At 40.4% G+C, this 257,035-nt stretch overlaps 9 protein-coding genes across 19 annotated transcripts in view; 5 read left to right on the plus strand and 4 right to left on the minus strand.

Moving 5' to 3' along the window:
• ap3d1 (adaptor related protein complex 3 subunit delta 1) overlaps positions 1-5,027 on the minus strand; it is a 94,652-nt gene extending 89,625 nt beyond the window's left edge. For 6 of the 7 annotated variants that reach the window (XM_061883216.1, XM_061883213.1, XM_061883215.1 and 3 more), the window contains exon 1: positions 4,772-5,026. In XM_061883216.1, coding sequence (XP_061739200.1) covers positions 4,772-4,867 — 96 coding nt within the window. In that variant the 5' untranslated portion in view covers positions 4,868-5,026. Of the gene's footprint in view, positions 1-4,771 lie in introns of all 7 variants that reach the window. The other variant, XM_061883211.1, reaches the window with a different exon arrangement.
• A 25,323-nt stretch (positions 5,028-30,350) lies between these two features.
• Positions 30,351-75,437, minus strand: hdgfl2 (HDGF like 2). The gene is given in 17 exon segments (XM_061883218.1): positions 30,351-30,930; positions 38,707-38,782; positions 38,868-39,042; positions 52,580-52,681; positions 52,757-52,803; positions 52,806-52,826; positions 54,144-54,211; positions 54,293-54,411; positions 54,489-54,780; positions 55,334-55,433; positions 56,770-56,956; positions 62,090-62,161; positions 62,239-62,358; positions 67,298-67,504; positions 67,567-67,708; positions 70,840-70,916; positions 75,149-75,437. Coding segments are annotated over 17 exon segments (1,995 nt in total). The 5' UTR covers positions 75,221-75,437; the 3' UTR covers positions 30,351-30,812.
• Positions 75,438-84,769: 9,332 nt separating this feature from the next.
• Positions 84,770-89,296, plus strand: LOC133540541 (fumarate hydratase, mitochondrial-like). Its single transcript, XM_061883220.1, has one exon. The coding sequence runs from the start codon at positions 84,835-84,837 to the stop codon at positions 86,332-86,334; it is 1,500 nt and encodes a 499-aa protein (XP_061739204.1). The 5' UTR covers positions 84,770-84,834; the 3' UTR covers positions 86,335-89,296.
• A 3,936-nt stretch (positions 89,297-93,232) lies between these two features.
• On the minus strand, positions 93,233-106,459 carry LOC133540542 (protein FAM32A-like). The gene is made up of 4 exons (XM_061883221.1): positions 106,293-106,459; positions 95,971-96,115; positions 93,535-93,588; positions 93,233-93,431 (listed from the first exon to the last, which is right to left on the minus strand). Exons 1-4 carry the CDS (start codon positions 106,442-106,444, stop codon positions 93,363-93,365), a joined length of 420 nt encoding a protein of 139 aa, XP_061739205.1. The 5' UTR covers positions 106,445-106,459; the 3' UTR covers positions 93,233-93,362.
• A 964-nt stretch (positions 106,460-107,423) lies between these two features.
• Positions 107,424-110,569, plus strand: LOC133540931 (large ribosomal subunit protein mL54-like). Its single transcript, XM_061884019.1, has 3 exons — positions 107,424-107,625; positions 110,239-110,395; positions 110,463-110,569. The coding sequence occupies exons 1-3, from the start codon at positions 107,460-107,462 to the stop codon at positions 110,557-110,559; spliced, it is 420 nt and encodes a 139-aa protein (XP_061740003.1). The 5' UTR covers positions 107,424-107,459; the 3' UTR covers positions 110,560-110,569.
• Positions 110,570-113,710: 3,141 nt separating this feature from the next.
• On the minus strand, positions 113,711-126,937 carry LOC133540543 (protein FAM32A-like). The gene is made up of 4 exons (XM_061883222.1): positions 126,771-126,937; positions 116,449-116,593; positions 114,013-114,066; positions 113,711-113,909 (listed from the first exon to the last, which is right to left on the minus strand). The coding sequence occupies exons 1-4, from the start codon at positions 126,920-126,922 to the stop codon at positions 113,841-113,843; spliced, it is 420 nt and encodes a 139-aa protein (XP_061739206.1). The 5' UTR covers positions 126,923-126,937; the 3' UTR covers positions 113,711-113,840.
• Positions 126,938-127,904: 967 nt separating this feature from the next.
• Positions 127,905-131,228, plus strand: LOC133540544 (large ribosomal subunit protein mL54-like). Its single transcript, XM_061883223.1, has 3 exons — positions 127,905-128,103; positions 130,718-130,874; positions 130,942-131,228. Exons 1-3 carry the CDS (start codon positions 127,938-127,940, stop codon positions 131,072-131,074), a joined length of 456 nt encoding a protein of 151 aa, XP_061739207.1. The 5' UTR covers positions 127,905-127,937; the 3' UTR covers positions 131,075-131,228.
• Positions 131,229-134,191: 2,963 nt separating this feature from the next.
• Positions 134,192-203,664, plus strand: malt2 (MALT paracaspase 2). 5 transcript variants are annotated; one of them, XM_061883226.1, is made up of 18 exons: positions 134,192-134,360; positions 160,786-161,032; positions 162,946-163,112; positions 167,430-167,560; positions 178,828-178,987; positions 183,550-183,725; positions 185,858-185,954; positions 186,053-186,103; positions 186,697-186,771; positions 191,165-191,368; positions 195,493-195,670; positions 195,748-195,822; positions 195,896-196,023; positions 199,030-199,179; positions 199,255-199,309; positions 201,332-201,434; positions 201,505-201,642; positions 201,710-203,664. In XM_061883226.1, the coding sequence occupies exons 2-18, from the start codon at positions 160,896-160,898 to the stop codon at positions 201,977-201,979; spliced, it is 2,295 nt and encodes a 764-aa protein (XP_061739210.1). In that variant the 5' UTR covers positions 134,192-134,360; positions 160,786-160,895; the 3' UTR covers positions 201,980-203,664. The 5 variants fall into 5 exon arrangements, with proteins under 5 accessions (XP_061739210.1, XP_061739208.1, XP_061739211.1 ...); XM_061883224.1 differs by having other exon boundaries at positions 160,877-161,032; XM_061883227.1 differs by having other exon boundaries at positions 160,877-161,032; positions 183,565-183,725.
• A 4,306-nt stretch (positions 203,665-207,970) lies between these two features.
• On the plus strand, positions 207,971-242,039 carry safb (scaffold attachment factor B). The gene is made up of 21 exons (XM_061883230.1): positions 207,971-208,262; positions 211,011-211,101; positions 213,410-213,474; positions 213,542-213,733; positions 217,989-218,048; positions 218,119-218,158; positions 218,858-219,317; positions 219,633-219,676; positions 219,757-219,845; positions 223,555-223,704; positions 223,835-223,920; positions 230,575-230,615; positions 230,703-230,779; positions 230,858-231,000; positions 231,070-231,160; positions 231,238-231,434; positions 232,472-232,610; positions 233,024-233,070; positions 233,524-233,549; positions 241,515-241,548; positions 241,634-242,039. The coding sequence occupies exons 1-21, from the start codon at positions 208,110-208,112 to the stop codon at positions 241,743-241,745; spliced, it is 2,337 nt and encodes a 778-aa protein (XP_061739214.1). The 5' UTR covers positions 207,971-208,109; the 3' UTR covers positions 241,746-242,039.
• Positions 242,040-257,035: the final 14,996 nt, after the last annotated feature.

Consider the following 257,035-nt stretch of genomic DNA (forward strand, 5'->3'; position numbering starts at 1 on the left):
GCGACCGGAATGAGAATCAGCACCTCGAAGTCCGAGTCCATGGTTCTCGCCCGGAAAAGGGTGGAATGCCATCTCCGGGTTGGGGAGGAGACCCTGCCCCAAGTGGAGGAGTTCAAGTACCTAGGAGTCTTGTTCACGAGTGAGGGAAGAGTGGATCGTGAGATCGACAGGCGGATCGGTGCAGCGTCTTCAGTAATGCGGACGTTGTACCGATCCGTTGTGGTGAAGAAGGAGCTGAGCCGAAAGGCAAAGCTCTCAATTTACCGGTCAATCTACGTTCCCATCCTCACCTATGGTCATGAGCTTTGGGTCATGACCGAAAGGATAAGATCACGGGTACAAGCGGCCGAAATGAGTTTCCTCCGCCGTGTGGCGGGGATCTCCCTTAGAGATAGGGTGAGAAGCTCTGCCACCCGGGAGGAACTCAAAGTAAAGCCGCTGCTCCTTCACATCGAGAGGAGCCAGATGAGGTGGTTCGGGCATCTGGTGAGGATGCCACCCGAACACCTCCCTAGTGTTCGGGCACATCCAACCGGTAGGAGGCCACGGGGAAGACCCAGGACACGTTGGGAAGACTATGTCTCCCGGCTGGCCTGGGAACGCCTCGGGATCCCCCGGGAAGAGCTAAACGAAGTGGCTGGGGAGAGGGAAGTCTGGGTTTCCCTGCTTCGGCTGTTGCCCCCGCGACCCGACCTCGGATAAGCGGAAGAAGATGGATGGATGGATGGATGTATTATATACTGTGTTAGAGTGTCATGATGTGTCATTTTGGTTGGTGGTGTGCCGCAGGATTTTGTAAATGTAAAAAGTGTGCCGCGGCTCAAAAAAGGTTGAAAATCACTGCTCCACACCATTTCATGTGGGCCGCAAAATCTCTTCTTCCTAAATGTATTCAACAAAATACATGTACTGCAAGCAATTTGCTATCTTTTAAACGTCATCTAATATTAAATTTTTGTTCAAATCAAAATAAGTACTTGAATATCGGCTAGTCTCAAGCTATTAGTGCACTGTCAACATAATTTTTAAAAAGGTAAAACAATGGAAGCTCAGTTGCCTACAAAAAAGAAAACTAATTTTGTTTTTCTATTTCTCAGAGAGAGATCGAGTGAGAGATTTTTTTATGATAAATACATATAATTTTCTACCACTTGTCCCTTTCAGGGATGCGGGGGTGCTGGAGCCTACCTCAGCTGCATTCGGGCGAAAGGCGGCGTACACCCTGGACAAGTCACCACCTCATCACAGGGCCAACACAGATGTACAACATTCACACACTAAGACCATTTAGTGTTGCCAATCAACCTATACCCAGATATATATAATAGCATGTATACTGGCTTACAGTATGGCTCATTACTTATGTCAGTGCTTCTAAATCCTTTTCTGGTAAGCCCCGGAGGAGGGAGAAAACATTCTACGCCTCACCCCAACCCCGTCTGATCTCTGCCGTGACTATAAATAGTATAATTTTTCTATAAAAATTGCTTTAACTACGCCTCTGTAGAAAACTTCATTTTTATTAATAACAAACAAAAACATAGATCAACTTACACCAAATAATAATGTCATTAATAGTGTTTTTTTAGTCTTTAACAGAAAAGATTTAAAGGGCATCAATTTGCCTGAAATAAAAATAAAAATGTAACCATTATTTCAACTATGAACATTTTTTACCAACTTGAATTATTGGGTACTAAAAAATGTTTTAATAAACTCTAAAAGTACTAATAAATTCTGATTTATTGAACTATATATAAAACACTTTAACATACACAAAAATAAATACTGCTGATTTTTTTTTGTAAAGATAAATCAAAATGGGTAAATCAGGATGAAAATCTACTATGAGCATGTTTTGTAGTGAGCACCTTTTCCAGGTGTAATACTGATAAAGCGTGTTCGCCCCACTATTTGAGAAGCAAAGCTTTCTTAAGAATTAATGTTAAAAATGGATTACTGGGGGGAAAAACCACAACCTGAAGCAATATTTGGTCAATGGAGGCTTCATTAGACAATGCCAGTAACGACCTTTGATGACATCACCACTAAGCTCTGACGTTGCTGCTGTGACAACAAACCAAATGTACTGTTTGGAGATCTTCACATGTTTTCTAAGTAACTTACCATTTTTAAATTACCTTTTGTGTAACACTAAAGCATACATCCATTTAGTCCAACAACTACGGTGCACTAATACACATGACAAACTGAAATTAATAGTATCAAACACACAGTGAAGTTCATTTGTCCCGATAAAAGAGGCTGAATGTGGAGTATATGTCCCTAAAAGATAAAAGAGGCTGAATGTGGAGTATATGTCCCTAACAGACAAGAGGCTGAATGTGGAGTATATGTCCCTAACAGACAAGAGGCTGAATGTGGGGTATATTAGAATGAGCACGCTCAGTGGAAGGCTCAAACTCCCAAAATGCAACACGGAACGACACAGGAGGTCGGTCCTTCATACCGACAGCCATCAGACTGTATAATGCATATGTTCCTTGACTGCATTTAAATGTAGAATATATGTAGAATATATTTATACTATTCATATATTATACATGTTATATATTATTTATTATTATTGTTGTCTATTGTGAGCAAACTATGGTGCTGAATTTTCCCCAGGGATCAATAAAGTACTTTCTATTCTATTCTATGTCCCTAAAAGATAAAAGAGGCTGAATGTGGGGTATATGTCCCTAAAAGTGTCTGGTGATGATGCCCAGCTTTCTCGACTCATGTATGTCCAGATAAAAAATGCTGAATGTGGGCTTCATGTCCGTTAAAGATAAAAGATGCGGAATGTGGGGTAAATGTCCCTAAAAATAAAATATGCTGAATATGGGGTGTATGTCCCTAAAAGATAAAAGAGGCTGAATGTGGTGTATATGTCCCTAAAATATGCTGAATGTGGGGTTTATGTCCCTAAAAATTAAAAAATGCTCAATGATGTCCCTAAAAGATAAAATATGCTGAACGGTGTCCCTAAAAGATGAAAGAGGCTGAATGGTGTCCCTAAATGATGAAAGATGCAAAATGGTGTCCCTAAAATATAAAAGATGCTGAATGGTGTCCCTAAAAGATGAAATATGCTGAATGGTGTTCCTGAAAGATGTTGAATGGTGTCCCTAAAAGATGAAAGATGCTGAATGGTGTCTCTAAAAGATGTTGAATGGTGTCCCTATAAAGATGAATGATGCTGAATGGTGTCCCTAAAAAGATGAAAGTTGCTGAATTGTGTCCCTAAAAGATGAAAGATGCTGAATGGTGTCCCTAAAAGATGAAAGATGCTGAATGGTGTCCCTAAAAAATGAAAGATGCTGCATGGTGTCCCTAAAAAATGAAAGATGCTGAATGGAGTCCCTAAAAGATGAAAGATGCTGAATGGTGTCCCTAAAAGATGAAAGATGCTGAATGGTGTCCCTAAAAGATAAAATATCAGCATATTTAGGTGTCCCTAAAAGATAAAATATCAGCATATTTCATCTTTTATGGACACCATTCAGCATATTTCATCTTTTAGGGACACCATTCAGCATCTTTCATCTTTTACACACATTCGGCATATTTTAGGGACACATACACCACATTCAGCCTATTTTATCTACTAGGGATATGTACCCCACATTCAGCATATTTTATCTTTAAGGGACATAAATGGTGTCCCTAAAAGATGAAAGATGCTGAATGGTGTCCTCAAAAGATGAAAGATGCTGAATGGTGTCCCTGAGAAAGGAAAGGTGCTGAATGGTGTCCCCAAAAGATGAAAGCTGCTGAATGGTGTCCCTAAAAGATGAAAGCTGCTGAATGGTGTCCCTAAAAGATGTTGAATGATGTCCCTAAAAGATGATGAATGGTGTCCCTAAAATACGAAAGATGCTGAATGGTGTCCCTAAAAGATGAAAGGTGCTGAATGGTGTCTCTAAAAGATGAAAGGTGCTGAATGGTGTCTCTAAAAGATGAAAGGTGCTGAATGGTGTCTCTAAAAGATGAAAGATGCTGAATGGTGTCCCTAAAAGATGCTGAATGGTATCCCTAAAAGATGAAAGATGCTGAATGGTGTCCCTAAAAGATGAAAGGTGCTGAATGGTGTCTCTAAAAGATGAAAGATGCTGAATGGTGTCCCTAAAAGATGAAAGATGCTGAATGGTGTCCCTAAAAGATGAAAGGTGCTGAATGGTGTCTCTAAAAGATGAAAGGTGCTGAATGGTGTCTCTAAAAGATGAAAGGTGCTGAATGGTGTCCCTACAAGATGCTGAATGGTGTCCCTAAAAGATGCTGAATGGTATCCCTAAAAGATGAAAGATGCTGAATGGTGTCCCTAAAAGATGAAAGATGCTGAATGGTGTCCCTAAAAGATGAAAGATGCTGAATGGTGTCCCTAAAAGATGAAAGATGCTGAATAGTGTCCCTAAAAGTGTGTGGTAATGATGGCCAGCTCTAGTTCGCTGTCATTTATGCTAACTTTGTAGCACCTGCCGGGTGGCTGACAGGTGGAGTGGGCTGTGTTGAAAGAAGGAGTGGTAGTTCAATAAAGACTTTTTGGTCATTTGTTGGTAAAAGTTGTGTTAAAAAATGACTTATGTCGGCTAAGCTGTGCGTGCCGAGCTAGCGGGGATGCTAGCTTTAGCCTGAATAATATGAGCAGGATGCTAGCTTTAGCCTGACTAAAATGCTCCAGTTGGGAGAAAATGAGGCACATTAGTGTTGACTTTCAGGTGGAACTTTAGAAGAGGAGACGAGAGAAGACGTGCGGCGTGTTTACCTCATCTTCCTTGTGGTTCCTGATGCCACGTACTAAATCCTGCAGGTTTTTATCGAACATTCGATCGATGCTTCCTTTCACGATCTTCAGCGCCATGATGAATGACAAACTTCCAGGCCTTTCGTCTCTCGTCCACCGGGCAGCTGCAGCTTGGTCGAGCGAGCCCGGGCTGCTGCTGAAGCTCAGGCCGGAGATGGAGCGTCCTGTGCGGCGGGGAAGCTTCAGACTCAATGGAGGAAATGGCCGACAAAATGGCGTCTGGTGAAGTCAGCTGACTGGAGCATTACACACACCCATTAAAGTGCTACACACACCCCGCAGACTACCGACTATTAGACATTTTGCTGTGGGAATTAACTATCTACACACACCCCGCAAACTACCGACTATTAGACATTCTGCTGTGGGAATTAACTATCTACACACACCCCTCAAACTACCGACTATTAGACATTCTGCTGTGGGAATTAACTATCTACACACACCCCTCAAACTACCGACTATTAGACATTCTGCTGTGGGAATTAACTATCTATAAACACCCTGCAAACTACCGACTATTAGACATTCTGCTGTGGGAATTAACTATCTACACACACCCCTCAAACTACCGACTATTAGACATTCTGCTGTGGGAATTAACTATCTACACACACCCCTCAAACTACCGACTATTAGACATTCTGCTGTGGGAATTAACTATCTATAAACACCCTGCAAACTACCGACTATTAGACATTCTGCTGTGGGAATTAACTATCTACACACACCCCTCAAACTACCGACTATTAGACATTCTGCTGTGGGAATTAACTATCTACACACACCCCGCAAACTACCGACTATTAGACATTCTGCTGTGGGAATTAACTATCTACACACACCCCTCAAACTACCGACTATTAGACATTCTGCTGTGGGAATTAACTATCTACACACACCCCTCAAACTACCGACTATTAGACATTCTGCTGTGGGAATTAACTATCTACACACACCCCGCAAACTACCGACTATTAGACATTCTGCTGTGGGAATTAACTATCTACACACACCCCTCAAACTACCGACTGTTAGACATTCTGCTGTGGGAATTAACTATCTATAAACACCCTGCAAACTACCGACTATTAGACATTCTGCTGTGGGAATTAACTATCTACACACACCCCTCAAACTACCGACTATTAGACATTCTGCTGTGGGAATTAACTATCTACACACACCCCTCAAACTACCGACTATTAGACATTCTGCTGTGGGAATTAACTATCTATAAACACCCTGCAAACTACCGACTATTAGACATTCTGCTGTGGGAATTAACTATCTACACACACCCCTCAAACTACCGACTATTAGACATTCTGCTGTGGGAATTAACTATCTACACACACCCCTCAAACTACCGACTATTAGACATTCTGCTGTGGGAATTAACTATCTATAAACACCCTGCAAACTACCGACTATTAGACATTCTGCTGTGGGAATTAACTATCTACACACACCCCTCCAACTACCGACTATTAGACATTCTGCTGTGGGAATTAACTATCTACACACACCCCGCAAACTACCGACTATTAGACATTCTGCTGTGGGAATTAACTATCTACACACACCCCTCAAACTACCGACTATTAGACATTCTGCTGTGGGAATTAACTATCTACACACACCCCTCAAACTACCGACTATTAGACATTCTGCTGTGGGAATTAACTATCTACACACACCCCGCAAACTACCGACTATTAGACATTCTGCTGTGGGAATTAACTATCTACACACACCCCTCAAACTACCGACTATTAGACATTCTGCTGTGGGAATTAACTATTTATAAACACCCTGCAAACTACCGACTATTAGACATTCTGCTGTGGGAATTAACTATCTACACACACCCCTCAAACTACTGACTATTAGACATTCTGCTGTGGGAATTAACTATCTACACACACCCCTCAAACTACCGACTATTAGACATTCTGCTGTGGGAATTAACTATCTATAAACACCCTGCAAACTACCGACTATTAGACATTCTGCTGTGGGAATTAACTATCTACACACACCCCTCAAACTACCGACTATTAGACATTCTGCTGTGGGAATTAACTATCTACACACACCCCTCAAACTACCGACTATTAGACATTCTGCTGTGGGAATTAACTATCTATAAACACCCTGCAAACTGCCGACTATTAGACATTCTGCTGTGGAAATTAACTATCTACACACACCCCGCAAACTACCGACTATTAGACATTCTGCTGTGGGAATTAACTATCTACACACACCCCGCAAACTACCGACTATTAGCAGATTTCTGCTGTGGGAATTAACTATCTACACACACCCCGCAAACTACCGACTATTAGCAGACTTTCTGTTGTGGGAATTAACTATCTACACACACCCCGCAAACTACCGACTATTAGCACACTTTCTGTTGTGGGAATTAACAATCTACACACACCCCGCAAACTACCGACTATTAGACATTCTGCTGTGGAAATTAACTATCTACACACACCCCGCAAACTACCGACTATTAGACATTCTGCTGTGGGAATTAACTATCTACACACACCCCGCAAACTACCGACTATTAGCAGATTTCTGCTGTGGGAATTAACTATCTACACACACCCCGCAAACTACCGACTATTAGCAGACTTTCTGTTGTGGGAATTAACTATCTGCACACACCCCGCAAACTACCGACTATTAGCAGACTTTCTGTTGTGGAAATTAACAATCTACACACACCCCGCAAACTACCGACTATTAGACATTCTGCTGTGGAAATTAACTATCTACACACACCCCGCAAACTACCGACTATTAGACATTCTGCTGTGGGAATTAACTATCTACACACACCCCACAAACTACCGACTATTAGCAGATTTCTGCTGTGGGAATTAACTATCTACACACACCGCGCAAACTACCGACTATTAGCAGACTTTCTGTTGTGGGAATTAACTATCTACACACACCCCGCAAACTACCGACTATTAGCAGACTTTCTGTTGTGGGAATTAACAATCTACACACACCCCGCAAACTACTGACTATTAGCAGACTTACTGCTGTGGGAATTAACTATCTACACACACCCCGCAAACTACCGACTATTAGCAGACTTTCTGTTGTGGGAATTAACTATCTACACACACCCCGCAAACTACCGACTATTAGCAGACTTTCTGATGTGGGAATTAACTATCTACACACACCCCGCAAACTACCGACTATTAGCAGACTTTCTGTTGTGGGAATTAACTATCTACACACACCCCGCAAACTACCGACTATTAGCAGACTTTCTGCTGTGGGAATTAACTATCTACACGCACACCGCAAACTACCGACTATTAGACATTCTGCTGTGGGAATTAACTATCTACACACACCCCGCAAACTACCGACTATTAGACTTTCTGTTGTGGGAATTAACTATCTACACACACCCCGCAAACTACCGACTATTAGCAGACTTTCTGCTGTGGGAATTAACTATCTACACACACCCCGCAAACTACTGACTATGAGACATTCTGCTGTGGGAATTAACTATCTACACACACCCCGCAAACTACCAGTTTAGCAGATTTCTGTTGTGGGAATTAACTATCTACACACACCCCGCAAACTACTGACTATTAGACATTCTGCTGTGGGAATTAACTATCTACACACACCCCGCAAACTACCAATTTAGCAGATTTCTACTGTGGGAATTAACTATCTACACACACCCCGCAAACTACCAGTTTAGCAGATTTCTGTTGTGGAAATTAACTATCTACACACACCCCGCAAACTACCGACTATTAGACATTCTGCTGTGGGAATTAACTATCTACACACACCCCGCAAACTACCGACTATTAGCAGACTTTCTGTTGTGGGAATTAACTATCTACACACACCCCGCAAACTACCGACTATTAGCAGACTTTCTGTTGTGGGAATTAACAATCTACACACACCCCGCAAACTACCGACTATTAGACATTCTGCTGTGGGAATTAACTATCTACACACACCCCGCAAACTACCGACTATTAGCAGATTTCTGCTGTGGGAATTAACTATCTACACACACCCCGCAAACTACCGACTATTAGCAGACTTTCTGTTGTGGGAATTAACTATCTACACACACCCCGCAAACTACCGACTATTAGCAGACTTTCTGTTGTGGGAATTAACAATCTACACACACCCCGCAAACTACCGACTATTAGCAGATTTCTGCTGTGGGAATTAACTATCTACACACACCCCGCAAACTACCGACTATTAGCAGACTTTCTGTTGTGGGAATTAACTATCTACACACACCCCGCAAACTACCGACTATTAGCAGACTTTCTGTTGTGGGAATTAACAATCTACACACACCCCGCAAACTACCGACTATTAGCAGATTTCTGCTGTGGGAATTAACTATCTACACACACCCCTCAAACTACCGACTGTTAGACATTCTGCTGTGGGAATTAACTATCTATAAACACCCTGCAAACTACCGACTATTAGACATTCTGCTGTGGGAATTAACTATCTACACACACCCCTCAAACTACCGACTATTAGACATTCTGCTGTGGGAATTAACTATCTACACACACCCCTCAAACTACCGACTATTAGACATTCTGCTGTGGGAATTAACTATCTATAAACACCCTGCAAACTACCGACTATTAGACATTCTGCTGTGGGAATTAACTATCTACACACACCCCTCAAACTACCGACTATTAGACATTCTGCTGTGGGAATTAACTATCTACACACACCCCTCAAACTACCGACTATTAGACATTCTGCTGTGGGAATTAACTATCTATAAACACCCTGCAAACTACCGACTATTAGACATTCTGCTGTGGGAATTAACTATCTACACACACCCCTCCAACTACCGACTATTAGACATTCTGCTGTGGGAATTAACTATCTACACACACCCCGCAAACTACCGACTATTAGACATTCTGCTGTGGGAATTAACTATCTACACACACCCCTCAAACTACCGACTATTAGACATTCTGCTGTGGGAATTAACTATCTACACACACCCCTCAAACTACCGACTATTAGACATTCTGCTGTGGGAATTAACTATCTACACACACCCCGCAAACTACCGACTATTAGACATTCTGCTGTGGGAATTAACTATCTACACACACCCCTCAAACTACCGACTATTAGACATTCTGCTGTGGGAATTAACTATTTATAAACACCCTGCAAACTACCGACTATTAGACATTCTGCTGTGGGAATTAACTATCTACACACACCCCTCAAACTACCGACTATTAGACATTCTGCTGTGGGAATTAACTATCTACACACACCCCTCAAACTACCGACTATTAGACATTCTGCTGTGGGAATTAACTATCTATAAACACCCTGCAAACTACCGACTATTAGACATTCTGCTGTGGGAATTAACTATCTACACACACCCCTCAAACTACCGACTATTAGACATTCTGCTGTGGGAATTAACTATCTACACACACCCCTCAAACTACCGACTATTAGACATTCTGCTGTGGGAATTAACTATCTATAAACACCCTGCAAACTGCCGACTATTAGACATTCTGCTGTGGAAATTAACTATCTACACACACCCCGCAAACTACCGACTATTAGACATTCTGCTGTGGGAATTAACTATCTACACACACCCCGCAAACTACCGACTATTAGCAGATTTCTGCTGTGGGAATTAACTATCTACACACACCCCGCAAACTACCGACTATTAGCAGACTTTCTGTTGTGGGAATTAACTATCTACACACACCCCGCAAACTACCGACTATTAGCACACTTTCTGTTGTGGGAATTAACAATCTACACACACCCCGCAAACTACCGACTATTAGACATTCTGCTGTGGAAATTAACTATCTACACACACCCCGCAAACTACCGACTATTAGACATTCTGCTGTGGGAATTAACTATCTACACACACCCCGCAAACTACCGACTATTAGCAGATTTCTGCTGTGGGAATTAACTATCTACACACACCCCGCAAACTACCGACTATTAGCAGACTTTCTGTTGTGGGAATTAACTATCTGCACACACCCCGCAAACTACCGACTATTAGCAGACTTTCTGTTGTGGAAATTAACAATCTACACACACCCCGCAAACTACCGACTATTAGACATTCTGCTGTGGAAATTAACTATCTACACACACCCCGCAAACTACCGACTATTAGACATTCTGCTGTGGGAATTAACTATCTACACACACCCCACAAACTACCGACTATTAGCAGATTTCTGCTGTGGGAATTAACTATCTACACACACCGCGCAAACTACCGACTATTAGCAGACTTTCTGTTGTGGGAATTAACTATCTACACACACCCCGCAAACTACCGACTATTAGCAGACTTTCTGTTGTGGGAATTAACAATCTACACACACCCCGCAAACTACTGACTATTAGCAGACTTACTGCTGTGGGAATTAACTATCTACACACACCCCGCAAACTACCGACTATTAGCAGACTTTCTGTTGTGGGAATTAACTATCTACACACACCCCGCAAACTACCGACTATTAGCAGACTTTCTGATGTGGGAATTAACTATCTACACACACCCCGCAAACTACCGACTATTAGCAGACTTTCTGTTGTGGGAATTAACTATCTACACACACCCCGCAAACTACCGACTATTAGCAGACTTTCTGCTGTGGGAATTAACTATCTACACGCACACCGCAAACTACCGACTATTAGACATTCTGCTGTGGGAATTAACTATCTACACACACCCCGCAAACTACCGACTATTAGACTTTCTGTTGTGGGAATTAACTATCTACACACACCCCGCAAACTACCGACTATTAGCAGACTTTCTGCTGTGGGAATTAACTATCTACACACACCCCGCAAACTACTGACTATGAGACATTCTGCTGTGGGAATTAACTATCTACACACACCCCGCAAACTACCAGTTTAGCAGATTTCTGTTGTGGGAATTAACTATCTACACACACCCCGCAAACTACTGACTATTAGACATTCTGCTGTGGGAATTAACTATCTACACACACCCCGCAAACTACCAATTTAGCAGATTTCTACTGTGGGAATTAACTATCTACACACACCCCGCAAACTACCAGTTTAGCAGATTTCTGTTGTGGAAATTAACTATCTACACACACCCCGCAAACTACCGACTATTAGACATTCTGCTGTGGGAATTAACTATCTACACACACCCCGCAAACTACCGACTATTAGCAGACTTTCTGTTGTGGGAATTAACTATCTACACACACCCCGCAAACTACCGACTATTAGCAGACTTTCTGTTGTGGGAATTAACAATCTACACACACCCCGCAAACTACCGACTATTAGACATTCTGCTGTGGGAATTAACTATCTACACACACCCCGCAAACTACCGACTATTAGCAGATTTCTGCTGTGGGAATTAACTATCTACACACACCCCGCAAACTACCGACTATTAGCAGACTTTCTGTTGTGGGAATTAACTATCTACACACACCCCGCAAACTACCGACTATTAGCAGACTTTCTGTTGTGGGAATTAACAATCTACACACACCCCGCAAACTACCGACTATTAGCAGATTTCTGCTGTGGGAATTAACTATCTACACACACCCCGCAAACTACCGACTATTAGCAGATTTCTGCTGTGGGAATTAACTATCTACACACACCCCGCAAACTACCGACTATTAGCAGACTTTCTGTTGTGGGAATTGACTATCTACACACACCCCGCAAACTACCGACTATTAGCAGACTTTCTGTTGTGGGAATTAACTATCTACACACACCCCGCAAACTACTGACTATTAGCAGACTTTCTGCTGTGGGAATTAACTATCTACACACACCCCGCAAACTACCGACTATTAGCAGACTTTCTGTTGTGGGAATTAACTATCTACACACACCCCGCAAACTACCGACTATTAGCAGACTTTCTGATGTGGGAATTAACTATCTACACACACCCCGCAAACTACCGACTATTAGCAGACTTTCTGTTGTGGGAATTAACTATCTACACACACCCCGCAAACTACCGACTATTAGCAGACTTTCTGCTGTGGGAATTAACTATCTACACGCACACCGCAAACTACCGACTATTAGACATTCTGCTGTGGGAATTAACTATCTACACACACCCCGCAAACTACCGACTATTAGACTTTCTGCTGTGGGAATTAACTATCTACACACACCCCGCAAACTACCGACTATTAGCAGACTTTCTGCTGTGGGAATTAACTATCTACACACACCCCGCAAACTACTGACTATTAGACATTCTGCTGTGGGAATTAACTATCTACACACACCCCGCAAACTACCAGTTTAGCAGATTTCTGTTGTGGGAATTAACTATCTACACACACCCCGCAAACTACTGACTATTAGACATTCTGCTGTGGGAATTAACTATCTACACACACCCCGCAAACTACCAATTTAGCAGATTTCTACTGTGGGAATTAACTATCTACACACACCCCGCAAACTACCAGTTTAGCAGATTTCTGTTGTGGAAATTAACTATCTACACACACCCCGCAAACTACCGACTATTAGACATTCTGCTGTGGGAATTAACTATCTACACACACCCCGCAAACTACCGACTATTAGCAGACTTTCTGTTGTGGGAATTAACTATCTACACACACCCCGCAAACTACCGACTATTAGCAGACTTTCTGTTGTGGGAATTAACAATCTACACACACCCCGCAAACTACCGACTATTAGACATTCTGCTGTGGGAATTAACTATCTACACACACCCCGCAAACTACCGACTATTAGCAGATTTCTGCTGTGGGAATTAACTATCTACACACACCCCGCAAACTACCGACTATTAGCAGACTTTCTGTTGTGGGAATTAACTATCTACACACACCCCGCAAACTACCGACTATTAGCAGACTTTCTGTTGTGGGAATTAACAATCTACACACACCCCGCAAACTACTGACTATTAGCAGACTTTCTGCTGTGGGAATTAACTATCTACACACACCCCGCAAACTACCGACTATTAGCAGACTTTCTGTTGTGGGAATTAACTATCTACACACACCCCGCAAACTACCGACTATTAGCAGACTTTCTGATGTGGGAATTAACTATCTACACACACCCCGCAAACTACCGACTATTAGCAGACTTTCTGTTGTGGGAATTAACTATCTACACACACCCCGCAAACTACCGACTATTAGCAGACTTTCTGCTGTGGGAATTAACTATCTACACGCACACCGCAAACTACCGACTATTAGACATTCTGCTGTGGGAATTAACTATCTACACACACCCCGCAAACTACCGACTATTAGACTTTCTGCTGTGGGAATTAACTATCTACACACACCCCGCAAACTACCGACTATTAGCAGACTTTCTGCTGTGGGAATTAACTATCTACACACACCCCGCAAACTACTGACTATTAGACATTCTGCTGTGGGAATTAACTATCTACACACACCCCGCAAACTACCAGTTTAGCAGATTTCTGTTGTGGGAATTAACTATCTACACACACCCCGCAAACTACTGACTATTAGACATTCTGCTGTGGGAATTAACTATCTACACACACCCCGCAAACTACCGACTTTTAGCAGACTTTCTGCTGTGGGAATTAACTATCTACACACACCCCGCAAACTACCCACTATTAGACTTTCTGCTGTGGGAATTAACTATCTACACACACCCCGCAAACTACCGACTATTAGCAGACTTTCTGCTGTGGGAATTAACTATCTACACACACCCCGCAAACTACCGACTATTAGCAGATTTCTGCTGTGGGAATTAACTATCTACACACACCCCGCAAACTACCGACTATTAGCAGACTTTCTGTTGTGGGAATTAACTATCTACACACACCCCGCAAACTACTGACTATTAGCAGACTTTCTGCTGTGGGAATTAACTATCTACACACACCCCGCAAACTACCGACTATTAGCAGACTTTCTGTTGTGGGAATTAACTATCTACACACACCCCGCAAACTACCGACTATTAGCAGACTTTCTGTTGTGGGAATTAACTATCTACACACACCCCGCAAACTACCGACTATTAGCAGACTTTCTGCTGTGGGAATTAACTATCTACACGCACACCGCAAACTACCGACTATTAGACATTCTGCTGTGGGAATTAACTATCTACACACACCCCGCAAACTACCGACTATTAGACTTTCTGCTGTGGGAATTAACTATCTACACACACCCCGCAAACTACCGACTATTAGCAGACTTTCTGCTGTGGGAATTAACTATCTACACACACCCCGCAAACTACTGACTATTAGACATTCTGCTGTGGGAATTAACTATCTACACACACCCCGCAAACTACCAGTTTAGCAGATTTCTTTTGTGGGAATTAACTATCTACACACACCCCGCAAACTACTGACTATTAGACATTCTGCTGTGGGAATTAACTATCTACACACACCCCGCAAACTACCGACTTTTAGCAGACTTTCTGCTGTGGGAATTAACTATCTACACACACCCCGCAAACTACCCACTATTAGACTTTCTGTTGTGGGAATTAACTATCTACACACACCCCGCAAACTACCGACTATTAGCAGACTTTCTGCTGTGGGAATTAACTATCTACACACACCCCGCAAACTACTGACTATTAGACATTCTGCTGTGGGAATTAACTATCTACACACACCCCGCAAACTACCAGTTTAGCAGATTTCTGTTGTGGGAATTAACTATCTACACACACCCCGCAAACTACCGACTATTAGCAGACTTTCTGCTGTGGGAATTAACTATCTACACACACCCCGCAAACTACCGACTTTTAGCAGACTTTCTGCTGTGGGAATTAACTATCTACACACACCCCGCAAACTACCCACTATTAGACATTCTGCTGTGGGAATTAACTATCTACACACACCCCGCAAACTACCGACTATTAGCAGACATTCTGCTGTGGGAATTAACTATCTACACACACCCCGCAAACTACCGACTATTAGCAGACTTTCTGATGTGGGAATTAACTATCTACACACACCCCGCAAACTACTGACTATTAAACATTCTGCTGTGGGAATTAACTATCTACACACACCCCGCAAACTACCAATTTAGCAGATTTATGTTGTGGGAATTAACTATCTACACACACCCTGCAAACTACTGACTATTAGACATTCTGCGGTGGGAATTAACTATCTACACACACCCCGCAAACTACCGACTATTAGCAGACTTTCTGATGTGGGAATTAACTATCTACACACACCCCGCAAACTACCGACTATTAGCAGACTTTCTGATGTGGGAATTAACTATCTACACACACCCCGCAAACTACCAGTTTAGCAGATTTCTGTTGTGGGAATTAACTATCTACACACACCCTGCAAACTACTGACTATTAGACATTCTGCTGTGGGAATTAACTATCTACACACACCCCGCAAACTACCGACTATTAGCAGACATTCTGCTGTGGGAATTAACTATCTACACACACCCTGCAAACTACTGACTATTAGACATTCTGATGTGGGAATTAACTATCTACACACACCCCGCAAACTACCGACTATTAGCAGACTTTCTGATGTGGGAATTAACTATCTACACACACCCCGCAGACTACCGACTATTAGACATTCTGCTGTGGGAATTAACTATCTACACACACCCCGCAAACTACCGACTATTAGCAGACTTTCTGTTGTGGGAATTAACTATCTACACACACCCCGCAAACTACCGACTATTAGCAGACTTTCTGATGTGGGAATTAACTATCTACACACACCCCGCAAACTACCAATTTAGCAGATTTCTGCTGTGGAAATTAACTATCTACACACACCCCGCAAACTACTGACTATTACACATTCTGCGGTGGGAATTAACTATCTACACACACCCCGCAAACTACTGACTATTACACATTCTGCGGTGGGAATTAACTATCAACACACACCCCGCAAACTACTGACTATTAGACATTCTGCTTTGGAAATTAACTATCTACACACACCCCGCAAACTACCGACTATTAGCAGACTTTCTGCTGTGGGAATTAACTATCTACACACACCCCGCAAACTACTGACTATTACACATTCTGCGGTGCGAATTAACTATCTACACACACCCCGCAAACTACTGACTATTAGACATTCTGCTTTGGAAATTAACTATCTACACACACCCCGCAAACTACTGACTATTAGACTTACTGCTGTGGGAATTAACTATCTACACACACCCTGCAAACTACCGACTATTAGCAGACTTTCTGCTGTGGGAATTAACTATCTACACACACCCCGCAAACTACCGACTATTAGCAGACTTTCTGTTGTGGGAATTAACTATCTACACACACCCCCCAAACTACCGACTATTAGCAGACTTTTTGATGTGGGAATTAACTATCTACACACACCCCGCAAACTACTGACTATTAGATTTTCTGCTGTGGGAATTAACTATCTACACACACCCCGCAAACTACCGACTATTAGCAGACTTTCTGCTGTGGGAATTAACTATCTACACACACCCCGCAAACTACCGACTATTAGCAGACTTTCTGTTGTGGGAATTAACTATCTACACACACCCCGCAAACTACTGACTATTAGACTTACTGCTGTGGGAATTAACTATCTACACACACCCTGCAAACTACCGACTATTAGCAGACTTTCTGCTGTGGGAATTAACTATCTACACACACCCCGCAAACTACCGACTATTAGCAGACTTTCTGCTGTGGGAATTAACTATCTACACACACCCCGCAAACTACCGACTATTAGCAGACTTTCTGTTGTGGGAATTAACTATCTACACACACCCCGCAAACTACCGACTATTAGCAGACTTTTTGATGTGGGAATTAACTATCTACACACACCCCGCAAACTACTGACTATTAGACATTCTGCTTTGGAAATTAACTATCTACACACACCCCGCAAACTACTGACTATTAGACTTACTGCTGTGGGAATTAACTATCTACACACACCCTGCAAACTACCGACTATTAGCAGACTTTCTGCTGTGGGAATTAACTATCTACACACACCCCGCAAACTACCGACTATTAGCAGACTTTCTGTTGTGGGAATTAACTATCTACACACACCCCGCAAACTACCGACTATTAGCAGACTTTTTGATGTGGGAATTAACTATCTACACACACCCCGCAAACTACTGACTATTAGATTTTCTGCTGTGGGAATTAACTATCTACACACACCCCGCAAACTACCGACTATTAGCAGACTTTCTGCTGTGGGAATTAACTATCTACACACACCCCGCAAACTACCGACTATTAGCAGACTTTCTGTTGTGGGAATTAACTATCTACACACACCCCGCAAACTACTGACTATTAGACTTACTGCTGTGGGAATTAACTATCTACACACACCCTTTAAACTACCGACTATTAGCAGACTTTCTGCTGTGGGAATTAACTATCTACACACACCCCGCAAACTACCGACTATTAGCAGACTTTCTGCTGTGGGAATTAACTATCTACACACACCCCGCAAACTACCGACTATTAGCAGACTTTCTGCTGTGGGAATTAACTATCTACACACACCCCGCAAACTACCGACTATTAGCAGACTTTCTGCTGTGGGAATTAACTATCTACACACACCCCGCAAACTACCGACTATTAGCAGACTTTCTGTTGTGGGAATTAACTATCTACACACACCCCGCAAACTACTGACTATTAGACTTACTGCTGTGGGAATTAACTATCTACACACACCCTGCAAACTACCGACTATTAGCAGACTTTCTGCTGTGGGAATTAACTATCTACACACACCCCGCAAACTACCGACTATTAGCAGACTTTCTGTTGTGGGAATTAACTATCTACACACACCCCGCAAACTACCGACTATTAGCAGACTTTTTGATGTGGGAATTAACTATCTACACACACCCCGCAAACTACTGACTATTAGATTTTCTGCTGTGGGAATTAACTATCTACACACACCCCGCAAACTACCGACTATTAGCAGACTTTCTGTTGTGGGAATTAACTATCTACACACACCCCGCAAACTACCGACTATTAGCAGACTTTTTGATGTGGGAATTAACTATCTACACACACCCCGCAAACTACCGACTATTAGCAGACTTTCTGATGTGGGAATTAACTATCTACACACACCCCGCAAACTACCGACTATTAGCAGACTTTCTGATGTGGGAATTAACTATCTAAACACACCCCGCAAACTACCAGTTTAGCAGATTTCTGTTGTGGGAATTAACTATCTACACACACCCTGCAAACTACTGACTATTAGACATTCTGCTGTGGGAATTAACTATCTACACACACCCCGCAAACTACCGACTATTAGCAGACATTCTGCTGTGGGAATTAACTATCTACACACACCCTGCAAACTACTGACTATTAGACATTCTGATGTGGGAATTAACTATCTACACACACCCCGCAAACTACCGACTATTAGCAGACTTTCTGATGTGGGAATTAACTATCTACACACACCCCGCAGACTACCGACTATTAGACATTCTGCTGTGGGAATTAACTATCTACACACACCCCGCAAACTACCGACTATTAGCAGACTTTCTGTTGTGGGAATTAACTATCTACACACACCCCGCAAACTACCGACTATTAGCAGACTTTCTGATGTGGGAATTAACTATCTACACACACCCCGCAAACTACCAATTTAGCAGATTTCTGCTGTGGAAATTAACTATCTACACACACCCCGCAAACTACTGACTATTACACATTCTGCGGTGGGAATTAACTATCTACACACACCCCGCAAACTACTGACTATTACACATTCTGCGGTGGGAATTAACTATCAACACACACCCCGCAAACTACTGACTATTAGACATTCTGCTTTGGAAATTAACTATCTACACACACCCCGCAAACTACCGACTATTAGCAGACTTTCTGCTGTGGGAATTAACTATCTACACACACCCCGCAAACTACTGACTATTACACATTCTGCGGTGCGAATTAACTATCTACACACACCCCGCAAACTACTGACTATTAGACATTCTGCTTTGGAAATTAACTATCTACACACACCCCGCAAACTACTGACTATTAGACTTACTGCTGTGGGAATTAACTATCTACACACACCCTGCAAACTACCGACTATTAGCAGACTTTCTGCTGTGGGAATTAACTATCTACACACACCCCGCAAACTACCGACTATTAGCAGACTTTCTGTTGTGGGAATTAACTATCTACACACACCCCCCAAACTACCGACTATTAGCAGACTTTTTGATGTGGGAATTAACTATCTACACACACCCCGCAAACTACTGACTATTAGATTTTCTGCTGTGGGAATTAACTATCTACACACACCCCGCAAACTACCGACTATTAGCAGACTTTCTGCTGTGGGAATTAACTATCTACACACACCCCGCAAACTACCGACTATTAGCAGACTTTCTGTTGTGGGAATTAACTATCTACACACACCCCGCAAACTACTGACTATTAGACTTACTGCTGTGGGAATTAACTATCTACACACACCCTGCAAACTACCGACTATTAGCAGACTTTCTGCTGTGGGAATTAACTATCTACACACACCCCGCAAACTACCGACTATTAGCAGACTTTCTGCTGTGGGAATTAACTATCTACACACACCCCGCAAACTACCGACTATTAGCAGACTTTCTGTTGTGGGAATTAACTATCTACACACACCCCGCAAACTACCGACTATTAGCAGACTTTTTGATGTGGGAATTAACTATCTACACACACCCCGCAAACTACTGACTATTAGACATTCTGCTTTGGAAATTAACTATCTACACACACCCCGCAAACTACTGACTATTAGACTTACTGCTGTGGGAATTAACTATCTACACACACCCTGCAAACTACCGACTATTAGCAGACTTTCTGCTGTGGGAATTAACTATCTACACACACCCCGCAAACTACCGACTATTAGCAGACTTTCTGTTGTGGGAATTAACTATCTACACACACCCCGCAAACTACCGACTATTAGCAGACTTTTTGATGTGGGAATTAACTATCTACACACACCCCGCAAACTACTGACTATTAGATTTTCTGCTGTGGGAATTAACTATCTACACACACCCCGCAAACTACCGACTATTAGCAGACTTTCTGCTGTGGGAATTAACTATCTACACACACCCCGCAAACTACCGACTATTAGCAGACTTTCTGTTGTGGGAATTAACTATCTACACACACCCCGCAAACTACTGACTATTAGACTTACTGCTGTGGGAATTAACTATCTACACACACCCTTTAAACTACCGACTATTAGCAGACTTTCTGCTGTGGGAATTAACTATCTACACACACCCCGCAAACTACCGACTATTAGCAGACTTTCTGCTGTGGGAATTAACTATCTACACACACCCCGCAAACTACCGACTATTAGCAGACTTTCTGCTGTGGGAATTAACTATCTACACACACCCCGCAAACTACCGACTATTAGCAGACTTTCTGCTGTGGGAATTAACTATCTACACACACCCCGCAAACTACCGACTATTAGCAGACTTTCTGTTGTGGGAATTAACTATCTACACACACCCCGCAAACTACTGACTATTAGACTTACTGCTGTGGGAATTAACTATCTACACACACCCTGCAAACTACCGACTATTAGCAGACTTTCTGCTGTGGGAATTAACTATCTACACACACCCCGCAAACTACCGACTATTAGCAGACTTTCTGTTGTGGGAATTAACTATCTACACACACCCCGCAAACTACCGACTATTAGCAGACTTTTTGATGTGGGAATTAACTATCTACACACACCCCGCAAACTACTGACTATTAGATTTTCTGCTGTGGGAATTAACTATCTACACACACCCCGCAAACTACCGACTATTAGCAGACTTTCTGTTGTGGGAATTAACTATCTACACACACCCCGCAAACTACCGACTATTAGCAGACTTTTTGATGTGGGAATTAACTATCTACACACACCCCGCAAACTACCGACTATTAGCAGACTTTCTGATGTGGGAATTAACTATCTACACACACCCCGCAAACTACCGACTATTAGCAGACTTTCTGATGTGGGAATTAACTATCTACACACACCCCGCAAACTACCAGTTTAGCAGATTTCTGTTGTGGGAATTAACTATCTACACACACCCTGCAAACTACTGACTATTAGACATTCTGCTGTGGGAATTAACTATCTACACACACCCCGCAAACTACCGACTATTAGCAGACATTCTGCTGTGGGAATTAACTATCTACACACACCCTGCAAACTACTGACTATTAGACATTCTGATGTGGGAATTAACTATCTACACACACCCCGCAAACTACCGACTATTAGCAGACTTTCTGATGTGGGAATTAACTATCTACACACACCCCGCAGACTACCGACTATTAGACATTCTGCTGTGGGAATTAACTATCTACACACACCCCGCAAACTACCGACTATTAGCAGACTTTCTGTTGTGGGAATTAACTATCTACACACACCCCGCAAACTACCGACTATTAGCAGACTTTCTGATGTGGGAATTAACTATCTACACACACCCCGCAAACTACCAATTTAGCAGATTTCTGCTGTGGAAATTAACTATCTACACACACCCCGCAAACTACTGACTATTACACATTCTGCGGTGGGAATTAACTATCTACACACACCCCGCAAACTACTGACTATTACACATTCTGCGGTGGGAATTAACTATCAACACACACCCCGCAAACTACTGACTATTAGACATTCTGCTTTGGAAATTAACTATCTACACACACCCCGCAAACTACCGACTATTAGCAGACTTTCTGCTGTGGGAATTAACTATCTACACACACCCCGCAAACTACTGACTATTACACATTCTGCGGTGCGAATTAACTATCTACACACACCCCGCAAACTACTGACTATTAGACATTCTGCTTTGGAAATTAACTATCTACACACACCCCGCAAACTACTGACTATTAGACTTACTGCTGTGGGAATTAACTATCTACACACACCCTGCAAACTACCGACTATTAGCAGACTTTCTGCTGTGGGAATTAACTATCTACACACACCCCGCAAACTACCGACTATTAGCAGACTTTCTGTTGTGGGAATTAACTATCTACACACACCCCCCAAACTACCGACTATTAGCAGACTTTTTGATGTGGGAATTAACTATCTACACACACCCCGCAAACTACTGACTATTAGATTTTCTGCTGTGGGAATTAACTATCTACACACACCCCGCAAACTACCGACTATTAGCAGACTTTCTGCTGTGGGAATTAACTATCTACACACACCCCGCAAACTACCGACTATTAGCAGACTTTCTGTTGTGGGAATTAACTATCTACACACACCCCGCAAACTACTGACTATTAGACTTACTGCTGTGGGAATTAACTATCTACACACACCCTGCAAACTACCGACTATTAGCAGACTTTCTGCTGTGGGAATTAACTATCTACACACACCCCGCAAACTACCGACTATTAGCAGACTTTCTGCTGTGGGAATTAACTATCTACACACACCCCGCAAACTACCGACTATTAGCAGACTTTCTGCTGTGGGAATTAACTATCTACACACACCCCGCAAACTACCGACTATTAGCAGACTTTCTGCTGTGGGAATTAACTATCTACACACACCCCGCAAACTACCGACTATTAGCAGACTTTCTGTTGTGGGAATTAACTATCTACACACACCCCGCAAACTACTGACTATTAGACTTACTGCTGTGGGAATTAACTATCTACACACACCCTGCAAACTACCGACTATTAGCAGACTTTCTGCTGTGGGAATTAACTATCTACACACACCCCGCAAACTACCGACTATTAGCAGACTTTCTGTTGTGGGAATTAACTATCTACACACACCCCGCAAACTACCGACTATTAGCAGACTTTTTGATGTGGGAATTAACTATCTACACACACCCCGCAAACTACTGACTATTAGATTTTCTGCTGTGGGAATTAACTATCTACACACACCCCGCAAACTACCGACTATTAGCAGACTTTCTGTTGTGGGAATTAACTATCTACACACACCCCGCAAACTACCGACTATTAGCAGACTTTTTGATGTGGGAATTAACTATCTACACACACCCCGCAAACTACCGACTATTAGCAGACTTTTTGATGTGGGAATTAACTATCTACACCAGAGGTCTCAAACATGCGGCCCGCACTTTGATATGACAATTTAATGTATGTGCGGCCCGCGAGTTTAATGTGAACGGAACTTGACAGCGTCATACTTCCCAACGTTCCCAATTTTCTTGGGAGTCCCCTTAATATCCGGGTATCCACTCTATGAAAATCCCTGCCAATTGTGCCGCAATAGCACTGTTCTTAACGCCGTCTGAATCCTGTACAGACAGCTGCAAACCTATTTGATTGTTACATTTGGCTGAGCAGTACACATGTGTGATGTTGCAAGACATATTTGGTCAACAGCCACACAGGTCACACTGAGGGTGGCCGTAAAAAAAAACTTTAACACTGTTACAAATATGTGCCAGACTGTGAACCCACACCAAACAAGAATGACAAACACATTTCAGGAGAACATCCGCACCGTAATGCAACATAAACTCAACAGAACAAATACCCATAATCCCATGCAGCCCTGACTCTTCCGGGCTACAATACCCACACCCACGCCCACACCCTCCCTACTTGTGTCGGTTGAGGTTGTGTATATTGTAGCCCGGGAGAGTTAGGACTGCAAGGTGTTCTGGGTATTTCTTCTCTTGTGTTTGAGTTGTGTTAGGGTGTGGCTGTGTTTGTCATTCTTGTTTGGTGTGGGTTCAAAGTGTGGTGCATATATGTAACAGTGTTAAAGTTGTTTATACGGCCACCCTCAGTGTGACCTGTATGGCTGTTGAGTAAGTACGTCTTGCATAGTTCTGCTCAAGTCTCGTATAACATGATTAAAAGCTGTCACTTTAGTTGTGTTATGTGCACAATGACGAGTTGTAGAGCAGTAGTTCTCTTATTGATGGTACGCTACGTGAAGGTAGGACAAGGGTGAAGTGAGATTTATCAAAAACATTCTAAAAAATAGCAGTCAGTCATAAATAATTTAAAAATATATATTTGTTGGATAACACTTCAACAAAATATGAATGTAAGTTCATAAACTGTGAAAAGAAATGCAACAATGCAATATTCAGTGTTGACAACTAGATTTTTTGTGGACATTTTCCATAAATATTTCTTTTTTTGTGAAGAAATGTTTAGAGTTAAGTTGATGAATCCAGATGGATCTCTATTACAATCCCCAAAGAGGGCACTTCAAGTTGAAGATTACTTCTATGTGTAGAAATATGTATTCATAATTGAATCACTTGTTTATTTTTCAACAAGTTTTTAGTTATTTTTATACCTTTTTTTCCAAATTTTTCAAGAAAGACCATTACATATGAGCGATATTTTGCACTGTTATACAATTTAATAAATCAAAAACAGATGACATAATGCTGTATTTTACTTCTTTGTCTCTTTTTTTCACCAAAAATTGATTAGGGGGTAATTGGATTAAAAATTTGTTCATAGGGGGTACATCACTGAAAAAAGGCTGAGAACCACTGCCTTAGAGCAGTGGTTCTCAAATGGGGGTATGCATACCCCTGGGGGTACTTGAAGGTATGCCAAGGGGTAAGTGAGATTTTTTTTTAAATATTGTAAAAATAGCAATAATTCAAAAACCCTTTATAAATATATTCATTGAATAATACTTCAACAAAATATGAATGTAAGTTCAAAAACTGTGAAAATAAAAAATACAACAATGCAATATTCAGTGTTGACAGCTAGATTTTTTGTTGACATGTTCCATAAATATTGATGTTAAAGTTTTCTTTTTTTGTGATTAAATCTTTAGAATTACGTTCAGGAATCCAAATGGATTACAATCCCCACAGAGGGCACTTTAAGTTGATGATGTGTAGAAATCTTTATTTATAATTGAATCACTTGTTTATTTTTCAACAAGTTTTTAGTTATTTTTATATCTTTTTTTCAAATTTTTTCAAGAAAGACCACTACATATGAGCGATATTTTGCACTGTTATACAATTTAATAAATCAAAAACTGATGACATAGTGCTGTATTTTACTTCTTTATCTCTTTTTTTCAACCAAAAATGCTTTGCTCTGATTAGGGGGTACTTGGATTAAAAAAATGTTCACAGGGGGTATATCACTGAAAAAAGGTTGAGAACCACTGCCTTAGAGCAGTGGTTCTCAAATGGGGATACGAGTACCCCTGGGGGTACTTGAAGGTATGCCAAGGGGTACGTGAGATTTTTTTTTTTAAATATTCTAAAAAATAGCAACAATTCAAAAATCCTTTATAGATATATTCATTGAACAATACTTCAACAAAATATGGGGGTCCTTTTTTTTCTTTTTCTTCTTTGTCATGAAAAAGGGAGTTTTTTTGTGGTTGGTGCACTATTTGTAAGTGTATATCGTGTTTTTTTATGTTGATTTAATAAAAAATTTTTTTTTTTTTTTATAAAAAATTCTTCTGCGGCCCGGTACCAATCGGTGGTTGGGGACCACTGCCTTAGAGCATTTTGTTCAAGTGCGACCCCGGTTTGTAGTCCCAAAATGACCAACTCCCTGTTTCTTTTCAAACTGGCTTGTATGTGTCCTCTCATGATAGAATCATTTTTCTCGCTGGTAGCAGAGCTATTTCATTCAAATTTTCAAGGGGGCGCTACAGAGTCAATTTTAAAATTTCCTGCTCGGGCTGCCAAACATTTAAAAAATTTAGATCTACAAAGAATTGTGAGTTTTCATGCATGTTTAAAGCCTCATCAATGCAATTGAAGTGGGAGGATAATAATGAACAAAGGAACAATCCTACAAAAGGAAAACTGATAAAAAAAAGTTTTACATTTTATATATATATATATGTATATATATTTTTTTTAATAGTTTACATACAATTACACAGTTCTAAAATAAATACATTCTAACTAAAAATATGTTTTTTAAGTAAACTGTCAATAAAATGATAGTGGGAATGAAAATACAGCTTGACCACTGTAGTCATATGTGTGCACTATCCATCCATCCATCCATTTTCTACCGCTTATTCCCTTTCGGGGTCGCGGGGGGCGCTGGCGCCTATCTCAGCTACAATCGGGCGGAAGGCAGGGTACACCCTGGACAAGTCGCCACCTCATCGCAGGGCCAACACAGATAGACAGACACTGTTATTACTGCCACAAGTGGTGGAAAAGTGTATTACAAGTGAGTGTGGCTGCAATCCTCAGGTATTATTTTTGCAGCCCTCTAGGCCAGAGTTTTTCAACCTTTTTTCAGCCAAAGCACATTTTTTTGCGTTGAAAAAATGCGGACGCACTCCACCAGCAGAAATCATTCAAAAACGAATCTCAGTTGCCTGTAAAAAGTCGTTGTCGCAATTGTTGGATTAACTTTAAAGCAGGGGTGTCAAACTCAAACACAGAGTGGGCCAAAATTTTAAACGGAACAAAGCCGAGGGGCCAAGGTTGAACAAATTAACCTTTTAATAGGGACCCAAACAAGTTTTGCATTAAATATTGAACAAGCAAGGCTTTTATAACTTTAGTGACATGCAAAATCCAGTTTCAAACAATAATAATAATAATTTAAAAAATATCAATGGCATATCAAATAAAATTTTAATAAAAAATTGTATGCCTTTTTTTCTATTTGCAATATTCTGAGGTAAATATCAATTTTTTTCCCACAGGCTAGTAATACATTTGAAAATAAAATAACAATATTGAATGAACCAAACATTCAAGCCTTGAAGTAGCAAGAGAAAATGCATGAATAAAACGTTAATTATCGCTCAGTTTGCTGGAAGTTTCCCGGAAGAGTTAGTGCTGCAAGGGATTCTGGGTATTTGTTCTGTTGTGTTACGGTGCGGGTGTTCACCCGAAATGTGTTTGTCATTCTTGTTTGGTGTGGGTTCACAGTGTGGCGCATATTTGCAACAGTGCTAAAGTTGTTTATATGGCCACCCTCAGTGTGACCTGTATGGCTGTTGACCAAGTATGTGTGTGTATAAGCCGCATATATTATGTGACACGCTGTGAGTATGGAGGAAAAGCGGACATGACGACAGGTTGTAGAGAACGCTAAAGGCAGTGCCTTAAATGCAAATATAGTTGTCCAGGTGGAAATCGGTAGGAAATCGGTAGAAATTCGGGGGAATAGTTGCCCCGGTAGATTTTCGGGAGGGGCACTGAACTTCGGGAGTCTCCCGGGAAAATTAGGAGGGTTGGCAAGTATGAGTATTAGCGGTGAATGCGGTGTTACATTGCCTTAAGGGCCAAACTAAATTACACGGCGGGCCAGATTTGGCCCGCGGGCCAGAGTTTGACACCCATGCTTTAAAGCGTAAGCAAGCATGCATGACTAATGCTTTTGTCTCAAAGTAGATGTACTGTCACTGTCATACTTTTTGCTGTTTTCCTGTGTGTAGTCTTTTCTTGTCTTGAGCTCTTATTTTGGTGGCTTTTTCTCATTTTTTGGTATTTTCCTGTAGCAGTTTCATGTCTTCCTTTGAGCGATATTTCCCGCATCTACTTTGTTTTAGCAATCAGGAATTTTTCAGTTGTTTTTATCCTTCTTTGTTGATTGTCATGTCATGTTCGGATGTACTTTGTGGACGCCGTCTTTGCTCCACAGTAAGTTTTTGCGGTCGTCCAGCATTCCAGTTTTGTTGACTTTGTAGCCAGTTCAGTTTTAGTTTTGTTCTGCACAGCCTTCCCTAAGCTTCAATGCCTTTTCTTAGGAGCACTCACCTTTTGTTTATTTTTGGTTTAAACATTAGACACCTTTTTACCTGCATGCTGCCTCCCGCTGTTTCCGACATCTACAAAGCAATTAGCTACCGGCTGCCACCTACTGATATGGAAGAGTATTACACAGTTACTCTGCCAAGCTCTAGAGACTCAACAACAACACATCATTTGCAGACTAGAATTACTGGTTTGCAAAAAATATTTTTAACCCAAATAGGTGAAATTAGATTATCTCGCGGCACACTAAAAGTGGTTGAAAAACACTGCTCTAGGGCAGTCGTGTCCCAGCAGAGGGCCCCGCCCTATGGTTAACAAACACTGCTCCATATAACGGAGCGCAGGGCTGTTTTGGGGGAATTTCCTGCAAACGTGTAAAGTTTTAAAGCAGGGGTCTCAAACTCAATTTACCTGGGGGCCACTGGATGCAGAGTCTGGGTGAGGCTGGGCCGCAAGAAAATATTTCTTAAAAAAAATATTTTTACTTTCAACACAGAATAAAATCAAAATATAAATGAACAAAATGGGAATTAAGTAATGTGAGGCATTGCAAATTAAACAATAAAACAAACAAATAACGGTTTGAATTGGTCCAGGTTATCGGGGACTGTTAATACTGACGGACAGGTGTCGCAGTGTGACTGCAGCCAGGCCCATAAGAAAACTCTTGTTGTCTTGGGGTTGGTAGAGCAGCTGTGCCAGCAACTTGAGAGTTGCAGGTTCAATCCCCGCTTCCGCCATCCGAGTCACTGCCGTTGTGTCCTTGGGCAAGACACTTTACCCACCTGCTCCCAGTGCCACCCACACTGGTTTAAATGTAAACATTAGATATTGGGTTTCACTATGTAAAGCGCTTTGAGTCACTAGAGAAAAAGCGCTGTATAAATATAATCCCCCCCCCCCTTGTCTCCATTGCAACGTTTCTGTCGCTTTCGCTCATTTGCCGCTTTTCCACTTATGCAGGGGTAGGCAACCCAGAACGTTTTTGGAGTGGGGGGGCTCGCTGTGGAGTTTACAGTTACGGTACCACAATTAGTCCCGTATCGGCTATACCAGACATACCACACTGTGATTGGTAGATTCCTTCAGCTCCGCACACAACGCTGTCAAGCAACCCTTCATGTAAAACTTGCGAGCCGCGCTAACAATAAACTTTTATAGTAAGGTAGGGGCCGCAAAATAAGGTATTTTGTCTCATCAAAGTGTGAAGTAGGGAGTTTTGAACACGCTCACACAGCAGTATTAACACCTGCTGCTCTACTTGGTTTATTCAGGAGAATTCCATTTTAGTCTGCAGCTACACTTTGTGGTGAACATTAGCAGACTCGCACATCACAGGGTGCAATAACACCACATTAATAGAAGCAATGTGTCAAAAGAGGAATATATATATATATATATATATATATATATATATATATATATATAAAAAAGTCAGAAGACATTAGTTGGACTTGAACTCTTCATTGTCTTACATATCATTCTGGATCAGATTAAAAAAAGAAAAGCAGACACAAACTTAAGACAAGCAGTACTACAAACAGACGAGTGCTGTGTGTGTGAGATATTATTAATATGGGCTACAAAAAGGAAGCCAACAGGTGTCAGGGCTGCTCCATGATGTCAAAGTGAAATGTTTGGCTGAAAGCATACCTGCGGCAGCATGGATTCATTCTACAGTAGGAATAAAAAAAAAAAGGCCGGATGGTGTGAGAGAAGACGTGTGTGTGACACAAAGTATACCGAGGCTTCTTTACACGCGTGACAAAGGTCAGGATGGTGTGCAAGAAGCCACACCAAGTAAAGTATACCAAGGCTTCTTTACACGTGTGACAAAAGGGTCAGAAAGGGTGTCTGACTCCTCCTCTTCCACCGCCTTGGTCCACTGCACTGCTCTTTCCTTCCTTCTTTTAACTTTCCACTGGGGACGCTCGTGTCTCTGCAGAGATGTCGTTGTTGTTGTTGTTGTTGTCGTCGTTGTCAGCTTGGGCAAAGTCGTTGGTCTGGGGCGGACTGTCGAGGCTGCGCCTGAGGACAAAGTTAGCACAATCTTTTGGACTTTTCAGTTGCTTTTTTTTTGCGGATTAAAAAACAAAAGTGCTTAAACTAAAGTTGAATTGAATAACAAGAAAAGAACAATTTGTTGAGTTGTGTTTTTGTGGCAATTATCATTAATACAGTGGTTCTTAACCTGGGTTCAATCGAACCCTAGGGCAGGGGTCACCAACCTTTTTGAAAGCAAGAGCTACTTCTTGGGTACTGATTAATGCGAAGGGCTACCAGTTTGATACACACTTAAATAAATTGCCAGCAATAGCCAATTTGCTCAATTTACCTTTAATAAAAAGGGGTGTAACGGTACGTGTATTTGTAATGAACCGTTTCGGTACGGGGGTTTCGGTTCGGTACGAGGGTGTATCGAACGAGTTTGTACACTAAAGTCTTAACAAGCTGCTCTGCTTTCTGCCTCTGTCTGAGCAGTGAGCACCCAGCATTGTCCCGCCCACACAACCATCTGATTGGTTACATACAAGCCAATCAGCAGTGCGTATATATATTAGGGGTGTAACGGTACGTGTATTTGTAATGAACCGTTTCGGTACGGGGGTTTCGGTTCGGTACGAGGGTGTATCGAACGAGTTTGTACACTAAAGTCTTAACAAGCTGCTCTGCTTTCTGCCTCTGTCCGAGCAGTGAGCACCCAGCATTATCCCGCCCACACAACCATCTGATTGGTTACATACAAAGCCAATCAGCAGTGCGTATTCAGAGCGATGTAACAGCCAATCGGCAATGCGTATTCAGAGCACATGTCAGTGCTCCGGCGTCGAGATGAGCAGACATGTGTTTAGAAGGACATCGTAAAAAAAACTTCCCAGTCACAACTACTACTAACATCACTATGAACCCGTTGACCTTCTAGAAACTTAAACTGCAGCTCAGCTCGCTCATAGTTCTGGGTTGAGGTGAAGGCTAATTAGCTTTTAGCGTTACGTTAGCTCATTTTGCTGTGTGCGTGCGTTGGTGTGTGCGTGTATAATAAAAGTCAACTACAGGCTTCCCAAATGCTGTAATACATTAAGCATGATGAATTGACTTGAAACTGTTAAATGTTGCACTTTTTATATGTAGAAGAAAGTTTTTGTCATTTTATTTAATCTAAGCAACAACTTGAGGCAGTTTAATGTGGATTAACGTGGGCAGAATTATTATAGTGTTCCCAATGTTAAAAGGATAAAGCCATTGTTTACAAATTTGGTAAATAAATAACCCAAAAATTTATATTTTGTTGTTTTCTTACTGTACCGAAAATGAACCGAACCGTGACCTCTAAACCGAGGTACGTACCGAACCGAAATTTTTGTGTACTGTTACACCCCTAATATATATATATATATATATATATATATATATATATATATATGGGTATTTCTGTCTGTTATTCCGTCGTACATTTTTTTTTCCTTTTACGGAAGGTTTTTTTGTAGAGAATAAATGATGAAAAAGACACTTAATTGAACGGTTTAAAAGACGAAAAAACAAGAAAAAAATGAAAACGTAATTTTGGAACATATTTTATCTTCAATTTCGACTCTTTAAAATTCAAAATTCAACCGAAAAAAAGAAGAGAAAAACTAAGTCATTCAAATCTTTTAGAATTTTTTTTTAAAAGAATTTATGGAACATCATTAGTAATTTTTCCTGATTAAAATTAATTTTAGAATTTTGATGACATGTTTTAAATAGGTTAAAATCCAATCTGCACTTTGTTAGAATATACAACAAATTGGACCAAGCTACATTTCTAACAAAGACAAATCCTTATTTCTTCTAGATTTTCCAGAACAACATTTTTAAAAGAAATTCAAACGACTTTGAAATAAGATTTAAATTTGACTCTCCAGATTTTCTAGATTTGCCAGAATATTTTTTTTTTTATTTTAATCATAAGTTTTAAGAAATATTTCACAAATATTCTTTGCGGGCGGTATAGCTCGGTTGGTAGAGTGGCCGTGCCAGCAACTTGGGGGTTGCAGGTTCGATTCCCACTTCCGCCACCCTAGTCACTGCCGTTGTGTCCTTGGGCAAGACACTTTACCCACCTGCTCCCAGTGCCACCCACACTGGTTTAAATGTAACTTAGATATTGGGTTTCACTATGTAAAGCGCTTTGAGTCACTAGAGAAAAGCGCTGTATAAATATAGATCACTTCACTTCACTTCACTTTGTCGAAAAAAACGGAAGCTAAAATGAAGAATTAAATTAAAATGTATTTAACATTGTTTACAATAAATAAATAAAAAATACTTGAACATTGATTTAAATTGTCAGGAAAGAAGGAGAAGGAATTTAAAATGTAAAAAATTATATGTGTTTAAAAATCCTAAAATCATTTTTAAGGTTGTATTTTTTCTCTAAAATTGTCTTTCTGAAAATTATAAGAAACAAAGTAAAACAAAATAAATGAATGTATTTAAACAAGTGAAGACCAAGTATTTCAAATATTTTCTTGGATTTTCAAATTCTATTTGAGTTTTGTCTCTCTTAGAATTAAAAATGTTGAGCAAAGCGAGACCAGCTTGCTAGTAAATAAATAAAATTTAAAAAATAGAGGCAGCTCACTGGTAAGTGCTGCTATTTGAGCTATTTTTAGAACAGGCCAGCGGGCGACTCATCTGGTCCTTACGGGCGACCTGGTGCCCGCGGGGACCGCGTTGGTGACCCCTGCCTTAGGGGTTCGGTGAGTCGGGCTCGGGGGTTCAGCGGAGGTCAAAACACACCCGACTCATCGTGTAAATAAAAACTTCTCCCTATCGGCGTATTACGGATACGGCAACAGCTGAGGTCACACTAATTTGCAGGTGTGTCATTTGTTGTGAGTTTATGCACTGTGTTGGTTTTGTTCTTTGAACAAGGTGATGTTCATGCACGCTTCATTTTGTGCACCAGTAAAAAAACATGGTAACACTTAAGGGACGCCGTGGCGCAGTGGGAGAGTGGCCGTGGGCAACCCGAGGGTCCCTGGTTCAATCCCCACCTAGTACCAACCTCGTCACGTCCGTTGTGTCCTGAGCAAGACACTTCACCCTTGCTCCTGATGGGTGCTGGTTGGCGCCTTGCATGGCAGCTCCCTCCATCAGTGTGTGAATGTGTGTGTGAATGGGTAAATGTGGAAGTAGTGTCAAAGCGCTTTGAGTACCTTGAAGGTAGAAAAGCGCTATATAAGTACAACCCATTTATTTATTTATTTAAGTATGGGGAACATATTCACCATTAATTAGTTGCTTATTAACATGCAAATTAGTAACATATTGGCAGAGGTGGGTAGAGTAGCCAGAAATTGTACTCAAGTAAGAGTACTGTTACTTTAGAGATGTATTACTCAAGTAAAAGTAAGGAGTAGTCACCCAAATATATACTTGAGTAAAAGTAAAAAGTATGTTGTGAAAAACTACTCAAGTAGTGAGTAACTGATGAATAACCTGTTCGTTTAATGATTACGGCAACAAATAATGCACAAAAACATAAAAATAGCAATGAGCAAATTTAGAGCCAACAATATCTCTTAAGCAACTAAAACAATAATGTATATTAAATAATATTACATTAAAATAAAAAAAAAGAAGGCACATTGAGCCACAATAACTTAACAGCACCATAGGCTCAGTAGGCATTCATTGATTGATTGAAACTTGTATTAGTAGATTGCACAGTACAGTACATATTCCCTACAATTGACCACTAAATGGTAACACCCCAATAAGTATTTCAACGTTAATCAATTACTTAATAAATGACCAAGTCGAGGTGATCTACCTCATATATACATACACACACATATCATATATATATATACATATATTTATATATACAGTATATAATTTATATGTACTTATTTTGCCGTTTTTGTTGACATGTTAAAGGTGTTTTAATGAATATACATGCATGTTTAACATATAGATTCCTATCTTTAATGAAGACAAGAATATAAGTTGGTGTATTACCTGATTCTGATGATTTGCATTGATTGGAATCAGACAGTATAGTGCTGATAATGTCCATGTTTTCAAAAAGAGGAGAAAAAAAGTTCCTCCTTCCTGTCTAATACCACATGGTATTTGGTTTTTGGCATCTTATTTGTCCAGCTTCCATATTCGTTTTTATACACTTTACAAGAAATACATCGGTTTGCTAGCTTGTTCGCGCTGGCTTTCAGAGACTCTTATTTTGTTAGCGCAGGCGCGATAGAGCGGCACTTTTATTGTGAAGACAGGAACTGTGCGATCAGTCTTTAGGCTTGTGACGGGAAGTACGGTTGAAATAAAAAGTGTCTTTTTTCCTTTACATTTTTGATTGATTGATTGAAACTTTTATTAGTAGATTGCACAGTACAGTACATATTCTGCACAATTGACCACTAAATGGTAACACCCCAATACGTTTTTCAACTTGTTTAAGTCGGGTTGAACGTGTGACGGTCACGTGACCACCTGGTTTTGTTTGATTGGTCCAACGTCACCAGTGACTGCATGTGATTGGTGAAACGCAGACATGCATAGATCCTACTTTGAATGTGTGTCTGACAAAACCAAAACAAACATTAACAGATCGATTAAAAAAAAAGTAGCGAGTAACGAGCTGATTGTAGATAAATGGAGCGGAGTAAAAGTAGCGTTTCTTCTCTATAAATATACTCAAGTAAAAGTAAAAATATGTACCACAAAAACTACTCTTAGAAGTACAATTCATCCCAAAAGTTACTCGAGTAGATGTAACGGAGTAAATGTAGCGCGTTACTACCCACCTCTGCATATTGGCTCTTAACTAGTCATTATTAAGTACTTATTAACGCCTTATTCGGCATGGCCTTATTATAACCCTAACCCTCTAACCCTGGCCCTTAGCCTTTTAAATTAAGTCTTTGTTACTTAGAATATGTTCCCCATACTAAAGTGTTACCAAAACATATAACTTTGTCTTGAATTTGAAAAAAATTTATTTATTTTTTTTTCACTAAAGGAGGGTTCGGTGAATGCGCTTATGAAACTGCTGGGGTTCGGTACCTCCAACAAGGTTAAGAACCACTGCATTAACACCTGGTAGGTGAAGCGATTGCGTTATTTCTATGACACGTTGGTAATGTGTCTTCACAGAGTGGCTGTTATCAACAGTAACTGGCCGGTGGAACAATTGCATAAATAGTATGAAAGCTCTATGTTGCACAGGAGCAAGAGCACCATGGCTTTTGACAGGTTGACGTGGATAATTTTGAATCTTTCTCATTTATGTTATGCACTGCGGCAATTATCATTAATTCCTGGCAAGTGGAGCAATTGTATGAATTATGTTGCGCACCAAAACCTTTGATCGGTAGATGTGGATTACTTTGAGTATTTCTGTTAAACAAGGTGGCAAATATCCTTAACTGGCAGGTGGAGCAATTGCATGAAGGATATGACACCTCTTCGTTTAACAGAAGCAAGCCTGGTAGCGCACCATCGCTTTTGACTAGTAGATTACTTTTGAGTATTGTAATTTTACATAGGGCGGCTATTATCATTAATAACTGGCAGGAGGAACAATCACATGAATTATACGACATTGTGGCCAAGCAAGTGTACCTTACTTGGCTCTTGACCGGGTGAGGTGGATTTTTTTTGTGTTTTTAATTTTGATTGTGCAGGGTGGCAATTATCATTCATGAGTGGCAGATGTATCAAATCGCATTAATTCTAGGATACGTCTGTGTTGCACATGTGATCGTGGGTGAGCGAGTGTACATTAGCTCTTGAATGGCTGAGGTGGATTTATTTTAGTCTTTTTCATTTATATTATGCAAAGTGGCTGTTATCATGAATAACTGGCATTCATTATATAATACGTCTGCGTTACACATGTGATGGTGTGTGAGCAAGCGTACCTTGGCTTTTGACTGGGTGAGGTGGATTATTTTGAGTCTTTTTCATAGGCTCCAGCACTTCCCACAACCCCATAAGGGACAAGCGGTAGAAAATGGATGGATGGTTGGATTTGAAAGTAGAACAAATGTATATTCTACAGTATAAGACAACTATGTTGTACAGGCAAGCGCATTTTAGCTTTTGACCGGTTCATGTGGATTGCTTTGAATTGATTTAATTTAATTAAATAAGGCGGCTATTATCATTAATAACTGGCAGGTGGAACAATCACATTAATTATACGACATTGTGGCCAAGCAAGTGTACCTTGGCTCTTGACTGGGTGAGGTGGATTTTTTATTTTAGTCTTTTTCATTTCGATTGTGCAGGGTGGCAATTATCATTCATGACAGGCAGATGATATAAATCGCATTAATTCTAGGATACATCTGTGTTGCACATGTGATCGTGGGTGAGCAAGTGTACATTAGCTCTTGAATGGCTGGGGTGGATTTTTTTGTAGTCTTTTTCATTTATATTATGCAAAGTGGCTGTTATCATGAATAACTGGCAAGTGGAACTATCGCATTCATTATATAATACGTCTGCGTTACACATGTGATGGGGTGTGAGCAAGCGTACCTTGGCTTTTGACCGGGTGAGGTGGATTATTTTGAGTCTTTTTCATAGGCTCCAGCACTTCCCGCGACCCCGTAAGGGACAAGCGGTAGAAAAATGGATGGATGGTTGGATTTGAAGGTAGAACAAATGTATATACTATAACACCATTATGTTGTACAGGCAAGCACATTTTAGCTTTTGACCAGTTCATGTGGATTCTTTTGAGTTGATTTAATTTAATTAAGTAAGGCGGCTATTATCATTAATAACTGGCAGGTGGAACAATCACATTAATTATACGACATTGTGGCCAAGCAAGTGTACCTTGGCTCTCGACTGGGTGAGGTGGATTTTTTTTTTTAGTCTTTTTCATTTCGATTGTGCAGGGTGGCAATTATCATTCATGACTGGCGGGTGCGTCAAATCGCATTAATTCTAGGATACGTCTTTGTTGCACATGTGATCGTGGGTGGGCAAGTGTACATTAGCTCTTGAATGCCTGAGGTGGACTTTTTTTAGTCTTTTTCATTTATATTATGCAAAGTGGCTGTTATCATGAATAACTGTCAAGTGGAACTATCGCATTCATTATATAATACGTCTGCGTTACACATGTGATGGGGTGTGAGCAAGCGTACCTTGGCTTTTGACCAGGTGAGGTGGATTATTTTGAGTCTTTTTCATAGGCTCCAGCACTTCCCGCGACCCCGTAAGGGACAAGCGGTAGAAAAATGGATGGATGGTTGGATTTGAAGGTAGAAGAAATGTATATACTATAACACCATTATGTTGTACAGGCAAGCACATTTTAGCTTTTGACCAGTTCATGTGGATTCTTTTGAGTTGATTTAATTTAATTAAGTAAGGCGGCTATTATCATTAATAACTGGCAGGTGGAACAATCACATTAATTATACGACATTGTGGCCAAGCAAGTGTACCTTGGCTCTTGACTGGGTGAGGTGGATTTTTTTTTTTAGTCTTTTTCATTTCGATTGTGCAGGGTGGCAATTATCATTCATGACTGGCGGGTGTATCAAATCGCATTGATTATGTGATACGTCTGTGTTGCACATGTGATGGTCTATGAGCATGCTTACCCTGGCTTTTGACAAGGGTGAGGTGGATTATTATGAGTTTTTTCCTTTGCATGACGCAAAGTGGCTGTCATCACGAATAACTTGCAGATGGAACAATTGCATAAAGTGTAAGACAGGCAAGCGCAGCTGAGCTTTTGAGCAAGTTAAAGTGTATTAATTGGAGTGATGTTATAAGACTGACCTTATTGGACTAGAAGCAGCGTGGTCATGACTCTCATCTTTCACTTCCTCTCCTTTCTGTCCGGACTCTCCGTTGACTGCGGTGGAATGGAGCCAGGGAACATTTGCATCTTTTAGCAATACAGTAGTGCTCCTTTGCATGAGCAGATCAAAGTGTTCCACCTGTGTCTTGCTCCTCTTTCTCCTCCTTCTCCTTCTTCTCCTCCTCGTCCTTGTCCTTGTCCTCGCCTTTGGGCTTGGCTGCCACCTCTGCTTTGCCCACAAAGCGCAGCTTGAGTTTGTTGTAGACCTGACTGGCCTTCTCCATCACCGCCTGGCTGGCTTTGTAGCGCCGGATCTGCAGCAGAGAAGACAACGTACATTTCCAACAGCAATTTCAAAGCTCGGTTGGTAGAGCGGCCGTGCCAGCGACTTCAGGGTTCCAGGTTCGATTCCCGCCCCCGCCGTCCTAGTCACTGCCGTTGTGCCCTTGGGCCACCCACACTGCTTTCAATGGAACTTTGATATTGGCCTTCACTATGTAAAGTGCTTTGAGTCACTAGAGAAAAGAGCTATATAAATATAATTCACCTCACAACAAACAGATATACATTTGATTATATTATTTGATACATCATATACTTTACTACTAATGTGAACACAGATGACATGATGCCCTTTTATTGTTGTTGTTTTTTACACTTTAGGTTTCATTTGCTCACTTCAGTCAACAAGGACTCAGTCAGTGTGAGCGTCAAGTCATCAAGTCATGGTCAATACAGTGTGAGCGTCTAGTCATCAAGTCATGGTCCATACAGTGTGAGCATCAAGTCATCAAGTCATGGTCCATACAGTGTGAGCGTCTAGTCATCAAGTCATGGTCCATACAGTGAGCGTCTAGTCATCAAGTCATGGTCCATACAGTGTGAGCATCAAGTCATCAAGTCATGGTCCATACAGTGTGAGCGTCAAGTCATCAAGTCATGGTCAATACAGTGTGAGCGTCTAGTCATCAAGTCATGGTCCATACAGTGTGAGCATCAAGTCATCAAGTCATGGTCCATACAGTGTGAGCGTCTAGTCATCAAGTCATGGTCCATACAGTGAGCGTCTAGTCATCAAGTCATGGTCCATACAGTGTGAGCATCAAGTCATCAAGTCATGGTCCATACAGTGTGAGCGTCTAGTCATCAAGTCATGGTCCATACAGTCTGAGCGTCAAGTCATCAAGTCATGGTCCATACAGTGTGAGCGTCTAGTCATCAAGTCATGGTCCATACAGTCTGAGCGTCAAGTCATCAAGTCATGGTCCATACAGTGTGAGTGTCAGAGGTGTCATCAAGTCATGGTCCATACAGTGTGACTGTCAGAGGTGTCATCAAGTCATGGTCCATACAGTGTGAGCGTCAAGTCATTAAGTCATCAAGTCATGGTCCATACAGTGTGAGCGTCAAGTCATCAAGTCATGGTCCATACAGTGTGAGCGTCAAGTCATCATGTCATGGTCCATACAGTGTGAGCGTCTAGTCATCAAGTCATGGTCCATACAGTGTGAGCGTCAAGTCATCAAGTCATGGTCAATACAGTGTGAGCGTCTAGTCATCAAGTCATGGTCCATACAGTGTGAGCATCAAGTCATCAAGTCATGGTCCATACAGTGTGAGCGTCTAGTCATCAAGTCATGGTCCATACAGTGAGCGTCTAGTCATCAAGTCATGGTCCATACAGTGTGAGCATCAAGTCATCAAGTCATGGTCCATACAGTGTGAGCGTCTAGTCATCAAGTCATGGTCCATACAGTCTGAGCGTCAAGTCATCAAGTCATGGTCCATACAGTGTGAGCGTCTAGTCATCAAGTCATGGTCCATACAGTCTGAGCGTCAAGTCATCAAGTCATGGTCCATACAGTGTGAGTGTCAGAGGTGTCATCAAGTCATGGTCCATACAGTGTGACTGTCAGAGGTGTCATCAAGTCATGGTCCATACAGTGTGAGCGTCAAGTCATTAAGTCATCAAGTCATGGTCCATACAGTGTGAGCGTCAAGTCATCAAGTCATGGTCCATACAGTGTGAGCGTCAAGTCATCATGTCATGGTCCATACAGTGTGTGTCAGAGGTGTCATCAAGTCATGGTCCATACAGTGTGACTGTCAGAGGTGTCATCAAGTCATGGTCCATACAGTGTGAGCGTCAAGTCATTAAGTCATCAAGTCATGGTCCATACAGTGTGAGCGTCAAGTCATCAAGTCATGGTCCATACAGTGTGAGCGTCAAGTCATCATGTCATGGTCCATACAGTGTGAGTGTCAGAGGTGTCATCAAGTCATGGTCCATACAGTGTGACTGTCAGAGGTGTCATCAAGTCATGGTCCATACAGTGTGAGCGTCAAGTCATTAAGTCATCAAGTCATGGTCCATACAGTGTGAGCGTCAAGTCATCAAGTCATGGTCCATACAGTGTGAGCGTCAAGTCATCATGTCATGGTCCATACAGTGTGACTGTCAGAGGTGTCATCAAGTCATGGTCCATACAGTGTGAGCGTCAAGTCATCAAGTCATGGTCCATACAGTGTGACTGTCAGAGGTGTCATCAAGTCATGGTCCATACAGTGTGAGCGTCAAGTCATCAAGTCATGGTCCATACAGTGTGAGCGTCAAAGGTGTCATCAAGTCATGGTCCATACAGTGTGAGCGTCAAGTCATCAAGTCATGGTCAATACAGTGTGAGCGTCTAGTCATCAAGTCATGGTCCATACAGTGAGCGTCTAGTCATCAAGTCATGGTCCATACAGTGTGAGCATCAAGTCATCAAGTCATGGTCCATACAGTGTGAGCGTCTAGTCATCAAGTCATGGTCCATACAGTCTGAGCGTCAAGTCATCAAGTCATGGTCCATACAGTGTGAGCGTCTAGTCATCAAGTCATGGTCCATACAGTCTGAGCGTCAAGTCATCAAGTCATGGTCCATACAGTGTGAGTGTCAGAGGTGTCATCAAGTCATGGTCCATACAGTGTGAGCGTCAAGTCATCAAATCATGGTCCATACAGTGTGAGTGTCAGAGGTGTCATCAAGTCATGGTCCATACAGTGTGAGCGTCAGAGGTGTCATCAAGTCATGGTCCATACAGTGTGAGCGTCAGAGGTGTCATCAAGTCATGGTCCATACAGTGTGAGCGTCAAATCATCAAGTCATGGTCCATACAGTGTGAGTGTCAGAGGTGTCATCAAGTCATGGTCCATACAGTGTGAGCGTCAAGTCATGGTCCATACAGTGTGACTGTCAGAGGTGTCATCAAGTCATGGTCCATACAGTGTGACTGTCAGAGGTGTCATCAAGTCATGGTCCATACAGTGTGAGCGTCAAGTCATTAAGTCATCAAGTCATGGTCCATACAGTGTGAGCGTCAAGTCATCAAGTCATGGTCCATACAGTGTGAGCGTCAAAGGTGTCATCAAGTCATGGTCCAGACAGTGTGAGCGTCAAGTCATCAAGTCATGGTCCATACAGTGTGAGCGTCAAGTCATCAAGTCATGGTCCATACAGTGTGAGCGTCAAGTCATCAAGTCATGGTCCATACAGTGTGAGCGTCAGAGGTGTCATCAAGTCATGGTCCATACAGTTTGAGCGTCAAGTCATTAAGTCATCAAGTCATGGTCCATACAGTGTGAGCGTCAAGTCATCATGTCATGGTCCATACAGTGTGACTGTCAGAGGTGTCATCAAGTCATGGTCAATACAGTGTGAGCGTCTAGTCATCAAGTCATGGTCCATACAGTGAGCGTCTAGTCATCAAGTCATGGTCCATACAGTGTGAGCATCAAGTCATCAAGTCATGGTCCATACAGTGTGAGCGTCTAGTCATCAAGTCATGGTCCATACAGTCTGAGCGTCAAGTCATCAAGTCATGGTCCATTCAGTGTGAGCGTCTAGTCATCAAGTCATGGTCCATACAGTCTGAGCGTCAAGTCATCAAGTCATGGTCCATACAGTGTGAGTGTCAGAGGTGTCATCAAGTCATGGTCCATACAGTGTGAGCGTCAAGTCATCAAGTCATGGTCCATACAGTGTGACTGTCAGAGCTGTCATCAAGTCATGGTCCATACAGTGTGAGCGTCAAGTCATTAAGTCATCAAGTCATGGTCCATACAGTGTGAGCGTCAAGTCATCAAGTCATGGTCCATACAGTGTGAGCGTCAAGTCATCATGTCATGGTCCATACAGTGTGAATGTCAGAGGTGTCATCAAGTCATGGTCCATACAGTGTGACTGTCAGAGGTGTCATCAAGTCATGGTCCATACAGTGTGAGCGTCAAGTCATCAAGTCATGGTCCATACAGTGTGAGCGTCTAAGGTGTCATCAAGTCATGGTCCATACAGTGTGACTGTCAGAGGTGTCATCAAGTCATGGTCCATACAGTGTGACTGTCAGAGGTGTCATCAAGTCATGGTCCATACAGTGTGAGCGTCAAGTCATCAAGTCATGGTCCATACAGTGTGAGCGTCTAAGGTGTCATCAAGTCATGGTCCAGACAGTGTGAGCGTCAAGTCATCAAGTCATGGTCCATACAGTGTGAGCGTCAAGTCATCAAGTCATGGTCCAGACAGTGTGAGTGTCAGAGGTGTCATCAAGTGTTGGTCCATACAGTGTGAGCGTCAAGTCATCAAGTCATGGTCCATACAGTGTGAGCGTCAGAGGTGTCATCAAGTCATGGTCCATACAGTGTGAGCGTCAAGTCATTAAGTCATCAAGTCATGGTCCATACAGTGTGAGCGTCAAGTCATCATGTCATGGTCCATACAGTGTGACTGTCAGAGGTGTCATCAAGTCATGGTCCATACAGTGTGAGCGTCAAGTCATCAAGTCATGGTCCATACAGTGTGAGCGTCAAAGGTGTCATCAAGTCATGGTCCAGACAGTGTGAGCGTCAAGTCATTAAGTCATCAAGTCATGGTCCATACAGTGTGAGCGTCAAGTCATCATGTCATGGTCCATACAGTGTGAGTGTCAGAGGTGTCATCAAGTCATGGTCCATACAGTGTGACTGTCAGAGGTGTCATCAAGTCATGGTCCATACAGTGTGAGCGTCAAGTCATCAAGACATGGTCCATACAGTGTGAGCGTCAAAGGTGTCATCAAGTCATGGTCCAGACAGTGTGAGCGTCAAGTCATCAAGTCATGGTCCATACAGTGTGAGCGTCAAGTCATCAAGTCATGGTCCATACAGTGTGAGCGTCAAGTCATCAAGTCATGGTCCATACAGTGTGAGCGTCAAGTCATCAAGTCATGGTCCATACAGTGTGAGCGTCAAGTCATCAAGTCATGGTCCATACAGTGTGAGCGTCAAGTCATCAAGTCATGGTCCATACAGTGTGAGCGTCAAGTCATCAAGTCATGGTCCATACAGTGTGAGCGTCAAGTCATCAAGTCATGGTCCATACAGTGTGAGCGTCAAGTCATCAAGTCATGGTCCATACAGTGTGAGCGTCAGAGGTGTCATCAAGTCATGGTCCATACAGTGTGAGCGTCAAGTCATCAAGTCATGGTCCATACAGTGTGAGCGTCAAGTCATCAAGTCATGGTCCATACAGTGTGAGTGTCAGAGGTGTCATCAAGTCATGGTCCATACAGTGTGAGCGTCAGAGGTGTCATCAAGTCATGGTCCATACAGTGTGACTGTCAGAGGTGTCATCAAGTCATGGTCCATACAGTGTGAGCGTCAAGTCATCAAGTCATGGTCCATACAGTGTGAGCGTCAAAGGTGTCATCAAGTCATGGTCCATACAGTGTGAGCGTCAAGTCATCAAGTCATGGTCCATACAGTGTGAGCGTCAAGTCATCAAGTCATGGTCCATACAGTGTGAGCGTCAAAGGTGTCATCAAGTCATGGTCCAGACAGTGTGAGCGTCAAGTCATCAAGTCATGGTCCATACACTGTGAGTGTCAAGTCATCAAGTCATGGTCCATACAGTGTGAGCGTCAGAGGTGTCATCAAGTCATGGTCCATACAGTGTGAGCGTCAAGTCATTAAGTCATCAAGTCATGGTCCATACAGTGTGAGCGTCAAGTCATCATGTCATGGTCCATACAGTGTGACTGTCAGAGGTGTCATCAAGTCATGGTCCATACAGTGTGAGCGTCAAGTCATCAAGTCATGGTCCATACAGTGTGAGCGTCAAAGGTGTCATCAAGTCATGGTCCATACAGTGTGAGTGTCAGAGGTGTCATCAAGTCATGGTCCATACAGTGTGAGCGTCAAGTCATCAAGACATGGTCCATACAGTGTGAGCGTCAAAGGTGTCATCAAGTCATGGTCCAGACAGTGTGAGCGTCAAGTCATCAAGTCATGGTCCATACAGTGTGAGCGTCAAGTCATCAAGTCATGGTCCATACAGTGTGAGCGTCAAGTCATCAAGTCATGGTCCATACAGTGTGAGCGTCAAGTCATCAAGTCATGGTCCATACAGTGTGAGCGTCAAGTCATCAAGTCATGGTCCATACAGTGTGAGCGTCAAGTCATCAAGTCATGGTCCATACAGTGTGAGCGTCAAGTCATCAAGTCATGGTCCATACAGTGTGAGCGTCAGAGGTGTCATCAAGTCATGGTCCATACAGTGTGAGCGTCAAGTCATCAAGTCATGGTCCATACAGTGTGAGCGTCAAGTCATCAAGTCATGGTCCATACAGTGTGAGTGTCAGAGGTGTCATCAAGTCATGGTCCATACAGTGTGAGCGTCAGAGGTGTCATCAAGTCATGGTCCATACAGTGTGAGCGTCAGAGGTGTCATCAAGTCATGGTCCATACAGTGTGAGCGTCAAGTCATCAAGTCATGGTCCATACAGTATGAGCGTCAAGTCATCAAGTCATGGTCCATACAGTGTGACTGTCAGAGGTGTCATCAAGTCATGGTCCATACAGTGTGAGCGTCAGAGGTGTCATCAAGTCATGGTCCATACAGTGTGAGCGTCAAGTCATCAAGTCATGGTCCATACAGTGTGAGCGTCAAGTCATCAAGTCATGGTCCATACAGTATGAGCGTCAAGTCATCAAGTCATGGTCCATACAGTGTGACTGTCAGAGGTGTCATCAAGTCATTGTCCATACAGTGTGACTGTCAGAGGTGTCACTTTGTCATGTCAGAGTTGTAAGCCACCGCGTACTTGCCATATTTTACAAATTAGAATGCATAAAAGAAGAAAAACATATGTGTTCTTGTACACATTAGGATTGTGAATGATGGGCAAAAATCCCCTTTTTAGCAGGTTCCAGTGTAATGATGCTGTCAATAAAACCTTTTGATGGGGACAGTTTAATATTTCCATTAGTTATATAGAAAACCTGCATCAGTGGAACAGATTGGTATAAAAAGTATACTTCATGCTAAAACCAAGCCCCTTGGATACCTTTTTAACACACCTTTTTAACTTTTTTAACATGCTGAATATGTATGTGTTCAACACAGTGGATACCTTTTTAACGCACCTTTTTAACTTTTTTAACATGCTGAATATGTATGTGATCAACAAAGTGGATACCTTTTCAACACACCTTTTTAACTTTTTTAACATGCTGAATATGTATGTGTTCAACACAGTGGATATATTTATAACTTTTTTAACATGCTGAACAAAAGGGAATGAGCGGTAGAAAATGGATGGATGGATGGATGGAACATGCTGAATATGTATGTGTTCAACACAGTGGATACCTTTTTAACACGTCTTTTTAACTTTTTTAACATGCTGAATATGTATGTGTTCAACACAGTGGATACCTTTTTAACACATATTTTTAACTTTTTTAACATGCTGAATATGTATGTGTTCAACACAATGGATACATTTTTAACACATCTTTTTAACTTTTTTAACATGCTGAATATGTATGTTCAACACAGTGGATGCCTTTTTAACACATCTTTTTAACTTTTTTAACATGCTGAATATGTATGTGTTCAACACAGTGGATACCTTTTTAAGACATCTTTTTAACATGCTGAATATGCATGTGTTCAACACAGTGGATACCTTTTTAACACATCTTTTTAACTTTTTTAACATGCTGAATATGTATGTGTTCAACACAGTGGATACCTTTTTAAGACATCTTTTTAACATGCTGAATATGCATGTGTTCAACACAGTGGATACCTTTTTAACACATCTTTTTAACTTTTTTAACATGCTGAATATGTATGTGTTCAACACAGTGGATACCTTTTTAACACATCTTTTTAACTTTTTTAACATGCTGAATATGTATGTGTTCAAAACAATGGATACATTTTTAACACATCTTTTTAACTTTTTTAACATGCTGAATATGTATGTTCAACACAGTGGATGCCTTTTTAACACATCTTTTTAACTTTTTTAACATGCTGAATATGTATGTGTTCAACACAGTGGATACCTTTTTAAGACATCTTTTTAACATGCTGAATATGCATGTGTTCAACACAGTGGATACCTTTTTAACACATCTTTTTAACTTTTTTGACATGCTGAATATGTATGTGTTTAACACATCTTTTTAACTTTTTTAACATGCTGAATATGTATGTGTTCAACACAGTGGATACCTTTTTAACACATCTTTTTAACTTTTTTGACATGCTGAATATGTATGTGTTTAACACATCTTTTTAACTTTTTTAACATGCTGAATATGTATGTGTTCAACACAGAGGATACCTTTTTAACACAACTTTTAAACTTTTTTAACATGCTGAATATGTATGTGTTCAACACAGTGGATACCTTTTTAACACACCTTTTTAACTTTTTTAACATGCTGACTATGTATGTGTTCAACAGAGTGGATACCTTTTTAACACACCTTTTTAACTTTTTTAATATGCTGAATATGTATGTAATCAACACAGTGGATACCTTTTTAACACACCTTTTTAAGTTTTTTAACATGCTGAATATGTATGTGTTCAACACAGTGGATACCTTTTTAACACATCTTTTTAACTTTTTTAACATGCTGAATATGTATGTGTTCAACACAGAGGATACCTTTTCAACACACCTTTTTAACTTTTTTAACATGCTGAATATGTATGTGATCAACAAAGTGGATACCTTTTCAACACACCTTTTTAACTTTTTTAACATGCTGAATATGTATGTGTTTAATACAGTGGATACCTTTTTAACGCACCTTTTTAACTTTTTTAACATGCTGAATATGTATGTAATCAACACAGTGGATACCTTTTTAACACACCTTTTTAACTTTTTTAACATGCTGAATATGTATGTGTTCAACACAGTGGATACCTTTTTAACACGTCTTTTTAACTTTTTTAACATGCTGAATATGTATGTGTTCAACACAGTGGATACCTTTTTAACACATCTTTTTAACTTTTTTAACATGCTGAATATGTATGTGTTCAACACAGTGGATACATTTTTAACACATCTTTTTAACTTTTTTAACATGCTGAATATGTATGTTCAACACAGTGGATGCCTTTTTAACACATCTTTTTAACTTTTTTAACATGCTGAATATGTATGTGTTCAACACAGTGGATACCTTTTTAACACATCTTTTTAACTTTTTTGACATGCTGAATATGTATGTGTTTAACACAGTGGATACCTTTTTAACACATCTTTTTAACTTTTTTAACATGCTGAATATGTATGTGTTCAACACATAGGATACCTTTTTAACACAACTTTTAAACTTTTTTAAAATGCTGAATATGTATGTGTTCAACACAGTGGATACCTTTTCAACACACCTTTTTAACTTTTTTAACATGCTGAATATGTATGTGATCAACAAAGTGGATACCTTTTCAACTTTTTTAACATGCTGAATATGTATGTGTTTAACACAGTGGATACATTTTTAACGCACCTTTTTAACTTTTTTAACATGCTGAATATGTATGTGTTCAACACAGTGGATGCCCTTTTAACACATCTTTTTAACTTTTTGAACATGCTGAATATGTATGTGTTCAACACAGTGGATACCTTTTTAACACATCTTTTTAACTTTTTTGACATGCTGAATATGTATGTGTTTAACACAGTGGATACCTTTTTAACACATCTTTTTAACTTTTTTAACATGCTGAATATGTATGTGTTCAACACATAGGATACCTTTTTAACACAACTTTTAAACTTTTTTAACATGCTGAATATGTATGTGTTCAACACAGTGGATACCTTTTTAACACACCTTTTTAACTTTTTTAACATGCTGACTATGTATGTGTTCAACAGAGTGGATACCTTTTTAACACACCTTTTAACTTTTTTAATATGCTGAATATGTATGTAATCAACACAGTGGATACCTTTTTAACACACCTTTTTAAGTTTTTGAACATGCTGAATATGTATGTGTTCAACACAGTGGATACCTTTTTAACACATCTTTTTAACTTTTTTAACATGCTGAATATGTATGTGTTCAACACAGAGGATACCTTTTCAACACACCTTTTTAACTTTTTTAACATGCTGAATATGTATGTGATCAACAAAGTGGATACCTTTTCAACACACCTTTTTAACTTTTTTAACATGCTGAATATGTATGTGTTTAACACAGTGGATACCTTTTTAACGCACCTTTTTAACTTTTTTAACATGCTGAATATGTATGTAATCAACACAGTGGATACCTTTTTAACACACCTTTTTAACTTTTTTAACATGCTGAATATGTATGTGTTCAACACAGTGAATACCTTTTTAACACACCTTTTTAACTTTTTTAACATGCTGAATATGTATGTGTTCAACACAGAGGAGACCTTTTCAACACACCTTTTTAACTTTTTTTAACATGCTGAATATGTATGTGATCAACAAAGTGGATACCTTTTCAACACACCTTTTTAACTTTTTTAACATGCTGAATATGTATGTGTTTAACACAGTGGATACCTTTTTAACGCACCTTTTTAACTTTTTTAACATGCTGAATATGTATGTAATCAACACAGTGGATACCTTTTTAACACACCTTTTTAACTTTTTTAACATGCTGAATATGTATGTGTTCAACACAGAGGATACCTTTTCAACACACCTTTTTAACTTTTTTAACATGGTGAATATGTATGTGATCAACAAAGTGGATACCTTTTCAACACACCTTTTTAACTTTTTTAACATGCTGAATATGTATGTGTTTAACACAGTGGATACCTTTTTAACGCACCTTTTTAACTTTTTTAACATGCTGAATATGTATGTAATCAACACAGTGGATACCTTTTTAACACACCTTTTTAACTTTTTTAACATGCTGAATATGTATGTAATCAACACAGTGGATACCTTTTTAACACACCTTTTTAACTTTTTTAACATGCTGAATATGTATGTGTTCAACACAGTGGATACCTTTTTAACACACCTTTTTAACTTATTTAACATGCTGAATATGTATGTAATCAACACAGTGGATACCTTTTTAACACACCTTTTTAACTTTTTTAACATGCTGAATATGTATGTTCAACACAGTGGATACCTTTTTAACACATCTTTTTAACTTTTTTAACATGCTGAATATGCATGTGTTCAACACAGTGGATACCTTTTTAACACACCTTTTTAACTTTTTTAACATGCTGAATATGTATGTTCAACACAGTGGATACCTTTTTAACACACCTTTTTAACTTTTTTAACATGCTGAATATGCATGTGTTCAACACAGTGGATACCTTTTTAACACATCTTTTTAACTTTTTTAGCATGGTGAATATGCATGTGTTCAACACAGTGGATACCTTTTCAACACACCTTTTTAACCTTTTTAACATGCTTAATATGTATGTGTTCAACACAGTGGATACCTTTTTAACACATCTTTTTAACATGCTGAATATCTTTGTGTTCAACACAGTGGATAACTTTTTAACGCACCTTTTTAAGTTTTTTAACATGCTGAATATGTTTGTCTTCAACACAGTGGATACCTTTTTAACACATCTTTTTAACTTTTTGAACATGCTGAATATGTTTGTCTTCAACACAGTGGATACCCTTTTAACACATCTTTTTAACTTTTTTAACATGGTGAATATGTATGTGTTCAACACAGTGGATACCTTTTCAACACACCTTTTTAACTTTTTGAACATGCTGAATATGCATGTGTTCAACACAGTGGATACCTTTTTAACAAAACTTTTTAACACATCTTTTTAACTTTTTTAACATGCTGAATACGTATGTGTTCAACACAGTGGATACCTTTTTAACACACCTTTTTAACCTTTTTAACATGCTGAATATGTAGGTGTTCAACACAGTGGATACCTTTTTAACACATCTTTATAACTTTTTTAACATGGTGAATATGTATGTGTTCAACACAGTGGATACCTTTTTAACACACCTTTTTAACTTTTTTAACATGCTGAATATGTATGTGTTCAACACAGTGGATACCTTTTCAACACATCTTTTTAACTTTTTTAACATGCTGAATATGCATGTGTTCAACACAGTGGATACCTTTTTAATACATCTTTTTAACTTTTTTAACATGCTGAATATGTATGTTCAACACAGTGGATGCCTATTTAACACATCTTTTTAACTTTTTTGACATGCTGAATATGTATGTGTTCAACACAGTGGATACCTTTTTAACACATCTTTTTAACTATTTTAACATGCTGAATATGTATGTTCAACACAGTGGATACCTTTTTAGCACACCTTTTTAACATGCTGAATATGTATGTGTTCAACACAGGAGATACCTTTTTAGCACACCTTTTTAACTTTTTTGACATGCTGAATATGCATGTGTTCAACACAGTGGATACCTTTTTAACACACCTTTTTAACTTTTTTAACATGCTGAATATGCATGTGTTCAACACAGTGGATACATTTTTAACACATCTTTTTAACTTTTTGAACATGCTGAATATGTATGTGTTCAACACAGTGGATACCTTTTCAACACACCTTTTTAACTTTTTTAACATGCTGAATATGTATGTGATCAACAAAGTGGATACCTTTTCAACTTTTTTAACATGCTGAATATGTATGTGTTTAACACAGTGGATACATTTTTAACGCACCTTTTTAACTTTTTTAACATGCTGAATATGTATGTGTTCAACACAGTGGATGCCCTTTTAACACATCTTTTTAACTTTTTGAACATGCTGAATATGTATGTGTTCAACACAGTGGATACCTTTTTAACACATCTTTTTAACTTTTTTAACATGCTGAATATGTATGTGTTCAACACAGAGGATACCTTTTTAACACACCTTTTTAACTTTTTTAACATGCTGAATATGTACGTGTTCAACACAGTGGATACATTTTTAACACATCTTTTTAACTTTTTTAACATGAAGTGAAGTGAAGTGAATTATATTTATATAGCGCTTTTCTCTAGTGACTCAAAGCGCTTTACATAGTGAAACCCAATATCTAAGTTACATTCAAACCAGTGTGGGTGGCACTGGGAGCAGGTGGGTAAAGTGTCTTGCCCAAGGACACAACATGCTGAATATGTATGTGTTCAACATAGTGGATACCTTTTTAACACACCTTTTTAACCTTTGAAACATGCTGAATATGTATGTGTTCAACACAGTGGATACCTTTTTAACACATCTTTTTAACTTTTTTAACATGCTGAATATGCATGTGTTCAACACAGTGGATACCTTTTCAACACACCTTTTTAACCTTTTGAACATGCTGAATATGTATGTGTTCAACACAGTGGATACATTTTTAACACACCTTTTTAAAATGCTGAATATGTATGTGTTCAACACAGTGGATACCTTTTTAACACACCTTTTTAACACACCTTTTTAACATGCTGAATATGTATGTTTCAGTGTTGAAGCCAGTGGGAGGAGCTACCTTTTTAAGCGTGGCGATGAGATCGGCGTTCTTGTGCAGGATCTGGCCGGTGACAGGCAACACTTCAAGCTCCTCCAGGGCTTGGAGACACTTGTCAATGTCCTGCAGGTTCACAAGGCATCAGAGGCCATGCAGCATTGATTACAGGCTGACGTGATTGTGTGAGACCAAACTTACGGGGTTGTCCACTTTCAGTGCAAACTTAATATCTGTGTGGAGTTTTGAAGTTTCTCCTCTGGCGACGCTTCTGAAATGAGGAACAGTCAAATCAACTTGGACACTTTTCATTGTACTTCGTGAGGACGAGGAACTCAGTACATTCAATGTGTTTTCTTAATTTTCAGGACTATTTACATTGTAGATTGTCACATCAAAACTATGACACCTGTGAAGTGAAAACCCTTTCAGGTGACTACCTGTTGAAGCTCACGGAGAGAATGCCAAGAGTGAGCAAAGGGTGGCTATTTTGAAGAAACTGCAATGTACTCAGTGGTTAGAGTGACCGCCCTGAGATGGGTAGGTTGTGAGTTAAAACCCCGGCCGAGTCATACCCAAGACTATAAAAATGGGAGCCATTACCTCCCTGCTTGACGCTCAGCATCAAGGCTTGGAATTGGGGGTTTAATCACCAAAAATTATTTCCGGGCGTGGCCACCACTGCTGCTCATTGCTCCCCTCACCTCCAGGGGATGATCAAGGGTGATGGGTCAAAATGCAAAGAATAATTTTGCCAATGTGACAATCATTGGTACTTTAACTTTTTACGTTAGCATTAAGCTAGTGGCATTAAACCCAACCTTCATCCTGTATAATTACATTGCTTATTTTCAGTTTATTCCAAATTGTAGAGTCAATTCAAGGTGATTTCAACAATTCATGTACAATATATGTACTTTCCGTAGTGTGCATACTTTTACAGCGGCTTATTTGTGGGGAACATCAAAACACCTGAAGTCATTTTTTTTCATCTCTAATTCAAAGGACTGTTTACATATTTAGCGAACTAAATTCCAACATTCATGAAGGGCAGAATAACAGATTTGTTTTTAAATATATGTAAAACATTTGTTTAGCCTTATAAAAAAATATATATATGCATCATTGCCAATCAAACAACTCATGACATCATAAACATGTGATTTCATAGCCACACATAAGGTGGCAACCTGGGGGAAACCCTGAATAGGACACCCCAACTATATCTACTTTTGAGATGAATAGTTAATTGACTATTCTACCTTCAAGGTGCTCAAAGCGCTTTGACACTATTTCCACATTCACACACTGATGGCAGGAGCTGCCATGCAAGGCCCTAACCAGGACCCATCAGGAGCAAGGGTGAAGTGTCTTGCTCAAGGACACAATGAAAGTGACCAGGTGGGTAGAAGGTGGGGATCGAACCAGGAACCCTCAGGTTGCTGGCACGGCCACTCTCCCAAATTCACCACGCCGTCCCCAATTTGTTTTGAACATCTCAAATTGAGCCACTGAATTCCTAAGATTAGTAAACAATATTACCAAACTTGTGAAGTTTAAGTCAATGTCCAAACGGGAAAGGACATACCTTTTTTCTTCTCTACTTTCTTGGGCGGAGCCCTCTCTGATTTATGTTTGGGTTTTTCCGGCTTGGACCTCCAGAGAGAGAGAGCAAGAAACTTTTAGGCCTCCACTTTTATGACGTGTGTGGCGCCGGTCATGTGACGGTGAGCTCACCTGGTTCTGGATCTTTCATCCGAGTGTTTGGCCTTCTTCTCTTTCAGCACTTTCTCCTTCCGCTCCTTCTTTATTCTGCCTTTGTTTTGGTTGTCGGACTTCTTGGCTGGTTTCTTCACCTTTACCAACAAGGACAAGTGCAAGACTAAACTTGTTGCGATCTGTGAGGTTTAAAAAAAAACAAAAAAACAAGTACCTCAGCTGGCGGTGGAGAGTCTGAGTCCGAGGGCGCCGGGATGGGTGGCGGAGGAGGTTTCTTGGACCTCTTCAACGGGTGATCGTCGACGCCTTCTTCCGAGCTGCTGCTGTCACTGTCGCTGGCCTTCTTCACCTCTTTTTCTCTTTTCCGCTTCTCCTCCTCCTCCTTCTCCCGCTCCCGTAGCCTCCGCAGCTCCTCCGCTTCTTCCTTTTTCCGCCGCTCCTCCAGCTCCCTCCTGCGTTCCTCGTCTCGTTTCTTCCACTCGCTGATGCGGTCAGGCTCGCTGTCGCTGTGGGGACAAGCCACAAGAATGGAGACACAGTCTCACTTTCAAAGTGTCGATTTTAACCATTGGAATAATTTCTATAGTTTGAAAACATGCAGCGGGCCACATTAAATTATTTTTTGTTTTGTATTAAGGCAAGGTAGCCGTGACCTGTAGCATGACTTCAAACTTGACACCTCATTGGCAGGTCCTGAGACAGGATCCATTGGTTCCGGCCTCAATTTACCCAAAGTGAGTGTTGCTTGATGAAGCAGCGAATTTTTCAACACTGAATTTTTAGTCACTGAATGAAATTGTTTTTGATACAACACATTTTTGAACACTGATTTTTTACAGTGAATATTTATTTTTTTACACTGAATTATTTATGTAGTGAATCTGTATACACTGATTTTTTTTGTCCAATGACATATTCAGCATAATTTGATAAAAAAATAAAATAAAATCAGTTGACAAAATTCAAACACAAACAATTAAGTTTAATAAATTCAGTGTCAAAAAAAAGCTTCAGTAACAAAGACACCAATTAAATTCTGTAGCGGGGCAGCAGGCTCACCTGTCGCTGTCTGACGATGATGACGAGGCTGCCGCCACCACCGCACGTTTTGGAGGCACAGCTTTGGGTTTTCTTGACCGAGGCTTGGGTGCAGGTTTCTCTGTGGAAGGAAAGACGGTCGTGTGAAAATATAATGAGGAGATAAACCAAATCAATTAGGGGTGTGGGGAAAAATCGATTCGAATACGTTGTGCGATTCAGAATCAATTCTCATTTAAAAAAAAAAAAAAAAGAATTTTTTTAATCAATCCAACAAACTACTACACAGCAATACCATAACAATCCAATCCAATTCCAAAACCAAACCCGACCCAGCAACACTCAGAACTGCAATAAACAGTTGAGGAGACACAAACACGACACAGAACAAACCAAAAGTAGTGAAACAAAAATTAATATTATCAACAACAGTATCAATATTAGTTATAATCTCAGCATAGAAGTGATTAAAAGTCCCTCATTGACATTATCATTAGACATTTATAAAAATAAAAAAAATAGAACAATAGTGTCACAGTGGCTTACACTTGCATCGCATCTCATAAGCTTGACAACACACTGTGTCCAATATTTTCACAAAGATAAAATAAGTCAGATTTTTGGTTCGTTTAATAGTTAAAACAAATTTACATTATTGCAATCAGTAGATAAAACATTGTCCATTACAATTATAAAAGCTTATTTTTTTTTTTTTTTTTTTTTTTAATCTACTACTCTGCTTGCATGTCAGCAGACTGGGGTAGATCCTGCTGAAATCCTATGTATTGAATGATACAGGTTTTGAATCGGAAAAATATCGTTTTTGAATCAAGAATCGAATCAAATCGAAAACAATTGATATACTATCTAATCGTGACCCCAAGAATCGATATTGAATCGAATCGTGGGACACCCAAAGATTCGCAGCCCTAACTAAATATATTGCAACACTGATACTCATATTGCATCACACTTATACTCATTCATGACTTCAACTCTATAAGATCTAACTTTATTAAATGTACAAAGACATATTCCTCTCAAAGATGTCAAACCCCACACTGATCTCTCTGAATCCGAGATTGGACTATCCGGTGTAGCCTCCTCTCCAGAACAACTGAATAGACCTTACCTGGAAGGCTGAGGAGTGGGATCCCACGATATTTGGAACACACCCTCCGGTTCCCCTTCTTAAAGAGAGGAACCACCACCCCGGTCTACGCAATTTTGCAAAGTCATGCCAATGAAGACAGTCCCTCAGCATCCAGAGCTTTAAGGAACTCCGGGCGGATCTCATCCACAGAGGAACTTTTTAACTACCTCAGCCCCAAAAATAGGAAAAGACCACCAAAGATTCTCCAGGCACTGTTTCCTCACAGAACGACGTGTTGGTTGGATTGAGGAGGTCTTCGAAGTATTCCGTTCACAACACCGCAGTCGCAATCTTTCAAACTCACCTGCCGCTTTTTTCCGTGCCTGGGGAGCTTTGCGGGGAGGGGGGTCTGATTCCGAGTCGGACTTGGAACCTGACTGTGACTCAGAACCAGACACGGCCGGTCGAGGTTTCTCGTCCTCCGAGTCGCTGTCAGCTGCTTTTTTCTCCGAGGCAGATCCTGAGTCTGAATCTGAGTTGGATGAATCTTTCTGCATCGTGACAAAAGAAAACACAAAAAACTTGTTTTCGTAATGTCTGCTTTTCAAAAAAACTCCAATGATTGTTCTGCCATTCTTCATGGGAGGTCCCAGGAGCACAGTTGACAAATTCCCTTTGAATGGCAATAATACATATTTATTTATAAATTAATTGCAGTTCAAAAGTATATATACTAAATATACGATATATAAATGACATGTAAAGATATATTAATAAATTCATTGCAATTAAAAGGTATACATATTACATTTAAAATGTATAAACTATAAATATACAAACCCCGTTTCCGTATGATTTGGGAAATTGTGTTAGATGTAAATATAAACGGAATACAATTATTTGATAAATCCTTTTAAACCTTTTAAAAGTTGAATGCAGTACAAAGACAACATATTTGATGTTCAAACTCAAACTTTACTTTTTTTTGCAAATAATAATTAACTTAGAATTTCATGGCTGCAACACGTGCCAAAGTAGTTGGGAAAGGGCATGTTCACCACTGTGTTACATCACCTTTTCTTTTTAACAACACTCAATAAACGTTTGAGAACTGAGGAAACTAATTGTTGAAGCTTAGAAAGTGGAATTCTTTCCCATTCTTGTTTTATGTAGAGCTTCAGTTCTTCAACAGTCTGGGGTCTCCGCTTTCGTATTTCACGCTTCATAATGCGCCACACATTTTCGATGGGAGACAGGTCTGGACTGCAGGCGGGCCAGGTAAATACCCGCACTCTTTTTTTACGAAGCCACGCTGTAACACTTGTCTTGCTGAAATAAGCAGGGGCGTCCATGATAACGTTGCTTGGATGACAACATATGTTGCTCCAAAACCTGTATGAACTTTTCAGCATTAATGGTGCCTTCACAGACGTGTAAGTTACCCATGCCTTGGGCACTAATACACCCCCATACCATCACAGATAGAATAGAATAGAATAGAGTTTTATTGTCATTATTGCAATGAACAGGTTCAAAGAACAACGAAATTGGAGCAGCTCCTCCTAAGGTGCATATACAATATGGTAGTATAAATTAAAAAAAATAAATAAAATAAAAAATAAATTAAAAAAAAAAGATAGAGATGACAGATGTATACATAAAACATTGTATGCTGTCTTTTCAACTTTGCGCCTATAACAATCCAAATGTTTATTTTCCTCTTTGTTCTGGAGGACACCACATCCTCTGTTTCCAAATATAATTTGAAATGTGGACTCATCAGACCACAGAACACCTTTCCACTTTACATCAGTCTATCTTAGGTGAGCTCGGGCCCAGCCAAGCCGGTGGCATTTCAGGATATTGTTGATAAATGGGTTTGGCTTTGCATAGTAGAGTTTTAACTTGCACTGACAGTGGTTTTATGAAGTATTCTTGAGCCCATGTGGTGATTTCCTTTACACACGGATGTCGGTTTTTGATGCAGTACCGTCTGAGGGATCAAAAGTCCGTAATATCATCGCTTACATGCAGTGATTTCTCCAGATTCTCTGAACTTTTTGATGATTTTATAGACCGTACATGGTAAAATCCATAAATTCTTTGCAATAGCTCGTTGAGAAATGTTGTTCGAAAACTGTTTGACAATTTGCTTACAAAGTGGTGACCCTCACCCCATCCTTGTTTGTGAATTACTTAGCATTTCATGGAAGCTGCTTTTATACCTAATCATGGCACCCACCTGTTCCTAATTAGCCTGCACACCTGTGGGATGTTCCAAATAAGTGTTTGCTGAGCATTCCTCAACATTATCAGTATTTATTCCCACCTTTCCCAACTTCTTTGTCACGTGTTGCTGGCATCAAATTCTAAAGTTAATGATTATTTGCAAAAAAAAAAAAAAGTTTATCAGTTTGAACATCAAATATGTTGTCTTTGTAGCATATTCAACTGAATATGGGTTGAAAATGATTTGCAAATCATTGTATTCCATTTATATTTACATCTAACAAATTCTCCCAACTCATATGGTAAATTAACAGAGGGATTCCTAATAAAAACATCCTGATGAATAGAAAGCATGAAAATATTCCATCCAGTCAATAAGATGGCACGCTCGCTCAATCCACAATACATTCATGCACGTAATAGTCAGTTAATTCATGCAACACGCTAGGACCAGGTTAGTGGAGCCAGCACGTCCTGGCTGGTAAGTGTCGCTGGGGGACAATCAAGTGTCAGCCGTCATGTCAACGACAGAGCAGCAATATTTACAAATGACATGTTCATTGTTTGTTAGGGCTGCTCAAAAAATCGATTCACGTCCAGATCATGATTTTTATTCATTTTGATTGTAAATTGATTCCCTAATTTTTGAGAATTAATTTTAAAAATAAGAGAAAAAAGGGTTGTAAAAAATATTTTTAAGAAAAAAAAATGAAGATGAAAAACATCAAATGACCTAATATTGTTATTATTACCCTATTATTAGCATTGCTACTGATGATTGTATTTATTTTTGCTTTCACTTTCTTTAATGATGTATTTAAAAAGGATTGTATTTGTATGAAGGGATGGGTACTTTTTTGGCACCGACCAAAACCTGCCGGTCCTAGCGGGCACCTCAAATCACCTCAAATCCAACAGTGCCATGTTGCGCTGCGTGGCTAGCGAGTGGTTGCGGGCTCTTAGCACTTGGTGATCACTTCAGCAGCACTGAGAGTGGACTTGGCCAAAGTACCTCTTGCCATTTTCAAAAAACGCTCCAACGTAAGTTGAGTAAGGCTGCACTATTTCAAAAACATGCTAGCTTGATGCTAATATTGTTGGCTTTGCTATTGACAAACAATTGGGCAGGCATAACTCGGTTGGTAAAGTGGCCGTGCTAGCAACTTGAGGGTTCCAGGTTCGATTCCCCGCTTCCGCCATCCGAGTCACTGCTGCAGGACACTTGACCAACCTGCTCCCAGTGCCACCCAAACTGCTTTAAATGGAACTTACGCACTGGGTTCCACTATGTAAAGCCCTTTGAGTCACAAGAGAAAAGCGCTATATAAATGCAATTTTACATGGTGCTTTTAACACCTCCAAATTTGTTGATAAAAACTTCAAATCAACATTTACAATCAAACAGCTGGTGTGTAATAAGTAAATCCTTACAGTATTAACACTTTTAGGGCACAACAATAGACTAGCCAAGGAAAACTATACACTGTTGCTACATTATCTTTTATTACTTTGATGACCAGTCTGTGATTTAGTCTGTGATTTTTGGACGTAACATTTTTAGGCCAGCAGTGCACCTGCCGGTGGTCAGCCCAAAAATCAAATGGCATTGAAGGGTGCCTAAAGATTCCCTCCTGCAGGGGCGTCGCCAGACATATTTCACTGGGGCACGTGCCCCACTGTTGATCTGCAGTGCCCCACTAAAAATTTCCCCAATAAAAAAAAACGCTTCAGAGTTTTAAATCTACATAACATAGACAACAGCGCATATACTACTTAGTATGGTAATTGATTGCTACTGTATTTACTCCACGAAACAGTGAGCACATGGCTACTTAATATGGTAATTTATTCAAGTGTGGATCGAGACTTCGGTTGAGAGAGAGAGGGGGGGGGGGGGGGATTCGAATCACTGCGTGAGGTGGGTGACGTTAGCCAACAACAATTTGTTAATTACAATATTTTGATTTTGATTTGACTCAAACTGTAACTCCTAGATGGATTTAAGCAAGTTATTCGCCCGCAGCAGAGAAGAAGCGAGGAATGAGAGATGTAAGTGAAGTCCTAGCTAGCTAGGCAACATCATTGTCTTCAGTTGATGCTAAGTTAGCTAACTTTCTTCCTTGTATCAAGACAAAGATATTCATTTGCTGTACGAGCTGTCGGGGGAATTTCCAATGAACAAGAAACTCAATGTTGGTTATTGTCTGCTGGTTCTGGATCAATGATGATTTGGAGTTAGCATGTGTGAGTTGAGTGCTTCTCAAATGATTTATCTTCAGGAAGAAAAACATTTTTCCATATCATAAAGTCGTGAGCCAATTTTTAAATCATTCAAGTTTATTTCACAGAAAAATAGCACAGTAGACTTGTTAATCGGTGCGACGTTGACTAAAATAATCTTGTTTTGTCACCAGAAAAATGGCTACAGCTAAAGCATCTGGTTTTATTTCCAGAAAAAATAGTAACATTTCTGTATTTGTTTTCAGAAAGATGGCTGAAAATATCGGGTTTTGTTGCCCCATTTAGATTTTTTTTAAATATATTTCCATGTCTGTCCTGAGTCCTCCTCCAACTCGTTAGTCGGTTTGCCTTTTGCTAAAATACTCACATATAGTCACCAGAAAAAAGGCTGAAAATATCTGGTTTTGTTGCCACAATTTTATTTTTTTCTCCCTAAACTTTTTTTTTTTCATGCACACATCTGACTGCGACTCACTGAAAATGACACACAATCCACTTTTATGTCACGACCCAGCAGTTGGGAACCACTGGTCAACTGTATAACAGTTACTGTAATATTTTCATGTCTGTCCAGAGTGATTGACCACTTTGCAAAAATGAAAACGAAACGTTACAGTTTACTTCTCAGAAAATGATTCCCTGAACAGACACACGACAGTTGTTCATTTATTCAACTACTGTGGCTTTATTTTTTTGTGTATATTTTATAGTTTTGTGTATCTGAAGTAGGATTAGCCACATTGTCATAAATGGAAATTAAATAATATAAAGAACCCAGAGATGTAGGGGTGCTTTATTTTTGTTTTACTTTTGTAGATGTTAAATTTGCAGATGATTACTGCAATATATATTTCAAAAAGATTCATTGCTCTTCCTTTTTGCTTTTACCAGTAGCAGTTTAGAAGTCTGGAGTAAAAAAGTGCACAAGTAGGTCAAATGCCTTAGTTAATTTCAGGTGGTTAATCAAAGATCCATACAACATAATCTGATATGATTCCATAGTTTAAAGCACTATTTATGTATTTTTTATGATAAATAAGTGCTAAAAATGTTTTTGCTTGCGCGCTTTGCACGCTCACATGAATTATTTGTGCCCCAGGTGTGCCCCAGTACAGTATTAGGTCTAGTGACGCCCCTGCCCTCCTGTAATGTTTGTATGAACCGAGAAGGTCATTTTTTTGTGCAGCCCCAACGTAAACGTGCGAATCATTTACCTTTTTCTTTGTTCTGCCTGCTGCCTTCTTTCCGGCTCGCCCTGTTGCTGTTTTCTTCTCGGGAGTAAAATCCTGGTGCAGAAAACACACATGAAACAATTAGTGCGTTCATCGGACCTTAGCGGGGTCGTACCAGTGACGTTTCCCACCTGGTCACTGTTCTTGCCCGATTCCGACTCTGAAGGCGTGGCTTCTGACTCGGACGGGCTTCCGCTCTCCGCGTCTCTGTCGCTTGACGAGCGCCGAGTTTTTTTCGGGGGAGGAGGACGCTGCAAGACAGCACAGAAGCCTTAAATGCGAGGTACCGTGCGGACCCAAATATACCAAAAGAAAAGCCCGACTTAGACGGCTCGTCTTATAATCGTATTCTAGAGATGCATACGTGCCAACCAGGAGGTGCGCCAGACGATTTAAAGTTTTCCTCCCACCATTCACACGTGACAACAGGGGAAAGAGTCTCAAATGTCATTGAAGGCCTACTGAAACCCACTACTACCGACCACGCAGTCTTTATATATCAATGATGAAATATTAACATTGCAAAACATGCCAATACGGCCGGTTTAGTTTACTAAATTACAATTTTAAATTTCCCGCGGAGTGTCATGTTGAAAAACGTTGCGGAATGATGACGCGTGTTTGTGACGTTATTGGTTGGAGGGGACATATTAGCCCAGCACCACCTACGGCTAAATGTCGTCTCTTTTCATCGCATAATTACACAGTAATTTGGACATCTGTGTTGCTGAATCCTTTGCAATTTGTTCAATTAATAATGGAGATTATAAATAAGAATGCTGTTGGTGGAAAGCGGTGGATTGCAGCTGCCTTTAGCACCTAGACACGGCCGGTGTTTCTTTGTTTTTCTTGTGAAGCTTTAACACAGAGCGGTCAAGCGAACATGTTTCTCTACGTCAACCAGCAAGTTTTTGGATGGGAAAATTGTCGGCTCTTACCGGAGACTTCAGTGGATTATGGGACCTTCTCCTGTAGCTGTCAAAAAGGCAGCTGTGATCTTGGCTCCTCATTGGCGTTCACCTCAGCCATCCGACTTTCAGGTATGACTTTACTCATCTAATCTCACTAAAATACTATGAACACAATAAGCAGATAAGGGATTTTCCAGAATTATCTTAGTAAATGTGTCTAATTACATCTGAAACGCTACAACGGCCGCCTCCCGGAGCCGTCGCTTTTTCTTTTATCTTTTTTTTTTTTTTTTAGTGCCTCACTAACTTTTCTCATCCACGAATCTTTCATCCTCGCTCAAATTAATGGGGAAATTGTCGCTTTCTCAGTCCGAATGGCTCCTGCTGCTGGAGGCTATGATTATAAACAATGTGAGGAGCCCTCACACCGGTGACGTCACGCGCACATCGTCTGCTACTTCCGTTTAAGGCAAGGCTTTTTTATCAGCAACCAAAAGTTGCGAACTTTATCGTCAATGTTCTCTACTAAATCCTTCCAGCAAAAATATGGCAATATCGCAAAATGATCAAGTATGACACATAGAATGGACCTGCTATCCCCGTTTAAATAAGAAAATTTAATTTCAGTAGGCCTTTAAATACCAACAAAGAAGGAGTTATGATTTGGAATAGTTATGAAAAGTGGTACTTAAAAAATTGAAAACTTGCTTTTTTAATTTTTTATAAATTGTTGTTACAAGCAAGTGGAACAGAATATTAATTGAAATACTTCATTAGATGAAATAAAATGTAAGTAAGTAGATATATATAACGATAGATACTTAAGTGATATCGATAAAACTTTCCATAATTTTTTTTTTTCGTCGTCAGATTAAACCAAATTTTGCAAAGTTGCATGGACAAAGGCACCCGCTTTCTGGTAACCGAGCAAAGCAGGAGGTGATCCTTGATCAGTGGGCGGGACATGCTTACAGCCAATCAGGTAACAGTATCATCTATCACGTTTGGTTGCGCCATCTTGTTGACTCTTTGAGTGAGAAGAGAACGTAAACATGAGTGTTGCAGAGAGTGTAGACATTTTTAAAAAAAAACAGGAAGAGGGAGTCCGGAGAACAAAGGCCTTGTCAGATATTAAAAAAAAAATTGGGGGGAGGAATTAATGACAACGAGAGTAATTTTCATTTTAAAATTATTTAAAAAAACAACTTTTCTCAAGCAGGGCAAACGGGCTGGTGCCTGAGCAGAGGTTATTACCATCTACTTCACAATGCTGAATGTCCTTCATACCGACAGCCATCAGACTGTATAATGCATATGTTCCTTGACTGCACTTAAATGTAGAATATATGTAGAATATATTTATACTATTTATATATTATACATATAACATATGTTGTATATTATTTATTATTATTATTGTCTATTGTGAGCAAACTGTGGTGCTGAATTTCCCCCAGGGACCAATAAAGTACTTTCTGTTCTATTCTATTCTATTCTATTCTATTCTAAACACATATTGTATCTGCTGATGTGCTTCTGTTATAGTAGTGCAAAAAAAAAAAAAAGGCCGACACAGATGTACGTCAAAATACCAAATAACGGCGCCGATAATTGGCCTGGCTGATAATTGGTCGATCTCTTAATAAAAAAGCAACGTTGAAATGTTGACGATAATAACAAAGCTGCAGGCAGGATACTTTTTTTCTTCAAAATACTCTATACATTGTTTTGGTTTCGAAAGTGGAAACTACCAAGACGTTTGTTGGATATTTTGATTGCAGTTATGAGTAGAAAATGTTGCTGTATTTTCAGAACTACAGAACGCACCGGGATAAAAGCTGCACCCACTTCATTTTCAGGGGAAAATTAGTTTTCCCATATAGCCGCAGATATATACCTTGTGAAATTAGTTGTTTACACAAAGATTGTGTCAATGTTTGTTTACATACCTTATTTATTTCCAAACGGTACTTGTAACACGGACGGCAGTAAAACGTCTGTTTAAGCAAAACAGAAGTCATGGCCATGGACCAACTAGCTGCGGAAGCTAGCTCTCCATTCAGCTGAACAGACTTAACTGCAGGGCAACGTTTTGGGGAATTTACTAAGGAATTGGTGAAACTGAAACAATACAAAAAGAATGCAAGAAAAATAATACTAACGCTGACACTCGTAAACGTATTAGCATATTAGCTAATGCTAATGACGCTGGCTTCATTAAATTACGGTAGCACGTACAAATACGCATGAAGACACACACATGGGACGGTTTAGTAAGTAAGGATTGTTTCAGTTATGCATAAAACGCAAAACACCTTGCTTGGAGTAATGAATGAAGAATGTTTTCGAGTAAAATTGCTATGGACGACATAATATGGAACGGCACTTCTACTTCCGGTTCAAAGCTATAAACCTGGGGTCGGCAACCCGCGGCTCCGGAGCCGCATGCGGCTCTTTGTTAACTCTGATGCGGCTCAGCTGCACAATCGCCGACCCCCAAGATTGTTGCGGGGAAATTCTGGAATTCAATGCCTCTCCCGGACATCCCCCGGAGTCAAAGTTCTCCAATTTTCACTCGGACTACAATATTAGGGGCGTGCCGTGATGATAATTCTCTTAACGTCCTCTTGAAAGTCATCGCGCCCGCCATTCACGGAATGCTATTTGCGTCCTCTTGAACGTCATCGAGCCCGCCATTTGTGGAATGCTATTTGCGTGCCGACCGGACACATGTATTTCGCTGTTTCTATCGGCACATGTATGAGATTGCGAGGCATACTCGGTGACAAAGAGTACACAGACGGTTGTGATATAAAAAACTTTAACACTCCTACTAATATGCGCCACATTGTGAACCCACCAAAAAGAAGAATGACAAACACATTTTGGGAGAAAATCCTCACAGTAACACAACATAAACGCAACACAACAAATACCCAGAATCCTTTGCATCCATGAGACATCCTGACTATGTTATACACCCCGAGAGCACCACCCCCAACCCCTGCGTGGTTGAGGTGGGAGGGGTTTGGTGCTCGCGGGGTGTATAACATAGTCAGGAAGTGTCACCCAAAATCCTTTGCATCCATGACACTTCCTGACTGTGTTATACACCCCGCGAGTACCAAACCTCCCCACCCCCTCACGGCGTGGTTGAGGTGGGAGGGGGTTGGTGTTTGCGGGGTGTATAACATAGTCAGGAAGTGTCATGGATGCAAAGGATTCTGGGTGACACCTCCTGACTATGTTGTACACCCCGCGAGCACCAACCCCCTCCCACCTCAACCACGCCGTGAGGGGGTGGGGAGGTTTGGTACTCGCGGGGTGTATAACATAGGGACGGCGTGGCGCAGTGGGAGAGTGGCCGTGCGCAACCGAGGGTCCCTGGTTCAAATCCCACCTAGTACCAACCTCGTCACGTCCGTTGTGTCCTGAGCAAGACACTTCACCCTTGCTCCTGATGGGTGCTGGTTGGCGCCTTGCATGGCAGCTCCCTCCATCAGTGTGTGAATGTGTGTGGGAATGGGTAAATGTGGAAGTAGTGTCAAAGCGCTTTGAGTACCTTGAAGGTAGAAAAGCGCTATACAAGTACAACCCATTTATAACATAGTCAGGAAGGGTCATGGATGCAAAGTCTTCTGGATATTTGTTGTGTTGCGTTTATGTTGTGTTACTGTGAGAATTTTCTCCCGAAATGTGTTTGTCATTCTTCTTTTGTGTGGGTTCACAATGTGGCGCATATTAGTAGGAGTGTTAAAGTTGTTTATATCACAACCGTCAGTGTACTCTGTGTCACCTAGTATGCCTTCCAGTCGTGTGTGTGCATCTGCGGAAGCCTCTCACAACATGTTGCTGGACTGGCAAGCAGTTTGTACATGTTGTAGAAGGTGTTTAAGGCAATGGCTTCATAGCATGCCTTTATTCTTGTCATCTGGGTGACCACCAGCAGATATTGGCGAGAATAGTTGCGGCTCTCATTGCGTTCCTCATTTCGTGAAACGGGTCGAAATGGCTCTTTGAGTGGTAAAGATTGCCGACCCCTGCTCTAAATAGAAGAGCATTGCAGCACCTGCAGTGAGCAAACCCGTCCGAAAGACAGCGCAGTAGCACAAACAATAACACACCTTCTCAGTGTATTTGCCTATATTTTTTTAACTATTTGTATTGTTACTATTATTAAATCCATAAATTAGATACACTGTTTAATAAGTCACAGGATTCAAGTGTAGGGAAAAAGTTGCGGCTATAGTCCAGAATTGAAGGTAATCTAAACATTTACCTTAGTAGGCTGAGGTTTACGCTTCACGCCGCCGCCGCCTCCGCCTCCTTTTCCTCCCTTTCCTCGGTCCTCACCGGCAGAATCCGAGTCAGCCTCGCTTGCAGAGTCCACCTTTTTGGGCACGGGGGCTTCTACTTCATCGTCCTCCTCGTTGTCATCGCTTCCTCCGCCGGCATTGTTGCCTTCGCTGTCAGACGAGCTGGGGGGCTGAGGACACAGCAAGTAGGGGTCAGTCCGTGGTCACCATGTGGCCTGGAAGAGACGCTCACCACAGGTGGAGCGCTGTAGGAAGCGTGTGGATTGTTCTGGATCTCCCACAAGCCTTCGTTGAAGCCTTTCCTTTTGTTGGGCTTTCCGTAGCGATCTTTACACTTTTCATAGGCAAAAAGATCCTTGGCTGCCAGAAAGGCACTGCGGGAGAAAAGACTGTTGAAAGTGCTGCTCCAGCTGGTCAAACCATGTAAGACACACCCTAATAGCAAGAAGGTCATTACAGTAACGTTACAAAGGCAGCGTGTGCTTTCCCTCACTGCTTCAGCATATTTACAACAGCCTTTTGGATTCATGCACCATTCATCCATGATTATTACAGACTCGGGCTGCAGCCAACAATTATTTTAATCATTGAGTAAGTAGTTTATTTTAGTAATCCATCCAATAGTTTGTTCCATTAATGAAGTAATGGGTAAAACACACTTTGTAGCCTCAATACGTATTTCAGGGAAAATAATTGAAATTAAATATTTTTCAATCTGCCATAACCTTCATTACCTTTTTTTGCCTTCTAAGTAACTTATTCTACCTTTCATTTACCTATTATGTACCTTATTGTATCTTTTATCCATCCATCCATATTCTACCGTTTGTCCCTTTCAGGGTTGCGGGGGGGTCACTGGAGCCTCTCAACTGCATTTTATTTACCTTCATTTTACTTCTTTTACCTTTTATATTTCTTATTCTACCCTTTATTTGCCTTATATTTAACTTATTTTACCTTTCATTTACCTTACTTTATCATGTATTTATTTGAATTTACCTTTTATTTACCTTCTATAGTTCTTTTACCTTATATTCACCCTGTTTATTCCTTATATTACCTTTAAACTACCTTCTATTTATTTTATATTTACTTTCTTTTACTTTCTATATTCCTTCTTATACACACGAGGTACCTTCTTTTAACGATATTCTAGTCATTTTACCTTTTATTTACCTTCTATTCAACTTGTTTATTAACCTTTTACCTTGTATTTACCTTCTATTTAACTTATTTTACCTTTTATCTACCTTCTATGCACCTTTCCTTTAAGCTTATTTCATTTGCTTCTTTTACCTTCAATTTACCTTTAATTGATCTACTTTTACCTTTTCTCAACCTTTTTTAATTTACCTTATTTTACCTTTTATGTAACCTAATTGACCTTTTACTGACTAATTTTAGCTTCTTTTACCTTTTATTACCTTCTACATACCTTATTTTGCATTTAATTTACTTTTCCTACCTTAAATGTATCATATTTTACCATCTATGGACCTTCTTTTACCTTTTAAGTAACTGTTTTTTACCCATTATGTACCATCTTATATCATTTATGTACCTTCTTTTACCTTTTATTCACCTTGTATTTACTCATTTTACTTTTGATTACCTTTTATTTTCTTCTACCTTCTATTAAATTAGATTTACCTTATTCTATGCGTCCTGGATTTATCTATTTTTTTTACACTGAACGATTAATCAAAGCAAAATCATTTAAAATTGAAGCTTTTTTTCGAATCAGATTAACTGATTGAATTGAGTAATAGAATAGAATAGAATACAATAGACTTTATTGTCATTATATTTGCATATAACGAGATTAAAGACTCCAACTTAAGGTGCGGTTGTGGGAACAAATATGGGGTAAAATATAAAACACAAGAGGTAATAAAGGAAAAACTAACAATTGAAATAAACAGACTACTATCCAATAAAAATAACAAGCAATCATGTACAATATACAAAACACTATAGAAATACAAAATACTGTAATGGTTGTAGCCCAATATAAATATAAATAGCCCTTTTTACGGTAGCAACCCCTAGTGGTCTTTTCATAGACGGCAGGTCCCTTCTTTGCTTAATTAATATTTTTTAATTAAAAAATCAATTGAATTACTTCAGTAGTAATTGAAAAAAATATTTAGAAGCAAAACAACTACAAAAAATTAATACGCCTAGTTAAAAGTACTACATTTATTTAAAGGGAATCGATCAATTTTAAGGAATATTTTCGATTTAAGAAGGGCAGACTTTATATGAGAGTAACGCTTTTAATGAAAAGGACGTTAAACGTTTAGTTTAACTGTCTGCGGCGTCCTCTCCATCAAAACAAGAATGGCGGATAGCTGCGGTGGCTGAGAAAGGTCACAACAAACACAAACGCGACAAAACAATATAAGTTGCCACAAAACCCACCTTCAGATAGGCAATATTGCAAAAGCCACAACAAAATAATATAAAGCCACAACACAGGTTTAAGCCACAAAGGATGTGAACAAGTTACGACGGCGATCCAACTTCATCAACACAGTATAATAGTATTATTAATAAAGTAAAAACAGTTGTTTATGATTGAAAAAGTTGTCACATACTTTTTCATCTTCATTTATTACACCGTTTTCAACTTTCTGTCCCAGGAAGTCCATCCATCCATACATTTTCTACCGCTTATTCCCTTTGGGGTCGCGGGGGCGCTGGTGTCTATCTCAGCTACAATCGGGCGGGTCCCAGGAAGTCGTTAAGTGAAAACTTGTCCACTGTCACTTCTGTTGCATTTTTGTGTTGTCGTGTTTTGGCTTATAGTTTTTCAATCAATCAATCAATGTTTACTTATATAGCCCTAAATCACTAGTGTCTCAAAGGGCTGCACAAACCACAACACAAACCACTACCACATCCTCGGTAGGCCCACATAAGGGCAAGGAAAACTCACACCCAGTGGGACGTCGGTGACAATGATGACCCAGTTTTTGTGTTAGGACATTATGATATTGTGTTGTGGTGTTTATATTTGCTGTGACTTTCCTCTGCTACTGTAGCTGTTTATGAAAATAAAGAGTAGTAGCAGGCCCAACCACTGCTCAGTAATTTTTTCTATCAATTTGTCATGTAATTGTATTATTTCTATGGCAAAAAACGTAGCAGGTATTGTCAATTCAACCTGAAAAAATGTTGGTTGCACTTTAGTTTTGATATTGATATTGTATTATTTTATGTTGAAAAACAAAAGAAGAGGTAGGAGGTAAATATATTGTCACAATGTTGATTACTGTACTTTGTTTATCAGTTTGAACATGAAATATGTTGTCTTTGTAGCATATTCAACTGAATACGGGTTGAAAATGATTTCCAAATCATTGTATTCCGTTTATATTTACATCCAACACAATTTCCCAACTCATATGGTAAATCAAATACGGAATTGAAAATGTTCTAAAATGGGAAATCTTGCAGCATTCGATAGAAAATATGAAAGAGGTGGGATGAAATAGTCTCTTACGTTTCATGAGTTCCAAAGAAGAAAATGGGAATTTTATTAGGTGGAGGTTTCACTGCTCCATCAGCCACGTCTTCAATCTGGTAAAAAACAAGACGACGTCGCATCAGTTGAAGGCAAAGATAGTCAAGTGGGGGGTAGAAAAGGATCGCTGGCTTTCAAATCCTGCATATTCTGCTGAAAAAAATGAAACAAGCTTGTGCAAATACCGTATTTCCTTGAATTGCCGCAGGGCATATAGCAGTAGTTCTTAACCTTGTTGGAACCCCAATAGTTTCATATGCGCATTCACCGAACCCTTATTTTTTCAAATTTAAGACAAAGTTGTTTGTTTTTGGTGACACTTTAGTATAGGGCAGTGGTTCTCAAACTTTTTTTGTCATCCCCCACTTTGGACAACGGGGAGTTTTCAAGCCCCACCTGCCCCCATCGACCCAACAGAACGCTAATGCCAAGCTTAACATTTTCAAATTTATTGAACATCAAGTAACATTCAAGTCAGGGTTTCCCACACATTCATTTATTTGTGGCGGCTCGCCACGAAAGAATTACGGCCGCCACAAATAAAAAATAAAACATTTTTTCGGCTTTTGACTCGCTTGACCGCTCATAAAAGCAGTGGGACTCTGTCTGTGAATGGAGTTTGTAGTTACATATTATATAAATATGTAAATATGATATAAATATGTACATAAAGTGTTGTAATTATATTCCAACTCCGCGTTCTTCTTGGTCATTGCCGCCGCAAGAATATAATAATAAACATTTTTTTTTAAGTGAAATTCCCTCCCGTTCCTCCCCACCTGTCATGTCTCTATTCCCCACACTTTGAGAAACGCTACTATAGGGGAACATATTCTAAGTAACAAAGACTTAATTTAGATTTATTTGGACACTTAAGAACATATTCTAAGTAATAAAGACTTCCATCCATCCATCCATCCATCCATTTTCTACCGCTTAAAGACTTAATTTGGAGTTATTTGGTTAGGGTTAGGGTCAGGGTTAGGGTTAAGGCCATGCAGAATAAGGCATTAATTAGTACTTAATGACTTGTTAAGAGCCAATATGTTACTAAATTGCATGTTAATAAGCAACTAATTAATGGTGAATATGTTCCCCATACTAAAGTGTTACCATGTTTTTTTACTGGTGCACAAAATCAACCATGCATGAACATCACCTTGTTCAAAGAACAAATTACACACCTGCAAATCAGTCAGCTGTTGCCGTATCTGTAATATGCCAACAGGGTGTGTTTTGATCTCCGCCGAACCCCTGAGGTTGACTCACCGAACCCCTAGGGTTCGATCGAACCCTGGTTAAGACCCACTGTCGGGTCAAACTCGCTTTCCAGAATAAATAGCGCATGCTTAGTATTACCGCCTGGTGACGTCACGAGTGACACTTCCACTGTCATCATTTTCAAAAAGGAGGAGGCTGATTTCAATACCGGTAATTTGAAATCGCATAAAAGGAATAAGATTAAGAGCTAATCAGTAGGATTTAAAGGCCTACTGAAACCCACTACTACCCACCACGCAGTCTGATAGTTTATATGTCAATGAGGAAATATTAACACAGAGTTTTTAGTTTACTAAATTGCAAGTTTAAATTTCCCGGGAGTTTTTTCTTGAAAACGTCGCGTAATGATGACGTGTACGCTTGACGTCAAGGGCTGTTAGGAAACATGAGCGCTGCACACACACACAGCTAAAAGTTGTCTGCTTTAACCGCATAATTACACAGTATTTTTGAGATCTGTGTTGCTCAATCCTTTGCAATTTGTTCAATTAATATTGGAGAAGTCAAAGTACAAAGATGGAGTTAAGAAGCTTTAGCCTTTAGCCACACAAACACACGGTGATTCCTTGTTTAAAATTCACGGAGGTGAAACTTTACTATGGATCTCAGCGAACATGGATCCCGACCGAATGTCAACCAGCAGGTTTGGGTGAGAAAATTGTGGTAAAAAGTAGCCTCTTACCGGAGATCAGCTGAGCTTGTGCCGCCCATAAAGCTGCCGTCGACTTCCCTGAGACACTGCACGTCAACACACCCGTGGACAAACACATTCGACTATCAGGTACTGTTAAACTCACTAAAACACTAGCAACACAATAGAAGGATAAGGGATTTCCCAGAATTATCCTAGTAAATGTGTCTAAAAACATCTGGATCCGTCCCAATGCAATCGCGTTTTTTTTTTTTTTTCTCTAGTCCGTCGCTATCAATATCCTCAAACACAAATCTTTCATCCTCGCTCAAATTAATGGCGAAATTGTCGTTTTTTCGGTCCGAATAGCTGTTTTTGTTGGAGGCTCCCATTTAAAACAATGTGAAGATGTGAGGAGCTGTCACGCCAAATTTCTTCCCCCCTACAAAAACCTTCCCCCCGGAAGAAATTTGGCGTGACAGCCCCTCCAATGGCTGAAGGACCCCAATACCAAGTTATATGACTCTTAAGGGTTACGGCTGCAAAATTAGCAAAGCAAAAATAGCTTGAAAGGTTAGCATGCTGGAATGCTAATATTTTTTCCTCACCGTTAAGGGTTACAGCTGTAAAATTAGCGAAACAAAAATAGCTTGAAAGGTTAGCATGCTGGAATGCAAATATTTTTTCCTCACCGTTAAGGGTTACAGCTGCAAAATTAGCGAAACAAAAATAGCTTGAAAGGTTAGCATGCTGGAATGCTAATATTTTTTTTCTCACCGTTAAGGGTTACAGCTGCAAAATTAGCGAAACAAAAATAGCTTGAAAGGTTAGCATGCTGCTAATATTTTTTCCTCACCGTTAAGGGTTACAGCTGCAAAATTAGCGAAACTAAAATAGCTTGAAAGGTTAGCATGCTGGAATGCTAGTATTTTTTTCTCACCGTTAAGGGTTACGGCTGCAAAATTAGCGAAACAAAAATAGCTTGAAAGGTTAGCATGCTGGAATGCTAATATTTTTTCCTCACCATTAAGGGTTACAGCTGCAAAATTAGCGAAACAAAAATAGCTTGAAAGGTTAGCATGCTGCTAATATTTTTTCCTCACCGTTAAGGGTTACAGCTTCAAAATTAGCGAAACAAAAATAGCTTGAAAGGTTAGCATGCTGATATGCTAATATTTTTTCCTCACCGTTAAGGGTTACAGCTGCAAAATTAGCGAAACAAAAATAGCTTGAAAGGTTAGCATGCTGGAATGCTAATATTTTTTCCTCACCATTAAGGGTTACAGCTGCAAAATTAGCAAAGCAAAAATAGCTTGAAAAGTTAGCATGCTGGAATGCAAATATTTTTTCCTCACCGTTAAGGGTTACAGCTGCAAAATTAGCAAAACAAAAATAGCTTGAAAGGTTAGCATGCTGGAATGCTAATATTTTTTCCTCACCGTTAAGGGTTACAGCTGTAAAATTAGCGAAACAAAAATAGCTTGAAAGGTTAGCATGCTGCTAATATTTTTTCCTCACTGCTAAGCGTTACGGCTGCAAAATTAGCGAAGCAAAAATAGCTTGAAAGGTTAGCATGCTGGAATGCTAATATTTTTTCCTCCCCGTTAAGGGTTACAGCTGCAAAATTAGCGAAACAAAAATAGCTTGAAAGGTTAGCATGCTGAAATGCTAATATTTTTTCCTCACCGTTATTTTTCACCTATGCCAATCAGCCAATTATAATGCTTTTAAAACAGGCAGATATGTGGGCTGCTTTAAGGTCCTTCCACCCTCATTGGGGTCCTTCAAGTAGTTTCTTCCGGGTGGAAGAAATTTGGCGCCCTGCCTCTACTGCGACTTCCAGTAGAAACAGGGCTTTTCTGTTAGCCAGCGAAAGTTGCTAACTTTATCGTGGATGTTCTCTACTAAATCCTTTCAGCAAAAATATGGTAATTTGGCGTCATGATCAAGTATGACACATAGAATGGACCTGCTATCCCCGTTTAAACAAGAAAATCTAATTTCAGTGGGTCTTTAAGGTCCAAGCTTACATCACACTCAAATTTTTACTGCATACCTTTGGTAAGTGATGGAGTGGGAAGAGGTTTTAAAATAATTAGCGCGTGCTTACTTTTACCGCATGCCTTCGGTAAGCGCAGGAGTTAGAATAGGTTTTGAATTAATTGGCGCCCCGGCGGCAATTCAAGGAAATAAGGTATGTTGCACGTTCACATTTAAAATAACCTTAGGTTCACTGCTGATGTTTAAAGGCTGACATTGTCGCGTGCAAATGGAGCTTTTGTAAAGATTGCATGCATGATTAGGGTGGAGAATGTGCATGATGTATATGATTAGGATGGTGTTGTGGGACACTTGAATGGATGCTAGCTGGCTTACCCTGGCTGGCCAATGGGGGTAGCCCTTCATTTTAGCGAACACCAGGTCTCCGGGCTTGAAGCTGTGCGGCATTTTCCCGCTTCCCTCACTCACCTACGATCACAAAGAGAAATAAATAAGCGGCCTTTAGTGTGTCGCTCCCTGCTCGGAGTCGACAGGTACGACGCGAAAAAGCCGAAAACGACGCAGCTAGCTTCGGGGGCTAATGGTGCACTATGCTAACATGCTAATATGCTAACGTTACCGCGAGAAGATACGAGCCCAGTCAACCGACCACTTCCGGTGACGCTTTGTTGACACGCTTCAAAATAAAAGAACTTCTGGTTTGGCAGGCCTGCCAAACCAGAAGTTCTTTTATTTTGAAACCTGGGCATCTGTCGCTTCATCCAATATTCATGACAAATTTGTGCTTTGTTTTAAAGATGTGATTTTTGGTTTTACACTGTATGAAGAACAATTTGAAAATAAATTCTACATTTGTAACCTCATTATTCTATTGGCTAAGTTTTATATCCATAAATGTAAGTTTCTGTCTTTTGTGCCTTTAAAAAAGATTTTGAACTTTACATTAAAACGCTCTCTACCTCTAACAACACAAAAGCTGTGAAAACGATGATGCTGTGTTCCAAATTTAAGTTACCGTATGTCCTTGAATTGCCGCCGGGGCACTAATTAATTTAAAACCATCTTCTCACTCCTGCGCTTACCAAAGGCATGCGGTAAAAGTAAGCATGCGCTAATTTTTTTAAAACCTCTTCTCACTTACCAAAGGCATGCAGTAAAAATTTGAGTGTGATGTAAACTTGAACCTTAAATCCTACCGAATAGCTCTTAATCTTCTTCCCTTTATGCGATTTCAAATTACCGGTATTGAAATCAGCCTCCTCCATTTTGAAAATGATGACAGGGGAAGTGTCACTCGTGACGTCACGAATTTGACTAAGCATGCGCTAATTATTTTGGGAAGCGAGTTTGACCCGGCAGTAATTCAAGACAGGCGCATGCGGTAATTCAAGGAAATACGGTATTTACTGAATCTGAATGAGCCTATGGCTTTGCCCTTTGTTTATTATATATATATATTTTTTTGTATTCTATTTTTTGTTACTTCGAATTTACAACCCCCTGGCGCTGTTTTGTACTGTTTTTATAATGTTTTGTAATGTTTTATACTGTTGTTGGACTATCTCCAGCCTATCTTGCCGATCGTATTGTACCATATCTCCCACGGCACACCAGACTGTTAGTGTGCCGCGGCACAGTGGTTGAAAAACACTGCTTTAAAGAACTGTGAAACTTATTTTTTTCACAGCTTTTGTGTTGTTGGACTCTAACAACACAAAAGCTGTGAAAACGATGATGCTGTGTTCCAAATTTAAGTTATTTACTGAATCTGAGTGAGCCTATGGCTTTGCACTTTATTTATTATATCCATCCATCTTCTTCCGCTTATCCGAGGTCGGGTCGCGGGGGCAGCAGCCCAAGCAGGGAAGCCCGGACTTCCCTCTCCCCAGCCACTTCGTCTAGCTCTTCCCGGGGGATCACGAGGCGTTCCCAGGCCAGCCGGGAGACATAGTCTTCCCAACGTGTCCTGGGTCTTCCCCGTGGCCTCCTACCGGTTGGACGTATATGTATATATATGTATATATATATATATATATATATATATATATATATATATATATATATATATATATATACATATATATATATATATATATATATATATATGTATATATATATATATATATATACATATATATATTTTGTATTATATTTTTGTTACTTTGAATTTACAACCCCCTGGCGCTGTTTTGTACTATTTTTGTAATGTTTTGTAATGTTTTATACTGTTGCCTATCTTGCCGATTGTATTGTACCATATCTCCCACGGCACACCAGACTGTATCTCCCGGCCGCGGCACAGTGGTTGAAAAACACTGCTTTAAAGAACTGTGAAACTATTTTATTTTTTTACTTTGTGTAGCTTTCCATGAATCTGATTATCATAACGATTTGTGTGTGCGTCATAACCGCAGAGAAAAAAATAACTGAACGTATAACTGTTCAAAACATGTACTGATATAAGAATGGAACTGATTAAAAACAATTTTAGTCCTCTTTATGTTGTCAAAAAACAAACACATAATTAAAGCTGCAAGCAGTGTTGGTCGGACCCACATATTTGGCTGGTGCTTCCGGCCAGTACCCGTTCAACACGTCTTCACCCGCACATTACCTACTTGCTCTGCATCTCAAACGCGCTCAGAGGAGATAATGCTTGGAAAAAGGTTGACAGTTTTGACCCCACTTTTGTTTAGAAGGGGGAATAGCAAACTTCCTGTTGATTTTTGCTGGGGGTTGTCAATATATGAAATGTAGGTCTAAGTGAGACCTACATAGGTTTTTATTTCATGTATCAACGACATTCGTACTGGTAGTAGTTATAGCTGTAATACTAGTAGTAAAACTAGTAGTTTTGGTATTAGTAATAATTGTAGTATTATTAGTAGTAGTAGTTATAGTATTACTATTGTTAGTAGTAGTAATTGTATTGATACTACTAGTAGTAGTAACTGTAGTATTATGATTAGTAGTCATAGTAATTGAAAGTATGACTATTATTAGCAGTAATTGTCATAGTAGTATCATTAGTAGTTGTAGTAATTGTATTATTACTATTATTAGCAGTAATTGTTAAAGCTGCAAGCAGGGATGGACGGGACTGCTTTGGCTGCTGCCCCCGCGACCCAAACCCGGATAAGCGTTAGACGATGGATGTATAGTAGCTACTATTAGCAAACAGATAGACTTACCAACTCGGCGTAGTATTAACATCGACACACTGGCAAAAATGACATTTTTTAGGAAAATTTTGTTTTGAAGTTTTTTTTTTGCCAACTTCCTGTTGATTGTTGCTGAAGGAAGTGAGTGTATGAAATGTAGGTGTAAGTCAGACCTACATAGAGGTTTTCGTTTCATGTCTCTACGACATTCCTAACAAAAGTTACAAGTAGTTTTGTCTGTTTTTTTTTCCTAGGGGGCGCTAGAGCGCAATTTAAATTTTTGGGGTTTGTTTTTTTATTAAATGGCAATTTTCGCCAGTCCTGATGTGTGTGTAAAATTTGGTGAGTTTTGAAGCAATTATAGGGTATTGTGTGTAGAATTTTGAGGACAAAAAATAAATAATTCCATTTCACGTTGTCATTGTAGGGTATTGTGTGTAGAATTTTGAGGACAAAAAAAGAAATAATTTTATTTCAAGTTGTCATTATAGGGTATTGCTCGGTTGGTATAGTGGCCGTGCTGGCAACTTGAGGGTTGCAGGTTCGATCCCCGCTTCCGCCATCCTAGTCACTGCCGTTGTGTCCTTGGGCAAGACACTTTACCCATCTGCTCCCAGTGCCACCCACACTGGTTTAAATGTAAAAATTAGATATTGGGTTTCACTATATAAAGCGCTTCGAGTCATTAGAAAAAAAACTTTATATAAATATAATTCACTTCACGTCACATTGTGTGCAGAATTTTGAGGACAAAAAAGAAATAATTCCATTTCACATTGTCGTTATAGGGCATTGTGTGTAGAATTTTGAGGACAAAAAATAAATAATTCCATTTCACGTTGTCATTATAGGGTATTGTGTGTAGAATTTTGAGGACAAAAAAGAAATAATTCCATTTCACGTTGTCATTATAGGGTATTGTGTGCAGAATTTTGAGGACAAAAAAGAAATAATTCCATTTCACGTTGTCATTATAGAGTATTGTGTGCAGAATTTTGAGGACAAAAAAGAAATAATTCCATTTCACGTTGTCATTATAGGGTATTGTGTGCAGAATTTTGAGGACAAAAAAGAAATAATTCCATTTCACGTTGTCATTATAGGGTATTGTGTGTAGAATTTTGAGGACGAAAAAGAAATAATTCCATTTCACGTTGTCATTATAGGGTATTGTGTGCAGAATTTTGAGGACAAAAAAGAAATAATTCCATTTCACGTTGTCATTATAGGGTATTGTGTGCAGAATTTTGAGGATAAAAAAGAAATAATTCCATTTCACGTTGTCATTATAGGGTATTGCTCGGTTGGTAGAGTGGCCGTGCCAGCAACTTGAGGGTTGCAGGTTCGATCCCCGCTTCCACCATCCTAGTCACTGCCGTTGTGTCCTTGGGCAAGACACTTTACCCACCTGCTCCCAGTGCCACCCACACTGGTTTAAATGTAAAAATTAGATATTGGGTTTCACTATATAAAGCGCTTCGAGTCATTAGAAAAAAAACTTTATATAAATATAATTCACTTCACGTCACATTGTGTGCAGAATTTTGAGGACAAAAAAGAAATAATTCCATTTCACATTGTCGTTATAGGGCATTGTGTCTAGAATTTTGAGGACAAAAAATAAATAATTCCATTTCACGTTGTCCATCCACCCATTTTCTACCGCTTATTCCCTTTAGGGGTCGCTGGCGCCTATCTCAGCTACAATCGGGCGGAAGGCGGGTTACACCCTGGACAAGTCGCAGGGCCAACATTCACACTCACATTCACACACTAGGGCCAATTTAGTGTTGTCAATCAACCTATCCCCAGGTGCATGTCTTTGGAAGTGGGAGGAAGCCGGAGTACCCGGAGGGAACCCACACATTCACAGGGAGAACATGCAAACTCCACACAGAAAGATCCCGAGCCTGGATTTGAACCCAGGACTGCAGGAACTTCGTATTGTGAGGCAAACGCACTAACCACTCTGCCACCGTGAAGCCATTTTTACACATTATGTAAGCGGCTCGTAAGCACACATAACTGAATGCAAGGCATACTTGGTCAACAGCCATACGGGTCACACTGAGGGTGGCGGTATAAACAACTTTAACACTGTTACAAATGTGCGTTACACTGTGAACCCACACCAAACAAGATCGACAGACACATTTCGGGAGAACATCTGCACCGTAACACAACAGAACAAATACCCAGAACCCCTTGCAGCACTAACTCTTCCAGGACGCTACAATATACACCCCCTGCTACCACCAAACCCCGCCCACCTCATTGTTATTTAATTTTCAAATGTATTAGCCTGTGGAAAAAGTTAATGTTGATATTTACTTTAGAAGACTGCAAAAAGAAAAGAGGCATTACATTTTTATTACAATTTTATTTAATATGCCATTGATGTTCTATCGTTTGTTTTTTGAATGTTGATTTTGCACTATGAAGTTATATAAGCGTTGCTTGTTCCATATTCAGTGTTAAAGCAAATCAGTGTAGCAAACTGAGCAATAATTAACATTTTATTCATGCACTTTCTTTTGCTACCTCAAGGCTTGAATGTTTGATTCATTCATTATTGTTAATTTCTTTTCAAATGTATTATTAGCCTGTGGAAAAAAGTTTATGTTCATATTTAACTCAGAAGGCTGCAAAATAGAAAAGAGGCATTCAATGTTTATTAAAATTTAATTTGATATGCCATTGATATTTTTTCATTATTATTTGAAACTCAATGATTTTGCATGTCACTATAAAGTTATATAAGCCTCGCTTGTTCAATATTCAATGCAAAACTTGTTTGGTTCCCTATTAAAAATGTTAATTTGTTCAACCTTGGCCCACGGCTTTGTTCAGTTTAAAATTTTGGCCCACTCTGTATTTGAGTTTGACACCCCTGGTCCAACCCTAACCCTAACCAAATAACTCTAAATTAAAGTCCTACTGAAACCCACTACTACCGACCACGCAGTCTGATAGTTTATATATCAATGATGAAATATTAACATTGCAACACATGCCAATACGGCCGCTTTAGTTTACTAAATTGGAATTTTAAATTTCCCGGGAGTTTCGTCTTGAAAACGTCGCGGAATGATGACGTGTACACAAGACGTCACGGGTTTTAAGGAAATATGAGCGCTGCACACACACACAGCTAAAAGTCGTCTGCTTTAACGGCATAATTACACAGTATTTTGGACATCTGTGTTGCTGAATCTTTTGCAATTTGTTCAATTAATATTGGAGAAGTCAAAGTAGAAAGATGGAGTAGGGAAGCTTTAGCCACACAAACATATGGTGATTCCTTGTTTAAAATTCCTGGAGGTGAGACTTTACTATGGATCAGAGCGTGGTCAAGCGAACGTGAATCACGACGGAATGTCAACAAGCAGGTTTCGGTGAGAAAATTGTGGTAAAAAGTCGCTTCTTACTGGATATCAGCTGAGCTTGTGCCGCCCATAAAACTGCCGTCGACTTCCCTGAGACACTCCTGTCAACACACCCCTCCGACTATCAGGTACTATTAAACTCACTTAAACACTAACAACACGATAGAAAGATAAGGGATTTCCCAGAATTATCCTAGTAAATGTGTCTAATAACATCTGAATCCGTCCCAATGCAATCGCGTTTTTTTTTAACTTGTTTTTTTTTTTTTCTTCTAGTCCGTCGCTATCAATATCCTCAAACAAGAATCTTTCATCCTCGCTCAAATTAATGGGGAAATTGTCGTTTTCTCGGTCCGGATAGCTGTTTTTTGTTGGAGGCTCCCATTAAAAACAATATGAATATGCGAGGAGCCATCAACATGTGACGTCATCGTCTGCGACTGCCGGTAGAGGCGGGGCTTTTCTGTTAGCACCGAAAGTTGCGAACTTTATTGTCGATGTTCTCTACTAAATCCTTTCAGCAAAAATATGGCAATATCGCGAAATGATCAAGTATGACACATAGAACGGACCTGCTATCCCCGTTTAAATAAGAAAATCTCATTTCAGTAGGCCTTTAAGTCTTTGTTTCTTAGAATATGTTCCCCTAGTGTCCAAAAACCTCTAAATTAAGTCTTTGTTGTTTAGAATATGTTCTCCATACTAAAGTGTTACCAAAAACATATAACTTTGTCTTGGATTTGAAAAAAAAACATTTTATTTTTCACCACGAAGGGTTAGGTGAATGAAACTAATTGGGTTCAGTACCTCCAACAAGGTTAAAAACCACTTTTAAAGGGTATTGTGTATTGATTAAAAACAATTTAAGTCCCTTATCACACCAAAATTTCTTCCTTCCTACAAAAACCTTCCCCCCCATTTACTTCCGGGGTCATGATTAATACAGACATTTTGTTAACGCTATATTATAAAAATATAACACTATATTATAAAAATACAGACGTTTTGTTAACGCTATATTATAAGAAAATTAAATTAAAAAAACTATTTACAAACACAAGCTATGGGATGACACATTTACTTCCGGAGTCACGTTTCCTCACGTTTCCTCTTACGTCATCCCATAGCTCAGGGGTCGGGAATTTTTTGGGCTCAGAGAGCTAGGAATCCAAATATTTTAAAATGTATTTCCGTAAGAGCCATATAATATTTTTTTCAACACTGATCACAACTAAATGTGTTCATTTTAAGTAAGACCGACATTTCTAGAGTATGATATGTCTCTTATTCTTTGTAATACCACTGTTATTCTGAAGCTAACTGTGGAGGAGGCGTGGCCTGCGGGCCTGCAGCGAAGTGGGGTGTTGCCAGGATCGGCCTCGAAATCAGCGACAGGTGCGTAGATGGGGCGCCTGGGCCCTGTTATCTAATCACCTGTCGCTCTGTTATAAGCAGCAGCCAGGAGGAGAGATGGGGTTGGGGCTGGAGCCAGAGCACATGCGAGAACGAAAGAGGAAAAGACAATTGCTGGAAAGAAACTGAGAGACTTATTGAAAAATAAAACAATATTGTAACCCTGAAACAGGCTCTCATGTCGGTGGTTGGTGGTCTGAAAAACCCCCAGGAGGGCAAGCCCTAGACCAGGGGTAGGGAACCTATGGCTCTAGAGCCAAATGTGGCTCTTTTGATGACTGCATCCGGCTCTCTGATAAATCTGACCTGACGTTGCTTAACACGATAAGTAATGAATAATTCCACTTGTAATCACAGTGTTAAAAATAATGTTCAAAAAATAAAACATTTTCTTGCATTTTTAATCCATCCATCCGTTTTCTACCGCACCTGTTCAAGATGTTGCGTTAATGGTAAGAAGTTATTTTTTTATTATTGGTTAGTGTGGGGCTTGCCCTCCTGGGGGTTCTTCAGACCCCCAAGCACCGACATGAGAGCCTGTTTCAGGGTCACAATATATATATATATTTTTAATTAAATAAGTCTTTTAGTTGCTTTCCAGCAATAGTATTTCCAGCCCAAACCCAGTCCCTCCTCCTGGCTGCTGCTTATAACGGAGCGACAGGTGATTAGATAACAAGGCCCAGGTGGGCCCTCTACGCACCTGTCGCTGCAGGCCCGCAGGCCACGCCCCCTCCACAGTTAGCTTCAGAATAACAATATATTACAAATAATAAGAGACCTATTATACTCTAGAAATGTTGGTCTCACTTAAAAATGCACGTGTTTAGTTGTGTTCAGTGTTTGAAAAAAATATTATATGGCTCTTACGGAAATATATTCTAAAATATTTGGCTTTTTGGCTCTCTCTGCCAAAAAGGTTCCCGACCCGTGCCCTAGACTAACCAATAATAAATAAATAACTTCTTACCATTAACGCAACTTCTTGAACTGGTGCGGTAGAAAAAGGATGGATGGATTAAAAATGCATGAGAATGTTTCATATTTTGAACTTTTTTTTTAACACTGTGATTACATGTGGAATTATTCATTACTTATCGTGTTACGCAATGTCAGCTCAGATAGGGACGGCGTGGCGCGGTGAGAGAGTGGCCGTGCGCAACCCGAGGATCCCTGGTTCAATTCCCACCTAGCACCAACCTCGTCACGTCCATTGTGTCCTGAGCAAGACACTTCACCCTTGCTCCTGATGGGTGCTGGTTGGCGCCTTGCATGGCAGCTCCCTCCATCAGTGTGTGAATGTGTGTGTGAATGGGTAAATGTGGAAGTAGTGTCAAACCGCTTTGAGTACCTTGAAAGTAGAAAAGCGCTATACAAGTACAACCCATTTGTCATTTGTCATTTATCCGAGAGCCAGATGTGGTCATCAAACGAGCCACATCTGGCTCTAGAGCCATAGGTTCCCTACCCCTGCCATAGCTTATGTTTGTAAATTATTTTTTTCATTTTTTATTTTTTTTTTATAATATAGCATTAACAAAACGTCTGTATTTTTATAATATAGCGTTATATTTTTATAATATAGCGTTAACAAAACAGCTGTATTAATCATGACCCCGGAAGTAAATGGGGGCGGGGGGTTGTAGTAGAGGGAAGACATTTGGCGTGACACCCTTTTTATGTTGTCCATCCATCCATCCATGTTCTACCGCTTATTCCCTTTCGGGGTCGCGGGGGTCGCTGGCGCCTATCTCAGCTACAATCGGGCGGAAGGCGGGGTACACCCTGGACAATTCGCAACCTCATCGCAGGGCCAACACAGATAGACAGACAACATTCACACTCTCATTCACACAATAGGGCCAATTTAGTGTTTCCTTTTTATGTTGTCAAAAAACAAAACAAAAACAAAAACATTAAAAAAAAAAAAGGGTAAACCGGAAACAGTCATGTCACTTTATAAATAACCATTCAATGTCCTCCTGTGATTGGTCATCAACCAGGAACTCCCACCCGCGCTCCTCTCCTATTGGCTGCCGTCGACCCAATGGCAGCTCGGGACCAGCGCTAAAGGTCGGGATTCACCTCTTCCGCAGCAGCCATGCTTCGTTCTTTCCGACGCCTGCAGCGCTTTCACTGCCACCTCCGGACTTTGCAGCCAGTCGGCGTGGCGTGTAAAGGGGCCAGCGCCCCGTGCAGGATGGCCAGCTCGGGGTTCCGAGTGGAACGGGACACGTTCGGCGAACTCAAGGTGCCCTCGGACAAGTACTATGGCGCCCAGACGGTCAGGTCCACCATCAACTTCCAGATCGGAGGACCGTCGGAGAGAATGCCGCTTCGTGTCATCCAGGCCTTCGGGGTCCTGAAGAAAGCGGCGGCGGTAGTCAACAAAGACTACGGCCTGGACCCGAAGATAGCCGACGCCATTTGCCAGGCGGCGGATGAAGTCGCGTCGGGCCAGCTGGACGATCACTTCCCTCTGGTGGTGTGGCAGACCGGCTCCGGCACCCAGACCAACATGAACGTCAACGAGGTGATCAGCAACCGGGCTATTGAGATTCTCGGCGGGCAGCTGGGTTCTAAAGACCCGGTCCACCCCAACGACCACGTCAATAAGAGCCAGAGTTCTAACGACACCTTCCCTACGGCCATGCACATTGCCGTTGCCACCGAGGTCCACCAGGTTCTGCTGCCCGGCCTGGAGACGCTGCATGCCGCGTTGGCGGCCAAGGCGGAGGAGTTTCGAGACATCATCAAGATCGGCCGCACGCACACTCAGGACGCCGTGCCGCTCTCGCTCGGACAGGAGTTCAGCGGCTACGTGCAGCAGGTCAACTACAGCATCCAACGCGTCAAAGCCGCCATGCCCAGGGTGTACGAGCTGGCCGCCGGAGGCACGGCGGTCGGCACGGGCCTCAACACCCGCGTGGGCTTCGCCGAAAAGGTGGCCTCCACCGTCTCCGCCCTCACCGGACTTCCCTTCATCACCGCCCCGAACAAGTTCGAAGCCCTGGCGGCCCACGACGCCCTGGTGGAGCTGAGCGGCGCCCTGAACACGGTGGCCGTCAGCATGATGAAGATCGCCAACGACGTCCGCTTCCTGGGCTCGGGGCCGCGCTCCGGCCTGGGGGAGCTCATCCTCCCGGAGAACGAGCCCGGGAGCAGCATCATGCCCGGCAAGGTGAACCCCACCCAGTGCGAGGCCATGACCATGGTGGCCGCCCAGGTCATGGGCAACCACGTGGCCGTCACCGTCGGCGGCAGCAACGGCCACTTCGAGCTCAACGTCTTCAAGCCCATGATGGTGAAGAACGTGCTCAACTCGGCGCGGCTGCTGGGCGACGCCTCCGTCTCCTTCACCCGCAACTGCGTGGTGGGCATCCGGGCCAACAAGGAGAGGATCGAGAAGCTGATGAACGAGTCGCTCATGCTGGTCACCGCCCTCAACCCGCACATCGGCTACGACAAGGCGGCCGCCATCGCCAAGACGGCGCACAAGAAGGGCTCCACGCTGAAGGCGGTGGCCGTGGAGCTGGGATACCTCACGGAGGAGCAGTTTGACCAGTGGGTGAAGCCCAGCGACATGCTGGGACCCAAATGAACAACACCGGCACGGCGCAGTCCTGCACAATAAAGGCACGCAAATTAATAACTCTTAGGAGTGTCTGGGGGGAAATGATTTAAAGGCCTACTGAAACCCACAACTAACAACCATGCAGTCTGATTTAGTCAGCCACCTATTGTGCAAGTTCTCCCACTTAAAATGATGACAGAGGTCTGTAATTTTCATCATAGGTACACTTCAACTGTGAGAGACAGAATGTGAAAAAAAGAATCACATTGTAGGAATTTTAAAGAATTTATATGTAAATTATGGTGGTCAACCATTCAAAGCTCTCACTGACGGAAGGAGGTTTTGGCTCAAAATCTCACGATACATGGCCCCATTCATTCTTTCCTTAACACTGATCAATCGTCCTGTCCCCTTAGCAGAAAAACAGCCCCAAAGCATGATGTTTCCACCCCCATGCTTCACATTAGGTATGGTGTTCTTGGGATGCAACTCAGTATTCTTCCTCCAAACACAACGAGTTGAGTTTATACCACAATGGATACATGGATGATACAGCAGAGGATTGGGAGAATGTCATGTGGTCAGATCAGTGGTCCCCAACCACAGAAGAATTTTTTTATTCATTTTTATTATAAAAAAAAATATACATATATATACATATATATATTTTTTTATTAAATAAACATAAAAAAAAACCACAATATACACTTACAATTAGTGCACCAACCACAAAAACCTCCCTTTTTCACGTCCGTTTTTCATGACAGGACAAATTATCAAGCGTTGACCGGACCGCGGATACAAAAATGTTTGGGGACCACTGGGTTAGATGAAACCAAAATAGAACTTTTTGGTATAAACTCAACTCGTCGTGTTTGGAGGAAGAAGATTACTGAGTTGCATCCCAAGAACACCATACCTACTGTGAAGCATGGGGGTGGAAAAACCTACAAATCCCATTTCCATATGAGTTGGGAAATTGTGTTGGATGTAAATACAGTGGGGCTAAAAAGTATTTAGTCAGCCACTGATTGTGCAAGTTCTCCCACTTAAAATGATGACAGAGGTCTGTAATTTTCATCATAGGTACACTTCAACTGTGAGAGACAGAATGTGGGGGGAAAAAATCCAGGAATTTACATGGTAGGAATTTTAAAAAATTTATTTGTAAATTATGGTGGAAAATAAGTATTTGGTCAACCATTCAAAGCTCTCACGATGGAAGGAGGTTTTGGCTCAAAATCTCACGATACATGGCCCCATTCATTCTTTCCTTAACACGGATCAATCGTCCTGTCCCCTTAGCAGAAAAACCGCCCCAAAGCATGATGTTTCCACCCCCATGCTTCACAGTAGGTATGGTGTTCTTGGGATGCAACTCAGTATTCTTCTTCCTCCAAACACGACGAGTTGAGTTTATACCAAAATGGATACATGGATGATACAGCAGAGAATTGGGAGAATGTCATGTGGTTAGATCAGTGGTCCCCAACCACCGGGCCTCGGCCCGAATGGTACCGGGCCGCAGAATAATTTTTAAATTCATTTTTATTATTAAAAAAAAAATATATATATATATATATACATTTTTTTTATTAAATCAACATTAAAAAAAAACATAATATATACTTACAATTAGTGCACCAACCACAAAAACCTCCCTTTTTCACGTCCCTTTTTCATGACAAAGAAAAAAAAAATAAAAAGGCTTCCCCCCCGACCCCCGGTCCGTGGGACAAATTATCAAGCGTTGACCGGACCGCGGATACAAAAAGGTTGGGGACCACTGGGTTAGATGAAACCAAAATAGAACTATTTGGTATAAACTCAACTCGTCGTGTTTGGAGGAAGAAGAATACTGAGTTGCATCCCAAGAACACCATACCTACTGTGAAGCATGGGGGTGGAAACATCTACAAATCCCGTTTCCATATGAGTTGGGAAATTGTGTTGGATGTAAATACAGTGGGGCTAAAAAGTATTTAGTCAGCCACTGATTGTGCAAGTTCTTCCACTTAAATTGATGACAGAGGTCTGTAATTTTCATCATAGGTACACTTCAACTGTGAGAGACAGAATGCGAAAAAAAAATCCAGGAATTCACAGTGTAGGAATTTTAAAGAATTAATTTGTAACATATGGTGGAAAATAAGTATTTGGTCAACCATTCAAAGCTATCACTGATGGAAGGAGGTTTTGGCTCAAAATCTCACGATACATGGCCCCATTCATTCTTTCCTTAACACGGATCAATCGTCCTGTCCCCTTAGCAGAAAAACCGCCCCAAAGCATGATGTTTCCACCGCCATGCTTCACAGTAGGTCTGGTGTTCTTGGGATGCAACTCAGTATTCTTCTTCCTCCAAACACGACGAGTTGAGTTTATACCAAAATGGATACATGGATGATACAGCAGAGGATTGGGAGAATGTCATGTGGTCAGATGAAACCAAAATAGAACTTTTTGGTATAAACTCAACTCGTCGTGTTTGGAGGAAGAAGAATACTGAGTTGCATCCCAAGAACACCACACCTACTGTGAAGCATGGGGGTGGAAACATCATGCTTTGGGGCTGTTTTTCATCCTCGCACAAATTAATGGGGAAATTGTCGCTTTCTTGGTCCGAATGGCTCTTACTTTCAGTAAAGGCAAGGCTTTTTTATTAGCGACCAAAAGTTGCGAACTTTATCGTCGATGTTCTTTACTAAAACCTTTCAGCAAAAATATGGCAATATTGCAAAATGATCAAGTATGACACATAGAATGGACCTGCTATCCCTGTTTAAATAAGAAAATCTCATTTCAGTAGGCCTTTAAGTGAAATGATCATGGCGGGGGGGATAAAACCAGTGGTCATGCAGCTGCTCCAAAATCGGTAAAACAAAGAAGCGTTTGTACAACTGCCTTTTTATGAGATTAATAGCATGTGCCATCCTAATTGTCTCCAACTGGACTGTGGTTCACAGCAGTAATAAAACAAGCAACGCCATCTTGTCTTCTTTTCATTACATTTACAAACAGTAATCAGATATGCTGCAGTAAGAGCAATGTTTACTTCGGTTATTGTTGTTGGAAAAACGAAATCCTACTTGAATTTTATTTTGAAATACAAAAAAAAATGTCTAAGAGTAGCAAGATCTATCCATCCATCTTCTTCCGCTTATCTGAGGTGGGCTCGCGGGGGCAGCAGCCTAAGCAGGGAAGCCCAGACTTCCCTCTCCCCAGCCACTTCGTCCAGCTACTCCCGGGGGATCCCGAGGCGTTCCCAGGCCAGCCGGGAGACATAGTCTTCCCAACGTGTCCTGGGTCTTCCCCGTGGCCTCTTACCGGTTGGATGTGCCCTAAACACCTCCCTAGGGAGGCGTTCGGGTGGCATCCTGACCAGATGCCCGAACCACCTCCTCTGGCTCCTCTCCATGTGGAGAAGCAGTGGTTTTACTTTGAGCTCCTCCCGGATGACAGAGCATCTCGCCCCGGGGCGGTATAGCTCGGTTGGTAGAGTGGCCATGTCAGCAACTTGAGGGTTGCAGGTTCTATTTCCGCTTCCGCCACCCTAGTCACTGCCGTTGTGTCCTTGAGCAAGACACTTTACTCACCTGCTCCCAGTGCTTCCCACACTGGTTTAAATGTAACATAGATATTGGGTTTCACTATGTAAAGCGCTTTAAGTCACTAGAGAAAAGCGCTATATAAATATAATTCACTTCACTTCACCCGGCCGAAAAAACTCATTTCGGCCGCTTTTACCCGTGATCTTGTTATTTCGGTCATGACCCAAAGCTCATGACCATAGGTGAGAATGGGAACATAGATCGACCGGTAAATTGAGAGCTTTGCCTTCCGGCTCAGCTCCTTCTTCACCACAACGGATCGATACAGCGTCCGCATTACTGAAGACGCCGCACCGATCTGCCTGTCGATCTCACCATCCACTCTTCCCTCACTCGTGAACAAGACTCCGAGGTACTTGAACTCCTCTACTTGGTGCAAGATCTCCTCCTCATTCCGGAGATGGCACTCCACCCTTTTCCGGGCGGAGACCATGGACTCGGACATAAAGGTGCTGATTTTCATCCAGTAGCAAGATGATTACAAAAAAAAAATGATGAAAATTAAAGTCAGCAGAAAGGGAAAAAAACAGTCCAGAACATGCATCCATCCATTTTTTACCGCTTGTCCCTTTTGGTGCTGCGGGGGTGTCAAACATGTTTTTTTTTTTTCAAATATTTGGGAAGCAGCTATCTTTATCAGAGCCTACCCCGGGTGCATTAGACCCTGGACAAGTCAGACAACATAACAATATATATATTTGGCTATGTGAAAATAAAAGTAAACATGTTATAATTTCGTTAGAATCTTCTAACATTGAACAACATATTGAAACAGGAAGAAGCTATATCAAGAAAAGACCATGGACTGACCTGTCGGGAAAGAATTGTTTTATATTAGGTTTATAAACATCAAATATATTGATCCATGATCAAACTGTTTATATTTTTTTTCATTTCACCAAGCCAGTACGTGATTTTGTTTTCAACTCTCAACTTTCCTTTCCAGTGTGGGAAAATTGAAAAAACATGTTTTTGGGCCGTGCCAGCAAAGTGAGGGTCCCAGGTTCGATACCCGCTTCCGCCATCCTCGTCACTGCCGTTGTGTCCTTGGGCAAGACACTTTACCCACCTGCTCCCAGTGCCACCCACACTGCTTTAAATGTAATTTAGATATTAGGTTTCACTATGTAAAAGTGCTGTAACTAGAGAAAAGTGCTATATAAATATAACTAACTTCACTTTCCTGCTGATTTTCATTTTTGCGCCCGATTGTAGCTGAGATAGGCACCAGCGCCCCCCATGACCCCAAAAGGGACAAGGGGTAGAAAATGAATGGAGTTATTGCTCTTTGACACTGAAAAATACTTATTTGCCTTAAAATGTCATTAGTTTCCAAATAGAATGTAAACAATGACCAAAAATACACAAACCAAAGAGCAATAACTAAATCTAAAAAGGTTTTATGTATACCGAAAGTGAAAATCAGCAGTCAGCAAAAGCAGATGTTTTCTCTTATTGTGACACAGGGAACGGAAGTAGCCATCGAGACCGTAGACTGGCCTGCAGGGAGAAATGCTCTTGTTCGATCCTGCGTTTATATACAGCAGGGGTCACCAACGCGGTGCCCGCGGGCACCAGGTAGCCCGCAAGGACCAGAGGGGTAACCCGCTGGCCTGTTCTAAAAAATAGCTCAAATAGCAGCACTTAGCAGTGAGCTGCCTTTATTTTTAAAATTGTATTTATTTAACAGCAAGCTGGTCTCACTTTGCTCGACATTTTTAATTCTAAGAGAGACAATTTGAAAATCCAAGAAAATATTTTAAAGACTTGGTCTTCACTTGTTTAAATAAATTCATTAATGTTTTTACTTTGCTTCTTATAACTTTCTGAAAGACAATTTTAGAGAAAAAATACCGTAAAAATTATTTTGGGATTTATAAACACAAATACCTTTTTACCTTTTAAATTCCCTCTTCTTTCCTGACAATGTAAGTCAATGTTCAAGTATTTTTCTTTTTTATTGAAAAGAATAATAAATACATTTTAATTTAATTCTTCATTTTAGCTTCTGTTTTTTCGACGAATAATATTTGTGAAATATTTTTTCAAACTTTTGATTAAAATTCAAAAAAAATATTCGGGAAAATCTAGAAAATCATTAAAATCCAATTTAAATCTGATTTCAAATTCTTTTGAATTTCTTTAAAAAAAATTGTTCTGGAAAATCTAGAAGAAATAATATTTTGTCTTTGTTAGAAATATAGTTTTGTCCAATTTGTTATATATTCTAACAAAGTGCAGATTGGATTTTATCCTATTTAAAACATGTCATCAAAATTCTAAAATTAATCTTATTCAGGAAAAATGACTAATGATGTTCCATAAATTCTATTTTAAATTATTTCAAAAAGATTCAAATTAACTAGTTATTCCGTTCTTTTTTCTGGTTGAATTTTAAAAGAGTCAAAATTGAAGATAAACTACGTTTCAAAATGTAATTTTATTTTTTTTCCTGTTTTCACCTCTTTTAAGCCGTTCAATTAAGTGTTTTTTTTCGTAATTTATTCTCTACAAAAAACCTAACAGCAAAAAAAATGTACGACGGAATGACAGACAGAAATACCCATTTTTATGTATATATATATATATATATATATATATATATATTTATGTTTGTTAAAGGTAAATTGAGCAAATTGGGTATTTCTGGCAATTTATTTAAGTATGTATCAAACCCTTCGCATTAATCAGTACCAAAGAAGTAGCTCTTGGTTTCAAAAATGTTGGTGACCCCTGATATTGAGCCATACTTTAGTGACATACAATGAAACACCAATGTGTTTAATTTTAGTTCTACAAGCCAGTCCGTGGTGTCGTCTTCCACTAGCAACTTCCTGTTCCGCGGTTAAAAAATAAAAAATGTTTTGTGCCCGTTCTCCCTCCCTGCCGACTTTCATTTTTGTTATATAACATATAACATTTAAACGGAGTTTGTTCGACGGAGTTATTGCCTTTCGACAATAAAAAAGACAGCTTTAGTATAAAGTTTATTTTTGAGTTTCAAAATAAAATTCAAACCAAGCAATTGTTTTTTTACTTAATATTCATGAAAAGAAAATTAATGACCAAAAAAAAAAAAGATCAAAAGCAATAACTATATCTGAAAACTTTAAAAACGTCACATTTCAGCAAAACAAAATAAAAAAGACCAAAAACCGATGTTTTTGTTGTGTTGCCATTTAAAGACATGACCGCGGACTGACCCGAAAAGAATAATGCGGTGTCATATCCTGCATTTCTGACACTGTAAAATGAAAAATCACCCTTTGTTTTTCACTGGTATTATTTTTTTGTATTTCAAAATGAAATTCAAATAAACCAATCGCTTTTTATTTTTCAATTCCCACTTAAGTAAAACAAAATTCAATGACCAAAACATACACTGACCTAGTAGGCCACTTATCCTGGTAAATACATTAAACAAGCACAAAACAAAACCAAGACTTATTTGGTCCAGCTGACTTTAGGAATATCGTAATGCTCTGTCAGGTTGTCCAGGTGGCGATTAAAGTCCTGCAGAAAAAAGAAAAGGGCAAGTTAGTCAGTGCTGTCGCTGCCTTTCTGCATACACAAACATGTTTGATGAGCGAGTGGTTTGAAATCTGTGACGGCATACTTCCACTCTGTGCTTGTGTGTCTTGGACGCTTTGTTTAAAATCCTCTCCATTTGCTGTGGAGAAAGAAGACAAGGAAGTGTGAGGGATTGTTGCAAATGTTCTACAAACCCCGCTTCCATATGACTTGGGAAATTGTGTTAGATGTAAATATAAACAGAATCCAATGATTTGCAAATCATTTTCAACCCATATTCAGTTGAATATGCTACAAAGACAACATATTTGATGTTCAAACTGATAAACATTTTTTTTTTGCAAATAATCATTAACTTTAGAATGAGACCAGCAACACGTGACAAATTTGGGAAAGGTGGCAACAAATACTGATAAAGTTGAGGAATGCTCATCAAACACTTATATGGAACATCCCACAGGTGTGCAGAATAATTGGGAACAGGTGGGTGCCATAATTGGGTATAAAAGCAGCTTCCATGAAATGCTAAGTAATTCACAAACAAGGATGGGGCGAGGGTCACCACTTTGTAAGCAAATTGTCAAACAGTTTTAGAACAACATTTCTCAACGAGCTATTGCAAGGAATTTAGGGATTTTACCATCTACGGTCTGTAAAATCATCAAAAAGTTCAAGGAATCTGGAGAAATCACTACACGTAAGCTATGATTACAGACATTTGATCCCTCAGGCGGTACTGCATCAAAAACAGACAGTGTGTAAAGGATATTACCACATGGGCTCAGGAACACTTCATAAAACCACTGTCAGTAACTACAGTTGGTCGCTACATCTGTAAGTGCAAGTTAAAACTGTACAATGCAAAGCCAAACCCATTTATCAACAATATCCTGAAACGCCGCCGGCTTGGCTGGGCCAGAGCTCACCTAAGATGGACTGATGCTGAGTGGAAAAGTGTTCTGTGGTCTGACGAGTACACATTTCAAATTATATTTGGAAACAAAGGTTGTGGTGTCCTCCAGAACAAAGAGGAAAATACTCATTTGGATTGTTATAGGCGCAAAGTTCAAAAGCCGGCATGTATGATGGTATGGGGGTGTATTAGTGCCCAAGGCATGGGTAACTTACACCACTGTGAAGGCACCATTAATGCTGAAAGGTCCATACAGGTTTTGGAGCAACATATGTTGTCATCCAAGCAACGTTTTCATGGACGCCCCTGCTTAATTCAGCAAGACAAGGGTTACAACAGCGTGGCCTCGTAAAAAAAAAAAGAGTGCGGGCACTTCCCTGGCCCGCCTGCAGTCCAGACCTGTCTCCCATCGAAAATGTGTGGTGCATTATGAAGCGTAAAATACGACAGCGGAGATCCCGGACTGTTGAACGACTGAAGCTCTACATAAAACAAGAATGGGAGAGAATTCCACTTTCAAAGCTTCAACAATTAGTTTCCTCAATTCCCAAATGTTTATTGAGTGTTATTAAAAGAAAAGGTGATGTAACACAGTGGTGAACATGCCCTTTCCCAACTACTTTGTCACGTGTTGCAGCCATTAAATTCTAAGTTAATTATTATTTGCAAAAAAAAATCAAGTTTATGAGTTTGAACATCAAATAACTTGTCTTTGGAGTGCATTCAATTGAATATGGGTTGAAAAGGATTTGCAAATCATTGTATTCCATTTATATTTACATCTAACACAATTTCCCAACTCATATGGAAATGGGGTTTGTACTACCACACAACTAGCACTTGTACACAACTTTTAACACAGCAGGAAAAACACACCCTGCCTTCCGCCCGACTGTAGCTGAGATAGGCGCCAGCGCCCCCCGCGACCACAAAAAGGGAATTAGCGGTAGAAAATGGATGGATGGATGGAGGAAAAACACAGTGAGCACAATTAAAAGTTGTACATGCTATCAATGTGATCAACAACTTAACTCCTCCCTTTTTTGGACCAAAGCAGCAACAAAAATATATCCATTGCTTGCACATTTCCTTATGCATGGACATAACAAGAATGGCTTATAATTGAGGATTTTTTTCTTCCATTTGAGTGTGTTTTTTCTTTCTTTTTTTTCATGTTTGTGTTGCCACTTGACATTTGAGCTGCTGTGATTAATTCTGTGTACGTTTGGACCACAATGACAACAAGTACTCCTAGAGCGCAGACCTCCGCCAGGCCTTTTTCCCCCAATAGTTTAAAAAAAAAAGTCCTGAATCCAGACGGCGATCCATATCAGCCCCAAAATGTAATCACTTGTTCCATTTTCTGCAGGTCTGATTGAAATCCGCCCGCAAGTTTTCCAGCCTTCTATAGCGGAATGAAAGAAATGGGGTCTTTGCTAAGTGCTAACACACACGTTAAGGCTTGTAGCATAAACGTAAGGTAACGCGGTAGAAAAGAGCCGGATCAGCCCCAAAACACTTGTCCTTTATCCAATTTCCTATCATTTATTATTGTTATTAAATCTTGTTTAAAAACGTATTCATCATAGGTTGAGTTCGGATACACACCCTCTTTTCTTGCATCTTGTCAAAGGCGATCTGAGCTGGTGTCCTTTTGTCCATGTAGGCCTTTGTGGCCTTGCCCTCCTCCTCGTTCTGACCGCTCACCATCTGCTCCATGCGATGCTTGCTCTCCTTCTCCTTCTTTTTCTTCCTGTGGAATGGCACATTTTACTGGTGACTACACAAATCCTGAAATATGCAAATTAAAAAAGGCTCAAGCTCCTATTTAGTCAATAAAATTGTATAAACATGATTTACTCATGTCCAATTTTTATTGCTTGTGTATTCATTCACAACTGTTGAATATCCATCCATCCATTTCTACCGCTTATTCCCCTTTGGGTTGCGGGGGACGCTGGTGCCTATCTCAGCTACAATCGGGCGGAAGGCGGGGTACACCCTGGACAAGTTGCCACCTCATCGCAGCAACTGTTGAATAAGTGACTCGAATTGATATAAGTGTGTTTTTTTCCTACATAAAATGTTGTAGTTATACTCTCGCTGCAGCCTATTTCTGTGCCACCATGCATGCAAATCATGATAATGATATTACACTAATACACGGGTGAAATACACACACACGCCAAACTAGGACAAATTTAGTGTTGCCAATCAACTTGTTCAAAGGTGCATGTCTTCAGAGGTGGGAGGGGCCTATCCCCAGGTGCATGTCTCTGGAGGTGGGAGGAAGCCGGAGTACCCGGAGGGAACCCACGCAGTCACGGGGAGGACATGCAAACTCCCCACAAAAAGATCCCGAGCCCGGCATCGAACCCAGGAACTTGGTATTGTGAGGCACATGCACGAACACACGTTCCCCCACCGATACTGCAACTATTACAATATTTTTTATTATCAAAAAATATTTTGTATCGGATCGATACCAAAATTTGTAGTGACACTCAAAACATATGTAAAGTATCAGATAAGTGCTTAATACATTTTAACAGAAGGTTAGGTAGAACATGTTAAAACACAAAGTAAGCAGATATTAACAGTGAATGAACAAGTAGATGAATAATAAATTTTTACTGTTTGTCCCTCATTATGTTGAGAAAATAATCCAGCCAAAATAGGGAGCTTTTGTAAGCCATACTTACTACTACAAGACAAGTTGTCCAGTATGTCCACTATAATGCCATCTATCCATCCATCCATCCATTTTCTACCGCTTATTCCCTTTTGGGGTTGCGGGGGGCGCTGGCGCCTATCTCAGCTACAATCGGGCGGAAGGCGGGGTACACCCTGGACAAGTCACCACTTCATCGCAGGGCCAACACAGATAGACAACATTCACACTCACATTCACACACCAGGGCCAATTTAGTGTTGCCAATCAACCTATGCCCAGGTGCATGTCTTTGGAAGTGGGCTTCACGGTGGCAGAGGGGTTAGTGCGTCTGCGTCACAATACGAAGTTCCTGCAGTCCTCGGTTCAAATCGAGGCTAGGGATCTTTCTGTGTGGAGTTTGCATGTTCTCCCCGTGAATGCGTGGGTTCCCTCCGGGTACTCCGTCTTCCTCCCACTTCCAAAGACATGCACTATAATGCCAAAAAATCTTAAATGATTGCAGTAGGAAACTATGTTTAATGTATCAAAAATATTTTCTGTTAAAATAAGGCCACTAATAAAACTGTTTGTCATTTGTTTTATTTTGAGAAGTATCAAAATGTCTTTTGGTACCGATACTTCGAAATATTATTATCAAAGTCAGAGCTTGGTCCGCATTGCCGGCAGTAAGTCGAACACGTTTCCAGTGAGGGTTGGACCCCGCCAAGGCTGTCCTTTGTCACCGATTCTGTTCATAACTTTTATGGACAGAATTTCTAGGCGCAGTCAAGGCGTTGAGGGGTTCTGGTTTGGTGACCGCAGGATTAGGTCTCTGCTTTTTGCAGATGATGTGGTCCTGATGGCTTCATCTGGCCGGGATCTTCAGCTCTCACTGGATCGGTTCACAGCAGAATGTGAAGCCACCGGAATGAGAATCAGCACCTCCAAGTCCGAGTCCATGGTTCTCGCCCGGAAAAGGATGGAGTGCCACCTCCAGTTTGGGGAGGAGACCCTGCCCCAAGTGGAGGAGTTCAAGTACCTAGGAGTTCTGTTCACGAGTGGGGGAAGAGTGGATCGTGAGATCGACAGGCGGATCGGTGCGGCGTCTTCAGTAATGCGGACGTTGTATCGATCCGTTGTGGTGAAGAAGGAGCTGAGCCGGAAGGCAAAGCTCTCAATTTACCGGTCGATATACGTTCCCATCCTCACCTATGGTCATGAGCTTTGGGTCATGACCGAAAGGACAAGATCACGGGTACAAGCGGCCAAAATGAGTTTCCTCCGCGGGGGGCGGGGCTATCCCTTAGAGCAGTGGTTCTCAAATGGGGTACGCGTACCCCTGGGGGTACTTGAAGGTATGCCAAAGGGTACGTGAGATTTTCAAAAATCCTTTATAAATATATTTATTGAATAATACTTCAACAAAATATGAATGTTAGTTCATAAACTGTGAAAAGAAATACAACAACTAGAAAAATACAACAATGCAATATTCAGTGTTGACAGCTGGATTGTTTTGTGGACATGTTCCATAAATATTGATGTTAAAGAATTATTTTGTGAAGAAATCTTTAGAATTAAGTTCATGAATCTAGCTGGATCTCTATTACAATCCCCAAAGAGGGCACTTTAAGTTGAAGATTACTTCTATGTGTAGAAATCTTTATTTATAATTGAATCTATTGTTTATTTTTCAACAAGTTTTTAGTCATTTTTATATCTTTTTTTCCAAGTATTTCAAGAAAGACCACAACAAATGAGCAATATTTTGCACTGTTATACAATTTAATGAATCAGAAATCGATGACATAGTGCTGTATTTTACTTACTATTTTACTTAATTAAAAAAATGTTCAAGAGTTTTTAAATTCAAGTACCCCCTAATCAGAGCAAAGCATTTTTGGTTGGAAAAAGGAGATTAAGAAGTAAAATACAGCACTATGTCATCAGTTTCTGATTTATTAAATTGTATAACAGTACCAAATATTGCTAATTTGTAGTGGTCTTTCGTGAACTATTTGGAAAAAAAAAAGTAAAAATAACTAAAAACGTGTTGAAAAATAATCAAATGATTCAATTATAAATAAAAGGCCTACTGAAATGAGATTTTCTTATTTAAACGGGGATAGCAGGTCCATTCTATGTGTCATACTTGATCATTTCGCGATATTGCCATATTTTTGCTGAAAGGATTTAGTAGAGAACATCGACGTTAAAGTTCGTAACTTTTGGTCGCTAACAGAAAAGCCCTGCCTTTATTGGAAGTAGCAGACGATGACGTCACCCGTTGATGGCTCCTCACATCGTTTTTAATGGGAGCTTCCAACAAAAAGAGCTATTCGGACCGAGAAAACAACAATTTCCCTATTAATTTGAGCGAGGATGAAAGATTCGTGTTTAAGGATATTGATAGCGACAGACTAGAAAAAAAAAAAAAAAATCAAGTTAAAAAAAATCAAGTTAAAAAAAATCGTGATTGCATTGGGACGCATTCAGATGTTTTTAGATTAGATTAGACAGATTAGATTAGATAGTACTTTATTCCGTCAGCACAATCCCATTCAAGATTCAATCCGGGTCAACGTGAATGACTGCTCGCTGACTGCTCTTGTTGCAAAAAAGCTAAGTATCGTTCTATCTGTGTGATTTTAACTGTTTTGCAGCTTTATTTACAACTTATCGAACATATTTAATAGTTCCATTTAACTTGCAAATCACCCGATCTCTGTCTCACCACTCCGCCCTCAGCTAGCTAGCTGCTAAGCTAACGAGGCTAGCGGAGAAAGGCAGCGCCGGTCTGAAGGAAGCTTCTCCCCCGCCACCGTGACCACCACTTCCCGAAGACAGCTGGCACCCCACTCGGCGACGGAAAGTTTCTGTGAGTATGGCTTCCTGCGCTTCGTGCACTTTACTCATGGATAGGTTGGCTTTGCTAGAGAGCCGTGTCCGCCAGTTAGAGCAGTGTAATTTCGTAACTTTAGATGTTGCGGACACATCTGCTAGCGTTAGCTGTAGCGAGCTAACTAGCCCAGCTTGTAGCAGCCCTAATCGGCCTACAAGCTACGGTGTACCGGTTGAGACGCATAATAGATTTAGCGCTTTAGCTAGTCCTACACCCCAGTCTACCGGGCACCACACTTTAGTTATAGGGGACTCCATCACCCGAAACATAAAGCTTAGCAAACCAGCCACAATTAAGTGTATTCCCGGGGGCAGAGCACCTGACATTGAAGCTAATCTTAGGGAGCTAACTCGCAACAGGTCTAGTAAACACGTACGGCAGGCTAACCGCACCACTAGTTATGCGAATATAGTAATACACGTTGGCTCCAATGACGTTAGGATGAGACAATCAGAGATTACAAAGAGAAACATAGCCAGGGCTTGTAATCTCGCCAGAAAGATGTCCAGGCATCGAGTAATTGTCTCTGGCCCCCTGCCTGGGAGAGGCAATGATGAGAGATATAGCAGATTAGTCTCTCTTAACAAGTGGCTGGATAGCTTCTGCAGACAACAGGGATTTACGTTTATTGATAATTGGCCCTCTTTCTGGGGCAAACCTGGCTTGCTGAGGAGAGACGGCCTTCACCCTAACCAGGAAGGCGCTATCCTCTTGTCTCGGAACATAGACTTCGCATTGAGCCACATTTGACTAACTGCACTAGAGCAAGCCCGGTCACAGGCAATTACAGAGCCTGCTAGCCTGGGTATGGAGTCAGTTAAGTTAGAACTAGCCAGCGCCAGGCTGGATGATCCCTGTACACATAGCAATTTTCGGAGAATAATACACAACTCACAAAATGTTTTTTCTACTGTGTCTATGACTACGTCAGAGTTAGACATGCGCTCTACTGAGGTGGCAAATTATGATGCGTTCAGTTTATCGCAGCGCCAAGTAGATAATCTGAAAATTCCCGTCATATCAATTCCTAGATATGGTCGTAATTATTTTAAGTACACTGCGCATAATAAACGTAACATTATTAATATTGCTACGACGGATAATTTAATCAACAACTCCTTAAAACAGCCCACTACCTATAATATGGGCTTTCTAAACATCAGATCTTTGTCTCCCAAAACGTTATTAGTCAATGAGGTCATTAGAGACAACAACCTTAACGTCATCGGTCTTAGCGAAACCTGGCTTAAACCAGACGACTTTTTTGCGATAAATGAGGCATCCCCTCCTAACTATACGAATGCGCATATTGCCCGTCACCTCAAAAGGGGAGGGGGTGTCGCACTAATATACAACGAAAACTTTAACTTTAGTCCTAACTTAAATAATAAATATAAATCGTTTGAGGTGCTTTCTATGAAGTCTGCCACACCTCTGCCTCTGTGCCTGGCCGTTATCTACCGCCCCCCAGGGCCCTATTCGGACTTTATTAGTGAATTCTCAGAGTTTGTTGCTGATCTAGTGACGCACGCCGATAATATAATTATAATGGGGGACTTTAATATCCATATGAATACCCCATTGGACCCACCGTGCGTGGCGCTCCAGACTATAATTGATAGCTGTGGTCTTACACAAATAATAAATGAACCGACGCATCGCAGCGGCAATACGATAGACCTAGTGCTTGTCAGAGGTATCACCGTCTCCAAAGTTATGATACTCCCGTATACTAAAGTAATGTCCGATCATTACCTTATAAAATTCGAAGTTCAGACTCATGTTCGGCAAGCTAATAAGAATAATAACTGCTATAGCAGCCGCAACATTAATGCTGCCACAACGACGACTCTTGCGGACCTACTGCCCTCGGTAATGGCACCGTTCCCAAAGTATGTGGGCTCTATTGATAACCTCACTAACAACTTTAACAACGCCCTGCGCGAAACCATTGATAGTATAGCACCGCTGAAGTTAAAAAAGGCTCCAAAAAGGCGTACGCCATGGTTTACTTTAGAAACTAGAGCTCAGAAATTATTATGTAGAAAGCTGGAACGCAAATGGCGCACGACTAAACTTGAGGTGCACCATCAAGCATGGAGTGATAGTTTAATAACTTATAAACGCATGCTTACCTTAGCTAAAACTAATTATTACTCAAATCTCATCCGCATTAATAAAAACGATCCAAAATTTTTGTTTAGTACTGTAGCATCGCTAACCCAACAAGGGACTCCTTCCAGTAGCTCCACCCATTCGGCAGATGACTTTATGAAGTTCTTTAATAAGAAAATTGAACTTATTAGAAAGGAGATTAAAGACAATGCGTCCCAGCTACAACGGGGTTATAGTAACACAGATACGATTGTATATACGGCGGATACTGCAAATATCCAAAATAGTTTCTCTCGTTTTGATGAAATAACATTAGAAGGATTGTTACAACGTGTAAATGGAATAAAACAAACAACATGTTTACTTGACCCACTTCCTGGGAAACTTATCAAGGAGCTTTTTGTATTATTAGGTCCATCAGTGCTAAATATTATAAACTTATCACTTTCCTCGGGCACTGTTCCCGTTGCATTCAAAAAAGCGGTTATTCATCCTCTCCTTAAAAGACCTAACCTCGATCCTGACCTCATGGTAAACTACCGACCGGTGTCTCACCTTCCCTTTATTTCGAAAATCCTCGAAAAAATTGTTGCGGAGCAGCTAAATGAGCACTTAGCGTTTAACAATCTATGTGAAACCTTTCAATCCGGTTTCAGGGCAAATCACTCGACTGAGACAGCCCTCGCAAAACTGACTAATGATCTATTGCTAACGATGGACTCTGATGCGTCATCTATGTTGCTGCTCCTCGATCTTAGCGCTGCTTTCGATACCGTCGATCATAATATTTTATTAGAGCGTATCAAAATACGAATTGGTATGTCAGACTCAGCCCTGTCATGGTTTAACTCTTATCTTACTGATAGGATGCAGTGCGTCTCCTATAACAGTGTGACCTCGGACTATGTTAAGGTAACGTGTGGAGTTCCCCAGGGTTCGGTCCTTGGCCCTGTACTCTTCAGCATCTACATGCTGCCGCTAGGTGACGTCATACGCAAATACGGTATTAGCTTTCACTGTTATGCTGATGACACCCAACTTTACATGCCCCTAAAGCTGACCAACACGCCGGACTGTAGTCAGTTGGAAGCGTGTCTTAATGAAATTAAACAATGGATGTCCGCTAACTTTTTGCAACTTAATGCCAAAAAAACGGAAATGCTGATTATCGGTCCTGCTAGACACCGACCTCTATTTAATAATACAACTTTAACATTTGACAACCAAATAATAAAACAAGGTGACTCTGTAAAAAATCTGGGTATTATCTTCGACCCAACTCTTTCCTTTGAGTCACACATTAAAAGCGTTACTAAAACGGCCTTCTTTCATCTCCGTAATATCGCTAAAATTCGCTCCATTTTGTCCACTAAAGACGCCGAGATCATTATCCATGCGTTTGTTACGTCTCGTCTCGATTACTGTAACGTATTATTTTCGGGTCTCCCCATGTCTAGCATTAAAAGATTACAGTTGGTACAAAATGCGGCTGCTAGACTTTTGACAAGAACAAGAAAGTTTGATCATATTACGCCTGTACTGGCTCACCTGCACTGGCTTCCTGTGCACTTAAGATGTGACTTTAAGGTTTTATTACTTACGTATAAAATACTACACGGTCTAGCTCCAGCCTATCTTGCCGATTGTATTGTACCGTATGTCCCGGCAAGAAATCTGCGTTCAAAAGACTCCGGCTTATTAGTGATTCCTAGAGCTCAAAAAAAGTCTGCGGGCTATAGAGCGTTTTCCGTTCGGGCTCCAGTACTCTGGAATGCCCTCCCGGTAACAGTTCGAGATGCTACCTCAGTAGAAGCATTTAAGTCTCATCTTAAAACTCATTTGTATACTCTAGCCTTTAAATAGACCTCCTTTTTAGACCAGTTGATCTGCCGCTTCTTTTCTTTCTCCTATGTCCCCCCCTCCCTTGTGGAGGGGGTCCGGTCCGATGACCATGGATGAAGTACTGACTGTCCAGAGTCGAGACCCAGGATGGACCGCTCGTCGGGACCCAGGATGGACCGCTCGCCTGTATCGGTTGGGGACATCTCTACGCTGCTAATCCGCTTCAGATGGTTTCCTGTGGACGGGACTCTCGCTGCTGTCTTGGAGCCACTATGGATTGAACTTTCACAGTATCATGTTGGACCCGCTCGACATCCATTGCTTTCGGTCCCCTAGAGGGGGGGGGTTGCCCACATCTGAGGTCCTCTCCAAGGTTTCTCATAGTCAGCATTGTCGCTGGCGTCCCACTGAATGTGAATTTTCCCTGCCCATTGGGTGTGAGTTTTCCTTGCCCTTTTGTGGGTTCTTCCGAGGATGTTGTAGTCGTAATGATTTGTGCAGTCCTTTGAGACATTTGTGATTTGGGGCTATATAAATAAACATTGATTGATTGATTGAAGATCAGACAAACATTACAGGGAGACAGAACAGGATCGCTGACGGGTCTGCCGGCTTCCAGCGCTCCTTATAAAAACAGATGACATACAGGTGGGGGGGGGGGGGGGGGGGGGGAATAAAAGATTAAAATAAAATAAAATAAAAATCGGTCTTAGCCTAGGCCCTGGAGTGGGGGTGCAGACTGAGGCCTTTAGACACATTTATTAGGATAATTCTGCGGAATCCCTTATCTTTCTATTGTGTTGCTAGTGTTTTAGTGAGTTTAATATTACCTGATAGTCGGAAGGGTGTATCCACGGGTGTGTTGACGCCAGTGTCTGATGGAAGTCGACAGCAGCTGTACGGACGGCACAAGCTCAGCTGATCTCTGGTAAGTGGCGACTTTTTACCACAATTTTCTCACCATAAACTGCTAGTTGACAAGTAGTCTGGATCCATGTTCGTTTGACCCCTCTGATCCATAGTAAAGTTTCACCTCCGGGAATTTTAAACAAGGAATCACCGTGTGTTTGTGTGGCTAAAGGCTAAAGCTTCCCAACTCCATCTTTCTACTTTGACTTCTCCATTATTAATTGAACAAATTGCAAAAGATTCAGCAACACAGATGTCCAAAATACTGTGTAATTATGCGTTTAAAGCAGACGACTATTTCCTAACAGTCCGTGACGTCACGCGTACACATCAGCATTCTGCGACGTTTTCAACAGGACACTTCGCGGGAAATTTAAAATTGCAATTCAGTAAACTAAAAAGTCCGTATTGGCATGTGTTGCAATGTTAATATTTCATCATTGATATATAAACTATCAGACTGCGTGGTCGGTAGTAGTGGGTTTCAGTAGGCCTTTAAGATTTCTACACATAGAAGTAATCATCAACTTAAATTGCGCTCTTTGGGGATTGTAATAGAAATCCATCTGGATTCATGAACTTAATTCTAAACATTTCTACACAAATAAAGAAATCTTTAACATCAATATTTATGGAAAATGTCCACCAAAAAATCTAGCTGTCAACACTGAATATTGCATTGTTGCATTTCTTTTCACAGTTTATGAACTTACATTCATATTTTGTTGAAGTTTTATTCAATAAATATATTTATAAAGGATTTTTGAATTGTTGCTATTTTTAGAATATTTAAAAAATATATCACATACCCCTTGGCATACCTTCAAGTACCCCTAGGGGTACGCGTACCCCCATTTGAGAACCACTGCCTTAAAGATAGGGTGAGAAGCTCTGTCATCCGGGAGGAACTCAAAGTAAAGCCGATGCTCCTCTACATCGAAGAGCCAGATGAGGTGGTTCGGGCATCTGGTCAGGATGCCACCCGAACGCCTTCCTAGGGAGGTGTTAAGGGCACGTCCAACCGGTAGGAGGCCAAGGGGAAGACCCAGGACACGTTGGGAAGACTATGTCTCCCGGTGTTGTGCCGAATTCTGCAGAATTCGGCACAACACCGGCTAGCTTGGGAACGCCTCGGGATCCTCCAGGAAGAGCTGGACGAAGTGGCTGGGGAGAGGGAAGTCTGGGCTTCCCTGCTTAGGCTGCTGCCCTCGCGACCCGACCTCGGATAAGCGGAAGAAGATGGATGGACTTCGAAATATTGGCAATATATGTTTCAATTACATACGCAAACAGGAAAATATTGTTGCACTTTGCACGTATTTATTTATTTATGATAACTTCCTTTCTGTGTTTTAAGTGCAGTATGTAGGACTAGGAAGGCAAAGAAGCTTCTAGAAGCTTATTGTGTAGCTAGCGTGAAGGCAAGCAGCTGAATGTGACGCAAAGGACTGCCTGGAACAAGCACACCTGCAATCCAAGTTAAACAACCAACGGACGCATCTTACTTACTTTTTTCCAGAAGAAATGGCTCCGACACCTTTGATTTTCAGGGCACTTTTCTGGACGCTGTCGTAATCAGACATGTTGCCATCGGCTGGCCAATGCTCTTCTTCGGCTTCACAATAGAAGGCAGACATACATGGTGTCAGCCCGGGCGCCATCTAGTGGACGTCAATGGCAGCAAGTAAAAATGCTCTTCTTCGGCTTGACAATAGAAGTGAAGCATACACACAGACGTGTTATAAGTAGACGCAGCATTGGCGGCTGTGACGCGAGAAATTGGGCCGCCATCTTGAAGTGGTGACGAGCAGCCTAAAGTGACAGTTGACAGGTAGAAAACAAAGATGGTGTTCAACATTTTCCTGCTCAAATGTGCGGACTGTTGAAAATAGGAATCGGGGGATTACTTTTCACAAGTAAGATTTAACATTAATGTACTATTGGTTGTATTTTGTGACAATTCACCAGCCGCTACTGGTTATGATGCATTGTCATTTTAGGCAAAGTATAAGACAATACTTTTTAAAAAGTATATTTGTCAATAAATAAACAAAAAAATAAATTTACTTGAACATTTATTTAGTTTTTCAGGTAAGAAGAGGAAGGAATTTGAAAGGTAGAAAGGTATATGTGTTTAAAAATCCTAAAATCATTTTTAAGGTTGTATTTTTCTCTAAAATTGTCTTTCTGAAAGTTATAAGAAGCAAAGTAAAAAAAATGAATGAATTTATTTAAACAAGTGAAGACCAAGTCTTTAAAATATTTTCTTGGATTTTCGAATTCTATTTGAGTTTTGTCTCTCTTAGAATTAAAAATGTCGAGCAAAGCGAGACCAGCCTGCTAGTAAAAAAATAAAATTTAAAAAATAAAGGTAGCTCACTGGTAAGTGCTGCTATTTGAGCTATTTTTAGAACAGGCCAGCGGGCGACTGATCTGGTCCTTACGTTGGTGACCCCTGATCTAGTGGATTTCAATGGTAGCAATTAAAAATGCTTTTTTTAAAAACTGATATCAAATACTTGCTTTATAATAAACCGTGGAATGTATATTTAGGAGCTGTTTACGTTACTACAAAAGACGCGAACAAATTTAAATTTTATGACACAGAAGGTGAAAAGCTTTGGCCACCGGAAATAGCCTGCCAAAGCGGAAGTAGCCCCGGAAGTAGGACTGTGAATGTCACACGCTAGCATGGTTAGCATCATGCTAGTGTTTGCAGTCAACATGTCTAGTCGCTCTTTGTTCGGCTTTGCTTCATTAACCACACACAATGTCCTACTAACGCTGCGCAGGAGTAACCCTCTAAACAAACTACAAGCCTGCGGATATGCGAAGAAAGTTGGTAAGTAAAGACATCTTTAAGTGTGTGTGTGTTAGCTAGCAACATGACATGCTAGCCTTCATTCAATCATAAATTGTCCTGCTTGATAAAACATCACTTTTTATTACAACCTTTTTCTTACAACCTATTTGCATTAATAATGAATTGTCTTGCTTGATTAAACATCACTTTTTCTTAGTCTTTATATCATATTTGTTCACTGCAATCACTATTTAGTAGTGTTTTTGATGTGGGGAGCAATACCTTTTTCAAATAAACAATTGAAAAAACTACAAGCGGTAGAAAAAGGATGGAAGAAGTTAAAAAAATGTCTACTGTTTACAATTTGAAATATGAATTCATAGCCCTGGGCTAAGTTGGGACGCCAGCACAATTTATTTTGAGGCCCCCTAGCCCTATTACAAATATATATATATATATATATATATCTCCATCCATCCATTTTATACCGCTTATTCCCTTTTTGTGGGGGCACTGGCGCCTATCTCAGCTACAATCGGCCGGAAGGCGGGGTACACCCTGGACAAGTCGCCACCTCATCGCAGGGCCAACACAGATAGACAGACAACATTCACATTCACACACTAGGGCCAATTTAGTGTTGCCAATCAACCTATCCCCAGGTGCATGTCTTTGGAAGTGGGAGGAAGCCGGAGTACCCGGAGGAAACCTTATATATATATATATGTATATGTATATGTATGTAGGTGTGGAAAAAAATCACAAGACTACTTCATCTCTACAGAACTGTTTCATGAGGGGTTCCCTCAATCATCAGGAAATTTCCTGATGATTGATGTTCCTGATGTTAAAAATAAGTCAAAAATAAGTTAATGCTTACAGTAAATCTCTATATCAACTTGAGGTTGATATAAAGTAAAACAAATAAGGTGTTATGCCTTTTCTGTCAAAGACAACTTAGTTTTTTATAGTAAAACTGAAATATGCAGTATTTAGATAGATAGATAAATAGAGTTCCTTTATTTAGCAATTAAAGCCCTCAAAGATCAATAATGTAGAAAACCATTGATTTTAATTATTTAATATTTTTGAGTAATCACAGTGAAAAGTTTAAAAAAAATCCTACTAAATATAGATCCGAAAGGTTCCCCACTCATAAACTGATACATCTTTATTAGTTTTTTTTTTTTTTACTTTTAACACTTAAATTTCAAGATCAACTTCCGATACATCTGTCGATTTTAAGTTTGAAGAATTATTTTGTTTGTTTTATGCTCTTTTGTCAAAACGTTGATGTTTTTATATGGTAACCACACAACATATGCAATATTTTTTCCACATAAAACAATTTCAAGTGATAATTCTTAAGTAATAATTCATTATAACATAGATTTGTTTGTCCTTTTTTTTTTTTTTTGAGCAATGGAAAAAAAAGAAAATGAAGACAAAAGGAACAAAAAAACTGCCTGTATGGCAGCTTTGTGTCAACATTGCCACATTTTCTCATTAGATTTCACCTCATTTCATTTTTTTAAATGTTTTCTTTTAAATTTTTGCGATACTATCAATTTTGCAATTTTTGCAGAATGTGTGGCGGGCCGGTAAACGATTAGCTGCGGGCCGCAAATGGCCCCCGGGCCGCAGTTTGGACACTCCTGGTGTAAAATAACAAATTGTACATAATTAAAACATAAATAAAGACCTAAATCTAATTTGATGCATGTTTTGTTCTGAAACGAATTCATGTGAAACAGTTTCAAACATATTTTTCGATCCCCGCTTCTGCCATCCTTGTCACAGCCGTTGTGTCCTTGGGCAAGACACTTTACCCACCTGCTCCGAGTGCCACCCACACTGGTTTAAAAATGTAACTAAGATATTGGTTTTCCCTATTTAAAGCACTTTGAGTCACTAGAGAAAAGCGCTATATAAGTATAATTCACTTCACTTCACTTCAAAATAACACATTTGACATAATTGAAATATAAAGACATTAAACAAAAACTGGTAAAAACTACCTAATATTTAAATTTTGAAACCTGAATTGTTGGCTGCTGGCTAAAAATATGTTTTTTTTTTTATGTGTGTGTGCAAAATATCAAAGATCATTTTACATTAAAACAAAAAAATACATGTAATAACAAATTAATAGGTAAAAACTGTTAACTATTTACAATTTGAAAATCTTATTTTTAGCCCCTGTTTTATTGGAGGCCCCCCTGTCCCCTATATAAAAAAAATACAAACATATTTTGTATGTATGCAAAACGATTGTTATGCTTTTTTTAATCAAACTTCAATTTAATTTGAGGCATGCTTTATTATGAAAACAATATAGGGGAATTAATTGTTCAATAATATTTTTTTGTGCAAAATGACACATTTTACATAAATAAAACATGATTAAATAATAAACTACATTCAATAAATGATTTAAAAAATATTTACAATTTGAAATCTGAATTTAAACTTGAGGCCACCTATCCCTATTGCAAATAAATATATATATTTTTTATTAATGTGAAACAATTTGACACGTGTTTTGTACTAAAACAAATTCATGGGAAATAAATGGTTCAATAATTATTAAGACATTTGAGATCATTATAAGCCCATCAATGTGTAGCAATAATGAACGTGTTGGTGGTCCAGCGGCCAAAGGCAAAGGAAAAGGTTCGGTGAAGGAAGAGCTGAAGGGACCCGAAGTCTGCAAGGACCCAGTGCGACTGACCACTTACGCAGTGGGGGCCAACATCTACAAGCAAGGAGAAGACCCCAAACTGAAGCCTCCTGAAGAGTACCCAGAGTGGTAAGAAGTCCTCTTCCTCCTTATTGGCAAGCTGCGCCCACTGACTCTTCTGGCCCTCTTCTTCCAGGCTCTTCCACATCAACCTGGGACCTGCATGCCAGCTTAACCAGCTGCAGGAAGACACCTGGGAGTACTGGAAGCGCCTCCGCAAGGAAACCATTTGACCCAAAGCTCATGACCATAGGTGAGAATGGGAACATAGATCGACCGGTAAATTGAGAGCTTTGCCTTCCGGCTCAGCTCCTTCTTCACCACAACGGATCGATACAGCGTCCGCATTACTGAAGACGCCGCACCGATCTGCCTGTCGATCTCACCATCCACTCTTCCCTCACTCGTGAACAAGACTCCGAGGTACTTGAACTCCTCTACTTGGTGCAAGATCTCCTCCTCATTCCGGAGATGGCACTCCACCCTTTTCCGGGCGGAGACCATGGACTCGGACATAAAGGTGCTGATTTTCATCCAGTAGCAAGATGATTACAAAAAAAAATGATGAAAATTAAAGTCAGCAGAAAGGGAAAAAAACAGTCCAGAACATGCATCCATCATTTTTTACCGCTTGTCCCTTTTGGTGCTGCGGGGGTGTCAAACATGTTTTTTTTTTTTCAAATATTTGGGAAGCAGCTATCTTTATCAGAGCCTACCCCGGGTGCATTAGACCCTGGACAAGTCAGACAACATAACAATATATATATTTGGCTATGTGAAAATAAAAGTAAACATGTATAATTTCGTTAGAATCTTCTAACATTGAACAACATATTGAAACAGGAAGAAGCTATATCAAGAAAAGACCATGGACTGACCTGTCGGGAAAGAATTGTTTTATATTAGGGTTTATAAACATCAAATATATTGATCCATGATCAAACTGTTTATATTTTTTTTCATTTCACCAAGCCAGTACGTGATTTTGTTTTCAACTCTCAACTTTCCTTTCCAGTGTGGGAAAATTGAAAAAACATGTTTTTGGGCCGTGCCAGCAAAGTGAGGGTCCCAGGTTCGATACCCGCTTCCGCCATCCTCGTCACTGCCGTTGTGTCCTTGGGCAAGACACTTTACCCACCTGCTCCCAGTGCCACCCACACTGCTTTAAATGTAATTTAGATATTAGGTTTCACTATGTAAAAGTGCTGTAACTAGAGAAAAGTGCTATATAAATATAACTAACTTCACTTTCCTGCTGATTTTCATTTTTGCGCCCGATTGTAGCTGAGATAGGCACCAGCGCCCCCCATGACCCCAAAAGGGACAAGGGGTAGAAAATGAATGGAGTTATTGCTCTTTGACACTGAAAAATACTTATTTGCCTTAAAATGTCATTAGTTTCCAAATAGAATGTAAACAATGACCAAAAATACACAAACCAAAGAGCAATAACTAAATCTAAAAAGGTTTTATGTATACCGAAAGTGAAAATCAGCAGTCAGCAAAAGCAGATGTTTTCTCTTATTGTGACACAGGGAACGGAAGTAGCCATCGAGACCGTAGACTGGCCTGCAGGGAGAAATGCTCTTGTTCGATCCTGCGTTTATATACAGCAGGGGTCACCAACGCGGTGCCCCGCGGGCACCAGGTAGCCCGCAAGGACCAGAGGGGTAACCCGCTGGCCTGTTCTAAAAAATAGCTCAAATAGCAGCACTTAGCAGTGAGCTGCCTTTATTTTTAAAATTGTATTTATTTAACAGCAAGCTGGTCTCACTTTGCTCGACATTTTTAATTCTAAGAGAGACAATTTGAAAATCCAAGAAAATATTTTAAAGACTTGGTCTTCACTTGTTTAAATAAATTCATTAATGTTTTTACTTTGCTTCTTATAACTTTCTGAAAGACAATTTTAGAGAAAAAATACCGTAAAAATTATTTTGGGATTTATAAACACAAATACCTTTTTACCTTTTAAATTCCCTCTTCTTTCCTGACAATGTAAGTCAATGTTCAAGTATTTTTCTTTTTTATTGAAAAGAATAATAAATACATTTTAATTTAATTCTTCATTTTAGCTTCTGTTTTTTCGACGAATAATATTTGTGAAATATTTTTTCAAACTTTTGATTAAAATTCAAAAAAAATATTCGGGAAAATCTAGAAAATCATTAAAATCCAATTTAAATCTGATTTCAAATTCTTTTGAATTTCTTTAAAAAAAATTGTTCTGGAAAATCTAGAAGAAATAATATTTTGTCTTTGTTAGAAATATAGTTTTGTCCAATTTGTTATATATTCTAACAAAGTGCAGATTGGATTTTATCCTATTTAAAACATGTCATCAAAATTCTAAAATTAATCTTATTCAGGAAAAATGACTAATGATGTTCCATAAATTCTATTTTAAATTATTTCAAAAAGATTCAAATTAACTAGTTATTCCGTTCTTTTTTCTGGTTGAATTTTAAAAGAGTCAAAATTGAAGATAAACTACGTTTCAAAATGTAATTTTATTTTTTTTCCTGTTTTCACCTCTTTTAAGCCGTTCAATTAAGTGTTTTTTTTCGTAATTTATTCTCTACAAAAAACCTAACAGCAAAAAAAATGTACGACGGAATGACAGACAGAAATACCCATTTTTATGTATATATATATATATATATATATATATATATATTTATGTTTGTTAAAGGTAAATTGAGCAAATTGGGTATTTCTGGCAATTTATTTAAGTATGTATCAAACCCTTCGCATTAATCAGTACCAAAGAAGTAGCTCTTGGTTTCAAAAATGTTGGTGACCCCTGATATTGAGCCATACTTTAGTGACATACAATGAAACACCAATGTGTTTAATTTTAGTTCTACAAGCCAGTCCGTGGTGTCGTCTTCCACTAGCAACTTCCTGTTCCGCGGTTAAAAAATAAAAAATGTTTTGTGCCCGTTCTCCCTCCCTGCCGACTTTCATTTTTGTTATATAACATATAACATTTAAACGGAGTTTGTTCGACGGAGTTATTGCCTTTCGACAATAAAAAAGACAGCTTTAGTATAAAGTTTATTTTTGAGTTTCAAAATAAAATTCAAACCAAGCAATTGTTTTTTTACTTAATATTCATGAAAAGAAAATTAATGACCAAAAAAAAAAAAGATCAAAAGCAATAACTATATCTGAAAACTTTAAAAACGTCACATTTCAGCAAAACAAAATAAAAAAGACCAAAAACCGATGTTTTTGTTGTGTTGCCATTTAAAGACATGACCGCGGACTGACCCGAAAAGAATAATGCGGTGTCATATCCTGCATTTCTGACACTGTAAAATGAAAAATCACCCTTTGTTTTTCACTGGTATTATTTTTTTGTATTTCAAAATGAAATTCAAATAAACCAATCGCTTTTTATTTTTCAATTCCCACTTAAGTAAAACAAAATTCAATGACCAAAACATACACTGACCTAGTAGGCCACTTATCCTGGTAAATACATTAAACAAGCACAAAACAAAACCAAGACTTATTTGGTCCAGCTGACTTTAGGAATATCGTAATGCTCTGTCAGGTTGTCCAGGTGGCGATTAAAGTCCTGCAGAAAAAAGAAAAGGGCAAGTTAGTCAGTGCTGTCGCTGCCTTTCTGCATACACAAACATGTTTGATGAGCGAGTGGTTTGAAATCTGTGACGGCATACTTCCACTCTGTGCTTGTGTGTCTTGGACGCTTTGTTTAAAATCCTCTCCATTTGCTGTGGAGAAAGAAGACAAGGAAGTGTGAGGGATTGTTGCAAATGTTCTACAAACCCCGCTTCCATATGACTTGGGAAATTGTGTTAGATGTAAATATAAACAGAATCCAATGATTTGCAAATCATTTTCAACCCATATTCAGTTGAATATGCTACAAAGACAACATATTTGATGTTCAAACTGATAAACATTTTTTTTTTGCAAATAATCATTAACTTTAGAATGAGACCAGCAACACGTGACAAATTTGGGAAAGGTGGCAACAAATACTGATAAAGTTGAGGAATGCTCATCAAACACTTATATGGAACATCCCACAGGTGTGCAGAATAATTGGGAACAGGTGGGTGCCATAATTGGGTATAAAAGCAGCTTCCATGAAATGCTAAGTAATTCACAAACAAGGATGGGGCGAGGGTCACCACTTTGTAAGCAAATTGTCAAACAGTTTTAGAACAACATTTCTCAACGAGCTATTGCAAGGAATTTAGGGATTTTACCATCTACGGTCTGTAAAATCATCAAAAAGTTCAAGGAATCTGGAGAAATCACTACACGTAAGCTATGATTACAGACATTTGATCCCTCAGGCGGTACTGCATCAAAAACAGACAGTGTGTAAAGGATATTACCACATGGGCTCAGGAACACTTCATAAAACCACTGTCAGTAACTACAGTTGGTCGCTACATCTGTAAGTGCAAGTTAAAACTGTACAATGCAAAGCCAAACCCATTTATCAACAATATCCTGAAACGCCGCCGGCTTGGCTGGGCCAGAGCTCACCTAAGATGGACTGATGCTGAGTGGAAAAGTGTTCTGTGGTCTGACGAGTACACATTTCAAATTATATTTGGAAACAAAGGTTGTGGTGTCCTCCAGAACAAAGAGGAAAATACTCATTTGGATTGTTATAGGCGCAAAGTTCAAAAGCCGGCATGTATGATGGTATGGGGGTGTATTAGTGCCCAAGGCATGGGTAACTTACACCACTGTGAAGGCACCATTAATGCTGAAAGGTCCATACAGGTTTTGGAGCAACATATGTTGTCATCCAAGCAACGTTTTCATGGACGCCCCTGCTTAATTCAGCAAGACAAGGGTTACAACAGCGTGGCCTCGTAAAAAAAAAAAGAGTGCGGGCACTTCCCTGGCCCGCCTGCAGTCCAGACCTGTCTCCCATCGAAAATGTGTGGTGCATTATGAAGCGTAAAATACGACAGCGGAGATCCCGGACTGTTGAACGACTGAAGCTCTACATAAAACAAGAATGGGAGAGAATTCCACTTTCAAAGCTTCAACAATTAGTTTCCTCAATTCCCAAATGTTTATTGAGTGTTATTAAAAGAAAAGGTGATGTAACACAGTGGTGAACATGCCCTTTCCCAACTACTTTGTCACGTGTTGCAGCCATTAAATTCTAAGTTAATTATTATTTGCAAAAAAAAATCAAGTTTATGAGTTTGAACATCAAATAACTTGTCTTTGGAGTGCATTCAATTGAATATGGGTTGAAAAGGATTTGCAAATCATTGTATTCCATTTATATTTACATCTAACACAATTTCCCAACTCATATGGAAATGGGGTTTGTACTACCACACAACTAGCACTTGTACACAACTTTTAACACAGCAGGAAAAACACACCCTGCCTTCCGCCCGACTGTAGCTGAGATAGGCGCCAGCGCCCCCCGCGACCACAAAAAGGGAATTAGCGGTAGAAAATGGATGGATGGATGGAGGAAAAACACAGTGAGCACAATTAAAAGTTGTACATGCTATCAATGTGATCAACAACTTAACTCCTCCCTTTTTTGGACCAAAGCAGCAACAAAAATATATCCATTGCTTGCACATTTCCTTATGCATGGACATAACAAGAATGGCTTATAATTGAGGATTTTTTTCTTCCATTTGAGTGTGTTTTTTCTTTCTTTTTTTTCATGTTTGTGTTGCCACTTGACATTTGAGCTGCTGTGATTAATTCTGTGTACGTTTGGACCACAATGACAACAAGTACTCCTAGAGCGCAGACCTCCGCCAGGCCTTTTTCCCCCAATAGTTTAAAAAAAAAAGTCCTGAATCCAGACGGCGATCCATATCAGCCCCAAAATGTAATCACTTGTTCCATTTTCTGCAGGTCTGATTGAAATCCGCCCGCAAGTTTTCCAGCCTTCTATAGCGGAATGAAAGAAATGGGGTCTTTGCTAAGTGCTAACACACACGTTAAGGCTTGTAGCATAAACGTAAGGTAACGCGGTAGAAAAGAGCCGGATCAGCCCCAAAACACTTGTCCTTTATCCAATTTCCTATCATTTATTATTGTTATTAAATCTTGTTTAAAAACGTATTCATCATAGGTTGAGTTCGGATACACACCCTCTTTTCTTGCATCTTGTCAAAGGCGATCTGAGCTGGTGTCCTTTTGTCCATGTAGGCCTTTGTGGCCTTGCCCTCCTCCTCGTTCTGACCGCTCACCATCTGCTCCATGCGATGCTTGCTCTCCTTCTCCTTCTTTTTCTTCCTGTGGAATGGCACATTTTACTGGTGACTACACAAATCCTGAAATATGCAAATTAAAAAAGGCTCAAGCTCCTATTTAGTCAATAAAATTGTATAAACATGATTTACTCATGTCCAATTTTTATTGCTTGTGTATTCATTCACAACTGTTGAATATCCATCCATCCATTTCTACCGCTTATTCCCCTTTGGGTTGCGGGGGACGCTGGTGCCTATCTCAGCTACAATCGGGCGGAAGGCGGGGTACACCCTGGACAAGTTGCCACCTCATCGCAGCAACTGTTGAATAAGTGACTCGAATTGATATAAGTGTGTTTTTTTCCTACATAAAATGTTGTAGTTATACTCTCGCTGCAGCCTATTTCTGTGCCACCATGCATGCAAATCATGATAATGATATTACACTAATACACGGGTGAAATACACACACACGCCAAACTAGGACAAATTTAGTGTTGCCAATCAACTTGTTCAAAGGTGCATGTCTTCAGAGGTGGGAGGGGCCTATCCCCAGGTGCATGTCTCTGGAGGTGGGAGGAAGCCGGAGTACCCGGAGGGAACCCACGCAGTCACGGGGAGGACATGCAAACTCCCCACAAAAAGATCCCGAGCCCGGCATCGAACCCAGGAACTTGGTATTGTGAGGCACATGCACGAACACACGTTCCCCCACCGATACTGCAACTATTACAATATTTTTTATTATCAAAAAATATTTTGTATCGGATCGATACCAAAATTTGTAGTGACACTCAAAACATATGTAAAGTATCAGATAAGTGCTTAATACATTTTAACAGAAGGTTAGGTAGAACATGTTAAAACACAAAGTAAGCAGATATTAACAGTGAATGAACAAGTAGATGAATAATAAATTTTTACTGTTTGTCCCTCATTATGTTGAGAAAATAATCCAGCCAAAATAGGGAGCTTTTGTAAGCCATACTTACTACTACAAGACAAGTTGTCCAGTATGTCCACTATAATGCCATCTATCCATCCATCCATCCATTTTCTACCGCTTATTCCCTTTTGGGGTTGCGGGGGGCGCTGGCGCCTATCTCAGCTACAATCGGGCGGAAGGCGGGGTACACCCTGGACAAGTCACCACTTCATCGCAGGGCCAACACAGATAGACAACATTCACACTCACATTCACACACCAGGGCCAATTTAGTGTTGCCAATCAACCTATGCCCAGGTGCATGTCTTTGGAAGTGGGCTTCACGGTGGCAGAGGGGTTAGTGCGTCTGCGTCACAATACGAAGTTCCTGCAGTCCTCGGTTCAAATCGAGGCTAGGGATCTTTCTGTGTGGAGTTTGCATGTTCTCCCCGTGAATGCGTGGGTTCCCTCCGGGTACTCCGTCTTCCTCCCACTTCCAAAGACATGCACTATAATGCCAAAAAATCTTAAATGATTGCAGTAGGAAACTATGTTTAATGTATCAAAAATATTTTCTGTTAAAATAAGGCCACTAATAAAACTGTTTGTCATTTGTTTTATTTTGAGAAGTATCAAAATGTCTTTTGGTACCGATACTTCGAAATATTATTATCAAAGTCAGAGCTTGGTCCGCATTGCCGGCAGTAAGTCGAACACGTTTCCAGTGAGGGTTGGACCCCGCCAAGGCTGTCCTTTGTCACCGATTCTGTTCATAACTTTTATGGACAGAATTTCTAGGCGCAGTCAAGGCGTTGAGGGGTTCTGGTTTGGTGACCGCAGGATTAGGTCTCTGCTTTTTGCAGATGATGTGGTCCTGATGGCTTCATCTGGCCGGGATCTTCAGCTCTCACTGGATCGGTTCACAGCAGAATGTGAAGCCACCGGAATGAGAATCAGCACCTCCAAGTCCGAGTCCATGGTTCTCGCCCGGAAAAGGATGGAGTGCCACCTCCAGTTTGGGGAGGAGACCCTGCCCCAAGTGGAGGAGTTCAAGTACCTAGGAGTTCTGTTCACGAGTGGGGGAAGAGTGGATCGTGAGATCGACAGGCGGATCGGTGCGGCGTCTTCAGTAATGCGGACGTTGTATCGATCCGTTGTGGTGAAGAAGGAGCTGAGCCGGAAGGCAAAGCTCTCAATTTACCGGTCGATATACGTTCCCATCCTCACCTATGGTCATGAGCTTTGGGTCATGACCGAAAGGACAAGATCACGGGTACAAGCGGCCAAAATGAGTTTCCTCCGCGGGGGGCGGGGCTATCCCTTAGAGCAGTGGTTCTCAAATGGGGTACGCGTACCCCTGGGGGTACTTGAAGGTATGCCAAAGGGTACGTGAGATTTTCAAAAATCCTTTATAAATATATTTATTGAATAATACTTCAACAAAATATGAATGTTAGTTCATAAACTGTGAAAAGAAATACAACAACTAGAAAAATACAACAATGCAATATTCAGTGTTGACAGCTGGATTGTTTTGTGGACATGTTCCATAAATATTGATGTTAAAGAATTATTTTGTGAAGAAATCTTTAGAATTAAGTTCATGAATCTAGCTGGATCTCTATTACAATCCCCAAAGAGGGCACTTTAAGTTGAAGATTACTTCTATGTGTAGAAATCTTTATTTATAATTGAATCTATTGTTTATTTTTCAACAAGTTTTTAGTCATTTTTATATCTTTTTTTCCAAGTATTTCAAGAAAGACCACAACAAATGAGCAATATTTTGCACTGTTATACAATTTAATGAATCAGAAATCGATGACATAGTGCTGTATTTTACTTACTATTTTACTTAATTAAAAAAATGTTCAAGAGTTTTTAAATTCAAGTACCCCCTAATCAGAGCAAAGCATTTTTGGTTGGAAAAAGGAGATTAAGAAGTAAAATACAGCACTATGTCATCAGTTTCTGATTTATTAAATTGTATAACAGTACCAAATATTGCTAATTTGTAGTGGTCTTTCGTGAACTATTTGGAAAAAAAAAAGTAAAAATAACTAAAAACGTGTTGAAAAATAATCAAATGATTCAATTATAAATAAAAGGCCTACTGAAATGAGATTTTCTTATTTAAACGGGGATAGCAGGTCCATTCTATGTGTCATACTTGATCATTTCGCGATATTGCCATATTTTTGCTGAAAGGATTTAGTAGAGAACATCGACGTTAAAGTTCGTAACTTTTGGTCGCTAACAGAAAAGCCCTGCCTTTATTGGAAGTAGCAGACGATGACGTCACCCGTTGATGGCTCCTCACATCGTTTTTAATGGGAGCTTCCAACAAAAAGAGCTATTCGGACCGAGAAAACAACAATTTCCCTATTAATTTGAGCGAGGATGAAAGATTCGTGTTTAAGGATATTGATAGCGACAGACTAGAAAAAAAAAAAAAAAATCAAGTTAAAAAAAATCAAGTTAAAAAAAATCGTGATTGCATTGGGACGCATTCAGATGTTTTTAGATTAGATTAGACAGATTAGATTAGATAGTACTTTATTCCGTCAGCACAATCCCATTCAAGATTCAATCCGGGTCAACGTGAATGACTGCTCGCTGACTGCTCTTGTTGCAAAAAAGCTAAGTATCGTTCTATCTGTGTGATTTTAACTGTTTTGCAGCTTTATTTACAACTTATCGAACATATTTAATAGTTCCATTTAACTTGCAAATCACCCGATCTCTGTCTCACCACTCCGCCCTCAGCTAGCTAGCTGCTAAGCTAACGAGGCTAGCGGAGAAAGGCAGCGCCGGTCTGAAGGAAGCTTCTCCCCCGCCACCGTGACCACCACTTCCCGAAGACAGCTGGCACCCCACTCGGCGACGGAAAGTTTCTGTGAGTATGGCTTCCTGCGCTTCGTGCACTTTACTCATGGATAGGTTGGCTTTGCTAGAGAGCCGTGTCCGCCAGTTAGAGCAGTGTAATTTCGTAACTTTAGATGTTGCGGACACATCTGCTAGCGTTAGCTGTAGCGAGCTAACTAGCCCAGCTTGTAGCAGCCCTAATCGGCCTACAAGCTACGGTGTACCGGTTGAGACGCATAATAGATTTAGCGCTTTAGCTAGTCCTACACCCCAGTCTACCGGGCACCACACTTTAGTTATAGGGGACTCCATCACCCGAAACATAAAGCTTAGCAAACCAGCCACAATTAAGTGTATTCCCGGGGGCAGAGCACCTGACATTGAAGCTAATCTTAGGGAGCTAACTCGCAACAGGTCTAGTAAACACGTACGGCAGGCTAACCGCACCACTAGTTATGCGAATATAGTAATACACGTTGGCTCCAATGACGTTAGGATGAGACAATCAGAGATTACAAAGAGAAACATAGCCAGGGCTTGTAATCTCGCCAGAAAGATGTCCAGGCATCGAGTAATTGTCTCTGGCCCCCTGCCTGGGAGAGGCAATGATGAGAGATATAGCAGATTAGTCTCTCTTAACAAGTGGCTGGATAGCTTCTGCAGACAACAGGGATTTACGTTTATTGATAATTGGCCCTCTTTCTGGGGCAAACCTGGCTTGCTGAGGAGAGACGGCCTTCACCCTAACCAGGAAGGCGCTATCCTCTTGTCTCGGAACATAGACTTCGCATTGAGCCACATTTGACTAACTGCACTAGAGCAAGCCCGGTCACAGGCAATTACAGAGCCTGCTAGCCTGGGTATGGAGTCAGTTAAGTTAGAACTAGCCAGCGCCAGGCTGGATGATCCCTGTACACATAGCAATTTTCGGAGAATAATACACAACTCACAAAATGTTTTTTCTACTGTGTCTATGACTACGTCAGAGTTAGACATGCGCTCTACTGAGGTGGCAAATTATGATGCGTTCAGTTTATCGCAGCGCCAAGTAGATAATCTGAAAATTCCCGTCATATCAATTCCTAGATATGGTCGTAATTATTTTAAGTACACTGCGCATAATAAACGTAACATTATTAATATTGCTACGACGGATAATTTAATCAACAACTCCTTAAAACAGCCCACTACCTATAATATGGGCTTTCTAAACATCAGATCTTTGTCTCCCAAAACGTTATTAGTCAATGAGGTCATTAGAGACAACAACCTTAACGTCATCGGTCTTAGCGAAACCTGGCTTAAACCAGACGACTTTTTTGCGATAAATGAGGCATCCCCTCCTAACTATACGAATGCGCATATTGCCCGTCACCTCAAAAGGGGAGGGGGTGTCGCACTAATATACAACGAAAACTTTAACTTTAGTCCTAACTTAAATAATAAATATAAATCGTTTGAGGTGCTTTCTATGAAGTCTGCCACACCTCTGCCTCTGTGCCTGGCCGTTATCTACCGCCCCCCAGGGCCCTATTCGGACTTTATTAGTGAATTCTCAGAGTTTGTTGCTGATCTAGTGACGCACGCCGATAATATAATTATAATGGGGGACTTTAATATCCATATGAATACCCCATTGGACCCACCGTGCGTGGCGCTCCAGACTATAATTGATAGCTGTGGTCTTACACAAATAATAAATGAACCGACGCATCGCAGCGGCAATACGATAGACCTAGTGCTTGTCAGAGGTATCACCGTCTCCAAAGTTATGATACTCCCGTATACTAAAGTAATGTCCGATCATTACCTTATAAAATTCGAAGTTCAGACTCATGTTCGGCAAGCTAATAAGAATAATAACTGCTATAGCAGCCGCAACATTAATGCTGCCACAACGACGACTCTTGCGGACCTACTGCCCTCGGTAATGGCACCGTTCCCAAAGTATGTGGGCTCTATTGATAACCTCACTAACAACTTTAACAACGCCCTGCGCGAAACCATTGATAGTATAGCACCGCTGAAGTTAAAAAAGGCTCCAAAAAGGCGTACGCCATGGTTTACTTTAGAAACTAGAGCTCAGAAATTATTATGTAGAAAGCTGGAACGCAAATGGCGCACGACTAAACTTGAGGTGCACCATCAAGCATGGAGTGATAGTTTAATAACTTATAAACGCATGCTTACCTTAGCTAAAACTAATTATTACTCAAATCTCATCCGCATTAATAAAAACGATCCAAAATTTTTGTTTAGTACTGTAGCATCGCTAACCCAACAAGGGACTCCTTCCAGTAGCTCCACCCATTCGGCAGATGACTTTATGAAGTTCTTTAATAAGAAAATTGAACTTATTAGAAAGGAGATTAAAGACAATGCGTCCCAGCTACAACGGGGTTATAGTAACACAGATACGATTGTATATACGGCGGATACTGCAAATATCCAAAATAGTTTCTCTCGTTTTGATGAAATAACATTAGAAGGATTGTTACAACGTGTAAATGGAATAAAACAAACAACATGTTTACTTGACCCACTTCCTGGGAAACTTATCAAGGAGCTTTTTGTATTATTAGGTCCATCAGTGCTAAATATTATAAACTTATCACTTTCCTCGGGCACTGTTCCCGTTGCATTCAAAAAAGCGGTTATTCATCCTCTCCTTAAAAGACCTAACCTCGATCCTGACCTCATGGTAAACTACCGACCGGTGTCTCACCTTCCCTTTATTTCGAAAATCCTCGAAAAAATTGTTGCGGAGCAGCTAAATGAGCACTTAGCGTTTAACAATCTATGTGAAACCTTTCAATCCGGTTTCAGGGCAAATCACTCGACTGAGACAGCCCTCGCAAAACTGACTAATGATCTATTGCTAACGATGGACTCTGATGCGTCATCTATGTTGCTGCTCCTCGATCTTAGCGCTGCTTTCGATACCGTCGATCATAATATTTTATTAGAGCGTATCAAAATACGAATTGGTATGTCAGACTCAGCCCTGTCATGGTTTAACTCTTATCTTACTGATAGGATGCAGTGCGTCTCCTATAACAGTGTGACCTCGGACTATGTTAAGGTAACGTGTGGAGTTCCCCAGGGTTCGGTCCTTGGCCCTGTACTCTTCAGCATCTACATGCTGCCGCTAGGTGACGTCATACGCAAATACGGTATTAGCTTTCACTGTTATGCTGATGACACCCAACTTTACATGCCCCTAAAGCTGACCAACACGCCGGACTGTAGTCAGTTGGAAGCGTGTCTTAATGAAATTAAACAATGGATGTCCGCTAACTTTTTGCAACTTAATGCCAAAAAAACGGAAATGCTGATTATCGGTCCTGCTAGACACCGACCTCTATTTAATAATACAACTTTAACATTTGACAACCAAATAATAAAACAAGGTGACTCTGTAAAAAATCTGGGTATTATCTTCGACCCAACTCTTTCCTTTGAGTCACACATTAAAAGCGTTACTAAAACGGCCTTCTTTCATCTCCGTAATATCGCTAAAATTCGCTCCATTTTGTCCACTAAAGACGCCGAGATCATTATCCATGCGTTTGTTACGTCTCGTCTCGATTACTGTAACGTATTATTTTCGGGTCTCCCCATGTCTAGCATTAAAAGATTACAGTTGGTACAAAATGCGGCTGCTAGACTTTTGACAAGAACAAGAAAGTTTGATCATATTACGCCTGTACTGGCTCACCTGCACTGGCTTCCTGTGCACTTAAGATGTGACTTTAAGGTTTTATTACTTACGTATAAAATACTACACGGTCTAGCTCCAGCCTATCTTGCCGATTGTATTGTACCGTATGTCCCGGCAAGAAATCTGCGTTCAAAAGACTCCGGCTTATTAGTGATTCCTAGAGCTCAAAAAAAGTCTGCGGGCTATAGAGCGTTTTCCGTTCGGGCTCCAGTACTCTGGAATGCCCTCCCGGTAACAGTTCGAGATGCTACCTCAGTAGAAGCATTTAAGTCTCATCTTAAAACTCATTTGTATACTCTAGCCTTTAAATAGACCTCCTTTTTAGACCAGTTGATCTGCCGCTTCTTTTCTTTCTCCTATGTCCCCCCCTCCCTTGTGGAGGGGGTCCGGTCCGATGACCATGGATGAAGTACTGACTGTCCAGAGTCGAGACCCAGGATGGACCGCTCGTCGGGACCCAGGATGGACCGCTCGCCTGTATCGGTTGGGGACATCTCTACGCTGCTAATCCGCTTCAGATGGTTTCCTGTGGACGGGACTCTCGCTGCTGTCTTGGAGCCACTATGGATTGAACTTTCACAGTATCATGTTGGACCCGCTCGACATCCATTGCTTTCGGTCCCCTAGAGGGGGGGGGTTGCCCACATCTGAGGTCCTCTCCAAGGTTTCTCATAGTCAGCATTGTCGCTGGCGTCCCACTGAATGTGAATTTTCCCTGCCCATTGGGTGTGAGTTTTCCTTGCCCTTTTGTGGGTTCTTCCGAGGATGTTGTAGTCGTAATGATTTGTGCAGTCCTTTGAGACATTTGTGATTTGGGGCTATATAAATAAACATTGATTGATTGATTGAAGATCAGACAAACATTACAGGGAGACAGAACAGGATCGCTGACGGGTCTGCCGGCTTCCAGCGCTCCTTATAAAAACAGATGACATACAGGTGGGGGGGGGGGGGGGGGGGGGGAATAAAAGATTAAAATAAAATAAAATAAAAATCGGTCTTAGCCTAGGCCCTGGAGTGGGGGTGCAGACTGAGGCCTTTAGACACATTTATTAGGATAATTCTGCGGAATCCCTTATCTTTCTATTGTGTTGCTAGTGTTTTAGTGAGTTTAATATTACCTGATAGTCGGAAGGGTGTATCCACGGGTGTGTTGACGCCAGTGTCTGATGGAAGTCGACAGCAGCTGTACGGACGGCACAAGCTCAGCTGATCTCTGGTAAGTGGCGACTTTTTACCACAATTTTCTCACCATAAACTGCTAGTTGACAAGTAGTCTGGATCCATGTTCGTTTGACCCCTCTGATCCATAGTAAAGTTTCACCTCCGGGAATTTTAAACAAGGAATCACCGTGTGTTTGTGTGGCTAAAGGCTAAAGCTTCCCAACTCCATCTTTCTACTTTGACTTCTCCATTATTAATTGAACAAATTGCAAAAGATTCAGCAACACAGATGTCCAAAATACTGTGTAATTATGCGTTTAAAGCAGACGACTATTTCCTAACAGTCCGTGACGTCACGCGTACACATCAGCATTCTGCGACGTTTTCAACAGGACACTTCGCGGGAAATTTAAAATTGCAATTCAGTAAACTAAAAAGTCCGTATTGGCATGTGTTGCAATGTTAATATTTCATCATTGATATATAAACTATCAGACTGCGTGGTCGGTAGTAGTGGGTTTCAGTAGGCCTTTAAGATTTCTACACATAGAAGTAATCATCAACTTAAATTGCGCTCTTTGGGGATTGTAATAGAAATCCATCTGGATTCATGAACTTAATTCTAAACATTTCTACACAAATAAAGAAATCTTTAACATCAATATTTATGGAAAATGTCCACCAAAAAATCTAGCTGTCAACACTGAATATTGCATTGTTGCATTTCTTTTCACAGTTTATGAACTTACATTCATATTTTGTTGAAGTTTTATTCAATAAATATATTTATAAAGGATTTTTGAATTGTTGCTATTTTTAGAATATTTAAAAAATATATCACATACCCCTTGGCATACCTTCAAGTACCCCTAGGGGTACGCGTACCCCCATTTGAGAACCACTGCCTTAAAGATAGGGTGAGAAGCTCTGTCATCCGGGAGGAACTCAAAGTAAAGCCGATGCTCCTCTACATCGAAGAGCCAGATGAGGTGGTTCGGGCATCTGGTCAGGATGCCACCCGAACGCCTTCCTAGGGAGGTGTTAAGGGCACGTCCAACCGGTAGGAGGCCAAGGGGAAGACCCAGGACACGTTGGGAAGACTATGTCTCCCGGTGTTGTGCCGAATTCTGCAGAATTCGGCACAACACCGGCTAGCTTGGGAACGCCTCGGGATCCTCCAGGAAGAGCTGGACGAAGTGGCTGGGGAGAGGGAAGTCTGGGCTTCCCTGCTTAGGCTGCTGCCCTCGCGACCCGACCTCGGATAAGCGGAAGAAGATGGATGGACTTCGAAATATTGGCAATATATGTTTCAATTACATACGCAAACAGGAAAATATTGTTGCACTTTGCACGTATTTATTTATTTATGATAACTTCCTTTCTGTGTTTTAAGTGCAGTATGTAGGACTAGGAAGGCAAAGAAGCTTCTAGAAGCTTATTGTGTAGCTAGCGTGAAGGCAAGCAGCTGAATGTGACGCAAAGGACTGCCTGGAACAAGCACACCTGCAATCCAAGTTAAACAACCAACGGACGCATCTTACTTACTTTTTTCCAGAAGAAATGGCTCCGACACCTTTGATTTTCAGGGCACTTTTCTGGACGCTGTCGTAATCAGACATGTTGCCATCGGCTGGCCAATGCTCTTCTTCGGCTTCACAATAGAAGGCAGACATACATGGTGTCAGCCCGGGCGCCATCTAGTGGACGTCAATGGCAGCAAGTAAAAATGCTCTTCTTCGGCTTGACAATAGAAGTGAAGCATACACACAGACGTGTTATAAGTAGACGCAGCATTGGCGGCTGTGACGCGAGAAATTGGGCCGCCATCTTGAAGTGGTGACGAGCAGCCTAAAGTGACAGTTGACAGGTAGAAAACAAAGATGGTGTTCAACATTTTCCTGCTCAAATGTGCGGACTGTTGAAAATAGGAATCGGGGGATTACTTTTCACAAGTAAGATTTAACATTAATGTACTATTGGTTGTATTTTGTGACAATTCACCAGCCGCTACTGGTTATGATGCATTGTCATTTTAGGCAAAGTATAAGACAATACTTTTTAAAAAGTATATTTGTCAATAAATAAACAAAAAAATAAATTTACTTGAACATTTATTTAGTTTTTCAGGTAAGAAGAGGAAGGAATTTGAAAGGTAGAAAGGTATATGTGTTTAAAAATCCTAAAATCATTTTTAAGGTTGTATTTTTCTCTAAAATTGTCTTTCTGAAAGTTATAAGAAGCAAAGTAAAAAAAATGAATGAATTTATTTAAACAAGTGAAGACCAAGTCTTTAAAATATTTTCTTGGATTTTCGAATTCTATTTGAGTTTTGTCTCTCTTAGAATTAAAAATGTCGAGCAAAGCGAGACCAGCCTGCTAGTAAAAAAATAAAATTTAAAAAATAAAGGTAGCTCACTGGTAAGTGCTGCTATTTGAGCTATTTTTAGAACAGGCCAGCGGGCGACTGATCTGGTCCTTACGTTGGTGACCCCTGATCTAGTGGATTTCAATGGTAGCAATTAAAAATGCTTTTTTTAAAAACTGATATCAAATACTTGCTTTATAATAAACCGTGGAATGTATATTTAGGAGCTGTTTACGTTACTACAAAAGACGCGAACAAATTTAAATTTTATGACACAGAAGGTGAAAAGCTTTGGCCACCGGAAATAGCCTGCCAAAGCGGAAGTAGCCCCGGAAGTAGGACTGTGAATGTCACACGCTAGCATGGTTAGCATCATGCTAGTGTTTGCAGTCAACATGTCTAGTCGCTCTTTGTTCGGCTTTGCTTCATTAACCACACACAATGTCCTACTAACGCTGCGCAGGAGTAACCCTCTAAACAAACTACAAGCCTGCGGATATGCGAAGAAAGTTGGTAAGTAAAGACATCTTTAAGTGTGTGTGTGTTAGCTAGCAACATGACATGCTAGCCTTCATTCAATCATAAATTGTCCTGCTTGATAAAACATCACTTTTTATTACAACCTTTTTCTTACAACCTATTTGCATTAATAATGAATTGTCTTGCTTGATTAAACATCACTTTTTCTTAGTCTTTATATCATATTTGTTCACTGCAATCACTATTTAGTAGTGTTTTTGATGTGGGGAGCAATACCTTTTTCAAATAAACAATTGAAAAAACTACAAGCGGTAGAAAAAGGATGGAAGAAGTTAAAAAAATGTCTACTGTTTACAATTTGAAATATGAATTCATAGCCCTGGGCTAAGTTGGGACGCCAGCACAATTTATTTTGAGGCCCCCTAGCCCTATTACAAATATATATATATATATATATATATCTCCATCCATCCATTTTATACCGCTTATTCCCTTTTTGTGGGGGCACTGGCGCCTATCTCAGCTACAATCGGCCGGAAGGCGGGGTACACCCTGGACAAGTCGCCACCTCATCGCAGGGCCAACACAGATAGACAGACAACATTCACATTCACACACTAGGGCCAATTTAGTGTTGCCAATCAACCTATCCCCAGGTGCATGTCTTTGGAAGTGGGAGGAAGCCGGAGTACCCGGAGGAAACCTTATATATATATATATGTATATGTATATGTATGTAGGTGTGGAAAAAAATCACAAGACTACTTCATCTCTACAGAACTGTTTCATGAGGGGTTCCCTCAATCATCAGGAAATTTCCTGATGATTGATGTTCCTGATGTTAAAAATAAGTCAAAAATAAGTTAATGCTTACAGTAAATCTCTATATCAACTTGAGGTTGATATAAAGTAAAACAAATAAGGTGTTATGCCTTTTCTGTCAAAGACAACTTAGTTTTTTATAGTAAAACTGAAATATGCAGTATTTAGATAGATAGATAAATAGAGTTCCTTTATTTAGCAATTAAAGCCCTCAAAGATCAATAATGTAGAAAACCATTGATTTTAATTATTTAATATTTTTGAGTAATCACAGTGAAAAGTTTAAAAAAAATCCTACTAAATATAGATCCGAAAGGTTCCCCACTCATAAACTGATACATCTTTATTAGTTTTTTTTTTTTTTACTTTTAACACTTAAATTTCAAGATCAACTTCCGATACATCTGTCGATTTTAAGTTTGAAGAATTATTTTGTTTGTTTTATGCTCTTTTGTCAAAACGTTGATGTTTTTATATGGTAACCACACAACATATGCAATATTTTTTCCACATAAAACAATTTCAAGTGATAATTCTTAAGTAATAATTCATTATAACATAGATTTGTTTGTCCTTTTTTTTTTTTTTTGAGCAATGGAAAAAAAAGAAAATGAAGACAAAAGGAACAAAAAAACTGCCTGTATGGCAGCTTTGTGTCAACATTGCCACATTTTCTCATTAGATTTCACCTCATTTCATTTTTTTAAATGTTTTCTTTTAAATTTTTGCGATACTATCAATTTTGCAATTTTTGCAGAATGTGTGGCGGGCCGGTAAACGATTAGCTGCGGGCCGCAAATGGCCCCCGGGCCGCAGTTTGGACACTCCTGGTGTAAAATAACAAATTGTACATAATTAAAACATAAATAAAGACCTAAATCTAATTTGATGCATGTTTTGTTCTGAAACGAATTCATGTGAAACAGTTTCAAACATATTTTTCGATCCCCGCTTCTGCCATCCTTGTCACAGCCGTTGTGTCCTTGGGCAAGACACTTTACCCACCTGCTCCGAGTGCCACCCACACTGGTTTAAAAATGTAACTAAGATATTGGTTTTCCCTATTTAAAGCACTTTGAGTCACTAGAGAAAAGCGCTATATAAGTATAATTCACTTCACTTCACTTCAAAATAACACATTTGACATAATTGAAATATAAAGACATAAACAAAAACTGGTAAAAACTACCTAATATTTAAATTTTGAAACCTGAATTGTTGGCTGCTGGCTAAAAATATGTTTTTTTTTTATGTGTGTGTGCAAAATATCAAAGATCATTTTACATTAAAACAAAAAAATACATGTAATAACAAATTAATAGGTAAAAACTGTTAACTATTTACAATTTGAAAATCTTATTTTTAGCCCCTGTTTTATTGGGAGGCCCCCCTGTCCCCTATATAAAAAAAATACAAACATATTTTGTATGTATGCAAAACGATTGTTATGCTTTTTTTAATCAAACTTCAATTTAATTTGAGGCATGCTTTATTATGAAAACAATATAGGGGAATTAAATTGTTCAATAATATTTTTTTGTGCAAAATGACACATTTTACATAAATAAAACATGATTAAATAATAAACTACATTCAATAAATGATTTAAAAAATATTTACAATTTGAAATCTGAATTTAAACTTGAGGCCACCTATCCCTATTGCAAAATAAATATATATATTTTTTATTAATGTGAAACAATTTGACACGTGTTTTGTACTAAAACAAATTCATGGGAAATAAATGGTTCAATAATTATTAAGACATTTGAGATCATTATAAGCCCATCAATGTGTAGCAATAATGAACGTGTTGGTGGTCCAGCGGCCAAAGGCAAAGGAAAAGGTTCGGTGAAGGAAGAGCTGAAGGGACCCGAAGTCTGCAAGGACCCAGTGCGACTGACCACTTACGCAGTGGGGGCCAACATCTACAAGCAAGGAGAAGACCCCAAACTGAAGCCTCCTGAAGAGTACCCAGAGTGGTAAGAAGTCCTCTTCCTCCTTATTGGCAAGCTGCGCCCACTGACTCTTCTGGCCCTCTTCTTCCAGGCTCTTCCACATCAACCTGGGACCTGCATGCCAGCTTAACCAGCTGCAGGAAGACACCTGGGAGTACTGGAAGCGCCTCCGCAAGGAAACCATTTGGCGCAACAACAGATTGAGGAAAGGGAAGAAGTTTTAGCGTCACTGGCCTGGTCTGGACTGGCCAGGACTGTGCTGGACTGGTGTATCATCTTGCTGAATGAAGCAAAGTGTGAAATGTGGCTGACTTTGATGCAGTAAGTGTATTTGTTGAAAAGGAGCCATGATTCATTAAAGATTGTTTTTATCGACCATCCCGGAGTAAAACATCCTTCAACTGCTTGTGAAGGGGAAGATCTTCATGTCATGATGATGAGGGTATGATTTAGATCTGACATTTAAAATGCCTAAACGCAATTCAATGTCGATTAATTTATGCTAAGCTAATGTCAACATCTTGGCATTTATGTGGAGACTAAGATGGACCCCTTTTCTTTGCAAAGATTCAAATAATGCTCTTTTTTTGTGGCATACAAACATTGTGTTTGTGCCTTAAACTTTCTTTTACTTTGTCATTATGCTAATGTTACCAAGATAACTTTTTATGCAAGCATTTTTTTTAACTCACTCATATAAAAATAAAAATCAAGACATCATCTGTGAAGAAGATTTAACATCTACAAACCCCGTTTCCATATGAGTTGGGAAATTGTGTTTAATGTAAATACAGTGGGGCAAAAAAGTATTTAGTCAGCCACCGATTGTGCAAGTTCTCCCACTTAAAATGATGACAGAGATCTGTAATTTTCATCATAGGTACACTTCAACTGTGAGAGACAGAATGTGCAAAAAAAAATCCAGGAATTCGCATTGTGGGAATTTCAAAGAATTTATTTGTAAATTATGGTGGTCAACCATTCAAAGCTCTCACTGACGGAAGGAGGTTTTGGCTCAAAATCTCACGATACATGGCCCCATTCATTCTTTCCTTAACACGGATCAATCGTCCCGTCCCCTTAGCAGAAAAACAGCCCCAAAGCATGATGTTTCCACCCCCATGCTTCACAGTAGGTATGGTGTTCTTGGGATGCAACTCAGTATTCTTCTTCCTCCAAACACCACGAGTTGAGTTTATACCAAAATGGATACATGGATGATACAACAGAGGATTGGGAGAATGTCATGTGGTCAGATGAAACCAAAATAGAACTTTTTGGTATAAACTCAACTCGTGGTGTTTGGAGGAAGAAGAATACTGAGTTGCATCCTGTGAAGCATGGTGGTGGAAACATCTACAAATCCCGTTTCCATATGAGTTGGGAAATTGTGTTGGATGTAAATACAGTGGGGAAGAAGAAAAAAAACAGCCCCAAAGCATGATGTTTCCACCCCCATGCTTCACAGTAGGAGTGGTGTTCTTGGGATGCAACTCAGTATTCTTCTTCCTCCAAACACCACGAGTTGAGTTTATACCAAAATGGATACATGGATGATACAGCAGAGGATTGGGAGAATGTCATGTGGTCAGATGAAACCAAAATAGAACTTTTTGGTATAAACTCAACTCGTCGTGTTTGGAGGAAGAATACTGAGTTGCATCCTGTGAAGCATGGGGGTGGAAACATCTACAAATCCCGTTTCCATATGAGTTGGGAAATTGGAGTGGGGCAAAAAAAAAAAACAGCCCCAAAGCATGATGTTTCCACCCCCATGCTTCACAGTATGAGGGTGAATTTCTAGGTATAGTGATTGATGATAAATTGAACTGGAAATCTCATGTAAAAAATATACAACATAAAGTAGCAAGAAATACGTCAATAATGAATAAAGCCAAATATGTTCTAGACCAGTGGTTCTCAACCTTTCTTCAGTGATGTACCCCCTGTGAACATTTTTTTTAATTCAAGTACCCCCTAATCAAAGTTAAGCATTTTTGGAGTAAAATACAGCACTATGTCTTTAGTTTCGGATTTATTAAATTGTATAACAGTGCAAAATATTGCTCATTTGTAGTGGTCTTTCTTGAACTATTTGGAAAAAAAGATATACAAATAACTAAACACTTGTTGAAAAATAAACAAGTGATTCAATTATAAATACATATTTCTACACATAGAAGTAATCATCAACTTAAAGTGCCCTCTTTGGGGATTGTAATAGAGATCCATCTGGATTCATGAACTTAACTCTAAACATTTCTTCACAAAAAATTAGATCTTTAACATCAATATTTATAGAACATGTCCACAAAAAATCTAGCTGTCAACACTGAATATTGCATTGTTGCATTTTTTTTCACAGTTTATGAACTTACATTCATATTTTGTTGAAGTATTATTCAATAAATATACTTATAAATAATGTTTTAATTGTTGCTATTTTTAGAATATTTAAAAAAAAATCTCACGTACCCCTTGGGATACCTTCAAGTACCCCCCTTTGAGAACCACTGTTCTAGACCAAAAATCACTTTATAAAATCCAGGAATTCGCATTGTAGAAATTTTAAAGAATTTATTTGTAAATTATGGTGGAAAATAAGTATTTTATGGAAGGAGGTTTTGGCTCAAAATCTCACGATACATGGCCCCATTCATTCTTTCCTTAACACGGATCAATCGTCCTGTCCCCTTAGCAGAAAAACAGTCCCAAAGCATGATGTTTCCACCCCCATGCTTCACAGTAGGTGTGGTGTACTTGGGATGCAACTCAGTATTCTTCTTCCAAACACGACGAATTGAGTTTATACCAAAATGGAGGAACTCAAAGTTAAGCCGCTGCTCCTCCACATGGAGAGGAGCCAGCTAGATGAGGTGGTTCGGGCATCTTGTCAGGATGCCACCCGAACACGGAGGTGTTATGGGCACGTCCAACCGGTAGGAGGCCAAGGGGAAGACCCAGGACACGTTGGGAAGACTACGTTTCCCGGCTGTCTTGGGAACGCCTCGGGATCCCTCGGGAGGAGCTGGATCAAGTGGCTGGGGTGAGGGAAGTCTGGGCTTCCCTGCTTAGGCTGCTGCCCCCGCAACCCAACCTTGGATAAGCGGAAGAAGATGGATGGATGGATTTATAAATTAAGGAAAAAAACTTTTAATTTTTTACTAAAGAAGGGTTTGGTTAATGCTCATATGAAACCGGTGAGGTTCGGTACCTCCAATAAGGTTAAGAACCACTGCGTTATAACATTGTATTAATAACAAGCAGGGACTTTTCCACTTCAACTTTGGAACTTTGTCTGCGTCAGCCACCTGCGGCCACTTCCGCTGGCGGTTGCCATGGCGACGGCTGGGCACCACCCACCCCGTGTGTGCGACATGGCGCAAATGAGGAAACCGAGCGAAGGAAACAATTATTTCATAAATCCACTTTATTGCCCATAAAACTCAATTGTGTAAGCAAGGTGACGTCATCCTGTTCCACTTTTTTGCGACAACCTCGCCTCAGCTGGTAAGTTTGTTTGACTTTGACGCACGAACCACTGTGCCGGAAGTGGTGCGTTCAATGCACTTTGGCCTTCCGATGATTGTAATGTTGGGACTTTTGTCAAGTCACATGTTTGAATAATGTTGGCACTTTTGTCAAGTCACATGTTTGAATAATGTTGGCACTTTTGTCAAGTCACATGTTTGAATAATGTTGGCACTTTTGTCAAGTCACATGTTTGAATAATGTTGGCACTTTTGTCAAGTCACATGTTTGAATAATGTTGACACTTTTGTCAAGTCACATGTTTGAATAATGTTGGCACTTTTGTCAAGTCACATGTTTGAATAATGTTGGCACTTTTGTCAAGTCACATGTTTGAATAATTTTGGCACTTTTGTCAAGTCACATGTTTGAATAATGTTGGCACTTTTGTCAAGTCACATGTTTGAATAATGTTGGCACTTTTGTCAAGTCACATGTTTGAATAATGTTGGCACTTTTGTCAAGTCACATGTTTGAATAATGTTGGCACTTTTGTCAAGTCACATGTTTGAATAATGTTGGCACTTTTGTCAAGTCGCATGTTTGAATAATGTTGGCACTTTTGTCAAGTCACATGTTTGAATAATGTTGGCACTTTTGTCAAGTCGCATGTTTGAATAATGTTGGCACTTTTGTCAAGTCACATGTTTGAATAATGTTGGCACTTTTGTCAAGTCACATGTTTGAATAATGTTGGCACTTTTGTCAAGTCACATGTTTGAATAATGTTGGCACTTTTGTCAAGTCACATGTTTGAATAATGTTGGCACTTTTGTCAAGTCACATGTTTGAATAATGTTGGCACTTTTGTCAAGTCGCATGTTTGAATAATGTTGGCACTTTTGTCAAGTCGCATGTTTGAATAATGTTGGCACTTTTGTCAAGTCGCATGTTTGAATAATGTTGTGACTTTTGTCAAGTCACATGTTTGAATAATGTTGGCACTTTTGTCAAGTCGCATGTTTGAATAATGTTGGCACTTTTGTCAAGTCACATGTTTGAATAATGTTGGCACTTTTGTCAAGTCGCATGTTTGAATAATGTTGGCACTTTTGTCAAGTCGCATGTTTGAATAATGTTGGCACTTTTGTCAAGTCGCATGTTTGAATAATGTTGTGACTTTTGTCAAGTCACATGTTTGAATAATGTTGGCACTTTTGTCAAGTCGCATGTTTGAATAATGTTGGCACTTTTGTCAAGTCACATGTTTGAATAATGTTGGCACTTTTGTCAAGTCGCATGTTTGAATAATGTTGTGACTTTTGTCAAGTCACATGTTTGAATAATGTTGGCACTTTTGTCAAGTCGCATGTTTGAATAATGTTGGCACTTTTGTCAAGTCACATGTTTGAATAATGTTGGCACTTTTGTCAAGTCACATGTTTGAATAATGTTGGCACTCTTGTCAAGTCACATGTTTGAATAATGTTGGCACTTTTGTCAAGTCACATGTTTGAATAATGTTGGCACTTTTGTCAAGTCACATGTTTGAACAATGTTGGCACTTTTGTCAAGTCACATGTTTGAATAATGTTGGCACTTTTGTAAAGTCACATGTTTGAATAATGTTGGCACTTTTGTCAAGTCACATGTTTGAATAATGTTGGCACTTTTGTCAAGTCACGTGTTTGAATAATGTTGACACTTTTGTCAAGTCACATGTTTGAATAATGTTGGCACTTTTGTCAAGTCACATGTTTGAATAATGTTGGCACTCTTGTCAAGTCACATGTTTGAATAATGTTGGCACTTTTGTCAAGTCACATGTTTGAACAATGTTGGCACTTTTGTCAAGTCACATGTTTGAATAATGTTGGCACTTTTGTCAAGTCACATGTTTGAATAATGTTGGCACTTTTGTCAAGTCACATGTTTGAATAATGTTGGCACTTTTGTCAAGTCACATGTTTGAATAATGTTGGCACTTTTGTCAAGTCACATGTTTGAATAATGTTGGCACTTTTGTCAAGTCACATGTTTGAATAATGTTGACACTTTTGTCAAGTCACATGTTTGAATAATGTTGGCCCTTTTGTCAAGTCACATGTTTGAATAATGTTGGCACTTTTGTCAAGTCGCATGTTTGAATAATGTTGGCACTTTTGTCAAGTCACATGTTTGAATAATGTTGGCACTTTTGTCAAGTCGCATGTTTGAATAATGTTGGCACTTTTGTCAAGTCACATGTTTGAATAATGTTGGCCCTTTTGTCAAGTCACATGTTTGAATAATGTTGGCACATTTGTCAAGACACATGTTTGAATAATGTTGGCACTTTTGTCAAGTCACATGTTTGAATAATGTTGGCACTTTTGTCAAGTCGCATGTTTGAATAATGTTGGCACTTTTGTCAAGTCACATGTCTGAATAATGTTGGCACTTTTGTCAAGTCACATGTTTGAATAATGTTGGCCCTTTTGTCAAGTCACATGTCTGAATAATGTTGGCACTTTTGTCAAGTCGCATGTTTGAATAATGTTGGCACTTTTGTCAAGTCGCATGTTTGAATAATGTTGGCACTTTTGTCAAGTCGCATGTTTGAATAATGTTGGCACTTTTGTCAAGTCACATGTCTGAATAATGTTGGCACTTTTGTCAAGTCACATGTTTGAATAATGTTGGCACTTTTGTCAAGTCACATGTTTGAATAATGTTGGCACTTTTGTCAAATCACATGTTTGAATAATGTTGGCACTTTTGTCAAGTCACATGTCTGAATAATGTTGGCCCTTTTGTCAAGTCACATGTTTGAATAATGTTGGCACTTTTGTCAAGTCACATGTTTGAATAATGTTGGCACTTTTGTCAAGTCACATGTTTGAATAATGTTGCACTTTTGTCAAGTCACATGTCTGAATAATGTTGGCCCTTTTGTCAAATCACATGTTTGAATAATGTTGGCACTTTTGTCAAGTCACATGTTTGAATAATGTTGGCCCTTTTGTCAAGTCACATGTTTGAATAATGTTGGCACTTTTGTCAAGTCACATGTTTGAATAATGTTGGCACTTTTGTCAAGTCACATGTTTGAATAATGTTGGCACTTTTGTCAAGTCACATGTTTGAATAATGTTGGCACTTTTGTCAAGTCACATGTTTGAATAATGTTGGCACTTTTGTCAAGTCACATGTTTGAATAATGTTGGCACTTTTGTAAAGTCACATGTTTGAATAATGTTGGCACTTTTGTCAAGTCACGTGTTTGAATAATGTTGACACTTTTGTCAAGTCACATGTTTGAATAATGTTGGCACTTTTGTCAAGTCACATGTTTGAATAATGTTGGCACTCTTGTCAAGTCACATGTTTGAATAATGTTGGCACTTTTGTCAAGTCACATGTTTGAACAATGTTGGCACTTTTGTCAAGTCACATGTTTGAATAATGTTGGCACTTTTGTCAAGTCACATGTTTGAATAATGTTGGCACTTTTGTCAAGTCACATGTTTGAATAATGTTGGCACTTTTGTCAAGTCACATGTTTGAATAATGTTGGCACTTTTGTCAAGTCACATGTTTGAATAATGTTGGCACTTTTGTCAAGTCACATGTTTGAATAATGTTGACACTTTTGTCAAGTCACATGTTTGAATAATGTTGGCCCTTTTGTCAAGTCACATGTTTGAATAATGTTGGCACTTTTGTCAAGTCGCATGTTTGAATAATGTTGGCACTTTTGTCAAGTCACATGTTTGAATAATGTTGGCACTTTTGTCAAGTCGCATGTTTGAATAATGTTGGCACTTTTGTCAAGTCACATGTTTGAATAATGTTGGCCCTTTTGTCAAGTCACATGTTTGAATAATGTTGGCACATTTGTCAAGACACATGTTTGAATAATGTTGGCACTTTTGTCAAGTCACATGTTTGAATAATGTTGGCACTTTTGTCAAGTCACATGTTTGAATAATGTTGGCACTTTTGTCAAGTCGCATGTTTGAATAATGTTGGCACTTTTGTCAAGTCACATGTCTGAATAATGTTGGCACTTTTGTCAAGTCACATGTCTGAATAATGTTGGCACTTTTGTCAAGTCGCATGTTTGAATAATGTTGGCACTTTTGTCAAGTCGCATGTTTGAATAATGTTGGCACTTTTGTCAAGTCGCATGTTTGAATAATGTTGGCACTTTTGTCAAGTCACATGTCTGAATAATGTTGGCACTTTTGTCAAGTCACATGTTTGAATAATGTTGGCACTTTTGTCAAGTCACATGTTTGAATAATGTTGGCACTTTTGTCAAATCACATGTTTGAATAATGTTGGCACTTTTGTCAAGTCACATGTCTGAATAATGTTGGCCCTTTTGTCAAGTCACATGTTTGAATAATGTTGGCACTTTTGTCAAGTCACATGTTTGAATAATGTTGGCACTTTTGTCAAGTCACATGTTTGAATAATGTTGCACTTTTGTCAAGTCACATGTCTGAATAATGTTGGCCCTTTTGTCAAATCACATGTTTGAATAATGTTGGCACTTTTGTCAAGTCACATGTCTGAATAATGTTGGCCCTTTTGTCAAGTCACATGTTTGAATAATGTTGGCACTTTTGTCAAGTCACATGTTTGAATAATGTTGGCACTTTTGTCAAGTCACATGTTTGAATAATGTTGGCACTTTTGTCAAGTCACATGTTTGAATAATGTTGGCACTTTTGTCAAGTCACATGTTTGAATATTGTTGGCACTTTTGTCAAGTCTCATGTTTGAATAATGTTGGCACTTTTGTCAAGTCACATGTTTGAATAATGTTGCACTTTTGTCAAGTCACATGTTTGAATAATGTTGGCACTTTTGTCAAGTCTCATGTTTGAATAATGTTGGCACTTTTGTCAAGTCACATGTTTGAATAATGTTGGCACTTTTTTCAAGTCACATGTCTGAATAATGTTGGCCCTTTTGTCAAGTCACATGTTTGAATAATGTTGGCACTTTTGTCAAGTCACATATCTGAATAATGTTGGCCCTTTTGTCAAGTCACATGTTTGAATAATGTTGGCACTTTTGTCAAGTCACATGTTTGAATAATGTTGGCACTTTTGTCAAGTCACATGTTTGAATAATGTTGGCACTTTTGTCAAGTCACATGTTTGAATAATGTTGGCACTTTTGTCAAGTCACATGTCTGAATAATGTTGGCCCTTTTGTCAAGTCACATGTTTGAATAATGTTGGCACTTTTGTCAAGTCACATGTTTGAATAATGTTGGCACTTTTGTCAAGTCACATGTTTGAATAATGTTGGCACTTTTGTCAAGTCACATGTTTGAATAATGTTGGCCCTTTTGTCGAGTCACATGTTTGAATAATGTTGGCACTTTTGTCAAGTCACATGTTTGAATAATGTTGGCACTTTTGTCAAGTCACATGTTTGAATAATGTTGGCACTTTTGTCAAGTCGCATGTTTGAATAATGTTGGCACTTTTGTCAAGTCACATGTCTGATTAATGTTGGCACTTTTGTCAAGTCACATGTTTGAATAATGTTGGCACTTTTGTCAAGTCGCATGTTTGAATAATGTTGGCACTTTTGTCAAGTCACATGTTTGAATAATGTTGGCACTTTTGTCAAGTCACATGTTTGAATAATGTTGGCACTTTTGTCAAGTCACATGTTTGAATAATGTTGCACTTTTGTCAAGTCACATGTTTGAATAATGTTGGCACTTTTGTCAAGTCACATGTTTGAATAATGTTGGCACTTTTGTCAAGTCACATGTCTGAATAATGTTGGCCCTTTTGTCAAGTCGCATGTTTGAATAATGTTGGCACTTTTGTCAAATCACATGTTTGAATAATGTTGGCACTTTTGTCAAATCACATGTTTGAATAATGTTGGCACTTTTGTCAAGTCACATGTTTGAATAATGTTGGCACTTTTTTCAAGTCACATGTCTGAATAATGTTGGCCCTTTTGTCAAGTCACATGTTTGAATAATGTTGGCACTTTTGTCAAGTCACATGTCTGAATAATGTTGGCCCTTTTGTCAAGTCGCATGTTTGAATAATGTTGGCACTTTTGTCAAATCACATGTTTGAATAATGTTGGCACTTTTGTCAAATCACATGTTTGAATAATGTTGGCACTTTTGTCAAATCACATGTTTGAATAATGTTGGCACTTTTGTCAAGTCACATGTTTGAATAATGTTGGCACTTTTGTCAAGTCACATGTTTGAATAATGTTGGCACTTTTGTCAAGTCACATGTTTGAATAATGTTGGCACTTTTGTCAAGTCACATGTTTGAATAATGTTGGCACTTTTGTCAAGTCACATGTTTGAATAATGTTGGCACTTTTGTCAAGTCACATGTTTGAATAATGTTGGCACTTTTGTCAAGTCACATGTTTGAATAATTTTGGCACTTTTGTCAAGTCACATGTTTGAATAATGTTGGCACTTTTGTCAAGTCACATGTTTGAATAATGTTGGCACTTTTGTCAAGTCACATGTTTGAATAATGTTGGCACTTTTGTCAAGTCACATGTTTGAATAATGTTGGCACTTTTGTCAAGTCGCATGTTTGAATAATGTTGGCACTTTTGTCAAGTCACATGTTTGAATAATGTTGGCACTTTTGTCAAGTCACATGTTTGAATAATGTTGGCACTTTTGTCAAGTCACATGTTTGAATAATGTTGGCACTTTTGTTTAGTCACATGTTTGAATAATGTTGGCACTTTTGTCAAGTCACATGTTTGAATAATGTTGGCACTTTTGTCAAGTCGCATGTTTGAATAATGTTGGCACTTTTGTCAAGTCGCATGTTTGAATAATGTTGGCACTTTTGTCAAGTCGCATGTTTGAATAATGTTGTGACTTTTGTCAAGTCACATGTTTGAATAATGTTGGCACTTTTGTCAAGTCGCATGTTTGAATAATGTTGGCACTTTTGTCAAGTCACATGTTTGAATAATGTTGGCACTTTTGTCAAGTCGCATGTTTGAATAATGTTGGCACTTTTGTCAAGTCGCATGTTTGAATAATGTTGGCACTTTTGTCAAGTCGCATGTTTGAATAATGTTGTGACTTTTGTCAAGTCACATGTTTGAATAATGTTGGCACTTTTGTCAAGTCGCATGTTTGAATAATGTTGGCACTTTTGTCAAGTCACATGTTTGAATAATGTTGGCACTTTTGTCAAGTCGCATGTTTGAATAATGTTGTGACTTTTGTCAAGTCACATGTTTGAATAATGTTGGCACTTTTGTCAAGTCGCATGTTTGAATAATGTTGGCACTTTTGTCAAGTCACATGTTTGAATAATGTTGGCACTTTTGTCAAGTCACATGTTTGAATAATGTTGGCACTCTTGTCAAGTCACATGTTTGAATAATGTTGGCACTTTTGTCAAGTCACATGTTTGAATAATGTTGGCACTTTTGTCAAGTCACATGTTTGAACAATGTTGGCACTTTTGTCAAGTCACATGTTTGAATAATGTTGGCACTTTTGTAAAGTCACATGTTTGAATAATGTTGGCACTTTTGTCAAGTCACATGTTTGAATAATGTTGGCACTTTTGTCAAGTCACGTGTTTGAATAATGTTGACACTTTTGTCAAGTCACATGTTTGAATAATGTTGGCACTTTTGTCAAGTCACATGTTTGAATAATGTTGGCACTCTTGTCAAGTCACATGTTTGAATAATGTTGGCACTTTTGTCAAGTCACATGTTTGAACAATGTTGGCACTTTTGTCAAGTCACATGTTTGAATAATGTTGGCACTTTTGTCAAGTCACATGTTTGAATAATGTTGGCACTTTTGTCAAGTCACATGTTTGAATAATATTGGCACTTTTGTCAAGTCACATGTTTGAATAATGTTGGCACTTTTGTCAAGTCACATGTTTGAATAATGTTGGCACTTTTGTCAAGTCACATGTTTGAATAATGTTGACACTTTTGTCAAGTCACATGTTTGAATAATGTTGGCCCTTTTGTCAAGTCACATGTTTGAATAATGTTGGCACTTTTGTCAAGTCGCATGTTTGAATAATGTTGGCACTTTTGTCAAGTCACATGTTTGAATAATGTTGGCACTTTTGTCAAGTCGCATGTTTGAATAATGTTGGCACTTTTGTCAAGTCACATGTTTGAATAATGTTGGCCCTTTTGTCAAGTCACATGTTTGAATAATGTTGGCACATTTGTCAAGACACATGTTTGAATAATGTTGGCACTTTTGTCAAGTCACATGTTTGAATAATGTTGGCACTTTTGTCAAGTCACATGTTTGAATAATGTTGGCACTTTTGTCAAGTCGCATGTTTGAATAATGTTGGCACTTTTGTCAAGTCACATGTCTGAATAATGTTGGCACTTTTGTCAAGTCACATGTCTGAATAATGTTGGCACTTTTGTCAAGTCGCATGTTTGAATAATGTTGGCACTTTTGTCAAGTCGCATGTTTGAATAATGTTGGCACTTTTGTCAAGTCGCATGTTTGAATAATGTTGGCACTTTTGTCAAGTCACATGTCTGAATAATGTTGGCACTTTTGTCAAGTCACATGTTTGAATAATGTTGGCACTTTTGTCAAGTCACATGTTTGAATAATGTTGGCACTTTTGTCAAATCACATGTTTGAATAATGTTGGCACTTTTGTCAAGTCACATGTCTGAATAATGTTGGCCCTTTTGTCAAGTCACATGTTTGAATAATGTTGGCACTTTTGTCAAGTCACATGTTTGAATAATGTTGGCACTTTTGTCAAGTCACATGTTTGAATAATGTTGGCACTTTTGTCAAGTCACATGTTTGAATAATGTTGGCACTTTTGTCAAGTCACATGTTTGAATATTGTTGGCACTTTTGTCAAGTCTCATGTTTGAATAATGTTGGCACTTTTGTCAAGTCACATGTTTGAATAATGTTGCACTTTTGTCAAGTCACATGTTTGAATAATGTTGGCACTTTTGTCAAGTCTCATGTTTGAATAATGTTGGCACTTTTGTCAAGTCACATGTTTGAATAATGTTGGCACTTTTTTCAAGTCACATGTCTGAATAATGTTGGCCCTTTTGTCAAGTCACATGTTTGAATAATGTTGGCACTTTTGTCAAGTCACATATCTGAATAATGTTGGCCCTTTTGTCAAGTCACATGTTTGAATAATGTTGGCACTTTTGTCAAGTCACATGTTTGAATAATGTTGGCACTTTTGTCAAGTCACATGTTTGAATAATGTTGGCACTTTTGTCAAGTCACATGTTTGAATAATGTTGGCACTTTTGTCAAGTCACATGTCTGAATAATGTTGGCCCTTTTGTCAAGTCACATGTTTGAATAATGTTGGCACTTTTGTCAAGTCACATGTTTGAATAATGTTGGCACTTTTGTCAAGTCACATGTTTGAATAATGTTGGCACTTTTGTCAAGTCACATGTTTGAATAATGTTGGCCCTTTTGTCGAGTCACATGTTTGAATAATGTTGGCACTTTTGTCAAGTCACATGTTTGAATAATGTTGGCACTTTTGTCAAGTCACATGTTTGAATAATGTTGGCACTTTTGTCAAGTCGCATGTTTGAATAATGTTGGCACTTTTGTCAAGTCACATGTCTGATTAATGTTGGCACTTTTGTCAAGTCACATGTTTGAATAATGTTGGCACTTTTGTCAAGTCGCATGTTTGAATAATGTTGGCACTTTTGTCAAGTCACATGTTTGAATAATGTTGGCACTTTTGTCAAGTCACATGTTTGAATAATGTTGGCACTTTTGTCAAGTCACATGTTTGAATAATGTTGCACTTTTGTCAAGTCACATGTTTGAATAATGTTGGCACTTTTGTCAAGTCACATGTTTGAATAATGTTGGCACTTTTGTCAAGTCACATGTCTGAATAATGTTGGCCCTTTTGTCAAGTCGCATGTTTGAATAATGTTGGCACTTTTGTCAAATCACATGTTTGAATAATGTTGGCACTTTTGTCAAATCACATGTTTGAATAATGTTGGCACTTTTGTCAAGTCACATGTTTGAATAATGTTGGCACTTTTTTCAAGTCACATGTCTGAATAATGTTGGCCCTTTTGTCAAGTCACATGTTTGAATAATGTTGGCACTTTTGTCAAGTCACATGTCTGAATAATGTTGGCCCTTTTGTCAAGTCGCATGTTTGAATAATGTTGGCACTTTTGTCAAATCACATGTTTGAATAATGTTGGCACTTTTGTCAAATCACATGTTTGAATAATGTTGGCACTTTTGTCAAATCACATGTTTGAATAATGTTGGCACTTTTTTCAAGTCACATGTCTGAATAATGTTGGCCCTTTTGTCAAGTCACATGTTTGAATAATGTTGGCACTTTTGTCAAGTCACATATCTGAATAATGTTGGCCCTTTTGTCAAGTCACATGTTTGAATAATGTTGGCACTTTTGTCAAGTCACATGTTTGAATAATGTTGGCACTTTTGTCAAGTCACATGTTTGAATAATGTTGGCACTTTTGTCAAGTCACATGTTTGAATAATGTTGGCACTTTTGTCAAGTCACATGTCTGAATAATGTTGGCCCTTTTGTCAAGTCACATGTTTGAATAATGTTGGCACTTTTGTCAAGTCACATGTTTGAATAATGTTGGCACTTTTGTCAAGTCACATGTTTGAATAATGTTGGCACTTTTGTCAAGTCACATGTTTGAATAATGTTGGCCCTTTTGTCGAGTCACATGTTTGAATAATGTTGGCACTTTTGTCAAGTCACATGTTTGAATAATGTTGGCACTTTTGTCAAGTCACATGTTTGAATAATGTTGGCGCTTTTGTCAAGTCGCATGTTTGAATAATGTTGGCACTTTTGTCAAGTCACATGTCTGATTAATGTTGGCACTTTTGTCAAGTCACATGTTTGAATAATGTTGGCACTTTTGTCAAGTCGCATGTTTGAATAATGTTGGCACTTTTGTCAAGTCACATGTTTGAATAATGTTGGCACTTTTGTCAAGTCACATGTTTGAATAATGTTGGCACTTTTGTCAAGTCACATGTTTGAATAATGTTGCACTTTTGTCAAGTCACATGTTTGAATAATGTTGGCACTTTTGTCAAGTCACATGTTTGAATAATGTTGGCACTTTTGTCAAGTCACATGTCTGAATAATGTTGGCCCTTTTGTCAAGTCGCATGTTTGAATAATGTTGGCACTTTTGTCAAATCACATGTTTGAATAATGTTGGCACTTTTGTCAAATCACATGTTTGAATAATGTTGGCACTTTTGTCAAGTCACATGTTTGAATAATGTTGGCACTTTTGTCAAATCACATGTTTGAATAATGTTGGCACTTTTGTCAAGTCACATGTTTGAATAATGTTGGCACTTTTGTCAAGTCACATGTTTGAATAATGTTGCACTTTTGTCAAGTCACATGTTTGAATAATGTTGGCACTTTTGTCAAGTCACATGTTTGAATAATGTTGGCACTTTTGTCAAGTCACATGTTTGAATAATGTTGGCACTTTTGTCAAGTCACATGTTTGAATAATGTTGGCACTTTAGTCAAGTCACATGTTTGAATAATGTTGGCACTTTTGTCAAGTCACATGTTTGAATAATGTTGGCACTTTTGTCAAGTCACATGTTTGAATAATGTTGGCACTTTTGTCAAGTCACATGTTTGAATAATGTTGGCACTTTTGTCAAGTCACATGTTTGAATAATGTTGGCCCTTTTGTCGAGTCACATGTTTGAATAATGTTGGCACTTTTGTCAAGTCACATGTTTGAATAATGTTGGCACTTTTGTCAAGTCACATGTTTGAATAATGTTGGCACTTTTGTCAAGTCGCATGTTTGAATAATGTTGGCACTTTTGTCAAGTCACATGTCTGAATAATGTTGGCACTTTTGTCAAGTCACATGTTTGAATAATGTTGGCACTTTTGTCAAGTCGCATGTTTGAATAATGTTGGCACTTTTGTCAAGTCACATGTTTGAATAATGTTGGCCCTTTTGTCAAGTCGCATGTTTGAATAATGTTGGCACTTTTGTCAAGTCACATGTTTGAATAATGTTGGCACTTTTGTCAAGTCACATGTTTGAATAATGTTGGCACTTTTGTCAAGTCACATGTTTGAATAATGTTGGCACTTTTGTCAAGTCACATGTTTGAATAATGTTGGCACTTTTGTCAAGTCACATGTTTGAATAATGTTGGCACTTTTGTCAAGTCACATGTCTGAATAATGTTGGCCCTTTTGTCAAGTCACATGTTTGAATAATGTTGGCACTTTTGTCAAGTCACATGTTTGAATAATGTTGGCACTTTTGTCAAGTCACATGTTTGAATAATGTTGGCACTTTTGTCAAGTCACATGTTTGAATAATGTTGGCACTTTTGTCAAGTCACATGTTTGAATAATGTTGGCACTTTTGTCAAGTCACATGTTTGAATAATGTTGGCACTTTTGTCAAGTCACATGTTTGAATAATGTTGGCACTTTTGTCAAGTCACATGTCTGAATAATGTTGGCCCTTTTGTCAAGTCACATCTTTGAATAATGTTGGCACTTTTGTCAAGTCACATGTTTGAATAATGTTGGCACTTTTGTCAAGTCGCATGTTTGAATAATGTTGGCACTTTTGTCAAGTCACATGTTTGAATAATGTTGGCACTTTTGTCAAGTCACATGTTTGAATAATGTTGGCACTTTTGTCAAGTCACATGTTTGAATAATGTTGGCCCTTTTGTCGAGTCACATGTTTGAATAATGTTGGCACTTTTGTCAAGTCACATGTTTGAATAATGTTGGCACTTTTGTCAAGTCACATGTTTGAATAATGTTGGCACTTTTGTCAAGTCACATGTTTGAATAATGTTGGCACTTTTGTCAAGTCACATGTTTGAATAATGTTGGCACTTTTGTCAAGTCACATGTTTGAGTAATGTTGGCACTTTAGTCAAGTCACATGTTTGAATAATGTTGGCACTTTTGTCAAGTCACATGTTTGAATAATGTTGGCACTTTTGTCAAGTCACATGTTTGAATAATGTCGGCACTTTTGTCAAGTCACATGTTTGAATAATGTTGGCACTTTTGTCAAGTCACATGTTTGAATAATGTTGGCACTTTTGTCAAGTCACATGTTTGAATAATGTTGGCACTTTTGTCAAGTCACATGTTTGAATAATGTTGGCACTTTTGTCATGTCACATGTTTGAATAATGTTGGCACTTTTGTCAAGTCACATGTTTGAATAATGTTGGCACTTTTGTCAAGTCACATGTTTGAATAATGTTGGCACTTTTGTCAAGTCACATGTTTGAATAATGTTGGCACTTTTGTCAAGTCACATGTTTGAATAATGTTGGCACTTTTGTCAAGTCACATGTTTGAATAATGTTGGCCCTTTTGTCGAGTCACATGTTTGAATAATGTTGGCACTTTTGTCAAGTCACATGTTTGAATAATGTTGGCACTTTTGTCAAGTCACATGTTTGAATAATGTTGGCACTTTTGTCAAGTCACATGTTTGAATAATGTTGGCCCTTTTGTCAAGTCACATGTTTGAATAATGTTGGCACTTTTGTCAAGTCACATGTTTGAATAATGTTGGCACTTTTGTCAAGTCACATGTCTGAATAATGTTGGCCCTTTTGTCAAGTCACATGTTTGAATAATGTTGGCACTTTTGTCAAGTCACATGTTTGAATAATGTTGGCCCTTTTGTCAAGTCACATGTTTGAATAATGTTGGCACTTTTGTCAAGTCACATGTCTGAATAATGTTGGCACTTTTGTCAAGTCACATGTCTGAATAATGTTGGCACTTTTGTCAAGTCACATGTTTGAATAATGTTGGCCCTTTTGTCAAGTCACATGTTTGAATAATGTTGGCACTTTTGTCAAGTCACATGTCTGAATAATGTTGGCCCTTTTGTCAAGTCACATGTTTGAATAATGTTGGCACTTTTGTCAAGTCACATGTTTGAATAATGTTGGCACTTTTGTCAAGTCACATGTTTGAATAATGTTGGCACTTTTGTCAAATCACATGTTTGAATAATGTTGGCACTTTTGTCAAGTCACATGTCTGAATAATGTTGGCCCTTTTGTCAAGTCACATGTTTGAATAATGTTGGCACTTTTGTCAAGTCACATGTTTGAATAATGTTGGCACTTTTGTCAAATCACATGTTTGAATATTGTTGGCACTTTTGTCAAGTCACATGTTTGAATAATGTTGGCACTTTTGTCAAGTCACATGTTTGAATAATGTTGGCACTTTTGTCAAGTCACATGTTTGAATAATGTTGGCACTTTTGTCAAGTCACATGTTTGAATAATGTTGGCACTTTTGTCAAGTCACATGTCTGAATAATGTTGGCCCTTTTGTCAAGTCACATGTTTGAATAATGTTGGCACTTTTGTCAAGTCACATGTCTGAATAATGTTGGCCCTTTTGTCAAGTCACATGTTTGAATAATGTTGGCACTTTTGTCAAGTCACATGTTTGAATAATGTTGGCACTTTTGTCAAGTCACATGTTTGAATAATGTTGGCACTTTTGTCAAGTCACATGTTTGAATAATGTTGGCACTTTTGTCAAGTCACATGTTTGAATAATGTTGGCACTTTTGTCAAGTCACATGTCTGAATAATGTTGGCCCTTTTGTCAAGTCACATGTTTGAATAATGTTGGCACTTTTGTCAAGTCACATGTTTGAATAATGTTGGCACTTTTGTCAAGTCACATGTTTGAATAATGTTGGCACTTTTGTCAAGTCACATGTTTGAATAATGTTGGCACTTTTGTCAAGTCACATGTTTGAATAATGTTGGCACTTTTGTCAAGTCACATGTTTGAATAATGTTGGCACTTTTGTCAAGTCACATTTTTGAATAATGTTGGCACTTTTGTCAAGTCACATGTTTGAATAATGTTGGCACTTTTGTCAAGTCACATGTTTGAATAATGTTGGCACTTTTTTCAAGTCACATGTCTGAATAATGTTGGCCCTTTTGTCAAGTCACATGTTTGAATAATGTCGGCACTTTTGTCAAGTCACATGTTTGAATAATGTTGGCACTTTTGTCAAGTCACATGTTTGAATAATGTTGGCACTTTTGTCAAGTCACATGTTTGAATAATGTTGGCACTTTTGTCAAGTCACATGTTTGAATAATGTCGGCACTTTTGTCAAGTCACATGTTTGAATAATCTTGGCACTTTTGTCAAGTCACATGTTTGAATAATGTTGGCCCTTTTGTCAAGTCACATGTTTGAATAATGTTGGCACTTTTGTCAAGTCACATGTTTGAATAATGTTGGCCCTTTTGTCAAGTCACATGTTTGAATAATGTTGGCACTGTGAGGACTCTTCTTCGGCATGGCAATGCCGGTGTGGTTTTCCCGTGGATGCGTCGAAGCAGAACACAGCAAAAGTAAGATATAAGGTATTTATTTAATAACAAAAGTCTATGAACAAAAATACTGGTGTAAAGAGAAAGAGTAAACAAAACATTTAGCATGAAAGCTAGACAATAAAGTGGCTTGGCGTGAGAGCTAGCGAGAAAATACATACGAATGATGAGAGTCGTCACTGATGCGCGTGGGCAAATTAGGATCCGAGAATGAGTGAACAGAAAAGGTGAGCTTAAATAGGAGGGTGATAATTATTAGCAGGTGTGCGGGGCGAGACAGAGAATGAAAAAACAAACACGTGAAGATCTGAGCAGCAGATCGCAACAGTATTCCCCCCCAACAAAAGACAGATACCAGATGTCTTAAAAAACAAACAAAAACTTGAACCCCCTCCCCAAAACCAGAAAAGTTCACAAACGAAGGGAGGGCGGAGGGAGGCCACGGTGGAGGGTCGCCAGATCGCATGTCCCCGAATCCACCGAGGACACATCATGTGGCGGCGGCGGGTGGAACGCTGCTGCCGAAAAAGTTTTGGCGGGCGACCTCGAAAAGGCCACATTAGTGGCCGCATCGCAGGATGAGGTGCCCGGCGAGGCGGACGACCCGGGCACGGCCACATCCGTGGCCGACATGGAGGAGGGAGTGTCTGGCGAGGAGGATGACCTCGCAGAGGCCACGCCCGTGATCGACGTGGTGGACGACGCCTCAGCACCGAAATCCCAGCAGGCTTGGAAGCAGCAGACGAGGGTGCGGGGACTGCAGCCAAAGCAGGCCCGAGTGCAGCTGGCGAGGATGATGCGGGTGCTGCAGCCGCAGGAGTCGTCGGAGGCGGCCTGGGAGCCGCAGGAGTCGTCGGAGGCGGCCTGGGAGCCGCAGGAGTCGTCGGAGGCGGCCTGGGAGCCGCAGGAGTCGTCGGAGGCGGCCTGGGAGCCGCAGGAGTCGTCGGAGGCGGCCTGGGAGCCGCAGGAGTCGTCGGAGGCGGCCTGGGAGCCGCAGGAGTCGTCGGAGGCGGCCTGGGAGCCGCAGGAGTCGTCGGAGGCGGCCTGGGAGCCGCAGGAGTCGTCGGAGGCGGCCTGGGAGCCGCAGGAGTCGTCGGAGGCGGCCTGGGAGCCGCAGGAGTCGTCGGAGGCGGCCTGGGAGCCGCAGGAGTCATCAGCGTAGAAGCAAACGGCGACGTCGTAGAGGCAGGCGTATTAGTCGTCGGCAGTGCTTGGCGGCGTGGAGCTGGTACCGGCGCTTGGCGGCGTGGAGCTGGTACCGGCGCTTGGCGGCGTGGAGCTGGTACCGGCGCTTGGCGGCGTGGAGCTGGTACTGGAGTAGGCTCCAGCCCTGTCGACACAGTTGTAGGCTCCAGCCCTGTTGTCGACGTTGGTGTGGGCTCCAGCCCCGTCGTCGACACTGGTGCTGGAGTAGGCTCCAGCTCTGGAGCTGGTACTGGAGTGGGCTCCAGCTTTGGAGCTGTTGCTGGAGTGAGATCCAGGCTAAAGTCTGTAACTGGTATGAGAACCAGTTCTGGGTCGGAGGCTGGTGTGAGAACCAGGTGGGAGTCTAGTGCTGGTTTGAGAACCAGGCTAGAGTTCAAAACTGGTGTGAGAACCAGACTAGAGTTCAAAACTGGTGTGAGAACCAGGCCCGAAAAAGCTGCTGGTGTGTGAACCAGGCGAGAGTCGAATTCTGGCGTGAAAACCAGGTTAGTGTCATGTGCTGGTGTGAGAACCAGACTGGGAGCAGGTGTCGGCTTCAGCCGAGGAGCAGGTGTCGGCTTCAGCCGAGGAGCAGGTGTCGGCTTCAGCCGAGGAGCAGGTGTCGGCTTCAGCCGAGGAGCAGGCACAGGGGTCTGCCGAGGAGAACTAGGGGACTGGCTGTGAGCAGGACTAGGACTATGATGAGTGATAAGACAAACACTAGGACTCGGGCAAGGACTTGAGAGAGGACCAGGACTTACAATCACACTAGTGCTTTGAGAAGGGCTTGGGCAACGACCAGGACTTACAGTCATACCAGGGCTTGGGCAAGAACTAGGACGAACGGTCAAACTAGGGCTTGGGCAAGGACTGGGACTAACAATCAAACTGGTGCTCGGGCAAGGACTAGGACAAAGACTAGGACTTACAGTAACACTGGGGCTCGGACAAGAACTTGGGTAAGGACTAGGGTTCGGACGGAACACAGGTGGAGGAGGTCTACAAGGCCGTTGAGACTTGGCCGGGGAAAAAACAGGTGGAGGAGGTCTACAAGGCCGTTGAGACTTGGCCGGGGGAAAAACAGGTGGAGGAGGTCTACAAGGCCGTTGAGACTTGGCCAGGGGAAAAACAGGTGGAGGGCTAGGAGGCTTAGTAGTTTTAAGAAGAGGTAGCGTCTGCCCTACCTCCGCAACACAGCTATAGGCCGTAGCCCCCCCCTCCAGACGGGAATCCCAGACCCGTTCCCTGTGGTCAGGGACTGACCATAAGGGAGGGTGGTGGGAGGTTTGGAGGCAGGCAGACCCCTCCCCTCTATATTGTCCAGAGTGTCCCTTTGAAAAGGGAGAAAAAACTTTGGACTTGGGCAGAGAATGAGGTTTAAACGGTGGGTTAGAAGAAAAACTAGGTGACTGAGGTTGACTAGAATAATAAGAAAAAATATCCTGATACTTTTGTATCTTATTATTAATGTTATTGTCATTTGAAAATGGCTGAGAAAACGAATCTTCCCCTAAAAATTCCTTGTTGATGACGTCATCATCGGAGGACGGGCCCGCGCCACCGGGGGGCGTCGACGAAATGACGTCATCTGCGCGGGACACAAGTTGGGAATTTGCCCAGTCGGTAAAACTGTTAGCAAAGTGTGTTATTGGGTCCCCAAACAATGGTGTAGGGGTCCTGTGTGCCGACTGTAGGCTGCTGTGTTCGTGAGGAGGGAGACATGGAGTGGGAAAGGCTCTGTCGCCCGACGAAGCCATACTTCGCGGCTTCCGCCGACGCGGACGAGCGCGAGCGCTGCGGGAGGGAAACTCACCGCTCCCGGAAGCATCGATCGGAACCAGTCTTCCCTCCAGGTCCCACATCATGCTTTCGTCTGGATTGCATCGGAGAGTCTCAGCCTCCATCGCTCGGAATACCCTCCATGTGCCTTCGTCGAAGGTCTCCTCGTGGTTGCCAGACGCGGAAAAACTCTTTAATGCTCGGATCCTACTGTGAGGACTCTTCTTCGGCATGGCAATGCCGGTGTGGTTTTCCCGTGGATGCGTCGAAGCAGAACACAGCAAAAGTAAGATATAAGGTATTTATTTAATAACAAAAGTCTATGAACAAAAATACTGGTGTAAAGAGAAAGAGTAAACAAAACATTTAGCATGAAAGCTAGACAATAAAGTGGCTTGGCGTGAGAGCTAGCGAGAAAATACATACGAATGATGAGAGTCGTCACTGATGCGCGTGGGCAAATTAGGATCCGAGAATGAGTGAACAGAAAAGGTGAGCTTAAATAGGAGGGTGATAATTATTAGCAGGTGTGCGGGGCGAGACAGAGAATGAAAAAACAAACACGTGAAGATCTGAGCAGCAGATCGCAACAGGCACTTTTGTCAAGTCACATGTCTGAATAATGTTGGCACTTTTGTCAAGTCACATGTCTGAATAATGTTGGCACTTTTGTCAAGTCACATGTCTGAATAATGTTGGCACTTTTGTCAAGTCACATGTTTGAATAATGTTGGCCCTTTTGTCAAGTCACATGTTTGAATAATGTTGGCACTTTTGTCAAGTCACATGTCTGAATAATGTTGGCCCTTTTGTCAAGTCACATGTTTGAATAATGTTGGCACTTTTGTCAAGTCACATGTTTGAATAATGTTGGCACTTTTGTCAAGTCACATGTTTGAATAATGTTGGCACTTTTGTCAAATCACATGTTTGAATAATGTTGGCACTTTTGTCAAGTCACATGTCTGAATAATGTTGGCCCTTTTGTCAAGTCACATGTTTGAATAATGTTGGCACTTTTGTCAAGTCACATGTTTGAATAATGTTGGCACTTTTGTCAAATCACATGTTTGAATATTGTTGGCACTTTTGTCAAGTCACATGTTTGAATAATGTTGGCACTTTTGTCAAGTCACATGTTTGAATAATGTTGGCACTTTTGTCAAGTCACATGTTTGAATAATGTTGGCACTTTTGTCAAGTCACATGTTTGAATAATGTTGGCACTTTTGTCAAGTCACATGTCTGAATAATGTTGGCCCTTTTGTCAAGTCACATGTTTGAATAATGTTGGCACTTTTGTCAAGTCACATGTCTGAATAATGTTGGCCCTTTTGTCAAGTCACATGTTTGAATAATGTTGGCACTTTTGTCAAGTCACATGTTTGAATAATGTTGGCCCTTTTGTCAAGTCACATGTTTGAATAATGTTGGCACTTTTGTCAAGTCACATGTTTGAATAATGTTGGCACTTTTGTCAAGTCACATGTCTGAATAATGTTGGCCCTTTTGTCAAGTCACATGTTTGAATAATGTTGGCACTTTTGTCAAGTCACATGTTTGAATAATGTTGGCCCTTTTGTCAAGTCACATGTTTGAATAATGTTGGCACTTTTGTCAAGTCACATGTCTGAATAATGTTGGCACTTTTGTCAAGTCACATGTCTGAATAATGTTGGCACTTTTGTCAAGTCACATGTTTGAATAATGTTGGCCCTTTTGTCAAGTCACATGTTTGAATAATGTTGGCACTTTTGTCAAGTCACATGTCTGAATAATGTTGGCCCTTTTGTCAAGTCACATGTTTGAATAATGTTGGCACTTTTGTCAAGTCACATGTTTGAATAATGTTGGCACTTTTGTCAAGTCACATGTTTGAATAATGTTGGCACTTTTGTCAAATCACATGTTTGAATAATGTTGGCACTTTTGTCAAGTCACATGTCTGAATAATGTTGGCCCTTTTGTCAAGTCACATGTTTGAATAATGTTGGCACTTTTGTCAAGTCACATGTTTGAATAATGTTGGCACTTTTGTCAAATCACATGTTTGAATATTGTTGGCACTTTTGTCAAGTCACATGTTTGAATAATGTTGGCACTTTTGTCAAGTCACATGTTTGAATAATGTTGGCACTTTTGTCAAGTCACATGTTTGAATAATGTTGGCACTTTTGTCAAGTCACATGTTTGAATAATGTTGGCACTTTTGTCAAGTCACATGTCTGAATAATGTTGGCCCTTTTGTCAAGTCACATGTTTGAATAATGTTGGCACTTTTGTCAAGTCACATGTCTGAATAATGTTGGCCCTTTTGTCAAGTCACATGTTTGAATAATGTTGGCACTTTTGTCAAGTCACATGTTTGAATAATGTTGGCACTTTTGTCAAGTCACATGTTTGAATAATGTTGGCACTTTTGTCAAGTCACATGTTTGAATAATGTTGGCACTTTTGTCAAGTCACATGTTTGAATAATGTTGGCACTTTTGTCAAGTCACATGTCTGAATAATGTTGGCCCTTTTGTCAAGTCACATGTTTGAATAATGTTGGCACTTTTGTCAAGTCACATGTTTGAATAATGTTGGCACTTTTGTCAAGTCACATGTTTGAATAATGTTGGCACTTTTGTCAAGTCACATGTTTGAATAATGTTGGCACTTTTGTCAAGTCACATGTTTGAATAATGTTGGCACTTTTGTCAAGTCACATGTTTGAATAATGTTGGCACTTTTGTCAAGTCACATTTTTGAATAATGTTGGCACTTTTGTCAAGTCACATGTCTGAATAATGTTGGCCCTTTTGTCAAGTCACATGTTTGAATAATGTTGGCACTTTTGTCAAGTCACATGTTTGAATAATGTTGGCCCTTTTGTCAAGTCACATGTTTGAATAATGTTGGCCCTTTTGTCAAGTCACATGTTTGAATAATGTTGGCACTTTTGTCAAGTCACATGTTTGAATAATGTCGGCACTTTTGTCAAGTCACATGTTTGAATAATCTTGGCACTTTTGTCAAGTCACATGTTTGAATAATGTTGGCACTTTTGTCAAGTCACATGTTTGAATAATGTTGGCACTTTTGTCAAGTCACATGTTTGAGTAATGTTGGCACTTTTGTCAAGTCACATGTTTGAATAATGTCGGCACTTTTGTCAAGTCACATGTTTGAATAATGTTGGCACTTTTGTCAAGTCACATGTTTGAATAATGTTGGCACTTTTGTCAAGTCACATGTTTGAATAATGTTGGCACTTTTGTCAAGTCACATGTTTGAATAATGTTGGCACTTTTGTCAAGTCACATGTTTGAATAATGTTGGCACTTTTGTCAAGTCACATGTTTGAATAATGTTGGCACTTTTGTCAAGTCACATGTTTGAATAATGTTGGCACTTTTGTCAAGTCACATGTTTGAATAATGTTGGCCCTTTTGTCGAGTCACATGTTTGAATAATGTTGGCACTTTTGTCAAGTCACATGTTTGAATAATGTTGGCACTTTTGTCAAGTCACATGTTTGAATAATGTTGGCACTTTTGTCAAGTCACATGTTTGAATAATGTTGGCACTTTTGTCAAGTCACATGTTTGAATAATGTTGGCACTTTTGTCAAGTCACATGTTTGAATAATGTTGGCACTTTTGTCAAGTCACATGTTTGAATAATGTTGGCACTTTTGTCAAGTCACATGTCTGAATAATGTTGGCCCTTTTGTCAAGTCACATGTTTGAATAATGTTGGCACTTTTGTCAAGTCACATGTTTGAATAATGTTGGCACTTTTGTCAAGTCACATGTTTGAATAATGTTGGCACTTTTGTCAAGTCACATGTTTGAATAATGTCGACACTTTTGTCAAGTCACGTGTTTGAATAATATTGGCACTTTTGTCAAGTCACATGTTTGAATAATGTTGGCACTTTTGTCAAGTCACGTGTTTGAATAATGTTGGCACTTTTGTCAAGTCACATGTTTGAATAATGTTGGCACTTTTGTCAAGTCACATGTTTGAATAATGTTGGCACTTTTGTCAAGTCACATGTTTGAATAATGTTGGCACTTTTGTCAAGTCACATGTTTGAATAATGTTGGCCCTTTTGTCAAGTCACATGTTTGAATAATGTTGGCACTTTTGTCAAGTCACATGTTTGAATAATGTTGGCCCTTTTGTCAAGTCACATGTTTGAATAATGTTGGCACTTTTGTCAAGTCACATGTTTGAATAATGTTGGCACTTTTGTCAAGTCACATGTTTGAATAATGTTGGCACTTTTGTCAAGTCACATGTTTGAATAATGTTGGCTTTTTTTTCAAGTCACATGTGTGAATAATGTTGGCACTTTTGTCAAGTCACATGTTTGAATAATGTTGGCACTTTTGTCAAGTCACATGTTTGAATAATGTTGGCTTTTTTTTCAAGTCACATGTGTGAATAATGTTGGCACTTTTGTCAAGTCACATGTTTGAATAATGTTGGCTTTTTTTTCAAGTCACATGTGTGAATAATGTTGGCACTTTTGTCAAGTCACATGTCTGAATAATGTTGGCCCTTTTGTCAAGTCACATGTTTGAAAAATGTTGGCACTTTTGTCAAGTCACATGTTTGAATAACGTTGGCACTTTTGTCAAGTCACATGTTTGAATAACGTTGGCACTTTTGTCAAGTCACATGTTTGAATAATGTTGGCACTTTTGTCAAGTCACATGTTTGAATAACGTTGGCACTTTTGTCAAGTCACATGTTTGAATAATGTTGGCACTTTTGTCAAGTCACATGTTTGAATAACGTTGGCACTTTTGTCAAGTCACATGTTTGAATAATGTTGGCACTTTTGTCAAGTCACATGTTTGAATAACGTTGGCACTTTTGTCAAGTCACATGTTTGAATAATGTTGGCACTTTTGTCAAGTCACATGTTTGAATAACGTTGGCACTTTTGTCAAGTCACATGTTTGAATAATGTTGGCACTTTTGTCAAGTCACATGTTTGAATAATGTTGGCACTTTTGTCAAGTCACATGTTTGAATAATGTTGGCACTTTTGTCAAGTCACATGTTTGAATAATGTTGGCACTTTTGTCAAGTCACATGTTTGAATAACGTTGGCACTTTTGTCAAGTCACATGTTTGAATAATGTTGGCACTTTTGTCAAGTCACATGTTTGAATAACGTTGGCACTTTTGTCAAGTCACATGTTTGAATAACGTTGGCACTTTTGTCAAGTCACATGTTTGAATAATGTTGGCACTTTTGTCAAGTCACATGTTTGAATAACGTTGGCACTTTTGTCAAGTCACATGTTTGAATAATGTTGGCACTTTTGTCAAGTCACATGTTTGAATAACGTTGGCACTTTTGTCAAGTCACATGTTTGAATAATGTTGGCACTTTTGTCAAGTCACATGTTTGAATAACGTTGGCACTTTTGTCAAGTCACATGTTTGAATAATGTTGGCACTTTTGTCAAGTCACATGTTTGAATAACGTTGGCACTTTTGTCAAGTCACATGTTTGAATAATGTTGGCACTTTTGTCAAGTCACATGTTTGAATAATGTTGGCACTTTTGTCAAGTCACATGTTTGAATAATGTTGGCACTTTTGTCAAGTCACATGTTTGAATAATGTTGGCACTTTTGTCAAGTCACATGTTTGAATAACGTTGGCACTTTTGTCAAGTCACATGTTTGAATAACGTTGGCACTTTTGTCAAGTCACATGTTTGAATAACGTTGGCACTTTTGTCAAGTCACATGTTTGAATAACGTTGGCACTTTTGTCAAGTCACATGTTTGAATAATGTTGGCACTTTTGTCAAGTCACATGTTTGAATAACGTTGGCACTTTTGTCAAGTCACATGTTTGAATAATGTTGGCACTTTTGTCAAGTCACATGTTTGAATAACGTTGGCACTTTTGTCAAGTCACATGTTTGAATAATGTTGGCACTTTTGTCAAGTCACATGTTTGAATAACGTTGGCACTTTTGTCAAGTCACATGTTTGAATAATGTTGGCACTTTTGTCAAGTCACATGTTTGAATAATGTTGGCACTTTTGTCAAGTCACATGTTTGAATAATGTTGGCACTTTTGTCAAGTCACATGTTTGAATAATGTTGGCACTTTTGTCAAGTCACATGTTTGAATAACGTTGGCACTTTTGTCAAGTCACATGTTTGAATAATGTTGGCACTTTTGTCAAATCATATCTTTGAATAATGTTGGCACTTTTGTCAAGTCACATGTTTGAATAACGTTGGCACTTTTGTCAAGTCACATGTTTGAATAATGTTGGCACATTTGTCAAGACACATGTTTGAATAATGTTGGCACTTTTGTCAAGTCACATGTTTGAATAATGTTGGCACTTTTGTCAAATCATATCTTTGAATAATGTTGGCACTTTTGTCAAGTCACATGTTTGAATAATGTTGGCACTTTTGTCAAGTCACATGTTTGAATAATGTTGGCTCTTTTGTCAAGTCACATGTTTGAATAATGTTGGCACTTTTGTCAAATCACATGTTTGAATAATGTTGGCACTTTTGTCAAGTCACATGTTTGAATAATGTTGGCACTTTAGTCAAGTCACATGTTTGAATAATGTTGGCACTTTTGTCAAGTCACATGTTTGAATATTGTCGGCACTTTTGTCAAGTCACATGTTTGAATAATGTTGGCACTTTTGTCAAGTCACATGTTTGAATAATGTTGACACTTTTGTCAAGTCACATGTTTGAATAATGTTGGCACTTTTGTCAAGTCACATGTTTGAATAATGTTGGCACTTTTGTCAAGTCGCATGTTTGAATAATGTTGGCACTTTTGTCAAGTCACATGTTTGAATAATGTTGGCACTTTTGTCAAGTCACATGTTTGAATAATGTTGGCACTTTTGTCAAGTCACATGTTTGAATAATGTTGGCACTTTTGTCAAGTCACATGTTTGAATAATGTTGGCACTTTTGTCAAGTCACATGTTTGAATAATGTTGGCACTTTTGTCAAGTCACATGTTTGAATAATGTTGGCACTTTTGTCAAGTCACATGTTTGAATAATGTTGGCCCTTTTGTCAAGTCACATGTTTGAATAATGTCGACACTTTTGTCAAGTCACATGTTTGAATAACGTTGGCACTTTTGTCAAGTCACATGTTTGAATAATGTTGGCACTTTTGTCAAGTCACATGTTTGAATAACGTTGGCACTTTTGTCAAGTCACATGTTTGAATAATGTTGGCACTTTTGTCAAGTCACATGTTTGAATAATGTTGGCACTTTTGTCGAGTCGCATGTTTGAATAATGTTGGCACTTTTGTCAAGTCACATGTTTGAATAATGTTGGCACATTTGTCAAGACACATGTTTGAATAATGTTGGCACTTTTGTCAAGTCGCATGTTTGAATAATGTTGGCACTTTTGTCAAGTCACATGTTTGAATAATGTTGGCACTTTTGTCAAGTCGCATGTTTGAATAATGTTGGCACTTTTGTCAAGTCACATGTTTGAATAATGTTGGCACTTTTGTCAAGTCACATGTTTGAATAATGTTGGCACTTTTGTCAAGTCACATGTTTGAATAATGTTGGCACTTTTGTCAAGTCACATGTTTGAATAATGTTGGCACTTTTGTCAAGTCGCATGTTTGAATAATGTTGGCACTTTTGTCAAGTCACATGTTTGAATAATGTTGGCACTTTTGTCAAGTCACATGTTTGAATAATGTTGGCACTTTTGTCAAGTCACATGTTTGAATAATGTTGGCACTTTTGTCAAGTCACATGTTTGAATAATGTTGGCACTTTTGTCACGTCACATGTTTGAATAATGTTGGCACTTTTGTCAAGTCACATGTTTGAATAATGTTGGCACTTTTGTCAAGTCACATGTTTGAATAATGTTGGCACTTTTGTCAAGTCACATGTTTGAATAATGTTGGCACTTTTGTCAAGTCACATGTTTGAATAATGTTGGCACTTTTGTCAAGTCACGTGTTTGAATAATGTTGGCACTTTTGTCAAGTCACATGTTTGAATAATGTTGGCACTTTTGTCAACAGCGACTTGTCCCGAGCGAATGTGAATGTGAAAGTGAAAGTCTGTCACCACTTGTCTTGTTTTTTGTGCATGTGTGTGGTGTGGTTACTTCAGTAGAGTTGCCAGGCGGAAGATGGACAAGTCCACAGCCGGTATTGGTGACCTGGAGAAGGAAGTGATGGACATGTTGGGCCGGATGTTGGACAACAACACCTGCGGCTGGAGACAGCTGGCGGCTGCTGCGTCTGAGCAGCCCAAACTCCTCTGCAGGTGGGCCTTGAACGCACCCTTCGGGAGTCTACTGTCGTCCATGTTCAAACTACTTTTTTAAACACATCACTTTTCTACACCTACAATCTTCTGGGGTGGGCAAATACTCTGCTTTTGGACGCCATGACAGTGCAGCTAATGAAACATAGCGTGTTGAGCTAACCCCTGCAGGTGGCACGACAACGTGTGGACACAAGTAGAAAATCATAACTTTTGTTGATGACACACTGACAAAACAACACTACTCCATACTTGCCAACCTGGAGACCTCAGAATTAGGGAGATATTCTGCTGGGAGGTGTGTGTGTGTGTATATATCAATCAATCAATCAATGATTATTCATATAGCCCTAAATCACTAGTGTCTCAAAGGGCTGCAAAAACCACAACGACATCCTCGGTAGAGCCCACATAAGGGCAAGGAAAACTCACACCCAGTGTGACGTCGGTGACAATGATGACTATGAGAAACCTTGGAGAGGACCGCATATGTGGGCAACCCCCAGTTCTATTGGGACTGGGGATGGGTGCCGAATTCGGTACTTTTACAGGCATGGACCGAATTGCGTGGCTACTCCCGGGTATCGATTCCGGTAAAATGAAAAGGTACCATATTTCGATACCTTTTAATGCTTGCCACGTCACCTCCGGTTGTAGACTAAACACTGGCTCACGTAAACAATTAGTCAAGCAGCACTGAGGGCGGACTCCGCCAAACTCCCTCTAAGTAATGTTGCAACTGTCAACAACAACAAAGCAAGTACGCTTGGTAGAAAACACCGGAACGTAAAGTAAGGCTCCACTCTTCCAAAATGCGTAAGCTCAATGCTAATTTACATTGGATTTGCCATACACAGGCTACTGTTAGCATTAGCGGTTTTACACAGCGATTTCATTCATTCTTTCATTAATTCATTCATTTTCTACCGCTCAATCCCCTCTGTGGTCGCGGTGGGGCGCTGGTGCCTATCTCAGCTACAATTGGGCGGAAGGTGGGGTACACTCTGGACAAGTCGCCACCTCATCGCAGGGCCAACACAGATAGACAGACAACATCCTCTGGAAGAAGATACAAGAGCCTCCGCTCTCGCACCACCAGACTCACCAACAGCTTTTACCACGAGGCTGTTAGGTGGCTGACCCCCCCCTCAATCCTCAGCCCAATCCTCAGCCCGATCCAAAAGGCTGGCAGGACTTTGAAATCCCCCTCCCAGGAATAACCTGAACTCTAAACCCCATGACTCACAAAAAAATGACTATGCAAAATTGCACACATTTGCTGCTAAGTATATCACAAGTATTTGCACTACTGATGAAACACTCATTGTTTACAGCCATATCCTGTTTAAAAACAACAGGAACTATATATATTGTCACTTTAGTAGGTAGACATATTCACGTAGCACTTTGCTGTTGTGTTTTATTTTTATTTTGTCTACGCATGGGGGAGTGAGAAACATAATTTCGATTCCTTTGTATGTCTTACATGTAAAGAAATTAACAAATAAAGCTGACTTGACTTAACTTGAAAAACATTCACACACTAGGGCCAACTGAGTTTTGCCAATTTCAACACCTCCAAATTTGGTCATTGAACTACAGCTAAGATGACTGTTGCAATCCAACAACTGGTGTGTAATACGCACAACACTTACAGTACAAACACTTTGTGGGGCGCAACATAACACATTCAGCTTCCTGGTAAAAGTGACTTCTTAGTTTGACGACATAATCAGCTCATTTTCAAGTGTTACATTAAAAATGTAGAATATTTCTAAAGGCAGACAAATGACCTAAATGTAGTACAGTTGAGTACTGGTATGGGGAATCTGTACAGTATGGGTTGAGATGTGAACGCTACCCCCACTTGAAAGATGACCTTGACATTGTAACATGCAGCTTCTGTCCCGCAGTGAGATGGATGTGACCAGCTGCTCCCTCCAGGTGTTGAGCGCCACAGGAAGTCCAGGACGCAGCCTTTTGGCCCTGCTGGCTGATCGCTCCTGCTCTCAGCTCTTCCTGCTCCAGTGCCTGAAGAAGATAGGCCACCAGGGGGCACTGCAGCTGCTCACTGCCACAGGTGAGCGTTCTCCCTGACCAGGGACAGTACACACCTGTTCCGCTGAGGGCCGCACACGGAAAAATCCAAGCATGGCGAGTCCATTTGGACTCAACTATGTATACATTTTATTTTACCTTAAGGCAGGGGTAGGGAACCTATGGCTCTAGAGCCAGATGTGGCTCTTTTGATGACTGCATCTGGCACTCTTATAAATCTGAGCTGACATTGCTTAACAGGATAAGTAATGAATAATTCCACCTTAGTGTTAAAAATAATGTTCAAAATATAAAACATTCTCATGCATTTTTAATCAATCCATCCGTTTCACCTGTTTGAGAAGTTGCGTTAATGGTAGGAAGTTATTTATTTATTATTGGTTAGTAAGGGGCTTGCCCTCCTGGGGGTTCTTCAGACCACCAAGCACCAACACGAGAGCCTGTTTCAGGGTTACAATATTGTTTTATTTTTCAATAAGTCTCTCAGTTGCTTTCCAGCAATTGTCTTTTTGTCTTTCGTCCTCGCTTGTGCTTTGGCTCCAGCTCCGACCCCGTCTCTCCTCCTGGCTGCTGCTTATAACCGAGCGGCAAGTGATTAGATAACAAGGCCCAGATGGGCTATCTACGCACCTGTCGCTGATTTCCAGGCTGATCCTGGCAACACCCCGCTTCGCTGCAGGCCCGCAGGCCACGCCCCCCTCTACAGTTAGCTTCAGAATAACAGTGTTATTACGAAAAATATTATATGGCTCTTACAGAAATACATTTTTAAATATTTGGCTTCTTGGCTCTCTCAGCCAAAAAGGTTCCCGACCCCTGCCTTAAGGGATCCCCTCAAGTTTGATCCCGATGACTCTCAAAGGTCTCAGTCATTAAAAAGGATAAAAACATATATATTTTTTCAACGCTTAAATCAACTTATGATCAATGTGTTGATATAAAGTTGACTTTTCTTACCATTTATGACCCTAATGTGAAGGACAATAAAGTTGTTTTCATGGCAAACACAAAAAATATGCAATATTCACCCCCCACCCCAAAGAGATTCTACAACATTTTTAAAGTTAAATATTTGATGTAAAGTAATTGGATCCTTAAATAGGTAAATAATTGATATAGTTTATTTTAATTATGTATTCTGTTTTTGAGCAAAGACAGTTTTAACAAGATAAATAAATACAATTCTAAGGGATCCAAAAGGACCCCGCTCATAAAGTGTTAAAAATAGGTCAAACATTAAGTTTATTTATTTTCTTCGATACTAAGTGCAAAATCTGTAGATTAAGTTCAGATCTATGGGTTGCTATACAGTTGACCTATTTTTATGATTTAGGAAATATTTTCCCCTCTAAATTTGGTAGAGTGGCCGTGCCAGCAACTTGAGAGTTGCAGGTTCGATTCCCGCTTGTGCCATCCTAGTTACTGCCGTTGTGTCCTTGGGCAAGACACTTTACCCACCTGCTCCCAGTGCCACCCACACTGGTTTAAATGTAACTTAGATATTGGGTGTCACTATGTAAAGCGCTTTGAGTTACTTGAGAAAAGCGCTATATAAATATAATTCACACAAAGTAATTGGATCCTTAAAAAGATCAATAAATTCATTACATTGATTTTAATTCCCTATTTTTTTGAGCAATGACGATTTGAAAAAGTTGAGTAAAAGATAAATAAATAAAATTCTCACAGATCAAAAAGGGCCCCACCCAAAAATAAGTCATACATTATTTTTTTATTTTTATTACATTTTAACTGATAAATATTGAGATCAACTTCAGATCGATCTGTTGATATATTGTTGACTTTTACTACTTTATGTAATTTTTGTCAAATACATCACAGTTTCTTATGGCAAATACACAAAATATGCAATATGCCTCCTCCCCCCAAAAAATGTCTAAATGGAATATTTGATGTAAATTAATTGGATCCTTAAATCGGTGAATAATTCATAATGTTGATTTTAATTCCTTCTTATTTGAGCAATGAAACTTTAAGAAAGATACATAAACAACATTCTCAGGGATCAAAAAGTCATTAATGTGTTAAAAATAAGTCATACATTATTTTTATTTATTTTCTTGAATTTCAACTGATAAATCTTTCGATCAACTTCAGATTGATTTGTCGATATAAAGTTGACTTTTATGATTGAATGATGTATGCTTTTTTGTCGAAGACAACAATTTCTTATGGCCAACAAACAAAATATGCAATATTTTTCCCCAAAAAATGTCATAGTGAAATATTTGATGTAAAGTAATTGGATCCTTGAATATGTCTATAATTCATAATGTTGATTTCATTATTGTTTTTTGAGCAACAAGAAGAAAACAATAACAATTCTCAGGGATAAAAAAGGGCCCCATTCATTAACGTCGCAAAAAGAAATCATACATTATTTGTTTGTTTTTTTCTTAAATTTCAATGAATCTGGAGATCAACTTCGGATCTATCAGTCGATAATAATTTTTGGGGAATAAAAAAATAAATTGTTTATTTATGCCCTTTTTGTAATAGAATACAGTTATTTTCAATGTCAAACACACAAAATATCCAATATTTACCCCCAAAACATTTCATAATGAAATATTAATGTAAAGTATTTGGATCCTTTAATAGGTCAATAATCCATAATGTTGATTTTTAATTCATTATTATATTTTGAGCAATGACAGTTTAAAAAAAATAAATAATAATAATTCTCAGATATCAAAAAGGGCCCCACTCATTAACCTTTTAAAAATAAGTCAAACATTTTTATTTTTTAATTCTCAACATCAACTTCAGATCTCTCAGTCGATTTTAAGTTTTTATCATTTTTGTATGTTTTGTTTTTGTTTAATTCACATTTTGTCAACAACAGTGTTTTTTTAATGCCAAACACACAAAACATGCAACATTCCCCCCCCAAATGTCTTTTGAAAGTGGAACATTTGATGTGAAGTCATTGGAACCTTCAATAGATGGAGAATTCACAACAAGATTGATTTTGATTTGACATCTTTATTTTTTGAGCAATGACCATTTAATAAAACAGCATGCAAGGTAGCTTTGCAACATGTCTTGTTACATTTCACCTGTTTGCTCTTTTATTTCACTTTTTTAGTTTTTTTTGTCATACCCCTGTCCGAGGCTAATGTCTACTCTACGCTACAGCAAGTGTAGAAAAAGACAACATTTGATCTTTGTGTCCCCATCGATCATAAAGGCCTACTGAAATGAGATTTTCTTATTTAAACGGGGATAGCAGGTCCATTCTATGTGTCATACTTCATCATTTTGCGATATTGCCATATTTTTGCTGAAAGGATTTAGTAGAGAACATCGACGATAAAGTTCGCAACTTTTGGTGCTGATAAAAAAGCCTTGACTTTACCGGAAGTAGCAGACGATGATGTCACAAGGGTGAGGGCTCCTCACGTCCTCACATTGTTTTTAATGGGAGCCTCCAGCAGCAAGAGCTATTCGGACCGAGAAAATGACAATTTCCCCATTAATTTAAGCGAGGATGAAAGATTCGTGGATGATATTGATAGCGAAGGACTAGGAATATATGTGAGCGTTTCAGATGGAATTAGAACATTAACTACGATAATTTTGGAAGATACCTTATCTGCTTATTGTTTTAATAGTGTTTTAGTGAGATTGTAAAGACATACCTGGAGGTCGGATGTGTGCGGTGAACACGCAGTGTCTCAGAGAGAAGCCGAGGAGCCAAGCTCATAGCTGCCTTTTAAACAGCTGCTGCAGGAGGACGAATAATCCAATGATGTCTCCGGTAATATATATATATATTACAATTTTCCCATCCAAAAACATGCTGGTTGACGTAGAGAAACATCTTCGCTTGACCGCTGTGTGTTAAAAACAAGGAAACAACTGCTGCGTCTCGGTGCTAAAGACAGCTGCAATACACCGCTTTCTATAAACAGCATTGTTCTTTATAGTCTCCATTATTAATTGAACAAATTGCAAAAGATTCAGCAACACAGATGTCCAAATTACTGTGTAATTATGCGATGAAAAGAGACGACTTTTAGCCGTAACTGGTGCTGAGCTAATATTTCCTGACAGTCCGTGTCGTCACGCGCACGCATCATAATTCGCCGACGTTTTCAACAAGAAACTGCGCAGGAAATTTAAAATTGCAATTTAGTAAACTAAAGCGGCCGTATTGGCATGTGTTGCAATGTTAATATTTCATCATTGATATATAAACTATCAGACTGCGTGGTCGGTCGGTAGTAGTGGGTTTCAGTAGGCATGATTTTTGTGTCCCCATTGATCATAAGGCTGTCTCATTGTGGTCGTTTGTATTTTCCTGTCAAACCCCCAGAGAGGCAGCAGATCCGTGTGACGGTCCAGCCCAACTCCCTGCAGGCAGCAGCGGGCAGCACGGTGGTGTTGACCTGCCGGGCCTCTGGACCGCCTGCTCTCACTTACCAGTGGTTCAAAGGCAAAGAGGAGGTGAGTCTTTGCCTAAGCCCCTTTCACACCACTGGAATGGAGCTCTCACAGTAGAGTAGATCCAGTATTTATGGGCAAGGTGGCATCCCATGTGTTGCCAGCATTGCGGCTTCCACTTCCACTCAAAGCGCTTTGAGTTCCTTAACAAAAGAGGTAGAAAAGCGCTATACAAGTACAAGGCCGTTTTTTTGGGAAGGGGCTACTGTTAGGAAAGGTCTGACATTTCAAATGTGTCTAATGTTATGAGTGTAAGCCGGAAAATTGCCAGGTCAGCGCCATTCACACAGGAAAATCAAAGAGCAGGGGTGTCCAAACTTTTGCCACTAAGGGCTGCCCACTGACCAATCACAGCATGCGGCGGCCATTTTTATCGTTTTTGCATTTTCAAAACCAATATTTAGATTTTTTTTTTTAAAACCTTTGGTTTGGTCCTTTGGTTTGGTAACTTTTATGGACAGAATTTCTAGGCGCAGTCAAGGCGTTGAGGGGTTCCGGTTTGGTGACCGCAGGATTAGGTCTCTGCTTTTTGCAGATGATGTGGTCCTGATGGCTTCATCTGGCCGGGATCTTCAGCTCTTACTGGATCGGTTTGCAGCCGAGTGTGAAGCGACCGGAATGAGAATCAGCACCTCCAAGTCCGAGTCCATGGTTCTCGCCCGGAAAAGGTGGAGTGCCATCTCCGGGTTGGGGAGGAGATCTTGCACCAAGTGGGGGAGTTCAAGTACCTAGGAGTCTTGTTCACGAGTGGGGGAAGAGTGGATCGTGAGATCGACAGGTGGATCGGTGCGGCGTCTTCAGTAATGCGGACGTTGTACCGATCCGTTATGGTGAAGAAGGAGCTGAGCCGGAAGGCAAAGCTCTCAATTTACCGGTCGATCTACGTTCCTATCCTCACCTATGGTCATGAGCTTTGGGTCATGACCGAAAGGATAAGATCACGGGTACAAGCGGCCGAAATGAGTTTCCTCCGCCGTGTGGCGGGGCTCTCCCTTAGAGATAGGGTGAGAAGCTCTGCCATCCGGGAGGAACTCAAAGTAAAGCCGCTGCTCCTCCACATCGAGAGGAGCCAGATGAGGTGGTTCGGGCATCTGGTCAGGATGCCACCCGAACGCCTCCCTAGGGAGGTGTTTAGGGCACGTCCAACCGGTAGGAGGCCACGGGGAAGACCCAGGACACGTTGGGAAGACTATGTCTCCCGGCTGGCCTGGGAACGCCTCGGGATCCCCAGGGAAGAGCTAGACGAAGTGGCTGGGGAAAGGGAAGTCTGGGTTTCCCTGCTTAGGCTGTTGCCCCCGCGACCCGACCTCGGATAAGCGGAAGAAGATGGATGGATGGATGGATGGGTTTGGTCCTGGGCACCTGGAAAGGTCTTAGTCATAAAGATGTTAAAAATAAGACAGACATAATTAATATTTTTTCAAATGTAAATCTCTAGCTTAACTTTAGATCTATCTGTCAAAATATACCGTATTTCCTTGAATTGCCGCAGGGCATATAGTATGCGCCTGCCTTGAATTACTCCCAGGTCAAACTCGCTTCCCAAAATAACTAGCGCGTGCTTAATTTTACCTTCTGGTCAAACTCGTGACGTCACGAGTGACACTTCCCCTGTCATCATTTTCAAAATGGAGGAGGCTGATTTCAATACCGGTAATTTGAAATCGCATAAAGGGAAGAAGATTGAGAGCTAGTTAGTAGGATTTAAGGTCCAAACTTACATCACACTCAAATTTTTACTGGGGCGGCATAGCTCGGTTGGTAGAGTGTCCGTGCCAGCAACTCGAGGGTTGTAGGTTCAATTCCTGCTTCCGCCATCCTAGTCACTGCCGTTGTGTCCTTGGGCAAGACACTTTACCCACCTGCTCCCAGTGCCACCCACACTGGTTTAAATGTAACTTAGATATTGGGTTTCACTATGTAAAGCGCTTTGAGTCACTAGAGAAAAGCGCTGTATAAATACAATTCACTTCACTTCACTACTGCATACCTTTGGTAAGTGCCGGAGTGAGAAGAGGTTTTAAAATAATTAGCGCATGCTTACTTTTACCGCATGCCTTTGGTAAGCGCAGGGGTGAGAAGAGGTTTTAAATTAATTAGCGCCCCGGCGGCAATTTAAGGAAATACGGTAGTTGAATTTATTTTTGTTATGTTTTATGCCCTATTTGTTAAAGAAAACTACTTTTTCATGGCAAAAACACAAAATATGCAACATTTTCCCCAAAAAGTTTCAAAATGGAACATCTGATGGAAAGTAAGTTGAGCCTGACAGTGGAACTGCACTTTTATTTTTTTTTAAATATTGCCCATCGTTCACAATTATTATGAGCGACAAGAAGAAGATGTTTTTTTTTGCCGCAATGTCAATCAAGTGACATCATAGTGTCGCTAAAAACATTAAAGCAGTGGGTTTTTTTGTGTAAAATTGTGAAATCATATTAAACACTTAACAATAAGCTCTTTAAATGAAGGTGCAAAAATAAGGAGTATGTAAGAAATGCTTAATAAAATTTAACAAAATAGTGTGAAAATGTAAACATAGAGAAACCTGAGGAGAACTATTTTTTTCTATAGTTTTAGTGCCAGGAAGTTACAGTTGTGCTTTAAAGCAGTGGTTCTCAACCTTTTTTTAGCGATGTACCCCCTGTGAACATTTTTTTTAATTCAAGTACCCCCTAATCAAAGCAAAACATTTTTGGTTGAAAAAAAGAGATCAAGTAAAATGCAGCACTATGTCATCAGTTTCTGATTTATTAAATTGTATGACAGTGCAAAAATATTGCTCATTTGTAGTGGTCTTTCTTGAACTATTTGGAAAAAAAGATATAAAAATAACTAAAAACTTGTTGAAAAATAACCAAGTGATTCTCTTATAGATAAAGATTTCTACACATAGAAGTAATCATCAACTTAAAGTGCCCTCTTTGGGGATTGTAATAGAGATCCATCTGGATTCATCAACTTCATTCTAAACATTTCTTCACAAAAAATAAATCTTTAAAATCAATATTTATGGAACATGTCCACAAAAAATCTAGCTGTCAACACTGAATATTGCATTGTTGCATTTCTTTTCACATTTTATGAACTTAAATTTATATTTTGTTGAAGTATTATTCAATAAATATATTTATAAATTCGGACGGCATGGCGCGGCGGGAGAGTGGCAGTGCGCAACCCGAGGGTCCCGGGTTCAATCCCCACCTAGTACCAACATCGTCACGTGCGTTGTGTCCTGAGCAAGACACTTCATCCTTGCTCCTGATGGGTGCTGGTTAGCGCCTTGAATGGCAGCTCCCTCCATCAGTGTGTGAATGGGTAAATGTGGAAGTAGTGTCAAAGCGCTTTGAGTACCTTGAAGGTAGAAAAGCGCTATACAAGTACAACCCATTTATAATTTAAGATTAATGACTCACTCATTTTCAGGACTATATTTTTTATGCCTGACTGACACACCCTCCAGCATAGACATAATGGGCACCCCTGCTCTCGATCATCACCTGGAACCTAGAAGTGCTTCAAGGTCACGTGATTGGAAGCAAGCTTTTGGAGCCTTTAATATGCTAATATTTGATTTGGATTTGATCTTTGGAGCAATAACCGGTTTCAAGAAAAAACACAGTTTTGTGTTATAGTCAACATTGCAACTTGTTCTCCTTACATTTGCTTTTTTATTCCACTTTGTTGTGTGTCTGGTTGTTCTGTACGAAAGGCACAGACATTGGAATGGGCGTTAAAATACACTTGGCAATTTTTTCCATCTTGAGGTCGTACCAGGACAAGAGCCCGCCTGTGTGAAAGGGTGGTATGACGTTTAACACCTGGCACCAGATCACACGCTGTACCAATGCTGATACTTCAAATTTTCAATATCATTGACTGATTTCATTTTTGAACACAATTATGATGAGAAAAAACAGGATAAACACGTAACTTTAACAATTAAATATTTAAATGGATGAATTGATTAACGTGGACTCCGACTTAAACAAGTTGAAAAACTTATTCGGGTCTTACCATTTAGTGGTCAATTGTACGGAATATGTACTGAACTGTGCAATCTACTAATAAAAGTATCAATCAATCAATCAATCAAACCTTGGTTGCAATATTTTGGTTTGTGCCTTTAAATCTGTGTCCAGGGAGTTATTTCCTCAGTTTCAGTAAATAATACATATATTTTTGTAATATTTCAAAATATCGATCAACCACTGTAGCATCGACCATATTCTGCTATTATACTTGGTATTGTTTATACCAATGGTTCCCAAACTTTTGCAGGCTGGCGCCCCCTTGGCTCCCCAGTGAATTCCTCGCGCCCCCCCCCCCCCCTCTTTCTTGATATTTGGTATGCTGCAATTTGAAAAGAGAAAGGTTAAATACAAATGTGTATTTCACAAATAAAACCCAATTTAGTAAACCAATTTATTTTTTAGCAGTTTTAACTGTTTCAGCAACATAGAATGGTAAATAAACATTCCACCAGTAACCTTCATCGTCTCACACTTAATATTAATGGGATGGATGTGCTTGGTGCAGGGACATAGGCTTCTCAACATTAGGCTGGAACTCACTAAGAAGAAATCGTAGATCCCCGCAGTCCGTAATTTTCAGTCGGTTTCTTTGCTTGGAAAGAAGCAAGGCGACTGCACTGAAGCCCCGTTCTACTAAATATGATGTTGGGAAGGCAATAAAGTACATCTTGACCTTGTTCCACAGCACTTGATAGCAGTCAGAGATTTTTTTTTGTAACCAAAAATCTTGATATGACTTTTTGAAAATTCTGAACAATACAAGCTTGAAATTACAAACCTGAGGTTTTGCTTTTGTAGTCTATGCTGTCGGATCTGATTGGGCCAGAGCGGCGTGTGGTAACCGGACCCTGATGCGTCGTCCACTGACTCGTCCTGCTGCACGTGTTGTGTACAAATCGTCAAACAAACGTTCGAACTTCTGACTTCGACTTCGGACTACCGCCCCCTTCTTCCTCACCGCCCCCCCAGATCTTTCCACCGCCCCAAGGGGCGCCCACTTTGGGAACCACTGGTTTATACCAAGAGGTATAGTTTAGCTCAGTGGTTCTCAACCTTTTTTCAGTGATGTACCCCCTGGGAACATTTTTATAATTCAAGTACCCCCTGATCAGAGCAAAGCATTTTTGGTTGAAAAAAAGAGATAAAGAAGTAAAATACAGCACTATGTCATCAGTTTCTGATTTATTAAATTGTATAACAGTGCAAAATATTGCTCATTTGTAGTGGTCTTTCTTGAACTATTTGGAAAAAAAGATATAAAAATAAACAAGTGATTCAATTATAAATACAGATTTCTACACATAGAAGCAATCTTCAACTTAAAGTGTCCTCTTTGGGGATTGTAAAAGAGATCCATCTGGATTCATGAACTTAATTCTAAACATTTCTTCACAAAAAAAGAAAAATCTTTAACATCAATATTTATGGAACATGTCCACAAAAAAATCTAGCTGTCAACACTGAATATTGCATTGTTGCATTTCTTTTCACAGTTTATGAACTTACATTCATGTTTTGTAGAAGTATTATTCAATAATTACATTTATAAAGGATTTTTGATTTGTTGCTATTTTTAGAATATTTTTGAAAAATCTCACATACCCCTTGGCATACCTTCAAGTACCCCCAGGGGTACGCGTACCCCCATTTGAGAACCACTGGCTTAGCGCAATGGTTCTTAACCTTGTTGGAGGTACCGAACCCCATCAGTTTCATATGCGCATTCACCGAACTCTTCTTAGTGAAAAATAAAACCTTGTTTTTTTTAATTTAAGACAAAGTTATGGGTTTTTGGTAACACTTAAGTATGGAGAACATATTCTAAGTAACAAAGACTTAATTTAGAGTTTTTGGGACACTAGGAGAACATATTCTAAGTAACAAAGACTTAGATTGGAGTTATTTGGTTAGGGTTAGAGGGTTAGAGTTATAATGAGGCCATGCCAAATTAAGCATTAATAAGTACTTAATAATGACTAGTTAAGAGCCAATATGTTACTAATTTGCATGTTAATAAGCAACTTATTAATGGAGAATATGTTCCCCATACTAAAGTGTTACAATGTTCTTTTACTGGTGCACAAAATGAACCATGCGTGAACATCACCTTGTTCAAAGAACAAAACCGACACTAAACTCACACTAGACTGCATAAACTCACAACAAATGACACACCTGCAAATCAGTCTGACTTCTGCTGTTGCCGTATCCGTAATACGCTGATAGGGAGAAGTTTTTATTTAGACGATGACTCGGGTGTGTTTTGACCTCTGCCGAACCCCTGAGGCCGACTCACCGAACCCCTAGGGTTCGATCGAACCCAGGTTAAGAACCACTGGCTTAGCGGTTAGCATATCCTCCTACGGTGTGTTACGTGTAGTGTAGCATGTTTAGCTATTCCTTCTCCTCCAACGAGGATGCCTGTAAGAAACGTACTTTGTTTGCCACCATGGAGGCGAGCATTGGTGATTTAGAACAGGGGTGCCCATTACGTCGATCGCGAGCTACCAGTCGACCGCGGGGGGTGTGTCAGTCGATCTCCAGCCAGGCTTTTAAAAGAAAATAGACCTAAAAATTAGTGATCATCAATCTTCACCAAGACGTCACTTAAATGACATTCACGGTACCGGAGGGTCTTGTGAGATGACGCTGGCTGCTGCAAGATCATTATTATTAAAATATGACCGAGAGGAAGGTGAGAAACACTTTTTATTTCAACAGACTCTCGCGCCGTACCTTCCGTCAAAACTCTAAAGGTCGACTGCAAATTTCCTATCTTCACAATAAAAGCCCTGCTTCATGCTGCCAGCGCTAACTAAATACAGAGTCTCGGAAAACTGGCGTGCACAAGCGATCCCTCAGAAAGCTGGCGTGAACATCACTTGTGCACGCCAGCTTTCTGAGACTCTTATTTTGTTAGCGCAGGCAGCATGAAGCAGGGCTTTTATTGTGAAGATAGGAAATGTGCAGTCGGCCTTTAGAGTTTTGACGGAAGGGACGGCGCGAAAGTCTGTTGAAATAAAAAGTGTTTCTCGCCTTCCTCCCTGTCATTTTTTCATAATAATGAACTGGCAGCCGCCAGCGTCATCACACAAGACCCTCGGGTGCCGTGAATGTCAATCAAGCAAGCTACGGAATTTGCCGCCAATGTTTTTCTTGTAAAGTGTATGGAAGCTGGATGAATTAGATGCCAAAAACCAACCCCTTTCATGTGGTATTGTACAGAAAGGACAACTTTTTTTCTCCTCCATTTGAAAATGTGGGCGTTATCATCATTACTGTCTGATTCCAATCAATGCAAGTCATCAGAATCAGGTAATACACCAACTTATATTCTTGTCTTCGTGAAAGAAAGACATCTATGTGTCACACATGCTTGTATTATCATTAAACACATTTAACTTGTTTACAAAAATGTCTCTTTCATAAATAAATAAATATAAAAGATATATATAAATGAGGTAGATCCCCTCGAGTTGGTCAATTGAAAAGTAGCTCGCCTGCAGAAAAAGTGTGGGCACCCCTGATTTAGAAGATGCTTCATTATGTGGAGGGACGTTAGCCGCTAGCTTGCTAGCAAGGACGCTGTTTATATATATATATATATATATATATATATATATATATATATATATATATATATATATATATATATATATATATGTATATATATATATGTATATATATATATACGTTGTTCGATTGAGGCACTAAAATTTGCAGACACAGCGAGAATGTGTCATCAACATGCATTATCGCCATATAAAGATGGAATCAAAAGCTGTATCGTCAGCCAAAGGGATATCATTTATATCAGTTATCGTCCATATCGCGAAACCTTACGCCATGGGTTTCAAACTCTGGCCCGCAGGCCGTGTATTTTCATTTGGCCCTTGAGGCAATGTCAAATTATCATTAGAGCTGGCCCGCCGGTATTATACAGTGGCGGTGTAGCTGTAACACCGCATTCACCGTTAATACTCATACTTGCTAACCCTCACCCCCGATTTTCCAAGGAGACTCACAAATTTCAGTGCCCCTCCCGAAAATCACCAGGGGGGCAACCATTCTCCCAAATTTCTCCCGATTCCCACCTGGACACAATATTGGGGGCGTGCCTTAAAGGCACTGCCTCAAGCGTCCTCTAAAACCTTTCGTCACGTCCGCTTTTCCTACGTAGAAACAGCGTGCCGGCCTAGTCACATGATATATGTGGCTTCTACACACACACACACACACACACACAAGCTAATGCAATGCAAGCTTGGTCAACAGCCATACAGGTCACACTGAGGGTGGCCGTATAAACAACTTCAAGACTGTTACAAATATGCGCCACACTGTGAACCAACACTAAACGAGAATGACAAGCAAATTTCGGGAGAACACCCACACTGTAACACAACATAAACACAACAGAACAAATACACTACCTCTTCCTGGACGCTACAATATACAAATTTATTATTAGCCTGTGGGAAAAGTTTATTTTGATATTTACCTTAGAAGGCTACAAATAGAAAATAGGCGTTCAATTTCTATTTAAATTTGATTTGATATGCCATTGCTAATTTTAAATTATTAGTATTATTTGAAACTCAATTTTGCATGTCACTATAAAGTTATATAAGTCTTGCTTGTTCAATATTCAATGCAAAACTTGTTTGGCTCCCTATTAAAAGGTTAATTTGTTCAACCTTGGCCCGCGGCTTTGTTCAGTTTAAAATTTATGCCCACTCTGTATTTGAGTTTGACACCCCTGCCTTAGGTTCTGCTGGTAAACCGTGACCTTTTGAATCCTGGTGTCAGGAAAATATGCAAATATATGTTAAATTTCTTATTTTTCTCTTTTTAGTTTTAGCACATATCATGCATAAAATTAAATTAAAATGAGTTTAAAAAAAGTAAAGGGATGTAACTATAAACTGTATTAATGATCACTGCGGTAAAACTCTTGACTTTTACTTTAAAATGATTACAAAACCATGATTGATAGCCACACTTTGGGAAACTCACATACGGACTAACGCTAGCTTAAATGCTAGCATGAATACAAGAGACATTAAGGTCTTTCCCCATGAAGCAAGGACACAGCACAATATGAACTTCCATAAAGACATTCCAGTCCGAGCACCTAAGATCTTGAATAGTGCACATTAAAGCTCCAAACTGGGCTCTCTTCCAACAAAGTGATGGATATAGACCAGAGGAATTAGACACGGAGGTGTTGTTACGATGTGTTCAAGGACCTCTCAACACAGTAGGATGCCACAACAGTCTGATCAGTCAAGCATGCAACATAGTGGACTATTTGGGTCTGTTTCTAGTGGTTATTTCAAACAAAGATTTCAGTTTGTGTACAAACCCCGTTTCCATATGAGTTTGGAAATTGTGCTAAAAGTAAATATAAATGGAATACAATGATTTGCAAATAATTTTCAACCCATATTCAGTTGAATATGCTACAAAGACAACATATTTGATGTTCAAACTGATAAACTTTTTTTTTTTTTTAAATAATCATTGACTTTAGAATTTGATGACAGCAACACGTGACAAAGAAGTTGGGAAAGGTGGCAATAAATACTGATAAAGTTGAGGAATGCTAATCAAACACTTATTTGGAACATCCCACAGGTGTGCAGGCTAATTGGAAACAGGTGGGTGCCATGATTGGGTATAAAAACAGCTTCCATGAAATGCTCAGTCTTTCTCAAGAAAGGATGGGAAGAGCTACACCCCTTTTTCCAAAACTGTGTGAGCAAATAGTCAAACAGTTTAAGAACAACGTTTCTCAAAGTACAATTGCAAGAAATTTAAGGATTTCAACATTTACGGTCCATAATATCATCGAAAGGTTCAGAGAATCTGGAGAAATCACTCCACGTAAGCGGCATGGCCGGAAACCAACATTGAATGACCGTGACCTTCGATCCCTCAGACGGCACTGCATCAAAAACTGACATCAATCTCCAAAGGATATCACCACATGGGCTCAGGAACACTTCAGAAAACCATAGTCACTAAATACAGTTTGTCACTCCATCTGTAAGTGCCAGTTAAAGCTCTACTATGCAAAGTGAAAGCCATTTATCAACAACATCTAGAAATGCCGCCGGCTTTTTTGGGCCCGAGATCATCTAAGATGGACTGATGCAAAATGGAAAAGTGTTCTGTGGTCTGACGAGTCCACATTTCAAATTGTTTTTGGAAATATTCGACATCGTGTCATCCGGACCAAAGGGGAAGCGAACCATCCAGACTGATATCGACGCAAAGTTCAAAAGCCAGCATCTGTGATGGCATGGGGGTGTATTAGTGCCCAAGGCATGGTAACTTACACATCTGTGAAGGCACCATTAATGCTGAAAGGTACATAAAGGTTTTGGAACAACATATGCTGCCTTCTAAACGCCATCTTTTTCATAGACGCCCCTGCTTATTTCAGCAAGACAATGTCAAGCCACATTCGGCACGTGTTACAACAGCCTGGTTTCGTAAAAAAAGAGTGGGAGTACTTTCCTGGCCCGCCTGCAGTCCAGAGCTGTCTCCCGTTGAAAATGTGTGGCACATTATGAAGTGTAAAATACGACAGCGGAGACCCCGGACTGTTGAACGACTGAAGCTCTACATAAAACAAGAATGGGAAAGAATTCCACTTTCAGAACTTCATCAATTAGTTTCCTCAGTTCCCAAACTTTTATTGAGTGTTGTTAATAAATAAAGGTGATGTAACACAGTGGTGAACATGCCCTTTCCCAACTACTTTGGCACGTGTTGCAGCCATGAAATCCTAAGTTGATTATTATTTGCAAAAAAAAAAAGTATTTTATGAGTTTGAACATCATATATCTTGTCTTTTGTAGTGCATTCAATTGAATATGGGTTGAAATGGATTTGCAAATCATTGTACCTTTACATCTAACACAATTTCCCAACTCATATGGAAATAGGGTTTGTATGAGTACTATTTGAGCACATCCAACGATGCCGCCATAATGACACATGTGATATGACATTTTCATCCATAAAAAAAGTAAAACAATTGTAAATTTGTTCTGTGTGCTCCAAATAAAAATCTGCTGGACCTTGAACCCCTGTCCTTCTGCCATTTTGATTGTAGCCCACTTTGCTGGGTTCTGTGTAAAAGGTCCAGGAGTATAAGTGAGACTGAAATGAAATAGGTTATTAGCTCTGATGCAGGATCTTTGTGTGTAATACCTTCTTCTGTGCTAGGTTTTGGAAGCGACTGGAAGCACACCTGAGCTGGTCCTGTGCCCTCTGGGCCCCCAGCACCAGGGTTCTTACATCTGTCGGGTCAACCATGGGGACACCTGCTGCTTCTCCCAGTGGGCTCGGGTGCGTTTGGTTTACTCGCCCGTTGGCACTGGTCCAGGTATGTTCCCTCCTCCATGTTTGAAAATGTACTTATCATAATCCAAGTGTCTTAAATCTAGTTGACCTATTTATGCCTTTTAGATCAGGGGTGTAGATATATGTACAGATATATGATATGTATATATGCATATATATATATATATATATATATATATATATATATATATATATATATATATATATTAGGGGTGGGCAAATTAATGCGTTAATTACGAATTAACTCATCAATCTATTAACGCCGACAATTATTTTATCGCACATTTGCATATCTTGTTTACATGCTTTTATTTTGTTAACGCCTTTTCTTAACAAGATGGCGTCGCTCGGATGGGCTTCGGCGTCGAGGGGCTCTTGGTAAAGATGGAACATTTGGCAAAAATACCGGACAATTCTGCAAATTTCATGGCTGGCTTACAGCGTGGTCACTCCGGGATCACTTACGACCGCCAGACAATTCTGAATGTGGATATATCGGGCCGTTTTGGACTGAATGACGCGTGCTTGCTAGACCGGCTAGCTAGCATGGGAATACTTTGCCAGCTACATCCAGCGGCCTGTGAAGCAGCGGAGTATATGTGTTGTCTGTCTATTTATGAATAATGCGTACGAGGAGTGTTGGCTGAGTTCTTAACGTTTGCTTTCAGAGCGTGCATATCACAACATACAAGATGCCGTCATGGCGACATACAACCTATACCGGGCTACCGCGCATGCTCGTCACTCCTGTTGCATGCTGGTTAGGGTAGTTCTTTTTTCCCTGGCTCATAACATCACAATATAGTACCATGTATATGATGTGTTCAGTTTATCAAAGCACCAAGAAAAATTCCCATCATATCAATTCCTAGATATGGTCATAATTATTTTAAGTGCACTACGCAGAATAAACACAACATTATTAATATTGCTACTACGGATAATTTGATCAAAAATTCCCTAAAACACCCCACTACCTATAATATAGGTTTTTTAAACATAAGATCCCTGATAAAAAAAATATTTCTGCTGTTACCTCAGAAATTGCCTGTTCAGATGTTATGATTGTGGCTCAGAGATTTGTGTGTAGATTATATTTATTTTCCATAACAAACAGGATAACTTAAATACCCTGGCAGTGGCAATAAGCTTAAATGTTTGTATTTACATTTTTTGAGTTGATTTTCATAAAATATGCTATTTAACTGCTACTGTTTAACAAGGACTGATTTAAATTGTGTTTGCACAACAAATGTTTTGGCGCTTTTGTTCATGTGAGAGAATATTCCAATAAAGGTGCACTACACACTACTTTTAAATTCATTATTGGGCTTTGCGTATACAATGCAGTTAATCGCGATTAATCGGTGAAATAGTGCGATTAACTTCGATTAAAATTTTTAATCGTTGCCCAGCCCTAATATATATATATATATATATATATATATATATATATATATATATATATATATATATATATATATATATATATACATATATATATATTGTGTTCCCCACAGAAAATGTGTTAGATAAGGTGGTGTCTCTCCGGCGTACAGCGCGGGAGAGGGGGTGGGTGGTTGTAAGGATCGGTGTAACTCGGCCTGTCGCCATCACGTCTCCACCTCGTCGCTGCCACCACAGCCTGGGGGGCAATGAACTACAGACTGTGGTGAAGTAGGCCAGCTTCGTCACGTGAAGAAGCCTACAACTTTTGCTTGTGTTTTCCGCTCCATTTGCTAAATGGGAATGTACGATATATAGCTCCATATTTTTTCCGTGAAGTAAAAACAAAACAGTCCTAGTTACCTGAGATACTAAAATAATGACTTACAAAGTCAAATACTAAAATAATGAATTACAAAGTCAAATAAATTACTTTCTGTAAGTAAGTTTTTGCAATAAGCGTTTGAAAAAAAAAAGTTAAAAGTGGGGCTACATGCTGACATATGCTCAACTCCATCCATCCATCCATTCATCCATCCATTTTCTACCACTTGGCCCTTTTAATGACCCTCCTTAATGTATTACAGCATTAGGGAAGCCTGTAATTGATTTTCATTATGTAAATGTTATATTTTTATCAACATGTGGTAGCAGTGAAACTAGGCTGCTACATTACTAATGATTAATTTAACTATAGCTGAAAAAATAGTACAATAGCTATAGCAGAGACTATTCATCCCTGAACACCATGGAGTTCATGCAGGCTTTTTGATACACTTACATTATTATATCAACTATCAGAGACAGAAACTCGTCATTTAACATAATAAAGGGGGTGAGTGGGTGTAAGGATCGGTGTAACTGGGCCTGTCGCCATCACTTCTCCACCTCGTCGCTGCCACCACAGCCTGGGGGGCAATGGACTACAGACTGTGGTGAAGTAGGCCGGCTTCGTCACGTGAAGAAGCCTACAACTTTTGCTTGTGTTTTCCGCTCCATTTGCTGAATGGCAATGTACAATATATATCTCCATATTTTTTCCGTAAAGTAAAAACAAAACAGTCCTAGTTACCTGAGATACTAAGATAATGACTTACAAAGTCAAATACTAAAATAATGACTTAAAAAGTCAAATAAATGACTTTCTGTAAGTAAGCGTTTGCAATAAGCGTTTGAAAAAAAAAGTTAAAAGTGGGGCTACATGCTGACATATGCTCAACTCCATCCATCCATCCATCCATCCATCCATCCATCCATTTCTACCACTTGGCCCTTTTGGGGTCTCTCCTTAATGTATTACAGCATTAGGGAAGCCTGTAATTGATTTTCATTATGTAAATGTTATATTCTTATCAACATGTGGTAGCTTGGAAACTAGGCTGCTACATTACTAATGATTGATTTAACTATAGCTGAAAAAATAGTACAAAAGCAATAGCAGAGACTATTTATCCCTGAACACCATGGAGTTCATGCAGGCTTTTTGATGCACTTACATTATTATATCAACTATCAAAGACAGCAACTCTTCATTTAACATAAAGTCCTTTTTTGCTGCTTCAACACAACTCAATCAACACAGAAAAAGGTCAAGGGAAATAACTCAATTGTTAACTGTAGGTCAATAATGCTTGTCTTTCTCTCAGACAGACAGTGCTTTGCTGTCTGTAACACAAGCACCTAAAAACACATACGCCGCACAGTGAGCTAACGTTCACTAATAGCTAATTAGCCTTCACCCCAAGGACTGCGAGCGAGCTGATCTGCTGCTTATGTTTCTAGAACGTCAACGGGCTCATAGTGATGTTAGTAGTAGTTGACTGGGAGATGTTAATTATCATTTGGGGAGAGCCCGCTGCCTTACCTGCTAAAAACACCTTTCTGCTCACTCCACGTTACAACGCGCTCTGAATACGCACTGCTGATTGGCTGTTACATGGGCTCTGAATATGCACTGCTGATTGGCTGTTACAAGCGCTTTGAATATGCACTGCTGATTGGCTGTTACATGGGCTCTGAATACGCTTTGCTGATTGGCTGTTACCGCTCTGCGTCTAACCAATCTGATGGTTCTGTAGGTGGGACAATGCTGGGTGGTACATAGACATACTGACAGAGGCAGACGCAAAACAAAGCAAAGCAGCTTGTTAAAACTTTTGTTAAATGTTTTTTGTTAAGACTTTAGTTTAGGCGGTGTTGTTAAGACGGCCGCCTTAACAACAAAGCGCTGCGGGAAACCCTGATTTTATGTATATATATATATATATATATATATATATATATATGTGTATATATATGTATATATAATTATATATATATATATTCATACATGCATATATAGCCTATATATAATGGCATATACTGCTATGAGTTGGTGACTTGTCCAGGGTGTAAACCACCTTCTGTCCGAATGCAGCTGAGATAAGCTCCAGCACACCCTGCGACCCCAAAAAGGGACAAGTGGTAGAAAATGGATGGATGGATGGATAATAGTATGTATGTATGTACAGTATGTTTATGTATATGTACAGTGGTGGTCAAAAGTGTACGTACACTTGTAAAGAACATGATGTCATGGCTGTCTTGACTTTCCAATCATTCCTACAACTCTTATTTTTTTGTGATGTAGTGATTGGAACACATACTTGTCGCCCACAAAAAACATTCATGAAGTTTGTTTCTTTTATGAATTTATTATGGCTCTACTGAAAATGTGAGCAAATGTGCTGGGTCAAAAGTATACATACAGCAATGTTAATATTTGCTTACATTTCCTTTGGCAAGTTTCACTGCAATAAGGTGCTTTTGGTAGCCATCCACAAGCTTCTGCTTACATTTTGAACCACAAAATTGCTGCAGTTCAGCTAAATGTGTGACATGGACTTGTTTCTTCAGCATTGTCCACACCTTTAAGTCAGGACTTTGGGAACGCCATTCTAAAACCTTCATTCTAGCCTGATTTAGCCATTCCTTTACCACTTTTGAGTTGTGTTTGGGGTCATTGTCCTGTTGGAACACCCAACTGCACCCAAGACCCAACCTCCCCCCTGATGATTTTAGCTAGTCCTGAAGAATTTGGAAAGTAGGACTGATCAGGTTAAAAGTTCTCCGTTTATGAAGTCAATCTTGTCATTTCAGGCACCTTGTTTTCAGGTTCAGCCAGTGGGCTGCGCGTCATCTACCAGCCTCAGTGCCAGACGCTTTCAGAGGGGGACACGCTGCTTCTGGAGTGCAACGCCGTGGCCAACCCCCCACCCCAGTACCAGTGGTACCACAACTCAGCGCCCATGCCAAACAAGACGCGGCTTCTCAAAGTACGTCATACGGTTACCAAAAGGCAGCAACATTTCATAGCATTTTCAAAAGGCTGCACGATTATTCCACATCCAATTGACATTGAGATAAATAACTGTAAGTGGCTAAAGGGTTTGTTTGCCCGCCGTTAAAGGGGAACTGCACTTTATGGATTTTGCCTATTGTTCAAAATCTTAATGAGGGACAAGAAGACAAAAGTATTTTTATTTATTCAAACATGTAAAAATGGGCTTGTTCTTGGTGGCGAGCAGTCCTAAGTCAACAATACTTCATTGACGCTGTGTAAGCTGTATAATAACCAAGCTGTAGCAACATTGTTCTTGGAAGAGCGAACACTGAGGAACTCTTTTTCTAGCGCTGTGACACATCGGCATGCTTCCATATTAGCCGTAAAAGCTAACTTCTACAACATGTTTGCATTTGTAATACACAACTCTGAGATAGGACACCGATCTGTACTGAGTGACAAACATAAAAAATCATATTACAGTATCTATCCATCCATCCATCTTCTTCCGCTTATCCGAGGTCGGGTCGCGGGGGCAGCAGCCTAAGCAGGGAAGCCCAGACTTCCCTCTCCCCAGCCACTTCGTCTAGCTCTTCCCGGGGGATCCCGAGGCGTTCCCAGGCCAGCCGGGAGACATAGTCTTCCCAACGTGTCCTGGGTCTTCCCCGTGGCCTCCTACCGGTTGGACGTGCCCTAAACACCTCCCTCGGGAGGCGTTCGGGTGGCATCCTGACCAGATGCCCGAACCACCTCATCTGGCTCCTCTCGATGTGGAGGAGCAGCGGCTTTACTTTGAGCTCCTCCCGGATGGCAGAGCTTCTCACCCTATCTCTAAGGGAGAGCCCCGCCACACGGCGGAGGAAACTCATTTCGGCCGCTTGTACCCGTGATCTTATCCTTTCGGTCATGACCCAAAGCTCATGACCATAGGTGAGGATGGGAACGTAGATCGACCGGTAAATTGAGAGCTTTGCCTTCCGGCTCAGCTCCTTCTTCACCACAACGGATCGGTACAACGTCCGCATTACTGTATTATTACAGTATCTGTAAAGTATTATTTCATGTTTTGTTTGTACACGGCAAGCCAGACAGTGTATGCACTGTAGTTGTAATAACACGCATGACGTGCTGCGTGTATCATGATCTATATTATAGTGACTCACGCCATGGACAATTGTCTGTTTGGTCCAGCTGGCCTGCGACCTTTCTTTCCCTGTTTATTTGCATAAGCATTACATTGAAGTCAAACTAGCATGGCAAAATCACTTTTACCTCACTCTCTTGGCTTCCGTCTGCTCCAACGTCTCACCCTTCATTTGTGCTCTCTTCTATAAGCAGTAATTCATCCTCAGTATATTAAGCTTCAAAAAGATAAAGTTGTAAATCCTCATTTGTCCAAAAATAGTTTTCTTTTTTGAGTTTATACCAAAATGGATAGAAGGATGATACAGCAGAGGTTTGGGAGAATGTCATGTGGTCAGATGAAACCAAAATAGAACTTTTTGGTATAAACTCAACTCGTCGTGTTTGGAGGAAGAAGAATACTGAGTTGCATCCCAAGAACACCACACCTACTGTGAAGCATGGGGGTGGAAACATCATGCTTTAGGGCTGTTTTTCTGCTAAGGGGACAGGACGATTGATCCGTGTTTAGGAAAGAATGAATGGGGCCATGTATCGTGAGATTTTGAGCCAAAACATTCTTCCATCAGTGAGAGCTTTGAATGGTTGACAAAATACTTATTTTCCACCATAATTTACAAATAAATTCCTACAATGTGAATTCTTGGATTTTTTTTTCACATTCTGTCTCTCACAGTTGAAGTGTACCTATGATGAAAATTACAGACCTCTGTCATCAGTTTAAGTGGGAGAACTTGCACAATCGGTGGCTGACTAAATACTTTTTTGCCCCACTGTAATCACTCTTTTTTTTTATCTCTTGACTGTACTTTTTAATTGTTTTTCTTTTAAAAATGTAAACATGTTGAAAAGACGAGCTGCAGCAAAGAACAAAATAAAAAATAAAATGGTATCCCGAGGTACCACTCACTGAATGAAATGATATCATATAATATAAGACTTGCTTTCCGTCACTGGTGCTGAGCCTTGTACTGCTTCCAGATTGCGAGTGTGACCACGGCACACAGAGGGCAGTACAGGTGCAAGGTGTTCAACTTGTATCATGAGGTGTGGAGTGACCTGGCAACTGTCAGTGTAGGTGAGACTGTCCTCATTTTTTGGTATCATTGATATTACAGTGCACATTTGCAACACCTTTGCTTTGTTTTTCGCGTCTTGTTTTGACCCTCTTTGCAGGCCCAACTTCCATCACGGATCTCTCCTGGGTAGAAGTTGATCGCGGCTCAGGTATTTGACTGGGAGAAGTTCACTTTCTGTTGTCCGTGTTACCTAATTTACTTCTCGTCGTTTTGCCGTGTGGAATTTATTATAAAATTTAAGCATATCCATATGAGTTCATGTGATAACTAGACCAGGGATTCTCAATCTGTGGTCCGCCAAACAATCATTTCATTAAACATTCAAACACAGTGCCATCCACCCATCCATTTTCTACCACTAATTCTCTTTGGGAACGTAGGGGGCGCTGGTGCCTATCTCAGCTATAATCGGGCGGAAGGTGGCGTACACCCTGGACAAGTCGCAAACACAGTGTTACTGTTAAAATGGGGTGTAATGTTGGTTACAGGGGCCACAAATATCAAATATACATGTTAAATAAAACCTCTGCCTTGTTTTTAATGAATACTTAGGCCTACTAAGCTAAAGTATTTTAATGGTGGTCATTATGGTGGTGCTTGGAGAGCCAAGTGTTTTCTAAAGGTGCTACTTGGTGAAAAAAAGTTAGAGAACCACTGAACTAGACCATGAAAGTAAGATAGTTTTTACATCCTGATGCTTATAAACAAATGCAACCATCGTGTGTTTTGTTTTGTTCACAGAATCTAATGAATTGGAAAGGTCAGTCAGCAGTGCCGGAAGTCATCCACCGCAACCACAAAGCAAGAATTTCTATGGTAACTTGGAATTTTCTTAAGAACTTCTGAATAAATGGCGACAATGGGCTGATAATAGCTATCTTCAGATCCCACGCAACTAGACTCCTCAGGTCCCCTTTGTGGCGTATTGTGTTCCGTCAAGGGGCCCCGAAGTAGAGAAAAAAGCATTTTTGGTCCTTTCAGATTCGTTTTTGCTGTTTTTGGCCATAACTTCGGTCTTGTTACTCCCGATGGAATTTTTTTTTTCCTGAAAAGTTATTTTAATGGTCAATTTTAATATGTTTATTCAAAATTATTTTCTGTACCCACAATACACTGGGAAATAATTTTAGCCCAGTTAAATAACGCCAGGACAAAAAAGTACTGAATTCGGTAGTTTTATACGCACTGACGGAATTCACGTAAAAACTGTCATATTTCGATATCTTTGTTGCATGTGACGTCACGTCCGACTGCAGACTAAACACCGGCTCACGTAAACAATCGCTCAAGCAGCACTCAGGGTAGACTCAGTCAAACCAAACTAAAGTAACCTTACCATTTTTAACACCAACAAAGTAAGTATGCTTGGTAGAAAATGCTAGAAAATAAAGCTGCACTCTTCCAAAATGCGCTAGCTTTGTGCTAATTTACATTGGATTTGCCATAGACAGGCTACTATTAGCATTAGCGATTTTACATGGCGATTTCAACACCTCCAAAGGACAACTAAGTTAAATGTTATAATCAAACATCCAGTGTGTGAAAGGCTCAATACTTATAGTATAAACACTTTGTAGGGAGCAACATAACACATTTCGCTTGCTTGAAGAAGTCATTTCCTAGCCCATAGATAACCTATATACAGTACTGCCATCTATTGTCTTGGAAGTGTAACTTCATTGCAAATGAGACTCAAATGGTTTAGATCATGGGTGTCAAACTCTGGCCCGCTGTGTAATTTAAGTTGGCCCTTGAGGCAATATCAAATTAACATTACAGCTGGCCCGCCGTTATTACACAGCAGCGGTGCCGCTGTAACATGGCGCCACTAGGGATTTTGGGCCCCAAACACATAATTTCATCATCATTAGGGGCCTCTCTGGGCCCCCCTCCATCATGGGCCCCTAGAATCCGTCTCCTTTATCCCCCTTTTTCGGCGGCCCTGGCTGTAACACCGCAATTTCTCACACTTGCCAATCCTCCCAAAGTCCAGTGCCCCTCCCGAAAATCTCCCGGGGCAAGCAAACATTCTACCGATTTTCACCCGGACAACAATATTGAGGGCGTGCCTTAAAGGCACTGCCTTTAGCATTCTCTACAACCTGTCGTCTCGTCCGCATTTCCTCCATACAAACAGCGTGCAGGCCCACTGGCATAATTATTACACACACATAAGTGAATGCAAGGCATACTTGGTCAACAGCCATACAGGTCACACTGAGGGTGGCCGTATAAACAACTTTAACACTGTTACAAATATGCACAACACTGTGAACTCACACCAAACAAAAATGACAAACACATTTCGGGAGAACATCTGCACTGTAACATAACATAAGCACAACAGAACAAATACCCAGAACCCCTTGCAACACTAACTCTTTCAGTACGCTACAATATTATTTTTGATATTTACATCAGAAGGCTGCAAATAGAAAAGAGGCATTAAATTTGTATTTAAATTTCATTTGATATGCCATTGATATTTTTTAGTTATTATTATTATTTGAAACTTGATTTTGCATGTCACTATAAAGTTATATAAGCCTTGCTTGTTCAATGTTCAATGCAAAACTTGTTTGGGTCCCTATTAAAAGGTTAATTTGTTCAACCTTGGCCCGCGGCTTTGTTCAGTTTTAAATTTTGGCCCACTCTGTATTTGAGTTTGACACCCCTGGTTTAGATAATAAAAAAATATATGTAGCACAGTTATAATAACAAGGTCATTTTTGAATGTTACATTAAAAATTAAAATGTTCTTATCAAACAATTACCATTTATTAACTCACACAAAAGTACCAAAATTGGTACTGTTGAGTACCGGTATAGATTCCCAGTTACCCCAAAATGGTACTGTATTGGTTCAAACGTGATCCCTATTTGAATATATAAAAAAAGTCTTTGCTCAACTTCAGTACATTAAATAGCAAACATGTAATGTTTTTTTATTGTATTTTAACCCTTGGAATGCCCATTTGATCTAATAATGTCAGTTTTATTTTGAAGTATTTGTATAAAATTATCCATCATCCATATGGTAAATGTTAAAGGGTGAGGGTTGTTGGTTAAATATCAAGCCTGAATATATATAACATTAGTAATAAAACACTTTTTTATGCATTGATTGTTTTATTTATTTGCTGTGTCAGATTCCAAACCAAATAGCAGTTTCATCCCCATTGACAATCATTATAACTACAATTTTTTACTGTGCCGTCGTTGCAAAATATCATTATCATTAAGGGCCACAACGCAGTTGTTGTTGCCCTCAAAGGGCCATTTGTAACAGTGAATATGTATGAGTATAACATGTATAATCGCCGTATTATATTACATAACTGCCTATACAGTTCATCATTATAATAAAATAAAATATGTACGTTTGATGGTTAACTTGCTTTGAAATCAAAAGTCAAACAGACATTAAAGGGGAACATTATCACAATTTCAAAAGGGTTAAAAACAATAAAAATCAGTTCCAAGTGGTTTGTTGTATTTTTTAAAGTTTTTTTCAAAATTTTACCGGTCTTGGAATATCCCTAAATAAAGCTTTAAAGTGCCTTATTTTCGCTCTCTGCGAAGACACTGGCCATTTCCCTGTGACGTCACACAGTGCTGCCAATGTAAACAAACAATGGGAATACCACAGCAAGATATAGTGACATTAGCTCGGATTCAAATTCGGATTTCAGCGACTTAAGCGATTCAACAGATTACGCATGTATTTAAACAGATTGTTGGAGTATGAAAATATCGAAGAAGAAACTGAAGCTATTGAGCGAATAGCTATTGACGCTATTCATAGCCATAGCATGGCCGAATAGCTGCGTTAGCTTCGCCGGTAAAATGTGCGGACCAAACGATCAGGACTTTCGCATCTTTTGACACTGGAGCAACTTAAATCCGTTGATTGGTAAGTGTTTTTTTCGCATTAAATGTGGGTGGAAGGAAACGTAATATAGTTGGAAATGCATCTACAGGTTATCCATACATCTCTGTACCATGTCTGCTTTAGCACCGCCGGTAAATAGCATGTTAGCATCGATTAGCGTAGCATGTTAGCATCGATTAGCTGGCAGTCAACATCAACAAAACTCACCTTTGTGATTTCGTTGACTATCGTTGCAAATGCATCTGCAGGTTATCCATACATATCTGTGCCATGTCTGCCTTAGCATCGCCGGTAAAATGTGGAGAAACTCCAGCACATTCAATGGGGGTCTGGCGGCAGACACTTTCGCATCTTCGGGCCAGTGGTGCAACTTGAATCCCTCCCTGTTAGTGTTGTTACACCCTCCGACAACACACCAACGAGGCATGATGTCTCCAAGGTTCCAAAAAATAGTCAAAAAAACGGAAAATAACAGAGCAGAGACCCGGTGTTTGTAATGTGTTGAATATGAAAAGGGCGGGTGTGCTACCTCGGCGACGTCACATTCTGACGTCATCACTTCCAGCGCGATCAACAGAAAGGCGTTTAATTCGCCAAAATTCACCCATTTAGAGTTCGGAAATCGGTTAAAAAAATAGATGGTCTTTTTTCTGCACCATCAAGGTATATATTGACGCTTACATAAGTCTGGTGATAATGTTCCCCTTTAAGTATTCTCTCCTGAACAAAATTTGGTCATATCGTCTGAAAAGAATACAAACTTGAAGTCCTTTGTAACTTGACAAAGGTCATTCACATTGAGAATGAACAATTTTGGTCCTAAGAATGATCCCTGCAGATGATATATTTAAAGCTTCAGATGTATGTTGGCTTGCTTCACCTATTGCTTAAATAGCTCTTTGCCCAATTATGTCACCACACCTGTGTGTGTGTGTGCGTGTGTGTGTGTGTGTGTGTGTGTGTGTGTGTGTGTGTGTGCGTGTGTGTGTGTGTGCGTGTGTGTGTGTGTGTGTGCGTGTGTGTGTGATGCGTGAGTGTGTGACTATCGTTGGGACGTTAACTTTATTCAAACCCAACGTTCTGATGCCATACATTTCAAATGTATTTATTAAAATGTTCTGAATAACTGTCATGCTTTGGTTAGGTCCAGCTGCACACCGTTTGTGATCAATAGCATGGTTCATTCCCTCCGTTATTTTGATTAGTGCCATTGATGAAACGTTCATACTTAATTTAACCCAACAGGACAGGAAAAGCGAGTTTTCAAAAGCTCACGTGCAATGTTATTTAACAATTTCAACTATTTTACGTCCGCAGCAACAGACAAGGTGGCTCTTCTGATCGGCAACCTGAACTACCGCCACCTCAATGAGCTCTGCGCTCCCATGGCCGATGTCCACGAGTTAAGCAACCTGCTCAGGCAAATGGACTTTAAAGTGGTCTCACTGCTGGACCTCAACTTGCAGGAGATGCACAGCGCCGTCACCGAGTTCCTTCTGCTCCTCGGCAAAGGAGTTTACGGTTTGTCATCCGAGTGTTGACGTGCAAATGTGTCTGATACCAGGGTTTAGCTCAGGGGCCGCATTGACAAAAATCTGTTCCCAGTGGATCTACTAAGATCATGACATAATAACTTGAAAACAAGGACAATTCCAAATTGTTTTCTTTGTTTTACTTTGGCTAAAAATAGAATGAGCACATTCTAAAAATGTACATATTACAAATAATCCTCTTGGCAAAACACTTTAAGTTAGTTGAACATTCTGAGGACACAATTGGTGTACCATGAACAACACAATGAACTTGGACTATTTACAAAGTAATTAAACTTAAAGCACTTCATGTTTGGCATTCTCATGATGGCAGCTCAACATTTAAGACTTGTTTGGAATTTCACTCCTCGTGTGTTTTCTTCAAACCGCTGCAATTGGTGACATTCGCAACTGCCACAACACCTTCATTCATATATAATTTATAATATAAAGAAAACAATTATTAAAATTACACCATAGCTGAAAACAAACTAACATTACTACAAATGTGAACAAGGTAGATTTAAGCCTAAAATAAAATATAACAAACAACAAATGTAGAAACACACATTTTTACAATGGAGTTCAGGGTGTGCATCGCGCCCTCAACCAAAGGCGAAAGCCGCACGGAACTCTTGCTACAAAGAAGATGGTCAAGTTGACTTAGGTCTGTGCATCTTCACGTTTCCTGATTTTATTTGTTGAGTCGATAATTTACGATGAAAGAAAGTATTGCGTGTTGATAATGCATCAGTGTGCCGCCATCTGCTGGCTGCCACAAGAGGAGCAGCTGATTGCTTGCACCAATGCTGATTGGAGTAGCGGCAGCTACTCATTGTTGCGCTTGTAACGCGAAAGCAAGACACCCTTAAGTATATTTGACACACAAAAACATTATGTGCCTTTTATTCCATCAAAGACAAGACAAAAGACGTTTTACATTTAGCGACTCAAAATGGGGGTCACAACAAACCCCCACCTTTAGGTAAATCTCCTGACGGTCACTTAAAGGGACCGCACCGAATGACTGACTCTTAACTGCATATATGAATGCTAAAGAAGAGGAAGATTGTTATGTGCACAATAGGAGAATGACAGTGAATAATGACTACAAGGTGTGGTGAATGATGTCCTTAAAGCAAGCACTACAACGCCATCTTTAAAGGCCTACTGAAACCCACTACTACCGACCACGCAGTCTGATAGTTTATATATCAATGATGAATATTAACATTGCAACACATGCCAATACGACCTTTTTAATTTACTAAATTGCAATTTTAAGTTTCCCGCGAGTTTCTTGTTGAAAACGTCGCGGAATGATGACGCGTACGCGTGACGTCACGGACTGTCAGGAAATATTAGCGCTGCACCACTAGTGGCTAAAAGTCGCCTGCTTTAACCGCATAATTACACAGTATTTTGGACATCTGTGTCGCTGAATCTTTTGCAATTTGTTCATTTAATAATGGAGACTATAAAGAAGAATGCTGTTGGTGGAAAGCGGTGGATTTCAGCTCTCTTTAGCACCGAGACACAGCCGGTGTTTCTTTGTTTGTTGTGAAGCAGAGCGGTCAAGCGAACATGTTTTCTCTATGTCAACCGGCATGTTTGTGGATGGGGAAATTGTGGTATATATCTTACCGGAGACATCAGTGGATTATTCATCGTCCTGCAGCAGCTGTCAGAAAAGGCAGCTGTGAGCTTGGCTCCTCGGCTTCTCTCTGAGACACTGCGTGTTCACCGCAGCCATCCGACCTCGAGGTATATCTTTACAATCCTTAAAATCTCACTAAAACACTATTAAAACAATAAGCATGTAACTCCCTCCACATAGCACTGACACAATGGCTTTCTTGAACTGATTTATTGAAGGCTTTCTTTCCCTTCAATTCACCGTGAAAACTGTTAATAAAATAAAGCACGTTACAAACGTAAAAATAACATGCACAGCATGAGGCTCAAACATTTACCGAACTAAAATACAAACAGAAATGACAAATACCTCGTTGGCCTGCATGCTTCTTTTAGGAGGAAATTGTGATCTTCTGGCTCTTGTGGCCCAAACGCTGAAAGTCCTTGTGACACTTTTTAGTCCTTGTAACCATCAGTCGCTCTCTTTATCCCTTCTCATTGCATCAAACAGATTTTCCTCATACCCGGAAGTAGCTTCCTTATATCCGTTCACAGACCAATCGAGACACTTCAAAACAAACACATGCCCACAAACCCAACAAAAAGGCATGAAATTACATTTTTAACCATAGTAACTTAAATAAAGCCTTCTTATGAACTTTTATACATTTTGATTTAAATTCCCTTTTGTGAACTTAACTTATTCTGTTTTTAGAGAAATAAAACAAATTAAAATTATTAGTCGCAACAGTTACAAAGCAGATAAGGGATCTTCCAGAAGTATCCTAGTAAATGTGTCTAATTACATCTGAAATGCTCACACTGCCACCGCCCGGAGCCGTCGCTTTTTTTTCCCCCCTAGTCCTAAAACGGCCTTCTTTCATCTCCGTAATATCGCTAAAATTCGCTCCATTCTGTCCACTAAAGACGCTGAGATCATTATCCATGCGTTTGTTACGTCTCGCCTCGACTACTGTAACGTATGATTTTCGGGTCTCCCCATGTCTAGCATTAAAAGATTACAGTTGGTACAAAATGCGGCTGCTAGACTTTTGACAAGAACAAGAAAGTTTGATCACATTACGCCTATACTGGCTCACCTGCACTGGCTTCCTGTGCACTTAAGATGTGACTTTAAGGTTTTACTACTTACGTATAAAATACTACACGGTCTAGCTCCATCCTATCTTGCCGATTGTATTGTACCATATGTCCCGGCAAGAAATCTGCGGTCAAAGGACTCCGGCTTATTAGTGATTCCCAAAGCCCAAAAAAAGTCTGCGGGCTATAGAGCGTTTTCATTTCGGGCTCCAGTACTCTGGAATGCCCTCCCGGTAACAGTTCGAGATGCTACCTCAGTAGAAGCATTTAAGTCTCACCTTAAAACTCATTTGTATACTCTAGCCTTTAAATAGACTCCCTTTTTAGACCAGTTGATCTGCCGTTTCTTTTCTTTTTCTTCTATGTCCCACTCTCCTTTGTGGAGGGGGTCCGGTCCGATCCGGTGGCCATGTACTGCTTGCCTGTGTATCGGCTGGGGACATCTCTGCGCTGCTGATCCGCCTCCGCTTGGGATGGTTTCCTGCTGGCTCCGCTGTGAACGGTACTCTCGCTGCTGTGTTGGATCCGCTTTGGACTGGACTCTCGCGACTGTGTTGGATCCATTATGGATTGAACTTTCACGGTATCATGTTAGACCCGCTCGACATCCATTGCTTTCCTCCTCTCCAAGGTTCTCATAGTCATCATTGTCACCGACGTCCCACTGGGTCATTATTCTCACCGATGTCCCACTGGGTCATTATTGTCACCGATGTCCCACTGGGTGTGAGTTTTCCTTGCCCTTATGTGGGCCTACCGAGGATGTCGTAGTGGTTTGTGCAGCCCTTTGAGACACTAGTGATTTAGGGCTGTATAAGTAAACATTGATTGATTGATTGATATTAATATCCTAATTCACAAATCTTTCATCCTCGCTCAAATTAATGGGTAAATTGTCGCTTTCTCGGTCCGAATTGCTCTTACTGCTGGTGGCTCACATTATAAACAATGTGAATATGTGTGGAGCCCTGCAACTCGTGACTTCACGCGCACATACTTCCGGTAAAGGCAAGGCTTTTCTATTAGCGACCAAAAGTTGCGAACTTTATCGTCGATGTTCTCTACTAAATCCTTTCAGCAAAAATATGGCAATATCCCGAAATGATCAAGTATGACACATAGAATGGACCTGCTATTCCCATTTAAATATGAAAATTTCATTTCAGTAGGCCTTTAAACACTGGCCTGTGTGACGTGGGTTACACTTCAATTGGTATTGCACCATCCAGTAGACACATTAACAACAGGAGTGTCTTTCATACAAACATTTTTATACATAGCAAACACATTTTGCAGGCCAGACGAAAGCTGTCGGTGGGCCGTACCTTTCACAGCCCTGTGTCACACTGTATGTCCTCATTTGTCTGTCTCCCACAGGCTTGCTCTACTTTGCCGGTCACGGTTATGAGAACTACGGCAACAGTTTCATGGTTCCCATTGATGCACCGGCCTCGTACACATCACAGCACTGCTTGTGCGTGCAAAATATTCTTACCAGGATGCAGGAGAAAGAGACCGGACTCAATGTCTTCCTGCTGGACATGTGCCGCAAAAGGTTGGGTTTTGGGCTTCTACGTTTGCTTGTTTTAAAGGTTCGCATTTGTGCGTCAAGTTCTTTTTGTACCTTCTAAGAAATCCAAACGATGGCGTCGCCGTCCAGTCCGGGCTGGTGAAGGTGACGGCAAACATAGTGTTTGGCTACGCCACGTAAGCCGCAGCTCTTCCGCCTGTCAGCCCATGCTGTATGAAGACCTACGACTAAATGAGCGCTTGTGTTTAGATGCGTCGACGCGGAGGCTTACGAGGTGAAGAGGGAAGACGTGTCCAACGGTATCTTCATAAGCTTCCTCAAGCGCCGCGTTTGCGAAGACGAGAAGGTCACGGTCATGCTGGACAGGGTGGCGGAAGGTATGGCAAACATTTTGCGAATCAACAAACTTTTACCCCAAAACCAGTGAAGATGTCACATTGTGTAAATGGTAAATAAAAACAAATCCTTTTTAACTTATATTCAATTGAATAGACTGCAAAGACAAGATATTTAACGTTCGAACTGTAAAACTATATTTTTTGCAAATATTAGCAATTTGATGCCTGCAACATGTTTCGAAAAAGCTGGCACCAGTGGCAAAAAAAAGGTTGATAAAGTTGAGGAATGCTCATCAAACACTTATTTGGAACATCCCACAGGTGTACAGGCTGATTGGGAACAGGTGGGTGTCATGATTGGGTATGAAAGCAGCTTCCATGAAATGCTCAGTCATTCACAAACGGGGACGGGGCGAGGGTCACCACTTTGTGAACAAATGTGTGAAAAAATTGTTTAAGAACAACATTTCTCAACCAGCTATTGCAAAGAATTTAGGGATTTCACCATCTACGGTCTGTAATATCATCAAAAGGTTCGGAAAGTCTGGAAAAATCACTGCACGTAAGCAATGGTATTACGGACCTTGGATCCCTCAGGCGGTACTGCACCAAAAACCGACATCGGTGTGTAAAGGATATCACCACATTAACTCAGGAACACTTCAGAAAACCACTGTCAGTAACTACATTAGGTCATTGCATCTGTTAGTCCAAGTTAAAACTCTACTATGCAATGCCAAAGCCATTGATCAACAACACCCAGAAACTCTGCTGGCTTCGCTAGGCCCAAGCTCATCTCAGATGGACTGGTGCAAAGTGGAAAAGTTTTCTGTGGTTTGGCAAGTCCACATTTCAAATTCTTTTTGGAAACTGTGGACGTTGTTACCTCCGGTACAAAGAGGATAAGAACCATCCGAATTGTTATCGGCGCAAAGTTGAAAAGCCAACATCTGTGATGGTATGGGGGTGTATTAGTGCCCAAGGCATGGGTAACTTACACATCTGTGAAGGCACCATTAATGCTGAAAGGTACTTACTTTTACTTTGACACATATTTTCTACACAAAATAGGACTTGAAAGGGCACGGGATTTCGCAATGCATTAGTAGATATTTTTGTTGGCCAAAGCTTTAGTTTACGTGGCTGTCCTGTGTAAAGTGAGAGAGAGAGACCAACAAACTGAGTTCAAATGGATCGTACTGTATCACCTCAAAGACTCGCTATCTCGAAAAAATAAGTGCATTAGGTGGAATTGATCCATACGAGCACGTCCAATGGACAAGAGATTTGGGTACGCTGCCGACATTGTGGAGGCCAAACTTGTCTGTATCTCTTTTGTAGTTGTAGTTTGTAGTGATTTTGAGGGTGCGGACTAACATGGTAGCAGCGTGCAGTAAAAGGGGTCTTTATTAATTAAACTGACAAAACAAAAGGGATGTGCTGTGAACAGATAGACAATGACCAAAACAAAACTGTTGAAACCCAGCAAAACACTCGCAGGAAATATGGAGCAGACAGCGTCCACAAAGTATGTGCGCACTAATCAAATCAAATCAACTTTATTTATAGAGCACATTTAAAATTTTTCCACAGGGGTAGCCAAAGTGCTGTACAATGGCTAGGTTAAAAGATAATACGAGAACCGAGCAAACACAATACAACACAAACAGAACACGATTAAAAAAAATAAAAAAACGGGTTCAGAGCAGGTGTATTATGGGGCGCCATTGCAGGATGGATATCACTCAGTGTTAAAAGCCATGGAATAAAAGTGTGTATTTAAGAGAGATTTAAAAACAGGAAGACAGGAGGCTTGTCTAACACTCAGAGGTAGGTCGTTCCAGAGCTTGGGAGCAGCAGCGGCGAAAGCTCTGTCATCTGTAAGCTTCAGCCTTGTGTCAGGGACTTAGGTAAGTAGCAGCTGATCGGCTGATCTTAGGGATCGGGTGGGGCAGTAAGGCTGAAGGAGGTTGGAGAGATATGTTGGCGCAAGGTTGTTTAGACATCTAAAAACAAATAAAAGGAGTTTAAAGTTGATTCGGTAACGCACAGGGAGCCAGTGAAGGGACGCTAATATAGGGGTGATGTGCACACGTCTGCGGGTCTGTGTTAGCAGACGAGCAGCAGAGTTCTGCAAGAACTGCAGGCGGGCGAGGGAGGCCTGGCTAATGCCTACATAGATGGCATTGCAGTAGTCTAAACCATTCCAGATAAAGGCGTGGATAAATTTCTCGAGATCATGTCCTGATAGAAGCGGTTTCACCTTCACTATTTGGCGCAATTGATAAAAGCTTTTTTGAACGACGCTGCTGATTTGTTTTTCGAATTTAAAAATCTGGGTCGAACTTTACCCCCAGGTTTGTGACACAGTCGCTGCGATACGGGGTCAGAGTGCCGAGGTCAACGTTGGGGGAGGGAGAGCGACTTGGACCGAACAACATAACTTCTGTTTTGTCTTCATTTAGACTCAGGAAGTTAGCTGAAAGCCAGGCTTTGGTGTCGTGCAGGCAGTCAATGAGACGTTGAACCGTGGTATTTTGTGCCATGGGAAAATAGATCTAGAGGTCGGCCTCGAAAAAGGACCGTCTATCGTCACTCGTGAACCGAAAATAAAGTCCCAACAAAGCCATGGTGTGGCAAGCTCAACTTAGATTAAATAGTACTAATCACAAACAGAAAACAGGTGAGGGGAAAAAGTGCTCGAAGACAGGTGTAAAACAGTTACGAAAAAACACAGGAAGTGCCACCAAAATAAGAGCGCAGGACAGGAACAAGCACTAAACACAGGAGAAGACTAACAAAACGCAACATAAGGCACAGCCTGGTGTAACAAGGCGTGACATTATGTATGCAATTGATATTTCCTGAACTATATTAGTAATATTGTACTGACGTCACCCGTAGTGCCATGTCTAGGGTTATCATCACACTTTTGTCACTCGCTGCATTTTTCACATCGGCCATCCTAATGAACATACGTATTTTTTTTATATAATAGACTATTTATTTGAGAATAACAGCTCATTGCCTTTCCGCTCTTTCCAGACATGGGTCGTTTTGAAATCACCCGAGGGAGGCAGGCTCTGGAGCTCCGCAGCAATCTCTCTGAGCGACGTTCCCTCACCGATAAGATTCAGACTTTGGAATGTTCTGCAGCCTATTCGGCTCGGAACCTACAGTGGGCCGTCGCTCATGGTACTGAAGGCACACCACTGAAGACAATGCTACCTCAGTGGGCCATTGGTATTTCATCTAAAATGTCATTTACAGCCCTCCCGAAGAGCCGCTTCATCCACTTTGACTGCGGTGTGAAGGTCCAGCTTGGGTATGTGTGAAATCAGATGAGTCAGCATTAACAGCGCTGATGAGGTATGTGTAAACAGTAGTATAAAGCTGCTGGATTCTAACCTCTCATGCGACTTTAAATGCAACTACAGCCATCTAATGGAGTTCAAAATAACTACATCAGGAAGTTGCCTGCAGCCACAACTGTTGATAAAGATGTTTCCTGAACCCTGAAATGTTTTAGACCCTGTAGGACAGTGGTTCTCAAATGGGGGTACGCGTACCCCTAGGGGTACTTGAAGGTATGCCAAGGGGTACGTGACATTTTAAAAAAATATTCTAAAAATAGCAACAATTCAAAAATCCTTTATAAATATATTTATTGAATAATACTTCAACAAAATATGAATGTAAGTTCATAAACTGTGAAAAGAAATACAAAAATGCAATATTCAGTGTTGACAGCTAGATTTTTTGTGGACATGTTCCATAAATATTGATGTTAGAGATTTCTTTTTTTGTGAAGAAATGTTTAGAATTAAGTTGATGAATCCAGATGGATCTCTATTACAATCCCCAAAGAGGGCACTTTAAGTTGATGATTACTTCTATGTGTAGAAATCTTTATTTATAATTGAATCACTTGTTTATTTTTCAACAAGTTTTTAGTTATTTTTGTAATCTTTTTTTCCAAATAGTTCAAGAAAGACCACTACAAATTAGCAATATTTTGCACTGTTATACAATTTAATAAATCAGAAACTGATGACATAGTGCTGTATTTTACTTCTTTATCTCTTTTTTTTCAGCCAAAAATGCTTTACTTTGATTAGGGGGTACTTGTATTAAAAAAATGTTCACAGGGGGTACATCACTGAAAAAAGGTTGAGAACCACTGCTGTAGGAGACTGCTTAACGGAATAGAGTTGTTAATTGGAGCATTTACGGCAGTGGTGTACAAAGTGCGGCGCGGGGCCCTTAAGCGGCCCACAGCTGATTTTATAAAAAAAATTAAAAAATATGTATATACATATATTATTACAAAAAACATTGAAAAAGTGGAATAAAGGAGCAAACAGGTGAAATATAACGAGAAAAAGTTGCAATGCTGACTAATAACACAAAGCTTTTTTTCTTTCAACCTGTCATTGCTCAAAAAATAATATTGAATCCAAATCAACTTTGTTATGAATTATTGACCCTTTGAAAGCATAAATTATTTTACATCAAAAATTCCACTTTGAACATTTTTTGGAAGAAAACATTTCTCGTTTTGTGTTGCCACAAAAAAAGTTTTCTACGACAAAAACGCCCTAAAACAAACCAAACAAACAAACAAAATTATATAAACTTTTGATTGATTGATTTATTGATACTTTTATTAGTGGATTGCACAGTTCAGTACATATTCCGTACAATTGACCACTAAATGGTAACACCCCAGTAAGTTTTTCAACTTGTTTAAGTCGGGGTCCACATTAATCAATTCATGGTAAACTAATAAGGGACAAACAGATCTGAAGTTGATCTAGAGATTTATGCATTGATAATGATGCGTAATAATGAATTCAAATCAAGGTTATGAATTACTGACAATGTTTTATTTTTAAATAAAATTGGTATGGTATTTAAGGCTCAAATTACTTTGCATCAAATATTGCACTTTGAACATTTTGATATCCAATTTGGACTGCAAATGGTGTGCTTTTGCCATAAAAAAAAACACTGTTTCCTATGAGAAAAATGGCCTAAATCATAAAATAAATGAAATATTGTATTGACGGATAGATCTGAAGTTGATTTCGAGATGTATGCTTTGAAAAGAGTGAATATAGAGTTTGACCTATTGTTAGCATTTTCATGATTGCGACTCTTCCCCGGGACCAAACTGGAGGGGAGCCCTAAAGGTAAAAATAAATCCATATATTGTGTTACTTTTGAAAATGAAAATGATCAAAATGGCCCCTGCATGTTATGATTTTTTGGTATGCGGCCCTCAGTGGAAAAGGTTTGGACAGCCGTGATTTACAGTAACATGCTGATAATGCGCTTTATACTGTAGATTTGCTGCGGAGTTCTCCAACGTTATGGTGATCTACACGCGCATACTGGACAAGCCCAAAGAAATTGGTTCATGCTCCGCTCAGCTGACCGACTTCCCTGAGGTAGGGTGACACACAGCGCTGCTGCTCTGCTTTGCTTTACACAATGTCTATTTTGTCTTCGTTATGGCAGGATGTAGATATAGACCTGAAGAAGAGCAATCAGGAAACCCTGCTTGAAGCCGGCAGCTTGTTAATGATCAAAGAACATGTCTCTTCACCTCACTTCCCCACTCTCTACACTCACATTCAAAGTCTGCAGAGACTTAAGGTCAGTTGTATTAAATTCTAGGACTCTACATTTCCTACTAACAAAGATGCTCTATGATGTCTTACAGAAGGAGCTCACGTTTTCCCTATGTCTCCATTACGTTTACTCCGACATGGAGGAGGAAGTAACGGAAAAGCGGGCAGTTACAGTCGGCAAACCGCTGGTCTCCAAACTCAACCTCTATGAACCACGACCAGCGGCGTCCGTAAGCTTGGACTCCGGCAGTGTCTCGGAGCTCTCGTCTTTGTCCGAGGACTTTGCCTCCAATACGTGGTCGTTATTCACACCCGCTAACGCTGACAAATTTAAGGACAACAACAATGTCCATTCCTACTAAGCATTAAAATGTCCCATATAATAGTTTTCCAACAATTTTAAGTACATTTTTCAAAATCCAGCATTGATACTGGAATTCATAGTGCTTGTATTAAGCCCTACTAGCGTGTCGGTAGCTGTAATGCTAATGAGCTGTTTGTCTTAAAGACATGCTATTGTGTACTTTCTCCACTTGGCTAAAGGAATATTTTCTGCCTTAAAAGCAAAGTGAAATGAGTAAAAACAAAGTGTGTTTATATCTTTGCAAATACAGACATATGAAGTTATTTGGTTTTGATGGTGAGAAGAGGTGTCAAGGAATGAGGTAACGCAAGAGTGGGCAAATGTTTGAATGTGTCCACTTTCGGTTTTACTTGACATCGCCCAAACAACTCCACCAGGCAGCGGCAGCAAGTTGTAGAAAAGCATGTGAGCCGAGTTACAATTGATAGACTATAAAGGCAATGGTCTTGTCTTAAAGGGGAACATTATCACAATTTCAAAAGGGTTGAAAACAATAAAAATCAGTTCCCAGTGGCTTGTTGTATTTTTTGAAGTTTTTTTCAAAATAAATATCCCTAAATAAAGCTTTAAAGTGCCTTATTTTCGACTCTCTGCGAAGACACTGGCCATTTCCCTGTGACGTCATACAGTGCTGCCAATGTAAACAAACAATGGGAATACCACAGCAAGATATAGTGACATTAGCTCGGATTCAAACTCGGATTTCAGCGACTTAAGCGATTCAACAGATTACGCATGTATTGAAACAGATGGTTGGAGTATGAAAATATTGAAGAAGAAACTGAAGCTATTGAGCGAATAGCTATTGACGCTATTCATAGCCATAGCATGGCCGAATAGCTGCGTTAGCTTCGCCGGTAAAATGTGCGGACCAAACGATCAGGACTTTCGCATCTTTTGACACTGGAGCAACTTAAATCCGTCGATTGGTAAGTGTTTTTTTCGCATTAAAAGTGGGTGGAAGGAAACGTAATATAGTTGTAAATGCATCTGCAGGTTATCCATACATCTCTGTTCCATGTCTGCTTTAGCACCGCCGGTAAATAGCATGTTAGGATCGATTAGCGTAGCATGTTAGCATCGATTAGCTGGCTGTCAACATCAACAAAACTCACCTTTGTGATTTCGTTGACTATCGTTGCAAATGCAACTGCAGGTTATCCATACATCTCTGTACCATGTCTGCCTTAGCATCGCCGGTAAAATGTGGAGACACTCTGGCACATTCAATGGGGGTCTGGCGGCAGACACTTTGGCATCTTCGGGCCAGTGGTGCAACTTGAATCCCTCCCTGTTAGTGTTGTTACACCCTCCGACAACACACCGTCGAGGCATGATGTCTCCAAGGTTCCAAAAAATAGTCAAAAAACGGAAAATAACAGAGCTGAGACCCGGTGTTTGTAATGTGTTGAAAATGAAAATGGCGGCTGTGTTACCTCGGCGACGTCACATTCTGACGTCATCGCCTCCAGCCCGATAAACAGAAAGGCGTTTAATTCGCCAAAATTCACCCATTTAGAGTTCGGAAATTGGTTAAAAAAATAGATGGTCTTTTTTCTGCACCATCAAGGTATATATTGACGCTTACATAGGTCTGGTGATAATGTTCCCCTTTAACAACCGACACTGGTATTGCTACTGTTTGTACTTTCTCCATTTGTAGAATAAATTGTTCATCTTCAATTTGAGTTTCCTGGCCTTATTTGGACAAGTAGAAGAAAAGAACCTGGGAGGAATTCACCCTTTAAAAGAGGAAATATAAAATACTTTTAACATGTGGCACAGTAGAACCGTGTTTTTCGCTCAAACAAAGACCGACTTGTGCAAAAACCAAATCAGTTTTTTACAGGAACTGAACCATCTAAAAAGTGGGCCGTATGAAAACTAAAGATTGACAGTAAACCATAACTCTGGACTTGTCCAACGTCTTAGATGCCATAACAACGTAAGTAGGACAGAAACGTTTAACAGCGCTAGCATAGCTATGTTGCTAACATCACATTTTAACATCAACGTTATGCTAGTTAAGATTATTATCTAGAGAAAAGCTAAATACTTAAAGCATGTGTTTGTTGCTGACTGACTGATAGTCGGCAGAGCTCCAGGCTTTAGATCAGGGGTGTCCAAACTTTTTCCACACACGGAAAAATTTAAGCATGCGGCGGCCATTTTGATATTTGTCATTTTCAAACCATAACAAAATATATGGAGAGTTGGGTGGAAGATAATACCCAGATTCTTTACCGAGACGCCTTGTTTAATTGTTTGGTTGTCAAATGTTACAGTTGTTTTATTAAAGCCGACTTTCATGAAGTGATGGGTGTGTACACACGATGGGCTGATCTAGCCGGGGACAGGTCAGAGGTGCTATTATGTCCATGAGGAAGAAGTTATTCCTTTATGATGTCATGAAAAGCCACAACTTTGAAAGATGGATTAGATAGTACTTTATTTATTCCTTCAGGAGAGTTGCAAGGGAGGGTCAAAGGACGCGGGGTCCATTTTCACAGTTTTCACCTTCTAAACCAGTACAATATAGATTGTTTTCAAAGAACTAGAGAATGCTTTTTTGGTCGAAATTTTGTGTGAATGCTGAGGAGCCAGAGCCGAAGTGAAATGCTAACCCTTAGCACGCTGGCCAGATAGTGTCAAGTTAAAAAAAAAAAGAGCGATATAAGCTGAAAAGGTAGCGTAGTAACAGTACTTTGTGAACAATCTAACAATGGCATACTTACAGTTGAACTAGTTAAATCAGTGGTCCCCAACCTTTTTGTATCCGCTTAATAATTTGTCCCGTTGCCCGGCGGTGGGGGAGGTGTGTGTGGGTGGGGGGGAATTGGGGGGTGTCCTTTTTTTATTATTGCTTTTTTAACCTTCTTTGTCATGAAAAAGGGACGTTTTTGTCATTGAAAAGTTGAGGTTCTTGTGGTTGGTGCACTAATTGTAAGTGTATATTGTGTTTTTTATGTCGATTTAATTAAAAAAATATATATATATTTTTTATTTTATTTTATTTTTTTTTAATAAAAAATTCCTCTGCGGCCTGGTACCAATCGGGCCACAGCCGCGGCCCGGTGGTTGGGGACCACTGAGTTAAATGCCAAAATATTAGACACATGTAAATTTGCCAAAAAAGCTATCATGCACCTGGGCATAGTTAATTAACACTAAATTGGGCCTAGTGTGTGAATGTGAGTGTGAATGTTGTCTGTCTATCTGTGTTGGCCCTGTGAAGTGAATTATACTTATATAGCGCTTTTCTCTAGTGACTCAAAGCGCTTTACCTAGTGAAACTCAATATCTAAGTTACATTTAAACCAGTGTGGGTGGCACTGGGAGCAGGTGAGTAAAGTGCCTTGCCCAAGGACACAACGGCAGTGACCAGGATGGCGGAAGCGGGAATCGAACCTGCAACCCTCAAGTTGCTGGCACGGCTGCTATACATTTCCATTTCTTATGACAACACGTCGGAAAATGTAAGGATTGTGTCGCGGTCCGTTCAAAAATGAGCCTGTTGTGAGACCTGTGTTACTGCAAGAACATTATTAAACGTCGATTGTGCATAAACGAGAGGGGTGAAAGTGGCACACATGTGCATTTATTATCCCGTGTTCTGTTTTTCTTGTCATACAAAAATCTATACTTGCGGATGTGCTCCAACATGATTTGATATACTTGCAGATGTGCTACAACATTATTTGATATACTTGCAGATGTGCTCCAACATGATTTGATATACTTGCAGATGTGCTCCAACATTTTTTGATATACTTGCAGATGTGCTCCAACATGATTTGATATACTTGCAGATGTGCTCCAACATGATTTGATATACTTGCAGATGTGCTCCAACATGATTTGATATACTTGCAGATGTGCTCCAACATGATTTGATATACTTGCAGATGTGCTCCAACATGATTTGATATACTTGCAGATGTGCTCCAACATGATTTGATATACTTGCAGATGTGCTCCAACATGATTTGATATACTTGCGGATGTGCTCCAACATTTTTTGATATACATGCAGATGTGCTCCAACATGATTTGATATACTTGCAGATGTGCTCCAACATTTTTTGATATACTTGCAGATGTGCTCCAAGATGATTTGATGTACTTGCAGATGTGCTCCAACATGATTTGATATACTTGCAGATGTGCTCCAACATTTTTTGATATACTTGCAGATGTGCTCCAACATGATTTGATATACTTGCAGATGTGCTCCAACATGATTTGATATACTTGCAGATGTGCTCCAACATGATTTGATATACTTGCAGATGTGCTCCAACATTATTTGATATACCGTATTTCCTTGAATTGCCGCCGGAGCGCTAATAAATTTAAAACATCTTCTCACTCCGGCACTTACCAAAGGCATGCAGTAAAAATTTGAGTATGATATAAGCTTGGGCCTTAAATCCTACTGAATAGCTCTTAATATTCTTCCCCTTATGCAAATTCAAATTACCGGTATTGAAATCAGCCTCCTCCATTTAGAAAATGATGACAGGGGAAGTGTCACTCGTGACGTCACGAGTTTGGCCAGGCGGTAATACTAAGCATGCGCTAATTATTTTGCGAAGCGAGTTTGACCCGGCAGTAATTCAAAGCAGGCGCATACTATATGCCCTGCGGCAATTCAAGGAAATACGGTATTTGGAACATCCCACAGGTGTGTAGGCTAATTGGGAACAGGTGGGTGCCATGATTGGGTATAAAAGCAGCTTCCATGAAATGCTAAGTAATTCACGAACAAGGATGGGGCGAGGGTCACCACTTTGTAAGCAAATTGTCAAATAGTTTTAGAACAACATTTCTGAACGAACTATTGCAAGGAATTTAGGGATTTTACCATCCCTAAATTAAAAGGTTCAGATAATCTGGAGAAATCACTGCACGTAAGCGATGATATTACGGACCTTTGATCCCTCAGGCGGTACTGCATCAAAAACCGACATCAGTGTGTAAACAATATCACCACATGGGCTCAGGAACACTTCATAAAACCACTGTCAGTAACTACAGTTGGTCGCTACATCTGTAAGTGCAAGTTAAAACTCTGCTATGCAAAGCAAAACCCATTTATCAACAACACCAAGGAACGCCGCCGGCTTGGCTGGGACCGAGCTCATCTAAGATGGACTGATGCAAAGTGGAAAAGTGTTCTGTGGTCTGATGAGTCCACATTTCAAATTATATTTGGAAACTGTGGACGTGGTGTCCTCCAGAACAAAGAGGAAAATGACCATCCAGATTGTTATAGGCGCAAATTTCCAAAGCCAGCATCTGTGATGGTATGGGGGTGTATTAGTGCCCAAGGCATGGGTAACTTACACATCTGTGAAGGCACCATTAATGCTGAATCGTTCATATCACGCACGCCCCTGCTTATTTCAGCAAAACAATCCCAAGCCAGGTGTTACAACAGCGTGGTTTCGTAGTAAAAGAGTGCGGGTACTTTCCTGGCCCGCCTGCAGTCCAGACCTGTCTCCCATCAAAAATGTGTGGCGCACTATGAAGCGTAAAATACGACAGCAGAGACCCCGGACTGTTGAACGACTGAAGCGCTACATAAAACAAGAATGGGAAAGAATTCCACTTTCAAAGCTTCAACAATTAGTTTCCTCAGTTCCCAAACGTTTATTGAGTGTTGTTAAAAGAAAAGGTGATGTAACACAGTGGTGAACACGACCTTTCCCAACTACTTTGGCATGTGTTGCAGCCATGACATTCTAAGTTAATTATTATTCGGAAAAAAAAAAAAGTTTATGAGTTTGAACATCAAATATCTTGTCTTTTGTAGTGCATTCAGTTGAATATGGGTTGAAAACGATTTGCAATTAATTGTATTTCTTTTATATTTACATCTAGCACAATTTCCCAACTCATATGGAAACGGGGTTTGTACTTGCAAAAGTGCTCCAACATGATTTGAAAGCAGCAAAGCGGCAGCAGCTCCCGCGCCAGTGTGATTTTACTGAGCATGCGCAGTGACGTCATTGCCCAACTGCAAAAGCAGCAGGACCTCCATTTTGAATTGTCGCACGCAACACGGCGCGCCATCATCGTGCTCTACTTCATTCATTTTCCAGCGAAGCCTTTATCCAGACGGGACGATGGCCGATCTAGCAACCGACGTCGAAATTCCTGACGGCGCTGAGGTTCGCAAATTGTCGGAGCTGAGGGTTATCGACCTGAAGGCCGAGCTGAAGAAACGCAACCTGGACACCGCTGGCGTGAAGAGCGTGCTGTCTGAGCGCCTGAAAAAGGTCCGAGGTCTTATTTCTACTCTTCTAAACAATCATGGAGTCTTGTTTTAACACATGTGCCAGTTACTAACACCGTAACGTTGCAAAAAATGGTAGCGAACCAGCTAATCGCCGGTAACTGTGTGCTAACATTAGCGGCTAAAGCTAAAAGCTAATGCTACGTCACAATGGTCTCCTCCTTTTGTGCTGTTACACTCATATTTCAATGCCCTTCTTTCTAAATAATCATTTTCTATTCCAATCATATTCCAATGTCCTCCTTCTTTCTAAATAGTAATGTGCTTTTCAACTCATATTCCAATGTCCTCCTTCTTTCCTTGAATTGCCGCCATGGCGCTCATTATTTTAAAACCTCTTCTCACTCCGTCACTTACCAAAGGCATGCAGTAAAAATGTGAGTGTGATGTAAGCTTGGACCTTAAAGGCCTACTGAAACCCACTACTACCGACCACGCAGTCTGATAGTTTATATATCAATGATGAAATATTAACATTGCAACACATGCCAATACGGCCTTTTTAGTTTACTAAATTGCAATTTTAAATGTCCCGCGAAATTTCCTGTTGAAAATGTAGCTGAATGCTGACGTGTACGCGTGACGTCACGGACTTTTAGGAAATATTAGCGCTGCGCACACACACTGCTAAAAGTCGTCTGCTTTAACCGCATAATTACACAGTTTTTTGGACATCTGTGTTGCTGAATCTTTTGCAGTTTGTTCAATTAATAATGGAGAAGTCAATGTAGAAAGATGGAGATGGGAAGCTTTAGCCTTTAGCCACACAAACACACGGTGATTCTTTGTTTAAAATTCCTGGAGGTAAAACTTTACTATGGATCAGAGCGGTCAAGCGAACATGGTTCCCGACCAAATGTCAACCAGCAGTTTTCGGTGAGAAATTGTGGTAAAAAGTCTCCACTTGCCGGAGATCAGCTTAGCTTGTGCCGTCCATACAGCTGCCGTCGGCTTCCATCAGGCACTGGCGTCAACACACCCGTGGACACACCCTTCCGACTATCAGGTACTATTAAACTCACTAAAACACTAGCAACACAATAGAAAGATAAGGGATTTCCCAGATTTATCCTAGTAAATGTGTCTAAAAACATCTGAAACCGTCCCAATGCAATCGCGTTTTTTTTACTTTTTTTTTTGTGCATCGCTATCAATATCCTCAAACACAAATCTTTCATCCTCGCTCAAATTAATGGGGAAATTTCAGTTTTCTCGTTCTGAATAGCTCTTTTTGTTGGAGGCTCCCATTAAAAACAATGTGAGGAGCCGTCAACGGGTGATGTCATCGTCTGCGACTTCTGGTAAAGGCAGGGCTTTTCTGTTAGCGACCAAAAGTTGCGAACTTTATCGTCGTCGTTCTCTACTAAATCCTTTCAGCAAAAATATAGCAATATCGCGAAATGATCAAGTATGACACATAGAATGGACCTGCCTTAAAGGCCTACTGAAATGAGATTTTCTTATTTAAACGGGAAAATCAGGTCCATTCTATGTGTCATACTTGATCATTTTGCGATATTGCCATATTTTTGCTGAAAGGATTTAGTAGAGAACATCGACGATAAAGTTTGCAACTTTTGGCCGCTAATAAAAAAGCGTAGCCTTTACCAGATGTGTGTTGCAGGGCTCCACACATATTCAAATTGTTTATAATATGAGCCACCAGCACTAAGAGCAATTCGGACCGAGAAAGCAACCATTTCCCCATTAATTTGAGCGAGGATGAAAGATTTGTGAATTAGGATATTGATAGTGAAGGACTAGAAAAAAAAAAGAAAAATAAGCGGCGGCAGTGTGAGCATTTCAGATGTAATTAGAGACATTTACTAGGATAATTCTGGAAGATCCCTTATCTGCTAATTGTTTTAATAGTGTTTTAGTGAGATTGTAAAGATTGTAAAGCCATACCTCGAGGTTGGATGGCTGCGGTGAACACGCAGTGTCTCAGAGAGAAGCCGAGGAGCCAAGCTCACAGCTGCCTTTTTGGACAGCTACTGCAGCTGAACCACTGATGTCATAATAAAAAATATACGATAATATATTTGTTGAATTATTAGGGGTGTGAATTTTTGGTCGAAAAAAATATACGATTGCATGGAGTAAATGTGTATTATTTCAAAATCATAAGAACTAAACAATTAAATAATGAAAGATAAAGTAACTATAATCAATCAATCAATCGTTTGCAGGCTTTCGAAGGCCGGATAAAGTGATGTATGGGGCGAGAATTGCCCCCCTCCTCCTTGAGTTTGACACCTGTGGCATAAAGAATATAAGACATTTATTTATTTTTTAAATTTTGAAATCTATTGAGGTAGTGGCGTGAATAACAGTGTAGCCCAGCTAATAAAACAGAACAAAAAGAGGACAAAATCATAAAAAGCCTAAGAAAAGGGTGTTTCAAACCTTAAAGGAAAGAAGTAAAATAGTAAATGCTTAAAAATCAAATATAAGAACTATTTTTATAATAAAAAGTCATTATTTCATTTACTTGAACATGTAAACAAAAGCATCAATGTCTAGTTACTTCTTTACACTGTGTTCTTTTTAATGATATACATTATTTAATAACTGAAGTATCAAAAGTATCGCTATTTTCATTTGATGGTTGATATTCCAGCATAAAAAGCTGATATTACAGTATACCAAAGTTGCGTTGTTGCAAATTTCCTTCGCGTTTAATGGTCTTGCAATGTAAGTTGATTTTTGGCTGAATTATGTGAACATGCAGGCTATCGAGGAGGAAGGTGGAAACCCGGACACTATTGTGATTTTGCCGGAGTCTACGCCGAAAAAAGCTACACCGAGACGGGCTGCCAGAGGTAAAACTGTTGTCATATATTTCCGTTGTTGTGCACCAAATTGAAACTTTTCAAGACAATGTCAAATAATACTGTTCCTCCCATCTGTTCCAGACACCCAAAAAAAAAATTCCAATCCAACTTTATTTGCAAAGTACTTTAAAAACAACTCAAATAATAATGATTGAAATACTTAAAGCAAATCTAAGGCACAGAACATGCAAGTGAAATAGTACTGTACATCTTTTAAACGCTTAACATAAGACCAAAAGGCATAAAAACCAACGAACAATGAAATTACATTTGAATATCAGCTTAAAATGGGAAATGCACTTTTTTGTAATTTTATTGTTCACAACCCTATGTGAGACAAGCACACATGTTTTTCTGTTTTTAATGCATTCTAACTCATAAACGCCAACCACTAACTAAATTAGGGTTGTCAATATCGGATTGGCCGCCGATATTTGCATAAAAATGCGTATCGGCAAGGCATGGGAAAATGCCGATCCAGATCCAGTTTTTTTTTAAAAACTCCGGTCCGCGTTTTCCAACGCACTGATTTAAATACTACATTCCACTCTTCTGCTGCTCCCTACACTCCTTTCCGCATTTTCCAGCACACCTTCAAAACATCCACAGGTCTGCTTTCTAAAGTTATGGTAAAATGTCAGCTGTGTGGGATTTTTTTACCCTACAAAACGAAAAAGATGAAGAGGTAGAGTGTAAAACATGCCACAATAAAGTCAAACGTGGTGGTAAAGTTGTAAGACATTTTAATGACTCTTGCAAGTGAGAGGCTTTTTAGCACTCCTCATAGATGAACACAGGAGCAGGCTGACACTTGAGCATCTTGAAGTACTCGTCTTTGTTTGAAAGAATCTCCCCATTATGCTTGGACTTAAATTGTTTGCCCCCCCCCCCCTCCTGACTGGAGCAAACATTTTTAAAGTTTACACTTGTTCAAGAGCAAGTATTGATGCTGAGTTATAGACATTTTATCCCACTCAGGTTGTTTGTGTGTTTTGCTTTTTTTAATGTTTACAGCATTATTTGCACTTTCTACTGTTCACTTTTTTACTGTTTAATGATGCCATTTCTGTTAATATTTTGTGTTTATCCTTGAATACCAACTTTTGTGTATTATTCAAACTCACCTAATTCAGCTGGCTAGTTGTTATCAAGAGTACAAAAATCCTTTTCAGCATGAATCTGACAACTAAGTTGGCTAAATAACTTTAAACTTTAATACATAATCGGATAGGCCTGTATCGGCCAGTATCTGTATCGGATCGGAAGTGCAAAAACAATATCGGTATCGGATCGGAAGTGCAAAAACCTGGATCGGGACATCCCTAAACTAAATACAATCTAAATAAACATTACTATATAAAGCTTTTTTTTGTTCTCACAATTGTTGTAAGGAAAAAAAACACTATTCCAATATAACAATGTTCCAAAAACGCAGATATTAAAATGTAACAAAAATAACCTCAATTACATGCACATTGACAGAGGAGCAGGGAGCGGAGGGACAAGGCGTGCCCGAGTTAGCAGCAGAGAGATTGGTAGAGGTGCACTGTTAGCACAGCAGTGAGATTGGCAGAGGTGCACTATTAGCACAGCAGAGAGATTGGTAGAGGTGCACTGTAAGCACAGCAGAGAGATTGGCAGAGGTGCACTGTTAGCACAGCAGTGAGATTGGCAGAGGTGCACTGTTAGCACAGCAGTGAGATTGGCAGAGGTGCACTGTTAGCACAGCAGAGAGATTGGCAGAGGTGCACTGTTAGCACAGCAGAGAGATTGGTAGAGGTGCACTGTTAGCACAGCAGAGAGATTGGTAGAGGTGCACTGTTAGCACAGCAGAGTATGTTAAGTTCATTACTTCTTTTTTAATTTGAAATCAAATGAATTTTCCAACCTGCAAACAAGGTGTTTCAGTTTCTGATTTTGAAGTTGTTTGATGTTGCTCTTGTGTTGTGTTGTATTGTAATGGATTGCAAGTGTTTATGATGTTTGTGAGCAGGAGTGATGCACACGTGGTAGAACTGTGTGTTTTGTTGTGATGTATGTTTCTTGTATTTGAAAACGATATGCTGCATCTCAAGAAGCAATCCTGAATAAATTGAAGTTGAAAAAAATCGATCACATCAAGTTGGTATCGATCCAATACTCGCGGTATTAATATTTGAATCGGTAAGTCTAGCCCCACCGCACACAGCACGCAAGTGATTGAGCACATTGGCTTGCTTGAAAGTACAAAAAACACATTTTGATAATGTGACTTCATAAATGCTTGCAGTGATATTTGTCCAAAACATTTTCTCAGATGTAAGACAAGACAACGATGAACTAGAGGACAGCAATTTAGAGGAGGAATCCCAGGACGGCAATGTAAGTTTTGTTAATGCAGCAGAACTCTGACACTATCAGGCAGTAAACATAATTCCTTTCTACTCAGGACGAAAATGAGAACATGCACGACATGGATATCCTTGACATGAACGTGCTGGATGAAGCAGAGAATACCGGGGGAATGCCCACTGAAGACGACGACGTGGACGAGCTGGGGTGTTTGCTCCATGAAGACGAGGGGGATCATCTCGGCACTGGTGATGATGAAGACGAGGTAACTCTCGACTCTGATGATGAGGTGAGAAACCTTTTGGCTGGAAAAAAATAGCGGCCAGGAGCGCTGTGTTGCTTGTTACAATATTTTTGGGATGTTTTGATGGCAATAACCAGTTAATTGCACTGAAAGCATATTTGGTAACTTGGTAGGACATTTGAAATGGAGCCCCAAAAATATTGATTATCATAAACACTATTTGGAGAACACCTAAAAGATCAAAAAAGCAATACTAAAATCGTTTTGTAAAATGTCTTCTGTTTATTTTCTGTTTACATTTACATAATACACTACGTACAAATGTTTAAATGAATGACCTGTAATCATCCATTGCTGCAATACCGTTGTTTGCAGTAATCAATATATTAAATGTTTCCCAGTTTATGTAACTGAAGGGCAGACTTTATCTGACTAAAATGAGTGCTGTCAAACAATTAATTTAAAATACGATTAATCACACTATTGAATTTGGATTCATGAAAATGAATCACAGTTGCTACAAAAGCTCTGAACCGATACGGTACCAATTCCCGGTACCTGGGAAGCAATAGCGGTACTTTTTTTTGGGTTAATACATATTCATTGTTCTTAACGCAGCTTGGTTCTTCTGCCTGATTGTAGCTGAGATAATCTCCAATCTTTTTTCTAAAAAACATTTAGCTATTTTTAATTCTTTAGCTAACAAACAAAAGAACAAAATGTGAATTAGGTGCTCTGGTTTATTAATAGGACATGTATAAACGTTAGCAGCAAGATGAAAATACTTGACCTTTAACAATGGTGTTTTTATAGGTAAACATTAGGGGTGTAACGGTACGTGTATTTGTATTGAACCGTTTCGGTACGGGGGTTTCGGTTCGGAGGTCTACCGAACGACACGGACATGTTAAGTAGCGCACCGCACTTTGTGTAAACAATGCACACCAAACCAGGAATTGATTTACGTGGACCCTGACTTAAACAAGTTGAAAAACTTATTCGGGTGTTACCATTTAATGGTCAATTGTACGGAATATGTACTGTACTGTGCAATCTACTAATAAAAGTTTCAATCAATCAAAAAAACACCACACGGCATGCTAGCAACGACTGGGCTATGATAGACTGACCACACCTCCTCTTTTCACGGGATATGTCCTCTTTGCGAAGCTGTCCAGGTGGAGTTTCTTAAATGCCTCAAATGTCCGGCATTTTAAGTTAGGGTTGCGTGTATTTTCAATGTACGTTCAGGGTTAAGAAAGGGTTAAAAAAAATAAGTGCTACACGCAGCAACATTCGTGAGGGAGGGGCAGAGACAGAGAGAGCGAGAGAGTTAAGATAAATGCGCATGCGTCGCCAGGCTCTGCTTTTTACCCAGAGATTTATCAGGTTAAATTTTTTATTATCTATAGCAGGGGTGTCAAATGTGTGCCCCAGAGGCCATTTGCGGCCCACAGCTAATGTTTTAAAGGCCCACGGCACATTCTAAAAATACTATTAAAATGAACAAAAGTGAAATTAAAAAGCTCAAAAGCTAAATGTAATTTAGAAAAAGTTGCAACGTTGACTAATAAAACAAAGCTGTTTTTTAAAAAAAAAAAAACCCTCAATGCTCAAAACATAATATTGAATCAAAATCAATGTTATGAATTATTGACCTATCCAAGTTTCCAATTACTTCACATCAAATATTCCACTAAGAAAAATATTTTTGGTGGAAGATTTAGCAAATTTGTTAAATGAATAATAAAAAAATGTATACTTGGTTGTTTTCTTACTGTACCGAAAATGAACCGAACCGTGACCTCTGAACCGAGGTACGTACCGAAACAACATTTTTGTGTACCGTTACACCCCTAGTGAACATTATAGGACTCACACACAAAGATTTTAGCCATAAACACCAACCTGCTTCATGATGCTGTATGCTGAAAATTACTTTAAAAATATTAATTATAGTTACTCGCTAATTTACCCCAAAAATTATTTAATTACTAATGGAATTACTCTTTAATAAGTGTAATTCATTACTAAGGAATGTAATTATTGCGCAACTTTAAAAACATTCAAATATCTGGCACAATGCAGTTAAGGTAGTTGGTGTGTGCGTGTGCCTTTTTAAAAGGCGGTGCCTGTTGTCTAGTGACATCGAGTTAGGAGTTGATCAGAGCTCTTTTGTTAGCTTAGCAGGTTAGCAGCAGCAGTTTGTCCACTCTTGACAGCAACTCTTTTGAATCTTTCTCTGGTTTGTGTTGCTTCTGCGTAATAAGTAGATTGAATATACTGTCATGGCTGTATATTCTGGTCAACAAACGGGGTATTATTTGAATGGCAAGTTTGTCACTTCTATCATTGATTTGTTCAATAGTCCCTCCCACCCTTGTGGTTATGAGCGCGAAGTGCAGTTTGTGTCAAGTTTTAAGGTGGTGAAAAAATAAGTCTTTTACTGACCAGTTCCTCCAACTAAGACCATGTTTCCTTGCCTGTTCCAAGACTTTGAGGTCTCACACAGCCCCGCTACAACTACTGGCCACTCCCAACACACACACACACACTGCTGTCAGCGGGCACAGTGATCAGTGACACCGCTGCGTCAATCAATTTTCTATTTGATTAATTGTTATGGGCTAAGTTTATTTCAAACATAATACACATATTGACGCACATTTTTCTCTATTTTGATCAAATTTGGATGGATTTATTTCAGGAGCAAAACGCTAATTAAAGGTCAAAATCTGTATTTGCACGTTTGCTACTTTTATTTTATTTTTATTTTTAAATACGCCATGACCTATTTTTAGTTGTGAATGCGACTACTCTGACCTTAAGGGAGTTTGGCTAAGTCCGCTCTCAGAGCTGCTGGAGTGATCACCAAGTGTCTAAGTGACATCAGGCGCAACACGGGTACCGTAATATTGCACTGTTATATTTTACATGACTTGGTGCCTGGTAGGACCGGCAGGATTCGGGTGGTGCCAAAATTGACCAGTCACTACTTATCTGTATTAGTTTTTGTTGACAACTGCCGTGGTTGTAATCCACCAGCGTTAGCCCAGTCAGGGTGTGTTTTTAAATGTGCTATTTTCCACCTTTATTGTAGGTATTGTAGCGCCGCCTTGTAGTTGTTTTTGTCATTAGGAATGTACAATGTTGTCTCATTTTTCAAACATTAACAACATAACGTAGTCAATTACATAATGTAGTTATTGATTTGTGATTGCTTAATTTTGTGCAGCATAACTTAGAACACCTCCAGTGATTCAAAAAAACATCCCTAATATTTTCCGTGCTCTATAAAATGGTGTCTTATTTTTGTTAAAATAATGCCATTTCATAGCTAAAACAGCACTCTATAAATAGATATAAACTCAGGTTAACAGATATGAGTTATTTGAGTTGTGTTGAGAAGTGGCGTTATGATGCCATCTACAGTACGGATATGGAATGACAAGCTACACAGCCAGTCCCGTTTTATGTGGTTGTAAGTGATGGCCAACTCAAGGCATGTAAAACAATAGAAATAAACAGATCTTTTCTGTGGTGCTCCTAATTTATTTGTGGCGGGTCACCAAAGTGAAATAAACATATGGGAAACATTTTAATATTTTCATATAATCTGATCAGGTTTTTTTTTCTTACCAGCTAGAGAGAGAAAAAAACAATTTACTGATTAGTATTTTGTAAAAATTGACAGATTTAGCAGTTGAAATGTAAAAGAATCTTTCCAAAATTTGTTTTGTGTACATTTAATATTAAAACCCTGCCCTTAGCCCGAGTGCAGCTTGGATAGGCTCTAGCGACCCCACAAGGGACAAGCGGTAGAAAATGGATGGATGGATGTTAATTGGGTTACATACAAAGCTCCTATCCAATCAATATTTTCCACCTCTTTAATACAAAGCTTTTAAAAGGAGTCTGTACATTTAATATTAAAACCCTGCCCTTAGTCCGAGTGCAGCTGGGATAGGCTCCAGCGACCCCGCAAGGGACAAGCGGTAGAAAATGGATGGATGGATGTTAATTGGGTTACATACAAAGCTCCTATCCAATCAATATTTTCCACCTCTTTAATACAAAGCTTTTAAAAGGAGTCTGTACATTTAATATTAAAACCCTGCCCTTAGCCCGAGTGCAGCTGGGATAGGCTCCAGCAACCCCGCAAGGGACAAGCGGTAGAAAATGGATGGGTGGATGTTAATTGGGTTACATACAAAGCTCCTTTCCAATCAATATTTTCCACCTCTTTAATACAAAGCTTTTAAAAGGAGACATGATGAATTGAAAATGTTTTCTTCACCAGATGCATGAGTCGGGGATGTTGGATAAAGATGAAGATATGACATTCTCGTCCCTTTATACGGTACATATATTTGCATTAAAAAAGAATAAGAAGAAAGTATTGACTTTAAATTTGTTCTTTTGTGTTTCAGTCTGCGGATGCAGGTGAAGACAGCCTGATAGAAGAAACAGGTAATGTAGATCAAAGCTCTGAAGGAGACCGAGTTCTCTTTTTAGCGCTTAGATGAAATGCAAACACTTTTTTGACATTTTACGAGTGAGAGACTGGAAGTCCAAAGGTGATTGCTGATTCTGTGTCGCAAATGAGGTTACGTGTAATTATTCAAACTGCAAAAAACCCCAAAAGGCCCAGTTGCCTTTTTCCGGCCTGTGTGAGGGTTACCACTTTTGATGCACATTAGCAGCAATTAATAGAACACGAGTTAGGATGAGCTGCTGTAGGAGGCCTGCGGTGTTTCCAGGCTGCCGCTCAGAGACAGCGAGCAAGCGTGAAGATCCATCAAGGCCACAGGCACCGTTTTACTTGACTCAAGATGGATGTGAAAACAGTTGGACCTGAGATTGAAGTTTTGCTCAATGCACGCTGGAAGGCACAAGCACAAGGACATTTGCAGCAATAATCTTTCACCATGGACCCTGCCTGCTTTGGATCAGGCCAACACACGCAAGAATTGGTCCCCTAACTTCTACATACTAGGTTGTCCTCCCCCCTTTGGGCTCTCTTCCAGTCTCTCCATAGGATCTACTTATAAGAGCTCAGGCACGTGGTCATGACGTTCCTAATCCAGGCCTTGCCAGTTCCTCCTTAACCATTGCTGTGTTTCAGAAGTGATTAAACTCTGTGCCATTCTATTCCTGTTAAATCCGTAGAAAATGACAAAGTAGCTGGGTCTTGTTTATCTGAGCCGCTTATCGAAGACCACCACCAGAGCCGCGAGACGAGCGCCGAAGAACAGGCCGCCGCCACCACCACCACCGCCGATGCCACCGCTACCACCGCCGCAGACGGGGAAGACAAAGTATCCACCAACATGGGAGCCAAAACCGACCTTGCTGCCTCCGGGGACGCGGAAATCGACAAGGGCGCTCTTGAGACCGACGCCAGCGAGGCCGGGGACACGGAGAAGGTCCCAGAAGAGACATTGGACAGTGAAAAGGGCTCACAAGTTGTTAGTGTAAGCGGACAGGACGCTGGGGGTGAAACTGTTTGTTCAGAATTGGGGTCTAAGAAGGGGGATGAGGAAGAGAAGAAAGAAGACAAGGCCGCTGCGGATTCATCCTCGACAGTGAAAGAGTCATCCTCTGTAGAGGGCGATGATCAGAACAAGAGGTTTGTTTCTTTCTGTCTACTAGAAACCAAAATGGCTATCTCTCTTGCATTGGCTCCTTTGTGCTAGTAAGAATTGGATGATCTTTTCAAGGTAAAAAAAACAATGCTTTTGTCTTTCATATCTCGTTCCCTGCACACATTTTTATCCATACGTAAGGCACCGGGGTTGTCTGGGTGGAGTCCTGTTTACTCACTTGTAAATCGTTCCCTCAACGGCTTGATTGTTTCCGTTATTGTTACGAGGATGCTCAAGTCTACGTTTTTCTGAGCCGTTCTTGCAAACTTCCTTACTAATTTTTGTCTGACTTTGTCTAGTTCTGAAGGCACGGAAAGCAAGGATGAGTCAAAGGACGATAAGGGTGAGTGTGTTCTTTCCGTGACAAGTACTGCACAGGTCCGACTTTTTCTTGTTTATTATGACCGTCTTATTTCTCATTAGCCGTTGGGAGCAGGAATCTGTGGGTCAGCGGTCTCTCGTCCACAACCAGGGCGACTGATCTGAAGACGCTATTCAGCAAATATGGAAAGGTTGGTGCCAATTCAAGCTTCTGAGCATGATGTCCATTCTTGGAATTTGTATCAATGAGCAGATGTGGTGTTTCCCACCAAACTGAATTCTCATATGTGGTGTTGGAGGGGCAAAAATGTTTTCCGCAGGTCATTAAATGCATTATAGAAAAATTATGGCATTAAAAAGCATTACATTAACAATAAAATAAATCGCACTATTATAGACCTTGGCCAATTGATTAATGAATGAACGATGACATGCAGGTATCGTTAAATTGCTGTGTCGGTAAGCGTATTTTTCTTCGTCTGTGCTTTAAAGATATTTATAAGATGTCTCACTCAGCGCAGCGCATCGCTCTAAGCAGAAGGCAGTATATATTTGAGACAATATCGCCATGTGGGTATCTTTTGATGTGCCTTTGTTATGGCTGTTAGCTCTTCTCTGCACCTGACAGGCGGAGCACAGGGAATCCTCTTTGGCTCCCCCGGCCCTTGTGTGTTTACGTAGGCTTTTCTGATGCACCACAACAAACTTTAAAAAAATAAATATGGTGGCACGGTGCGACTTCTCGTCCTGAATGATGCAATACTTTGATCAGAGAATGCATTTGGCCATTGGTGAGAGACGACAGCTATATTTAAACATATATCAATTTCCTTGAGAACCTATATTCCTCCTTGTAACGACTATCACTAATCTCATCTGTTCATGGTGTTAACCTCTGTTAGTGACTTAGCATAGCAGCTAGAGATAGCTCCTCTCTGCCGCTCGCTCGGGGTGTCAAATGTTTAGCTACAACTGTTTAAAAGTGCCTCTCACCTTAGCCTGTGTGGACTAAGCCACTCTAGTGCAGCGACTGGTGGCTGAAATGTAAGTATTAAACTTAAAGGGGGACATTATCACAATTTCTGCAGGGTTAAAACCAATAAAAATCAGTTCCCGGTGGTTTATTTTATTTTCGAAGTTTTTCTCAAAATTTTACCCATCACGCAATATCCTGAAAAGCGGCTTCAAAGTGCCTGATTTTAACCGTCGTTATATCCACCCGTCCATTATCCTGTGACGTCACAGCGTGACCACACAGAAACAAACATGGCGGATAGCACAGAATGGTATAGCAATATTAGCTCGGATTCAGACTCGGATTTCAGCGGCGTAAGCGATTCAACAGATTACGCATGTATTGAAACGGATGGTGGAAGTATGAAGGCAGGTAACGAAAACGAAATTCAAGAAGAAACTGAAGTTATTGAGCCATATCACGACAGACAGCGGCACGGGAGGAAGTGAGGGCGAATTTGGCGATCGCTTTCTAACAACCACTGGTATGTGTTTGTTTGGCATTAAATGTGGGTGGAGCGAAAGGCTGGATGCAAATATAGCTACAAATGAGGCATAATGATGCAATATGTACATACAGCTAGCCTAAATAGCATGTTAACATCGATTAGCTTGCAGTCATGCCATGACCAAATATGTCTGATTAGCACACTCCACATAAGTCAATAACATCAACAAAACTCACCTTTGTGCATTCATGCACAACGTTATAAGATTGGTGGACAAAATGAGACAGAAAAAGTGGCATTAATCACGTCTTAGCCAACATATCCAGGGGGTTTACCTCGCTCGTCTGCGGGAAGAGACTGCCGTCGTCCCTGAATAGCTCGCACTCCGGCAGATTCAGTGGTGGTCTATTTTCCAAAGTTTATCCCTTGAAATGCATCTGCTTTGAGTGTCGTAGGAGATCCACACATTCTTGCCATCTCTGTCGTAGTATAGCTGTCGTCGGTAAAGTGTGCGGAACAAACGAGGGACTTTCGTATCTTTTGGCCATTGGTGCAACTTGAATCCGTCTGTTCGTTTTGTTACACCCTCCGACAACACACCGACGGGGCATAATGTCTCCAAGGTACGGGAAAACAGTCGAAAAAACGGAAAATTACAGAGCTGATTTGACTTGGTGCGTGTAATAAGATTGAGTAAATGGCGGATTGCTTCATGTTGTGACATCACGGGTGAAAGGTATCGCTCGGCAGGCTATCAATTGAAAGGCGTTTAAATCGCCAAATTCACCCTTTTAGAGTTCGGAAATCGGTTAAAAAACATGGTCTTTTTTTCTGCAACATCAAGGTATATATTGATGCTTACATAGGTCTGCTGATAATGTTCCCCTTTAACAGCCGGCGGCTTTTACTGCAGTGAGCGAGTAGAAGCTCCATCTATCCCAGCGCACAAGCGTGAGGCTAAAAACGCAATGAACAAAGTTAATTAAAACTGCTTTGACATAATAGCGGCTAACTACTACTGCTAATTACTCTACGAATACACAGCACGTTACTACTTACAACACAAATAATCTTGAGTATTCTTAACACTGGTGAAACATTTGGCCAACCTCGAGCATGTTCCACGTTTTTTTGAAGATACCGGTATTTACCTCATACTGCCATTCGGACTAAAAAATACCGTATTATCAGTTTTGGTCCACATTGCCAAGCCTTAATTCCAAATAACTACCTGCTGGTGTTAATGTCAGTGTGATATGATCATTTTTCCTATTGTATGTGAACACACCTTTTCGGCGGAGAATAAGAAAGTGTTGTGTGTCTGGGAGAGAAGCACTGATGCGGATGCGTGTTCACAGAAAATACTTGTTGGAATTGGGCCCGTTGTTATCATAAAATTGGCAATAAAAGCTCATATGAATGTCAGCCGCGTGTCTGAGACCCCTGGTTTATACATAGCACAAAGTAAAAAAAAAACTTAGCATGCAGTGTTATTTCATTTTAAATTTCAAGAGTTTTGTGGCTCCCATTATTTTCTTTATTTCGCGAAAGAGGTCAAAATGACTGAGTGATAAAGGTTGCCGAATATGGTTTAAATGTACGGCAGTGAAAATGAATTTCCCCAACGGGGACCAATAAATCTAAATCTAAAAAATACTTAACGTTAAAAGTATATCAAGCAAACCTTTAATAAAGTGATCACTGCAAACGTGTGCATCCTTGACTCCGCTCCTTTGGATTGGAGTGCTTGCCATTTTCCTGTCTTCTTTCATTAAATCTTGACATCTTCCGCTTTTCTTGATTTTTAATTTTTGCGTTTTGAGTGATCTCAACATCCTAAACAAAGCAAGCAAAGGGCATTTTTCTTCGAGAAAGGCATATTGCTGCCCAGAACGCTATGACAAAAGACACTCGCTGGCCCACCACTTTGAGTCTCATGTAGTTAGAGTCAGATGTGACATCCGGTGATTACAACCTCCATCCATTTTCTACCGTTTGTCCCTTTTGGGGTTGCGGGGGGTGCTGGAGCCTATCTCAGCTGCTTTCGGGCGGACACAGGGCCAACACAGACAGACAACATTCACACACTAGGGACCATTTAGTGGTGCCAATCAACCTATACTTGGTAAATACAGCAACAAAGTCAGAACATGTCAACGTTGATTCCTGTTTTGATCTTTTGTGTGACAGGAAGCTGAGGGACTTTCGCATCTAATAATTTGTAATTACAAGCTTCTTTCACGCAGCCCCGGTATAATGTGTCAAATGTGTTAGTGGCAGAAGTAAAAAGAAGGCATGGGAAACGCTGACAGGGGTTGTGCATGGATGTTGTGTTCTTCAATAGACCACAAAATAATTTTCGTTTTTTTAAAGATTATTACAATAAGTATGCCTTTTTCAAATTATGTCATGTCCGATTTCCTCATCCATTGCCCAGGTTGTTGGCGCCAAGGTTGTGACCAATGCTAAGAGTCCCGGGGCGCGCTGCTACGGTTTTGTCACAATGTCCTCCACAGACGAGGCCGCCAAGTGTGTCAGCCATCTTCACCGGACCGAGCTGCACGGCAAGATGATCTCCGTGGAGCGGGTTAGTGGTGTCCCCATTAAATCTAGTGAAAGTGTTACACGTGCAAGAACGCGCAGAATAAACTGCAGTCTGAACCCCTGCCCCTTCTCCGACGCATTGTGAAAAATTGAGTGCTGTCTACATGTTGCAGGCTAAAAATGAGCCGATGGGCAAGAAGCCAGCAAACAGTGATGGCAAAAAGCCGGGCAGCGATCGGAGACATTCTTCTGACACCAAGTAAGCTTGAGAAATGATTGCTAGAGTTTCGTAAAACATGTCCCCACCAGACACTGTCACAAGTACAGTCCAGTCTCACTGAGACTGGCCTCTGCTGGAATGTTCTTCATTAGATGTTCTGAAAGATTTCTCTTTGACATGTTCTCATCCATTTGTGCATATTTTTATTGATATTCTCTGTTTTGCCATGCCTATTATTTTGATGCTTGCTTTGCACAAAACAGAAGGTGACGGTGTGTAGGTTATAATTGCTGCGTAAGTAGACAGTAGTGACAATGATAAACACATGTCGACATTGTTTAAAATAGAATGAATGCCTTTTGGGGCTGATTACAGGGTTTATTAAGACATACAGTACATATTAGAAGCATTTTCACTGAAGTAGAGCACTGCTTGTTTTTGAGTTTTGTTTCCATTCCACAGCGCACCTCCTTTTTTGATGACATTTTCACTTTTTTGAGGGTTCGTCTTAAACCATTTTTACATCTTAGATATAACACCTTTTGACTCTCACATTTTATGTCAACAGCTGCCTGTGGGGGACCCATAAATGGGTTTGATTAAGATTGCATGATATAAATGATATAAACTTGGTGGACGATACAAATTTTAATGCTATCATTATATCGTGATAATGCATGTTAAAACATTCTAGCTGCGTCCCGCAGATTTGAAAGCAACAAGCAATTGACTGCGTCCTCAAATCTACGTAGCATCCTTGCTAGTGGCTAATGTCCCTCCATTGTGCAAATCCACTTCTGAGTCAGCAATCCTGGCTTCCATAGCAGCAAATAAACTGTTTCTTGCAAGTATTGTTATCGCTGCAGGATAAGGAATAGCGTGTCATGCTACATGACACACTCTATGATGATATGCTAACCACTAAAATAGGGCTCTTGAACGTAAACAAAGATGGGTGGATCGATACAAATATAGACAATACCAAGTATAGCATTCGTTTAAGGTTGACACTACAGTGGTTCATTCAACCTTTTATATCATATCAATAATTCTTTTGTAGTGTCTTTTGATAACAAATTCAAGAAATAAGTATTTGAAAATTAGAAATAAAGAATTATGGGCCTATGGCGGAAAAACAAATGGCCAAGAGTAGGAACATTCTTAATGTAATTGATATTGTTACACCTCCATTTTTTTCTTGTCTGATTTATAATTGTGATCGAAAATGGAATCATTCACTTATCTTGAAAATTTGACGTATCAGCATTGGTGTGACCGATAATGCCCCTGTAACACTTGGCATTAGATTGATGTAGCGTCGAAAGCTCATGTAAAGATTCCAGACAACAGAAGAATTAGTGCTAATTACCCTGAAACATGTTAAAGCTACAAGTAGCCCAGGGATCCCTGACCTGCGCTGTTAAGCGGAATTACACTAATTTTTTTTAGCCAAAATGTTATTTCTTTGTAGATTTCTGTATAAAACCACTGAACAATGCAATTGTCGGTCGCTTCCGTTGACATTCGGGAATGGTCAGAAGTAAAATACAGCGAGACTTTGTGGCTGGAGGGATTTTTTCTCGAAATAACACGTACGTGTCTTTGTGTGTGCACACCCAACGCAGCTTTGCCGTGCAGTTCATCCGCGCTGGAGCCTTTCTGGGTTTCGGGGAATGAGCAGCTCGCTGCTTAAAGAGGCATTCAAGGGGGTGCCTGTTGGCACACTGTGGGTCAAAGTAATGGGATTTATTTTTCCGAATATTTTTAGGATGTAGTGAGGTTGCCTCTACACTAAGACTGTTAAAGTTATACAGAGTATAACCCACCTAACCTTATCCCTGTATACACACACACACACACACAATTCTTTAAGACCCCCCCAAGTCCACGGGAGCAATGTGATGTAGTAGGCATGTGCGGAAAATGGCAGACGCGGATATGTTACCTCATAGTCACCTCTGACCTGGAAGTGTGTCCTTACGCAGCTTATAAAAATTGAAGAGATGCAAGCAAAATGTTCATTTCGATTCCGAAAATGGCTGTGAGTGTAACCAAGAAGTGGGGTTTCTTTGTCTGGACCGATGACAAGGTAGAATTGTTACTGAATGTAACAAATGATTACAAAAATCATGGATTGGGAGTCCTCGCCATGGAAGTATGGGGACATTCTGTCGCGTTTTCTCGAGTGGTACCCCTCGCCGGTGGAGACCAGCTCAAACAGCAAAGATTTGGACCGAAACGTTGAGTAATCGCTTGAAATACGTACATTGTGGACAATAACTGATAGTCTGCTTTACCATTCGCTGTTTTCCGAAGTATTCCTTCGTCGGCCAAGTAACACAAAGCACACGCTACCTTTTTTTATCACATCCAAGGTAGCCCGCATTCTCGTTGTCTCTCTTTCCACAAATGGTCGAAGTTTTTCGCTAAGTAGAATCACAGCTGACCTGGACATTAGAAAGTTCTCTTGCCATTCCTCTGGCACAACACACTCCTTGACAAACATATCCAGCCAGGCCTTATCCAAAACCGTCGCTCAACATTGCTATGTTGCCGTCTGAGATGTGTTGTATCCCAAATAGCTGCAATGGTGCTTTTCCTTCTCTGAGAGTATTCACGAATGGTTTCTACAAGCGCCTGTACATGTAGAAGAAGGAGAAACAGGGGCATGGCTGGATGATTCGCCTTCATCTTTCTAGTGGTTACCTCCGTGTGGAAAACGGTTGTTATGAAGCTGGCTGTGTTGTGTTGTTTCTGACGTCACTTCCTATCTGAACTCAGTTTATTAATGATCAATGAGTCCATATCGAGCTAAGAGCTGGAGATTCAAGAAATATACTGTGCAGTGCACTTACCTGTGTAAAAAAAAAAAAAAAATCCCCAGTAGGGGAAACTTAAAGAGTGGGTTAGTGTGGTTTATGCGTTTAAGGCTTTATCTGGCTTAATATAGACTGGGCCAATGGTGGGAATCTTTGGGCACCTCACGATTTGATTACAGTTACAATTCAGGAGCTACGATTCGATTAAAAATATGTAATTGATGCATCTTTAATTTATGTATATTGATGCATACTTTTCAAATTGTAATCAGACAATATATCGATGCAGTTTTACATTTGTTTTCGTTTCACTAAATAAGCGTATCACTTGTAACTTTTAAAAACAGTGAATTTGTAATAAACAGTTAAATTAAATCCCATCACATTATCAAATGAATGGAAATGTGTGCACAAGTGAAACACAAGTGCTCTATAAAGGAGTTGTTTGGATCTCTCTTAGGTGGCTCGTTACAGTCAACCAAGTGTTAGATAAATATATGGATTGATGTTTATTAATTGCAATGCATATAAAAATTATTTCCCCTACCTCTACCAAGCAGCTTATCTTATGTCTCTCCTTCCCAGTGTTCTCACGCCCTTGCTAAACTGTCTTTCAGTTGCCCCCATGGTGGTTGGCTGACTGCTGATTTCATATCCAGTTTTAAAATATCTCAGACAAATACCCTAATTTTATTGCAGCTGCCAAAATCGTGTCCACGTTGGAAATTCAATTTGTGCAGCTCTAGCCCAGTCAGTCCTTCTCATTGGTCACTCCGCTTAGTAAGCAACAATATGGCTGCTGTTGACCAGTAGATATTATGTCTCATGATTGAAATCATGATTTACACAACTAAATCCCCATTAACTTGTATGGGATCTAGAGCTGAAAAGCACTGTATAAATTATGATTGGGAATTTATTAATTTCACAAGTAATAAAAAGGTTCATGTTATAATTGGGGGGAAAAATAATCCTACATCCATGACTTTACTAAGGCACTCACCAGTTCAAAATAAAATTGAAGTTTTTACAATTACAATATTAGCTATGAAATGCCTTATTGTGATGTAGTGAAAAGTTTTTCTCAAGCTAAACAAAACATTGAACTAATAAAAATAAACTACAGATGTTGTTAATTTTGGAACGGCAGTGAAACTGCGAACGGCTCATTAACATTAGTTTCCTAATTTCCTCAACATAAACAATGAACTATTGATGCTGTGGTACAGTCATAAAAAAGAGATGTGGCTTTCAGTTTATAGCATCTAATAGGTTGTATTCTCCTGACGTCACGTCTGGTTTAAGACTGCGAGGCTCAAAGTGGAGGGTCAATGAGCGTTCATTGTCATAGAGTTCTGGGCGGCATTTTGCCTTTCTTGAAGAAAAATGATCCATGCATGCGTTTTTTAGGCTGTTGGAATAGTTCAAATCACGAAAAGGATCGGTTTCTTCAGAGCTCCTCGATGTAATGGAAAAGGGCGAAAGATGTTAAAATATTATGTAAGACAACGACAAAAGGGGCACACACTCCAGTCGAAGACGAAAGTCTAAGAACCCACAAGTTTGCAGCACATACACAACGTTGGCATCTATAGTCATATTTTGACAAAGACGAGGAAAAACATGCATGCTCGTAAAGTGTGTACAATAACAGCAGGAGCAAACATAGCCGTAGACGCCAAGTTAAATCATGACACGCAACATTACCCAAGCAAAAACGATGCATGATTTATCCGGCAGAATCTTGATACCAATTTCCTTGACCCAGCAACACAAAGTTGTAGACCTCCATGCTGTTTTGTCTTGTAGAATGACGTCTAGAGGACCACACAGTTGGACTTCGACGTGTCTGCAAACTGAGCTCAATCTGCAAATCTTATTTTGATAAAGTATAAAGATAATTTATATTGCATAGCTTGCATTTTTTGCTGCTATCTGCTTTTAATGGGCGGTATAGCTCGGTTGGTAGAGCGGCCGGGCCAGCATCTTGAGGGTTCCAGGTTCGATCCCCGCTTCTGCCATCCTTGTCACGGCCGTTGTGTCCTTGGGCAAGACACTTTACCCACCTGCTCCTAGTGCCACCTACACTGATTTAAAAATGTAACTAAGATATTGGTTTTCCCTATGTAAAGCGCTTTGAGTCACTAGAGAAAAGCGCTATATAAGTATAATTCACTTCACTTCAATGGTAAGATCCATGCCCCTTGCATATTCCGATAGTTTTCACTCTGTTTGCTGGCCCACTACTTTGTTCAGTTCTGTCCAAAAGTCACATGTCTAAATGCAACCTATAGATAAAAACCATTGGTAAGCTTTCTTGCATTTTTACAGAATTTTTTTGTAGGAAATGTCTTCCAAAGTATCTTAAAAATGTTAAAATCTCTTCAACCTCAAAAAGGGCCCCTTGATCCCTGGCTGGTAATTTTCAATTCCTTAATTACCTGGAAACCCGATATTATCAAGTAAATCAATAATAGTTTTGAGAAAACAATACAACCGGTAATTATGCAATATGCTACTGTATACATCAGCAGCCAAATTAGGAGCGTTTTTAACCTAATTTTAAAATGGTTCTATTATTTATCTACCAATTGATATATGGTGATCTATATCATTGTCGTAAAAAGTTGCTATATGTATATATATATATATATATATATATATATATATGTATGTATATATTAGGGTTGGGTATCGTTTGAATTCGAACGATTCCAATTCTTTGTTTCGATTCCGATTCCTGACGATTCTCGATTTCGATTCTTATTGTACCATGCAGGGATCAATGTGTTTGACAGGTAGTCCCTGGAAGTTGGTATGTATTTTGGGTTGAGAGTTTTCACCCTATCCCTGCAAACGTAAACAAACATGTAATGTTGCTGTTACTGTTTAGCCCAGCATCAATTAGCTTAGCTCTAACGTTATTGCTTAACGTTGGAGATTCCAACTCTGAAAAGGGATGCAGTCTTTTGACTGTGTGTGCAGTGACCATTCTGTGGCACCGACATCTTCCCAATTGGCGCTACGGTGAACAGAGTACGCTGAGCACATTGCGGAGCCTGGCTAGCAGGTTGTAAATTGTCTATGAAAAAATACGCGGGCTAATTTGTTAGCTGCCTCAACGTTGGCGCAAAACACATTATTTATTGCATATATACTGTTTTACTTACCGGATTCGGACTGCAGTGCAGTCACAGAAGTGCCAGGCTGGGTGTCGGAGCCGGAGCCAGAGGAAGAGGAGGACGGTCGGCGCAGCGCGTCGAAGACGGGAGACGCATTTATTTGTACTCCATGAACTCGGAGGTGCTTCATCATGTTCGACGTGCACCCTCCTAAGCACGAAACAGTGCTGTCGCACCTGTTACATTTCGCAGATTTTTCCTTTTTTTTTTTTAGTAAAATAAAGCCACACTTTCGACCGCCAACGCCCGCTATCCATGCTTGACTGACTCGCTCGGCTACATAGGCTCGGCTATGCTAACACTTCCAGCGGTCGGCGCTTCTTCGTTGGTGTTCAGCGGCTTCTTCTTCCGGTCGGCGGACATATTCTTTTTTTCCGCAGGAATCGAAACTTAAACTTTTGAACGATTCCGGGAGAATCGGAAAGTTAGTCCTGGTTCCAAACGATACTCGATACCCAACCCTTATATATATATATATGTATGTATGTATATATATATATGTATATATATATATGTACGTATGTATATATATATATGTATATAATATTTTACTATACAGATTTTAGGCTTTATCGCCCATCTTTAGTTTAAATACCTCAACAAGTTTAGTGAAACTCATGTTGTTTTCAAACTGAAAGCAAAAGAAAACGCATTTAAATTTGACATCCGCTGACAAGATTGTCGTTTTGCAGGTCTGATGGAAAGGATGAGAAAGAAGGAAAAGATGGCAAAGGTGAGGTGTTTCTGCTAGCTTTTCATGACAAAAAAACAACTTGAAGTTCATTATCCTCTCTAAACTGATGCTGGGTTTGGTTACCAGGAGACGAGAGGACCGTCGTCATGGACAAGTCTAAGGGGGAGCCTGTCATTAGCGTCAAGGCCAAAAGCAAAGACCGAGTAAGTGAGATACGCTTCCAAAAGCAGAATTCTGTGTGATGTCGGTGTCACTAATGTCCTTCTCTTCTGTCCATGTAGAGCTCAAAAAGTCAGGACCGCAAGTCCGTCAGTAGAGATAGGAAGGAAATCTTGTCCTTCGACCAGATCAAGGAGCAGCGCGAGCGAGAGAGGCAGAGGCAGCGCGAGCGGGAGATGCGAGAGGCGGAGCGACGCAGACTCACGTAAGGAAACATCAAAGCCTACATCCAATGGCAATAACGGTCACGAGCCTCCGTGTCTTTCTGCTGAAGTCGCGACAGCCGCCCAGACCGCGAGCGCGAGCGAATCCGCATGTTCCGTGAAAAAGAGGAGCGAAAGCACTTGATGAAGAAGAGGCTGGATGTGAGCTCACCATGTTGTCTCTTTGTGTCTCACTTCCCTTGCTAAAACGTGCCACGCGGCACTTTGGTCCTTCACAGACAGAGGAGCAGCGTCTGGAGGCAGCCCGCATGGAGCGCCAGTTCCTGGAACGGGAAAATATGCGCATCCAGTATGAGAGGCGGCGAGAGCAGGAGAGGATCCTCAGGGAGCGCGAGGAGCTCCGAAGGCAGCAGGAGCAGCTGCGCTACGAGCAGGACCGACGGCCCATGAAGAGGCCCTTGGACATGGACGGCAGGTAAGGAAACTCTATCACGATGCTAAGTCTTTGATATTGCTCCATTATCGATAACGAGTGGTATTTTTTTATCACCTATGGACTATATCGACCAGGAGAAACATATTTAATGCAAACATTTTTATTTTAAATGTAAACCTTCTTTGGTTTATATTTCCTCAGCTATAGAGGTAGAAAGGAAAGTCAATGTCAACACCAGCATGGAAAACACATTCAACACTCTCTCTGAAAATGAAGCTGCTAAAATAAGGAATATGTAAGAAATGCTTAATAAAGTGTATCAAAGTGTGAAAATGTAAACATAGGAGACCTGAGAACTATTTTAGTGCCAGGAAGTTATGACAGTGTAACATTTAATTTGGTCTATTCTTATTTAAGTATGGAAAATAATTTGTACTGTGCATTGATTAATATTTGAACAATATTAGACCAAATTATTATTTTAAAGAAAAATAGTTGTTATATTTTGTTATTTATTTTAGTTGCACAGTCCTGCACTTTAGTTCCTACCTGTTTCCGTTCATCTAAAGAGTGAACGGAATATAAATGAGCAGACTATGCTGTGATTAAAATAAAATGCCAAACTTTGAGGTGACTTTTACCGTTTTATCCAGTTTTTTATTTTATGCTGTCTGCAGGACTCATTTTTATTTTTTCTTCTCACTCCATGCAAAGAATCAACCGTGCGAAAACAAGTTGGTGCAACCAAACATGATAGTTAATACTGTTACGCTATTGGCTGTTTAATGTGTACCTCCCGTGGCTGAGTGACCACTTCCCGTTTTGATAGCTAACCACACCACAATGGCCTTTTTTCATGCAACCAACCTTGCTTCATTTCTTTTGACCCAAAAATATATTTATCCAACGCATCGATTACATGTCTACCGCGATATACGCTGATAGTGTGTTATCGGCCCCACCCTACTAGTGCTGTAACTAACTGAGTGGGGGTGCGAAATGTCGTCTTCTTCTTCTTCTTTCTGGGGGAGAAAATAATTGAGAAGCATCGCCGAAAATGATTGTGGTTTTCTCAGGAAAGACGACTGGCTGGACAAGCGCATGAACATGGACGAAAGATACGGCCGCTCCGACTTTGGCCGACCGGATCGTTATCAGGACTTTGACCACAGGGACAGAGGGCGTTTCCAGGACGACATGAGGGATGGTGGTGCGGTAAGAAGACATGCAACCTTTATTTCGATTTTTTTTTTCTTTACCATGTATACAAATTAATTAGGTTGGAAATATCTTTGATCTATGTTTAGACAAAAGTGGGGGAAAAGGCAACTCTTTACAAGCAGGGCAAAGGGCTGGAGTTTGAGCAGTGTTTCTAATTATCTTAACTAATTATGTTTTAAATAGTGATGACGTGTGTGTAAGTATATGTTGTTTCTATTGATGTAGTAAAAAATAGATACCAAAAACAAGAGATGTTTGTCAGGCAAATAGCCTTTTGCTTTATTTGTAACCAAGGCTTGACATGAAAGTGTGAAACACGGAGACACAATTCGTGTGTGAATCACTCTTAGTTGATGTAACAATTCATCGTACTGATTGTGAAACTAATAAGAATTGTTTGTGTGCAGCATTTCTCCGAGCGACACGGAGGTTATGACAAGCGCATGAACTCCAGGTGAGCCACATGTTCATCTCAACACAGACCAGGTTTCATTCGTCAGCCAAATACATGAAGGACTTCTCCGGGCCTCTTATTGAAATCACTTATTTTCTCGCTTATTTTAAACATGGCATTGCTCACAACACTTGTATTTTAAAGACCACATTTCTTAACTCAAAGGATCACAACTATCTTCAAATGATTATCATAAGTCACATGTGCTAATGGGAGCGAGTGACAGGAGGAAAGCTCTGACATGCTGGTTTTTATTTGTATTTTATTTTTTAAACTTATTGCCGCCTGTTGGTTTATTGAATAAATCTCCACACGTCATCAGATTTTATATATTTTTTTAAACATAGATAAAATATGGTCCTATTAGTATCGATATGATATCATGAACGTTGTGTGTTGACGTTCTGTCTACTGTAACCTCCTTGACTAATTTCATGACGCTTTGTCTTGCAGGGATGGAGGTCGTGAGTGGGACTCAGGTACCAACACATGTCAACACGCTTATGGCAGCCAACTCAAGTCTTGTTTTTTTTTTCATTTTCGCGTCATAATAATCATGTTTGCGTTTTTTTGAATGAAATATTGTAGCGTGTAAGGACGGGAGTCACAGAAAGAGTGTCAAAAGATGGAGCTAATTGTTTTAGAACATTCAGACTTTGTTTTCTTCCCAGCAATGGAGCTGTATCTTTACATCCGTGGCTTCTCATTGCAACAACGCAACACTGCAAATGTGTCCAGTGAAAAGTCGTCCGACTGGAACTCGTAACAACAACAAAAGTTCTGTGCGTGAAATATGTAAACCCACTACAATGTCAGGAAAATAGGATCCAAACAAAAATTTTTTGAATTTGGGGATGATACTGAATTGCAGGACAAGCTCGCTAGTTAGCATCATCTAGCTAGCTTACGTGTTGTCGCTGTTAATGTGAGTTCCCAACCAGTTGTACAAACCCCGTTTCCATATGAGTTGGGAAATTGTGTTAGATGTAAATATAAACGGAATACAATGATTTGCAAATCATTGTCAACCCATATTCAGTTGAATGCGCTACAAAGACAACATATTTGATGTTAAAACCGATAAACAAAATTTGATTCCAGCAACACGTGACAAAGAAGTTGGGAAAGGTGGCAATAAATACTGATAAAGTTGATGAATGCTCATCAAACACTTATTTGGAACATCCCACAGGTGTGCAGGCTAATTAAGAACAGGTGGGTGCCATGATTGGGTATAAAAACCGCTTCCCCAAAAAATGCTCAGTCTTTCACAAAAAAGGATGGGGCGAGGTACACCCATTAGTCCACAACTGTGTGAGCAAATAGTCAAACAGTTTAGGAACAACGTTTCTCGATGTGCAATTGCAAGAAATTTTGGGATTTCAACATCTACTGTCCATAATATCAAAAGGTTCAGAAAATCTGGAGAAATCACTCCACGTAAGCGGCATGGCCGGAAACCAACATTGAAAGACCGTGACCTTCGATCCCACAGACGGCAGGCACTGTATCAAAAACCAACATCAATCTCTAAAAGATATCACCACATTGGGCTCAGGAACCACTGTCACTAATTACAGTTGGTCGCTACATTTAGGGCTATATAAGTAAACATTGATTGATTGATTGATCTGTAAGCTCAAGTAAAGCTCTACTATGCAAAGCCAAAGCCATTTATCAACAACATCCAGAAATGCCGCCGGCTTCTCTGGCCCCGAGATCATCTAAGATGGACTGATGCAAAGTGGAAAAGTGTTCTGTGGTCTGACGAGTCCACATTTCAAATTGTTTTTGTAAATATTCGACATCGTGTCATCCGGACCAAAGGGGAAGCGAACCATCTGGACTGTTATTGACGCAAAGTTCAAAAGCCAGCATGTGTGATGGTATGGGGGTGCATTAGTGCCAAAGGCATGGGTAACTTACACATCTGTGAAGGCACCATTAATGCTGAAAGGTACATACAGGTTTTGGAACAACCTATGCTGCCATCTAAGCGGCGTCTTTTTCATGGACGCCCCTGCTTATTTCAGCAAGACAATGCCAAGCCACATTCAGCACGTTTTACAACAGCGTGGCTTCGTAAAAAAAGAGTGCGGGTACTTTCCTGGCCTGCCTGCCGTCCTGACCTGTCTCCCATCGAAAATGGACTGTTGAACGACTGAAGCTCTACATTAAACAAGAATGGGAAAGAATTCCACTTTCAAAGCTTCAACTAAGTTTCCTCGGTTTCCCAAACGTTTCTTGAGTGTTGTTAAAATAAAAGGTGATGTAACACAGTGGTGAACATGCCCTTGCCCAACTACTTTGGCACGTGTTGCAGCCATGAAATTCTAAGTTGATTATTTGCAAAAAAAAAAAAGTTTGAGTTTGAACATCAAATATCTTGTCTTTGTAGTGCATTCAATTGAATAATGGTTGAAAAGGATTTGCAAATCATTGTATTCCATTTATATTTACATCTAACACAATTTCCCAAATCATATGGAAACTGGGTTTGTAGTTGTAGAGTATTTATTAGTAGCTGTAGAGTATTAATAACTGTACAGCATTTATTAGTAGCTGTAAAGTATTTATTAGTAGCCAGCAAGAAGGTATACTGTTGAGGTGAGGGGATTGTAAATTAAAAATTTTCCTGAAGGAATCAATAAAGTACTATCTATCTACTATCTAAACAGAGGTCTTGACACCGGAAATCTATTACCCGAGGGGGCGTGATTGAATTGCCAAATGTAGTTATTTGCATGCGTGTTATATGATATTTCCCTTGGCATTTTCAATGGTAATGTTAGTAAATGATCTACTAAAAAAACTACCCATTCTTTGGTACATTACATGGGACTTGTGTCAAAAAGTCAGCTAAAAGAGGTTGTTAGATGAGAATAAATCTAAATGAAATGCGCCAAATTGTAGGAAACGTAGTCTTGATTTTCTAAATGTTCTTTTGGGGCTTCTGTGGCAGCACTTTGTCAGTTTTCTTTGTTCCCCCCCCCCCTCATGTCTGCACTTTGAATGACTGTGTAAAAAAGTGCTCTGAAACAAACCTGCCTTGCCCAGTATAACTCCCTTGAGATATACATTTTGTTTATCATTCTTTAGAATATTCTGACTATCTTGAAGAGGTTAATGTAGCCCACTGATGTGTATTTATAAATGGTTGATTTATATAGGCAAGTCAGGTAAATGACAAAGGCTGCAGGAGAAAGGTAGCCAGAACTTACAAAACTTTATTTTACTAGCCAATATAAATCATCCATCATCTTCCGCTTATCCGAGGTCGGGTCGCGGGGGCAGCAGCCTAAGCAGGGAAGCCCAGACTTCCCTATCTCCAGCCACTTCGTCTAGCTCTTCCCGGGGGATCCCGAGGCGTTCCCAGGCCAGCCGGGAGACATAGTCTTTCCAACGTGTCCTGGGTCTTCCCCGTGGCCTCCTACCAGCTGGACGTGCCCTAAACACATCCCTAGGGAGGCGTTCGGGTGGCATCCTGACCAGATGCCCGAACCACCTCATCTGGCTCCTCTCGATGTGGAGGAGCAGCGGCTTTACGTTGAGCTCCTCCCGGATGGCAGAGCTTCTCACCCTATCTCTAAGGGAGAGCCCCGCCACCCGGCGGAGGAAACTCATTTCGGCCGCTTGTACCCGTGATCTTATCCTTTCGGTCATGACCCAAAGCTCATGACCATAGGTGAGGATGGGAACGTAGATCGACCGGTAAATTGAGAGCTTTGCCTTCCGGCTCAGCTCCTTCTTTACCACAACGGATCGATACAACGTCCGCATTACTGAAGACGCCGCACCAATCCGCCTGTCGATCTCACGATCCACTCTTCCCCCACTCGTGAACAAGACTCCTAGGTACTTGAACTCCTCCACTTGGGGCAGGGTCTCCTCCCCAACCCGGAGATGGCACTCCACCCTTTTCCGGGCGAGAACCATGGACTCGGACTTGGAGGTGCTGATTCTCATTCCGGTCGCTTCACACTCGGCTGCGAACCGATCCAGTGAGAGCTGAAGATCCCGGCCAGATGAAGCCATCAGGACTACATCATCTGCAAAAAGCAGAGACCTAATCCCGTGGCCACCAAACCGGAACCCCTCAACGCCTTGACTGCGCCTAGAAATTCTGTCCATAAAAGTTATGAACAGAATCGGTGACAAAGGACAGCCTTGGCGGAGTCCAACCTTCACTGGAAACGTGTCCGACTTACTGCCAGCAATGCGGACCAAGCTCTGACACTGATCATACAGGGAGCGGACTGCCACAATAAGACATTCCGATACCCCATACTCTCTGAGCACTCCCCACAGGACTTCCCGAGGGACACGGTCGAATGCCTTCTCCAAGTCCACAAAGCACATGTAGACTGGTTGGGCAAACTCCCATGCACCCTCAAGAACCCTGCCGAGAGTATAGAGCTGGTCCACAGTTCCACGACCAGGACGAAAACCACACTGTTCCTCCTGAATCCGAGGTTCGACTATCCGGCGAAGCCTCCTCTCCAGTACACCTGAATAAACCTTACCGGGAAGGCTGAGGAGTGTGATCCCACGATAGTTGGAACACACCCTCCGGTCCCCCTTCTTAAAGAGAGGGACCACCACCCCGGTCTGCCAATCCAGAGGTACCGCCCCCGATGTCCACGCGATGCTGCAGAGTCTTGTCAACCAAGACAGCCCCACAGCATCCAGAGCCTTAAGGAACTCCGGGCGGATCTCATCCACCCCCGGGGCCTTGCCGCCGAGGAGCTTTTTAACTACCTCAGCGACCTCAGCCCCAGAAATAGGAGAGTCCACTACAGATTCCCCAGGCACCGCTTCCTCAAAGAAAGACGTGTTGGTGGGATTGAGGAGGTCTTCGAAGTATTCCCTCCACCGATCCACAACATCCGTAGTCGAAGTCTCCTCTCTGAGCTGCTACCTTACCGTGGTAGAGGAGTTTGCGTGTCACAATGATCCTAGGAGCTATGTTGTCTGGGGGTTTTCATGCCCCCTGGTAGGGTCTCCCAAGACAAACAGGTCCTAGGTGAGTGATCAGACAAAGAGCAGCTCAAAGACTTCTATGGAATTACAACGAAATGAACCCAGATTTCCCTCGCCCGGACGTGGGTCACCGGGGCCCCGCTCTGGAGCCAGGCCCGGAGTTGGGGCACGATGGCGAGCGCCTGGTGGTCGGGCCTGTTCCCATGGGGCCCGGCCGGGCACAGCCCGAAGAGGCAACGTGGGTCATCCCTCCAATGGGCTCACCACTCATGGGAGGGGCCATAGAGGTCGGGTGCATTGTGAGCTGGGCGGCAGCCGAAGGCAGGGCACTTGGCGGTCCGATCCTCGGCTACAGAAGCTAGCTCTTGGGACGTGGAACGTCACCTCACTGGGGGGGAAGGAGCCTGAGCTAGTGCGCGAGGTAGAGAAGTTGCGGCTGGATATAGTCGGACTCACCTCGACGCACAGCAAGGGCTCTGGAACCAGTTCTCTCGAGAGGGACTGGACCCTCTTCCACTCTGGCGTTGCCGGCAGTGAGAGGCGACGGGCTGGGGTGGCAATTCTGGTTGCCCCCCGGCTCAAAGCCTGTACGTTTGAGTTCAACCCAGTGGACGAGAGGGTAGCTTCCCTTCGCCTTCGGGTGGGGGGACGGGTCCTGACTGTTGTTTGTGCTTACGCACCAAACAGCAGTTCAGAATACCCACCCTTTTTGGGTACACTCGAGGGAGTACTGGAAAGTGCTCCTCCGGGTGATTCCCTTGTCCTACTGGGAGACTTCAACGCTCATGTTGGCAACGACAGTGAAACCTGGAGAGGCGTGATTGGGAAGAATGGTCGCCCGGATCTAAACCCGAGTGGTGTTTTGTTATTGGACTTTTGTGCTCGTCACAGTTTGTCGATAACAAACACCATGTTCAAACATAAGGGTGTCCATATGTGCACTTGGCACCAGGACACCCTAGGCCGCAGTTCCATGATCGACTTTGTAGTTGTGTCATCGGATTTGCGGCCTCATGTTTTGGACACTCGGGTGAAGAGAGGGGCGGAGCTTTCTACCGATCACCACCTGGTGGTGAGTTGGCTGCGATGGTGGGGGAGGATGCCGGACAGACCTGGCAGGCCCAAGCGCATTGTGAGGGTCTGCTGGGAACGTCTGGCAGAGTCTCCTGTCAGAGAGAGTTTCAATTCCCACATCCGGAAGAACTTTGAACATGTCACGAGGGAGGTGCGGGACATTGAGTCCGAGTGGACCATGTTCCGAACCTCTATTGTCGAGGCGGCTGATTGGAGCTGTGGCCGCAAGGTTGTTGGTGCCTGTCGTGGCGGTAATCCCAGAACCCGTTGGTGGACACCAGCAGTGAGGGATGCCGTCAAGCTGAAGAAGGAGTCCTATCGGGTTCTTTTGGCTCATAGGACTCCGGAGGCAGTGGACGGGTACCGACGGGCCAAGCGGTGTGCAGCTTTAGCGGTCGCGGAGGCAAAAACTCGGACATGGGAAGAGTTCGGGGAAGCCATGGAAAACGACTTCCGGACGGCTTCGAAGCGATTCTGGACCACCATACGGCGCCTCAGGAAGGGGAAGCAGTGCACTATCAACACCGTGTATGGTGCGGATGGTGTTCTGATCCTCAATCATTTATATCATTTATCATTTATCAATCAATCATTTATAAATATTATGACTTCCTAACTTTCCTCTGATTATAATCCCTCAGCTATCAAGGCAGAAAGAAAAGGAAATGTCAACACAGGCATGGAAAAAAAACTCATACATTGTAAAATGACATTGAACAATTAATAATAAGCTTGTAAAATGATAGTGCATAAATAAGGAATATGTAAGAAATGCTTAATAAAGTGTAAGGAAATAGTGCAAAGTGTCAACATGTAAACATAGAGAAACCTTTGAACTATTTTCTGCAGGTTTAGTGGCAGGAAGTTACACCTGTGCTCTAAAGGGTGAGCACGGCTAAGCTGGTGTGGTATTACCGTTCTTGTTGTAGATGAGCGCCTTGCATCATTTTTAGACCACATTGGTCTGACTACGGTCCCTTTTTAAAAAATCCAAACAACTGCCATACTGTCCAGGTGACTTTTCTTGTTTAATCCACAATTTATTCATTTTGACTACAAAGTAGCTGGGTAGAGGGAGGTCTGGGCTTCTCTACTTAGGCTGCTGCCCCCGCGACGCAACCTCTGATAAGATGAGGACAGTTTTTTTATTTAATGCATTAACTATAAAAATATCACATTTTTCAATGAGATTTCCTTATTTGCAGCAGTGTTAATTTTGACAGCAAAATTTGATTTAGTTTTAGTCATAGTCTTTTGACTAAAATGTAATTTAGTTTTAGTCATAATTTAGTTATTTAAATAGTTTCAGTTTTGGTCTAGTTTTAGTTGACAAAATATAAGATTATAGTCGATGAAAACTACAGTAGATTAAGTCGACAAAAGGGGAATATGTAAACTTTTCCTTCAATTTCTGAAAGTCAAAGCAAAACGGCGGAAAAATCACCGATACAAATCATATTTTGATGAAAATCATGTCTCAAATTTAGTATTTCACGAGTAAGCCGTGTAATAAACGGGATAACGTCGAGTGAGTTGTATGTTGTGGAAAATGCTTACCTGTGTGTGGATTTCGGGGTGATTCGACTGTAAATGTCGCTTCAGGTTTGTTGTGTTTTTCCCCGTAATCCTCGCGCTGCATTTCTTACACCGCGTCTTGTTATCTTTGACCTCAAATATAAAATTTCCCCATATGTCCTCTCTCTTCTTCCCCGGCGTTGACATGTTGTCTTCTGCAGTCTCAAACGCAAACTACGTTTACGTAACTTCCTGACCACGTCGCTCTGATTGGTTCTCTTCCCAGCTCCTCCCGCCTCTTCATAACGAAATGAGTTCCGATTGGATCTCGTCTCTGGCAGACATTTTTGTCTCGTTTTTATTTGTTGACGAATATGTCAATACACCTCGTCATCGTCTTAGTCCACGTAAATTATTTTTTATTTAGTTATTGTCTCGTTTGAGTCAGAAAAAAAGGTAGTTAACGATAACCATGACGAACATTTTTCGTCAACAAAATTAACACTGATTTGCAGAAACCCACTCATCACAGTTGGGTGTGCAAACGAGTAACCTCCGTAAAAGAACCACAACTATGTTCACGCAACATTAACACATGCGCACAGTGACTTCCTGTTGGTACAAAATCAAAGCATGGCAGAATTGTACCACAGCAACTAACAAAATACACGATCATGTATATTATGTTTTTCATTAACCACCAGAAGACGTGTACGTGTGTGGCAACTTTTGTCATTTTAGTTGGAATATTTCACCAAATTAGCACAGCAGCTGTGTTAGATCAGGATATGACATATCAATGAAAATGGCAAGAAGTGGAGGCTGCACTAAAGTGTGACTGTTACGCTCACAAGCAACTTTCTTCCTGGCTGCAGGTCCGGGTCACATGGCACGTGGAGGAATGGCCGGGTGAGTTAATTTGCTGTCAAGCTTTAGGTGCTCTTGTTATTGCTGCCATTAAAAGTCCTGCTCTTTGTGTCCGTGTCCCTTGCAGTCGGGGGGGCTACATGACCTCGTCCCAGTCTCTCTCGGGGGCGCTCAATCGCCAGAACCAGATGATGCACGGCGGCGGCATGCAGGGCGGCGCGTTCAACCGCCGTTTCTAATCTTTTGTCCGTAAGCAAGTTTGACTTCGAAAAGGAGGTTTGAAATATTTGGAGGTTTTTTGTCTTCTTTGTTTCGCTTTCCCTTTCCGTGCACCACAGCGGTCGCCGACCTTCACGTCTTTGTCTCCATGGAAACGTTTTCTAGACACATCCTCGTTATGTACTCCTCCTATTGTTTTTTTTTTAAGAAAACCGCTTGTTGTTCCACTTTGCTTCCTGAAAGATTACTAGTAAACTTGTTTGTTCCTGATTAATAGTGTGACTGGTAATAAATGAAAGAAGTTTTTAACACAGGATATGTTTCTAGTTTTATTTTCACAAATCAAATCCACCCATTTTCTACCGGTTATTCCCTTTTGGGTCGCGGGGGGCGCTAGTGCCTATCTCAGCTACAATCGGGCTGAAGGCGGTGTACACCCTGGACAAGTCGCCCCTTCATCGCAGGGCCAACACAGATAGACAACATTCACACTCACAAAATAAGGACCATTTAGTGTTGCCAATCAACCTATCCCCAGGTGCATGTCTTTGGAGGTGGGAGGAAGCCGGAGTACTCGGAGGGAACCCACGCAGTCACGGGGAGGACATGCAAACTCCACACAGAAAGATCCCGAGCCTGGGATTGAACTCAGGACCTTTGTATTGTGAGGCAGATGCGCTAACCCCTCCGCCACCGTGAAGCCAGATTAAAAAAAAGCTTTTTCACAACTTTTCAGCGCTAAATCACTGTTGAAAATGAACTTAATCTTGAGTGTGTCTAAATTATTTGGATATAAAGCCAGTAAAATCTATTTTTGTTCCTTTATAAATGCAAAATAAAGATTTAAAAACTGAAATAAGTTGAATGTATAAAATATATGACCAAATACAATTGTGTCATTAATCTGTATGATTTTGATGTCATTTTGATTACTGGCCAATCTAGTAAATGAAACATTTTCAGTCCTGTTTTGACTAGCTGCATTTAGTTGGAGGACACCAACCTACAATAAAGCAGAAGGTGGGGAGAAAATATTTACTTGTACTAGAATGCAAAATATTTTATAATACATTAAAAAAAAAATCAACACATTTTTTGTGGGAATTATATATTTTAGTTGGGTTGTTTTTTGTTTGCTGCAGCCTTTCATTTGCTGCCCGCTAGGTGGCAACCTTTCCCCACAAATATTCAATATGACTTATTTGCACTTTTACACATTTCAATAAAGCCCTTCTATGACCAACAATGTTGGTCTTGCCACAATATTGTAGAAATACAATGAAACAAAAAATATAAAGTAAAAAAACAAAAGAAAAGTTTTTTAAAGCCTTAAAAATAAATGTAACAGATATTTCTGGACTTCCCTGTTTTAATTCAAACATGACGTTTGTGCTGCTCTTGTGTGGCTGCATGTACCTTGTGTGACCTTTGACCCTCAACATGACGGTATTTCCACTTGTGTCCCTTGTGCCCTTTCTAGCTTTTGATTGGTTGAGAGAGTAATACGCTGACATTTTGCATCATGTCTAACTTATATGAATTGAACATCACAGCGGCCTTGAAATGACTTAAAGCAGCAAGTGAGACAACTATCACTTAAAACTGCCTTTAAAGCAGTTATCACAGCGCCCTTGAAATCACTTAAAACTGCCTATAGCAGTAAGTGAGACAACTATCACAGCGGCCTTGAAATGACTTAAACTGCCTTTTAAAGCAGCAAGTGAGACAACTATCACAGCGGCCTTGAAATGACTTAAAACTGCCTTTAAAGCAGTAAGTGAGACAACTATCACAGCAGCCTTGAAATCGCTTAAAACTGCGTTTAAAGCAGCAAGTGAGACAACTATCACAGTGGCCTTGAAATGACTTAAAACTGCCTTTAAAGCAGCAAGTGAGACACGTCCTTCAAATCACTTGAAACTGCCTTTAAAGCAGCAAGTGAGACAACTATCACAGCGGCCTTGAAATCACTTTAAAACTGCCTTTAAAGCAGCAAGTGAGACAACTATCACAGCGGCCTTGAAATCACTTTAAAACTGCCTTTAAAGCAGCAAGTGAGACAACTATCACAGCGTCCTTGAAATTACTTAAAACTGCCTTTAAAGCAGCAAGTGAGCAAACTATCACAGCGGCCTTGAAATCACTTAAAACTGCCTTTATAGCAGTAAGTGAGAAAACTATCACAGTGGCCTTGAAATCTCTTAAAACTGCCTTTATGGCAGCAAGTGTGACAACTATCACAGCGGCCTTGAAATGACTTAAAACTGCATTTAAAGCAGCAAATGAGACAACTATCACGGCGGCCTTGAAATCACTTAAAACTGCCTTTATAGCTGTAAGTGAGAAAACTATCACAGTGGCCTTGAAATCACTTAAAACTGCCTTTCATGCAGCAAGTGAGACAACTATCACAGCGGCCTTGAAATGACTTAAAACTGCCTTTAAAGCAGCAAGTGAGACAACTATCACAGCATCCTTGAAATGACTTAAAACTGCCTTTCAAGCAGCAAGTGAGACAACTATCACAGCGGCCTTGAAATCACTTAAAGCAGCAAGTGAGAACTATCACAGCGGCCTTGAAATCACTTAAAACTGCCTTTAAAGCAGCAAGTGAGACAACTATGACAGCGGCCTTGAAATGACTTAAACTGCCTTTAAAGCAGCAAGTGAGACAACTATCACAGCGGCCTTGAAATAACTTAAAACTGCCTTTAAAGCAGCAAGTGAGACAACTATCACAGCGGCCTTGAAATCACTTAAAGCAGCAAGTGAGATAACTATCACAGCAGCCTTGAAATGACTTAAAACTGCCTTTAAAGCAGTAAGTGAGACAACTATCACAGCAGCCTTGAAATCACTTAAAACTGCCTTTAAAGCAGTAAGTGAGACAACTATCACAGCGGCCTTGAAATGACTTAAAACTGCCTTTAAAGCAGCATGTGAGCCAACTATCACATTGGCCTTGAAATGACTTAAACTGCCTTTTAAAGCAGCAAGTGAGACAACTATCACAGCGGCCTTGAAATCACTTAAAACTGCCTTTAAAGCAGTAAGTGAGACAACTATCACAGCGGCCTTGAAATGACTTAAAACTGCCTTTAAAGCAGCATGTGAGCCAACTATCACATCGGCCTTGAAATGTCTTAAACTGCCTTTTAAAGCAGCAAGTGAGACAACTATCACGGCGGCCTTGAAATCACTTAAAACTGCCTTTATAGCAGTAAGTGAGAAAACTATCACAGTGGCCTTGAAATCACTTAAAACTGCCTTTCATGCAGCAAGTGAGACAACTATCACAGCGGCCTTGAAATCACTTAAAACTGCCTTTAAAGCAGCAAGTGAGACAACTATCACAGCGTCCTTGAAATGACTTAAAACTGCCTTTAAAGCAGCAAGTGAGACAACTATCACAGCGGCCTTGAAATCACTTAAAGCAGCAAGTGAGACAACTATCACAGCAGCCTTGAAATGACTTAAAACTGCCTTTAAAGCAGTAAGTGAGACAACTATCACAGCAGCCTTGAAATCACTTAAAACTGCCTTTAAAGCAGTAAGTGAGACAACTATCACAGCGGCCTTGAAATGACTTAAACTGCCTTTTAAAGCAGCAAGTGAGACAACTATCACAGCGGCCTTGAAATCACTTAAAACTGCCTTTAAAGCAGTAAGTGAGACAACTATCACAGCGGCCTTGAAATGACTTAAAACTGCCTTTAAAGCAGCATGTGAGCCAACTATCACATCGGCCTTGAAATGACTTAAACTGCCTTTTAAAGCAGCAAGTGAGACAACTATCACGGCGGCCTTGAAATCACTTAAAACTGCCTTTATAGCAGTAAGTGAGAAAACTATCACAGTGGCCTTGAAATCACTTAAAACTGCCTTTCATGCAGCAAGTGAGACAACTATCACAGCGGCCTTGAAATCACTTAAAACTGCCTTTAAAGCAGCAAGTGAGACAACTATCACAGCGTCCTTGAAATGACTTAAAACTGCCTTTAAAGCAGCAAGTGAGACAACTATCACAGCGGCCTTGAAATCACTTAAAGCAGCAAGTGAGATAACTATCACAGCGGCCTTGAAATCACTTAAAACTTCCTTTAAAGCAGCAAGTGAGACAACTATCACAGCGGCCTTGAAATGACTTAAAACTGCCTTTAAAGCAGTAAGTGAGACAACTATCATAGCGGCCTTGAAATCACTTAAAACTGCCTTTAAAGCAGTAAGTGAGACAACTATCATAGCGGCCTTGAAATCACTTAAAACTGCCTTTAAAGCAGCAAGTGAGACAACTATCAGCGTCCTTGAAATGACTTAAAACTGCCTTTAAAGCAGCAAGTGAGACAACTATCACAGCGGCCTTGAAATGACTTAAAACTGCCTTTATAGCAGCAAGTGAGACAACTATCATAGCGGCCTTGAAATCACTTAAAACTGCCTTTAAAGCAGTAAGTGAGACAACTATCATAGCGGCCTTGAAATCACTTAAAACTGCCTTTAAAGCAGCAAGTGAGACAACTATCATAGCGGCCTTGAAATCACTTAAAACTGCCTTTAAAGCAGCAAGTGAGACAACTATCATAGCGGCCTTGAAATCACTTAAAACTGCCTTAAAAGCAGCAAGTGAGACAACTATCAGCGTCCTTGAAATGACTTAAAACTGCCTTTAAAGCAGCAAGTGAGACAACTATCACAGCGGCCTTGAAATGACTTAAAACTGCCTTTATAGCAGCAAGTGAGACAACTATCATAGCGGCCTTGAAATCACTTAAAACTGCCTTTAAAGCAGTAAGTGAGACAACTATCATAGCGGCCTTGAAATCACTTAAAACTGCCTTTAAAGCAGCAAGTGAGACAACTATCATAGCGGCCTTGAAGTCACTTAAAACTGCCTTTAAAGCAGCAAGTGAGACAACTATCATAGCGGCCTTGAAATCACTTAAAACTGCCTTTAAAGCAGCAAGTGAGACAACTATCATAGCGGCCTTGAAATCACTTAAAACTGCCTTTAAAGCAGCAAGTGAGACAACTATCATAGCGGCTTTGAAATGACTTAAAACTGCCTTTAAAGCAGCAAGTGAGACAACTATCATAGCGGCCTTGAAATGACTTAAAACTGCCTTTAAAGCAGCAAGTGAGACAACTATCATAGCGGCCTTGAAATGACTTAAAACTGCCTTTAAAGCAGCAAGTGAGACAACTATCATAGCGGCCTTGAAATCACTTAAAACTGCCTTTAAAGCAGCAAGTGAGACAACTATCACAGTGGCCTTGAAATCACTTAAAACTGCCTTTAAAGCAGCAAGTGAGACAACTATCATAGCGGCCTTGAAATCACTTAAAACTGCCTTTAAAGCAGCAAGTGAGACAACTATCATAGCGGCCTTGAAATGACTTAAAACTGCCTTTAAAGCAGCAAGTGAGACAACTATCATAGCGGCCTTGAAATCACTTAAAACTGCCTTTAAAGCAGCAAGTGAGACAACTATCATAGCGGCCTTGAAATCACTTAAAACTGCCTTTAAAGCAGCAAGTGAGACAACTATCATAGCGGCCTTGAAATCACTTAAAACTGCCTTTAAAGCAGCAAGTGAGACAACTATCATAGCGGCCTTGAAATCACTTAAAACTGCCTTTAAAGCAGCAAGTGAGACAACTATCATAGCGGCCTTGAAATCACTTAAAACTGCCTTTAAAGCAGCAAGTGAGACAACTATCATAGCGGCCTTGAAATCACTTAAAACTGCCTTTAAAGCAGCAAGTGAGACAACTATCACAGCGGCCTTGAAATCACTTAAAACTGCCTTTAAAGCAGCAAGTGAGACAACTATCATAGCGGCCTTGAAATCACTTAAAACTGCCTTAAAAGCAGCAAGTGAGACAACTATCATAGCGGCTTTGAAATGACTTAAAACTGCCTTTAAAGCAGCAAGTGAGACAACTATCATAGCGGCCTTGAAATCACTTAAAACTGCCTTTAAAGCAGCAAGTGAGACAACTATCATAGCGGCCTTGAAATCACTTAAAACTGCCTTTAAAGCAGCAAGTGAGACAACTATCATAGCGGCCTTGAAATCACTTAAAACTGCCTTTAAAGCAGTAAGTGAGACAACTATCACAGTGGCCTTGAAATCACTTAAAACTGCCTTTAAAGCAGCAAGTGAGACAACTATCATAGCGGCCTTGAAATCACTTAAAACTGCCTTTAAAGCAGCAAGTGAGACAACTATCATAGCGGCCTTGAAATGACTTAAAACTGCCTTTAAAGCAGCAAGTGAGACAACTATCATAGCGGCCTTGAAATCACTTAAAACTGCCTTTAAAGCAGCAAGTGAGACAACTATCATAGCGGCCTTGAAATCACTTAAAACTGCCTTTAAAGCAGCAAGTGAGACAACTATCATAGCGGCCTTGAAATGACTTAAAACTGCCTTTAAAGCAGCAAGTGAGACAACTATCATAGCGGCCTTGAAATCACTTAAAACTGCCTTTAAAGCAGCAAGTGAGACAACTATCATAGCGGCCTTGAAATCACTTAAAACTGCCTTTAAAGCAGCAAGTGAGACAACTATCATAGCGGCCTTGAAATCACTTAAAACTGCCTTTAAAGCAGCAAGTGAGACAACTATCATAGCGGCCTTGAAATCACTTAAAACTGCCTTTAAAGCAGCAAGTGAGACAACTATCATAGCGGCCTTGAAATGACTTAAAACTGCCTTTAAAGCAGCAAGTGAGACAACTATCATAGCGGCCTTGAAATCACTTAAAACTGCCTTTAAAGCAGCAAGTGAGACAACTATCATAGCGGCCTTGAAATCACTTAAAACTGCCTTTAAAGCAGCAAGTGAGACAACTATCATAGCGGCCTTGAAATCACTTAAAACTGCCTTTAAAGCAGCAAGTGAGACAACTATCATAGCGGCCTTGAAATCACTTAAAACTGCCTTTAAAGCAGCAAGTGAGACAACTATCACAGCGGCCTTGAAATCACTTAAAACTGCCTTTAAAGCAGCAAGTGAGACAACTATCATAGCGGCCTTGAAATCACTTAAAACTGCCTTTAAAGCAGCAAGTGAGACAACTATCAGACAAGTAACAGGACACAAGGCGGGTTCATGGTCAACTTTTGTCAGGCGAGTGGTCCTCAGGGACTCTGTGACCACATCAAGTCCTGTTGAAACTCAAACTCCAGACGGAATCGATGCAAAATGTCAGCGGTGATGCAAAAAAGGAGCAAAAGTCAGAAGAGACTCACAGAATGTTAACTATGAATGATTTGCTCTACAGTATTTATGAATTTATTTAGAATTAAAAAAAAATGATGAATAGTAACATCCAAACATATGAAACTATTTAACATGTAACTTTTCATTATAAAGTTTTTCATGTCTAAATTAAAAACATAATTGCATTTATTGAAATAATGCAGCATTGTATTTACATTTATGTACTTATTTAGATAATATACATCATTATTTTAAAATAACTCATCACACATTTTTTTCAGTTACATACTTATTGTTTATGTCGTTAAAGCATGAGAAATATCATTTTGATTAATTTAACATTCCAAAATACATTTTTTATTATAATTTAAAAGATACCATAAGTGGGTTATACTTGTATAGCGCTCTTTTACCTTTTTTTTTTTTTTTAAAGGAACTCAAAGCGCCTTGACACTACTTCCGCATTCACCCATTCACACACACACATTCACACACTGATGGCGGGAGCTGCCATGCACGGCGCTAACCAGCACCCATCAGGAGCAAGGGTGAAGTGTCTTGCTCAAGGACACGGCGGACGTGACTAGGATGGTAGAAGGTGGGGATTGAACCAGGAATCCTCAGGTTACTGGCACAGCCACTCTCCCAACACTCTCATGTGTTTAATAAATACAAATAAAAAGATTAAAAACAATATAAAAAAAAGTTAAAGTAGAAAAAATTGTCACACACACACATACACACACACACACACACACACAGACACACAGACAAATAAAAAGATTAAATACAATATAAAAAAAAGTTAAAGTAGAAAAAATTGTCACACACACACACATACACACGCACACACACGCACACACACACATACAGACAAATAAAAAGATTAAATACAATATTAAAAAAAAGTTAAAGTAGAAAAAATTGTCTCACACACACATACACACACACACACACACACACACACAAATAAAAAGTTTAAATACAATATAAAAAAAAGTTAAAGTAGAAAAAATTGTCTCACACACATACACACACACACACACACACACACACAAATAAAAAGATTAAATACAATATAAAAAAAAGTTAGAGTAGAAAAAATTGTCACACACACACACACACACACACACACACAGACAAATACAAATATTAAATACAATATAAAAAAAAGTTAAAGTAGAAAAAATTGTCTCACACACAAAGATTAAATACAATATAAAAAAAAGTTAAAGTAGAAAAAATTGTCTCACACACACACAAACACACACAAACACACACACACACACACACACACACAGACAAATAAAAAGATTAAATACAATATAAAAAAAAAGTTAAAGTAGAAAAAATTGTCTCACACACAGACACACACACACACACACACACACAGACAAATAAAAAGATTAAATACAATATAAAAAAAAGTTGAAGTAGAAAAAATCGACACACACACACGCACGCACGCACGCACACACACACACACACACACACACACACACACACACACACACACAGACAAATAAAAAGATTAAATACAATATAAAAAAAAAGTTAAAGTAGAAAAAATTGTCTCACACACAGACACACACACACACACACACACACACAGACAAATAAAAAGATTAAATACTATATAAAAAAAAGTTGAAGTACAAAAAATCGGCACACACACGCACGCACGCACGCACGCACGCACGCACGCACACACACACACACACACACACACACACACACACACACACAGACAAATAAAAAGATTAAATACAATATAAAAAAAAGTTAAAGTAGAAAAAATTGTCAGACACACACACACACACACACACACACACACACACACACACACACACACACACACACACAGACAAATAAAAAAATTAAATACAATATTAAAAAAAAGTTAAAGTAGAAAAAATTGTCTCACACACAGACACACAGACACACACACACACACACACACACACACAGACAAATAAAAAGATTAAATACAATATAAAAAAAGTTGAAGTAGAAAAAATCGACACACACACACGCACGCACGCACGCACACACACACACACACACACACACACACACACACACACACACACACACACACAGACAAATAAAAAGATTAAATACAATATAAAAAAAAAGTTAAAGTAGAAAAAATTGTCTCACACACAGACACACACACACACACAGACAAATAAAAAGATTAAATACAATATAAAAAAAAGTTGAAGTACAAAATATCGGCGCACGCACGCACACACACACACACACACACACACACACACACACACACACACACACACACACACACACACACACACACACACACACACACAGACAAATAAAAAGATTAAATACAATATAAAAAAAAGTTAAAGTAGAAAAAATTGTCAGACACACACACGTGACCCATCACCCTTAATCACCCCCTGGGAGGTGAGGAGAGCAGTGAGGCAGCATCTCTCTCTCTCTCTCTCTCCCTTTCTCTCTCTCTCTCTCTCTCTCTCTCTCTCTCTCTCTCTCTCTCTCTCTCTCTCTCTCTCTCTCTCTCTCTCTCTCTCTCTCTCTATATATATATATACAGTATATATATATACACCACTGGGCCAGGGTGTGTTTTCCTAGTCATTGCCGTTAACTGCTGTCCTTTCTTGAGTCCTACAAAGTGTTAATACTGTAAGTAATGTACTCATTTCACAGCAGCTGTTAGATTGTAACGTGCATCGTAGTTGTCAAATGGCTAATGCTAATCAGTAGCATGTCTATTACACAGCCAATGTAAATTAGCATCGAGCTAGCACATTTCTTAAAATCTACAGCCTTTCTGTACCGTTCCGCGCTTTTATACAGTGGGGCAAAAAAGTATTTAGTGCAAGTTCTCCCACTTCAAATGATGACAGAGGTCTGTAATTTTCATCATGGGTACACTTCAACTGTGAGAGACAGAATGTGAAAAAAAAAATCCAGGAATTCACATTGTAGGAATTTTAAAGAATTTATTTGTAAATTATGGTGGAAAATAAGTATTTGGTCACTTCAAACAAGGAAGATCTCTGGCTCTCACAAACCTGTAACTTCTTCTTTAAGAAGCTCTTCTGTCCTCCACTCGTTACCTGTATTAATGGCACTTGTTTGAACTCGTTATCTGTATAAAAGACACCTGTCCACAGCCTCAAACGGTCAGACTCCAAACTCCACTATGGCCAAGACCAAAGAGCTGTCGAAGGACACCAGGAAAAGAATTGTAGACCTGCACCAGACTGGGAAGAGTGAATCTACAATAGGCAAGCAGCTTGGTGTGAAAAAATCAACTGTGGGAGCAATTATCAGAAAATGGAAGACATACAAGACCACTGATAATCTCCCTCGATCTGGGGCCCCATGCAAGATCTCATCCCGTGGGGTCAAAATGATCATGAGAACGGTGAGCAAAAATCCCAGAACCACACGGGGGGACCTGGTGAGCTGGGACTAAAGCAACAAAGGTTACCATCAGTAACACACTACGCCCACAGGGAATCAAATCCTGCAGTGCCAGATGTGTCCCCCTGTGCATGTCCAGGCCTGTCTGAAGTTTGCCAGAGAGCACATGGGAGAATGTCATGTGGTCAGATGAAACCAAAATAGAACTTGTTGGTATAAACTTGGAGGAAGAAGAATACTGAGTTGCATCCCAAGAACACCAAACCTACTGTGAAGCATGGGGGTGGAAACATCATACTTTGGGGCTGTTTTTCTGCTAAGGGGACAGGACGATTGATCCGTGTTAAGGAAAGAATGAATGGGGCCATGTATCGTGAGATTTTGAGCCAGTGAGAGCTTTGAATGGTTGACCAAATACTTATTTTCCAGTATAATTTACAAATAAATTCTTTAAAATTCCTCCAATGTGAATTCTTGGATTTTTTTTTCACATTCTGTCTCTCACAGTTGAAGTGTACCTATGATGAAAATTACAGACATCTGTCATCATTTTAAGTGGGAGAACTTGCACAATCGGTGGCTGACTAAATACTTTTTTGCCCCACTGTATGTTGGCTGCTGTAACAATTTGTAAGCTGAGTGTGAGCACGCACTTGCTGTCCCGAACCGAGGCCGGAATTCAAATATTAATAATCCTTGCCGTTTTTTTTTTTTTTTTTACGCACTTTTTTTTATTTGTCAACGTTTGCTCCTGCAAGGTCTTCTCTGCTCGTCTTGTCTCCTGTTGAGTCTCGGCGGCCACGCCAAAGAAAGCCGGCGCCGCCGATTAAATGCAACGCGTCCTTGCACCTGTGTCCAGTAGATAACACACACACACACACACACACACACACACACACACACACACACACACACACACACACACACACGCACGCACACACACACACACACACACACACACACACACACACACACACACACACACACACACACACACACACACACACACACACACACACACACACACACACAGAGACAGTTAACACAGAGTGTGGAATGTAGAGTCTGCATGCACACATGTGCTGCATTATGGGATATTTCTGCTCCATGTTTCCCCCTGCCGCTGACCCCCGGTGTTCACTTCTGCACGTGTGCATGAACAACACTGCCGCTGACACCAGGTGTTCACTTCTGCACGTGTGCATGAACAACACTGCCGCTGACCCCCGGTGTTCACTTCTGCACGTGTGCATGAACAACACTGCCCAAACACACGGTGTTCACTTCTGCACGTGTGCACGAACAACACTGCCCAAACACACGGTGTTCACTTCTGCACGTGTGCATGAACAACACTGCCGCTTACACCCGGTGTTCACTTCTGCACGTGTGCACGCACAACACTGCTGCTGACACCCGGTGTTCACTTCTGCACGTGTGCACGAACAACACTGCCCAAACACACGGTGTTCACTTCTGCACGTGTGCATGAACAACACTGCCGCTGACACCCGGTGTTCACTTCTGCACGTGTGCACGCACAACACTGCTGCTGACACCCGGTGTTCACTTCTGCACGTGTGCATGAACAACACTGCCGCTGACACCAGGTGTTCACTTCTGCACGTGTGCATGAACAACACTGCCGCTGACCCCCAGTGTTCACTTCTGCACGTGTGCATGAACAACACTGCCCAAACACACGATGTTCACTTCTGCACGTGTGCACGAACAACACTGCCCAAACACACGGTGTTCACTTCTGCACGTGTGCATGAACAACACTGCCGCTGACACCCGGTGTTCACTTCTGCACGTGTGCACGCACAACACTGCTGCTGACACCCGGTGTTCACTTCTGCACGTGTGCACGAACAACACTGCCGCTGACACCCGGTGTTCACTTCTGCACGTGTGCATGAACAACACTGCCACTGACACCCGGTGTTCACTTCTGCACGTGTGCATGAACAACACTGCCCAAACACCCGGTGTTCACTTCTGCACGTGTGCATGAACAACACTGCCACTGACACCCGGTGTTCACTTCTGCACGTGTGCATGAACAACACTGCCACTGACACCCGGTGTTCACTTCTGCACGTGTGCATGAACAACACTGACACTGACACCCGGTGTTCACTTCTGCACGTGTGCATGAACAACACTGCCCAAACACCCGGTGTTCACTTCTGCACGTGTGCATGAACAACACTGCCGCTGACCCCCGGTGTTCACTTCTGCACGTGTGCATGAACAACACTGCCGCTGACACCTGGCGTTCACTTCTGCACGTGTGCATGAACAACACTGCCACTGACACTCTGTGTTCACTTCTGCACGTGTGCATGAACAACACTGCCCAAACACCCGGTGTTCACTTCTGCACGTGTGCATGAACAACACTGCCGCTGACACCCGGTGTTCACTTCTGCACGTGTGCACGAACAACACTGCCGCTGACACCCGGTGTTCACTTCTGCACGTGTGCATGAACAACACTGCCGCTGACACCCGGTGCTCACTTCTGCACGTGTGCATGAACAACACTGCCGCTGACACCCGGTGTTCACTTCTGCACGTGTGCATGAACAACACTGACACTGACACCCGGTGTTCACTTCTGCACGTGTGCATGAACAACACTGCCCAAACACCCGGTGTTCACTTCTGCACGTGTGCATGAACAACACTGCCGCTGACCCCCGGTGTTCACTTCTGCACGTGTGCATGAACAACACTGCCGCTGACACCTGGCGTTCACTTCTGCACGTGTGCATGAACAACACTGCCACTGACACCCGGTGTTCACTTCTGCACGTGTGCATGAACAACACTGCCACTGACACCCGGTGTTCACTTCTGCACGTGTGCATGAACAACACTGACACTGACACCCGGTGTTCACTTCTGCACGTGTGCATGAACAACACTGCCCAAACACCCGGTGTTCACTTCTGCACGTGTGCATGAACAACACTGCCGCTGACCCCCGGTGTTCACTTCTGCACGTGTGCATGAACAACACTGCCGCTGACACCTGGCGTTCACTTCTGCACGTGTGCATGAACAACACTGCCACTGACACTCTGTGTTCACTTCTGCACGTGTGCATGAACAACACTGCCCAAACACCCGGTGTTCACTTCTGCACGTGTGCATGAACAACACTGCCGCTGACACCCGGTGTTCACTTCTGCACGTGTGCACGAACAACACTGCCGCTGACACCCGGTGTTCACTTCTGCACGTGTGCATGAACAACACTGCCGCTGACACCCGGTGCTCACTTCTGCACGTGTGCATGAACAACACTGCCGCTGACACCCGGTGTTCACTTCTGCACGTGTGCATGAACAACACTGCCCAAACACCCGGTGTTCACTTCTGCACGTGTGCATGAACAACACTGCCCAAACACCCGGTGTTCACTTCTGCACGTGTGCACGAACAACACTGCCACTGACACCCAGTGTTCACTTCTGCACGTCTGCATGAACAACACTGCCCAAACACCCAGTGTTCACTTCTGCACGTGTGCACGAACAACACTGCCCAAACACCCGGTGTTCACTTATGCACGTGTGCATGAACAAACGCAGGCTGGCTGTAAGAGAAAGTGAAACCTCCTCAACCAGGTGTGAGTGTGAAGCCCACTTGGAGTGTGCTTGAAGCTGCTTTTCCTTCAGGACGGTGAAGGAATTCATCCCACAGCTGGAAGCATTTTCTCTCTTTGTGGGTTTTCCTCCATTTGCTCCTAAAAAGACCTGTGGTCGCTCCACAGTGTTGTGTGCGTCTGTCTTTACAAGTCTTTAGACGCCGTGCCGTAATTTTTGAGTTTGTCAACTCGTGCCAATTAGTTGCTAGGTGTGTCATCCATACAGTGACGATTGATGTTCCAGTAGGCTCAAACCGATGGCCACTCCACAGTGTTGTGTGCAGCCATTTTAACACATTTTTAGATGCCGTGCAGTGCATTATGTAGTTTGTCAACTTGTGCCAATTAGTTGGTAGTTGTGTCATCTATACGATGACAATTGATGTTCCAGTAGGCCCTAACATATGGCCGCTCCACAGTGTTTTGTGCCTCTATCATTATGTTTTTCCTGCCAGTTTGTCAATTTGTCAATTCAACTAATTAGTTGCTAGGTTTTTCATCCAAAAGATGAAGATTGATGTTGGATCAAACAGATGGTCGCTCCACAGTGTTGTGTGCCTCTATCATTATGTTTTTCCTGCCAATTTGTCAATTCAACTTACTGTATTAGTTGCTAGGTTTGTCATCCACAAGATGAAGGTTTTCATTGGATCTAACAGGTGGTCGCTCCACAATGTTGTGTGGCACTATTATTATGTTTTTCCTGCCAGTTTGTCAATTTGTCAATTCAACCTATTAGTTGCTTGGTTTGTCATCCACAAGATGAAGATTGATGTTGGATCTAACAGGTGGTCGCTCCACAGTGTTGTGTGTCACTATTATTATGTTTTTCCTGCCAGTTTGTCAATTCGTCAATTCAACCTATTAGTTGGTAGGTTTGTCATCCACAAGATGAAGATTGATGTTGGATCTAACAGGTGGTCGCTCCACAGTGTTGTGTGCTACTATTATTATGTTTTTCCTGCCAGTTTGTCAATTTGTCAGTTTAACTAATCAGTTGCTGGATTTG

This window comes from Nerophis ophidion, linkage group LG22 (genome assembly GCF_033978795.1).
Source record: "Nerophis ophidion isolate RoL-2023_Sa linkage group LG22, RoL_Noph_v1.0, whole genome shotgun sequence".
Lineage (NCBI taxonomy): Eukaryota > Metazoa > Chordata > Actinopteri > Syngnathiformes > Syngnathidae > Nerophis > Nerophis ophidion.

Excerpts from the sequence above, each read along its gene's own strand:
- safb (XM_061883230.1), top strand. The coding sequence starts at position 208,110 with ATGGCCGATCTAGCAACCGACGTCGAAATTCCTGACGGCGCTGAGGTT. Across the intron at positions 211,102-213,409 it reads ACCGAGACGGGCTGCCAGAG|ATGTAAGACAAGACAACGAT; the intron begins GTAAAACTGTTG and ends ACATTTTCTCAG. Across the intron at positions 230,780-230,857 it reads AGGCCAAAAGCAAAGACCGA|AGCTCAAAAAGTCAGGACCG; the intron begins GTAAGTGAGATA and ends CTGTCCATGTAG.
- LOC133540931 (XM_061884019.1), top strand. The coding sequence starts at position 107,460 with ATGTCACACGCTAGCATGGTTAGCATCATGCTAGTGTTTGCAGTCAAC. Across the intron at positions 107,626-110,238 it reads CGGATATGCGAAGAAAGTTG|CGGCCAAAGGCAAAGGAAAA; the intron begins GTAAGTAAAGAC and ends TTGGTGGTCCAG. Across the intron at positions 110,396-110,462 it reads CCTGAAGAGTACCCAGAGTG|GCTCTTCCACATCAACCTGG; the intron begins GTAAGAAGTCCT and ends CTCTTCTTCCAG.
- LOC133540544 (XM_061883223.1), top strand. The coding sequence starts at position 127,938 with ATGTCACACGCTAGCATGGTTAGCATCATGCTAGTGTTTGCAGTCAAC. Across the intron at positions 128,104-130,717 it reads CGGATATGCGAAGAAAGTTG|CGGCCAAAGGCAAAGGAAAA; the intron begins GTAAGTAAAGAC and ends TTGGTGGTCCAG. Across the intron at positions 130,875-130,941 it reads CCTGAAGAGTACCCAGAGTG|GCTCTTCCACATCAACCTGG; the intron begins GTAAGAAGTCCT and ends CTCTTCTTCCAG.
- malt2 (XM_061883226.1), top strand. The coding sequence starts at position 160,896 with ATGGACAAGTCCACAGCCGGTATTGGTGACCTGGAGAAGGAAGTGATG. Across the intron at positions 161,033-162,945 it reads CAGCCCAAACTCCTCTGCAG|TGAGATGGATGTGACCAGCT; the intron begins GTGGGCCTTGAA and ends TCTGTCCCGCAG. Across the intron at positions 186,772-191,164 it reads ACAAAGCAAGAATTTCTATG|CAACAGACAAGGTGGCTCTT; the intron begins GTAACTTGGAAT and ends TTACGTCCGCAG.
- LOC133540542 (XM_061883221.1), bottom strand. The coding sequence starts at position 106,444 with ATGGCGCCCGGGCTGACACCATGTATGTCTGCCTTCTATTGTGAAGCC. Across the intron at positions 93,589-95,970 it reads ACAAGATGCAAGAAAAGAGG|CAAATGGAGAGGATTTTAAA; the intron begins GTGTGTATCCGA and ends CTTTCTCCACAG. Across the intron at positions 93,432-93,534 it reads CACACAAGCACAGAGTGGAA|GACTTTAATCGCCACCTGGA; the intron begins GTATGCCGTCAC and ends TTTTTTCTGCAG.
- LOC133540541 (XM_061883220.1), top strand. The coding sequence starts at position 84,835 with ATGCTTCGTTCTTTCCGACGCCTGCAGCGCTTTCACTGCCACCTCCGG.
- LOC133540543 (XM_061883222.1), bottom strand. The coding sequence starts at position 126,922 with ATGGCGCCCGGGCTGACACCATGTATGTCTGCCTTCTATTGTGAAGCC. Across the intron at positions 116,594-126,770 it reads GCCATTTCTTCTGGAAAAAA|GAAGAAAAAGAAGGAGAAGG; the intron begins GTAAGTAAGATG and ends GCCATTCCACAG. Across the intron at positions 113,910-114,012 it reads CACACAAGCACAGAGTGGAA|GACTTTAATCGCCACCTGGA; the intron begins GTATGCCGTCAC and ends TTTTTTCTGCAG.